Raw genomic sequence first — 288,358 nt, forward strand, 5'->3', positions numbered from 1 at the left:
GAGGGGTAATATATGGCATGAAATTATGTGGTGTGGAGTTGAATTACGTTGCGTGGAACTTGGTTGCGTGGGATTCTGTGGTGTTGAGTCGAATTGTGAGACATGGAATTGTGCAGCATGGAGAGCAATTGTGTGGCATGAAGGGCAGATGTGTAACTTGGAGTGCAATTGTGTGATGTGGAATGCCATTGTGTGGAGTGGAGTGGAGTTGAATTACGTTGCGTGGAACTTGGTTGCGTGGGATTCTGTGGTGTGGAGTCGAATTGTGAGACATGGAATTGTGCAGCATGGAGAGCAATTGTGTGGCATGAAGGGCAGATGTGTAACTTGGAGTGCAATTGTGTGATGTGGAATGCCATTGTGTGGAGTGGAGTCATGTAGGGAGGAGTGGAATTATGTTACACTTTGTTGAATTATGTGGTGTTCTGTCAAATTATGTGGCATGATGTGGAGTGGCATTATGTGATGTGGAGTAGAATTGTGTAGCATGGCGTGGAATTGTGTTGCATTGAGTGGTGTAAAATTATGTGGCATATAATAAAGCATAATTATGTATAGAGGTCATTTAAGTGCCTGCTGCTTGTTTCCTCTGACAGATGGTCACTTGAGAGCAATGTATCGGAGTTTGGAGCTGATCAATAACGTGTCCACAGGACCCGATGTGTTCTCGGCTCAGAGGGGAAACAGCAATTAAGGAGGATGTCTCTGTCTCCCTTCACGCCCAGGGAGGAGGGAGATGCGAGCAGAGCATCAAAGGGCTGGGTGAGAAGGGAGGGGGGAATGCAAGGGTCAAAGCGGCGAAAGTGAAAGTAATCGAGCAGAGCATCAAAGGACTGGGTGAGAAGGGAGGGGGGAATGCAATTAGCAGAGGAGCAGCTGTGCACGTGCATGTGATCTCGTGCACTCAAGGTTTAGGCCAGCCAAAAGTGTGGGTAGCACTTTGAAAATCCCACATATAAAATGTCTCTTCGAGCCTTTGGCTCACGAGACCTAAAAAGGAGCGATTAGGGTTATACAAATTACATATTAACAAAATATAGATGGAGAGTCGTAGTAGCTCTATCCGGTGCCATATAACAATCAGGGTCATGACCTGAGATGAGGGGGCGTGTGCCTGGTGGGGAGCTGGCCAGTAGAGTTATTGATAGAAGTGTCTTTGAAAGAGTATAGATTTAAGGTCTGTTTTGAAGATCTAGAAAGAGGTGGTGGTGAAAAGGATTGGAGGTAGCGAGTTCCAAATTCTAGTCGCATTGCCTGGGAAGGATTGCGCCATAAGTCTTTCCCTTTTGAAAGTTGGAGGTTCGAGCAGCAGATTTTCAGCATTGCGTGAGGGTCTGGATCCGCCTGATATTTTGAGTTTGTTGGCCAGGTAGCAGGTGTGGAAGTGTGAATGGATTTATGGGTGATGCAAGCAGCCTTATGTATTGGCCTAACTTCAGTGGGAAGCCAGCCAAAAACAAGCATTGAAAATGCAATAGGTCTCGCCTTTGATTAAGTTAAAGCTATTTGCTTTGCTAATGGTGTTGTATAGCAAAGCAAATGGCTTTAACTTAATGAAAGGCGAAACCTATTGCATTTTTAATGCTTGTTTTTTTTAGGCACTGGGAGACTAAGTGATTTGCCCACAATCACAGGATGTTCAGCGTCATTGCCTAGACTCAAACCCAGTTCCCCAGATTCGAGGTCGGCTGCCCTAACCCCTAAGCCATATCCTCTCCCTCCCTGATCTAGGTTCAGGCTTTGCCACTCGTCTATATTTATTCATTTAAGTGCTAAAGCAGGTTTTTACTCAGAGGTGCCCTGGCCATTTAGAGTGAACAACCATGCATTAAGGAGTTTCCTAGAACTAAACAAGTTGGTTCGACGCTTTAGGTATCTCAATTTAAGGGTTGGTATGGATATGTTCCTCCTTAACATCGCAGGGACCCTGGGAGCTTGTAGGTTACTTATAGTGCTGCTTTCAAGTCATGACAAGGGGAGCCACCGACACCCGTGATTTATTATATTATACTTTTTGGAGCTCAACCCTCCATCCCGAGAATGGTGGCCACACGAACTTGGTCCGCTTCCATCGCTGGTTAAATCCGTTAAAAATCTCAGAGTCGTTCTCAACACTGACTTGCCCTACTAATCAGGTTAATTTTGTTACTTCTGCCACCTTCCTCAGCCTCAAAACTATTAATAAGACTCAACCCTTTATCCCTCCTCCTTTGCAGAAAACTGTGGTTGCATCCTTGGTCTTGTCGAAACTCGACTACTGCAATGGACGTTACTAAACGTGCAACAACACATTCTCAATACTACAGACCGTGCAGAATGAAGCTGCCGGGTCCTATGTAAACCTCCCAAATATCATTCTGTCTCTCCGGTTATCCAGCTGCTTCATTGGCTTTCTGTCACGGAATAAATTATTTTCAAATCTCACTGTATAGTCTACAAAGCCCTGCATGGTCAGGGTCCTATGTTTCTGAGGTCTGCCTTCTCCTCCTTCTATCTCCCGTCTAGGTCTCTGCGTTCCGCCTCTTCTAAACGTCTGTGAAATGGGGCAGTCGTGGTGTCATTCTGGGGGCTTCCAAGGCCTGGAACGCTCTCCCATTCTCCATCAAATCCGTGCCCAATCTTTTGGCCTTCAGGAAGGTGCTTAAAGCCTAGCTTTTTGTTTCTTACTAATTTAGTTTTCTCTGTGGTAGCTCTCACTCTAGTTTGACACTCTGCGAGCGCCAAGATGCCTTGTTGGTATTCGAGCGCTCTATAAATTCACATAACATATCTTTAAGAAGCAGCACTTGCATGCGCATCACTGGTATTTGATAAGCAAAGGAAGGAAACTGTGTTAAGTTATGTGACATCGACCTTCTCCACAGTGGCAGAAAATGTTAGATCTAATTATCTTTGACATTCTGTAGCAAAACAACACGGTTAAAAACGCTGGAGGCAAAATTTTGAAAAATGCTATATGTAAAAGAAATTCGGAGTGAAACATGTAAAAGCCTATAAATATAGTTTTCTTTAAAACCAGCTAACAGCCAAGAGAGCCCTTGCAAGGTACTGCAGTTGCCCACGGCCCCCGCAGGGGGCCACCTCAGAGGGCAGCCCCCCTTAGATCCATTTGGGCACTTCCCCACCCCCATTCACTACTGCGGGACTCCAGGAGGAGTCCCCTTACAGGGCGCGCCAGACACATCATGTCCGGTTCGCCGTGGGGAGGGTATTTAGGCCTCCCCCCCTCCATGTTGGGTCCTCTTTGTTGCCTGGCACGCCGTCTCCCACCCTACCGCGTACCCAGCATGGGACAGGCAGGCGAACTGCAGAGGACATTGTAATGTTTTCTTTGTCGTTGCAGGCGGAGTTACAGGGCGATCTGGAAGCAGCTTGGGTACAGAAGGATACCTCTGCAGAGCCAAATCCCAGGAGTCTCATGGGAGGGTCCTGGAACAATGACGTTGGCGCCCCGTTAGTCCTTTGGGCGGTTGTGGGCCTGAACAACCGGGGGCTTGCCTTGCTACGCTCCACCCTGAAAGGGGCGTGAGTAATAAGGGACCAATGTGTCACGTGATCCAGTAGGGGGATCACCCCTATAAGGGTAGCGCTGATTGGGTTTTCCACAGTGCTTGGCTCATCAGGCTGGCAGGGCAGCATAGATTGGTACAGCTGCCTGCCCTTGGATCGCCCGTAAGATAAACCACCGTATTTGCATACTTTTGTATGGAATAAACCTGCAGCAATATTTTCTCCAAACAAAAGTTGTGTCGTGTATTTATTCATGCATGCCTATTCTGCTGTGGTGTGGGTGGGGTCTTGTGCCTATAATGGAACTTTGCAACCGAGAAAGGCTTCTAGCGCTAGAGGGGGGAACAGCTACGAAACCATAAATCAATCTACTCAAAGCTCACATATAACATAAACAGTTAATGCCTTGACTGCAACGTTAGACACTTCCAGCTGATTTGAGCCACACTTAGTGACATATTTCTTTGTCTGTCTATGTGCCTCACTTCTTGTGTTCTTGCTTTGCTAACCCTAAGATATGAAACTGCCTGATAGATGTTTGCACGTTACCATGGGCAGTTAGAATAAACCGACAGGAACAGCAGGGCACACCTCCCGTTCGCGAAGTCATGAACACAGAGGTTCAGGACGACACAATACTTACAAAACAGAAAAGCGCAAAATAAGCCAACGCTGCATGTGTTATGTGAGGCTGGTTGATGGTTAGAACACTCCCCCGAAGAGAACCCTCCACTGGAACAAGCAACCATAGACAAACAAACATAGACAAAAGACTATGTATGACTGTGACCAGACTGTAAACTTCACAGTTGCCAACATTTGAAAAACATTTCCCGGGCACTTTGCAGAACAGGGCTGCCACAGATAAAAAAATTCTTGTTTGCGTACCTGTTTGTAATTTAGAGGAACAGTTACAACATTACCCGGGACAGCCTCCAACTTGCCAGGCCTTGTCCCTGCAAAAACGGAACAGTTGGCAACTATGAAACTGTGTATGCAAAAACATGGTTAGATGGCATGTGAATGAATGCGTTGGTACTTACATTGTGAAATAAGCTGAGTGTGGAGCAGGACCAGCTTTTGGCAAGGCTGAACTAGGCCCAGGTCCGGGATGCCTACAGTTAGAGTGACACACAGTAGCCAGTGGCGTAGCTAGGCCTTTGGCCATCTGCGGTGGCCAAATGGAAAAGCAGGGGGTACTTGCGATTTCTGTGACGGCCGCAGGTAAGAGCGGGGGGTTGAGGGTGCCCCCACCAGTGCTTTAAATGGGCCGGCACTCACAGGTACTGAGTACCGGCACTTCTTATTTTTACCGCTCTGAGTACCAGCACTTCTCTGCTGCCAAGGAGAGTACCGGTACTCATCAAAGGTAGGCTCATTGTTGCTAATACTCACGAGCATGGATGAGGCTGTCTGACTGCTAAAGCGCCTCTAGCCCATGCTGAGCCACCGCTAAACAATTCATCAGGGTTCATTAGCATAATGTCCGGTGTTCATCACCACGCTGTGTTTGACAGCGCAGGGTCCATTCTGGCCCTGTGCTGTCAATCACATTCACACCATGGTGTGTATTTGTGCACACACTGGAATCCAGGAATCCCGCTGACAGAAGCAATAGCAGCAATTAAGAAAGCCATGGGAGATAAGGGGTGTAAAATGGCCTTTATCCCACCTGAGACTTTTAAGTGAGTGTCTCTTTGCTTATGTCTGGATGTTTGCCTGTTTGTGTGCGCGTGTGTGTGCGCGCGTGTGTGTGTGTGAAAAGCGAGTGAAAGAGGGAGAGAATCCAGACACTAGGGAGGTATTTTAAAGGACATTATTGAAATGATTTGTGTGAACATTGCTGTTTGTTTGTGGGAGTGCGCACACATATATAAGCAATCGGCCACATAGCAGAAGTGTCTTATATGTCTTGTCCTTAGTCCCGCCCCTAGCCCCGCCCACTTTATACACTCATAGCTCATTTTAAGAGTACCTGCACTTATTTTTTCCCATTTAAAGCACTGGTGCCCCCCCCCCCCCCTCCCCTTGCTAGGCCACTGCACCTAGCTCACTCCCCAAGCTGCTTAGAATAAGGCTTTCATTCCAAGCCGCCTTTCAGTTCATTACATCTGGTGTGCAGTTGGTATATTAACGTTATCCTCTCTCTCTCATTATCTTTCCCCCACTACCCCTTCCTGCTCCCTCACCCCCGCCCATGGAATTTCACCTCCAGTTTAGCTACTGAATACTTGATAAAAGGGAGGGGTCAAGTGGCCACTGTGTTTTGCCAGGCTGTTCATTGGTCTGAGGTATTCAGCCATGGCCAAGCAGCACAAAAGGGCCTCCACCAGGATCAGCAATGGGAGGGGGTAGATGAGGAGAGGATGGGGGAAGAAGGATCAGGAGGGGTGCCCAAATTTAGTTTAATCCTGGATATGGTGCCAAAATGTTAATTTTTAAATTCCGACTTGCAAAAACATTGTATCCAGAATTTTGATTACCAGAATATTATTAAGGCAAGTATATATAGTCAAGTGTAGAATTACTATATTTAAATTCATATGTATGAACCTTGACGATAAATGCAAGACAGATGTATATGACTGAAGGCCGCAAGCAGCTGCCCCAGAAATTTGGAAGGTTTACAACCATATGTGCAGGTGTTTCATCAGGAATGAGGGATGGATGCAGGGCCACACCTTGCCCCATGGCCCACTGTGTATGGTTGAAGACCATGTATTGTGCTCCCTGTGAACTCACGACTTTGGGGCTGTCATATCTGCTGCTATACCCTTTCGTATCAGACTCAATTCCTTGATTTGGTCTCGGAACTGCTCAGTGACTTGCACTATCCTCATAATGTACGGCAGTATGTACTTTATCGCACACATAATGAATCTGGTTTCAAATTATCCTCTTCCTCACTTACCACACTGCTTCTTCTAACTCTCCAGTAATCCAGTCATTGATTGCACACAAAAAAAATTGCCTGTATGGGGAAGCAGGACAAGACAACGAGTTAACTTGCAGGGAAGTGTTCTGGGACAGATACCCTCTTCACAACCCTGCAACTCAGATGTGGGCTACAACAGTTCAGCTTTCCTGCCCCTGTTTAGCAGTAAGATTGAGCCAATTAATATTTTGAAACAAATTGAAAAGTCATGGCCTAAATTTAGTAGAATCTGTAGATCTTTATTTTTTACCGTTTTTATACTGACTAAAATCAGAAACTAGACTGGTGTTGTATTCTTTAAAATTGGAAAAATTTCTTATAACGTGCACTATTCATTCTCCATATAAAAGCATGGAGGAAGATTTCCTAACAATTCAGGCAACGCAGCTCAGCAAGCAAAGCTGCTGCACTGCGCTGCACTGCGTGAATGAGCGACACCTGAGAATGCCTTATCTATTGCGATATGGCACTCTTCAGCCCTCTCCCAGTGCTGACGCACTTGTGGGTGCCTAGCGCCAATGCAGTCACCCACCATGCAACAAGGGTTCCTGTGTTACAGACACGATTGTTTTTGTGCATGAAGGATATCCTTTGTACACAAAAACAACCCGCAAAGACATTGTCATCTTTCTATGTGTTATGCCGAATGCACTACGCATAGAAAAAGTAAATAGCCAGAAGAAATAAACATATTTTTCCTTGTTACGCCTCTCTGTGCTAGGCATATCTTTTTCACACAGTTCCAGCTTTACAAACCTTAGCAAACCTGCAATTGCGTAAAAACCATGCGTGGATGCACAGGAACGCCTATGCTCCACCCACGAAGTGCTTGCATCTAACAAAAAATTAATGCAATGCAGCGGAGGCTGCTGCATTGCATTTTATGTCTTTACAAAACCACGCAAGGCCAAGGAAATCAGGCTTTGCATGGTTTTGTAAGTCCCAAATAAGCTATGAAGTTGCCCTGCTTCACCTTGCTTGACAAAAGGGCAGCGCAAAGGCTAAGTAAATCTGCCCCATTATTCTGCAATCATAGCAGTAGAGTACATGACTATATAGCATTAGCAATTCTGTTGAGAGCTTTCTTAAAAGATTGGCTAGCACTTGGCAATGAAGATGGTGGAGTGGCTGATGGAGGCCTCAATTTTGCATTAGAGTTTGCAAAGGTTGTCAGGGAGAAGAGGTGAGCTACAGTGTGCACTCACTGATCTAGCAGTCTACCAATATATTTGTATTGCACTACACATTGATTTTTAGCTGGTAAATGTCCTGTATGATTTTCGAACCTTCATCCAACCCTTTTTTTCAATGTAACTGCGTACTGCATACTGGAATTATTGAGACTGGACTTTAAAAACAAAAAAATTTTAAGTCCTCATTTCACCATCAGTATCTGCAAAGTTAACAATAAAAACCCATTCCAACCTAGGCACCCAGGGCTTATGTTATTGCATATGCATGAGGCCGACCAGGCCAGCTTCTTTTGTACGAGGCTTGGTGTAATCATTGGACCTTTGAGGCCTTAGACCAGCCTCATTTCCGTGCCCCAAAAAATCAATGGTGACCAGATGTTGTTATCCTCATTGTCCACCAAGCCCTGATCCAATCACGCTGTGCCCAGTGCTGCACCCAACCAGCTCTCATAAGACGGAGGTCTAGAGTCTTTCCACAATTTACAAATCTCCCTGCGAGCAATCAAAATCAAGTAGAAGAATAAACCCACTTGCATCATAGAGAGCTGCCTTATAAGATCATTATCCAATCCAAAAATGACTCGAGCTAGGTTCATATGCAGCTTAAGTTTAAAAATGCCTTCCATAGCACACTCCACGTTGTGCCAAAAGTCTCTTAAATGGGTACAATCGAAAAAAATATGCATTTCATCCGCCTCAACCAGATCGCATCTAGGACACTTAGGAGGTGGACAAGAAACAAATTTTGCAATCTTCTTAGGCGTATAATATAGCCTATTAACCACATAGAAGTGGTTCTTTTTAAGAGAAGCTGGCTTAACAAACTTGTATAGGGCTTGGAGAGAAGGAGCATATAAACCAACAGATGCATCTCCCAATACAGTTGAATTCCATACAAGATAAGAAGGGGGAAGCTCTTCATCCTCGGCATCTAATAAGCTCCTATACCAGAATCCGACCTTCTTTTTCCTTGAGTTTGCATTCTGAAGTATATTCTCAATCTCCCAATTTCCGCCTATATGCTCCTTCTCTGCTGAAAACCAGGAGCACAATTGCAAATATTTGAATCTAGAAAGGGAGTCACCTATTTTTGATCTTAAAACCTCCCAGGGAAGAACTCCATCGGACTATATAAGGTCAGACCAGATCATGATTCCTGCCTTCCTAATGGAAGACGCCAGACTATCTTTCAAACACGCGGGTAGTCCCGGGGAGTCCCAGATTGGGGCAAAGTCTGAAAAATATCTTATCCCCCATCTCGCCTTAACTTTATACCACACATTAAGTGCTGATTTTAAAACCTTTAAGCGAACCTTCTTAAAATACCTTGGCGCCCCAAACTTGTACAAAAATCCGATACCCCCTCCCTCAAAATTGGCCATGACCCTCAGAATCCTCTCCCAATTAGTATCATCAGGGCTTGAAAGTAGACAACGTATATTTTGAAACTGGAAGGCAAATGAGTACCAAAGCACATCTGGCAGGGCTAGTCCGCCCTTTAGAAGTCTTCGTTTTAACTTCTTCCAGGATAATCTGGAGTTTTTATTAGTCCATATAAAGCTGCCTATATTGCTTTGGATTTTTCAAAGAAGTTTACCTGGGAAATCAAGGGGAATAGTGCTAAATAAATACGTCAATTTAGGCAGAATTACCATCTTGACTAGATTTACACGGCCATAGATGGTGAGGGGTAGATTCTGCCATCTAGAAAAAAGATGGTCAATTTCCTTAGCCACTTTCCTCAAGTTAATCAGTGAGATGTTACTTAAATCCTGTACTATAGTTATCCCTAAGTACTTGAACTCCTTACTGCAGCTTTCAAGCCAATTATAAACACCCCAACACATTACCTCAGTCTTGGAGGAGTTAACCAGGTACCTGGAGTACAGACCAAATTCCTTCAGGGTAGTTTCCACCCTGGGGATCACCTCCGCTGGATTGTTGGTATAAACCAACAAATCGTCCGCGTATAGGGCTAATTTGCACCTATATTCTAAAGCTTGAAAGGGAGTGATTTGTACATCCAGTCTCAATGCTTGTACAAGGGGTTCGATATAGATATCAAACAATAGGGGTGAGATCGTGAAGATCCGGGGTTTAACCCAGCGGCGTCAGGAGCACGCCTAAGATCTTCGAGTTCACCTGTCTTGGTATACAGAGACACGGAATACTTCTGGATGGCATCAGAGACCAAGTTTATTAGCTGCAGCTAGTAACGGTGATCCTAGAAATACATCACAGTAAAATGAGCAGTCTCCTGAGAATTTACACCAAGGCGAGACGTCTCCTTTTATACCCAATATTCACATTATAAATGTACACCCACTGCACAAAATTCTAGCCAATAAGGTACATTTTCAAACACAGTGTCACATTAACAAAAACTCAATTTACAGTATCCCAACCCAAAAGTTAATTATTAGGAATGTACCAAATTCAATCTCCACAAGCCGGACAAACCTATAATTGAAAGCATAACCCATGTAATGAAGAAACATATAAAAAGAAACGGCAACAGATGCTGAAAAAGATAAGGCATGTGCAAGGAAACTAAAAGTTTACGATGTCCTGAACATTGATTGGCAATCTCAGACAAAGATCGATCAGGGAAATTGGCTTTGCGGGGTCAGTTCCAGGTGCAGAAGTCAGTTTCTGACAGTTCATTTCAGAGTCAAAAAGAAAGCTAGTCAATGTATACATGAACTAAGAAGGCCAGGCCACTTTATTCGCCAGGCTACCTTCACAGGCCTACGTGAGGGCAACACAAAATGGTGGCACAGAACAAAATGGAGTCAGACTCGAGAATTACAGAACCTCAGACCCTCCTTTTGCCATTACGTAGGCAATAACCTAGGACTCATGTTAATCTGAATCGAGGTCTGTGTCGATATTCATTAGGTCATCAAGGTATTGCTGTAGCATCATCTTATTATTCTCTACTTCTCTCAGGACAGGTCTCCGAACACACATAGTAGCACTGTTAGACCTGTCAGCCCTTTGGGTGGTCCCTCCTCATCATTATTTATTTTGTCCCACTTTTGCCTCAAACCCTGTTTGAATTTTTCCTTTTTGGGAACCACCAGACTTTTTAGTGTTGCTGCGGATTCAGGGAGCCATTTTATCTACCCCTGAAACTTCTGTCTGAGGGCCTGGAGCACAAAATGGTGGCCACCTGTGACATCACCAGCATCCACTGGAACCTGCCAGCACCTTCCAGAACATTCCAGAACCCTGTGACGGATGGAGGCGGTTTAGAATGTTGGGAAGCTAAGACAGAGAGTTGGCAGTTGGAGCTGGCAGTTGGCACCTGACTGGTGAGGAGTGAGCAGCAGAAACCTGAAGGAGGAAGGAGTGAGGCAGCAGGGGTGGAAACTTGTGCCTGTAGTGGGGTCCATAAACCCACCCTTGATACTAGTCCCTACTGACTGAGCCCGGCCTGGAGCCCTGTGTGGGAAGAAGTAAGAAAAACCATCTTAAGGACCTGGACAGCAGGAACAGGCCTTAGAAGTCAAGAAAGCAAGATCCTGACCTGGATACTGGTTTCCCTGGAGCCGGACGTCGAGTAGCCTGGAGACCTGGAGCCTGAGGTGGAGAAGCGGCGCTGACTGGAGAAGCAGACGTCGTGCCCAGAGCCGCCAGAGATTGTGAGAGGGCGCCGACGGAGGACGTGAGGAGTACCAGAGGTCGAGGAGGAAGTCACCCCAGGTCGAGTGAGCGGTGTCGACGGGGGAGTGAAGTCCGCCCTCCGGAGTCGCCGGAGACCGAGGTGAAGTGTGCCGGAGGTCGGGAGGGGAGATCGCACTCCGGAGTCGCCAGAACCTGAGAGAATCGTGCCGGAGGTCGGGAGTGGAGGTCGCACTCCGGAGTCGCCGGAAACCTGAGGAGAGGAGCACCGGAGGTCGGGAGTGAGGATCGCACTCCGGAGTCGCCGGAAGTCGACATCGAGCCAAGGCCGGCCGACGTCATCGAAACTAAGGTCGCCATCGGACCGGAGCTGCCCGAAGTCGACATCGAGTCAAGACTGCCCGACGCCATCGAATCGGAGGTCGAGATCGAGCCGAGGCCGCCGACATCGAACCGGAGCCGCCTACCGGCGTCGTCAGGAACTGACATTGTGCCGAGGCCGCCGACGTCGAACCGGATCCGCCTCACGGCGTCGACACGACTCCAGCGGCGTCGGAACATCAGAAAAAGGGGCAGTAAGTGGAGTAGAGGGCGCCAAAGGCCCTGTGGAATCCTAAGAGACTACTCTAGGGGTTAGAGAGGTGCTGGAACCAGCTGGACTGTGCCAGGGGAGAGCTGAGACTAATTTAGAGGGGTTGTGTAGAGTGAGAGAGCCAGGTCTCTGGTATTCCCCCCTTGATCTACCTCAGTTTAGGCCTCAGCCTTGTCCAAGCCAGGGAGTAGACACCCTCAAGCCTTCCACATCCCCACAAGCTGTGCCTGGGCCAAATTAGCCCATAGTAATCTCAAATGTGATCTGATTCTATGAGTGTCACTGTCAGCTTTTAATTATTTATTGGAGGCACTGTATTTATTGTATTTAACCTATTTATTGCTTCACTGTATTTATTGGTCCACAGTATTTATTGATGCACAATATTTATTGGTTTACAGTATTTATTGCCTCGGAATATTTAATTGCCTGTATGTATTGCACTTATATTTATGCCTTCATTATTTATGATCACCCCCATTTATTGAATCATTAAGCCAGTATTTATTTGACCTGCACTATTTAAAAAGTTTGTATATTGTGATTGTGTTATTATTTATCTAATCAGCAACTAAGAGAAAAAGAAGATAAAGAAAGATATTTTTCATAATTTTTACGGTGTAGAGTCGTTTTTGGAACGGATGCACGCATGGTTATTGTATGGGTATGTCGTATGCTTAGCACGGTGCCTGATTCCTGACCACTCGAGCCAAGCTACCACTGTATGTCCCGGAATATACTCCGTTACCACCAACCCTTACCGGTGTGGGAGCGGAGTAGATTTTCCAACAAGCACAAAAACTACAAATGGCGGGACCACACTGGATGCAAAGACAACAAGGGAAAAGGATGGTTAAAACAATACCAAGGAATGTCAAAATCTTCCATCCCCATTTGGACAGCAATCCCCAAAACCATCCCGTCAATGACCAGTCTCCTTCGTCTACATGGATAGACTCAGAGATTTTATACAACCTAGAGATGGCTTGGTACACTGTAGGGGCATTATCTGGTATGTAAACACAGCAACTGGATCCAATCAATTTGCATACTCCTCCTCGATCTGCAAGTATGATATCTAATACCATACGGTTCTGCAAAGTCATAAGGCGGTCCGCTTGAAGCTCAGCTGTAACATTACTAAGAGCACCTGCTGTCTCATTAATAGTAGCTTCAACAACGCGGACAAGCTGTCGAATATACCTACTATTGATCATAGGACCCTAAAAGGGCAAGAAGCCCTTGAAGAAATCTCCTACTTTGTGTGCTGCGGTATCTTCCTTATTGAAGACACCTCTACCATATCTCGTTCTATGATAGTCTGAAGCAGTAGTATATGCAGGGGGAAGTAGAAACGCCACATAACACGTTCCTGAAAAATCAGGTGGCAACCATGTGTAGGCTCTGTCATGACAAACAAAATATGTGCCTTTAGCTGGCACAAACGGTGGAGAAGTCCGAGATGAATAGACATAGGTTTGAGCGCACACACTCTTACCTAGCTGAGCTTTCGGATTCCGACCATTACCTTGAAAACAAAAGTGGCCTCGGTGGGGTACAATCCAAATAGGGGGGAGACCTTTTTCGTCTCTCCTTCTCTGTCAAACTGGTACTATATCCAGTCACGTTCCAACCAACGTAAGCCTGCACCTCATCCTTAGGGATAGCATTATATGCATCAATATCTCGAATCATAGCTACTATTCCCCTTATTAAGGCACTATTGCTAGAGTTATCTTTAAGGGAACGTAAGGGGCGTACCTCATTTGCATAGATAAACATGGTCTGAAAAGCCCACACAGACCCATTAAAAGAAAAAGGCAAAACCAATTATGGCATACCTTTATCTGTCGTATGAGGCATAAGACCAGAAACCCAACAATTAGTGGTATTTACTACTAACTGATGCTGATGCAACAACTGTATAAACGAGTTGTTGACAAATTCTGATCTCCTTGTCTGTTCATGTTCAGGCAACGTATAAAACTGGTGCAAAGAAACAGTAGTGAAAGAAAGCATAGGTTGGGAGGTGGGTGCAGATGTCTGTTGTGTAGCATAGACAGTCCAACCCACACAAGCGAATGTGATACTTAAAAACATCAAAAAGCACAATATTATAAAACATTTGCTATGTATCAATGTACAAAATCTTGTCTTAAGGTCTATTCTCTCAACATCTCTTTCAGTTACAACATACTCCATCCTCTAACGTGCTGCTTGCGGCAATTTTCCTTCTTCACTCAAGTGTGCGTCCAGGCGTCCTAGACGTCCCTAGAACCGCAGACCTTTCGTCAATACGCGGGCCACCCCTTAAGTTCTTATACCGCGACCCTGCAGCTGAACCCGGATGGTGGTTCGAAAAAGAAAAAGAAAAATAGTCTCTTGTCTGAAAGAGTGTAATTCACAAAAAAATTCAAATTTTATTTGTCCTTTTTAGACCTTAAGTTGTAGCGTTCTTTACCAGGCACAGTTTGATCCTGAAAGAGTGTCTCTGGGTGCGTAGTATCAATTCTCAAACACGGCGGCACAGCTTCTTGCAAGACTTTATCATCCGCACGTTCTGATTGAGTCCATTCCAGATGTGCATCGCTAAAAGGTAAAAATCCCGGAACCCTTTCACTCTCGGAATCGGCAACACCTTCCCGGACCCACTTATCGTACGGTAAGGGCAAAGGTATCTTCTTACAATGGGTACCATGTACCCAGTTTTTCTTGCCGAACACCTTTATAGCAGTCCGAGTTGATAACAGGACTTGGTATGGACCGGTCCATCTTGGTTCCAAGTTCTTTGACCTCTGGAAATTCTTGGTTAGAACCCAGTCGCCAGGTTGAATCGTGTGGCCTGCGTCTACAGAAACTGAAGGCAAAGTGTCATGGACCTGTTGGTGAAGAACACGCAATTCAGCAGTCGAATCATGTAAGTAGTCAACCAACATAGGGTACTCAATATCACTGTACTTCTTAGGCCTCGGCACACCCAGACATTCGCCGGGCGTCCAAAAATAATCTCGTATGGGCTAAGTCCCACGCGAGAATGGACTGTCGTTCTCGTGGACAAAAGTGCCAATGGTAAGGCATCGGGCCATGTAAGACCAGAGCTCGCTTGCACCTTGGCCAACTTCAGCTTCAGAGTGCCATTATAGCACTCGACCAGGCCTGCTGACTGGGGGTGATTCGCAGCGTGGAATTTCTGTGTAATACCCAGACCCGCACATACTTTCTTCATAATCTGACCCACGAATTCACTTCCATTATCACTCCATACCATCCTCGGCGAGCCATATCTGGGAAAGAATTCTTTGAGCAAAACCTTGGCTGTAGACAAGGCAGTATTATCCTTTAGGGGGTAGGCCTCTATCCATCTGGAAAAGGCACAAACAACCACAAGGACATACTTCAAGTTATTGGATCTTTCCATATGAATATAGTCTATCTGCAGCACCTCGAACGGATACGTTGAAGGAGCAAAATGACCCGCTGGAGTTGGGGTTCCCTTTCCAGGATTATGCATCAAGCAAATCATGTAGTGTTTAACCAAATTCTCAGCACACTTAGGAATTCCACCATTCTGCCATACCGGAGCCAACAACTTACATATCCCTTTTGAACTAATGTGAGCCAACCCATGAGCCATAGTAACCACCGGAAGCACAACAACCATCGCTGGTGCTCTGACAACTCAACCCAACAGCCTGTTGAATCCAACATTCCCGTACTCTCTCTCCACATACTCAATTATTTCTCAGTAGCTTCTGCCTGAATCATCTTCACACTCTGTTGTATCGTCACACATTCCTCCTTCCACAACCCATCTGGCAGGACCTGCAACATACATCCGACTCGTCACATCTTTCGCCGTTTCTCTCGCTACTTCATCTGCAAACGCATTCCATTGACCCACATCATCCGTAACCTTCGTATGCGCACTACACTTCACCATCGCAATTTGGGTCGGCAAAGTAAGTGATTCAAGAAGTTCTCACTAATTGTCCATGCTGAATTTTCATACCATGGGAAGTAAGAAATCCTCTCTCTTTCCACAAGCGACCAAAACTATGAGCCACGCCAAATGCGTATTGGCTATCAATATAAACATTCACTCTCTTTCCTTTTGACAACACACACGCTCTAGTCAATGCTAACAACGCCGCTGCTTGCGCTGAATTCTGTGCAATACGTGCTGTTTCAACAATCGTGTGCAAAGTTGTGACAGCATATGCTGCAGTCGTCTCTCCATTCGGAAGCTTAAAGCACGAACCATCTACCCATAGGGTACCATCAGGATTCGATAGAGGAGTATCTTTCAGATCAACTCTACCTTTCGTTTCCTCCTCTGTCCGGAGAAAACAGTCATGCTGTTCCTGAGCATCTGTCTCTACAAAAATCGGCAACAATGTAGCTGGATTCAATGTGTTGCACCGCTTGATGTGCACATGGCTAGCCAAAAGCGTCAACTCATAACCTGACAAACGCGCACTGGTAAGATGTTGTGTCTTCGTTCTATTCAATAGGGTATCCACTGCATGTGGGACCATCACAATCAATGTATTATCCAATACCAAACCAGCAGACTGTCGGATAGAAACAGCCGCTGCCGCTGTAGCTCTTAGACAACTAGGCAACGCCCTAGCTACCGGATCTAAAGTAGCTGAAAAATACGCACATGGGCGCTGCTTGTCTCCAAATTGTTGCGTCAACACTGACAACGCACAACCTTCTCTCTCCTGTACATAAAGTGTAAAAGGTTTACTGTAGTCGGGGGTACCCAACACCGGAGCAGAACACAATGCATCACGCAATTCGGAAAAACTCTTCTGACATTCGTCAGACCAAGGAAGAGGGTGTGGTGTGTCCTTAAGAGTAAGTGCCAACAAAGGTTTCGCTAGCAAAGAAAAATTCAGAATCCACAGTCTACAATACGAGGTGATACCTAAGTAGGCACGCACCTCTCTCTGTGTGCATGGCACAGTCATTTGGGCAATCGCTTGAATACGCTCTGGGGTCAATCGCCTTCCCTCCTTCGACAAGAGATGACCTAAGTAGGTCACTTCTTGGCGGCAATACTGCAACTTCGAAAGTGACACTTTATGATGAAGGTCTGACAGGTGTCGCAACAAAGAAAGAGTAACTTCTTTACAAATCTCTTCATCAGCAGCAGCAACCAACAGATCATCAACATACTGGATAAGAGTAACACCAGAAGGCAATGCAAGAGTTTCAAGCTGAGTTTTCAAAGCCTGACTGTAAATGGAGGGACTCTCACAATAACCTTGAGGAGCGCGCTTAAACCGGAAACTGCGGCCTCCTAAAGAGAAGCCAAAAATATCCCTACTTTCCTCAGTAATCGGAATACTGAAGAAAGCGTTCTTCAGATCAATAACAGAAAAACAAGCAGCTGAGGCAGGGATCATAGTCAATAAAGCAGTAATGTCCGGGACAACAGGAAACTGTGGCACAACGATCTTATTGACCTCTCGAAGGTCCATCCCAAACCGATACACAGGTGGCTGAGAAGAGTCAGTACGCTTAAGGACAGGCAGAACAGGACTGTTACACACATTACCTCTCGTTTCTTCAACCACACCTTTCTCAACCAAATCATAGATAATCGCTAAAAGAGCTCTTTCGCCATCACTGGAAATTTTGTACTGGGGAATGCGAGGTAATTTAGCATTCAACTTAAGGGTAACAACGTAGGGTGGAATCTGCAAGAGACCAACATCATTGGGACCTGTAGCCCAAAGTATATCAGGGAGAGAACGCAGTTCCAGTGGAAGGCGATCCTTAGACAGATACATCGGGGAAATCGCTTTCTTACCCACCGTAAGATGTACTCCCGACGGAGAACAATGTAATGTCGCATGCAATCTTTTCAACAAGTCCAAACCCAACAGATTCTCGCCACAGCCCGTCGTTAGAATAAGGGGAGCCTCCAATTTACAGGGACCAATAGAAAGGGGCAAAGGACAAGAAACCGGATTACGAACTGGGGCGCCAGAAAATCCTACTGAAACATTAGTCAAGCCAGACAAAGGTGCGCCGGGGAGTTTAGAGTGCATGATAGAACTCTTTGCTGCACCAGTATCCAAAAGAAAAGGTTCTGCCACACCTGATGTAATCACTTCAACATAAGGTCCACTCTGGTCTACTGGAACTGACACTACTCCCTCCCTTTGTCCATGGCTGTCCTAACTATCATTAAAACCAGCACTCTCACTTCCAACACAATAATCATCAGTGTAGTACTGAGCGGACTGGACGGTCGGAACATTCTGTTTGTCAAAATAATTCATAGAATTCTGAGGGAAAAAGGAACGTTCATTCTGGGGAAACATACCACGTAGGTACTTGTTGGAAACCACCACGACCTCTCAGACCAGACATACCATTCACACGCTGTAGCAAGATCGGGCAACTATTCTTGAAGTGACCTTCTTCTTTACAATAAGCACACTGATTAGGGCCTAGCGGGAGTCGCGAAGCAAAAGACTCAGGCTTCTGCAACAGTTTCTGAAACTGTGGGGGTTGCTGAAACTGGGAAGGTTGCTGAAACTGACGCTGATTAGGGCGAGGCGGATAAGCCTGCTGCAGAAAAACTTTCGTTTTTAATTCTCTAGTCTTCTTCTCTACTTTATCCTTCTCATCTTTATCTCTATTCTCATAGTATTGTGCAGTAGCCAATATCTGAGCCGAAGAAGAAACAGCCGATGAACTCTCAGTGTCCTTTAACTTATTAGAAAGTTCAGGAAGTAAATTAAAAACAAACTTGTCTACAAACAACCTCTGACCACCTTCTGTACTCATATCCTGACCACTATGATCAATGAATGCTTCCTCAAACCTAGTGAAGAAATCAGACACACTCTCGTCTTTCTTTTGTTTGCATGCTGCTAACTTGTCCCAATTCACCCGCAGAGGAGGCATCATAGTTTTCATTAAATTAATAATCCTACCAGGTAGTTCTGCAACTAAGGGTTCAGGTTTGGCACCTCCTACCTGCCGACCATCTGCAGCAGTAATATTAACCCACGTATCTCCTAACTCTGGCGCGTGATCCTCGTGACGGATCTTCACCCACAAGGGTTGAGGAACTACATTACCCATCAACATATCTATGTCAGCTAAATTCATAACACACGCATCAACTGTCTGAGACAACTCCTTATAATAACCAGCAGGATTTTTACGGGGGTCAGGCAAAGTCTGCTTAAGAGCCAGGACCTCAGCTCTCTTCCAAGGGACATGCACCCACACTCGCTGAAAATGAGCCGGTGCAGCCGCAATACCATGAGCGGCATCAGCCACAACTGCCTCTCTCCATACAGGGGGAACCTCTCTCATAGGATACTGGTTCACTTTTCTCCTAATAGAAGGGTCAGGTTCAAACAATGACTGAGGTGGAAGTCTAGACCTAAAAGTGAGTAGTGTCTCTACCGCTTCCTCAACATCGGAACCCACTATCGTCCCTTTAGCAAATTCAGACTGAACATTAAGCAATTCCAGTGGAATTGAACCCAACTCATTATCTTCCCACTCCTGACGAAGGAAGGTACACATGACATCAAAAACATACCTTTGTTTTGGTGCCTCCCACTGTAGGAAGATATCCATAACCACTTGTGGACTGTACTTGGAGGTATTCGAAACCCATCTACGAGCAAGGAGATCTAACACTGCCCGCTCTTCGGGACCAGGGAGCTGACTACGTCTCTGCTTACGTTCAGAAACAAGGGTCATATTCAGTGACCCAAAGAAAGGAGACAAAAGACTAGTGACAGTCTCAGTCATTCGTTGCCGAGCAGAAGGAGAAGAAGTTGACATGAGGACAGGAGACAAAGTGTTTTGAGGTGACAGAGACATAGGGACAGAAATAAAAGACGTCGAAAATAAAGGAGTGTAAGGCAAAGGAGTTTGAGGCAAGGCTGGTGGCAAGGCGGGCGGCCCTGAAGGGGGCTGCGCCGGGGGAGGAAGAACCACCTGTGAAGCAACGGGTGGCTGAACAACAACAGGGGGTTGAACGACAACAAGGGGTGCAACAACTGGAGGTAACGGAGGTGCAGTAGCACCCTGCACATAAGGGGGTGGTAATCTCAGTAAATGTGACATCAAAGGATCCTTTTCAGGGTCTACAGTCACATTTGAAAGGGGAAGTGGCAAAGCTGGGTAACATTTATCAATGGCCATGCAATGTTGTCTATCTGACACTTCAATCGCACGATCTTCTTCATCTTCCTTAAACTGCCTAGCAACTTGCATTACCGATATATTCCTTTCCTTCCTATCTCTCTTAGCTTGCTTAATTTCTCGCTGTTTGACTCTTTCCGCCTTTGGCGTAAGGAAGCCAAACATCGCCGGCCGGGCTTTCTTCTTAAATAGCGCAACTTCTAGATTATCTAAATCATCTGATTCAAAACTACCATGTTGGGGCCATCGTAAAACACCATCTTTCCTTGTATAACGGACCCATACTTCATTAAAGGTAATGGGACCTACACCATGCTTTGAATAGAGCTCATAAGTTGGAGTTCCAACCGGAGGTATCGGACACGAGTCCTCCAATCGGGAATCCCTATTACAACTTCAACAAACCCATTTCCTAAATTTGCTAAAACCAGGCATCTTTTAGCTCACTAGTCTTGCTTCAAACTTCAAGGGGTTATCAAAAATGATACACTCGCAAATATATGAACCCCCCAGCTTCGACTATTGCAATGGGCGAATCAAAACCAAGAAACAAAACAAAGTCGCGGGAGCGACCCACTTATACTTAACCAAAATGTCTGTCACGCCACCAGAAGACCGTCTAACGTCTCAACTTACAAATCATCACAAGAGGGTCCAAGACAGGGCGACAGTCAGGGAAGCAGTCCTTCGCAGCAGTCGGAAAGGAGACGCCTCGCAGAAAACACCTTCGGTCCACGTCGACATGCAGGGGTCGATGAAGTGGCAGCCGTCCTCCAGAATTTCCTCACGGGGCTCCTCACAATCTTCGGGCTTGGACCAGTACCGCTGAAGTCGCCCCACGTTGGGCGCCAGTTGAAGAACCGGGGTTTAACCCAGCGGCGTCACGGGCACGCCTAAGATCTTCGAGTTCACCTGTCTTGGTATACAGAGACACGGAATACTTCTGGATGGCATCAGAGACCAAGTTTATTCGCTGCAGCTAGTAACAGTGATCCTAGAAATACATCACGGTGTAAATTCTCAGGAGACTGCTCATTTTACTAAGGCGAGACGTCTCCTTTTATACCCAATATTCACATTATAAATGTACACCCACTGCACAAAATTCTAGCCAATAAGGTACATTTTCAAACAAAGTGTCACATAACAAAAACTCAATTTACAGTATCCCAACCCAAAAGTTAATTATTAGGAATGTCCCAAATTCAATCTCCACAAGCCGGACAAACCTATAATTGAAAGCATAACCCATGTAATGAAGAAACCTAAAAAAAGAAACAGTAACAGATGCTGAACAAGATAAGGCATGTGCAAGGAAGAAACGCGTTACTTACCTGTAACAGCAGTTATCCAGTATTGGTGTCTTTCATAGATTCACATGCCTGAATCATTCCCCGTCGTCGAGACGGGAGCCTCCGGTACATAAAAAAAAATAATGTCCTATAGACATACATAGAGAAAAATAGGCCTAAGGGCCTCCCCTTAGCCGCCTATCATAGTCCTTATGTAAAAAGGACCAAACTCCTAGAACCAGCCAATCAGCTATCACCTCCCTCTAGAACCGTCCTGGCAGGAGCCTCAGTCCCTCAGATTTTCGTACGCACCAAGCTAGGTAGGCGTAATATAGTTAGAGAGAGGTGTGAGTCCTTCCAGGGGAGGCGGGAGGGTTGCATGTGAATCTATGAAAGACACCAATACTGGATAACTGCTGTTACAGGTAAGTAACACGTTTCTTATCCAGTATTAGGGGTGTCTTTCATAGATTCACATGCCTGAATCAGAGTAGTTAGCAATACATTATGCACATTTCTGATGTAACATGCCATAAAGGTATTTGAGATAATACAGCATTATCATAACAGTTCGAAACATTGGCATACATCCAAATAGTAAAACAGTAAAGAATGTGCATACCAGGATGGCGGGATGTTGGAAGGCTCACCTCACTGGAATAGATGGCGAAGCACCGCCTGGCCCACTGCCGCATCCTTCGTAAGTTCGGCATCCAGGCAGTAGTGTCTGGAGAAGGTATGCGGTGACTTCCACGTCGCCGCTCTACAGATGTCCAAAATCGGCACTCCAGCGAACAGCGCTGCTGATGTGGACATCGCTCTGGTGGAGTGTGCTTCCACCCTGTCTCGCAACGGCCGTCCGGCCCCTTCATGGCAGAACGCTATTGCAGAAGAGATCCACCTTGAGATGCTCTGTTTTGTTAGAGGCATACCGCCTTGGTCTGCTGTAGGCCACAAATAGCTGCGAAGACTTTCTGAAGGTTTTTGTCTTGTCTATATAAAACTTAAGACACCGTTTGAGATCCAGAGAATGGAGCGTCCTCTCTGCTGCCGTGGTAGGGTTGGCAAAGAAGGAGCGTAGGACCACCGGCTCGTTGAGGTGAAAGTCTGAAGGCACTTTCGGTATGAACTTGGGATTTGTCCTCAGCACCACCCTGTCCTGTTTGAACTGCATGAAAGGCTCCTGAATGGAGAGAGCTTGCAACTCGCTGACTCTCCTGGCAGATGTGAGCGCAAGTAATAGAGCCGTTTTCCATGAGATGTACTTGATGGAGGCTCGGTGAATGGGCTCAAAGGGGTGCTTCATGAGTTGGTTAAGGACCAAGTTGAGGTGCCATGTCGGTGGGACCCGTCGGGGCCTTGGAAAGGACCTATAAAGACCCTTAAGGAACTGTTTAACAAGTCTGCTGGACCAGAGAGACGGGCCTTGAAAAGTCCTGGTAAAACGTGAAATTGCCGCTAGATGCACCTTTATGGATGCATGCGCTAATCCGGACTGTGCCAAGTGCAGGAGATATGGCAATATCTGCTCGGGTGTGATATGAAGTGGTCTCAGGCCCTTCTCCGAGCACCAAATGCAGAAGCGCTTCCATTTGAGGGAGTAGGTTTTGTTGGTACTGTCCGCCCTCACTTTTGCTAGCACATCCCTGCAGTCCTGCGGGATGTTCAAATGGCAGAACTCTCTGTGCTCAGGAGCCAGGCCGATAACCTGAGCGATTGGAGGTTCGGGAATTGCACCTGCCCTTTGGACATTGTCAGCAGGTTCGGGTGCTGTGTTAGACGAATCGGCGTCCTGATGGAGAGGCGATGAAGGTCCGAGAACCAGTGCTGCCTCGGCCAGTACGGGGCGATCAGAATTAGAGTACAGGGCTCCGCCTTCATCTTCCTGAGGACCCTGGGAATCATCGGGAACGGTGGAAAAGCGTACGCAAATACGCTGAACCAGCCTATGGAAAAGGCATTTCCGAGCGACTCCGGTTGGGGATGCCAGCTTGCGTAGCTTGGGCATTTGGCGTTCTCCCTGGTGGCAAACAGGTCGATTCCTGGGACTCCCCATTCCGAGAATACGTGTGTTAGTGCACTCTCGTCGAGCTCCCATTCGTGGGAGAGAGATTTCTGCCTGCTTAGGGCGTCCGCAATGGTGTTGTCCTTTCCCGGGACGTAGTCCGCCCTGAGCGTAATCCCCTGGAGAACAAGCCAGTTCCAGATCTTCTGCGATTCGCGCGATAGCGTGAGCGAACGCGTTCCTCCCTGTTTGTTTAGGTAATGCATCGTCGTGGTGTTGTCCGTTCTGACGAGCACCTGGGAGTTCTGGATGCGTGGTAGAAAGGCCTGCAGAGCTAGATACACAGCCCTCAACTCCAGCAGATTTATATGGAGGCGTTGCTCCCGATCCGACCATTTGCCGCTGACTCTGAGGTCCTGAAGGACAGCTCCCCATCCCGCTAGAGATGCATCTGTGGTGATCACCAGTGGCGCTGCTGGCAGCAGGAACGGTAGTCCTCTTGAGAGGTTTCTGGTATCCTTCCACCACTCGAGACTCCTGGTTATTTGCGGTGTTATGCTTATAATGTCCTCGAACGAACCTGCACTCTGAGTCCACTGGTTCGAAAGAGCCTCCTGCAGTGGGCGCATCCGCAGCCTGCAGTGAGGGATGAGTAGTATACAGGAAGACATCATCCCCAGGAGTGACTTGAAGGTGCGAACCCTCAGGGATTTCCTTGATTGCACCGTTTTGGCCAGGGATATGATCCTGTGTTTTCTTTCGTCTGAGGGAAATGCTCTTGCGCATTCCGTATTCAAGGTAGCCCCGAGGAAGGTGATGCTTCTCGTTGGGGACATATGTGATTTCTGAAGATTGAGCGTCAATCCTAGATGTTGGAAAAGATTGGTACAAGCGTTGAAGGATTTGGTTGCGCCTACGGCCGTAGGCGCCTTGACCAGCCAGTCGTCTAGGTAGGGGAAAACTTGGTGACCCATTTGACGTAGGAAAGCTGCCACAGGAGAAAGGCATTTGGTGAAAATCCGCGGAGCGGATTTGAGGCCAAACGGAAGGACCTTGAACTGGTAGTGTTGTCCTGCCACTTCGAAACGTAGAAACTTTCTGTGCCCCTTGAGTATCGGGATGTGATAGTAAGCATCCTGAAGATCCAAGGATGTCATGAAGTCTCCTTCCTCCAGAATGCCTAGGATTTCTTGGAGCGTCACCATCCTGAACGACTGACTCTTTAGGAAAGAGTTGAGTGCTCTGAGGTCCAGGATGGGCCTCCACTTCTTTTCTTTCTTGCGTATCAGAAAGAAACGGGAGTAGAATCCCTTCTCCCTCTGAGCTGATGGAACTCGCTCGATTGCTCCCTTCCTCAACATCTCCGATATTTCCCGGAGCAGCAGCCGCAGATGTCTGTGTGGAGACCTGCGGGGAGGGGTTGCAGGCGGGATGGCGGTAAATTCTAGGGAATGGCCGAATCTGAGGAGTTGGAGCACCCAACGATCTGATGTGATGATGCGCCAATTTTTTAGGAAATGGGTCAATTTTCCTCCAATTTGTGAAGAAGAAGATGGTAGCTGGACTGGCTGGAGTAAGCGGTCACTGGCGTCCGCCGGTGCCCCTTTTCTGGTTCTTACCCCTGAAATTGGATCTTCCGTAAGATGATTGTCGGCCCTGTTGTTGCTTTTGCTGGTACTGGGTCTTATTCTGGAACGAATATGAGGACTTATTCTGGAATGATCCTCTGTAGGAAGACTGACCTCTAGACTTGTTGCCCCGAAAGGACTGGTTCCGTGCCTGCAAGGTTCCAAGCGCTCTAGCCGTGTCCGTGTCCTTTTTAATGGCTTGGAGCGCCTCGTCAATTTTATCTCCGAATAGATGCTGCCCATCAAAGGGCATATCTAGCACCTTCGTTTGCACTTCCTGCCTGAACGATGTTGCTTTGAGCCATCCTTGGCGGCGCAGGACTGCAGCCCCAGCCAGTTGACGGAAGCCTGTCATGGCTACATCTATGGCGCAGTCGATGATCTCTGCCGCAGAAGACTGGCCTTCAGAAAGGAGTGCCTTCACCTCATCCTGTACGGCACTCGGAAGTTCTGCTAAGTATGGGGCAATATCCTCCCAAAGTTGGCGGTTATAACGCCCTAAAAGGGCTATGGAATTGGCCACCTTGATAGTCATTGCCGAAGTGGTTGAAAACCTTTTGCCTATTGTGTCTAACTTTCTGCCCTCCTTGTCTGGTGGTGCTGACAGAGGCGAGGATGGATTTCGAGAATTTTTCTGGGCCGCTTGGGTCACGACAGAATCTGGCTTCGGGTGGCCAGTCAGGCAAGCTGGCGCCGTGGACGGTGCTTTATACTTCTTATCCAGGCGCGGAACGACCGCAGGAACTGAAGCTGGCGTCAGCATCAACTTCTTTCCCTGGTCCCAGAGGAAGTCAATGATAGGGATAGATTTGGTCGTCTTCTTCGTCTGCTCCTTAAAGTCATGGAGGAAGCATTCAGTTTCCGTCGACTCCATGACCATATGGAACCGCGTCGCAGCCCGTTCCACTAGCTTATGAAAACCACCGATATCCACAGGTGGTGAATCCGCCTGGCGCGGTTGTGGGGAAGGTGGTGAAGATGCTACATACTCCTCCTCATCCTGGTCCGTCAGGTCTCCCTGGACCTCCCCTTCCTCCATCTCCTCAGCCTCCTCATCCGTTGAGTCTATCACCTGAGGTGGCGGCTCGTGGCAGGCCTGCGTTACCGGCCGTGATTGCCTTGGGGCTGTCGCTGGGGGGTTTGTAGCTGGCACTGGGACCCCTGTATCCTGTCTTGGTGGTTCCGGGAAACGTTGTTTGTAATCCCTGATAAGGAACTTGAGGTCCTTAACTATTGCCAGAGGGAGGCAGACCATTGGGGTGACCTCCGTGCGGACTTGTTCCTGGACGGGGCGCTCCTGCGCGCTTGAATCTTCCTGCTCCTCGTCCGTGCTTTGGCATTTGACAAACAGCTCGGAAGGGGAAGTAGCCTGTTGGAAGAACTCTTCTTCGGACTCTTCACTCTGCAGGATCTCCAGAGGTAAATTGGTTTGGACCTTGCTTGGAGATGTTGTTTCCGGGGTAATCTGTGGTCTGGAAGCAGATCCTTGCACAGAAATCACCGTGGTTTTCCGTCCCACGGACGACGACGACGTTCCCGTCGACGGCTCGGCTGTCACCAACGGCGTCCCCATCGACGACATTTTCCTCGTCGACGATGTGGTCGTAGACGATTCAGTCGTCGTCGATGCCTTCGTCGTCGACGCCTTCGTCGTCGACGCTTCCGTCGTCGACGCTTCCGTCGTCGACGCTTCCGTCGTCGACGCCTTCGTCGTCGCTTTCGTCGTCGACGCTTTCGTCGACGATGCCTTGGTCGTCGACATCTTCGTCGACATCTTCGTCCTCGATGCCTTCGTCGTCGACGCGCTCGTCATCAATATCCTCGTCGTCGACTCTTCCGTCGACGGAGGGCTCCTCGTCGACGAGGTCCTCGACGGGACTATCTTCGTCGTCGACGATGATTTAGACGACGGTTTTAAAAGTATAATAGAGGAGATAGGGGTACCTGCAGACGATGATGATGGAGTCGTCGTCGTCGACGAGCGGGCCGACGCCGCTGTGGACGTGGACACTGTCGTCGTTGCTGTGGAGACATGTCCTGATGGCCTTTTTTGCGCAGAGGATGGTGTCGCAATTTTTGAGGCCGACAGAGTAGGCTTCTTGAAAGTGAGAGAGATTTTATCAGACACTGAAGATTTCGAAGATCTTGCCTCTGAAGACTTTTTGTGCGTCTTCTTAGGAGGAGCGTCTGAGGGGCCAGGAGATGTCACTCTCGGCCTCTTCAGGGAGACTTCCGAGGCTCCGGAAAAGCTCGCCTCTGAGGACACCACACTGTCTTTGTCCTTGAGCCTGTCCAGCCAGATAAGCAGGCGGCCTTCCCTGTCTCTCAAGGTCTTATGTGGAAAAGACCTACATATTTTGCAGTCCTTAGGGACGTGGTCCGGGTAAAGGCAATACAAGCATAGTTCATGCTTGTCGTCCACATGAAGCCTCTTCTTCCCACATGAAGAGCAAGCCCTGAAAAGGGCTTTCTTCTGGGAGTCAGACATGCCAGGAGTTGTAGATGAAATAAACACTCACTGCAGCAAAAAGAGGCCTGAAGTAGTCAGCGTTGAAATCCTGAAGAGGAAAGTCACCAAAAACCGTGAATAACCTGGTTTGAAAGGAATCCTGAGGAGAACTCAGGCTGGAGACTCCCTAGCACAACGTGCGGTAGAAAATCTGAGGGACTGAGGCTCCTGCCAGGAAGGTTCTAGAGGGAGGTGATAGCTGATTGGCTGGTTCTAGGAGTTTGGTCCTTTTTACATAAGGACTATGATAGGCGGCTAAGGGGAGGCCCTTAGGCCTATTTTTCTCTATGTATGTCTATAGGACATTATTTTTTTTTATGTACCGGAGGCTCCCGTCTCGACGACGGGGAATGATTCAGGCATGTGAATCTATGAAAGACACCCCTAATACTGGATAAACTAAAAGTTAACGATGTCCTGAACATTGATTGGCAATCTCAGACAAAGATCGATCAGGGAAATTGGCTTTGCGGGGTCAGTTCCAGGTGCAGCGGTCAGTTTCTTACAGTTCATTTCAGAGTCAAAAAGAAACCTAGTTAATGTATACATGAACTAAGAAGGCCAGGCCACTTTATTCACCAGGCTACCTTCAGAGGCCTACGTGAGGGCAACACAAAATAGTGGCACAGAACAAAATGGAGTCAGACTCGAGAATTACAGAACCTCAATGGGACACCCCTGTCGTGTTCCCCTTTTTATACTAAAACTCGATGTCAATAAACCATTTAAAAGGATAACTGCAGAGGCGCCCTCATAGCATTTAATGAGGGTTTGTATAAATATTACATCAAATCCCATCATTTTTAGAGTTTCCCATAAGAAGGCCCAATTAACACGGTCAAACGCCTTGGCTGCATCATATGCAGCCACAGCCAGGGGTTCCGACAGTGCCAATGCCAAATCAATACTGCCTATTAGCTGTAGAGTTTGCTCCTGAATGAACCTTCCCGGGATAAAACCCTTTTGATCAACATTGATCAACCGTGGAACTATCCTGACCAACCTCCCCGCCAAAATGCTAGTAAAGATCTTATAATCCGCATTAAGCAGGGAGATTGGTCTATAAGAATCTGCCTTAAGAGGGTCCTTTCCCGGCTTCAAGACAAGTACTATTGTTGCCTCTTTCCACGACGGGGGAACCCTACCTTCTGAACTGTAGATATAATTAAAGAGTTCACATAGCCTAGGAACTATCACCTCCTGGAGGGCCTTATAAACTTCACCCGGGAGAGCATCCGTCCCCGCTGCCCTATTATTCTTGATCTTCTTTATATGAAGTTTAATTTCCTCTTCCGTAATAGGATCATCTAGCATATTACGACCCTCAGCTGTCAATGTTGGTAAGGCCTAAGGGAGTAGCGGTCTTCTTCAGATTAGGAACTGGTGGCTCCATAAAGTCCATGCTAACAGATCAATCTGGCAGATGGATTATGGTGCAGGCAGCCATTAGGGGGACCGAGATTGCTATAGTATCCTATTACGGCCCCAATGTTGATGATCCTGCCTGTTTGCTCAGAGTACAGACCAAATTGGTTGACGTCACTACTCCAGTTGAAATTGGTGGTGATTTTAATGTCCTTCTCAATCCCGTTCAAGATAGGTCAAATTGTAGCCATCATGTGGTGGCCCCGTGTATGCATCGGGCAATGATCAATATGATCCATGAGCTAGGACTGGTAGATGCTTGGAGGGTTAAGAAGGGCGTAGAACCAGGTTTCACCTTTTTTAGTAAAAAACATGGACACTCCTCTAGAATCGATTATATCCTTATGGATAGATCGGGGTTGGAGAATCTAGAGGATATTGCTACTCTCCCAAGCATTTTATCTGACCATGCCCCTATAGCTTTCTCATATTTAGAAAATAAGTCTAAGATCAATTCCACCCCTAGATGGACATTAAAAAGCGCAATCTTATCCAACCAGGAAATAATTTGTGCCATTAAAATATCTACTATTAATTATTTTTTAGAAAATATGGGCTCGACATCACTAGACTATGTCTGGGACACATTTAAGGCCCATATTCATGGTCTGCTACACAGCTTGATATGTGCTAAGAATAGAGAAGAGGAGCTAGTATTCCAAAGATTGGAAAAAGAGATATCTAAATTGGAAAGTGTTAGGTTGAGCTGTCAACTTGACAGCTTGGCACAAACTCTTAGCGACCTGGAGCACCTGCGATTGGAGTATAGAGGAAAGCTAGACCAAAAAGTAAAAGCACAATGGTTGGCCCATAATATGGAGAACTACGAATATGGAGAAAAAGCGGGAGCTATTCTGGCATGGAAAGTAAAGGCAGATCGAGTAAAAAATAATATCAATAAATTGATCATAAATGAGACGGGGGAAACCTCTTGTAATCAAGAGGATATGCAAAGGTGCCTCCTTTCTATGTTTTCTAATCTTTATGGAGAGGAGACATCTTCGAGTCCCAACAGTATTCGAGAATGGCTGAAAAATAAGGCCTTACCAACATTGAGACTGGACTTTTAATGTTAATATGAAAAACTGCAAGTCCCTCATTGCAACATGTTTTGAATGAAAAAGGAGGAAAAGTTCAAAGGGAGATACATGATATGGGGTCATTTGGCACTAGCTCCATTGATAGAACAATTGACTATTTGTTAACTTGTTACTGTTTCAACTGGAGCTCTGAAAAAAGTGTCATGGCCAATACCATCAACACTTTGACCATAGAGTTGAGCCTTGCCCAGGTATCATGAACCAAATCCTGACAAGTATCTTGCTTTGCCCCATAACAGCGTGAATCCATTACAGGTTTTGCTGAGGAAAGGTAACACCTTGCTCCTTGACTTTTGCTCCTTATAAAGATCATTGGATGGCCCAAGCTGCCTGCCACTGCTGAAGATAATGGCAGCAAAACTTACACCAAGTATCTCTTATGGAAGCAAAGCTCTCCGAGGTAGAGACGAGTCAATCCTAAATTCGATCTCCTTGAAAATATTCAATTAGCTTTTTCGTCTCCCTCCTAACGCTTTGCCGGCTCAGATAAGGCAGGAGTTTGGCCTAACAAACCAACTAATAGCAAGAAAAGGAGCCTACATAAAAACATGGAATAAATAAAGTCCTCTCCAACAAACCAACTATGCCAAGTGCTCTGGCAGGAAATACAAACAAAAAAGACACCCCTTCTCTTCGTTTCATAGACCTGGCCATTGACGATCTGGGTGCTCGGCCAACATAGAAAAGGTCTCCATCTCCAGCTTCCTTTAAAAAACAGATTAATGGCGTGATGAAATAAATCTCGGCGCTCAAAGACAAAGAGACCTTTTCCTCCAGATCTCAAACCTGGATGATCTTAAACGAGTGTAAAATCCTTAAACCCCAGACTTACTTGGAGGCCGGGTGGTCCAGGCACATAAAAGTTTGTTTATGACATTCCGCTTTGGCCTTCTTCCAGGCCAGACCCACAGTATTCCATGGAACCAGATCATTAAAAAGGTTTGCTCCAGATTGCGTAAATCTGGGGAAGAAAACATTATTCACATAACATGCTTGTACCCTGCTCTACTGAGAGAAAGGAGGGCACTGCTGAGAGCTCTTTTTAATCAATGAGGCATCCGGTCCTGCAAGCAGGCTGTGATTGCATGTCTTAAAACTACAGACCCCATTCTGAACTGTTGTTTCACAAAATTCTTAAAGCTTATGGCAATAAAGCTAGATACTTGTGATGTTCTGCTTCCTTAAAGCTTACTTTTGTTTTATGGATCTTCCCTCTTCACCCAAGACCATCACAACGTCCATCAAGAAATCCTGTTTAAACCTACCACCATTTAAAGCCAAGGCCAGTCCATCGGAACTTCAAGGTGCCTGTTTTTTAAATACGACAAAGCAAGCAATGATTTCTTAATCATGAGATGTAACACAACCAAATCCCAGTTGCTGTAAAGGTCAGTTAAGCCCAAGCAGACGGCCCGGACTGTACCTTAAGACTTTACAAGCATCTGACCTATGACAGTCCTGGAAAAAAGGCCTGGAAATGGATGTGTCTCCTACATTGGTCGGAAGCACGTAGTGTTCTTTAAATACCCCTCACACATCAAAAGGGCCCTTGGTGTCATGTTTCATCATAGGGGTCTTCGTGTACCTCTACGGAACGCGGCCTGCTACTAACCAGCGGGTACGCGGGAGCACTGATATAGTCACTATGTGTGGTGTGTGAGGGTGGTGAGTGGTAGGGTCAGGAGTGAATGGTGAGTGAGTGTTTAAAAAATACCTGGCAAGTGAGGGCTACAAAGAATTTTAATATACCTCCGTGCTGGTATTGTTAAAATGGAGGTTTTGTGTATTTAATGTACATAACCTCCTGTGTGCGTCGACATGTTTCGAAGCCTAAAGCTTCTTCTTCAGGACGGGTGCACAGATCCCTACCCTACTCACATGCGACAGTGTAATACCGTCACTACATAAATAGTATTATGTGTAGAGCAATGCCAAATGTGCCTACTATGGTAATTGACCTGGAACAAGGTGAATACCTTCAATGTTAATTTGCTAAAATGAAGCCAGTGGCATCATGAGCCTGCAAAAAACGGAGGCGACCCTGCGCTAAATAGCACTTTGAGTAGTGGTACTACCTGCTACAAACGTCCCTTCCATGGCTCCGTATATATATATATACACACACATATTTGAATGTTTTTCATTTGACATCTGGGAAAGCCTTTTTGTTAGAGAGCGTTGCACAAATAAAACCCCATGCCTTATTCTGAAAACAGTCTTTTGATGTGTCTCATTTTATGAAAGTAAAATCCCTTTCCAGGGGGTGTTTTTATTGCTTTGCCGTGTTTGAGCATCCATGTGGGAGGACCGTATTTTCTATTATTTGGGCGGGTGAAGCAATACACTGTGCTTAGTGCACTTCAAGTATCTGTATAGGTTATAACACACACCAGGGAAGACGGATAGGATAGGCTTGATCGAGGATGCGTGCTGCGTGCCCTGTGCTGTACCCTAAGCTGACTTCTCACACCTTGCGTGGGACTGCCCTGGTATGTGGCACTTCTGGCACATGGTTTTGACGCTATTGCGGATATCGCTGGGTTCACCCATGAGCACTCACCGCAAGTTGCGCTTTTAGGATACGTGTTGTTTGCAAGTGCCATGTGGCAATGCATTGGGTTCGGCTCCTGACACCGCGGAGGGATGAGTGGCTTCAAGATTAGACTTATTGTCAGGAACAACTGAATGTCTGCGCGGACTCGCCCCTATCCCCTTTGGAGATGTTTCTGAGTGCTCAGAATGATGAGGAGTCAGTATCCTTTAGACAGCTAAGTTAGATAGCTGTGGGATACATGTATTTGAGCACGCTACATGTGAATTTCTTTGAGGTGACATGAACTGGTTTCCCCTTGCTGAGTGGCTATTCCACTTTCTCTCTCTCGCTCGCTCCCCCCTCTTTCCCTACCCAGGTGTGCGCGCATGCAGTACAGCTGCCTGACTTGTTATTTGACGGAAACATTGTATTGAACGTCTTGACTTTTAACTGCTCTGTATTCTGTTTTCTTTTGTTTTGACTGAAAACTTCAATAAAAAGAATTTTTAAAAAAAGGGAAAACATGTAAGACACAAATGCAATCAAATGCAAGGAAAATATGAGGTAATGCTTAGGTCAGGCTCCGTTGGCACCCCAGATCTTCTCTGAAATATGTTATGAGTGTTCCCTTGTAAACTCATGTAAAAACTATTGCTTTTTGTTCAATTTATTGTTTAAATTGTGCTGAAAAATCCATTGTTTTACCCAATTTTTAAAGGCATTATCAGAAACAGGACCTCCCGACCACCTCTCACGCAGTTAGGATCCCTTCCTTTGCACATTTTCGCAGACATATTTGGGATGGGTCTTATGTCCTTCTACTTTAAAGGTTTACCTGCTACCAAAGGCATCCTACCCACTGTGGCTCATCTCATCGAGGGTCTGAAAATATTTGACCGCATCACCCCAACACTGAAGGAAGTTCACTGTCTGTCCATGCAGGTGTGCTTCATCCAAAAGACCATCTCCATCACCTACTTAGCAACAACAACCTAACATACCTGTCAGAAAACTAACCATATTGGACACACAATACTTAATAGAGAAAGAGCCAAAACATCACCAGATTAGAAACTGCAAGCTGCAGGAATGCAAAGGCTAGAAGGTAAGCCTTCTCGGCCTACACACGCAGGATCTCGAACTGCATAGCCATTGCATTGGAATCTGAACTGCTCCTACCCTCCTGAAATGTTGGGGGAAAACACACCTCTACACAGAACGCTAGTACCACTCCTTTTATTTATCCTTCCCCTCTCTGCCTATGTGCAACATTCATACTAAAGTTCCTTGGCCTTTGCCCCATGTGCAGCCCGCTTTCTCCCCAGCTATGCTTACACTATAAAAATGCCCCCACATACTTACATGCATTAGGGATGCCTGAGAATTTTCCCTGTTTCCAATGTTGTTTAATGTGTAGGTCTGTCATCTCTCCAAGATTATTTGCACCTTCGGCTGCAAAGCCCTTTCATACGTAGGCAGTACCCAGTTATTCATCCACTTGCGTCATCAAGGTCCCTGTCTCCCTGCTTAGTTTCCATAACTGGCAGCTGGCAGTCCAACAGTTGGCTGTGGTCACACAATTTTAACATTAACTGCCAAAAAGAGTGAAATTATGGCAGTAATGAAGAGTTCAGGGCTGCAACAGCCTACCTTTGGGATTACCCGCCTATGACTTAAGTAAACTTTAATATGTGGTGAATAAAAGTAGTGCGACTGATTTGCCTTGTGAAGAAGTTCGACGGAGTCTCCAAGGCACATGAAATCTGCACTGTCTAGGACTTCAAAAGAGAATTCAATTGCACCTGTTCAATGCATTAAATTGTCTAATATGCCGATCAGTCTTGTTTAATTTACCATTTCCACGTATATGTCGCCAGGTGGGTTCTTGACTTGGGCAGCTAAATGTTGCAGATCCAGAAGATCTCTCACGAGAGTATGAGGGGGTGCAATATTTAGGCACTGGACTCTAAATTGTGCATCACTTTGCATCTCCAGCAGTGAAAGACTGGAACACACTTGGCCTTCGTGAAGGCTTCGTAGTTATTGGACTCCACGCTCTGTATAGATTTTTTTTTCTTTAGAATTTTGATATTCAGCTCCAAGAATCAGGCCTGGGCATATCCGACCCTGCACAGAATTGAAATTCAAATCACAATCAAATAGAGTTTCTTGCACACTCTTCTCATGCACACACGTCACATCACACCTTATTTTTTAACGTAAGTTGGCCTTTTCATTGATGCCATTGGTACGTCATCACTGAGGTCATGTCTGCAGCAATGAGCAGCTGATAGGGGATGTGAATGATAGTTTGCACAGCTTGGTACAAACCAAGAATTTCAGTGCTATTCAGGTTTTGTATTGTAACTATAATTTCACAGTAGTTTTCAGTGGAATATCTTTAATATGAGCAAAGACATTTGTAACTGACCTTTAACAATGTTTTTCTGTGTTTTTGTATGATACACTGCAACCAGCCAATATCCCAACCAACAATTCTGCATACAGCCTTTGGTCATAATCAGTGGAGTCCGATCTCAAGGACTGGCCTAGTTCAATGCCCTGCAACCACGCCTGGTACCCTTCATTCCATCTGCCGTCCATGCGCAGTAGAAGCTGGGTGCAAATCCAGGCCTATACATCAAGTCCCATTCCACTGAATCATATGCGCACTGCCTTTGGCCATGCGCAGTAACTGCCGGCAGCAGAATGTGGCCTATGCTCCGCACACCTCCTTGACCCATAGAACCCAACTGCAAATGGCCTTTGGTCATGCACAGCGACCTGTGGATGCAGGGGCTAGACTACGGTGAGGCCCTTTACCAGCCACTGTCACATCTAAACCAGCTGCATATGGCTTTCCGCTATGCGCCAAAAGCTCTAGAGCTGCATTAAAAAAATATTCCTTTATTTAAAAGCAATCTCAGACATGGTGTTCTGCTGACCCCAGCATGCCACCATCCATGTGATGGCAGCAAAACTTCGTTGGCCACAAATTGCGACCTACCTCATTCATGAAGTAAGTCCATTTGCGACCCACTACGAATCGATAACTAGAAAATAAGGGCCAGATATAACATTAGTAATAGCGATTAACAAATAGTGATTCCCAAAAATCGTTATTTGGTAATCGCTATTACTAATGTTAGTACATCTGGCTCTTTGACTGGAATCAAATTTGACACCCATTCTTTTATATCACTGTGAATGAAGGAGGTGAAGGGCACATTTCAGAAGGCCCATGTTCTTCGAACATTGGTGAAGTGATGAGCTGCATAATAAGAATATCTGCTTCCCCTCATTTAGTGTGAGCTATGCTTAATCGACAACTCCATCTAATCGGGTAATGAGCTTTGTGTTGTCGTAAATGTAGAAATTGAATTTGAGGTCATGAATGACTTTGACCCATCAACCAAGATAGTATCAAAAAGATGATTACACCAATAGCGAAGAGGATTTGATTTTAAATAACAGAAAGGTAAAATGACCCATTGAGACATATCAGAGACAAAACAATTGTCCCAGGCAAGCACTGGGACAGCTACAGTGGCGGGAGCGTCGCCCCACTGCTCTTAGAGCAGTGAAAAGGGGAAAATGAAACTATAATACCAAAGTTATTGCAATTTTATTTTTGGTTGCTGCAGGCTGGATTAGGGTGGAGCTGATGTATCAGGGAGGAGGAGTCTATGTGCACAATAAGTGCACATAACTGCTTGGCCGGCTGTTTCGGCCTGCCAAGCAGTCATGTGCACTTTGCATATTACCCACCAAGCTATAATGGACAGCCTGGTGGGGAATAGGCACAGGCTCCCTGTCCCGATCTGAGCGCCGATCCACGGTGCTCAGACCAATCACAGCGCTGCAATAGCATTGTGATTGGTTCAGGGCGGCCTGTGTGCCGGGTACTTCCTGAAGCTTCTTCCGGACTGGAGTCATGAAGAGCAGAGAAGCGGAGGAGAGACACAGCTGTCAGAAGAGGCAAGTGTTTTAAAAAATATATATTTTCAACCCCCAACCAGTTTCCTACAGGGAGCACCGACTCAATACTGTGACTTGCGAGAAATCTTGACTGGAAGGGAGCAAAAACTGATTTAGCCTTACAGCAATCCCTCAGCTATTCAGTATCTACCCCTTTCAGTAATTTAGCCCCAAGTGATAAGAAAGAAAGATATAGAGAGAGAGTTATGTCAAAGGGTCAGGGGGAGAGTTCAATTTTAGACTGAACAGAGACTGAGACTGCACAGTTCAATTAGTCAAAGAGAAGGTCATTTAAGAAGAACTAGTCACTGCTTCATTATCACTGACTGATAATGGGCCTTTGTCAATTAGGCTAAAGTAACTGTGCGTCTGCAGGATTTTTTCTTTAAAACACAGACTGAGGGAGTCGAGCAGACTTTTCAGCAGCCTTGATGGAGTGCCAGAGGATCAATCATAGAAAACCAGAGTTGGAAACCTCTTTGTCATTGTTGCTGGGCTCCAGAATTTTAGTTGAATAGAAAGATTGACGGCAGGATATGCAGAGCACCTTGTAAATCTAAAGTGGTTCTTTCTAAAGTAACTTTGGCCTCTGGATTACAATTGCAGGGACACCCATTTTCACCTTTCTCCAAAGTTAGCTTGGCAGAAAACCAAGGGGCTCATATGTGCCAAACACTTTTAACTTTAATTCTCAAATGGAACAATTGGTCAGCTGTACAATTAACCCAGGTGCTAAAGGAAACTTAGAGGATAGTAGGAAAAAAGCATCGGCAAAGCCAATAGGTATTGCCCAGGTGAGATTTATGGACTTTGATAAGGTTTTAGCTATATTGCAAATGGCTGAAAGTAAGGTAAAAAAGCTGTATGACACAGCCAGCGTTGTCCACGTAATAGTGCTTTATTTTTCATTTTCAGTTATGCTGCACTGAAGCTAGCGCTGTTGTATAACATGGCTAAAAAACATTGTCATAGCCAATAGATCTAGCATAGGCGAGACCTATTGGTTTTGCCAATGCTTGGTAAGAAATGCCATATGGTAACTTATAAGTATTTATATAGTGTTTACAACGGTTGAAGTGCTAATGTTATAGAATGGAGAATGCCCTTGACAAGATGTTAGTGTGTCCAGATTCAGAAGCATTTTAGGAAGATACAAAAACTGTGAAAGTGTGCAATATAAATGCGCTGAATGTAACGTAAGTTGTAGGTAGACAGAAAAGTCCACTAGGTTACAGCTTTTATTACAGTGATGCTTTAGGCTATATGTTACTTTGGGCGGAATGGTTACAAAAGAGCCAAAATCACACTCCTGACTGCTTGTTTAGTAGTAAAATATAGTAGTAATCAGTGTTCAGTGGAGTTCCTAGACCCTTTGGCCCTGTGCCACTGCACCTGCTGCACCATTCAAATCATGGCCCTAGTGCCAGGAAGGTAACTGCACTTGTGACTGTTTGTTTAGTAATAACATATGGCAATGATCGGTGTTCAGTGGACTTCCTAGGGCTTCTTGCCCCTATGCCACTGCACCTGCTACACCATTCAAATCATGGCCCTGGCGCCTACAAGGTAACTGCACTTGTGACTGCTTGTTTAGCAGTAAAATATAGCAATAATCGGTGTTCAGTGGGTTTCCTAGACCTTTTGTCCCCTGTGCCACTGCACCTGCTGCACCATTCAAATCATGACCATAGTGCCTGAAAGGTAACTGCACTTGTGGCTGCTTGTTTAGTAGTAGCATATAGCAATAATCAGTGCTCAGTGGGTTTCCTAAACCTTTTGGCCTCTGAGTCACTGCAACTGCTGCACCATTGAAATCATAACCCTAGTGCCCCTAAGGACAACTAAAGATATTGTTTATATCCATTAATATATGTGTTCCGAATAAGGCACAGTTGCAGAAGGAATACATAATGTTTGTGTAGCTAAACAAACACAAAAACGTTCATAAAAAGTGCCTTTAAACTTATCCAACTCTCCAAAACAAGTTGCCACAGATGTCAAAAATAAATGCTTTACACATCAAAGTAAAAAGTAAGCATTGTTAAATTGTTTTTCAATGTGGCTGGCTCTTTCCCGTAAAAAGATCTTATCATGTGCCTGGCAATGAATGGGCCATAAACAGTGTAAATTGTCCAAGATCAACATATGTTAGGCTGGCTCCCGAGACTGATATCTGTTTTTGTCCTTTGTTCTTAAATAGGCAGCTTCACGAATTAAAGGGACGCACTAAAGAAGAGGAATTTTGTATTAAAAAAAAGTGCAAATGTCTTGTGCAGCTACCTTTTGAGATGGCTATGTCAAGAAGTTTTTTTTTTTTTAAAGGGCACAAGCAGGCTCCATGGAGAAAGTACATTGCATTCCGCTTTCCTACAAATGCTCTTACTTTGAAGTCAGCCAAAAGCAAAATAAACACTAGCATCCCAAGATAACACAGCTTGACATTTGACCTCGGTCTTTGAATGCCCGGCAAACTGACGAGATAAGAACACAATTTAAATGCCTTTTTATTACACTGAACAAGTTTGTGGAAGAATATTGTAAACACAGCTGTAGCAAGAGGAGGTACGAACTCAAGCTGCACAAACTAAAGCAAATAAAGCCAACAAATGGAAAGCCAGAAAACGTGAGTTACAAACCACAAAGCCAATAACAAGCCACAGGTGGAATGCATTCCCAGGTCAACTTTCTGAAGGTCCCCAAGATGTCTTTCGCAAACCAGTCAGCTGCGCTGTCTGGAAGGCGGTGACCTAATTAACATAAAAATGTTATCAATTTAATGTAAAGAAGAGATTTGGAGATAGAGGACCAATTAAGTCAAGCAAATTGATCCGATTTTTTTAACAGTCGCACAAGTCTGTAGCCTAATCAGGCATTTGATAAAATAATTATCCTTCCAGATCATAAGCATAAAACACATAACAAAATGTAAAAGTCCATAGCCCAAAACACATTAAAGGTGTGCCTTGTGGTGGCTCGGACATTTGACCCACCGATTGAGGTTAGGGTCTCAAAAGAGCTGTTCAAGTTAAGACATTGCTAATCCAGCCATAAGACTGATTTTTTGGGTTTTGGGCTTATTTCAGTTCTAAGGGAAGGAGCAGTAGAAGTAAATGTACATTGCTGCAAGGTGAGCTGCCATTTTGGGTTAGCTATTTCCAGTGGTTAGATGAGATAGTATAGCTGATTCACCTGTCTGGAATAATCAATAGGAGCTGAGCAGTCGTTCAGTGCTGCAGCACTACACAACACTTTTCAACCTGTACAATGATTGTATATGTCTATGGTTGTTTGAATATTCAGTGTTATCATGTTACACTGTATGAACAATTTATGCAAAATGCAATATATTTTTATAAAATACGTCTATGTACACACATAAGGACCCTAATCTCGAGTGATACTATTCTTTGTCTGGCCTTCACTGTTGGAAGTATTTTCTTACTTGGTGAGTATTAGCTGTGCATGTTTACGGTCATCCCTGAGGTTGATTAGTATTCCAATTATTGGTACATGGTATGGTAAGTGTATTCACAACTAATTGGTTCTCTTAATAGCATTGCCAATAGGATTGGATCTTTGGTGGCCTTCCAATGCAAAAGCTCAGATGTGTCAGGAGTGTTAGCTTTTTAGTTAATGTAAGGAATCTCGCTTCTGTATTCAGATATACTGTTAAATGTTCCTGTCACTTATATGTTAATAGGAATAGAGTAATGGTAATTTATTTATAATGGATGGACAGATTTATGTATAAAGAGAAGCACTTTAGCTTCATGGAATAAAATTGGAGGAGGGCTCCATTTTAGTTACACTAAGAGGCACTCTCAGTATGACGGATGCTTGGGGATGGTCTAGTTCAGGTGCCTCCACCAGTGAATTGCGAGCTACCGGTGGCTCAGAGGCACCTTCAGAGTAGCTCACATCCTCCAGTTCATTTTTAAATAAGCACTGGGTCACATTTTCCTTTTAAAGTTAAAGTAGTTCTGTGTTTATTTTATTTTACATTGTTAGCATCAGACTGCAGATAACAGGACGAATAATGAGCAGTGTTCAGTCAGATTTATGACCAGGATGAACAGAGGTTTAAGAATCGAAGCGCCGTTATATTTAACTCTTATATAAAAGTCCTTGTCAACTCAATAATGGAGCTGAGAACAAAATGATGTTTCTGAACGCTTTTAAATGGGAGAAAATGAAAAGTTACCTTAATGATTAAGTTAACTCTCCATTTTAATTTTGTACCATTTGAAGGTGTCAAACAGTAGGCCTCTTGCTCCCAGTGGCCAGTAGACATTGTACCATATTTATAACTGAAAGATAAAGTCATTTTTTTAAATGGGAGAAATTTAAACTGAAGAAAAATGTTTCTATTAAACATTAAGTGGTAATGACTTTCTTCACTTTCAATTATGCCAGTTACATCTTAATATTTGTATAATGAAGTATGTTTATTCACTTTAAGTTCCTCCCTTTTAAACAAATAGCTGTAATTTGTCTTTTATAAATATAGCAATGTGTCTACAGACCACTGGGAGCAAGGTGTCTGGTGTTTATCAATTTGACACTTGGAAATGGGAGATAATTTAAATGATGAGTATTATGGAATCTATATAAACATAAAGTTAACTTTTCAGTGTAATCTTCTCCCATTTCAAAGTATTGCCTTTACACACATCTTGATTCCTGTGGCTGGTAGACACTGTGATATATTTATGATTGAAAAATGCACCCTTTATTTTAAGTGTGGAAAATGTAAAGTGCAGAAAAAATGCTCCATATTATAAAAAATTTTGCAGAATATTTTTCTGCACTTTAAATGTATCCCATTTAAAAAAAATTGTTGCATGTTTGCGTTATACATGTAACAGTGCCACATAGGGCAAAAGATATGTCCTGTGCCACAAATACATCCTATACAGGCTTCCAGTCACCTATGCACATATCTCATTCACATGAACACATGCTCATACATCCCCAAAGACAACACTCTCACTGACACACATGTCAGCCCTGTCATAGTGTCCCTAGTCAAAGTATTTTGTTCAAACCATAATATCTGGCTCTGTGGACATTAGGTTTAAGTCAATAAAGCTGGGCGTGGGGTGGTCTGGTAGCAATACCCGAGTTGCTTAGCCTTTAGTAGCACACAATGATTTTCACTGATCAGAAGTAGCTCTCACTACAGAAAAGGTCAAGACCCCTAGTCTAGTTCTTTAGATACTTCAAGAGATATGCTCAGTAGTATCTGCTGCGTGTCTTAACTTCTCTGATGGCAGCAATGTAATGAGGAAACACAGAGAAGCTGATTATTTCGGGAAGTGGTTCTGGGAAAAACTTTGAATGTAGAATTTGTTGAGTATATCAGAGGAATTGATTAGACACTTTTGACACATATTTGATTGAGAGGTTCTCTTCCTCGTGTAGTTTAAACCTGGACAGTAATTCATTCAGATCACCCGACAGGCCCCTTAAACGTTGTGTGGGGGTCTGAGAGTGGTGTGAGACCATGTGTCCATGTGATGTGAGTGGTGGAGGATACTCCGCCCTGTTTACACAGCATACTCAGGGGATGCCATTTGTGAACCCTGTATACAGACCGTGGAACGGAGTACGTGATGTGCAGGCACAGGGCATTTTCACGTGAATGACTTAGGATAAGTATGTCAGGATGGGCTACTAATAGTCCCTCTATACATAGATTGTTTGCTCAAGCATGATCATTTGGCAGTACAGCGTAGGATGCATTAACTGGACACAGACACACAAATCAGTGAGGGTGAGCATGAGGTGACAGTATTGTGGCTTCATTTACTACTAGGTATTCATGCACCGGATTTGCACATGGTGATGACATTGGTGAATCGTTGATTGAGATACAAACCTATTGATAACACAATGCCTTGCATTGATTGCAGAATACTAAGGTGTGACCATTTTGAGTGCCTATTTACTCACACAAAGTGCGATTAGTATGTATCTTCAATAGCCATAAGGCACTGAACATGGTTTCATTTGGGTACATAGACTAAGAATAGTTCTCTCTTCTGCTATTGGTAATTTAGTTGTAGGACAAAGGTCCTGATTAGACCCGACAATTTGATACAGGTCGAAACTTTGACACCCCATCTATTGGTTCTTTAGCGCTTTGAAATTCGCTGAGAGGTATTGTATACAAATAGATACAATCTCTGTCGACTATTGGTGTAAATCATCTTTGTTTATATGTTCACTGTGAGCACTGCGTTGTCTGCACTAGTATTATCTTGTACAACAAACATGTTTTTCCATAAAAGAATACTAATGAGCTGTTCAAAAGAGAGAAAGTGTCCTGTATTCACTTTTTGACAGTTGCACGTACGTAATGAATGATTAAATGAAAATACACTGAAATGATATGAGGGTGTTGACAAATTAGACCCATGGGGAAATTGTGACACTACAATGGGTTTGCCCCAGTTCTTGTGGGTGGATAGAGTTCTTCTTGTACTATTTACACATAAAATTGTAGCAGGCCAGCTCGATGAAAGTGGCTGGGGACGAAGGATTACCCCAAAGCAGATGGGGACCTTCTAATATGCTTAAGGTCCAGTGCTATGACAGCAGAAACAGGACCTCCGCCAAACCAATGGCTATGTGGACCGCCAGCAAGGGTTTGTGTGACCAAATGATGTGCATGCTCGGCTACATTCTGGTCAAGCCTGTCATAAAAGTGACTCATGCCTGGCATATTGTAGGGCAGTCATGAGATCAGTCTGGCTATCGCTGGCTTAATAGTCACCCTCCCTCTACATACTGTGGGCACTCTTTTGGATTTATCATCCATAGCTATATGCCGCCCTGAAGTCACAATTCTGTGTTTTTTATAACAGGTTTTAGCACCCGTTCTGAAGAGGTGCTAAATGTCTGCTAGGGAGCAGGGCCAGCTTAAAGCAATGCAACTGGTCTGGCCACACTGGGCGCTGAGCTGAGGAAGGGGCGCTGACCCCAGGGGTAGAACTGTGCTCAGCAATAACTTACAATTTGAAAACCCCTTCTGCAGAGTTCCTTGTGCATCCAGCTTTCAGGCAGCAATAAAAATAACAAGATAAGTCTTGTTATTAATGTTCCAGTTAGAGAGAGAGAGATTGGAGTTTTGTCTAGTGGCATAAAGTAACTCAGGGTCTGTATTTTGTACGGGGAGCTGCATTACAGCCTGCATGGAGAACATGCCACCCCTTCCAGCCCCTGGCTAAGTGCCGTGTCACGGCCCTCAGATCAATCACAACACTGCATTGCAGCATTGTGATTGGCTTAGGGGAGGGAGCCTGGCTGCCGGTTTCCTGTTCCTGAAGTCAGAGGCAGGAGAGCAGGAACAGCGATGCGGGACCCGGCAGAGGCAAGGTAAGTGCTTTTTTTTTTTTTCTCACTCCCTCCATCAATCGCGACCCCCGCACGACCCTGCGCCGCTCCCCACCCGCGAGCCATGCCGGCCTCCACTTGTCCTAATGTTGCTGAAAAGGGTTCAATTGGGTAGATATACATTCTGATTAGTAAAGCCCGCCTTTACCAGTGCTTTAAAATGTATTAAATGTATGTGAAAGAGGAGCTTTGGAGAGATGAGGGGCACTTTTGCCCTTGTTAGCCAGGGAATCTGAGGAGGTGGTCATGGGGGAGGGGCCACCAAAACTGATTGCCACAGCAGGCTCCAACAGCGCTAAAGTCAGCCTGCTAGGGAGCCACATAACTTTGGAGGAAGGAGGAAAGAAGGAAATTCATGTGAGGGAACAGCAGCCATCTCATAATTTTGTGCAGTGGGACTCCACAGGGGATATCTCCTCCACACAACTCGTAATTGAGGCCTAAGAGTCTGTGAAAATTAATGTTTAATACAGGGGCTTTTGAGTTTCCTTACTGAGTGAGTTCATTCAGACTCACAATAGGGGCTGTTAAAGCACATTACATCCAGGGGCCATTGATGCTTATTAATGCATGGGTCCAATAAGGTTTGTTCCCTGGACAATTGATCTCGTTAAAGGCCTGCATCCATTGAAAGCATGGCATTGGTTTCTCAGCCCCAAAAGAACCCACACAATTCACTGGAAGTATCTTCAGATAATTTATTCCAATCTTATTTGAGGTTTAGTTAACAAAAATGGGAAGTGAATATAGGTCATAACAAAACCCTCAAAGTAGTGGAAATACAATAGTTACAGTACTACATGAACTTGACTTCCACCAAATTCACCCTAAGTTCTTTTAAAATTGTGAGTCCAGAGACACCAATTGTCATTTTCCGATCTTGTCCCAATTGGAAACTACTCTTATAAAATGTTGTAAGGCAGCTCCAATGTTATCCTGAGGGAGAGATAGGTCTTGCAGTAGTGAAACTGAAATGAAGAGTATTTCACCACCAGGACATGTTAAACTTAAAAGTACATATCCTGCTTTTTAAATACATTGCACCCCTGCCCATAGGTTGTATAGGGCCTACCTTAGCGGTGACCTGTATGGTATAAAACGGAAGGTGTGGGCCTGGCAGTAGTCTAACTCGCCAGGTCGAAATAGTTGTTTAAAACTGCATACACAAGCTCTGCAGTGGCAGGCCTGAGGCATGTTAAAAGTGCTGCTTAAGTGGGTGGCACAATCAGTGCTGCAGGCCCACTAGTAACATTTGATTTCTAGGCACGTGCAGTGCACTGTACTAGGGACTTATAAGTAGATCAAATATGCCAATTGTGGATTAATCAATGTTAGTATGTTTAGAGTACAGAACAAATGCACTTTAGCACCGGTTAGCAATGTTAAACTGCCCAGAATACTAACACCGGTCCTAGGATGCTTGGTTCCAGTCCAGGGAGGACCTGGCTTGGCAGTTCGGGCTGGACTGTTCCCATGAGGCACAGGGTCAAGACAGATTTGCAGATGGCTGGGTTCAAACTGGAATGGCATGGTGAGCAAAACAACAACAGATTTAGGCCCAGATCTCTGTACTTCGGTGAATGTATGCCATTGTTATGCATTCTGTCAATCAACTGTTGTTTTTGCATTTGTCACCCCGAGTGGGACGGGTATGCCCAGACATGAGTCCTGTGCTCTTCATGCCACTGGAATCAAGCTATCCTGGCTGAAGAGGGGTGAAACCCCAAAACCGGTCCTAGGATGCTTGTTTCCAGTCCAGGGAGCACCTGGCTTGGCACTTCATGCTGGACTGTTCCCATGAGGCACAGGGTCAAGACTGATTTGCAAATGGCTGGGTTCAAACTGGAATGGCATGGTGAGCAAAAAAACGATGGATTTAGGCCCAGATCTCTGTACTGGGGTGAATGTATGACATTGATCTGCATTCTGTCCATCAACTGTTGTTTTTGCATTTAGAATACTAACACCAGCAAAAATGTAGTCAGCAAAACAAGAGGGCAGAAGGCAAAAAGGGAAAACCACGCCACGGATGCCAGGTCTAACAGGAGGCATCAGTAATTTTGGACCACAGGATGGGATTGGATTATAGGACTACTAATGTGCCAGAGAGCCCCTTGAGAAATGGACCAGCACAAATGCTCATGGATCTTTCAGCCTATTTGCGCCCAGCAATTTCACAGTTTTTAATAGGTGAAACATCAGGTAATATGGTATCCACATATTCCTTATAATTCCCAGTTTGTCCTGAAATTCATTTTTCATGCATAAGAGTTGTATCCATTTCTTGGGTGCACATTTTGAAACGGACTACCATGAAATACTTCTAACTTATCAATAACTTGTCGTAACTGTGAGGCACTTCTGATTGGATCACTGACCAGGCCCTCCAACATTTTTTGATTTTGCAAATCACTAGTTTTCTGCAAAATTACCCGATGTGCAAAAAGGCCACAATTTTGAATAGAAGTACCATAAATATAAACAGTCTTGTTTTATGATCTCTGTTTCTTTAAATTTCTTTCTGGCCTTTGGCTCTGCACACAGTCAGAAAATACTTACCTGCATATCTGTGCCATCAATAAAGCCATAGTGCAGGTAGGAGATAATTTTAACCTGCTCAGCACAACAGTTTTGCTGCCACCTTCCCAAAGACTGGATATTTTCACCCTGCATATAGGAAAGCAGGCCTGACAACCGAAGCATGGACATTGATTCAACAACATAATGCCAAGGGTAGCGGAAGTGACATCACATACCCTTTGACCTTAATGGCATCACAGGAAGTGACATCACATATTGGTAGTTGCATGGGAACGCCCATGCACCATCCATGGAACACCCACTTGATGCAAAATAATACAAGGCATTGCATTATGCAATTTTTGTTATTTTGGAATACTATCCAGACAGAAATTTTTACCCTAACACTTCACACCAGGTTTGCATCACAAAACACGGAGCAAAGCATTAGTAAACCCAGGTCTTATGTGTCAGAGTCAGTAAGTAGAAGTGAGATTAAGAACGAATGCAAGTGAATGAGATTGAATAAGAATGAGTGTAAGGGGGTCTAAGAGAATGTGAGTATGATGTTGAGGTCATGTGACATACTTTCCTGGAAGAAATTTGGATCATGGGTCACAATGTCACTCACTACCCGTCACTGACTCTCACTCACTTCCACTCACGCAGACATGCTTACACATAGACACATGCTCACACATACACACGGTCTTACGTCACATAAACACATTCCCCCGCACACAACATACATTAAAAAAATATTTTACTTACTACAGCTGCCACCAAAGGTTCTGTGCCAGCTAAGTGTGCTCCTTGTTTTATTACACTAATAGTGAATAACGCAATATTATTCACCATTAGTATAAAGTAAAACGTGTTAAAAATATTAAATGCAGAGCCGCCCCTGAGTTTTGACACTGATTTTGCCACCTCTGAGGCCAGGGGTTGCAAACCAGTACCAGAGGTCTCAAAGGGCAAGCCGAGTGTCACAGCTGCGAAACCGGTGACCCCTAAATGACGCCCATGACGACATCTAATGGTTTTCCATCTAGCCACCATGCATGTGTGGAGTCTTCCTCAAACACCATGACGTGTGCTTGTGTTGTTAATCTTTACTAAATGATGCTTTGAGTAATATTCCATTTTATGACAGACACTGCAGGGGCTTTTCATCACTTACGGTGCTCAGCTGCTTGTGTATTGTGCTGAGTGGTGGGGTCTCCTATGGGCTTGACCCACCTCAACACACCACCTCCTAGACACCAGAAGGAAGAGACTCCAGCACAAGTGGAGGGTGGAGTCATCCATTTCTGATCTAGAAATGGTCTTCCAGAACAAACAATGTTCTGTTCCGCCTCCCATAAAAAAAAGCTGTTAGGTGTGGTAATAGCTTAGAAACAAGAATCAGGCGACAATTTCTGGAAATATGATAACATTTATAATGGTGATAAAAACAGTGTTACACAGAACAGTTTATTAAAAAAGAAGTTTACTGATAATCCGATTCAACAAAAGTCTTCAGCCATGCCCTTGTTTGCTATCGCAGTACATTTAACTAATTTCTTTTAAATTAATAAATAACTGTAAAGCATTTACCTAACGTCAGTTGATTTTTCAAGAGCGTTTTGGAAAAAAATATAGGAAAATGAGAGAAATGGAGCTAGATAAGCAACGGCTCATTGCTAAAATGTGACACTGCTCCTCCGAGGCAGCTAACAATTCCAACATTCCGGCCGGTCCACACTTTGTGATGGCGGAAGTTGATTGTTTGTTTCGACAGATTCTGCCTTTGTCCGATTGGCCATATTCAAGTCTCCAGACTTAGGGGAGAGTGGGCGGCATGAGGGTTTAAGAGTGGGCGAAAGGCAGCTTATGATTTCAAAGAAGATTCCAACGATGAATAACAAATAACTTTTCCTTCCAGAGCTTCATAGATGGTCTACAGACGTGTAACTAAAACAGAAAATGCATCTCCACTATGGCAAACAAAAGGCAAAGTAAGATAATACCTCAACCAGATTCCTGAAGGAGGCAATCTGTCCTGCTGTCATAATTCTACTTTAGAGCCTGCTGATGTCCGTTTACAACTGAAACATGTCAGCAACAGGGATGTGTTTCTTAGCGCTGATGTGGCAGCTTTATCTCTTGTTGAATGTGCCAGAGTTACCCAGAAAAGGACCAGTTCAGGAGAGAAGCTTCCACTGGTGCAGCAGGTGCAGTAGCACCTGAGCCCAGAGACCCTTGGGGCCCACTGACCCCGATTATTGCTGTATTTTATCATTCAAACAGCTGCAGGGGGTCAATTTCCTTGCTTGCTATAGGGTGCATGACACACTGTCTATGCTACTGGACCAGAGAGCGGTTTGGTAGCCGAGAGCTATATAGGACACAGTCCACCTGTAAAACTGATTGTTTGAAGCTAAACGCGCTCAAACAAGTCTATAATTCACATATAGTTTTTTGATTACCCGATATTAGTTGTATCTAGTTTAATTCAGGTAAGAAAAAGACTCCGCTAAAAGCCAGTGTTTAATGATCTACTAAAAAGGAAGGTTTTTTGGGGGTTTTTTTTTTTTAAAAGAAGGGGGCAAGAACGTTGCCTTCCTATGAAAACCAGAGACCACTTTTTCATGTGAGCTGGATGGAGTCTCAAGACTACAGTATTCAAAATACCATGTATGATCTGTGGGGCCAGTAGGTCGGTAGCTCTCTAACCAAACAGCTGCCTTGAGAACTGCTTCTCCCAAACATGATGTAAAGCTGCATAATGCAAGGGGACACTCATCATGCTACATAATAAGATGGATTGACAATTAGAGAGAAAACCTTTTCAATAGCTTCTGAAAATCCTGCCTCTGTGGCTAAGTAAAAATGTAACCTTGTGATGAGATTAACCCTTCCGGTAAGCAATAATGACTTTAAAGTGCACCTTAATGGAAGATATTTGAAGACTGCACTCAGCAAACCTAAAGAGATTAAGTCAAAAGAAAGGTTAATTGTCTGTAATGCTAATTGTCTCTCAGTGATATTTTCTCTGAATCCATGACCTGAATACCTGTATGTCCATGACCCCAGGAAAAACCTTTAAAAATTATTGCTTATGAAGAACGTCTGCGTTATGCATCATCTTTGGTCTTTTTCAAATAATCACAAAATGTCCTATTGGAAAGTGAAGTATGAAGGGCCCTCTCCACTCGAGATATAATTAAAGCAACACTGAAACATCAGGGCTTGGAAGGACACAATTAAACGTAAGTACTAAAGACAGCCAAATGTACTTTATTCACAATTAAAAGGGGATTTGGCCAAAGAATGAAGGTAAGGTAATCCTGCCTGTACTAGGCAAGCTCTTGGGTCCGACTCCTGCTGGCAATATATGGAGAACTAACTCCACTCGAAGAATATGAAGACATAGTGGAAGGAGGCTTTGTCACTTTTAATATGTTTATACAGTAACTGACAGACTTAGACAGATGCATTGCGAGTACTCAGGAGAGAGCTCAGCAACGGCAAGGTAGGTGCAGGTTCTTATCTGACATCCTGGTATAAAGACCCAGTATATTTACAACAAACGGATGCAACGAGGCACAGGAAGCCATCTTTCCGCACCATAAGGAAAGTGCAGGGATGCGTCAATTTATAACAATGCGATGCATTCCTTTCCTTTGCACAGACGCACAATTTGATGCCTAGCGCCAATGCAGGCTCCCTTGCACCCTGGTGCAAGAGTATCTGCTTTGTAGGAATGGTTGATTTTGTGCAGGAAGGGACACCTTTCTGCAGACAAACAATTAATGGAGGTGGTTTCCTTTTTCTATCTGTGCTGCAGAATGCAGCGCACATAGACAGAGGAAAAAACAAGGAGAAATAAAGATGTCTCTCCTCATTAGAACTCCCCTGGGGAGACATAGGCTTTTGACGTATTCCCAGGTGTACAAATCCTTGTAAATCTGGGAACGTGTCAAAATCCATGGGAACACCCACAGCAACGCTCACGGAATGCATCTTTGATGCAGAGTAAGGCAGAACGGCAACTGGGTCTGCTTTGCCTTACTCCATATCTACGAGGCCATGAAAAGCCAGGTAAAGTGAGTTTGCGTGGTTTCGTAAATAGGCGTCTGCACTGTGCGCTGCCGCTGTGTCAAAAAAAGTGATGCAGCAGCGCCACAGGCTCCTTGTAATTATGCCCCCCCAGCCTACATGAAATCCTCCTGTGAGACTGCAGAGATAGGGGAATCTGATACAGATAACACATCTGTAAAAGCCAGTTCAGAGCACTTGAAGTTGTGTGAATGCCTCGCCTTGGCAATCAGCCTAGGAAGTAGAGGAGTGAGAGAAAAGGAACCAATAAATGTCCTTGAGCAGTTTATAAAAAATAACATTCCACATGGATAGGTATTCTGGATATCTTGGTGCAAAGCCTCAACAACTTACACTGTGAGGAACAATTACACTGCTCCAAGCTCTGAACCCATCCACAGAAGTCATCATTCTGCACCCAGTGCCGTTCTTCCACAAGATGCATGTTGAGAGTATCTAACTTCCAGTTCTGTAGATGCGGTAGGTGCACCGCTGTCAGGATAACATTGTCTGCTAGTGTCCAATGCCAGCTAAGCCTCCCTCGAAAGGACTCTGAATGGGATTCGTCCTTGCTTGTGGAGTTAAGGGATCATTTTTGTCTAGTACGAAAAAGGATATAGAATAGTTTAGGAAAACATTGATGCAAGAAAAGATTTGAGCTCCTGATGGCCTGCTCGTAGCTGCAGGAAGCTGTGTGCTATATTTTTTTCTCAGTGAGATCACGCCCCCTGAGCCGAGAAATTGAACATATGGGCTCCACTTTCTTCCATTAGGGCATCCGTCATGGTGGTTTGCCCTGAAAGAGGATTGTGAAAGGTAATTTGCTGAAGGAAAATTTGCTTACCTTTAATCTTAGTTGTCCATCAGGAGAATCTCCAGTGAAATGTTAGGCAGTGAATTGTCCCACCCATGCATGGAATCCCAGAGCACGTTTTACAAAATACCAATATAGTAAAATTTCATTTAGAAGAACAATTTGTAAAAAAAAAATAAGAAAAAGTAATGTCAATCTATTGCAGGATATATTTGTCATTTTTTATTTATTTTCTTTCATAAAGAAGACTATTTTAATTTTAGAAAGACGCTATATTAAAAAAAGTAGCAAGCAAAACTCTTTCACAAATATTGTTACAATAACAGTGAGAGATAAGCAAACAAAGTAGCTGAACAGACTCTAGCCCAGTGAAGCTGGGAAACCGATGCCCCTCCTTTAAGAAAGCGCACTCCACCCATATCCCATCATGCCCGGTCAACGGTTGTTGCTCCAGTTCTCTATCATCAACGACTTAGGGTCCTGCCCTTTAAGGAAACAATGTATTTATCCATTTACCGGGGAGGATTGCTTATGGAGATTCACCTGAATGAGAACTTAGATTACAGATAAATAACTTTCCCTTGTCCTTCAGTGGTTCCTATTGATGGTAATAAGCAATGAATACATTAGCAAGCTTGTCTTAGACATTAGGCGATGGAATTAAAAAATTCAATATATTGACTTAACTGAAAAGAATCTGCATCAAGACAGTAGTGTCTGACGAATGTATGTACAAACCGCTGTATGGCTGCTTCACAGATCTCCATTATGAGAATGTTGCTCAGCAAGACAGTGGTTGCTGCATTACTACTAGGAGAATGTACTTTGGGTTTACCTAGCAAAGATATAATCACTTCCTGATCACAGGGCACAATACAAAAGACAATCCTCCTGGATATAGAGTGATTTGAAGTGGCCAAAGCTATACAAACAGGCCCATAGTTTACAAATAGAGACTTGGATTTATGAACACTTTTTGTGTTATCATATTTTAGAACTCTCCTTGATTGACTGATCATAATTCTAAGGCGCCATTACTCCAAAAGCATGTAAAGAGCTTTCAGCTGGTGAAAAAGAAATCTGAAAGAATTACAGAGAGCGAGAGTCTAATATGAAAATCAGAGATTACTTAGGGTAGAAAATTTGGATCTGCCCTCATGACCAACTTTGTTCTTATGAAGCACAATATAAGGTTCATGGGAGCCTAGGCCTTGAACCAGTCTTCCGTAAGGTATGCTGTAAGGAGGCCTTCTGTACAGGTTCAAAATCGGACCCATGAGATTTAGAAGGACCATATTGAGTCCCCAATTGGGAGAAGGCCTCTTAATTGGTGGAAACCATTTTAAAATGCTTTTTAGGATATCTTAAAACCAGGGACTCTTAAGAAAGAGGTTACTGAAGGACATTGCCTGCAATAGCAGCAAGAGCCTCTTTCAAAGATATTGCCCCGTGTAGTATCCATTGCCGTCTGGTTCCAGTCACCAACAGAAGGACAAGTTACTTACCTTCGGAAATGCCTTATCTGGTAACGACATGATCTAACCACACATTCCTTACCTTTGAACTTCCACGCGTCAGGCTGGATCCGCAAGATTTTCCTTAGCAGTACCCCTGTGCGTCGGTAGGTGGTGTCGGTCGACTCCGCGTGACGTCATCGGTGTTTTGTTCCCTGTCGTCATGATGTCCGCATCATCAATATGACCGCCACTCTGGCGTGCTGACGTCAGTACTTTTCACAACTTTCCACGCCACAAGTGCGGAGCCAGGAAGTGACTGACCATGGAGTGTCAAAAAGAAGCTAGGGCCCTGAAGGGGATAAGCCCTAACACTATAAACAATTCCACAGTGCGGTGAGAATGAGTGGGTTGGTAAGGAATCTGCGGCTAGATCATGTCTCTACCAAATAAGGCGTTACTGAAGGTAAGTAACTTGTCTTCCGATAGAGAAATCTAGGCGCTGATTCCTTACCTTTGAACAGATAACCAAGCAATACGATCCCCGGAGGAGAGACTGCAGAAGGGTTTAGATAAGAAAATCCTGCAAAACAGAGCGACCAAACAGGCCTTCTCTGTGATCTCGGGAATCCAGGCCGTAGTGTCTGGCAAACGTGTGCAGCTATGCCCGTGTGGCTGCTTGGCAGGTATCAGAAACAGGGACAACATGCTGGAGAGCCATGGTGGCCGCTTCTGCACTGGTGGAATGGGCCCTAAGGCCTTCAGGGGGATCTTTCTTCGCTAAGGCATAGCAAATTCTGAAACAGAGGATAACCCAGCAGGATATAGTCCTCTTCTGGACAGCACCCCTTTCTTTGCACCCATGTACCCTATAAAAAGTTGGTCATCCACCCAGAACTCTTTTGTTCGATTGATATAGAATTATAATGCTCTTTTTGGATCCAGACGATGCAGATGCTCCTCTTCCTAGGAATGGTGCAGTGGTGCATAGAAGGTGGGAAGAGTAACCGACTGTCCTATGTGGAAGGGTGTCAACACCTTAGGGAGAAAATATGCCTTTGTGCGGAGCACCACTTTAACCGGGAAGACGGTCAGGGAAGGAGGCCGTGATGACAGTGCCTGCAGTTCGCTCACTCTCCTGGCAGATGTTATTGCCACTAAGAAGGCTGTTTTGATGGTGAGCAACCATAGAGGGCAGTTGTGTAGCGGCTAAAACGATTCGCACATCAGAAAAGTGAGAACCAAATTAAGGTCCCACTGTGGCATAATAAAGGGTGAAGGGGAAAACAAGTGCATTCACCCCTTCAATAATCTCTGAACCAGAGGTGATTTGAAAAGAGAAGGCTGATCAGGCAGCCGAAGAAAAGAGGAAAGGGCCGAAAGATAGTCCTTCAAGGTGCCCAGAGCAGAGCCCTGCCGGGCCAAGGAAGGCATAAATGGGAGGACTTCAGATAAGGATGCAGCTAGAGGGTCAGTAGACCAGTCTGCACAATATTTACAAAATGTGTTCCATCGGCAGGCGTTTACCGATTTTGTGGAGGGACGCTTGGCTGCCAAAATAACCTCACAGACTTTGGGAGGGAGGTCGAAAGCTGCCAACTGTCGCCGCTCCATCTCCATGCAAGGAGGAAGAGAGTGGACAGGTTTGGGTGGAGGACCCTCCCCTGCTGCTGTGACAGAAGACCCTCCCGAAGGGGTAACGTGACCGGAGGATCGATGCTCATGTCTAGAATCTAAGTACTTGCGCTGAGCGCTACTCACGCGAGTTTGGGGCTGAATTTTATTACTGTTGTTAAGGGACCTCTGCACTTTGCACTTTTAGAAAAGTCTTTTTAAATCGTTAGCTTCCGCATTTCGGCGGCGCTGAGCGCTGATTGGCTGCCCAAGGGCCAATCAGACGCGACGGGAGGTGCCTCTTGTTGCCACCGTCTTCAAATACGAGTTGAGGCAGCCGCGCGTTAATCTAAGTACTTGCGCTGAGCGCTACTCACACGAGTTTGGGGCTGAATTTTAAAATGTCTTGGTTGTATTGTTATTACTGTTGTTAAGGGACCTCTGCACTTTGCGAAAAATCTTTTTAAATCGTTAGCTTCCGCATTTTGACGGCGCTGAGCGCTGATTGGCTGCCCAAGGGCCAATCAGACGTGACGGAAGGTGCCTCTTGTTACCCACTGCCTACGTAAATTCCACCTAATGCGGACGCGCCACTGGCGCGCCTAAGGCAAGCCCATCTGCGCCGGGATGCCGCCAGCTGCCGGTTGTGATGTTCAGAGTTTGGGTAACAGACTTGTATATACGCGCTATGAACTGGCGGCCTTGGATACTAATAGTTTGTGCCATGCAAAACACTCCTGGACGCCGGAGTTGGAATCCTTCCGGTGCGAGCAATGTTGCTCAGTTTTTAAAGTGGACGGCAGAGGGACTATTCCCTCTGACTCCACTGAAATTAGATTTTTTAGTCTTAACTGCAGGTCTCTCGTAAAACATCATGCAGAGATCTGTGCACTACTAATAGAAGAACGGCCAGACTGTCTCTTTTTAAGTGAGACTTGGCTAACCCAGGACTCAGGTGCAATGGCGTGTCTGGCGCTGCCATCAGGCTATACTATGCACCAACTCAACCGCCCCATTAATCGAGGTGGCGGTATTGCTCTAATCTTGAAAGAGCCTTTCTCTGGTAGTTTCAGGAAGGAGGAGATTCCTGAGTGCGAAAGCGCCTCTTTTAAAATTAATCTTAACCATAATGTTACGGTCTCGGGGCTGCTTATTTATCGGCCTCCAGGGCCTTCAAAAAAATGGAGGGAAGCTTTGGCGAATAAAGTCACCTTACTTGCAAATGGAGCGGCGAATTTCACTATTTTGGGCGATTTTAACCTCCATCTTGAAGAGAGTGACAAGCCAGAGATTGCCTGTTTTCTTGCTGATTTGGAAGCCTGTCAACTAGTACAACGTGTGATGGATAGTACTCACATTGCTGGGCATCTGTTGGATCCCATTTTCTCTAATTTGGGTGCTCTAATGGTGTCACCTTCCGTTCCTTTGACCTGGACAGATCATTATTTGATTCCTTTCTCTCTCCGGCTACCCGGGAAATTGGTGCCATCTCGTCCACGGTCTATGATGAAACGTACCTGGTATAAATGGGACACCAACCAATTCTCGGACTTGTTGTTAAAGTCCAAGCCTCAGCTGCCTTCTAATATAGTGGCTTCAGACCCGCTTTATCAGGATTGGTTGCGACAAGCCCTAGATATTTGTATCCCTGAAAAATGTTGCCTAAAAAAAAAACTGGGTCCCTCTAATCCATGGTTTAACGAATCCCTGGTGGAGGCAAAGAAGGTTTGCAAGCAACTGGAACGATCATGGAGACGGGCATACGATATAGAAGCTAAAATTAAATATCGGAAGTCCATTAAATCCTATCATGGGTTGATTCGGAAAGCCAGAGCGGAATACATTGCCGCAAAAATTCTGGGAAAAAACCCGCCTAAAATGATTTTCTCTCTTTTAAAAAATATGCTTCACTCTAATGAAAAGGTTGATTCCCTCATTTCCTCTAATATACAATGTGAGGAATTGGCGATTTCCTTTGTGCGCAAAGTAGAGACCATCTATAATAATCTTCCAACGGCATGTTCTACATCAGCTCCCTTTAATATCAACCAAACAGACATGCTTGAGGATAGGTTAAACCCCTCTAATTTTTTATTATGTTCTTTTTTGCCACTCTCGCTTTCTGAGACTGAATCTGTATGTTTAAAAATTAAATCAGGATCTCCGGCGGACCCCCTTACACCAGATCAGCTCCGGCAAGTTCTTGAATCAATTTCCCCTTTGATCAGGGAACTGGTTAATTTATCATTGTCCGCCGCAGTATTGCCAGCTACTTGGAAGCACGCAAAAGTGATACCCCTTTTAAAAAAGCCATCCTTGGACCCGTCGGTCCTGAGCAATTTTCGTCCAATCTCCCAGCTTCATTTCTTAGCTAAGGCTACAGAGTTATATGTTAACTCAGTCCTCACGGAATTTGTAGAGTGTAACAAAATTCTCGACCCCTCTCAAAATGGCTTTCGTACCAGTCACAGCACCGGATCGGCGCTGTTGGCGGTAACGGTGGACATTCGGTGTAATTTAGACATTGGGGATTCCGCAGCCTTGATTCTTTTAGATTTAAGTGCTGCGTTTGATACCGTTTCGCACGACATTCTTTTGGGTAGACTATATGATATAGGGGTCCGGGGGTTGGCCTTGGCTTGGTTTCAATCGTTCTTGAAAGATAGAACCTTTCAAGTGGTTGTGCCCCCCTTTCATTCTCAGACACATATGATTAAACATGGGGTCCCGCAGGGCTCTATATTGAGCCCTGCGCTTTTTAACATTTATGTCCAACCCTTAGCTCTGCTAGCAAAAAGTAGAGGGTTATCTTTGGTGTCTTATGCCGATGACACCCAGCAAATTATTGCCTTTTCAAAAAAATGCTGTGTTAATCTCTTGAAATTTAAAGAGGACCTGTTAGCCATTTCTGACTGGATGACAGCAAATTGTTTACAACTAAATGCTGCGAAGTCAGAAATTCTCATGTTGGGGAAAGATAGGGCCCTCTGGTCTGAACAGTGGTGGCCTGACAGATTAAACCTGCACCACTGCCTAAAAATGCAGTAAAGAATTTAGGGTTTTGGATGGACAGTGAACTGTCACTCGATGTTCAATCCAAGGCCTTAGCAGGATACTGCTTTGGTCTCCTCAGAGGGCTGAAACCTTTACTTGGCTATTTTGCACCTAAAATTTGACAAACTATTCTTCAGGCCACAATCTCATTGAGGCTGGACTACGGTAACTTGCTATACTTAGGCGCTAACAAATCCTGTATTGTTCGCCTCCAAAGAATCCAGAATGCAGCAGCTCGTGCCTTGTTAGCACTTCCTAAATCATGTTTGGTTGCAAACCTCCTGCCCAAGCTCCACTGGCTGCCGATAGAGAAAAGAATTAATTTTAAGTCTCTGTGTGTGGCCCATAAAATCCTGTCACGAGAAGGACCTCCAATTCTAGCAGATCTGCTGACTTCCTACGTGCCAAATCGCCCTTTGCGCTCGGCTAGCTCTGGTCTGGTTTGTATTCCCCGTTTTCAGAAAACTAGAGCTGGTGGTCGTTCTTTCAGGGTTAAGGCAGCGCACCTTTGGAACTCCATTCCAACCTCAATTAGAGGACTTCAGAACCATTTGACGTTCCGAAAGGCATTAAAGACCTGGCTTTTCCCAGCGTAGGACATATATATTTTTTTGTATGTCCCGAGTGGTTCACTTGCTTGTGCTTAGGTAGCACTGAGACGCCCCGTCACTGGGGCAGCTATGCGCTGTATAAATCCGAATAATAATAATCTCGGGATTCCAAACTCTGTGCCCAGTACGGAGCCACAAGAATAACTTGTGCTTGGTCACTCCTGATCTTCTTGAGCACCCTGGGCAGGAGAGATCTAGGTCCTATATGTCATAGGAGGCCTGAGCTCCACTCGCGGAGAAAAGCATCGCAGAGGGAGAGCCGCCTTGGAAACTCCAACGTGCAAACTGCTGACATTGCGTGTTCTCTTCGGAGGCGAACAGATCTAATCAAGGCTCACCCCACAGTATAACGAGACCTTGTGCCACCTCTAAATGGAGATGCCACTCGTGATCCGCAATTCACCTTAGGCTGAGCTCGTCCGCCCTGTCGTTCAGAGAACCATCCAGGGGTTGAACCACCAGGGAAATGCCCTGTTGTTCCAGCCAAGTCCAGAGATGCAGGGCCTCTTGACAGAGTCCACCATCCCACTCCGCCCTGTTTGGAGCAGCACCACATGGCAGTAGTGTTTTCCGTGAACACTTGTACAAGCCTTCCCTTTATTGACAGCAAAAAAGCTTTCAGTGCCAGTCAGATCGCCCGAAGCTCCAACAGATTGATATGGAGCTTGCCTTCTGCAAGAGACCAGAGTCCTCTGATCTCCACCTCCCCCAGATGGACACCCTATCCTAGAAGGGACGCATCCATCACTACTGTGAGATCTGGGTGGGCAAGGGAGAGGGAGAGGGACTCAGCCCTTGAACCAATTGCGGTCCGTTGGCCACCACTGCAGATCTCTCGCAGTGCCCTCTGAAATCTGAACCAGGTCAGTGAGATTTCCTCGATTCTGTGCCCATTGGAACTTCAGGTCACATTGGACAGCCTGCATGTGCCACTGTATATGGGTCACTAGCAGGATGCAGGAGGCAATGAGGCCCAACAGCCTCAGAGTCATTCTTACCGAAATCCAGGATAGAGGCCAAAACATCTGTATCATAGCCTCAACTCGCCATTTGGGAGAATAGGCCCTAAACTGCACCGTGTCGAGAACTGATCCAATGAAAGGGAGCATCTGAGAGGGGGTGAGGTGTGACTTTGGCACGTTCATAGTGAACCCCACCAAATGCAGCAGGTTCGCAATTACCTCGAGGTGGGAGATAACTGCTTGTGGCGAGCCTGTCTTCAACAACCAATCGTCAAGATAGGGGAAGACTGGAACCCCTGATCTCCGCAGATTGGCTGCGACCACCGCCATCACCTTTGTGAACACCCGAGTGGTGCTGGTGAGGCCAAAGGTGAGCACCGCAAATTGTAAGTGCTCATGACCCACCGTAAACCGCAGGAAGCAACGATGGGCACGCAGGATGGGAATATGAAATTAGGCATCCTTGAAGTCCAGCGCTATCATCCAGTCTCCCAGGTCCAGCGCAGGCAGGACCTGAGCTAGGGTGAGCATCTTGAACTTCTCCTCTTTGAGGAAGTAGGGAGCAGTGCATGAAAGATCATCCCATGAAGGGACCAGTGCATCACAGCTCTCAGATTAGAGGTATGCAAGATCATCACATGAAGGGACCAGTGCATCCGATTTCATCCCATGAAGGGAATAGTGCATCACATCACTCAGATTAGAGGTATGCAAGATCATCCCATGAAGGGACCAGTGCATCAAAGATCATAATCCCATGAAAGGACCAGTGCATCAAAGATCATCCCATGAAGGGACCAGTGCATCAGAGATCATCCCATGAAGGGAGCAGTGCATCAAAGATCATCCCATGAAGGGACCAGTGCATCACAGATCTCAGATTAGAGGTATGCAAGATCATCCCATTAAGGGACCAGTGCATCAGAGACCATCCCAAGAAGGGACCAGTGCATCAGAGACCATCCCATGAAGGGACCAGTGAATCAGAGATCATCCCATGAAGGGACCAGTGCATCAGAGATCATCCCATGAAGGGAGCAGTGCATCAGAGATCATCCCATGAAGGGACCAGTGCATCAGAGACCATCCCATGAAGGGATCAGTGCATCAGACATGACCCCATGAAGGGACCAGTGCATCAGATTTCATCCCATGAAGGGACCAGTGCATCAGATTTCATCCCATGAAGGGAATAACGCATCACATCACTCAGATTAGAGGTATGCAAGATCATCCCATTAGGGACCAGTGCATCAGAGATCATCCCATGAAGGGACCAGTGCATCAGATTTCATCCCATTAAGGGACCAGTGCATCAGATTTCATCCCTTTAAGGGACCAGTGCATCCGATTTCATCCCATGAAGGGAATAGTGCATCACATCACTCAGATTAGAGGTATGCAAGATCATCCCATGAAGGGACCAGTGCATCAAAGATCATCCCATGAAGGGACCAATGCATCAAAGATCATCCCATGAAGGGACCAGTGCATCAGAGATCATCCCATGAAGGGACCAGTGCATCGGAGATCATCCCATGAAGGGACCAGTGCATCGGAGATCATCCCATGAAGGGACCAGTGCATCAGAGATCATCCCATGAAGGGACCAGTGCATCAGAGATCATCCCATGAAGGGACCAGTGCATCAGACATCATCCCATGAAGGGACCAGTGCATCAGACATCACCCCATGAAGGGACCAGTGCATCAGACATCACCCCATGAAGGGACCAGTGCATCAGAGATCATCCCATGAAGGGACCAGTGCATCAGAGATCATCCCATGAAGGGACCAGGGCATCACAGCACTATGATTAGAGGTATGAAAGATCATCCCATGAAGGGACCAGTGCATCAGAGATCATCCCATGAAGGGACCAGTGCATCAGAGATCATCCCATGAAGGGACCAGTGCATCAGAGATCATCCCATGAAGGGACCAGGGCATCACAGCACTATGATTAGAGGTATGAAAGATCATCCCATGAAGGGACCAGGGCATCACAGCACTATGATTAGAAGTATGAAAGATCATCCCATGAAGGGACCAGTGCATCAGAGATCATCCCATGAAGGGACCAGTGCATCAGAGATCATCCCATGAAGGGACCAGTGCATCAGAGATCATCCCATGAAGGGACCAGGGCATCACAGCACTATGATTAGAGGTATGAAAGATCATCCCATGAAGGGACCAGGGCATCACAGCACTATGATTAGAGGTATGCAAGATCATCCCATGAAGGGACCAGTGCATCAGAGATCATCCCATGAAGGGACCAGGGCATCACAGCACTATGATTAGAGGTATGAAAGATCATCCCATGAAGGGACCAGTGCATCAGAGATCATCCCATGAAGGGACCAGGGCATCACAGCACTATGATTAGAGGTATGCAAGATCATCCCATGAAGGGACCAGTGCATCCGAGATCATCCCATGAAGGGACCAGTGCATCAGAGATCATCCCATGAAGGGACCAGTGCATCAGATCATCCCATGAAGGGACCAGTGCATCACAGCACTATGATTAGAGGTATGAAAGATCATCCCATGAAGGGACCAGTGCATCAGAGATCATCCCATGAAGGGACCAGTGCATCAGAGATCATCCCATGAAGGGACCAGTGCATCAGAGATCATCCCATGAAGGGACCAGTGCATCAGAGATCATCCCATGAAGGGACCAGTGGATCCCAGCACTATGATTAGAGGTATGAAAGATCATCCCATGAAGGGACCAGGGCATCACAGCACTATGATTAGAGGTATGCAAGATCATCCCATGAAGGGACCAGTGCATCAGAGATCATCCCATGAAGGGACCAGTGCATCAGAGATCATCCCATGAAGGGACCAGTGCATCAGAGATCATCCCATGAAGGGACCAGTGCATCCAAGATCATCCCATGAAGGGACCAGGGCATCACAGCACTATGATTAGAGGTATGAAAGATCATCCCATGAAGGGACCAGGGCATCACAGCACTATGATTAGAGGTATGAAAGATCATCCCATGAAGGGACCAGTGCATCAGAGATCATCCCATGAAGGGACCAGGGCATCACAGCACTATGATTAGAGGTATGCAAGATCATCCCATGAAGGGACCAGTGCATCCGAGATCATCCCATGAAGGGACCAGTGCATCAGAGATCATCCCATGAAGGGACCAGTGCATCAGATCATCCCATGAAGGGACCAGTGCATCACAGCACTATGATTAGAGGTATGAAAGATCATCCCATGAAGGGACCAGTGCATCAGAGATCATCCCATGAAGGGACCAGTGCATCAGAGATCATCCCATGAAGGGACCAGTGCATCAGAGATCATCCCATGAAGGGACCAGTGCATCAGAGATCATCCCATGAAGGGACCAGTGGATCCCAGCACTATGATTAGAGGTATGAAAGATCATCCCATGAAGGGACCAGGGCATCACAGCACTATGATTAGAGGTATGCAAGATCATCCCATGAAGGGACCAGTGCATCAGAGATCATCCCATGAAGGGACCAGTGCATCAGAGATCATCCCATGAAGGGACCAGTGCATCAGAGATCATCCCATGAAGGGACCAGTGCATCCAAGATCATCCCATGAAGGGACCAGGGCATCACAGCACTATGATTAGAGGTATGAAAGATCATCCCATGAAGGGACCAGGGCATCACAGCACTATGATTAGAGGTATGCAAGATCATCCCATGAAGGGACCAGTGCATCAGAGATCATCCCATGAAGGGACCAGGGCATCACAGCACTATGATTAGAGGTATGAAAGATCATCCCATGAAGGGACCAGTGCATCAGAGATCATCCCATGAAGGGACCAGTGCATCAGAGATCATCCCATGAAGGGACCAGTGCATCAGAGATCATCCCATGAAGGGACCAGTGCATCAGAAATCATCCCATGAAGGGACCAGTGCATCAGAAATCATCCCATGAAGGGACCAGTGCATCAGAGATCATCCCATGAAGGGATCAGGGCATCACAGCACTATGATTAGAGGTATGCAAGATCATCCCATGAAGGGACCAGTGCATCAGAAATCATCCCATGAAGGGACCAGTGCATCAGAGATCATCCCATGAAGGGACCAGTGCATCAGAGATCATCCCATGAAGGGACCAGTGCATCAGAGATCATCCCATGAAGGGACCAGGGCATCACAGCACTTTGATTAGAGGTATGAAAGATCATCCCATGAAGGGACCAGGGCATCACAGCACTATGATTAGAGGTATGCAAGATCATCCCATGAAGGGACCAGTGCATCAGAGATCATCCCATGAAGGGACCAGGGCATCACAGCACTATGATTAGAGGTATGCAAGATCATCCCATGAAGGGACCAGTGCATCAGAGATCATCCCATGAAGGGACCAGGGCATCACAGCACTATGATTAGAGGTATGCAAGATCATCCCATGAAGGGACCATTGCATCACAGCACTATGATTAGAGGTATGAAAGATCATCCCATGAAGGGACCAGGGCATCACAGCACTATGATTAGAGGTATAAAAGATCATCCCATGAAGGGACCAGTGCATCAGAGATCATCCCATGAAGGGACTAGTGCATCAGATCATCCCATGAAGGGACCAGGGCATCACAGCACTATGATTAGAGGTATGAAAGATCATCCCATGAAGGGACCAGTGCATCAGAGATCATCCCATGAAGGGACCAGGGCATCACAGCACTATGATTAGAGGTATGCAAGATCATCCCATGAAGGGACCAGTGCATCAGAGCACTATGATTAGAGGTATGACAGATCATCCCATGAAGGGACCAGGGCATCAGAGATCATCCCATGAAGGGACCAGTGCATCAGAGATCATCCCATGAAGGGACCAGTGCATCGGAGATCATCCCATGAAGGGACCAGTGCATCGGAGATCATCCCATGAAGGGACCAGTGCATCGGAGATCATCCCATGAAGGGACCAGGGCATCACAGCACTATGATTAGAGGTATGCAAGATCATCCCATGAAGGGACCAGTGCATCAGAGATCATCCCATGAAGGGACCAGTGCATCAGATCATCCCATGAAGGGACCAGGGCATCACAGCACTATGATTAGAGGTATGAAAGATCATCCCATGAAGGGACCAGTGCATCAGAGATCATCCCATGAAGGGACCAGTGCATCGGAGATCATCCCATGAAGGGACCAGGGCATCACAGCACTATGATTAGAGGTATGAAAGATCATCCCATGAAGGGACCAGTGCATCAGAGATCATCCCATGAAGGGACCAGTTCATCAGCAATCATCCCATGAAGGGACCAGGGCATCAGAGATCATACCATGAAGGGACCAGGGCATCAGAGATCATCCCATGAAGGGACCAGTGCATCAGAGATCATCCCATGAAGGGACCAGTGCATCACAGCACTATGATTAGAGGTATGAAAGATCATCCCATGAAGGGACCAGGGCATCACAGCACTATGATTAGAGGTATGCAAGATCATCCCATGAAGGGACCAGTGCATCAGAGATCATCCCATGAAGGGACCAGTGCATCAGAGATCATCCCATGAAGGGACCAGTGGATCAGAGATCATCCCATGAAGGGACCAGGGCATCACAGCACTATGATTAGAGGTATGCAAGATCATCCCATGAAGGGACCAGTGCATCAGAGATCATCCCATGAAGGGACCAGTGCATCAGAGATCATCCCATGAAGGGACCAGGGCATCACAGCACTATGATTCGAGGTATGCAAGATCATCCCATGAAGGGACCAGTGCATCACAGCACTATGATTAGAGGTATGAAAGATCATCCCATGAAGGGACCAGGGCATCACAGCACTATGATTAGAGGTATGAAAGATCATCCCATGAAGGGACCAGGGCATCACAGCACTATGATTAGAGGTATGAAAGATCATCCCATGAAGGGACCAGGGCATCAGAGATCATCCCATGAAGGGACCAGGGCATCAGAGATCATCCCATGAAGGGACCAGTGCATCAGAGATCATCCCATGAAGGGACCAGTGCATCAGAAATCATCCCATGAAGGGACCAGTGCATCAGAAATCATCCCATGAAGGGACCAGTGCATCAGAGATCATCCCATGAAGGGATCAGGGCATCACAGCACTATGATTAGAGGTATGCAAGATCATCCCATGAAGGGACCAGTGCATCAGATATCATCCCATGAAGGGACCAGTGCATCAGAGATCATCCCATGAAGGGACCAGGGCATCACAGCACTATGATTAGAGGTATGAAAGATCATCCCATGAAGGGACCAGTGCATCACAGCACTATGATTAGAGGTATGAAAGATCATCCCATGAAGGGACCAGGGCATCACAGCACTATGATTAGAGGTATGCAAGATCATCCCATGAAGGGACCAGTGCATCAGAGATCATCCCATGAAAGGACCAGGGCATCACAGCACTATGATTAGAGGTATGAAAGATCATCCCATGAAGGGACCAGTGCATCAGAGATCATCCCATGAAGGGACCAGTGCATCAGAGATCATCCCATGAAGGGACCAGTGCATCAGAGATCATCCCATGAAGGGACCAGTGCATCAGAGATCATCCCATGAAGGGACCAGGGCATCACAGCACTTTGATTAGAGGTATGAAAGATCATCCCATGAAGGGACCAGGGCATCACAGCACTATGATTAGAGGTATGCAAGATCATCCCATGAAGGGACCAGTGCATCAGAGATCATCCCATGAAGGGACCAGGGCATCACAGCACTATGATTAGAGGTATGCAAGATCATCCCATGAAGGGACCAGTGCATCAGAGATCATCCCATGAAGGGACCAGGGCATCACAGCACTATAATTAGAGGTATGCAAGATCATCCCATGAAGGGACCATTGCATCACAGCACTATGATTAGAGGTATGAAAGATCATCCCATGAAGGGACCAGGGCATCACAGCACTATGATTAGAGGTATAAAAGATCATCCCATGAAGGGACCAGTGCATCAGAGATCATCCCATGAAGGGACTAGTGCATCAGATCATCCCATGAAGGGACCAGGGCATCACAGCACTATGATTAGAGGTATGAAAGATCATCCCATGAAGGGACCAGTGCATCAGAGATCATCCCATGAAGGGACCAGTGCATCAGATCATCCCATGAAGGGACCAGGGCATCACAGCACTATGATTAGAGGTATGAAAGATCATCCCATGAAGGGACCAGTGCATCAGAGATCATCCCATGAAGGGACCAGTGCATCGGAGATCATCCCATGAAGGGACCAGGGCATCACAGCACTATGATTAGAGGTATGAAAGATCATCCCATGAAGGGACCAGTGCATCAGAGATCATCCCATGAAGGGACCAGTGCATCAGCAATCATCCCATGAAGGGACCAGTGCATCAGCGATCATCCCATGAAGGGACCAGGGCATCAGAGATCATACCATGAAGGGACCAGGGCATCAGAGATCATCCCATGAAGGGACCAGTGCATCAGAGATCATCCCATGAAGGGACCAGGGCATCACAGCACTATGATTAGAGGTATGAAAGATCATCCCATGAAGGGACCAGGGCATCACAGCACTATGATTAGAGGTATGCAAGATCATCCCATGAAGGGACCAGTGCATCAGAGATCATCCCATGAAGGGACCAGTGCATCAGAGATCATCCCATGAAGGGACCAGTGGATCAGAGATCATCCCATGAAGGGACCAGGGCATCACAGCACTATGATTAGAGGTATGCAAGATCATCCCATGAAGGGACCAGTGCATCAGAGATCATCCCATGAAGGGACCAGTGCATCAGAGATCATCCCATGAAGGGACCAGGGCATCACAGCACTATGATTCGAGGTATGCAAGATCATCCCATGAAGGGACCAGTGCATCACAGCACTATGATTAGAGGTATGAAAGATCATCCCATGAAGGGACCAGGGCATCACAGCACTATGATTAGAGGTATGAAAGATCATCCCATGAAGGGACCAGGGCATCACAGCACTATGATTAGAGGTTAGAAAGATCATCCCATGAAGGGACCAGGGCATCACAGCACTATGATTAGAGGTATGAAAGATCATCCCATGAAGGGACCAGGGCATCAGAGATCATCCCATGAAGGGACCAGTGCATCAGAGATCATCCCATGAAGGGACCAGTGCATCAGAGATCATCCCATGAAGGGACCAGGGCATCACAGCACTATGATTAGAGGTATGCAAGATCATCCCATGAAGGGACCAATGCATCAGAGATCATCCCATGAAGGGACCAGTGCATCAGAGATCATCCTATGAAGGGACCAGTGCATCAGAGATCATCCCATGAAGGGACCAGGGCATCACAGCACTATGATTAGAGGTATGCAAGATCATCCCATGAAGAGACCAGTGCATCAGAGATCATCCCATGAAGGGACCAGTGCATCACAGCACTATGATTAGAGGTATGAAAGATCATCCCATGAAGGGACCAGGGCATCACAGCACTATGATTAGAGGTATGAAAGATCATCCCATGAAGGGACCAGGGCATCACAGCACTATGATTAGAGGTATGAAAGATCATCCCATGAAGGGACCAGGGCATCAGAGATCATCCCATGAAGGGACCAGGGCATCAGAGATCATCCCATGAAGGGACCAGGGCATCAGAGATCATCCCATGAAGGGACCAGGGCATCAGAGAACATCCCATGAACCAGTGCATCAGAAATCATCCCATGAAGGGACTAGTGCATCAGAAATCATCCCATGAAGGGACCAGTGCATCACAGCACTATGATTAGAGGTATGAAAGATCATCCCATGAAGGGAACAGGGCATCACAGCACTATGATTAGAGGTATGCAATATCATCCCATGAAGGGACCAGTGCATCACAGCACTATGATTAGAGGTATGAAAGATCATCCCATGAAGGGACCAGTGCATCAGAGATCATCCCATGAAGGGACCAGTGCATCAGAGATCATCCCATGAAGGGACCAGGGCATCACTGCACTATGATTAGAGGTATGCAAGATCATCCCATGAAGGGACCAGGGCATCACAGCACTATGATTAGAGGTATGCAAGATCATCCCATGAAGGGACCAGTGCATCACATCACTATGATTAGTGGTATGCAAGATCATCCCATGAAGGGACGAGTGCATCAGAGATCATCCCATGAAGGGACCAGTGCATCAGAGATTATCCCATGAAGGGACCAGGGCATCACAGCACTATGATTAGAGGTATGAAAGATCATCCCATGAAGGGACCAGGGCATCACAGCACTATGATTAGAGGTAGGAAAGATCATCCCATGAAGGGACCAGTGCATCACAGCACTATGATTAGAGGTATGAAAGATCATCCCATGAAGGGACCAGGGCATCACAGCACTATGATTAGCGGTATGCAAGATCATCCCATGAAGGGACCGGTGGATCATAGATCATCCCATGAAGGGACCAGTGCATCAGAGATCATCCCATGAAGGGACCAGGGCATCAGAGATCATCCCATGAAGGGGGACCAGGGCATCAGAGATCATCCCATGAAGGGGGACCAGGGCATCAGAGATCATCCCATGAAGGGACCAGGGCATCAGAGATCATCCCATGAAGGGACCAGGGCATCAGAGATCATCCCATAAAGGGACCAGGGCATCACAGCACTATGATTCGAGGTATGCAAGATCATCCCATGAAGGGACCAGTGCATCAGAGATTATCCCATGAAGGGACCAGGGCATCACAGCACTATGATTAGAGGTATGAAAGATCATCCCATGAAGGGATCAGGGCATCACAGCACTATGATTAGAGGTATGCAAGATCATCCCATGAAGGGACGAGTGCATCAGAGATCATCCCATGAAGGGACCAGGGCATCACAGCACTATGATTAGATGTATGAAAGATCGTCCCATGAAGGGACCAGTGCATCAGAGATCATCCCATGAAGGGACCAGTGCATCAGAGATCATCCCATGAAGGGACCAGTGCATCAGAGATCATCCCATGAAGGGACCAGTGCATCAGAGATCATCCCATGAAGGGACCAGTGCATCAGAGATCATCCCATGAACCAGTGCATCAGAAATCATCCCATGAAGGGACCAGTGCATCAGAAATCATCCCATGAAGGGACCAGTGCATCAGAGATCATCCCATGAAGGGACCAGGGCATCACAGTACTGTGATTAGAGGTATGAAAGATCATCCCATGAAGGGACCAGGGCATCACAGCACTATGATTAGCGGTATGCAAGATCATCCCATGAAGGGACCAGTGGATCAGAGATCATCCCATGAAGGGACCAGGGCATCAGAGATCATCCCATGAAGGGACCAGGGCATCAGAGATCATCCCATTAAGGGACCAGGGCATCAGAGATCATCCCATGAAGGGACCAGGGCATCAGAGATCGATCAGAGATCATCCAATGAAGGGACCAGGGCATCACAGCACTATGATTCGAGGTATGCAAGATCATCCCATGAAGGGACCAGTGCATCACAGCACTATGATTAGAGGTATGAAAGATCATCCCATGAAGGGACCAGGGCATCACAGCACTATGATTAGAGGTATGAAAGATCATCCCATGAAGGGACCAGGGCATCACAGAACTATGATTAGAGGTATGCAAGATCATCCCATGAAGGGACCAGTGCATCAGAGATCATCCCATGAAGGGACCAGGGCATCACAGCACTATGATTAGAGGTATGCAAGATCATCCCATGAAGGGACCAGTGCATCAGAGATCATCCCATGAAGGGACCAGTGCATCAGAGATCATCCCATGAAGGGACCAGTGCATCACAGCACTATAATTAGAGGTATGAAAGATCATCCCATGAAGGGACCAGCGCATCACAGCACTATGATTAGAGGTATGAAAGATCATCCCATGAAGGGACCAGGGCATCACAGCACTATGATTTGAGGTATGCAAGATCATCCCATGAAGGGACCAGTGCATCAGAGATCATCCCATGAAGGGACCAGTGCATCAGAGATCATCCCATGAAGGGACCAGGGCATCACAGCACTATGATTAGAGGTATGCAAGATCATCCCATGAAGGGACCAGTGCATCAGAGATCATCCCATGAAGGGACCAGGGCATCACAGCACTATGATTAGAGGTATGCAAGATCATCCCATTGAAGGGACCAGTGCATCAGAGATCATCCCATGAAGGGACCAGTGCATCAGAGATCATCCCATGAAGGGACCAGTGCATCAGAGATCATCCCATGAAGGGACCAGTGCATCAGAGATCATCCCATGAAGGGACCAGTGCATCACAGCACTATGATTAGAGGTATGCAAGATCATCCCATGAAGGGACCAGGGCATCAGAGATCATCCCATGAAGGGACCAGTGCATCAGAGATCATCCCATGAAGGGACCAGGGCATTCAGCACTATGATTAGAGGTATGCAAGATCATCCCATGAAGGGACCAGTGCATCACAGCACTATGAATAGAGGTATGAAAGATCATCCCATGAAGGGACCAGGGCATCACAGCACTATGATTAGAGGTATGAAAGATCATCCCATGAAGGTACCAGGGCATCACAGCACTATGATTTGAGGTATGAAAGATCATCCCATGAAGGGACCAGGGCATCAGAGATCATCCCATGAAGGGACCAGGGCATCACAGCACTATGATTAGAGGTATGAAAGATCATCCCATGAAGGGACCAGGGCATCAGAGATCATCCCATGAAGGGACCAGTGCATCAGAGATCATCCCATGAAGGGACCAGTGCATCAGAGATCATCCCATGAAGGGACCAGGGCATCACAGCACTATGATTAGAGGTATGAAAGATCATCCCATGAAGGGACCAGGGCATCACAGCACTATGATTAGAGGTATGAAAGATCATCCCATGAAGGGACCAGGGCATCAGAGATCATCCCATGAAGGGACCAGTGCATCAGAGATCATCCCATGAAGGGACCAGGGCATCACAGCACTATGATTAGAGGTATGCAAGATGATCCCATGAAGGGACCAGGGCATCAGAGATCATCCCATGAAGGGACCAGGGCATCAGAGATCATCCCATGAAGGGACCAGGGCATCAGAGATCATCCCATGAAGGGACCAGGGCATCAGAGAACATCCCATGAACCAGTGCATCAGAAATCATCCCATGAAGGGACTAGTGCATCAGAAATCATCCCATGAAGGGACCAGTGCATCACAGCACTATGATTAGAGGTATGAAAGATCATCCCATGAAGGGAACAGGGCATCACAGCACTATGATTAGAGGTATGCAATATCATCCCATGAAGGGACCAGTGCATCACAGCACTATGATTAGAGGTATGAAAGATCATCCCATGAAGGGACCAGTGCATCAGAGATCATCCCATGAAGGGACCAGTGCATCAGAGATCATCCCATGAAGGGACCAGGGCATCACTGCACTATGATTAGAGGTATGCAAGATCATCCCATGAAGGGACCAGGGCATCACAGCACTATGATTAGAGGTATGCAAGATCATCCCATGAAGGGACCAGTGCATCACATCACTATGATTAGTGGTATGCAAGATCATCCCATGAAGGGACGAGTGCATCAGAGATCATCCCATGAAGGGACCAGTGCATCAGAGATTATCCCATGAAGGGACCAGGGCATCACAGCACTATGATTAGAGGTATGAAAGATCATCCCATGAAGGGACCAGGGCATCACAGCACTATGATTAGAGGTAGGAAAGATCATCCCATGAAGGGACCAGTGCATCACAGCACTATGATTAGAGGTATGAAAGATCATCCCATGAAGGGACCAGGGCATCACAGCACTATGATTAGCGGTATGCAAGATCATCCCATGAAGGGACCGGTGGATCATAGATCATCCCATGAAGGGACCAGTGCATCAGAGATCATCCCATGAAGGGACCAGGGCATCAGAGATCATCCCATGAAGGGGGACCAGGGCATCAGAGATCATCCCATGAAGGGGGACCAGGGCATCAGAGATCATCCCATGAAGGGACCAGGGCATCAGAGATCATCCCATGAAGGGACCAGGGCATCAGAGATCATCCCATAAAGGGACCAGGGCATCACAGCACTATGATTCGAGGTATGCAAGATCATCCCATGAAGGGACCAGTGCATCAGAGATTATCCCATGAAGGGACCAGGGCATCACAGCACTATGATTAGAGGTATGAAAGATCATCCCATGAAGGGATCAGGGCATCACAGCACTATGATTAGAGGTATGCAAGATCATCCCATGAAGGGACGAGTGCATCAGAGATCATCCCATGAAGGGACCAGGGCATCACAGCACTATGATTAGATGTATGAAAGATCGTCCCATGAAGGGACCAGTGCATCAGAGATCATCCCATGAAGGGACCAGTGCATCAGAGATCATCCCATGAAGGGACCAGTGCATCAGAGATCATCCCATGAAGGGACCAGTGCATCAGAGATCATCCCATGAAGGGACCAGTGCATCAGAGATCATCCCATGAACCAGTGCATCAGAAATCATCCCATGAAGGGACCAGTGCATCAGAAATCATCCCATGAAGGGACCAGTGCATCAGAGATCATCCCATGAAGGGACCAGGGCATCACAGTACTGTGATTAGAGGTATGAAAGATCATCCCATGAAGGGACCAGGGCATCACAGCACTATGATTAGCGGTATGCAAGATCATCCCATGAAGGGACCAGTGGATCAGAGATCATCCCATGAAGGGACCAGGGCATCAGAGATCATCCCATGAAGGGACCAGGGCATCAGAGATCATCCCATTAAGGGACCAGGGCATCAGAGATCATCCCATGAAGGGACCAGGGCATCAGAGATCGATCAGAGATCATCCAATGAAGGGACCAGGGCATCACAGCACTATGATTCGAGGTATGCAAGATCATCCCATGAAGGGACCAGTGCATCACAGCACTATGATTAGAGGTATGAAAGATCATCCCATGAAGGGACCAGGGCATCACAGCACTATGATTAGAGGTATGAAAGATCATCCCATGAAGGGACCAGGGCATCACAGAACTATGATTAGAGGTATGCAAGATCATCCCATGAAGGGACCAGTGCATCAGAGATCATCCCATGAAGGGACCAGGGCATCACAGCACTATGATTAGAGGTATGCAAGATCATCCCATGAAGGGACCAGTGCATCAGAGATCATCCCATGAAGGGACCAGTGCATCAGAGATCATCCCATGAAGGGACCAGTGCATCACAGCACTATAATTAGAGGTATGAAAGATCATCCCATGAAGGGACCAGCGCATCACAGCACTATGATTAGAGGTATGAAAGATCATCCCATGAAGGGACCAGGGCATCACAGCACTATGATTTGAGGTATGCAAGATCATCCCATGAAGGGACCAGTGCATCAGAGATCATCCCATGAAGGGACCAGTGCATCAGAGATCATCCCATGAAGGGACCAGGGCATCACAGCACTATGATTAGAGGTATGCAAGATCATCCCATGAAGGGACCAGTGCATCAGAGATCATCCCATGAAGGGACCAGGGCATCACAGCACTATGATTAGAGGTATGCAAGATCATCCCATTGAAGGGACCAGTGCATCAGAGATCATCCCATGAAGGGACCAGTGCATCAGAGATCATCCCATGAAGGGACCAGTGCATCAGAGATCATCCCATGAAGGGACCAGTGCATCAGAGATCATCCCATGAAGGGACCAGTGCATCACAGCACTATGATTAGAGGTATGCAAGATCATCCCATGAAGGGACCAGGGCATCAGAGATCATCCCATGAAGGGACCAGTGCATCAGAGATCATCCCATGAAGGGACCAGGGCATTCAGCACTATGATTAGAGGTATGCAAGATCATCCCATGAAGGGACCAGTGCATCACAGCACTATGAATAGAGGTATGAAAGATCATCCCATGAAGGGACCAGGGCATCACAGCACTATGATTAGAGGTATGAAAGATCATCCCATGAAGGTACCAGGGCATCACAGCACTATGATTTGAGGTATGAAAGATCATCCCATGAAGGGACCAGGGCATCAGAGATCATCCCATGAAGGGACCAGGGCATCACAGCACTATGATTAGAGGTATGAAAGATCATCCCATGAAGGGACCAGGGCATCAGAGATCATCCCATGAAGGGACCAGTGCATCAGAGATCATCCCATGAAGGGACCAGTGCATCAGAGATCATCCCATGAAGGGACCAGGGCATCACAGCACTATGATTAGAGGTATGAAAGATCATCCCATGAAGGGACCAGGGCATCACAGCACTATGATTAGAGGTATGAAAGATCATCCCATGAAGGGACCAGGGCATCAGAGATTATCCCATGAAGGGACCAGTGAATCAGAGATCATCCCATGAAGGGACCAGTGCATCAGAGATCATCCCATGAAGGGACCAGTGCATCAGAGATCATCCCATGAAGGGACCAGGGCATCACAGCACTATGATTAGAGGTATGAAAGATCATCCCATGAAGGGATCAGGGCATCACAGCACTAGGATTAGTGATATGAAAGATCATCCCATGAAGGGACCAGGGCATCAGAGATCATCCCACAAAGGGACCAGTGCATCAGAGATCATCCCATGAAGGGACCAGTGCATCACAGCACTATGATTAGAGGTATGAAAGATCATCCCATGAAGGGACCAGGGCATCACAGCACTATGATTAGAGGTATGCAAGATCATCCCATGAAGGGACCAGTGCATCAGAGATCATCCCATGAAGGGACCAGTGCATCACAGCACTATGATTAGAGGTATGAAAGATCATCCCATGAAGGGACCAGGGCATCACAGCACTATGATTAGAGGTATGAAAGATCATCCCATGAAGGGACCAGGGCATCACAGCACTATGATTTGAGGTATGCAAGATCATCCCATGAAGGGACCAGTGCATCAGAGATCATCCCATGAAGGGACCAGTGCATCAGAGATCATCCCATGAAGGGACCAGGGCATCACAGCACTATGATTAGAGGTATGCAAGATCATCCCATGAAGGGACCAGTGCATCAGAGATCATCCCATGAAGGGACCAGTGCATCAGAGATCATCCCATGAAGGGACCAGTGCATCAGAGATCATCCCATGAAGGGACCAGGGCATCACAGCACTATTAGAGGTATGAAAGATCATCCCATGAAGGGATCAGGGCATCACAGCACTATGATTAGTGGTATGAAAGATCATCCCATGAAGGGACCAGGGCATCACAGCACTATGATTAGAGGTATGAAAGAGCATCCCATGAAGGGACCAGGGCATCACAGCACTATGATTAGAGGTATGCAAGATCATCCCATGAAGGGACCAGTGCATCAGAGATCATCCCATGAAGGGACCAGTGCATCAGATCATCCTATGAAGGGACCAGGGCATTCAGCACTATGATTAGAAGTATGCAAGATCATCCCATGAAGGGACCAGTGCATCACAGCACTATGATTAGAGGTATGAAAGATCATCCCATGAAGGTACCAGGGCATCACAGCACTATGATTTGAGGTATGAAAGATCATCCCATGAAGGGACCAGGGCATCAGAGATCATCCCATGAAGGGACCAGGGCATCAGAGATCATCCCATGAAGGGACCAGGGCATCAGAGATCATCCCATGAAGGGACCAGGGCATCAGAGATCATCCCATGAAGGGACCAGGGCATCAGAGATCATCCCATGAAGGGACCAGTGCATCAGAGATCATCCCATGAAGGGACCAGTGCATCACAGCACTATGATTAGAGGTATGCAAGATCATCCCATGAAGGGACCAGTGCATCAGAGATCATCCCATGAAGGGACAAGGGCATCACAGCACTATGATTAGAGGTATAAAAGATCATCCCATGAAGGGACCAGGGCATCACAGCACTATGATTAGAGGTATGCAAGATCATCCCATGAAGGGACCAGTGCATCAGAGATCATCCCATGAAGGGACCAGTGCATCAGAGATCATCCCATGAAGGGACCAGGGCATCACAGCACTATGATTAGAGGTATGCAAGATCATCCCATGAAGAGACCAGTGCATCAGAGATCATCCCATGAAGGGACCAGTGCATCAGAGCACTATGATTAGAGGTATGAAAGATCATCCCATGAAGGGACCAGTGCATCACAGCACTATGATTAGAGATATGCAAGATCATCCCATGAAGGGACCAGTGCATCAGAGATCATCCCATGAAGGGACCAGTGCATCAGAGATCATCCCATGAAGGGACCAGTGCATCAGAGATCATCCCATGAAGGGACCAGTGCATCGGAGATCACCAGGGCATCACAGCACTATGATTAGAGGTATGAAAGATCATCCCATGAAGGGACCAGGGCATCACAGCACTATGATTAGAGGTATGCAAGATCATCCCATGAAGGGACCAGTGCATCAGAGATCATCCCATGAAGGGACCAGTGCATCAGAGATCATCCCATGAAGGGACCAGTGCATCAGAGATTATCCCATGAAGGGACCAGTGCATCGGAGATCATCCCATGAAGGGACCAGTGCATCGGAGATCATCCCATGAAGGGACCAGTGCATCGGAGATCATCCCATGAAGGGACCAGGGCATCACAGCACTATGATTAGAGGTATGAAAGATCATCCCATGAAGGGACCAGGGGATCACAGCACTATGATTAGAGGTATGAAAGATCATCCCATGAAGGGACCAGGGCATCGGAGATCATCCCATGAAGGGACCAGTGCATCAGAGATCATCCCATGAAGGGACCAGTGCATCAGAGATCATCCCATGAAGGGACCAGTGCATCAGAGATCATCCCATGAAGGGACCAGGGCATCACAGCACTATGATTAGAGGTATGCAAGATCATCCCATGAAGAGACCAGTGCATCAGAGATCATCCCATGAAGGGACCAGTGCATCAGAGCACTATGATTAGAGGTATGACAGATCATCCCATGAAGGGACCAGGGCATCAGAGATCATCCCATGAAGGGACCAGTGCATCAGAGATCATCCCATGAAGGGACCAGTGCATCGGAGATCATCCCATGAAGGGACCAGTGCATCGGAGATCATCCCATGAAGGGACCAGTGCATCGGAGATCATCCCATGAAGGGACCAGGGCATCACAGCACTATGATTAGAGGTATGAAAGAGCATCCCATGAAGGGACCAGGGCATCACAGCACTATGATTAGAGGTATGCAAGATCATCCCATGAAGGGACCAGTGCATCAGAGATCATCCCATGAAGGGACCAGTGCATCAGATCATCCTATGAAGGGACCAGGGCATTCAGCACTATGATTAGAAGTATGCAAGATCATCCCATGAAGGGACCAGTGCATCACAGCACTATGATTAGAGGTATGAAAGATCATCCCATGAAGGTACCAGGGCATCACAGCACTATGATTTGAGGTATGAAAGATCATCCCATGAAGGGACCAGGGCATCAGAGATCATCCCATGAAGGGACCAGGGCATCAGAGATCATCCCATGAAGGGACCAGGGCATCAGAGATAATCCCATGAAGGGACCAGGGCATCAGAGATCATCCCATGAAGGGGCCAGGGCATCACAGCACTATGATTAGCGGTATGCAAGATCATCCCATGAAGGGACCAGTGGATCAGAGATCATCCCATGAAGGGACCAGTGCATCAGAGATCATCCCATGAAGGGACCAGTGCATCGGAGATCATCCCATGAAGGGACCAGTGCATCGGAGATCATCCCATGAAGGGACCAGTGCATCGGAGATCATCCCATGAAGGGACCAGGGCATCACAGCACTATGATTAGAGGTATGAAAGATCATCCCATGAAGGGACCAGGGGATCACAGCACTATGATTAGAGGTATGAAAGATCATCCCATGAAGGGACCAGGGCATCGGAGATCATCCCATGAAGGGACCAGTGCATCAGAGATCATCCCATGAAGGGACCAGTGCATCAGAGATCATCCCATGAAGGGACCAGTGCATCAGAGATCATCCCATGAAGGGACCAGGGCATCACAGCACTATGATTAGAGGTATGCAAGATCATCCCATGAAGGGACCAGTGCATCAGAGATCATCCCATGAAGGGACCAGTGCATCAGAGGACTATGATTAGAGGTATGAAAGATCATCCCATGAAGGGACCAGTGCATCACAGCACTATGATTAGAGGTATGCAAGATCATCCCATGAAGGGACCAGTGCATCAGAGATCATCCCATGAAGGGACCAGTGCATCAGAGATCATCCCATGAAGGGACCAGTGCATCAGAGATCATCCCATGAAGGGACCAGTGCATCGGAGATCATCCCATGAAGGGACCAGTGCATCAGAGATCATCCCATGAAGGGACCAGTGCATCGGAGATCATCCCATGAAGGGACCAGTGCATCAGAGCACTATGATTAGAGGTATGACAGATCATCCCATGAAGGGACCAGGGCATCAGAGATCATCCCATGAAGGGACCAGTGCATCAGAGATCATCCCATGAAGGGACCAGTGCATCGGAGATCATCCCATGAAGGGACCAGTGCATCGGAGATCATCCCATGAAGGGACCAGTGCATCGGAGATCATCCCATGAAGGGACCAGGGCATCACAGCACTATGATTAGAGGTATGACAGATCATCCCATGAAGGGACCAGGGCATCACAGCACTATGATTAGAGGTATGCAAGATCATCCCATGAAGGGACCAGTGCATCAGAGATCATCCCATGAAGGGACCAGTGCATCAGAGATCATCCCATGAAGGGACCAGGGCATCAGAGATCATCCCATGAAGGGACCAGGGCATCAGAGATCATCCCATGAAGGGACCAGGGCATCACAGCACTATGATTAGAGGTATGAAAGATCATCCCATGAAGGGACCAGTTTATCAGAGATCATCCCATGAAGGGACCAGGGCATCACAGCACTATGATTAGAGGTATGAAAGATCATCCCATGAATGGACCATGGCATCAGAGATCATCCCATGAAGGGACCAGTGCATCAGAGATCATCCCATGAAGGGACCAGGGCATCACAGCACTATGATTAGAGGTGTGAAAGATCATCCCATGAAGGGACCAGGGCATCACAGCACTATGATTAGAGGTATGAAAGATCATCCCATGAAGGGACCAGTGCATCAGAGATCATCCCATGAAGGGACCAGTGCATCAGAGATCATCCCATGAAGGGACCAGGGCATCAGAGATCATCCCATGAAGGGACCAGGGCATCAGAGATCATCCCATGAAGGGACCAGTGCATCAGAGATCATCCCATGAAGGGACCAGTGCATCAGAGATCATCCCATGAAGGGACCAGTGCATCAGAGATCATCCCATGAAGGGACCATGGCATCAGAGATCATACCATGAAGGGACCAGTGCATCAGAGATCATCCCATGAAGGGAGCAGGGCATCACAGCACTATGATTAGAAGTGTGAAAGATCATCCCATGAAGGGACCAGGGCATCACAGCACTATGATTAGAGGTATGAAAGATCATCCCATGAAGGAACCAGGGCATCAGAGATCATCCCATGAAGGGACCAGTGCATCAGAGATCATCCCATGAAGGGACCAGGGCATCACAGCACTATGATTAGAGGTATGCAAGATCATCCCATGAAGGGACCAGTGCATCAGAGATCATCCCATGAAGGGACCAGTGCATCACAGCACTATAATTAGAGGTATGAAAGATCATCCCATGAAGGGACCAGCGCATCACAGCACTATGATTAGAGGTATGAAAGATCATCCCATGAAGGGACCAGGGCATCACAGCACTATGATTTGAGGTATGCAAGATCATCCCATGAAGGGACCAGTGCATCAGAGATCATCCCATGAAGGGACCAGTGCATCAGAGATCATCCCATGAAGGGACCAGGGCATCAGAGATCATCCCATGAAGGGACCAGGGCATCACAGCACTATGATTAGAGGTATGCAAGATCATCCCATGAAGGGACCAGTGCATCAGAGATCATCCCATGAAGGGACCAGTGCATCAGAGATCATCCCATGAAGGGACCAGTGCATCAGAGATCTTCCCATGAAGGGACCAGTGCATCAGAGATCATCCCATGAAGGGACCAGTGCATCACAGCACTATGATTAGAGGTATGCAAGATCATCCCATGAAGGGACCAGGGCATCAGAGATCATCCCATGAAGGGACCAGTGCATCAGAGATCATCCCATGAAGGGACCAGGGCATCACAGCACTATGATTAGAGGTATGCAAGATCATCCCATGAAGGGACCAGTGCATCACAGCACTATGATTAGAGGTATGAAAGATCATCCCATGAAGGGACCAGGGCATCAGAGATCATCCCATGAAGGGACCAGTGCATCAGAGATCATCCCATGAAGGGACCAGTGCATCAGAGATCATACCATGAAGGGACCAGGGCATCACAGCACTATGATTAGAGGTATGAAAGATCATCCCATGAAGGGACCAGGGCATCACAGCACTATTATTAGAGGTATGAAAGATCATCCCATGAAAGGACCAGGGCATCACAGCACTATGATTAGAGGCATGAAAGAGCATCCCATGAAGGGACCAGGGCATCACAGCACTATGATTAGAGGTATGCAAGATCATCCCATGAAGGGACCAGTGCATCAGAGATCATCCCATGAAGGGACCAGTGCATCACAGCACTATGATTAGAGGTATGAAAGATCATCCCATGAAGGGACCAGGGCATCACAGCACTATGATTAGAGGTATGAAAGATCATCCCATGAAGGGACCAGGGCATCAGAGATCATCCCATGAAGGGACCAGGGCATCAGAGATCATCCCATGAAGGGACCAGTGCATCCGAGATCATCCCATGAAGGGACCAGTGCATCACAGCACTATGATTAGAGGTATGAAAGATCATCCCATGAAGGGACCAGGGCATCACAGCACTATGATTAGAGGTATGTAAGATCATCCCATGAAGGGACGAGTGCATCAGAGATCATCCCATGAAGGGACCAGTGCATCAGAGTTCATCCCATGAAGGGACCAGTGCATCAGAGATCATCCCATGAAGGGACCAGGGCATCACAGCACTATGATTAGAGGTATGCAAGATCATCCCATGAAGGGACCAGTGCATCAGAGATCATCCCATGAAGGGACCAGGGCATCACAGCACTATGATTAGAGGTATGAAAGATCATCCCATGAAGGGACCAGTGCATCACAGCACTATGATTAGAGGTATGTAAGATCATCCCATGAAGGGACCAGTGCATCAGAGATCATCCCATGAAGGGACCAGTGCATCAGAGATCATCCCATGAAAGGACCAGGGCATCACAGCACTATGATTAGAGGTATGCAAGATCATCCCATGAAGGGACCAGTGCATCAGAGATCATCCCATGAAGAGACCAGTGCATCAGAGATCATCCCATGAAGGGACGAGGGCATCACAGCACTATGATTAGAGGTATGAAAGATCATCCCATGAAGGGACCAGGGCATCACAGCACTATAATTAGAGGTATGCAAGATCATCCCATGAAGGGACCAGTGCATCAGAGATCATCCCATGAAGGGACCAGTGAATCAGATCATCCCATGAAGGGACCAGTGCATCACAGCACTATGATTAGAGGTATGAAAGATCAACCCATGAAGGGACCAGTGCATCAGAGATCATCCCATGAAGGGACCAGTGCATCAGAGATCATCCCATGAAGGGACCAGTGCATCAGAGATCATCCCATGAAGGGACCAGTGCATCAGAGATCATCCCTTGAAGGGACCAGGGCATCACAGCACTATGATTAGAGGTATGAAAGATCATCCCATGAAGGGACCAGTGCATCAGAGATCATCCCATGAAGGGACCAGTGCATCAGAGATCATCCCATGAAGGGACCAGGGCATCACAGCACTATGATTAGAGGTATGAAAGATCATTCCATTTAGGGACCAGTGCATCAGAGATCATCCCATTTAGGGACCAGGGCATCAGAGATCATCCCATGAAGGGACCAGGGCATCAGAGATCATCCCATGAAGGGACCAGGGCATCAGAGATCATCCCATGAAGGGACCAGGGCATCAGAGATCATCCCATGAAGGGACCAGTGCATCAGAGATCATCCCATGAAGGGACCAGTGCATCAGAGATCATCCCATGAAGGGACCAGTGCATCAGAGATCATCCCATGAAGGGACCATGGCATCAGAGATCATCCCATGAAGGGACCAGTGCATCAGAGATCATCCCATGAAGGGACCAGGGCATCACAGCACTATGATTAGAAGTGTGAAAGATCATCCCATGAAGGGACCAGGGCATCACAGCACTATGATTAGAGGTATGAAAGATCATCCCATGAAGGAACCAGGGCATCAGAGATCATCCCATGAAGGGACCAGTGCATCAGAGATCATCCCATGAAGGGACCAGGGCATCACAGCACTATGATTAGAGGTATGCAAGATCATCCCATGAAGGGACCAGTGCATCAGAGATCATCCCATGAAGGGACCAGTGCATCACAGCACTATAATTAGAGGTATGAAAGATCATCCCATGAAGGGACCAGCGCATCACAGCACTATGATTAGAGGTATGAAAGATCATCCCATGAAGGGACCAGGGCATCACAGCACTATGATTTGAGGTATGCAAGATCATCCCATGAAGGGACCAGTGCATCAGAGATCATCCCATGAAGGGACCAGTGCATCAGAGATCATCCCATGAAGGGACCAGGGCATCAGAGATCATCCCATGAAGGGACCAGGGCATCACAGCACTATGATTAGAGGTATGCAAGATCATCCCATGAAGGGACCAGTGCATCAGAGATCATCCCATGAAGGGACCAGTGCATCAGAGATCATCCCATGAAGGGACCAGTGCATCAGAGATCTTCCCATGAAGGGACCAGTGCATCAGAGATCATCCCATGAAGGGACCAGTGCATCACAGCACTATGATTAGAGGTATGCAAGATCATCCCATGAAGGGACCAGGGCATCAGAGATCATCCCATGAAGGGACCAGTGCATCAGAGATCATCCCATGAAGGGACCAGGGCATCACAGCACTATGATTAGAGGTATGCAAGATCATCCCATGAAGGGACCAGTGCATCACAGCACTATGATTAGAGGTATGAAAGATCATCCCATGAAGGTACCAGGGCATCACAGCACTATGATTTGAGGTACGAAAGATCATCCCATGAAGGGACCAGTGCATCAGAGATCATCCCATGAAGGGACCAGGGCATCACAGCACTATGATTAGAGGTATGAAAGATCATCCCATGAAGGGACCAGGGCATCAGAGATCATCCCATGAAGGGACCAGTGCATCAGAGATCATCCCATGAAGGGACCAGTGCATCAGAGATCATACCATGAAGGGACCAGGGCATCACAGCACTATGATTAGAGGTATGAAAGATCATCCCATGAAGGGACCAGGGCATCACAGCACTATTATTAGAGGTATGAAAGATCATCCCATGAAAGGACCAGGGCATCACAGCACTATGATTAGAGGCATGAAAGAGCATCCCATGAAGGGACCAGGGCATCACAGCACTATGATTAGAGGTATGCAAGATCATCCCATGAAGGGACCAGTGCATCAGAGATCATCCCATGAAGGGACCAGTGCATCACAGCACTATGATTAGAGGTATGAAAGATCATCCCATGAAGGGACCAGGGCATCACAGCACTATGATTAGAGGTATGAAAGATCATCCCATGAAGGGACCAGGGCATCAGAGATCATCCCATGAAGGGACCAGGGCATCAGAGATCATCCCATGAAGGGACCAGTGCATCAGAGATCATCCCATGAAGGGACCAGTGCATCACAGCACTATGATTAGAGGTATGAAAGATCATCCCATGAAGGGACCAGGGCATCACAGCACTATGATTAGAGGTATGTAAGATCATCCCATGAAGGGACGAGTGCATCAGAGATCATCCCATGAAGGGACCAGTGCATCAGAGATCATCCCATGAAGGGACCAGTGCATCAGAGATCATCCCATGAAGGGACCAGGGCATCACAGCACTATGATTAGAGGTATGCAAGATCATCCCATGAAGGGACCAGGGCATCACAGCACTATGATCAGAGGTATGAAAGATCATCCCATGAAGGGACCAGTGCATCAGAGATCATCCCATGAAGGGACCAGTGCATCAGAGATCATCCCATGAAGGGACCAGTGCATCAGAGATCATCCCATGAAGGGACCAGGGCATCACAGCACTATGATTAGAGGTATGAAAGATCATCCCATGAAGGGACCAGTGCATCAGAGATCATCCCATGAAGGGACCAGTGTATCAGAGATCATCCCATGAAGGGACCAGTGCATCAGAGATCATCCCATGAAGGGACCAGTGCATCAGAGATCATCCCATGAAGGGACCAGGGCATCACAGCACTATGATTAGAGGTATGAAAGATCATCCCATGAAGGGACCAGGGCATCACAGCACTATGATTAGAGGTATGCAAGATCATCCCATGAAGGGACCAGTGCATCAGAGATCATCCCATGAAGGGACCAGGGCATCACAGCACTATGATTAGAGGTATGAAAGATCATCCCATGAAGGAACCAGTGCATCAGAGATCAACCCATGAAGGGACCAGTGCATCAGAGATCATCCCATGAAGGGACCAGTGCATCAGAGATCATCCCATGAAGGGACCAGTGCATCACAGCACTATGATTAGAGGTATGCAAGATCATCCCATGAAGGGACAAGGGCATCACAGCACTATGATTAGAGGTATGCAAGATCATCCCATGAAGGGACCAGTGCATCAGAGATCATCCCATGAAGGGACCAGGGCATCACAGCACTATGATTAGAGGTATATAAGATCATCCCATGAAGGGACCAGTGCATCAGAGATCATCCCATGAAGGGATCAGGGCATCACAGCACTATGATTAGAGGTATGAAAGATCATCCCATGAAGGGACCAGTGCATCAGAGATCATCCCATGAAGGGACCAGTGCATCAGATCATCCCATGAAGGGACCAGGGCATCACAGCACTATGATTAGAGGTATGAAAGATCATCCCATGAAGGGACCAGTGCATCAGAGATCATCCCATGAAGGGACAAGTGCATCAGAGATCATCCCATGAAGGGACCAGGGCATCACAGCACTATGATTAGAGGTATGAAAGATCATCCCATTTAGGGACCAGTGCATCAGAGATCATCCCATGAAGGGACCAGTGCATCAGAGATCATCTCATGAAGGGACCAGTGCATCAGAGATCATCCCATGAAGGGACCAGTGCATCAGAGATCATCCCATGAAGGGACCAGTGCATCAGAGATCATCCCATGAAGGGACCAGGGCATCACAGCACTATGATTAGTGGCATGCAAGATAATCCCATGAAGGGACGAATGCATCAGAGATAATCCCATGAAGGGACCAGGGCATCACAGCACTATGATTAGAGGTATGCAAGATCATCCCATGAAGGGACCAGTGCATCACAGCACTATGATTAGAGGTATGAAAGATCATCCCATGAAGGGACCAGGGCATCACAGCACTATGATTAGAGGTATGAAAGATCATCCCATGAAGGGACCAGGGCATCAAAGCACTATGATTAGAGGTATGCAAGATCATCCCATGAAGGGACCAGTGCATCAGAGATCATCCCATGAAGGGACCAGGGCATCACAGCACTATGATTAGAGGTATGCAAGATCATCCCATGAAGGGACCAGTGTATCAGAGATCATCCCATGAAGGGACCAGGGCATCACAGCACTATGATTAGAGGTATGCAAGATCATTCCATGAAGGGACCAGTGCATCACAGCACTATGATTAGAGGTATGAAAGATCATCCCATGAAGGGACCAGGGCATCAGAGATCATCCCATGAAGGGACCAGGGCATCAGAGATCATCCCATGAAGGGACCAGTGCATCAGAGATCATCCCATGAAGGGACCAGTGCATCAGAGATCATCCCATGAAGGGACCAGGGCATCACAGCACTATGATTAGAGGTATGAAAGATCATCCCATGAAGGGACCAGGGCATCACAGCACTATGATCAGAGGTATGAAAGATCATCCCATGAAGGGACCAGTGCATCAGAGATCATCCCATGAAGGGACCAGTGCATCAGAGATCATCCCATGAAGGGACCAGTGCATCAGAGATCATCCCATGAAGGGACCAGTGCATCAGAGATCATCCCACGAAGGGACCAGGGCATCACAGCACTATGATTAGAGGTATGCAAGATCATCCCATGAAGGGACCAGTGCATCAGAGATCATCCCATGAAGGGACCAGTGCATCAGAGATCATCCCATGAAGGGACCAGGGCATCACAGCACTATAAGTAGAGGTATGAAAGATCATCCCATGAAGGGACCAGCGCATCACAGCACTATGATTAGAGGTATGAAAGATCATCCCATGAAGGGACCAGGGCATCACAGCACTATGATTAGAGGTATGCAAGATCATCCCATGAAGGGACCAGTGAATCAGAGATCATCCCATGAAGGGACCAGTGCATCAGAGATCATCCCATGAAGGGACCAGGGAATCACAGCACTATGATTAGAGGTATGCAAGATCATCCCATGAAGGGACCAGTGCATCAGAGATCATCCCATGAAGGGACCAGGGCCTCACAGCACTATGATTAGAGGTATGCAAGATCATCCCATGAAGGGACCAGGGCATCAGAGATCATCCCATGAAGGGACCAGTGCATCAGAGATCATCCCATGAAGGGACCAGGGCATCACAGCACTATGATTAGAGGTATGCAAGATCATCCCATGAAGGGACCAGTGCATCACAGCACTATGAATAGAGGTATGAAAGATCATCCCATGAAGGGACCAGGGCATCACAGCACTATGATTAGAGGTATGAAAGATCATCCCATGAAGGCACCAGTGCATCACAGCACTATGATTAGAGGTATGAAAGATCATCCCATGAAGGGACCAGGGCATCACAGCACTATGATTAGAGGTATGAAAGATCATCCCATGATGGGACCAGGGCATCAGAGATCATCCCATGAAGGGACCAGTGCATCAGAGATCATCCCATGAAGGGACCAGTGCATCAGAGATCATCCCATGAAGGGACCAGGGCATCAGAGATCATCCCATGAAGGGACCAGGGCATCACAGCACTATGATTAGAGGTATGAAAGATCATCCCATGAAGGGATCAGGGCATCACAGCACTATGATTAGTGGTATGAAAGATCATCCCATGAAGGGACCAGGGCATCACAGCACTATGATTAGAGGTATGAAAGAGCACCCCATGAAGGGACCAGGGCATCACAGCACTATGATTAGAGGTATGCAAGATCATCCCATGAAGGGACCAGTGCATCAGAGATCATCCCATGAAGGGACCAGTGCATCAGAGATCATCCCATGAAGGGACCAGTGCATCAGAGATCATCCCATGAAGGGACCAGTGCATCAGAGATCATCCCATGAAGGGACCAGGGCATCACAGCACTATGATTAGAGGTATGAAAGATCATCCCATGAAGGGACCAGGGGATCACAGCACTATGATTAGAGGTATGGAAGATCATCCCATGAAGGGACCAATGCATCAGAGATCATCCCATGAAGGGACCAGTGCATCAGAGATCATCCCATGAAGGGACCAGTGCATCACAGCACTATGATTAGAGGTATGCAAGATCATCCCATGAAGGGACAAGGGCATCACAGCACTATGATTAGAGGTATGCAAGATCATCCCATGAAGGGACCAGTGCATCAGAGATCATCCCATGAAGGGACCAGGGCATCACAGCACTATGATTAGAGGTATATAAGATCATCCCATGAAGGGACCAGTGCATCAGAGATCATCCCATGAAGGGATCAGGGCATCACAGCACTATGATTAGAGGTATGAAAGATCATCCCATGAAGGGACCAGTGCATCAGAGATCATCCCATGAAGGGACCAGTGCATCAGATCATCCCATGAAGGGACCAGGGCATCACAGCACTATGATTAGAGGTATGAAAGATCATCCCATGAAGGGACCAGTGCATCAGAGATCATCCCATGAAGGGACAAGTGCATCAGAGATCATCCCATGAAGGGACCAGGGCATCACAGCACTATGATTAGAGGTATGAAAGATCATCCCATTTAGGGACCAGTGCATCAGAGATCATCCCATGAAGGGACCAGTGCATCAGAGATCATCTCATGAAGGGACCAGTGCATCAGAGATCATCCCATGAAGGGACCAGTGCATCAGAGATCATCCCATGAAGGGACCAGTGCATCAGAGATCATCCCATGAAGGGACCAGGGCATCACAGCACTATGATTAGTGGCATGCAAGATAATCCCATGAAGGGACGAATGCATCAGAGATAATCCCATGAAGGGACCAGGGCATCACAGCACTATGATTAGAGGTATGCAAGATCATCCCATGAAGGGACCAGTGCATCACAGCACTATGATTAGAGGTATGAAAGATCATCCCATGAAGGGACCAGGGCATCACAGCACTATGATTAGAGGTATGAAAGATCATCCCATGAAGGGACCAGGGCATCAAAGCACTATGATTAGAGGTATGCAAGATCATCCCATGAAGGGACCAGTGCATCAGAGATCATCCCATGAAGGGACCAGGGCATCACAGCACTATGATTAGAGGTATGCAAGATCATCCCATGAAGGGACCAGTGTATCAGAGATCATCCCATGAAGGGACCAGGGCATCACAGCACTATGATTAGAGGTATGCAAGATCATTCCATGAAGGGACCAGTGCATCACAGCACTATGATTAGAGGTATGAAAGATCATCCCATGAAGGGACCAGGGCATCAGAGATCATCCCATGAAGGGACCAGGGCATCAGAGATCATCCCATGGAGGGACCAGTGCATCAGAGATCATCCCATGAAGGGACCAGTGCATCAGAGATCATCCCATGAAGGGACCAGGGCATCACAGCACTATGATTAGAGGTATGAAAGATCATCCCATGAAGGGACCAGGGCATCACAGCACTATGATCAGAGGTATGAAAGATCATCCCATGAAGGGACCAGTGCATCAGAGATCATCCCATGAAGGGACCAGTGCATCAGAGATCATCCCATGAAGGGACCAGTGCATCAGAGATCATCCCATGAAGGGACCAGTGCATCAGAGATCATCCCACGAAGGGACCAGGGCATCACAGCACTATGATTAGAGGTATGCAAGATCATCCCATGAAGGGACCAGTGCATCAGAGATCATCCCATGAAGGGACCAGTGCATCAGAGATCATCCCATGAAGGGACCAGGGCATCACAGCACTATAAGTAGAGGTATGAAAGATCATCCCATGAAGGGACCAGCGCATCACAGCACTATGATTAGAGGTATGAAAGATCATCCCATGAAGGGACCAGGGCATCACAGCACTATGATTAGAGGTATGCAAGATCATCCCATGAAGGGACCAGTGAATCAGAGATCATCCCATGAAGGGACCAGTGCATCAGAGATCATCCCATGAAGGGACCAGGGAATCACAGCACTATGATTAGAGGTATGCAAGATCATCCCATGAAGGGACCAGTGCATCAGAGATCATCCCATGAAGGGACCAGGGCCTCACAGCACTATGATTAGAGGTATGCAAGATCATCCCATGAAGGGACCAGGGCATCAGAGATCATCCCATGAAGGGACCAGTGCATCAGAGATCATCCCATGAAGGGACCAGGGCATCACAGCACTATGATTAGAGGTATGCAAGATCATCCCATGAAGGGACCAGTGCATCACAGCACTATGAATAGAGGTATGAAAGATCATCCCATGAAGGGACCAGGGCATCACAGCACTATGATTAGAGGTATGAAAGATCATCCCATGAAGGCACCAGTGCATCACAGCACTATGATTAGAGGTATGAAAGATCATCCCATGAAGGGACCAGGGCATCACAGCACTATGATTAGAGGTATGAAAGATCATCCCATGATGGGACCAGGGCATCAGAGATCATCCCATGAAGGGACCAGTGCATCAGAGATCATCCCATGAAGGGACCAGTGCATCAGAGATCATCCCATGAAGGGACCAGGGCATCAGAGATCATCCCATGAAGGGACCAGGGCATCACAGCACTATGATTAGAGGTATGAAAGATCATCCCATGAAGGGATCAGGGCATCACAGCACTATGATTAGTGGTATGAAAGATCATCCCATGAAGGGACCAGGGCATCACAGCACTATGATTAGAGGTATGAAAGAGCACCCCATGAAGGGACCAGGGCATCACAGCACTATGATTAGAGGTATGCAAGATCATCCCATGAAGGGACCAGTGCATCAGAGATCATCCCATGAAGGGACCAGTGCATCAGAGATCATCCCATGAAGGGACCAGTGCATCAGAGATCATCCCATGAAGGGACCAGTGCATCAGAGATCATCCCATGAAGGGACCAGGGCATCACAGCACTATGATTAGAGGTATGAAAGATCATCCCATGAAGGGACCAGGGGATCACAGCACTATGATTAGAGGTATGGAAGATCATCCCATGAAGGGACCAATGCATCAGAGATCATCCCATGAAGGGACCAGTGCATCAGAGATCATCCCATGAAGGGACCAGTGCATCAGAGATCATCCCATGAAGGGACCAGGGCATCACAGCACTATGATTAGAGGTATGCAAGATCATCCCATGAAGAGACCAGTGCATCAGAGATCATCCCATGAAGGGACCAGTGCATCACAGCACTATGATTAGAGGTATATAAGATCATCCCATGAAGGGACCAGGGCATCACAGCACTATGATTAGAGGTATGAAAGATCATCCCATGAAGGGACCAGGGCATCAGAGATCATCCCATGAAGGGACCAGGGCTTCAGAGATCATCCCATGAAGGGACCAGTGCATCAGAGATCATCCCATGAAGGGACCAGTGCATCAGAGATCATCCCATGAAGGGACCAGTGCATCAGAGATCATCCCATGAAGGGACCAGTGCATCACAGCACTATGATTAGAGGTATGAAAGATCATCCCATGAAGGGACCAGGGCATCACAGCACTATGATTAGAGGTATGCAAGATCATCCCATGAAGGGACCAGTGCATCACAGCACTATGATTAGAGGTATGAAAGATCATCCCATGAAGGGACCAGTGCATCAGAGATCATCCCATGAAGGGACCAGTGCATCAGAGATCATCCCATGAAGGGACCAGGGCATCACAGCACTATGATTTGAGGTATGCAAGATCATCCCATGAAGGGACCAGTGCATCAGAGATCATCCCATGAAGGGACCAGTGCATCAGAGATTATCCCATGAACGGACCAGGGCATCACAGCACTATGATTAGAGGTATGAAAGATCATCCCATGAAGGGACCAGGGCATCACAGCACTATGATTAGAGGTATGAAAGATCATCCCATGAAGGGACCAGGGCATCAGAGATCATCCCATGAAGGGACCAGTGCATCAGAGATCATCCCATGAAGGGACCAGGGCATCACATCACTATGATTAGAGGTATGCAAGATCATCCCATGAAGGGACGAGTGCATCAGAGATCATCCCATGAAGGGACCAGGGCATCACATCACTATGATTAGCGGTATGCAAGATCATCCCATGAAGGGACCGGTGGATCAGAGATCATCCCATGAAGGGACCAGGGCATCACAGCACTATGATTAGAGGTATGAAAGATCATCCCATGAAGGGACCAGGGCATCACAGCACTATGATTAGCGGTATGCAAGATCATCCCATGAAGGGACCGGTGGATCAGAGATCATCCCATGAAGGGACCAGGGCATCAGAGATCATCCCATGAAGGGACCAGGGCATCAGAGATCATCCCATGAAGGGAACAGGGCATCAGAGATCATCCCATGAAGGGACCAGGGCATCAGAGATCATCCCATGAAGGGACCAGGGCATCACAGCACTATGATTCGAGGTATGCAAGATCATCCCATGAAGGGACAAGTGCATCAGAGATCATCCCATGAAGGGACCAGTGCATCACAGCACTATGATTAGAGGTATGAAAGATCATGCCATGAAGCGACCAGGGCATCACAGCACTACGATTAGAGGTATGAAAGATCATCCCATGAAGGGACCAGGGCATCACAGCACTATGATTAGAGGTATGAAAGATCATCCCATGAAGGGACCAGGGCATCACAGCACTATGATTAGAGGTATGCAAGATCATCCCATGAAGGGACCAGTGCATCAGAGATCATCCCATGAAGGGACCAGGGCATCACAGCACTATGATTAGAGGTATGAAAGATCATCCCATGAAGGGACCAGGGCATCACAGCACTATGATTAGAGGTATGCAAGATCATCCCATGAAGGGACCAGTGCATCAGAGATCATCCCATGAAGGGACCAGTGCATCAGAGATTATCCCATGAAGGGACCAGGGCATCACAGCACTATGATTAGAGGTATGAAAGATCATCCCATGAAGGGACCAGGGCATCACAGCACTATGATTAGAGGTATGAAAGATCATCCCATGAAGGGACCAGGGCATCAGAGATCATCCCATGAAGGGACCAGTGCATCAGAGATCATCCCATGAAGGGACCAGGGCATCACATCACTATGATTAGAGGTATGCAAGATCATCCCATGAAGGGACGAGTGCATCAGAGATCATCCCATGAAGGGACCAGGGCATCACAGCACTATGATCAGATGTATGAAAGATCGTCCCATGAAGGGACCAGTGCATCAGAGATCATCCCATGAAGGGACCAGTGGATCAGAGATCATCCCATGAAGGGACCAGGGCATCAGAGATCATCCCATGAAGGGACCAGGGAATCAGAGATCATCCCATGAAGGGACCAGGGCATCAGAGATCATCCCATGAAGGGACCAGGGCATCACAGCACTATGATTCGAGGTATGCAAGATCATCCCATGAAGGGACCAGTGCATCACAGCACTATGATTAGAGGTATGAAAGATCATCCCATGAAGGGACCAGGGCATCACAGCACTATGATTAGATGTATGAAAGATCATCCCATGAAGGGACCAGGGCATCACAGCACTATGATTAGAGGTATGAAAGATCATCCCATGAAGGGACCAGTGCATCACAGCACTATAATTAGAGGTATGAAAGATCATCCTATGAAGGGACCAGCGCATCACAGCACTATGATTAGAGGTATGCAAGATCATCCCATGAAGGGACCAGGGCATCAGAGATCATCCCATGAAGGGACCAGTGCATCAGAGATCATCCCATGAAGGGACCAGTGCATCAGAGATCATCCCATGAAGGGACCAGTGCATCAGAGATCATCCCATGAAGGGACCAGTGCATCAGAGATCATCCCATGAATGGACCAGTGCATCACAGCACTATGATTAGAGGTATGCAAGATCATCCCATGAAGGGACCAGGGCATCAGAGATCATCCCATGAAGGGACCAGTGCATCAGAGATCATCCCATGAAGGGACCAGGGCATCAGAGATCATCCCATGAAGGGACCAGGGCATCACAGCACTATGATTAGAGGTATGAAAGATCATCCCATGAAGGGACCAGTGCATCAGAGATCATCCCATGAAGGGACCAGTGCATCAGAGATCATCCCATGAAGGGACCAGTGCATCACAGCACTATAATTAGAGGTATGAAAGATCATCCCATGAAGGGACCAGCGCATCACAGCACTATGATTAGAGGTATGAAAGATCATCCCATGAAGGGACCAGGGCATCAGATCATCCCATGAAGGGACCAGGGCATCACAGCACTATGATTAGAGGTATGAAAGATCATCTCATGAAGGGACTAGTGCATCAGAGATCATCCCATGAAGGGACCAGTGCATCAGAGATCATCCCTTGAAGGGACCAGGGCATCACAGCACTATGATTAGAGTTATGAAAGATCATCCCATGAAGGGACCAGTGCATCAGAGATCATCCCATGAAGGGACCAGTGCATCAGAGATCATCCCATGAAGGGACCAGGGCATCACAGCACTATGATTAGAGGTATGAAAGATCATCCCATGTAGGGACCAGTGCATCAGAGATCATCCCATGAAGGGACCAGTGCATCAGAGATCATCCCATGAAGGGACCAGTGCATCAGAGATCATCCCATGAAGGGACCAGTGCATCAGAGATCATCCCATGAAGGGACCAGGGCATCACAGCACTATGATTAGAGGTATGCAAGATCATCCCATGAAGGGACCAGTGCATCAGATCATCCCATGAAGGGACCAGGGCATCACAGCACTATGATTAGAGGTATGCAAGATCATCCCATGAAGGGACCAGTGCATCAGAGATCATCCCATGAAGGGACCAGTGCATCAGAGATCATCCCATGAAGGGACCAGTGCATCAGAGATCATCCCATGAAGGGACCAGTGCATCAGAGATCATCCCATGAAGGGACCAGTGCATCACAGCACTATGATTAGAGGTATGCAAGATCATCCCATGAAGGGACCAGGGCGTCAGAGATCATCCCATGAAGGGACCAGTGCATCAGAGATCATCCCATGAAGGGACCAGGGCATCAGAGATCATCCCATGAAGGGACCAGGGCATCAGAGATCATCCCATGAAGGGACCAGGGCATCACAGCACTATGATTAGAGGTATGCAAGATCATCCCATGAAGGGACCAGTGCATCACAGCACTATGAATAGAGGTATGAAAGATCATCCCATGAAAGGACCAGGGCATCACAGCACTATGATTAGAGGTATGAAAGAGCATCCCATGAAGGGACCAGGGCATCACAGCACTATGATTAGAGGTATGCAAGATCATCCCATGAAGGGACCAGTGCATCAGAGATCATCCCATGAAGGGACCAGTGCATCACAGCACTATGATTAGAGGTATGAAAGATCATCCCATGAATGGACCAGGGCATCACAGCACTATGATTAGAGGTATGAAAGATCATCCAATGAAGGGACCAGGGCATCAGAGATCATCCCATGAAGGGACCAGGGCATCAGAGATCATCCCATGAAGGGACCAGGGCATCAGAGATCATCCCATGAAGGGACCAGTTCATCAGAGATCATCCCATGAAGGGACCAGTGCATCACAGCACTATGATTAGAGGTATGAAAGATCATCACATGAAGGGACCAGGGCATCACAGCACTATGATTAGAAGTATGAAAGATCATCCCATGAAGGGACCAGTGCATCAGAGATCATCCCATGAAGGGACCAGTGCATCAGAGATCATCCCATGAAGGGACCAGTGCATCAGAGATCATCCCATGAAGGGACACGGGCATCACAGCACTATGATTAGAGGTATGAAAGATCATCCCATGAAGGGACCAGGGCATCACAGCACTATGACTAGAGGTATGCAAGATCATCCCATGAAGGGACCAGTGCATCAGAGATCATCCCATGAAGGGACCAGTGCATCAGAGATCATCCCATGAAGGGACCAGGGCATCACAGCACTATGATTAGAGGTATGCAAGATCATCCCATGAAGAGACCAGTGCATCAGAGATCATCCCATGAAGGGACCAGTGCATCAGAGCACTATGATTAGAGGTATGACAGATCATCCCATGAAGGGACCAGGGCATCACAGCACTATGATTAGAGGTATGAAAGATCATCCCATGAAGGGACCAGGGCATCAGAGATCATCCCATGAAGGGACCAGGGCATCAGAGATCATCCCATGAAGGTATCAGTGCATCAGAGATCATCCCATGAAGGGACCAGGGCATCACAGCACTATGATTAGAGGTATACAAGATCATCCCATGAAGGGACCAGTGCATCAGAGATCATCCCATGAAGGGACCAGGGCATCACAGCACTATGATTAGAGGTATGAAAGATCATCCCATGAAGGGACCAGTGCATCAGAGATCTTCCCATGAAGGGACCAGTGCATCAGAGATCATCCCTTGAAGGGACCAGGGCATCACAGCACTATGATTAGAGGTATGAAAGATCATCCCATGAAGGGACCAGTGCATCAGAGATCATCCCATGAAGGGACCAGTGCATCAGAGATCATCCCATGAAGGGACCAGGGCATCACAGCACTATGATTAGAGGTATGAAAGATCATCCCATTTAGGGACCAGTGCATCAGAGATCATCCCATGAAGGGACCATTGCATCAGAGATCATCCCATGAAGGGACCATTGCATCAGAGATCATCCCATGAAGGGACCAGTGCATCAGAGATCATCCCATGAAGGGACCATTGCATCAGAGATCATCCCATGAAGGGACCAGTGCATCAGAGATCATCCCATGAAGGGACCAGGGCATCACATCACTATGATTAGAAGTATGCAAGATCATCCCATGAAGAGACCAGTGCATCAGAGATCATCCCATGAAGGGACCAGTGCATCAGAGCACTATGATTAGAGGTATGAAAGATCATCCCATGAAGGGACCAGGGCATCACAGCACTATGATTAGAGGTATGCAAGATCATCCCATGAAGGGACTAGTGCATCAGAGATCATCCCATGAAGGGACCAGTGCATCAGAGATCATCCCATGAAGGGACCAGGGCATCACATCACTATGATTAGTGGTATGCAAGATCATCCCATGAAGGGACGAGTGCATCAGAGATCATCCCATGAAGGGACCAGTGCATCACAGCACTATGATTAGAGGTATGAAAGATCATCCCATGAAGGGACCAGGGCATCACAGCACTATGATTAGAGGTATGAAAGATCATCCCATGAAGGGACCAGTGCATCAGAGATCATCCCATGAAGGGACCAGTGCATCAGAGATCATCCCATGAAGGGACCAGTGCATCAGTGTTCATCCCATGAAGGGACCAGGGCATCAGTGTTCATCCCATGAAGGGACCAGGGCATCACAGCACTATGATTAGAGGTATGAAAGATCATCCCATGAAGGGATCAGGGCATCACAGCACTATGATTAGTGGTATGAAAGATCATCCCATGAAGGGACCAGGGCATCACAGCACTATGATTAGAGGTATGCAAGATCATCCCATGAAGGGACCAGTGCATCAGAGATCATCCCATGAAGGGACCAGGGCATCACAGCACTATGATTAGAGGTATGCAAGATCATCCCATGAAGGGACCAGTGCATCAGAGATCATCCCATGAAGGGACCAGGGCATCACAGCACTATGATTAGAGGTATGCAAGATCATCCCATGAAGGGACCAGTGCATCACAGCACTATGATTAGAGGTATGAAAGATCATCCCATGAAGGGACCAGGGCATCACAGATCATCCCATGAAGGGACCAGTGCATCAGAGATCATCCCATGAAGGGACCAGGGCATCACAGCACTATGATTAGAGGTATGAAAGATCATCCCATTTAGGGACCAGTGCATCAGAGATCATCCCATGAAGGGACCAGTGCATCAGAGATCATCCCATGAAGGGACCAGTGCATCAGAGATCATCCCATGAAGGGACCAGTGCATCAGAGATCATCCCATGAAGGGACCAGGGCATCACAGCACTATGAATAGAGGTATGAAAGATCATCCCATGAAGGGACCAGGGCATCACAGCACTATGATTAGAGGTATGCAAGATCATCCCATGAAGGGACTAGTGCATCAGAGATCATCCCATGAAGGGACCAGTGCATCAGATCATCCCATGAAGGGACCAGGGCATCAGATCACTATGATTAGTGGTATGCAAGATCATCCCATGAAGGGACGAGTGCATCGGAGATCATCCCATGAAGGGACCAGGGCATCACAGCACTATGATTAGAGGTATGCAAGATCATCCCATGAAGGGACCAGTGCATCACAGCACTATGATTAGAGGTATGAAAGATCATCCCATGAAGGGACCAGGGCATCACAGCACTATGATTAGAGGTATGAAAGATCATCCCATGAAGGGACCAGGGCATCACAGCACTATGATTAGAGGTATGAAAGATCATCCCATGAAGGGACCAGGGCATCACAGCACTATGATTAGAGGTATGCAAGATCATCCCATGAAGGGACCAGTGCATCAGAGATCATCCCATGAAGGGACCAGGGCATCACAGCACTATGATTAGAGGTATGCAAGATCATCCCATGAAGGGACCAGTGCATCAGAGATCATCCCATGAAGGGACCAGGGCATCACAGCACTATGATTAGAGGTATGCAAGATCATCCCATGAAGGGACCAGTGCATCACAGCACTACGATTAGAGGTATGAAAGATCATCCCATGAAGGGACCAGGGCATCACAGCACTATGATTAGAGGTAAGAAAGATCATCCCATGAAGGGACCAGGGCATCAGAGATTATCCCATGAAGGGACCAGTGCATCAGAGATCATCCCATGAAGGGACCAGTGCATCAGAGATCATCCCATGAAGGGACCAGGGCATCACAGCACTATGATTAGAGGTATGAAAGATCATCCCATTTAGGGACCAGTGCATCAGAGATCATCCCATGAAGGGACCAGTGCATCAGAGATCATCCCATGAAGGGACCAGTGCATCAGAGATCATCCCATGAAGGGACCAGTGCATCAGAGATCATCCCATGAAGGGACCAGGGCATCACAGCACTATGATTAGAGGTATGAAAGATCATCCCATGAGGGGACCAGGGCATCACAGCACTATGATTAGAGGTATGCAAGATCATCCCATGAAGGGACTAGTGCATCAGAGATCATCCCATGAAGGGACCAGTGCATCAGAGATCATCCCATGAAGGGACCAGTGCATCAGAGATCATCCCATGAACGGACCAGGGCATCACAGCACTATGATTAGAGGTATGAAAGATCATCCCATGAAGGGACCAGGGCATCACAGCACTATGATTAGAGGTATGAAAGATCATCCCATGAAGGGACCAGGGCATCACAGCACTATGATTAGAGGTATGAAAGATCATCCCATGAAGGGACCAGGGCATCACAGCACTATGATTAGAGGTATGAAAGATCATCCCATGAAGGGACCAGTGCATCAGAGATCATCCCATGAAGGGACCAGTGCATCAGAGATCATCCCATGAAGGGACCAGTGCATCAGAGATCATCCCATGAAGGGACCAGTGCATCAGAGATCATCCCATGAAGGGACCAGGGCATCACAGCACTATGATTAGAGGTATGCAAGATCATCCCATGAAGGGACCAGTGAATCAGAGATCATCCCATGAAGGGACCAGTGCATCAGAGATCATCCCATGAAGGGACCAGGGCATCAGAGATCATCCCATGAAGGGACCAGGGCATCACAGCACTATGATTAGAGGTATGCAAGATCATCCCATGAAGGGACCAGTGCATCAGAGATCATCCCATGAAGGGACCAGGGCATCACAGCACTATGATTAGAGGTATGCAAGATCATCCCATGAAGGGACCAGTGCATCACAGCACTATGATTAGAGGTATGAAAGATCATCCCATGAAGGGACCAGGGCATCACAGCACTATGATTAGAGGTATGAAAGATCATCCCATGAAGGGACCAGGGCATCACAGCACTATGATTAGAGGTATGAAAGATCATCCCATGAAGGGACCAGGGCATCACAGCACTATGATTAGAGGTATGAAAGATCATCCCATGAAGGGACCAGTGCATCAGAGATCATCCCATGAAGGGACCAGTGCATCAGAGATCATCCCATGAAGGGACCAGTGCATCAGAGTTCATCCCATGAAGGGACCAGGGCATCAGTGTTCATCCCATGAAGGGACCAGGGCATCACAGCACTATGATTAGAGGTATGAAAGATCATCCCATGAAGGGATCAGGGCATCACAGCACTATGATTAGTGGTATGAAAGATCATCCCATGAAGGGACCAGGGCATCACAGCACTATGATTAGAGGTATGAAAGAGCATCCCATGAAGGGACCAGGGCATCAGAGATCATCCCATGAAAGGACCAGTGCATCAGAGATCATCCCATGAAGGGACCAGGGCATCACAGCACTATGATTAGAGGTATGCAAGATCATCCCATGAAGGGACCAGTGCATCACAGCACTATGAATAGAGGTATGAAAGATCATCCCATGAAGGGACCAGGGCATCACAGCACTATGATTAGAGGTATGAAAGATCATCCCATGAAGGCACCAGTGCATCACAGCACTATGATTAGAGGTATGAAAGATCATCTCATGAAGGGACCAGGGCATCACATCACTATGATTAGAGGTATGAAAGATCATCCCATGATGGGACCAGGGCATCAGAGATCATCCCATGAAGGGACCAGTGCATCAGAGATCATCCCATGAAGGGACCAGTGCATCAGAGATCATCCCATGAAGGGACCAGTGCATCAGAGATCATCCCATGAAGGGACCATGGCAGCAGAGATCATCCCATGAAGGGACCAGTGCATCAGATCATCCCATGAAGGGACCAGGGCATCACAGCACTATGATTAGAGGTATGAAAGATCATCCCATGAAGGGACAAAGGCATCACAGCACTATGATTAGAGGTATGAAAGATCATCCCATGAAGGGACCAGGGCATCACAGCACTATGTTTAGAGGTATGAAAGATCATCCCATGAAGGGACCAGGGCATCAAAGCACTATGATTAGAGGTATGCAAGATCATCCCATGAAGGGACCAGTGCATCAGAGATCATCCCATGAAGGGACCACTGCATCAGAGATCATCCCATGAAGGGACCAGTGCATCAGATATCATCCCATGAAGGGACCAGTGCATCAGAGATCATCCCATGAAGGGACCAGTGCATCAGTGTTCATCCCATGAAGGGACCAGGGCATCACAGCACCATGATTAGAGGTATGAAAGATCATCCCATGAAGGGATCAGGGCATCACAGCACTATGATTAGTGGTATGAAATATCATCCCATGAAGGGACCAGGGCATCACAGCACTATGATTAGAGGTATGAAAGAGCATCCCATGAAGGGACCAGGGCATCACAGCACTATGATTAGAGGTATGCAAGATCATCCCATGAAGGGACCAGTGCATCAGAGATCATCCCATGAAGGGACCAGTGCATCACAGCACTATGATTAGAGGTATGAAAGATCATCCCATGAAGGGACCAGGGCATCACAGCACTATGATTAGAGGTATGAAAGATCATCCCATGAAGGGACCAGGGCATCACAGCACTATGATTAGAGGTATGCAAGATCATCCCATGAAGGGACCAGTGCATCAGAGATCATCCCATGAAGGGACCAGGGCATCACAGCACTATGATTAGAGGTATGCAAGATCATCCCATGAAGGGACCAGTGCATCAGAGATCATCCCATGAAGGGACCAGGGCATCACAGCACTATGATTAGAGGTATGCAAGATCATCCCATGAAGGGACCAGTGCATCACAGCACTATGATTAGAGGTATGAAAGATCATCCCATGAAGGGACCAGGGCATCACAGATCATCCCATGAAGGGACCAGTGCATCAGAGATCATCCCATGAAGGGACCAGGGCATCACAGCACTATGATTAGAGGTATGAAAGATCATCCCATTTAGGGACCAGTGCATCAGAGATCATCCCATGAAGGGTCCAGTGCATCAGAGATCATCCCATGAAGGGACCAGTGCATCAGAGATCATCCCATGAAGGGACCAGTGCATCAGAGATCATCCCATGAAGGGACCAGGGCATCACAGCACTATGATTAGAGGTATGCAAGATCATCCCATGAAGGGACCAGGGCATCACAGCACTATGATTAGAGGTATGAAAGATCATCCCATGAAGGGACCAGGGCATCAGAGATTATCCCATGAAGGGACCAGTGAATCAGAGATCATCCCATGAAGGGACCAGTGCATCAGAGATCATCCCATGAAGGGACCAGGGCATCACAGCACTATGATTAGAGGTATGAAAGATCATCCCATGAAGGGACCAGTGCATCAGAGATCATCCCTTGAAGGGACCAGGGCATCACAGCACTATGATTAGAGTTATGAAAGATCATCCCATGAAGGGACCAGTGCATCAGAGATCATCCCATGAAGGGACGAGTGTATCAGAGATCATCCCATGAAGGGACCAGGGCATCACAGCACTATGATTAGAGGTATGCAAGATCATCCCATGAAGGGACCAGTGCATCACAGCACTATGATTAGAGGTATGAAAGATCATCCCATGAAGGGACGAGGGCATCACAGCACTATGATTAGAGGTATGAAAGATCATCCCATGAAGGGACCAGGGCATCACAGCACTATGATTAGAGGTATGCAAGATCATCCCATGAAGGGACCAGTGCATCAGAGATCATCCCATGAAGGGACCAGGGCATCACAGCACTATGATTAGAGGTATGCAAGATCATCCCATGAAGGGACCAGTGTATCAGAGATCATCCCATGAAGGGACCAGGGCATCACAGCACTAGGATTAGAGGTATGAAAGATCATCCCATGAAGGGACCAGTGCATCACAGCACTATGATTAGAGGTATGAAAGATCAACCCATGAAGGGACCAGTGCATCAGAGATCATCACATGAAGGGACCAGTGCATCAGAGATCATCCCATGAAGGGACCAGTGCATCAGAGATCATCCCATGAAGGGACCAGGGCATCACAGCACTATGATTAGAGGTATGAAAGATCATCCCATTTAGGGACCAGGGCATCACAGCACTATGATTAGAGGTATGCAAGATCATCCCATGAAGGGACCAGTGCATCAGAGATCATCCCATGAAGGGACCAGTGCATCAGAGATCATCCCATGAAGGGACCAGGGCATCACAGCACTATGATTAGAGGTATGAAAGATCATCCCATGAAGGGACCAGTGCATCAGAGATCATCCCATGAAGGGACCAGTGTATCAGAGATCATCCCATGAAGGGACCAGTGCATCAGATCATCCCATGAAGGGACCAGTGCATCAGAGATCATCCCATGAAGGGACCAGGGCATCACAGCACTATGATTAGAGGTATGAAAGATCATCCCATGAAGGGACCAGGGCATCACAGCACTATGATTAGAGGTATGCAAGATCATCCCATGAAGGGACCAGTGCATCAGAGATCATCCCATGAAGGGACCAGGGCATCACAGCACTATGATTAGAGGTATGAAAGATCATCCCATGAAGGAACCAGTGCATCAGAGATCAACCCATGAAGGGACCAGTGCATCAGAGATCATCCCATGAAGGGACCAGTGCATCAGAGATCATCCCATGAAGGGACCAGTGCATCACAGCACTATGATTAGAGGTATGCAAGATCATCCCATGAAGGGACAAGGGCATCACAGCACTATGATTAGAGGTATGCAAGATCATCCCATGAAGGGACCAGTGCATCAGAGATCATCCCATGAAGGGACCAGGGCATCACAGCACTATGATTAGAGGTATATAAGATCATCCCATGAAGGGACCAGTGCATCAGAGATCATCCCATGAAGGGATCAGGGCATCACAGCACTATGATTAGAGGTATGAAAGATCATCCCATGAAGGGACCAGTGCATCAGAGATCATCCCATGAAGGGACCAGTGCATCAGATCATCCCATGAAGGGACCAGGGCATCACAGCACTATGATTAGAGGTATGAAAGATCATCCCATGAAGGGACCAGTGCATCAGAGATCATCCCATGAAGGGACAAGTGCATCAGAGATCATCCCATGAAGGGACCAGGGCATCACAGCACTATGATTAGAGGTATGAAAGATCATCCCATTTAGGGACCAGTGCATCAGAGATCATCCCATGAAGGGACCAGTGCATCAGAGATCATCTCATGAAGGGACCAGTGCATCAGAGATCATCCCATGAAGGGACCAGTGCATCAGAGATCATCCCATGAAGGGACCAGTGCATCAGAGATCATCCCATGAAGGGACCAGGGCATCACAGCACTATGATTAGTGGCATGCAAGATAATCCCATGAAGGGACGAATGCATCAGAGATAATCCCATGAAGGGACCAGGGCATCACAGCACTATGATTAGAGGTATGCAAGATCATCCCATGAAGGGACCAGTGCATCACAGCACTATGATTAGAGGTATGAAAGATCATCCCATGAAGGGACCAGGGCATCACAGCACTATGATTAGAGGTATGAAAGATCATCCCATGAAGGGACCAGGGCATCAAAGCACTATGATTAGAGGTATGCAAGATCATCCCATGAAGGGACCAGTGCATCAGAGATCATCCCATGAAGGGACCAGGGCATCACAGCACTATGATTAGAGGTATGCAAGATCATCCCATGAAGGGACCAGTGTATCAGAGATCATCCCATGAAGGGACCAGGGCATCACAGCACTATGATTAGAGGTATGCAAGATCATTCCATGAAGGGACCAGTGCATCACAGCACTATGATTAGAGGTATGAAAGATCATCCCATGAAGGGACCAGGGCATCAGAGATCATCCCATGAAGGGACCAGGGCATCAGAGATCATCCCATGAAGGGACCAGTGCATCAGAGATCATCCCATGAAGGGACCAGTGCATCAGAGATCATCCCATGAAGGGACCAGGGCATCACAGCACTATGATTAGAGGTATGAAAGATCATCCCATGAAGGGACCAGGGCATCACAGCACTATGATCAGAGGTATGAAAGATCATCCCATGAAGGGACCAGTGCATCAGAGATCATCCCATGAAGGGACCAGTGCATCAGAGATCATCCCATGAAGGGACCAGTGCATCAGAGATCATCCCATGAAGGGACCAGTGCATCAGAGATCATCCCACGAAGGGACCAGGGCATCACAGCACTATGATTAGAGGTATGCAAGATCATCCCATGAAGGGACCAGTGCATCAGAGATCATCCCATGAAGGGACCAGTGCATCAGAGATCATCCCATGAAGGGACCAGGGCATCACAGCACTATAAGTAGAGGTATGAAAGATCATCCCATGAAGGGACCAGCGCATCACAGCACTATGATTAGAGGTATGAAAGATCATCCCATGAAGGGACCAGGGCATCACAGCACTATGATTAGAGGTATGCAAGATCATCCCATGAAGGGACCAGTGAATCAGAGATCATCCCATGAAGGGACCAGTGCATCAGAGATCATCCCATGAAGGGACCAGGGAATCACAGCACTATGATTAGAGGTATGCAAGATCATCCCATGAAGGGACCAGTGCATCAGAGATCATCCCATGAAGGGACCAGGGCCTCACAGCACTATGATTAGAGGTATGCAAGATCATCCCATGAAGGGACCAGGGCATCAGAGATCATCCCATGAAGGGACCAGTGCATCAGAGATCATCCCATGAAGGGACCAGGGCATCACAGCACTATGATTAGAGGTATGCAAGATCATCCCATGAAGGGACCAGTGCATCACAGCACTATGAATAGAGGTATGAAAGATCATCCCATGAAGGGACCAGGGCATCACAGCACTATGATTAGAGGTATGAAAGATCATCCCATGAAGGCACCAGTGCATCACAGCACTATGATTAGAGGTATGAAAGATCATCCCATGAAGGGACCAGGGCATCACAGCACTATGATTAGAGGTATGAAAGATCATCCCATGATGGGACCAGGGCATCAGAGATCATCCCATGAAGGGACCAGTGCATCAGAGATCATCCCATGAAGGGACCAGTGCATCAGAGATCATCCCATGAAGGGACCAGGGCATCAGAGATCATCCCATGAAGGGACCAGGGCATCACAGCACTATGATTAGAGGTATGAAAGATCATCCCATGAAGGGATCAGGGCATCACAGCACTATGATTAGTGGTATGAAAGATCATCCCATGAAGGGACCAGGGCATCACAGCACTATGATTAGAGGTATGAAAGAGCACCCCATGAAGGGACCAGGGCATCACAGCACTATGATTAGAGGTATGCAAGATCATCCCATGAAGGGACCAGTGCATCAGAGATCATCCCATGAAGGGACCAGTGCATCAGAGATCATCCCATGAAGGGACCAGTGCATCAGAGATCATCCCATGAAGGGACCAGTGCATCAGAGATCATCCCATGAAGGGACCAGGGCATCACAGCACTATGATTAGAGGTATGAAAGATCATCCCATGAAGGGACCAGGGGATCACAGCACTATGATTAGAGGTATGGAAGATCATCCCATGAAGGGACCAATGCATCAGAGATCATCCCATGAAGGGACCAGTGCATCAGAGATCATCCCATGAAGGGACCAGTGCATCAGAGATCATCCCATGAAGGGACCAGGGCATCACAGCACTATGATTAGAGGTATGCAAGATCATCCCATGAAGAGACCAGTGCATCAGAGATCATCCCATGAAGGGACCAGTGCATCACAGCACTATGATTAGAGGTATATAAGATCATCCCATGAAGGGACCAGGGCATCACAGCACTATGATTAGAGGTATGAAAGATCATCCCATGAAGGGACCAGGGCATCAGAGATCATCCCATGAAGGGACCAGGGCTTCAGAGATCATCCCATGAAGGGACCAGTGCATCAGAGATCATCCCATGAAGGGACCAGTGCATCAGAGATCATCCCATGAAGGGACCAGTGCATCAGAGATCATCCCATGAAGGGACCAGTGCATCACAGCACTATGATTAGAGGTATGAAAGATCATCCCATGAAGGGACCAGGGCATCACAGCACTATGATTAGAGGTATGCAAGATCATCCCATGAAGGGACCAGTGCATCACAGCACTATGATTAGAGGTATGAAAGATCATCCCATGAAGGGACCAGTGCATCAGAGATCATCCCATGAAGGGACCAGTGCATCAGAGATCATCCCATGAAGGGACCAGGGCATCACAGCACTATAAGTAGAGGTATGAAAGATCATCCCATGAAGGGACCAGCGCATCACAGCACTATGATTAGAGGTATGAAAGATCATCCCATGAAGGGACCAGGGCATCACAGCACTATGATTAGAGGTATGAAAGATCATCCCATGAAGGGACCAGGGCATCAGAGATCATCCCATGAAGGGACCAGGGCTTCAGAGATCATCCCATGAAGGGACCAGTGCATCAGAGATCATCCCATGAAGGGACCAGTGCATCAGAGATCATCCCATGAAGGGACCAGTGCATCAGAGATCATCCCATGAAGGGACCAGTGCATCACAGCACTATGATTAGAGGTATGAAAGATCATCCCATGAAGGGACCAGGGCATCACAGCACTATGATTAGAGGTATGCAAGATCATCCCATGAAGGGACCAGTGCATCACAGCACTATGATTAGAGGTATGAAAGATCATCCCATGAAGGGACCAGTGCATCAGAGATCATCCCATGAAGGGACCAGTGCATCAGAGATCATCCCATGAAGGGACCAGGGCATCACAGCACTATGATTTGAGGTATGCAAGATCATCCCATGAAGGGACCAGTGCATCAGAGATCATCCCATGAAGGGACCAGTGCATCAGAGATTATCCCATGAACGGACCAGGGCATCACAGCACTATGATTAGAGGTATGAAAGATCATCCCATGAAGGGACCAGGGCATCACAGCACTATGATTAGAGGTATGAAAGATCATCCCATGAAGGGACCAGGGCATCAGAGATCATCCCATGAAGGGACCAGTGCATCAGAGATCATCCCATGAAGGGACCAGGGCATCACATCACTATGATTAGAGGTATGCAAGATCATCCCATGAAGGGACGAGTGCATCAGAGATCATCCCATGAAGGGACCAGGGCATCACATCACTATGATTAGCGGTATGCAAGATCATCCCATGAAGGGACCGGTGGATCAGAGATCATCCCATGAAGGGACCAGGGCATCACAGCACTATGATTAGAGGTATGAAAGATCATCCCATGAAGGGACCAGGGCATCACAGCACTATGATTAGCGGTATGCAAGATCATCCCATGAAGGGACCGGTGGATCAGAGATCATCCCATGAAGGGACCAGGGCATCAGAGATCATCCCATGAAGGGACCAGGGCATCAGAGATCATCCCATGAAGGGAACAGGGCATCAGAGATCATCCCATGAAGGGACCAGGGCATCAGAGATCATCCCATGAAGGGACCAGGGCATCACAGCACTATGATTCGAGGTATGCAAGATCATCCCATGAAGGGACAAGTGCATCAGAGATCATCCCATGAAGGGACCAGTGCATCACAGCACTATGATTAGAGGTATGAAAGATCATGCCATGAAGCGACCAGGGCATCACAGCACTACGATTAGAGGTATGAAAGATCATCCCATGAAGGGACCAGGGCATCACAGCACTATGATTAGAGGTATGCAAGATCATCCCATGAAGGGACCAGTGCATCAGAGATCATCCCATGAAGGGACCAGGGCATCACAGCACTATGATTAGAGGTATGCAAGATCATCCCATGAAGGGACCAGTGCATCAGAGATCATCCCATGAAGGGACCAGTGCATCAGAGATTATCCCATGAAGGGACCAGGGCATCACAGCACTATGATTAGAGGTATGAAAGATCATCCCATGAAGGGACCAGGGCATCACAGCACTATGATTAGAGGTATGAAAGATCATCCCATGAAGGGACCAGGGCATCAGAGATCATCCCATGAAGGGACCAGTGCATCAGAGATCATCCCATGAAGGGACCAGGGCATCACATCACTATGATTAGAGGTATGCAAGATCATCCCATGAAGGGACGAGTGCATCAGAGATCATCCCATGAAGGGACCAGGGCATCACAGCACTATGATCAGATGTATGAAAGATCGTCCCATGAAGGGACCAGTGCATCAGAGATCATCCCATGAAGGGACCAGTGGATCAGAGATCATCCCATGAAGGGACCAGGGCATCAGAGATCATCCCATGAAGGGACCAGGGAATCAGAGATCATCCCATGAAGGGACCAGGGCATCAGAGATCATCCCATGAAGGGACCAGGGCATCACAGCACTATGATTCGAGGTATGCAAGATCATCCCATGAAGGGACCAGTGCATCACAGCACTATGATTAGAGGTATGAAAGATCATCCCATGAAGGGACCAGGGCATCACAGCACTATGATTAGATGTATGAAAGATCATCCCATGAAGGGACCAGGGCATCACAGCACTATGATTAGAGGTATGAAAGATCATCCCATGAAGGGACCAGTGCATCACAGCACTATAATTAGAGGTATGAAAGATCATCCTATGAAGGGACCAGCGCATCACAGCACTATGATTAGAGGTATGCAAGATCATCCCATGAAGGGACCAGGGCATCAGAGATCATCCCATGAAGGGACCAGTGCATCAGAGATCATCCCATGAAGGGACCAGTGCATCAGAGATCATCCCATGAAGGGACCAGTGCATCAGAGATCATCCCATGAAGGGACCAGTGCATCAGAGATCATCCCATGAATGGACCAGTGCATCACAGCACTATGATTAGAGGTATGCAAGATCATCCCATGAAGGGACCAGGGCATCAGAGATCATCCCATGAAGGGACCAGTGCATCAGAGATCATCCCATGAAGGGACCAGGGCATCAGAGATCATCCCATGAAGGGACCAGGGCATCACAGCACTATGATTAGAGGTATGAAAGATCATCCCATGAAGGGACCAGTGCATCAGAGATCATCCCATGAAGGGACCAGTGCATCAGAGATCATCCCATGAAGGGACCAGTGCATCACAGCACTATAATTAGAGGTATGAAAGATCATCCCATGAAGGGACCAGCGCATCACAGCACTATGATTAGAGGTATGAAAGATCATCCCATGAAGGGACCAGGGCATCAGATCATCCCATGAAGGGACCAGGGCATCACAGCACTATGATTAGAGGTATGAAAGATCATCTCATGAAGGGACTAGTGCATCAGAGATCATCCCATGAAGGGACCAGTGCATCAGAGATCATCCCTTGAAGGGACCAGGGCATCACAGCACTATGATTAGAGTTATGAAAGATCATCCCATGAAGGGACCAGTGCATCAGAGATCATCCCATGAAGGGACCAGTGCATCAGAGATCATCCCATGAAGGGACCAGGGCATCACAGCACTATGATTAGAGGTATGAAAGATCATCCCATGTAGGGACCAGTGCATCAGAGATCATCCCATGAAGGGACCAGTGCATCAGAGATCATCCCATGAAGGGACCAGTGCATCAGAGATCATCCCATGAAGGGACCAGTGCATCAGAGATCATCCCATGAAGGGACCAGGGCATCACAGCACTATGATTAGAGGTATGCAAGATCATCCCATGAAGGGACCAGTGCATCAGATCATCCCATGAAGGGACCAGGGCATCACAGCACTATGATTAGAGGTATGCAAGATCATCCCATGAAGGGACCAGTGCATCAGAGATCATCCCATGAAGGGACCAGTGCATCAGAGATCATCCCATGAAGGGACCAGTGCATCAGAGATCATCCCATGAAGGGACCAGTGCATCAGAGATCATCCCATGAAGGGACCAGTGCATCACAGCACTATGATTAGAGGTATGCAAGATCATCCCATGAAGGGACCAGGGCGTCAGAGATCATCCCATGAAGGGACCAGTGCATCAGAGATCATCCCATGAAGGGACCAGGGCATCAGAGATCATCCCATGAAGGGACCAGGGCATCAGAGATCATCCCATGAAGGGACCAGGGCATCAGAGATCATCCCATGAAGGGACCAGGGCATCACAGCACTATGATTAGAGGTATGCAAGATCATCCCATGAAGGGACCAGTGCATCACAGCACTATGAATAGAGGTATGAAAGATCATCCCATGAAAGGACCAGGGCATCACAGCACTATGATTAGAGGTATGAAAGAGCATCCCATGAAGGGACCAGGGCATCACAGCACTATGATTAGAGGTATGCAAGATCATCCCATGAAGGGACCAGTGCATCAGAGATCATCCCATGAAGGGACCAGTGCATCACAGCACTATGATTAGAGGTATGAAAGATCATCCCATGAATGGACCAGGGCATCACAGCACTATGATTAGAGGTATGAAAGATCATCCAATGAAGGGACCAGGGCATCAGAGATCATCCCATGAAGGGACCAGGGCATCAGAGATCATCCCATGAAGGGACCAGGGCATCAGAGATCATCCCATGAAGGGACCAGTTCATCAGAGATCATCCCATGAAGGGACCAGTGCATCACAGCACTATGATTAGAGGTATGAAAGATCATCACATGAAGGGACCAGGGCATCACAGCACTATGATTAGAAGTATGAAAGATCATCCCATGAAGGGACCAGTGCATCAGAGATCATCCCATGAAGGGACCAGTGCATCAGAGATCATCCCATGAAGGGACCAGTGCATCAGAGATCATCCCATGAAGGGACACGGGCATCACAGCACTATGATTAGAGGTATGAAAGATCATCCCATGAAGGGACCAGGGCATCACAGCACTATGATTAGAGGTATGCAAGATCATCCCATGAAGGGACCAGTGCATCAGAGATCATCCCATGAAGGGACCAGTGCATCAGAGATCATCCCATGAAGGGACCAGGGCATCACAGCACTATGATTAGAGGTATGCAAGATCATCCCATGAAGAGACCAGTGCATCAGAGATCATCCCATGAAGGGACCAGTGCATCAGAGCACTATGATTAGAGGTATGACAGATCATCCCATGAAGGGACCAGGGCATCACAGCACTATGATTAGAGGTATGAAAGATCATCCCATGAAGGGACCAGGGCATCAGAGATCATCCCATGAAGGGACCAGGGCATCAGAGATCATCCCATGAAGGTATCAGTGCATCAGAGATCATCCCATGAAGGGACCAGGGCATCACAGCACTATGATTAGAGGTATACAAGATCATCCCATGAAGGGACCAGTGCATCAGAGATCATCCCATGAAGGGACCAGGGCATCACAGCACTATGATTAGAGGTATGAAAGATCATCCCATGAAGGGACCAGTGCATCAGAGATCTTCCCATGAAGGGACCAGTGCATCAGAGATCATCCCTTGAAGGGACCAGGGCATCACAGCACTATGATTAGAGGTATGAAAGATCATCCCATGAAGGGACCAGTGCATCAGAGATCATCCCATGAAGGGACCAGTGCATCAGAGATCATCCCATGAAGGGACCAGGGCATCACAGCACTATGATTAGAGGTATGAAAGATCATCCCATTTAGGGACCAGTGCATCAGAGATCATCCCATGAAGGGACCATTGCATCAGAGATCATCCCATGAAGGGACCATTGCATCAGAGATCATCCCATGAAGGGACCAGTGCATCAGAGATCATCCCATGAAGGGACCATTGCATCAGAGATCATCCCATGAAGGGACCAGTGCATCAGAGATCATCCCATGAAGGGACCAGGGCATCACATCACTATGATTAGAAGTATGCAAGATCATCCCATGAAGAGACCAGTGCATCAGAGATCATCCCATGAAGGGACCAGTGCATCAGAGCACTATGATTAGAGGTATGAAAGATCATCCCATGAAGGGACCAGGGCATCACAGCACTATGATTAGAGGTATGCAAGATCATCCCATGAAGGGACTAGTGCATCAGAGATCATCCCATGAAGGGACCAGTGCATCAGAGATCATCCCATGAAGGGACCAGGGCATCACATCACTATGATTAGTGGTATGCAAGATCATCCCATGAAGGGACGAGTGCATCAGAGATCATCCCATGAAGGGACCAGTGCATCACAGCACTATGATTAGAGGTATGAAAGATCATCCCATGAAGGGACCAGGGCATCACAGCACTATGATTAGAGGTATGAAAGATCATCCCATGAAGGGACCAGTGCATCAGAGATCATCCCATGAAGGGACCAGTGCATCAGAGATCATCCCATGAAGGGACCAGTGCATCAGTGTTCATCCCATGAAGGGACCAGGGCATCAGTGTTCATCCCATGAAGGGACCAGGGCATCACAGCACTATGATTAGAGGTATGAAAGATCATCCCATGAAGGGATCAGGGCATCACAGCACTATGATTAGTGGTATGAAAGATCATCCCATGAAGGGACCAGGGCATCACAGCACTATGATTAGAGGTATGCAAGATCATCCCATGAAGGGACCAGTGCATCAGAGATCATCCCATGAAGGGACCAGGGCATCACAGCACTATGATTAGAGGTATGCAAGATCATCCCATGAAGGGACCAGTGCATCAGAGATCATCCCATGAAGGGACCAGGGCATCACAGCACTATGATTAGAGGTATGCAAGATCATCCCATGAAGGGACCAGTGCATCACAGCACTATGATTAGAGGTATGAAAGATCATCCCATGAAGGGACCAGGGCATCACAGATCATCCCATGAAGGGACCAGTGCATCAGAGATCATCCCATGAAGGGACCAGGGCATCACAGCACTATGATTAGAGGTATGAAAGATCATCCCATTTAGGGACCAGTGCATCAGAGATCATCCCATGAAGGGACCAGTGCATCAGAGATCATCCCATGAAGGGACCAGTGCATCAGAGATCATCCCATGAAGGGACCAGTGCATCAGAGATCATCCCATGAAGGGACCAGGGCATCACAGCACTATGAATAGAGGTATGAAAGATCATCCCATGAAGGGACCAGGGCATCACAGCACTATGATTAGAGGTATGCAAGATCATCCCATGAAGGGACTAGTGCATCAGAGATCATCCCATGAAGGGACCAGTGCATCAGATCATCCCATGAAGGGACCAGGGCATCACATCACTATGATTAGTGGTATGCAAGATCATCCCATGAAGGGACGAGTGCATCGGAGATCATCCCATGAAGGGACCAGGGCATCACAGCACTATGATTAGAGGTATGCAAGATCATCCCATGAAGGGACCAGTGCATCACAGCACTATGATTAGAGGTATGAAAGATCATCCCATGAAGGGACCAGGGCATCACAGCACTATGATTAGAGGTATGAAAGATCATCCCATGAAGGGACCAGGGCATCACAGCACTATGATTAGAGGTATGAAAGATCATCCCATGAAGGGACCAGGGCATCACAGCACTATGATTAGAGGTATGCAAGATCATCCCATGAAGGGACCAGTGCATCAGAGATCATCCCATGAAGGGACCAGGGCATCACAGCACTATGATTAGAGGTATGCAAGATCATCCCATGAAGGGACCAGTGCATCAGAGATCATCCCATGAAGGGACCAGGGCATCACAGCACTATGATTAGAGGTATGCAAGATCATCCCATGAAGGGACCAGTGCATCACAGCACTACGATTAGAGGTATGAAAGATCATCCCATGAAGGGACCAGGGCATCACAGCACTATGATTAGAGGTAAGAAAGATCATCCCATGAAGGGACCAGGGCATCAGAGATTATCCCATGAAGGGACCAGTGCATCAGAGATCATCCCATGAAGGGACCAGTGCATCAGAGATCATCCCATGAAGGGACCAGGGCATCACAGCACTATGATTAGAGGTATGAAAGATCATCCCATTTAGGGACCAGTGCATCAGAGATCATCCCATGAAGGGACCAGTGCATCAGAGATCATCCCATGAAGGGACCAGTGCATCAGAGATCATCCCATGAAGGGACCAGTGCATCAGAGATCATCCCATGAAGGGACCAGGGCATCACAGCACTATGATTAGAGGTATGAAAGATCATCCCATGAGGGGACCAGGGCATCACAGCACTATGATTAGAGGTATGCAAGATCATCCCATGAAGGGACTAGTGCATCAGAGATCATCCCATGAAGGGACCAGTGCATCAGAGATCATCCCATGAAGGGACCAGTGCATCAGAGATCATCCCATGAACGGACCAGGGCATCACAGCACTATGATTAGAGGTATGAAAGATCATCCCATGAAGGGACCAGGGCATCACAGCACTATGATTAGAGGTATGAAAGATCATCCCATGAAGGGACCAGGGCATCACAGCACTATGATTAGAGGTATGAAAGATCATCCCATGAAGGGACCAGGGCATCACAGCACTATGATTAGAGGTATGAAAGATCATCCCATGAAGGGACCAGTGCATCAGAGATCATCCCATGAAGGGACCAGTGCATCAGAGATCATCCCATGAAGGGACCAGTGCATCAGAGATCATCCCATGAAGGGACCAGTGCATCAGAGATCATCCCATGAAGGGACCAGGGCATCACAGCACTATGATTAGAGGTATGCAAGATCATCCCATGAAGGGACCAGTGAATCAGAGATCATCCCATGAAGGGACCAGTGCATCAGAGATCATCCCATGAAGGGACCAGGGCATCAGAGATCATCCCATGAAGGGACCAGGGCATCACAGCACTATGATTAGAGGTATGCAAGATCATCCCATGAAGGGACCAGTGCATCAGAGATCATCCCATGAAGGGACCAGGGCATCACAGCACTATGATTAGAGGTATGCAAGATCATCCCATGAAGGGACCAGTGCATCACAGCACTATGATTAGAGGTATGAAAGATCATCCCATGAAGGGACCAGGGCATCACAGCACTATGATTAGAGGTATGAAAGATCATCCCATGAAGGGACCAGGGCATCACAGCACTATGATTAGAGGTATGAAAGATCATCCCATGAAGGGACCAGGGCATCACAGCACTATGATTAGAGGTATGAAAGATCATCCCATGAAGGGACCAGTGCATCAGAGATCATCCCATGAAGGGACCAGTGCATCAGAGATCATCCCATGAAGGGACCAGTGCATCAGAGTTCATCCCATGAAGGGACCAGGGCATCAGTGTTCATCCCATGAAGGGACCAGGGCATCACAGCACTATGATTAGAGGTATGAAAGATCATCCCATGAAGGGATCAGGGCATCACAGCACTATGATTAGTGGTATGAAAGATCATCCCATGAAGGGACCAGGGCATCACAGCACTATGATTAGAGGTATGAAAGAGCATCCCATGAAGGGACCAGGGCATCAGAGATCATCCCATGAAAGGACCAGTGCATCAGAGATCATCCCATGAAGGGACCAGGGCATCACAGCACTATGATTAGAGGTATGCAAGATCATCCCATGAAGGGACCAGTGCATCACAGCACTATGAATAGAGGTATGAAAGATCATCCCATGAAGGGACCAGGGCATCACAGCACTATGATTAGAGGTATGAAAGATCATCCCATGAAGGCACCAGTGCATCACAGCACTATGATTAGAGGTATGAAAGATCATCTCATGAAGGGACCAGGGCATCACATCACTATGATTAGAGGTATGAAAGATCATCCCATGATGGGACCAGGGCATCAGAGATCATCCCATGAAGGGACCAGTGCATCAGAGATCATCCCATGAAGGGACCAGTGCATCAGAGATCATCCCATGAAGGGACCAGTGCATCAGAGATCATCCCATGAAGGGACCATGGCAGCAGAGATCATCCCATGAAGGGACCAGTGCATCAGATCATCCCATGAAGGGACCAGGGCATCACAGCACTATGATTAGAGGTATGAAAGATCATCCCATGAAGGGACAAAGGCATCACAGCACTATGATTAGAGGTATGAAAGATCATCCCATGAAGGGACCAGGGCATCACAGCACTATGTTTAGAGGTATGAAAGATCATCCCATGAAGGGACCAGGGCATCAAAGCACTATGATTAGAGGTATGCAAGATCATCCCATGAAGGGACCAGTGCATCAGAGATCATCCCATGAAGGGACCACTGCATCAGAGATCATCCCATGAAGGGACCAGTGCATCAGAGATCATCCCATGAAGGGACCAGTGCATCAGAGATCATCCCATGAAGGGACCAGTGCATCAGTGTTCATCCCATGAAGGGACCAGGGCATCACAGCACCATGATTAGAGGTATGAAAGATCATCCCATGAAGGGATCAGGGCATCACAGCACTATGATTAGTGGTATGAAATATCATCCCATGAAGGGACCAGGGCATCACAGCACTATGATTAGAGGTATGAAAGAGCATCCCATGAAGGGACCAGGGCATCACAGCACTATGATTAGAGGTATGCAAGATCATCCCATGAAGGGACCAGTGCATCAGAGATCATCCCATGAAGGGACCAGTGCATCACAGCACTATGATTAGAGGTATGAAAGATCATCCCATGAAGGGACCAGGGCATCACAGCACTATGATTAGAGGTATGAAAGATCATCCCATGAAGGGACCAGGGCATCACAGCACTATGATTAGAGGTATGCAAGATCATCCCATGAAGGGACCAGTGCATCAGAGATCATCCCATGAAGGGACCAGGGCATCACAGCACTATGATTAGAGGTATGCAAGATCATCCCATGAAGGGACCAGTGCATCACAGCACTATGATTAGAGGTATGAAAGATCATCCCATGAAGGGACCAGGGCATCACAGATCATCCCATGAAGGGACCAGTGCATCAGAGATCATCCCATGAAGGGACCAGGGCATCACAGCACTATGATTAGAGGTATGAAAGATCATCCCATTTAGGGACCAGTGCATCAGAGATCATCCCATGAAGGGTCCAGTGCATCAGAGATCATCCCATGAAGGGACCAGTGCATCAGAGATCATCCCATGAAGGGACCAGTGCATCAGAGATCATCCCATGAAGGGACCAGGGCATCACAGCACTATGATTAGAGGTATGCAAGATCATCCCATGAAGGGACCAGGGCATCACAGCACTATGATTAGAGGTATGAAAGATCATCCCATGAAGGGACCAGGGCATCAGAGATTATCCCATGAAGGGACCAGTGAATCAGAGATCATCCCATGAAGGGACCAGTGCATCAGAGATCATCCCATGAAGGGACCAGGGCATCACAGCACTATGATTAGAGGTATGAAAGATCATCCCATGAAGGGACCAGGGCATCACAGCACTATGATTAGAGGTATGCAAGATCATCCCATGAAGGGACTAGTGCATCAGAGATCATCCCATGAAGGGACCAGTGCATCAGAGATCATCCCATGAAGGGACCAGGGCATCACATCACTATGATTAGTGGTATGCAAGATCATCCCATGAAGGGACGAGTGCATCGGAGATCATCCCATGAAGGGACCAGGGCATCACAGCACTATGATTAGAGGTATGCAAGATCATCCCATGAAGGGACCAGTGCATCACAGCACTATGATTAGAGGTATGAAAGATCATCCCATGAAGGGACCAGGGCATCGCAGCACTATGATTAGAGGTATGAAAGATCATCCCATGAAGGGACCAGGGCATCACAGCACTATGATTAGAGGTATGAAAGATCATCCCATGAAGGGACCAGGGCATCACAGCACTATGATTAGAGGTATGCAAGATCATCCCATGAAGGGACCAGTGCATCAGAGATCATCCCATGAAGGGACCAGGGCATCACAGCACTATGATTAGAGGTATGCAAGATCATCCCATGAAGGGACCAGTGCATCAGAGATCATCCCATGAAGGGACCAGGGCATCACAGCACTATGATTAGAGGTATGCAAGATCATCCCATGAAGGGACCAGTGCATCACAGCACTATGATTAGAGGTATGAAAGATCATCCCATGAAGGGACCAGGGCATCACAGCACTATGATTAGAGGTATGAAAGATCATCCCATGAAGGGACCAGGGCATCAGAGATTATCCCATGAAGGGACCAGTGCATCAGAGATCATCCCATGAAGGGACCAGTGCATCAGAGATCATCCCATGAAGGGACCAGGGCATCACAGCACTATGATTAGAGGTATGAAAGATCATCCCATTTAGGGACCAGTGCATCAGAGATCATCCCATGAAGGGACCAGTGCATCAGAGATCATCCCATGAAGGGACCAGTGCATCAGAGATCATCCCATGAAGGGACCAGTGCATCAGAGATCATCCCATGAAGGGACCAGGGCATCACAGCACTATGATTAGAGGTATGCAAGATCATCCCATGAAGGGACAAGTGCATCAGAGATCATCCCATGAAGGGACCAGTGCATCACAGCACTATGATTAGAGGTATGAAAGATCATGCCATGAAGCGACCAGGGCATCACAGCACTATGATTAGAGGTATGAAAGATCATCCCATGAAGGGACCAGGGCATCACAGCACTATGATTAGAGGTATGCAAGATCATCCCATGAAGGGACTAGTGCATCAGAGATCATCCCATGAAGGGACCAGTGCATCAGAGATCATCCCATGAAGGGACCAGTGCATCAGAGATCATCCCATGAACGGACCAGGGCATCACAGCACTATGATTAGAGGTATGAAAGATCATCCCATGAAGGGACCAGGGCATCACAGCACTATGATTAGAGGTATGAAAGATCATCCCATGAAGGGACCAGGGCATCACAGCACTATGATTAGAGGTATGAAAGATCATCCCATGAAGGGACCAGGGCATCACAGCACTATGATTAGAGGTATGAAAGATCATCCCATGAAGGGACCAGTGCATCAGAGATCATCCCATGAAGGGACCAGTGCATCAGAGATCATCCCATGAAGGGACCAGTGCATCAGAGATCATCCCATGAAGGGACCAGTGCATCAGAGATCATCCCATGAAGGGACCAGTGCATCAGAGATCATCCCATGAAGGGACCAGGGCATCTCAGCACTATGATTAGAGGTATGCAAGATCATCCCATGAAGGGACCAGTGAATCAGAGATCATCCCATGAAGGGACCAGTGCATCAGAGATCATCCCATGAAGGGACCAGGGCATCAGATCATCCCATGAAGGGACCAGGGCATCACAGCACTATGATTAGAGGTATGCAAGATCATCCCATGAAGGGACCAGTGCATCAGAGATCATCCCATGAAGGGACCAGGGCATCACAGCACTATGATTAGAGGTATGCAAGATCATCCCATGAAGGGACCAGTGCATCACAGCACTATGATTAGAGGTATGAAAGATCATCCCATGAAGGGACCAGGGCATCACAGCACTATGATTAGAGGTATGAAAGATCATCCCATGAAGGGACCAGGGCATCACAGCACTATGATTAGAGGTATGCAAGATCATCCCATGAAGGGACCAGGGCATCACAGCGCTATGATTAGAGGTATGAAAGATCATCCCATGAAGGGACCAGTGCATCAGAGATCATCCCATGAAGGGACCAGTGCATCAGAGATCATCCCATGAAGGGACCAGTGCATCAGTGTTCATCCCATGAAGGGACCAGGGCATCAGTGTTCATCCCATGAAGGGACCAGGGCATCAGTGTTCATCCCATGAAGGGACCAGGGCATCACAGCACTATGATTAGAGGTATGAAAGATCATCCCATGAAGGGATCAGGGCATCACAGCACTATGATTAGTGGTATGAAAGATCATCCCATGAAGGGACCAGGGCATCACAGCACTATGATTAGAGGTATGAAAGAGCATCCCATGAAGGGACCAGGGCATCAGAGATCATCCCATGAAAGGACCAGTGCATCAGAGATCATCCCATGAAGGGACCAGGGCATCACAGCACTATGATTAGAGGTATGCAAGATCATCCCATGAAGGGACCAGTGCATCACAGCACTATGAATAGAGGTATGAAAGATCATCCCATGAAGGGACCAGGGCATCACAGCACTATGATTAGAGGTATGAAAGATCATCCCATGAAGGCACCAGTGCATCACAGCACTATGATTAGAGGTATGAAAGATCATCCCATGAAGGGACCAGGGCATCACATCACTATGATAAGAGGTATGAAAGATCATCCCATGATGGGACCAGGGCATCAGAGATCATCCCATGAAGGGACCAGTGCATCAGAGATCATCCCATGAAGGGACCAGGGCATCAGAGATCATCCCATGAAGGGACCAGTGCATCAGAGATCATCCCATGAAGGGACCATGGCAGCAGAGATCATCCCATGAAGGGACCAGTGCATCAGATCATCCCATGAAGGGACCAGGGCATCACAGCACTATGATTAGAGGTATGAAAGATCATCCCATGAAGGGACAAAGGCATCACAGCACTATGATTAGAGGTATGAAAGATCATCCCATGAAGGGACCAGGGCATCAAAGCACTATGATTAGAGGTATGCAAGATCATCCCATGAAGGGACCAGTGCATCAGAGATCATCCCATGAAGGGACCACTGCATCAGAGATCATCCCATGAAGGGACCAGTGCATCAGAGATCATCCCATGAAGGGACCAGTGCATCAGAGATCATCCCATGAAGGGACCAGTGCATCAGTGTTCATCCCATGAAGGGACCAGGGCATCACAGCACTATGATTAGAGGTATGAAAGATCATCCCATGAAGGGATCAGGGCATCACAGCACTATGATTAGTGGTATGAAAGATCATCCCATGAAGGGACCAGGGCATCACAGCACTATGATTAGAGGTATGAAAGAGCATCCCATGAAGGGACCAGGGCATCACAGCACTATGATTAGAGGTATGCAAGATCATCCCATGAAGGGACCAGTGCATCAGAGATCATCCCATGAAGGGACCAGTGCATCACAGCACTATGATTAGAGGTATGAAAGCTCATCCCATGAAGGGACATGGGCATCACAGCACTATGATTAGAGGTATGAAAGATCATCCCATGAAGGGACCAGGGCATCACAGCACTATGATTAGAGGTATGAAAGATCATCCCATGAAGGGACCAGGGCATCACAGCACTATGATTAGAGGTATGCAAGATCATCCCATGAAGGGACCAGTGCATCAGAGATCATCCCATGAAGGGACAAGTGCATCAGAGATCATCCCATGAAGGGACCAGTGCATCGGAGATCATCCCATGAAGGGACCAGTGCATCGGAGATCATCCCATGAAGGGACCAGGGCATCACAGCACTATGATTAGAGGTATGAAAGATCATCCCATGAAGGGACCAGGGGATCACAGCACTATGATTAGAGGTATGAAAGATCATCCCATGAAGGGACCAGGGCATCGGCGATCATCCCATGAAGGGACCAGTGCATCAGAGATCATCCCATGAAGGGACCAGTGCATCAGAGATCATCCCATGAAGGGACCAGGGCATCACAGCACTATGATTAGAGGTATGCAAGATCATCCCATGAAGGGACCAGTGCATCAGAGATCATCCCATGAAGGGACCAGGGCATCACAGCACTATGATTAGAGGTATGCAAGATCATCCCATGAAGAGACCAGTGCATCAGAGATCATCCCATGAAGGGACCAGTGCATCACAGCACTATGATTAGAGGTATGAAAGATCATCCCATGAAGGGACCAGGGCATCACAGCACTATGATTAGAGGTATGAAAGATCATCCAATGAAGGGACCAGTGCATCAGAGATCATCCCATGAAGGGACCAGTGCATCAGAGATCATCCCATGAAGGGACCAGGGCATCAGAGATCATCCCATGAAGGGACCAGTGCATCAGAGATCATCCCATGAAGGGACCAGTGCATCAGAGATCATCCCATGAAGGGACCAGTGCATCACAGCACTATGATTAGAGGTATGAAAGATCATCCCATGAAGGGACCAGGGCATCACAGCACTATGATTAGAGGTATGCAAGATCATCCCATGAAGGGACCAGTGCATCACAGCACTATGATTAGAGGTATGAAAGATCATCCCATGAAGGGACCAGTGCATCAGAGATCATCCCATGAAGGGACCAGTGCATCAGAGATCATCCCATGAAGGGACCAGGGCATCACTGCACTATGATTAGAGGTATGCAAGATCATCCCATGAAGGGACCAGGGCATCACAGCACTATGATTAGAGGTATGCAAGATCATCCCATGAAGGGACCAGTGCATCACATCACTATGATTAGTGGTATGCAAGATCATCCCATGAAGGGACCAGGGCATCAGAGATCATCCCATGAAGGGACCAGTGCATCAGTGATCATCCCATGAAGGGACCAGGGCATCACATCACTATGATTAGAGGTATGCAAGATCATCCCATGAAGGGACGAGTGCATCAGAGATCATCCCATGAAGGGACCAGGGCATCACAGCACTATGATTAGAGGTATGAAAGATCATCCCATGAAGGGACCAGTGCATCAAAGATCATCCCATGAAGGGACCAGGGCATCACAGCACTATAATTAGAGGTATGAAAGATCATCCCATGAAGGGACCAGGGCATCACAGCACTATGATTAGCGGTATGCAAGATCATCCCATGAAGGGACCGGTGGATCATAGATCATCCCATGAAGGGACCAGTGCATCAGAGATCATCCCATGAAGGGACCAGGGCATCAGAGATCATCCCATGAAGGGGGACCAGGGCATCAGAGATCATACCATGAAGGGACCAGGGCATCAGAGATCATCCCATAAAGGGACCAGGGCATCAGAGATCATCCCATAAAGGGACCAGGGCATCAGAGATCATCCCATGAAGGGACCAGGGCATCACAGCACTATGATTCGAGGTATGCAAGATCATCCCATGAAGGGACCAGTGCATCAGAGATCATCCCATGAAGGGACCTGTGCATCACAGCACTATGATTAGAGGTATGAAAGATCATCCCATGAAGGGACCAGGGCATCACAGCACTATGATTAGAGGTATGAAAGATCATCCCATGAAGGGACCAGGGCATCACAGCACTATGATTAGAGGTATGCAAGATCATCCCATGAAGGGACCAGTGCATCAGAGATCATCCCATGAAGGGACCAGGGCATCACAGCACTATGATTAGAGGTATGCAAGATCATCCCATGAAGGGACCAGTGCATCAGAGATCATCCCATGAAGGGACCAGTGCATCAGAGATTATCCCATGAAGGGACCAGGGCATCACAGCACTATGATTAGAGGTATGAAAGATCATCCCATGAAGGGACCAGGGCATCACAGCACTATGATTAGAGGTATGCAAGATCATCCCATGAAGGGACGAGTGCATCAGAGATCATCCCATGAAGGGACCAGGGCATCACAGCACTATGATTAGATGTATGAAAGATCGTCCCATGAAGGGACCAGTGCATCACAGCACTATGATTAGAGGTATGCAAGATCATCCCATGAAGGGACCAGTGCATCAGAGATCATCCCATGAAGGGACCAGTGCATCACAGCACTATGATTAGAGGTATGAAAGCTCATCCCATGAAGGGACATGGGCATCACAGCACTATGATTAGAGGTATGAAAGATCATCCCATGAAGGGACCAGGGCATCACAGCACTATGATTAGAGGTATGAAAGATCATCCCATGAAGGGACCAGGGCATCACAGCACTATGATTAGAGGTATGAAAGATCATCCCATGAAGGGACCAGGGCATCAGAGATCATCCCATGAAGGGACCAGAGCATCAGAGATCATCCCATGAAGGGACCAGTGCATCACAGCACTATGATTAGAGGTATGAAAGATCATCCCATGAAGGGACCAGGGCATCACAGCACTATGATTAGAGGTATGCAAGATCATCCCATGAAGGGACGAGTGCATCAGAGATCATCCCATGAAGGGACCAGGGCATCACAGCACTATGATTAGATGTATGAAAGATCGTCCCATGAAGGGACCAGTGCATCAGAGATCATCCCATGAAGGGACCAGTGCATCAGAGATCATCCCATGAAGGGACCAGTGCATCAGAGATCATCCCATGAACCAGTGCATCAGAAATCATCCCATGAAGGGACCAGTGCATCAGAAATCATCCCATGAAGGGACCAGTGCATCAGAGATCATCCCATGAAGGGACCAGGGCATCACAGCACTATGATTAGAGGTATGAAAGATCATCCCATGAAGGGACCAGGGCATCACAGCACTATGATTAGCGGTATGCAAGATCATCCCATGAAGGGACCAGTGGATCAGAGATCATCCCATGAAGGGACCAGGGCATCAGAGATCATCCCATGAAGGGACCAGGGCATCAGAGATCATCCCATGAAGGGACCAGGGCATCAGAGATCATCCCATGAAGGGACCAGGGCATCAGAGATCATCCCATGAAGGGACCAGGGCATCACAGCACTATGATTCGAGGTATGCAAGATCATCCCATGAAGGGACCAGTGCATCACAGCACTATGATTAAAGGTATGAAAGATCATCCCATGAAGGGACCAGGGCATCACAGCACTATGATTAGAGGTATGAAAGATCATCCCATGAGGGGACCAGGGCATCACAGCACTATGATTAGAGGTATGCAAGATCATCCCATGAAGGGACCAGTGCATCAGAGATCATCCCATGAAGGGACCAGGGCATCACAGCACTATGATTAGAGGTATGAAAGATCATCCCATGAAGGGACCAGGGCATCACAGCACTATGATTAGAGGTATGAAAGATCATCCCATGAAGGGACCAGGGCATCACAGCACTATGATTAGAGGTATGCAAGATCATCCCATGAAGGGACCAGTGCATCAGATCATCCCATGAAGGGACCAGGGCATCACAGCACTATGATTAAAGGTATGCAAGATCATCCCATGAAGGGACCAGTGCATCAGAGATCATCCCATGAAGGGACCAGTGCATCAGAGATCATCCCATGAAGGGACCAGTGCATCAGAGATCATCCCATGAAGGGACCAGTGCATCACAGCACTATAATTAGAGGTATGAAAGATCATCTCATGAAGGGACCAGCGCATCACAGCACTATGATTAGAGGTATGAAAGATCATCCCATGAAGGGACCAGGGCATCACAGCACTATGATTTGAGGTATGCAAGATCATCCCATGAAGGGACCAGTGCATCAGAGATCATCCCATGAAGGGACCAGTGCATCAGAGATCATCCCATGAAGGGACCAGGGCATCACAGCACTATGATTAGAGGTATGCAAGATCATCCCATGAAGGGACCAGTGCATCAGAGATCATCCCATGAAGGGACCAGGGCATCACAGCACTATGATTAGAGGTATGCAAGATCATCCCATGAAGGGACCAGTGCATCACAGCACTATGATTAGAGGTATGAAAGATCATCCCATGAAGGGACCAGGGCATCACAGCACTATGATTAGAGGTATGAAAGATCATCCCATGAAGGGACCAGGGCATCAGAGATTATCCCATGAAGGGACCAGTGCATCAGAGATCATCCCATGAAGGGACCAGTGCATCAGATCATCCCATGAAGGGACCAGGGCATCACAGCACTATGATTAGAGGTATGAAAGATCATCCCATGAAGGGACCAGGGCATCACAGCACTATGATTAGAGGTATGCAAGATCATCCCATGAAGGGACCAGTGCATCAGAGATCATCCCATGAAGGGACCAGGGCATCACAGCACTATGATTAGAGGTATGCAAGATCATCCCATGAAGGGACCAGTGCATCAGAGATCATCCCATAAAGGGACCAGTGCATCAGAGATCATCCCATGAAGGGACCAGTGCATCAGAGATCATCCCATGAAGGGACCAGTGCATCAGAAATCATCCCATGAAGGGACCAGTGCATCACAGCACTATGATTAGAGGTATGAAAGATCATCCCATGAAGGGACCAGGGCATCACAGCACTATGATTAGAGGTATGAAAGATCATCCCATGAAGGGACCAGGGCATCACAGCACTATGATTAGAGGTATGAAAGATTATCCCATGAAGGGACAAGTGCATCAGAGATCATCCCATGAAGGGACCAGTGCATCAGAGATCATCCCATGAAGGGACCAGGGCATCACAGCACTATGATTAGAGGTATTAAAGATCATCCCATTTAGGGACCAGTGCATCAGAGATCATCCCATGAAGGGACCAGTGCATCAGAGATCATCCCATGAAGGGACCAGTGCATCAGAGATCATCCCATGAAGGGACCAGTGCATCAGAGATCATCCCATGAAGGGACCAGGGCATCACAGCACTATGATTAGAGGTATGCAAGATCATCCCATGAAGGGACCAGTGCATCAGAGATCATCCCATGAAGGGACCAGGGCATCACAGCACTATGATTAGAGGTATGCAAGATCATCCCCATGAAGGGACTAGTGCATCAGAGATCATCCCATGAAGGGACCAGTGCATCAGAGATCATCCCATGAAGGGACCAGGGCATCACATCACTATGATTAGTGGTATGCAAGATCATCCCATGAAGGGACGAGTGCATCAGAGATCATCCCATGAAGGGACCAGGGCATCACAGCACTATGATTAGAGGTATGCAAGATCATCCCATGAAGGGACGAGTGCATCACAGCACTATGATTAGAGGTATGAAAGATCATCCCATGAAGGGACCAGGGCATCACAGCACTATGATTAGAGGTATGAAAGATCATCCCATGAAGGGACCAGGGCATCACAGCACTATGATTAGAGGTATGAACGATCATCCCATGAAGGGACCAGGGCATCACAGCACTATGATTAGAGGTATGCAAGATCATCCCATGAAGGGACCAGTGCATCAGAGATCATCCCATGAAGGGACCAGGGCATCACAGCACTATGATTAGAGGTATGCAAGATCATCCCATGAAGGGACCAGTGCATCAGAGATCATCCCATGAAGGGACCAGGGCATCACAGCACTATGATTAGAGGTATGCAAGATCATCCCATGAAGGGACCAGTGCATCACAGCACTATGATTAGAGGTATGAAAGATCATCCCATGAAGGGACCAGGGCATCACAGATCATCCCATGAAGGGACCAGTGCACCAGAGATCATCCCATGAAGGGACCAGGGCATCACAGTACTATTATTAGAGGTATGAAAGATCATCCCATTTAGGGACCAGTGCATCAGAGATCATCCCATGAAGGGACCAGTGCATCAGAGATCATCCCATGAAGGGACCAGTGCATCAGAGATCATCCCATGAAGGGACCAGGGCATCACAGCACTATGATTAGAGGTATGAAAGATCATCCCATGAAGGGACCAGGGCATCACAGCACTATAATTAGAGGTATGCAAGATCATCCCATGAAGGGACTAGTGCATCAGAGATCATCCCATGAAGGGACCAGTGCATCAGAGATCATCCCATGAAGGGACCAGGGCATCACAGCACTATGATTAGAGGTATGCAAGATCATCCCATGAAGGGACCAGTGCATCAGAGATCATCCCATGAAGGGACTAGGGCATCACAGCACTATGATTAGAGGTATGCAAGATCATCCCATGAAGGGACCAGTGCATCAGAGATCATCCCATGAAGGGACCAGGGCATCACAGCACTATGATTAGAGGTATGCAAGATCATCCCATGAAGGGACCAGTGCATCACAGCACTATGATTAGAGGTATGAAAGATCATCCCATGAAGGGACCAGGGCATCACAGCACTATGATTAGAGGTATGAAAGATCATCCCATGAAGGGACCAGGGCATCAGAGATTATCCCATGAAGGGACCAGTGAATCAGAGATCATCCCATGAAGGGACCAGTGCATCAGAGATCATCCCATGAACGGACCAGGGCATCACAGCACTATGATTAGAGGTATGAAAGATCATCCCATGAAGGGACCAGTGCATCAGAGATCATCCATGAAGGAACCAGGGCATCACAGCACTATGATTAGAGGTAGGAAAGATCATCCCATGAAGGGACCAGGGCATCACAGCACTATGATTAGAGGTATGAAAGATCATCCCATGAAGGGACCAGGGCATCACAGCACTATGATTAGAGGTATGAAAGATCATCCCATGAAGGGACCAGTGCATCAGAGATCATCCCATGAAGGGACCAGTGCATCAGAGATCATCCCATGAAGGGACCAGTGCATCAGAGATCATCCCATGAAGGGACCAGTGCATCAGAGATCATCCCATGAAGGGACCAGTGCATCACAGCACTATGATTAGAGGTATGCAAGATCATCCCATGAAGGGACCAGTGCATCAGAGATCATCCCATGAAGGGACCAGGGCATCACAGCACTATGATTAGAGGTATTCAAGATCATCCCATGAAGGGACCAGGGCATCAGAGATCATCCCATGAAAGGACCAGTGCATCAGAGATCATCCCATGAAGGGACCAGGGCATCACAGCACTATGATTAGAGGTATGCAAGATCATCCCATGAAGGGACCAGTGCATCACAGCACTATGAATAGAGGTATGAAAGATCATCCCATGAAGGGACCAGGGCATCACAGCACTATGATTAGAGGTATGCAAGATCATCCCATGAAGGGACCAGTGCATCACAGCACTATGATTAGAGGTATGAAAGATCATCCCATGAAGGGACCAGGGCATCACAGCACTATGATTAGAGGTATGAAAGATCATCCCATGAAGGGACCAGGGCATCACAGCACTATGATTAGAGGTATGAACGATCATCCCATGAAGGGACCAGGGCATCACAGCACTATGATTAGAGGTATGCAAGATCATCCCATGAAGGGACCAGTGCATCAGAGATCATCCCATGAAGGGACCAGGGCATCACAGCACTATGATTAGAGGTATGCAAGATCATCCCATGAAGGGACCAGTGCATCAGAGATCATCCCATGAAGGGACCAGGGCATCACAGCACTATGATTAGAGGTATGCAAGATCATCCCATGAAGGGACCAGTGCATCACAGCACTATGATTAGAGGTATGAAAGCTCATCCCATGAAGGGACATGGGCATCACAGCACTATGATTAGAGGTATGAAAGATCATCCCATGAAGGGACCAGTGCATCAGAGATCATCCCATGAAGGGACCAGTGCATCAGAGATCATCCCATGAAGGGACCAGTGCATCAGAGATCATCCCATGAAGGGACCAGTGCATCAGAGATCATCCCATGAAGGGACCAGGGCATCACAGCACTATGATTAGAGGTATGCAAGATCATCCCATGAAGGGACCAGTGCATCAGAGATCATCCCATGAAGGGACCAGGGCATCACAGCACTATGATTAGAGGTATGCAAGATCATCCCATGAAGGGACCAGGGCATCAGAGATCATCCCATGAAAGGACCAGTGCATCAGAGATCATCCCATGAAGGGACCAGGGCATCACAGCACTATGATTAGAGGTATGCAAGATCATCCCATGAAGGGACCAGTGCATCACAGCACTATGAATAGAGGTATGAAAGATCATCCCATGAAGGGACCAGGGCATCACAGCACTATGATTAGAGGTATGAAAGATCATCCCATGAAGGCACCAGTGCATCACAGCACTATGATTAGAGGTATGAAAGATCATCCCATGAAGGGACCAGGGCATCACAGATCATCCCATGAAGGGACCAGTGCACCAGAGATCATCCCATGAAGGGACCAGGGCATCACAGTACTATTATTAGAGGTATGAAAGATCATCCCATTTAGGGACCAGTGCATGAGAGATCATCCCATGAAGGGACCAGTGCATCAGAGATCATCCCATGAAGGGACCAGTGCATCAGAGATCATCCCATGAAGGGACCAGGGCATCACAGCACTATGATTAGAGGTATGAAAGATCATCCCATGAAGGGACCAGGGCATCACAGCACTATAATTAGAGGTATGCAAGATCATCCCATGAAGGGACTAGTGCATCAGAGATCATCCCATGAAGGGACCAGTGCATCAGAGATCATCCCATGAAGGGACCAGGGCATCACAGCACTATGATTAGAGGTATGCAAGATCATCCCATGAAGGGACCAGTGCATCAGAGATCATCCCATGAAGGGACTAGGGCATCACAGCACTATGATTAGAGGTATGCAAGATCATCCCATGAAGGGACCAGTGCATCAGAGATCATCCCATGAAGGGACCAGGGCATCACAGCACTATGATTAGAGGTATGCAAGATCATCCCATGAAGGGACCAGTGCATCACAGCACTATGATTAGAGGTATGAAAGATCATCCCATGAAGGGACCAGGGCATCACAGCACTATGATTAGAGGTATGAAAGATCATCCCATGAAGGGACCAGTGCATCAGAGATCATCCCATGAAGGGACCAGTGCATCAGAGATCATCCCATGAAGGGACCAGTGCATCAGAGATCATCCCATGAAGGGACCAGGGCATCACAGCACTATGATTAGAGGTATGAAAGATCATCCCATGAAGGGATCAGGGCATCACAGCACTATGATTAGTGGTATGAAAGATCATCCCATGAAGGGACCAGGGCATCACAGCACTATGATTAGAGGTATGAAAGAGCATCCCATGAAGGGACCAGGGCATCACAGCACTATGATTAGAGGTATGCAAGATCATCCCATGAAGGGACCAGTGCATCAGAGATCATCCCATGAAGGGACCAGTGCATCACAGCACTATGATTAGAGGTATGAAAGCTCATCCCATGAAGGGACATGGACATCACAGCACTATGATTAGAGGTATGAAAGATCATCCCATGAAGGGACCAGGGCATCACAGCACTATGATTAGAGGTATGAAAGATCATCCCATGAAGGGACCAGGGCATCACAGCACTATGATTAGAGGTATGCAAGATCATCCCATGAAGGGACCAGTGCATCAGAGATCATCCCATGAAGGGACCAGTGCATCAGAGATCATCCCATGAAGGGACCAGTGCATCAGAGATCATCCCATGAAGGGACCAGTGCATCAGAGATCATCCCATGAAGGGACCAGTGCATCGGAGATCATCCCATGAAGGGACCAGGGCATCACAGCACTATGATTAGAGGTATGAAAGATCATCCCATGAAGGGACCAGGGCATCACAGCACTATGATTAGAGGTATGCAAGATCATCCCATGAAGGGACCAGTGCATCAGAGATCATCCCATGAAGGGACCAGTGCATCAGAGATCATCCCATGAAGGGACCAGTGCATCGGAGATCATCCCATGAAGGGACCAGTGCATCGGAGATCATCCCATGAAGGGACCAGGGCATCACAGCACTATGATTAGAGGTATGAAAGATCATCCCATGAAGGGACCAGGGGATCACAGCACTATGATTAGAGGTATGAAAGATCATCCCATGAAGGGACCAGGGCATCGGAGATCATCCCATGAAGGGACCAGTGCATCAGAGATCATCCCATGAAGGGACCAGTGCATCAGAGATCATCCCATGAAGGGACCAGGGCATCACAGCACTATGATTAGAGGTATGCAAGATCATCCCATGAAGGGACCAATGCATCAGAGATCATCCCATGAAGGGACCAGTGCATCAGAGATCATCCCATGAAGGGACCAGTGCATCAGAGATCATCCCATGAAGGGACCAGGGCATCACAGCACTATGATTAGAGGTATGCAAGATCATCCCATGAAGAGACCAGTGCATCAGAGATCATCCCATGAAGGGACCAGTGCATCACAGCACTATGATTAGAGGTATGAAAGATCATCCCATGAAGGGACCAGGGCATCACAGCACTATGATTAGAGGTATGAAAGATCATCCCATGAAGGGACCAGGGCATCAGAGATCATCCCATGAAGGGACCAGGGCATCAGAGATCATCCCATGAAGGGACCAGGGCATCAGAGATCATCCCATGAAGGGACCAGTGCATCAGAGAACATCCCGTGAACCAGTGCATCAGAAATCATCCCATGAAGGGACTAGTGCATCAGAAATCATTCCATGAAGGGACCAGTGCATCACAGCACTATGATTAGAGGTATGAAAGATCATCCCATGAAGGGAACAGGGCATCACAGCACTATGATTAGAGGTATGCAATATCATCCCATGAAGGGACCAGTGCATCACAGCACTATGATTAGAGGTATGAAAGATCATCCCATGAAGGGACCAGTGCATCAGAGATCATCCCATGAAGGGACCAGTGCATCAGAGATCATCCCATGAAGGGACCAGGGCATCACTGCACTATGATTAGAGGTATGCAAGATCATCCCATGAAGGGACCAGGGCATCACAGCACTATGATTAGAGGTATGCAAGATCATCCCATGAAGGGACCAGTGCATCACATCACTATGATTAGTGGTATGCAAGATCATCCCATGAAGGGACGAGTGCATCAGAGATCATCCCATGAAGGGACCAGTGCATCAGAGATTATCCCATGAAGGGACCAGGGCATCACAGCACTATGATTAGAGGTATGAAAGATCATCCCATGAAGGGACCAGGGCATCACAGCACTATGATTAGAGGTAGGAAAGATCATCCCATGAAGGGACCAGTGCATCACAGCACTATGATTAGAGGTATGAAAGATCATCCCATGAAGGGACCAGGGCATCACAGCACTATGATTAGCGGTATGCAAGATCATCCCATGAAGGGACCGGTGGATCATAGATCATCCCATGAAGGGAACAGTGCATCAGAGATCATCCCATGAAGGGACCAGGGCATCAGAGATCATCCCATGAAGGGGGACCAGGGCATCAGAGATCATCCCATGAAGGGACCAGGGCATCAGAGATCATCCCATAAAGGGACCAGGGCATCACAGCACTATGATTCGAGGTATGCAAGATCATCCCATGAAGGGACCAGTGCATCAGAGATTATCCCATGAAGGGACCAGGGCATCACAGCACTATGATTAGAGGTATGAAAGATCATCCCATGAAGGGATCAGGGCATCACAGCACTATGATTAGTGGTATGAAAGATCATCCCATGAAGGGACCAGGGCATCACAGCACTATGATTAGAGGTATGAAAGATCATCCCATGATGGGACCAGGGCATCAGAGATCATCCCATGAAGGGACCAGTGCATCAGAGATCATCCCATGAAGGGACCAGGGCATCACATCACTATGATTAGAGGTATGCAAGATCATCCCATGAAGGGACGAGTGCATCAGAGATCATCCCATGAAGGGACCAGGGCATCACAGCACTATGATTAGATGTATGAAAGATCGTCCCATGAAGGGACCAGTGCATCAGAGATCATCCCATGAAGGGACCAGTGCATCGGAGATCATCCCATGAAGGGACCAGTGCATCAGAGATCATCCCATGAAGGGACCAGTGCATCAGAGATCATCCCATGAACCAGTGCATCAGAAATCATACCATGAAGGGACCAGTGCATCAGAAATCATCCCATGAAGGGACCAGTGCATCAGAGATCATCCCATGAAGGGACCAGGGCATCACAGCACTGTGATTAGAGGTATGAAAGATCATCCCATGAAGGGACCAGGGCATCACAGCACTATGATTAGCGGTATGCAAGATCATCCCATGAAGGGACCAGTGGATCAGAGATCATCCCATGAAGGGACCAGGGCATCAGAGATCATCCCATGAAGGGACCAGGGCATCAGAGATCATCCCATGAAGGGACCAGGGCATCAGAGATCATCCCATTAAGGGACCAGGGCATCAGAGATCATCCCATGAAGGGACCAGGGCATCAGAGATCATCCCATGAAGGGACCAGGGCATCACAGCACTATGATTCGAGGTATGCAAGATCATCCCATGAAGGGACCAGTGCATCACAGCACTATGATTAGAGGTATGAAAGATCATCCCATGAAGGGACCAGGGCATCACAGCACTATGATTAGAGGTATGAAAGATCATCCCATGAAGGGACCAGGGCATCACAGAACTATGATTAGAGGTATGCAAGATCATCCCATGAAGGGACCAGTGCATCAGAGATCATCCCATGAAGGGACCAGGGCATCACAGCACTATGATTAGAGGTATGCAAGATCATCCCATGAAGGGACCAGTGCATCAGAGATCATCCCTTGAAGGGACCAGTGCATCAGAGATCATCCCATGAAGGGACCAGTGCATCACAGCACTATAATTAGAGGTATGAAAGATTATCCCATGAAGGGACCAGCGCATCACAGCACTATGATTAGAGGTATGAAAGATCATCCCATGAAGGGACCAGGGCATCACAGCACTATGATTTGAGGTATGCAAGATCATCCCATGAAGGGACCAGTGCATCAGAGATCATCCCATGAAGGGACCAGTGCATCAGAGATCATCCCATGAAGGGACCAGGGCATCACAGCACTATGATTAGAGGTATGCAAGATCATCCCATGAAGGGACCAGTGCATCAAAGATCATCCCATGAAGGGACCAGGGCATCACAGCACTATGATTAGAGGTATGCAAGATCATCCCATGAAGGGACCAGTGCATCAGAGATCATCCCATGAAGGGACCAGTGCATCAGAGATCATCCATTGAAGGGACCAGTGCATCAGAGATCATCCCATGAAGGGACCAGTGCATCACAGCACTATGATTAGAGGTATGCAAGATCATCCCATGAAGGGACCAGGGCATCAGAGATCATCCCATGAAGGGACCAGTGCATCAGAGATCATCCCATGAAGGGACCAGGGCATTCAGCACTATGATTAGAGGTATGCAAGATCATCCCATGAAGGGACCAGTGCATCACAGCACTATGAATAGAGGTATGAAAGATCATCCCATGAAGGGACCAGGGCATCACAGCACTATGATTAGAGGTATGAAAGATCATCCCATGAAGGTACCAGTGCATCACAGCACTATAATTAGAGGTATGAAAGATCATCCCATGAAGGGACCAGCGCATCACAGCACTATGATTACAGGTATGAAAGATCATCCCATGAAGGGACCAGGGCATCACAGCACTATGATTTGAGGTATGCAAGATCATCCCATGAAGGGACCAGTGCATCAGAAATCATCCCATGAAGGGACCAGTGCATCACAGCACTATGATTAGAGGTATGAAAGATCATCCCATGAAGGGACCAGGGCATCACAGCACTATGATTAGAGGTATGAAAGATCATCCCATGAAGGGACCAGTGCATCAGATCATCCCATGAAGGGACCAGGGCATCACAGCACTATGATTAGAGGTATGCAAGATCATCCCATGAAGGGACCAGTGCATCAGAGATCATCCCATGAAGGGACCAGGGCATCACAGCACTATGATTAGAGGTATGCAAGATCATCCCATGAAGGGACCAGTGCATCAGAGATCATCCCATAAAGGGACCAGTGCATCAGAGATCATCCCATGAAGGGACCAGTGCATCAGAGATCATCCCATGAAGGGACCAGTGCATCAGAAATCATCCCATGAAGGGACCAGTGCATCACAGCACTATGATTAGAGGTATGAAAGATCATCCCATGAAGGGACCAGGGCATCACAGCACTATGATTAGAGGTATGCAAGATCATCCCATGAAGGGACCAGTGCATCAGATCATCCCATGAAGGGACCAGGGCATCACAGCACTATGATTAGAGGTATGCAAGATCATCCCATGAAGGGACCAGTGCATCAGAGATCATCCCATGAAGGGACCAGGGCATCACAGCACTATGATTAGAGGTATGCAAGATCATCCCATGAAGGGACCAGTGCATCACAGCACTATGATTAGAGGTATGAAAGATCATCCCATGAAGGGACCAGGGCATCACAGCACTATGATTAGAGGTATGAAAGATCATCCCATGAAGGGACCAGGGCATCAGAGATTATCCCATGAAGGGACCAGGGCATCAGAGATCATCCCATGAAGGGACCAGTGCATCAGATCATCCCATGAAGGGACCAGGGCATCACAGCACTATGATTAGAGGTATGCAAGATCATCCCATGAAGGGACCAGTGCATCAGAGATCATCCCATGAAGGGACCAGGGCATCACAGCACTATGATTAGAGGTATGCAAGATCATCCCATGAAGGGACCAGTGCATCAGAGATCATCCCATAAAGGGACCAGTGCATCAGAGATCATCCCATGAAGGGACCAGTGCATCAGAGATCATCCCATGAAGGGACCAGTGCATCAGAAATCATCCCATGAAGGGACCAGTGCATCACAGCACTATGATTAGAGGTATGAAAGATCATCCCATGAAGGGACCAGGGCATCACAGCACTATGATTAGAGGTATGAAAGATCATCCCATGAAGGGACCAGGGCATCACAGCACTATGATTAGAGGTATGAAAGATTATCCCATGAAGGGACCAGTGCATCAGAGATCATCCCATGAAGGGACCAGTGCATCAGAGATCATCCCATGAAGGGACCAGGGCATCACAGCACTATGATTAGAGGTATTAAAGATCATCCCATTTAGGGACCAGTGCATCAGAGATCATCCCATGAAGGGACCAGTGCATCAGAGATCATCCCATGAAGGGACCAGTTCATCAGAGATCATCCCATGAAGGGACCAGGGCATCACAGCACTATGATTAGAGGTATGCAAGATCATCCCATGAAGGGACTAGTGCATCAGAGATCCTCCCATGAAGGGACCAGTGCATCAGAGATCATCCCATGAAGGGACCAGGGCATCACATCACTATGATTAGTGGTATGCAAGATCATCCCATGAAGGGACGAGTGCATCAGAGATCATCCCATGAAGGGACCAGGGCATCACAGCACTATGATTAGAGGTATGCAAGATCATCCCATGAAGGGACCAGTGCATCACAGCACTATGATTAGAGGTATGAAAGATCATCCCATGAAGGGACCAGGGCATCACAGCACTATGATTAGAGGTATGAAAGATCATCCCATGAAGGGACCAGGGCATCACAGCACTATGATTAGAGGTATGAACGATCATCCCATGAAGGGACCAGGGCATCACAGCACTATGATTAGAGGTATGCAAGATCATCCCATGAAGGGACCAGTGCATCAGAGATCATCCCATGAAGGGACCAGGGCATCACAGCACTATGATTAGAGGTATGCAAGATCATCCCATGAAGGGACCAGTGCATCAGAGATCATCCCATGAAGGGACCAGGGCATCACAGCACTATGATTAGAGGTATGCAAGATCATCCCATGAAGGGACCAGTGCATCACAGCACTATGATTAGAGGTATGAAAGATCATCCCATGAAGGGACCAGGGCATCACAGCACTATGATTAGAGGTATGAAAGATCATCCCATGAAGGGACCAGTGCATCACAGCACTATGATTAGAGGTATGAAAGATCATCCCATGAAGGGACCAGGGCATCACAGCACTATGATTAGAGGTATGCAAGATCATCCCATGAAGGGACCAGTGCATCAGAGATCATCCCATGAAGGGACCAGTGCATCAGAGATCATCCCATGAAGGGACCAGGGCATCACAGCACTATGATTAGAGGTATGCAAGATCATCCCATGAAGGGACCAGTGCATCAGAGATCATCCCATGAAGGGACCAGTGCATCAGAGATCATCCCATGAAGGGACCAGGGCATCACAGCACTATGATTAGAGGTATGCAAGATCATCCCATGAAGGGACCAGTGCATCAAAGATCATCCCATGAAGGGACCAGGGCATCACAGCACTATGATTAGAGGTATGCAAGATCATCCCATGAAGGGACCAGTGCATCAGAGATCATCCCATGAAGGGACCAGTGCATCAGAGATCATCCCATGAAGGGACCAGTGCATCAGAGATCATCCCATGAAGGGACCAGTGCATCACAGCACTATGATTAGAGGTATGCAAGATCATCCCATGAAGGGACCAGGGCATCAGAGATCATCCCATGAAGGGACCAGTGCATCAGAGATCATCCCATGAAGGGACCAGGGCATCACAGTACTATTATTAGAGGTATGAAAGATCATCCCATTTAGGGACCAGTGCATCAGACATCATCCCATGAAGGGACCAGTGCATCAGAGATCATCCCATGAAGGGACCAGTGCATCAGAGATCATCCCATGAAGGGACCAGGGCATCACAGCACTATGATTAGAGGTATGAAAGATCATCCCATGAAGGGACCAGGGCATCACAGCACTATGATTAGAGGTATGCAAGATCATCCCATGAAGGGACTAGTGCATCAGAGATCATCCCATGAAGGGACCAGTGCATCAGAGATCATCCCATGAAGGGACCAGGGCATCACATCACTATGATTAGTGGTATGCAAGATCATCCCATGAAGGGACGAGTGCATCAGAGATCATCCCATGAAGGGACCAGGGCATCACAGCACTATGATTAGAGGTATGCAAGATCATCCCATGAAGGGACCAGTGCATCACAGCACTATGATTAGAGGTATGAAAGATCATCCCATGAAGGGACCAGGGCATCACAGCACTATGATTAGAGGTATGAAAGATCATCCCATGAAGGGACCAGGGCATCACAGCACTATGATTAGAGGTATGCAAGATCATCCCATGAAGGGACCAGTGCATCAGAGATCATCCCATGAAGGGACTAGGGCATCACAGCACTATGATTAGAGGTATGCAAGATCATCCCATGAAGGGACCAGTGCATCAGAGATCATCCCATGAAGGGACCAGGGCATCACAGCACTATGATTAGAGGTATGCAAGATCATCCCATGAAGGGACCAGTGCATCACAGCACTATGATTAGAGGTATGAAAGATCATCCCATGAAGGGACCAGGGCATCACAGCACTATGATTAGAGGTATGAAAGATCATCCCATGAAGGGACCAGGGCATCAGAGATTATCCCATGAAGGGACCAGTGAATCAGAGATCATCCCATGAAGGGACCAGTGCATCAGAGATCATCCCATGAACGGACCAGGGCATCACAGCACTATGATTAGAGGTATGAAAGATCATCCCATGAAGGGACCAGGGCATCACAGCACTATGATTAGAGGTATGAAAGATCATCCCATGAAGGGACCAGGGCATCACAGCACTATGATTAGAGGTATGAAAGATCATCCCATGAAGGGACCAGGGCATCACAGCACTATGATTAGAGGTATGAAAGATCATCCCATGAAGGGACCAGTGCATCAGAGATCATCCCATGAAGGGACCAGTGCATCAGAGATCATCCCATGAAGGGACCAGTGCATCAGAGATCATCCCATGAAGGGACCAGTGCATCAGAGATCATCCCATGAAGGGACCAGGGCATCACAGCACTATGATTAGAGGTATGCAAGATCATCCCATGAAGGGACCAGTGCATCAGAGATCATCCCATGAAGGGACCAGGGCATCACAGCACTATGATTAGAGGTATGCAAGATCATCCCATGAAGGGACCAGGGCATCAGAGATCATCCCATGAAAGGACCAGTGCATCAGAGATCATCCCATGAAGGGACCAGGGCATCACAGCACTATGATTAGAGGTATGCAAGATCATCCCATGAAGGGACCAGTGCATCACAGCACTATGAATAGAGGTATGAAAGATCATCCCATGAAGGGACCAGGGCATCACAGCACTATGATTAGAGGTATGAAAGATCATCCCATGAAGGCACCAGTGCATCACAGCACTATGATTAGAGGTATGAAAGATCATCCCATGAAGGGACCAGGGCATCACAGCACTATGATTAGAGGTATGAAAGATCATCCCATGATGGGACCAGGGCATCAGAGATCATCCCATGAAGGGACCAGTGCATCAGAGATCATCCCATGAAGGGACCAGGGCATCAGAGATCATCCCATGAAGGGACCAGGGCATCAGAGATCATCCCATGAAGGGACCAGTGCATCAGAGATCATCCCATGAAGGGACCATGGCAGCAGAGATCATCCCATGAAGGGACCAGTGCATCAGATTATCCCATGAAGGGACCAGGGCATCACAGCACTATGATTAGAGGTATGAAAGATCATCCCATGAAGGGACAAAGGCATCACAGCACTATGATTAGAGGTATGAAAGATCATCCCATGAAGGGACCAGGGCATCACAGCACTATGTTTAGAGGTATGAAAGATCATCCCATGAAGGGACCAGGGCATCAAAGCACTATGATTAGAGGTATGCAAGATCATCCCATGAAGGGACCAGTGCATCAGAGATCATCCCATGAAGGGACCAGTGCATCAGAGATCATCCCATGAAGGGACCAGTGCATCAGAGATCATCCCATGAAGGGACCAGTGCATCAGAGATCATCCCATGAAGGGACCAGTGCATCAGAGATCATCCCATGAAGGGACCAGTGCATCAGAGATCATCCCATGAAGGGACCAGTGCATCAGTGTTCATCCCATGAAGGGACCAGGGCATCACAGCACTATGATTAGAGGTATGAAAGATCATCCCATGAAGGGATCAGGGCATCACAGCACTATGATTAGTGGTATGAAAGATCATCCCATGAAGGGACCAGGGCATCACAGCACTATGATTAGAGGTATGAAAGAGCATCCCATGAAGGGACCAGGGCATCACAGCACTATGATTAGAGGTATGCAAGATCATCCCATGAAGGGACCAGTGCATCAGAGATCATCCCATGAAGGGACCAGGGCATCACAGCACTATGATTAGAGGTAGATCATCCCATGAAGGGACCAGTGCATCAGAGATCATCCCATGAAGGGACCAGTGCATCAGAGATCATCCCATGAAGGGACCAGTGCATCAGAGATCATCCCATGAAGGGACCAGTGCATCGGAGATCATCCCATGAAGGGACCAGGGCATCACAGCACTATGATTAGAGGTATGAAAGATCATCCCATGAAGGGACCAGGGGATCACAGCACTATGATTAGAGGTATGAAAGATCATCCCATGAAGGGACCAGGGCATCGGAGATCATCCCATGAAGGGACCAGTGCATCAGATCATCCCATGAAGGGACCAGTGCATCAGAGATCATCCCATGAAGGGACCAGGGCATCACAACACTATGATTAGAGGTATGCAAGATCATCCCATGAAGGGACCAGGGCATCACAGCACTATGATTAGAGGTATGAAAGATCATCCCATGAAGGGACCAGGGCATCAGAGATTATCCCATGAAGGGACCAGTGCATCAGAGATCATCCCATGAAGGGACCAGTGCATCAGATCATCCCATGAAGGGACCAGGGCATCACAGCACTATGATTAGAGGTATGCAAGATCATCCCATGAAGGGACCAGTGCATCAGAGATCATCCCATGAAGGGACCAGGGCATCACAGCACTATGATTAGAGGTATGAAAGATCATCCCATGAAGGGACCAGGGCATCACAGCACTATGATTAGAGGTATGAAAGATCATCCCATGAAGGGACCAGTGCATCACAGCACTATGTTTAGAGGTATGCAAGATCATCCCATGAAGGGACCAGTGCATCAGAGATCATTCCATGAAGGGACCAGTGCATCAGAGATCATCTCATGAAGGGACCAGGGCATCACAGCACTATGATTAGAGGTATGCAAGATCATCCCATGAAGAGACCCGTGCATCAGAGATCATCCCATGAAGGGACCAGTGCATCACAGCACTATGATTAGAGGTATGAAAGATCATCCCATGAAGGGACCAGGGCATCACAGCACTATGATTAGAGGTATGAAAGATCATCCCATGAAGGGACCAGGGCATCAGAGATCATCCCATGAAGGGACCAGGGCATCAGAGATCATCCCATGAAGGGACCAGGGCATCAGAGATCATCCCATGAAGGGACCAGGGCATGGGACAGGGCATCAGAGATCATCCCATGAAGGGACCAGTGCATCAGAGATCATCCCATGAACCAGTGCATCAGAAATCATCCCATGAAGGGACCAGTGCATCAGAAATCATCCCATGAAGGGACCAGTGCATCACAGCACTATGATTAGAGGTATGAAAGATCATCCCATGAAGGGACCAGGGCATCACAGCACTATGATTAGAGGTATGCAAGATCATCCCATGAAGGGACCAGTGCATCAGAGATCATCCCATGAAGCGACCAGGGCATCAGAGATCATCCCATGAAGGGACCAGTGCATCAGAGATCATCCCATGAAGGGACCAGGGCATCACATCACTATGATTAGAGGTATGCAAGATCATCCCATGAAGGGACGAGTGCATCAGAAATCATCCCATGAAGGGACCAGGGCATCACAGCACTATGATTAGAGGTATGAAAGATAATCCCATGAAGGGACCAGGGCATCACAGCACTATGATTAGAGGTATGCAAGATCATCCCATGAAGGGACCAGTGCATCAGAGATCATCCCATGAAGGGACCAGTGCATCAGAGATCATCCCATGAAGGGACCAGTGCATCAGAGATCATCCCATGAAGGGACCAGTGCATCGGAGATCATCCCATGAAGGGACCAGGGCATCACAGCACTATAATTAGAGGTATGAAAGATCATCCCATGAAGGGACCAGGGCATCACAGCACTATGATTAGCGGTATGCAAGATCATCCCATGAAGGGACCGGTGGATCATAGATCATCCCATGAAGGGACCAGTGCATCAGAGAACATCCCATGAAGGGACCAGGGCATCAGAGATCATCCCATGAAGGGGGACCAGGGCATCAGAGATCATCCCATGAAGGGACCAGGGCATCAGAGATCATCCCATGAAGGGACCAGGGCATCAGAGATCATCCCATAAAGGGACCAGGGCATCACAGCACTATGATTCGAGGTATGCAAGATCATCCCATGAAGGGACCAGTGCATCAGAGATTATCCCATGAAGGGACCAGGGCATCACAGCACTATGATTAGAGGTATGAAAGATCATCCCATGAAGGGATCAGGGCATCACAGCACTATGATTAGTGGTATGAAAGATCATCCCATGAAGGGACCAGGGCATCACAGCACTATGATTAGAGGTATGAAAGATCATCCCATGATGGGACCAGGGCATCACAGATCATCCCATGAAGGGACCAGTGCATCAGAGATCATCCCATGAAGGGACCAGGGCATCACATCACTGTGATTAGAGGTATGTAAGATCATCCCATGAAGGGACGAGTGCATCAGAGATCATCCCATGAAGGGACCAGGGCATCACAGCACTATGATTAGATGTATGAAAGATCGTCCCATGAAGGGACCAGTGCATCAGAGATCATCCCATGAAGGGACCGGTGCATCAGAGATCATCCCATGAAGGGACCAGTGCATCAGAGATCATCCCATGAAGGGACCAGTGCATCAGAGATCATCCCATGAACCAGTGCATCAGAAATCATCCCATGAAGGGACCAGTGCATCAGAAATCATCCCATGAAGGGACCAGTGCATCAGAGATCATCCCATGAAGGGACCAGTGCATCAGAGATCATCCCATGAACCAGTGCATCAGAAATCATCCCATGAAGGGACCAGTGCATCAGAGATCATCCCATGAAGGGACCAGTGCATCAGATCATCCCATGAAGGGACCAGGGCATCACAGCACTATGATTAGAGGTATGAAAGATCATCCCATGAAGGGACCAGGGCATCACAGCACTATGATTAGAGGTATGCAAGATCATCCCATGAAGGGACCAGTGCATCAGCGATCATCCCATGAAGGGACCAGTGCATTAGAGATCATCCCATGAAGGGACCAGTGCATCAGAGATCATCCCATGAAGGGACCAGTGCATCAGAAATCATCCCATGAAGGGACCAGTGCATCACAGCACTATGATTAGAGGTATGAAAGATCATCCCATGAAGGGACCAGGGCATCACAGCACTATGATTAGAGGTATGAAAGATCATCCCATGAAGGGACCAGGGCATCACAGCACTATGATTAGAGGTATGAAAGATTATCCCATGAAGGGACCAGGGCATCACAGCACTATGATTAGAGGTATGAAAGATCATCCCATGAAGGGACCAGTGCATCAGAGATCATCCCATGAAGGGACCAGTGCATCAGAGATCATCCCATGAAGGGACCAGGGCATCACAGCACTATGATTAGAGGTATGAAAGATCATCCCATTTAGGGACCAGTGCATCAGAGATCATCCCATGAAGGGACCAGTGCATCAGAGATCATCCCATGAAGGGACCAGTGCATCAGAGATCATCCCATGAAGGGACCAGGGCATCACAGCACTATGATTAGAGGTATGAAAGATCATCCAATGAGGGGACCAGGGCATCACAGCACTATGATTAGAGGTATGCAAGATCATCCCATGAAGGGACTAGTGCATCAGAGATCATCCCATGAAAGGACGAGTGCATCAGAGATCATCCCATGAAGGGACCAGGGCATCACAGCACTATGATTAGAGGTATGCAAGATCATCCCATGAAGGGACCAGTGCATCACAGCACTATGATTAGAGGTATGAAAGATCATCCCATGAAGGGACCAGGGCATCACAGCACTATGATTAGAGGTATGAAAGATCATCCCATGAAGGGACCAGGGCATCACGGCACTATGATTAGAGGTATGAAAGATCATCCCATGAAGGGACCAGGGCATCACAGCACTATGATTAGAGGTATGCAAGATCATCCCATGAAGGGACCAGTGCATCAGAGATCATCCCATGAAGGGACCAGGGCATCACAGCACTATGATTAGAGGTATGCAAGATCATCCCATGAAGGGACCAGTGCATCAGAGATCATCCCATGAAGGGACCAGGGCATCACAGCACTATGATTAGAGGTATGCAAGATCATCCCATGAAGGGACCAGTGCATCACAGCACTATGATTAGAGGTATGAAAGATCATCCCATGAAGGGACCAGGGCATCACAGATCATCCCATGAAGGGACCAGTGCATCAGAGATCATCCCATGAAGGGACCAGGGCATCACAGTACTATTATTAGAGGTATGAAAGATCATCCCATTTAGGGACCAGTGCATCAGAGATCATCCCATGAAGGGACCAGTGCATCAGAGATCATCCCATGAAGATACCAGTGCATCAGAGATCATCCCATGAAGGGACCAGGGCATCACAGCACTATGATTAGAGGTATGAAAGTTCATCCCATGAAGGGACCAGGGCATCACAGCACTATGATTAGAGGTATGCAAGATCATCCCATGAAGGGACTAGTGCATCAGAGATCATCCCATGAAGGGACCAGTGCATCAGAGATCATCCCATGAAGGGACCAGGGCATCACAGCACTATGATTAGAGGTATGCAAGATCATCCCATGAAGGGACCAGTGCATCACAGCACTATGATTAGAGGTATAAAAGATCATCCCATGAAGGGACCAGGGCATCACAGCACTATGATTAGAGGTATGAAAGATCATCCCATGAAGGGACCAGGGCATCACAGCACTATGATTAGAGGTATGCAAGATCATCCCATGAAGGGACCAGTGCATCAGAGATCATCCCATGAAGGGACCAGGGCATCACAGCACTATGATTAGATGTATGAAAGATCGTCCCATGAAGGGACCAGTGCATCAGAGATCATCCCATGAAGGGACCAGTGCATCAGAGATCATCCCATGAAGGGACCAGTGCATCAGAGATCATCCCATGAAGGGACCAGTGCATCAGAGATCATCCCATGAACCAGTGCATCAGAAATCATCCCATGAAGGGACCAGTGCATCAGAAATCATCCCATGAAGGGACCAGTGCATCAGAGATCATCCCATGAAGGGACCAGGGCATCACAGCACTATGATTAGAGGTATGCAAGATCATCCCATGAAGGGACCAGTGCATCACAGCACTATGATTAGAGGTATGAAAGATCATCCCATGAAGGGACCAGGGCATCACAGCACTATGATTAGAGGTATGAAAGATCATCCCATGAAGGGACCAGGGCATCAGAGATTATCCCATGAAGGGACCAGTGCATCAGAGATCATCCCATGAAGGGACCAGTGCATCAGATCATACCATGAAGGGACCAGGGCATCACAGCACTATGATTAGAGGTATGAAAGATTATCCCATGAAGGGACAAGGGCATCACAGCACTATGATTAGAGGTATGAAAGATCATCCCATGAAGGGACCAGTGCATCAGAGATCATCCCATGAAGGGACCAGTGCATCAGAGATCATCCCATGAAGGGACCAGGGCATCACAGCACTATGATTAGAGGTATGAAAGATCATCCCATTTAGGGACCAGTGCATCAGAGATCATCCCATGAAGGGACCAGTGCATCAGAGATCATCCCATGAAGGGACCAGTGCATCAGAGATCATCCCATGAAGGGACCAGGGCATCAGAGATCATCCCATGAAGGGACCAGGGCATCACAGCACTATGATTAGAGGTATGAAAGATCATCCAATGAGGGGACCAGGGCATCACAGCACTATGATTAGAGGTATGCAAGATCATCCCATGAAGGGACTAGTGCATCAGAGATCATCCCATGAAGGGACCAGTGCATCAGAGATCATCCCATGAAGGGACCAGGGCATCACATCACTATGATTAGTGGTATGCAAGATCATCCCATGAAAGGACGAGTGCATCAGAGATCATCCCATGAAGGGACCAGGGCATCACAGCACTATGATTAGAGGTATGCAAGATCATCCCATGAAGGGACCAGTGCATCACAGCACTATGATTAGAGGTATGAAAGATCATCCCATGAAGGGACCAGGGCATCACAGCACTATGATTAGAGGTATGAAAGATCATCCCATGAAGGGACCAGGGCATCACAGCACTATGATTAGAGGTATGAAAGATCATCCCATGAAGGGACCAGGGCATCACAGCACTATGATTAGAGGTATGCAAGATCATCCCATGAAGGGACCAGTGCATCAGAGATCATCCCATGAAGGGACCAGGGCATCACAGCACTATGATTAGAGGTATGCAAGATCATCCCATGAAGGGACCAGTGCATCAGAGATCATCCCATGAAGGGACCAGGGCATCACAGCACTATGATTAGAGGTATGCAAGATCATCCCATGAAGGGACCAGTGCATCACAGCACTATGATTAGAGGTATGAAAGATCATCCCATGAAGGGACCAGGGCATCACAGATCATCCCATGAAGGGACCAGTGCATCAGAGATCATCCCATGAAGGGACCAGGGCATCACAGTACTATTATTAGAGGTATGAAAGATCATCCCATTTAGGGACCAGTGCATCAGAGATCATCCCATGAAGGGACCAGTGCATCAGAGATCATCCCATGAAGGGACCAGTGCATCAGAGATCATCCCATGAAGGGACCAGGGCATCACAGCACTATGATTAGAGGTATGAAAGATCATCCCATGAAGGGACCAGGGCATCACAGCACTATGATTAGAGGTATGCAAGATCATCCCATGAAGGGACTAGTGCATCAGAGATCATCCCATGAAGGGACCAGTGCATCAGAGATCATCCCATGAAGGGACTAGGGCATCACAGCACTATGATTAGAGGTATGCAAGATCATCCCATGAAGGGACCAGTGCATCAGAGATCATCCCATGAAGGGACCAGGGCATCACAGCACTATGATTAGAGGTATGCAAGATCATCCCATGAAGGGACCAGTGCATCACAGCACTATGATTAGAGGTATGAAAGATCATCCCATGAAGGGACCAGGGCATCACAGCACTATGATTAGAGGTATGAAAGATCATCCCATGAAGGGACCAGGGCATCAGAGATTATCCCATGAAGGGACCAGTGAATCAGAGATCATCCCATGAAGGGACCAGTGCATCAGAGATCATCCCATGAACGGACCAGGGCATCACAGCACTATGATTAGAGGTATGAAAGATCATCCCATGAAGGGACCAGGGCATCACAGCACTATGATTAGAGGTATGAAAGATCATCCCATGAAGGGACCAGGGCATCACAGCACTATGATTAGAGGTATGAAAGATCATCCCATGAAGGGACCAGGGCATCACAGCACTATGATTAGAGGTATGAAACATCATCCCATGAAGGGACCAGTGCATCAGAGATCATCCCATGAAGGGACCAGTGCATCAGAGATCATCCCATGAAGGGACCAGTGCATCAGAGATCATCCCATGAAGGGACCAGTGCATCAGAGATCATCCCATGAAGGGACCAGGGCATCACAGCACTATGATTAGAGGTATGCAAGATCATCCCATGAAGGGACCAGTGCATCAGAGATCATCCCATGAAGGGACCAGGGCATCACAGCACTATGATTAGAGGTATGCAAGATCATCCCATGAAGGGACCAGGGCATCAGAGATCATCCCATGAAAGGACCAGTGCATCAGAGATCATCCCATGAAGGGACCAGGGCATCACAGCACTATGATTAGAGGTATGCAAGATCATCCCATGAAGGGACCAGTGCATCACAGCACTATGAATAGAGGTATGAAAGATCATCCCATGAAGGGACCAGGGCATCACAGCACTATGATTAGAGGTATGAAAGATCATCCCATGAAGGCACCAGTGCATCACAGCACTATGATTAGAGGTATGAAAGATCATCCCATGATGGGACCAGGGCATCAGAGATCATCCCATGAAGGGACCAGTGCATCAGAGATCATCCCATGAAGGGACCAGGGCATCAGAGATCATCCCATGAAGGGACCAGGGCATCAGAGATCATCCCATGAAGGGACCAGGGCATCAGAGATCATCCCATGAAGGGACCAGTGCATCAGAGATCATCCCATGAAGGGACCATGGCAGCAGAGATCATCCCATGAAGGGACCAGTGCATCAGATCATCCCATGAAGGGACCAGGGCATCACAGCACTATGATTAGAGGTATGAAAGATCATCCCATGAAGGGACAAAGGCATCACAGCACTATGATTAGAGGTATGAAAGATCATCCCATGAAGGGACCAGGGCATCACAGCACTATGTTTAGAGGTATGAAAGATCATCCCATGAAGGGACCAGGGCATCAAAGCACTATGATTAGAGGTATGCAAGATCATCCCATGAAGGGACCAGTGCATCAGAGATCATCCCATGAAGGGACCAGTGCATCAGAGATCATCCCATGAAGGGACCAGTGCATCAAAGATCATCCCATGAAGGGACCAGTGCATCAGAGATCATCCCATGAAGGGACCAGGGCATCACAGCACTATGATTAGAGGTATGAAAGATCATCCCATGAAGGGATCAGGGCATCACAGCACTATGATTAGTGATATGAAAGATCATCCCATGAAGGGACCAGGGCATCACAGCACTATGATTAGAGGTATGAAAGAGCATCCCATGAAGGGACCAGTGCATCACAGCACTATGATTAGAGGTATGAAAGATCATCCCATGAAGGGACCAGGGCATCACAGATCATCCCATGAAGGGACCAGTGCATCAGAGATCATCCCATGAAGGGACCAGGGCATCACAGTACTATTATTAGAGGTATGAAAGATCATCCCATTTAGGGACCAGTGCATCAGAGATCATCCCATGAAGGGACCAGTGCATCAGAGATCATCCCATGAAGATACCAGTGCATCAGAGATCATCCCATGAAGGGACCAGGGCATCACAGCACTATGATTAGAGGTATGAAAGTTCATCCCATGAAGGGACCAGGGCATCACAGCACTATGATTAGAGGTATGCAAGATCATCCCATGAAGGGACTAGTGCATCAGAGATCATCCCATGAAGGGACCAGTGCATCAGAGATCATCCCATGAAGGGACCAGGGCATCACAGCACTATGAATAGAGGTATGCAAGATCATCCCATGAAGGGACCAGTGCATCACAGCACTATGATTAGAGGTATGAAAGATCATCCCATGAAGGGACCAGTGCATCAGAGATCATCCCATGAAGGGACCAGTGCATCAGAGATCATCCCATGAAGGGACCAGTGCATCACAGCACTATGATTAGAGGTATGAAAGATCATCCCATGAAGGGACCAGGGCATCACAGCACTATGATTAGAGGTATGAAAGATCATCCCATGAAGGGACCAGGGCATCACAGCACTATGATTAGAGGTATGAAAGATCATCCCATGAAGGGACCAGGGCATCAGAGATCATCCCATGAAGGGACCAGGGCTTCAGAGATCATCCCATGAAGGGACCAGTGCATCAGAGATCATCCCATGAAGGGACCAGTGCATCAGAGATCATCCCATGAAGGGACCAGTGCATCAGAGATCATCCCATGAAGGGACCAGTGCATCACAGCACTATGATTAGAGGTATGAAAGATCATCCCATGAAGGGACCAGGGCATCACAGCACTATGATTAGAGGTATGCAAGATCATCCCATGAAGGGACCAGTGCATCACAGCACTATGATTAGAGGTATGAAAGATCATCCCATGAAGGGACCAGTGCATCAGAGATCATCCCATGAAGGGACCAGTGCATCAGAGATCATCCCATGAAGGGACCAGGGCATCACAGCACTATGATTAGAGGTATGAAAGATCATCCCATGAAGGGACCAGGGGATCACAGCACTATGATTAGAGGTATGGAAGATCATCCCATGAAGGGACCAATGCATCAGAGATCATCCCATGAAGGGACCAGTGCATCAGAGATCATCCCATGAAGGGACCAGTGCATCAGAGATCATCCCATGAAGGGACCAGGGCATCACAGCACTATGATTAGAGGTATGCAAGATCATCCCATGAAGAGACCAGTGCATCAGAGATCATCCCATGAAGGGACCAGTGCATCACAGCACTATGATTAGAGGTATATAAGATCATCCCATGAAGGGACCAGGGCATCACAGCACTATGATTAGAGGTATGAAAGATCATCCCATGAAGGGACCAGGGCATCAGAGATCATCCCATGAAGGGACCAGGGCTTCAGAGATCATCCCATGAAGGGACCAGTGCATCAGAGATCATCCCATGAAGGGACCAGTGCATCAGAGATCATCCCATGAAGGGACCAGTGCATCAGAGATCATCCCATGAAGGGACCAGTGCATCACAGCACTATGATTAGAGGTATGAAAGATCATCCCATGAAGGGACCAGGGCATCACAGCACTATGATTAGAGGTATGCAAGATCATCCCATGAAGGGACCAGTGCATCACAGCACTATGATTAGAGGTATGAAAGATCATCCCATGAAGGGACCAGTGCATCAGAGATCATCCCATGAAGGGACCAGTGCATCAGAGATCATCCCATGAAGGGACCAGGGCATCACAGCACTATAAGTAGAGGTATGAAAGATCATCCCATGAAGGGACCAGCGCATCACAGCACTATGATTAGAGGTATGAAAGATCATCCCATGAAGGGACCAGGGCATCACAGCACTATGATTAGAGGTATGAAAGATCATCCCATGAAGGGACCAGGGCATCAGAGATCATCCCATGAAGGGACCAGGGCTTCAGAGATCATCCCATGAAGGGACCAGTGCATCAGAGATCATCCCATGAAGGGACCAGTGCATCAGAGATCATCCCATGAAGGGACCAGTGCATCAGAGATCATCCCATGAAGGGACCAGTGCATCACAGCACTATGATTAGAGGTATGAAAGATCATCCCATGAAGGGACCAGGGCATCACAGCACTATGATTAGAGGTATGCAAGATCATCCCATGAAGGGACCAGTGCATCACAGCACTATGATTAGAGGTATGAAAGATCATCCCATGAAGGGACCAGTGCATCAGAGATCATCCCATGAAGGGACCAGTGCATCAGAGATCATCCCATGAAGGGACCAGGGCATCACAGCACTATGATTTGAGGTATGCAAGATCATCCCATGAAGGGACCAGTGCATCAGAGATCATCCCATGAAGGGACCAGTGCATCAGAGATTATCCCATGAACGGACCAGGGCATCACAGCACTATGATTAGAGGTATGAAAGATCATCCCATGAAGGGACCAGGGCATCACAGCACTATGATTAGAGGTATGAAAGATCATCCCATGAAGGGACCAGGGCATCAGAGATCATCCCATGAAGGGACCAGTGCATCAGAGATCATCCCATGAAGGGACCAGGGCATCACATCACTATGATTAGAGGTATGCAAGATCATCCCATGAAGGGACGAGTGCATCAGAGATCATCCCATGAAGGGACCAGGGCATCACATCACTATGATTAGCGGTATGCAAGATCATCCCATGAAGGGACCGGTGGATCAGAGATCATCCCATGAAGGGACCAGGGCATCACAGCACTATGATTAGAGGTATGAAAGATCATCCCATGAAGGGACCAGGGCATCACAGCACTATGATTAGCGGTATGCAAGATCATCCCATGAAGGGACCGGTGGATCAGAGATCATCCCATGAAGGGACCAGGGCATCAGAGATCATCCCATGAAGGGACCAGGGCATCAGAGATCATCCCATGAAGGGAACAGGGCATCAGAGATCATCCCATGAAGGGACCAGGGCATCAGAGATCATCCCATGAAGGGACCAGGGCATCACAGCACTATGATTCGAGGTATGCAAGATCATCCCATGAAGGGACAAGTGCATCAGAGATCATCCCATGAAGGGACCAGTGCATCACAGCACTATGATTAGAGGTATGAAAGATCATGCCATGAAGCGACCAGGGCATCACAGCACTACGATTAGAGGTATGAAAGATCATCCCATGAAGGGACCAGGGCATCACAGCACTATGATTAGAGGTATGCAAGATCATCCCATGAAGGGACCAGTGCATCAGAGATCATCCCATGAAGGGACCAGGGCATCACAGCACTATGATTAGAGGTATGCAAGATCATCCCATGAAGGGACCAGTGCATCAGAGATCATCCCATGAAGGGACCAGTGCATCAGAGATTATCCCATGAAGGGACCAGGGCATCACAGCACTATGATTAGAGGTATGAAAGATCATCCCATGAAGGGACCAGGGCATCACAGCACTATGATTAGAGGTATGAAAGATCATCCCATGAAGGGACCAGGGCATCAGAGATCATCCCATGAAGGGACCAGTGCATCAGAGATCATCCCATGAAGGGACCAGGGCATCACATCACTATGATTAGAGGTATGCAAGATCATCCCATGAAGGGACGAGTGCATCAGAGATCATCCCATGAAGGGACCAGGGCATCACAGCACTATGATCAGATGTATGAAAGATCGTCCCATGAAGGGACCAGTGCATCAGAGATCATCCCATGAAGGGACCAGTGGATCAGAGATCATCCCATGAAGGGACCAGGGCATCAGAGATCATCCCATGAAGGGACCAGGGAATCAGAGATCATCCCATGAAGGGACCAGGGCATCAGAGATCATCCCATGAAGGGACCAGGGCATCACAGCACTATGATTCGAGGTATGCAAGATCATCCCATGAAGGGACCAGTGCATCACAGCACTATGATTAGAGGTATGAAAGATCATCCCATGAAGGGACCAGGGCATCACAGCACTATGATTAGATGTATGAAAGATCATCCCATGAAGGGACCAGGGCATCACAGCACTATGATTAGAGGTATGAAAGATCATCCCATGAAGGGACCAGTGCATCACAGCACTATAATTAGAGGTATGAAAGATCATCCTATGAAGGGACCAGCGCATCACAGCACTATGATTAGAGGTATGCAAGATCATCCCATGAAGGGACCAGGGCATCAGAGATCATCCCATGAAGGGACCAGTGCATCAGAGATCATCCCATGAAGGGACCAGTGCATCAGAGATCATCCCATGAAGGGACCAGTGCATCAGAGATCATCCCATGAAGGGACCAGTGCATCAGAGATCATCCCATGAATGGACCAGTGCATCACAGCACTATGATTAGAGGTATGCAAGATCATCCCATGAAGGGACCAGGGCATCAGAGATCATCCCATGAAGGGACCAGTGCATCAGAGATCATCCCATGAAGGGACCAGGGCATCAGAGATCATCCCATGAAGGGACCAGGGCATCACAGCACTATGATTAGAGGTATGAAAGATCATCCCATGAAGGGACCAGTGCATCAGAGATCATCCCATGAAGGGACCAGTGCATCAGAGATCATCCCATGAAGGGACCAGTGCATCACAGCACTATAATTAGAGGTATGAAAGATCATCCCATGAAGGGACCAGCGCATCACAGCACTATGATTAGAGGTATGAAAGATCATCCCATGAAGGGACCAGGGCATCAGATCATCCCATGAAGGGACCAGGGCATCACAGCACTATGATTAGAGGTATGAAAGATCATCTCATGAAGGGACTAGTGCATCAGAGATCATCCCATGAAGGGACCAGTGCATCAGAGATCATCCCTTGAAGGGACCAGGGCATCACAGCACTATGATTAGAGTTATGAAAGATCATCCCATGAAGGGACCAGTGCATCAGAGATCATCCCATGAAGGGACCAGTGCATCAGAGATCATCCCATGAAGGGACCAGGGCATCACAGCACTATGATTAGAGGTATGAAAGATCATCCCATGTAGGGACCAGTGCATCAGAGATCATCCCATGAAGGGACCAGTGCATCAGAGATCATCCCATGAAGGGACCAGTGCATCAGAGATCATCCCATGAAGGGACCAGTGCATCAGAGATCATCCCATGAAGGGACCAGGGCATCACAGCACTATGATTAGAGGTATGCAAGATCATCCCATGAAGGGACCAGTGCATCAGATCATCCCATGAAGGGACCAGGGCATCACAGCACTATGATTAGAGGTATGCAAGATCATCCCATGAAGGGACCAGTGCATCAGAGATCATCCCATGAAGGGACCAGTGCATCAGAGATCATCCCATGAAGGGACCAGTGCATCAGAGATCATCCCATGAAGGGACCAGTGCATCAGAGATCATCCCATGAAGGGACCAGTGCATCACAGCACTATGATTAGAGGTATGCAAGATCATCCCATGAAGGGACCAGGGCGTCAGAGATCATCCCATGAAGGGACCAGTGCATCAGAGATCATCCCATGAAGGGACCAGGGCATCAGAGATCATCCCATGAAGGGACCAGGGCATCAGAGATCATCCCATGAAGGGACCAGGGCATCACAGCACTATGATTAGAGGTATGCAAGATCATCCCATGAAGGGACCAGTGCATCACAGCACTATGAATAGAGGTATGAAAGATCATCCCATGAAAGGACCAGGGCATCACAGCACTATGATTAGAGGTATGAAAGAGCATCCCATGAAGGGACCAGGGCATCACAGCACTATGATTAGAGGTATGCAAGATCATCCCATGAAGGGACCAGTGCATCAGAGATCATCCCATGAAGGGACCAGTGCATCACAGCACTATGATTAGAGGTATGAAAGATCATCCCATGAATGGACCAGGGCATCACAGCACTATGATTAGAGGTATGAAAGATCATCCAATGAAGGGACCAGGGCATCAGAGATCATCCCATGAAGGGACCAGGGCATCAGAGATCATCCCATGAAGGGACCAGGGCATCAGAGATCATCCCATGAAGGGACCAGTTCATCAGAGATCATCCCATGAAGGGACCAGTGCATCACAGCACTATGATTAGAGGTATGAAAGATCATCACATGAAGGGACCAGGGCATCACAGCACTATGATTAGAAGTATGAAAGATCATCCCATGAAGGGACCAGTGCATCAGAGATCATCCCATGAAGGGACCAGTGCATCAGAGATCATCCCATGAAGGGACCAGTGCATCAGAGATCATCCCATGAAGGGACACGGGCATCACAGCACTATGATTAGAGGTATGAAAGATCATCCCATGAAGGGACCAGGGCATCACAGCACTATGATTAGAGGTATGCAAGATCATCCCATGAAGGGACCAGTGCATCAGAGATCATCCCATGAAGGGACCAGTGCATCAGAGATCATCCCATGAAGGGACCAGGGCATCACAGCACTATGATTAGAGGTATGCAAGATCATCCCATGAAGAGACCAGTGCATCAGAGATCATCCCATGAAGGGACCAGTGCATCAGAGCACTATGATTAGAGGTATGACAGATCATCCCATGAAGGGACCAGGGCATCACAGCACTATGATTAGAGGTATGAAAGATCATCCCATGAAGGGACCAGGGCATCAGAGATCATCCCATGAAGGGACCAGGGCATCAGAGATCATCCCATGAAGGTATCAGTGCATCAGAGATCATCCCATGAAGGGACCAGGGCATCACAGCACTATGATTAGAGGTATACAAGATCATCCCATGAAGGGACCAGTGCATCAGAGATCATCCCATGAAGGGACCAGGGCATCACAGCACTATGATTAGAGGTATGAAAGATCATCCCATGAAGGGACCAGTGCATCAGAGATCTTCCCATGAAGGGACCAGTGCATCAGAGATCATCCCTTGAAGGGACCAGGGCATCACAGCACTATGATTAGAGGTATGAAAGATCATCCCATGAAGGGACCAGTGCATCAGAGATCATCCCATGAAGGGACCAGTGCATCAGAGATCATCCCATGAAGGGACCAGGGCATCACAGCACTATGATTAGAGGTATGAAAGATCATCCCATTTAGGGACCAGTGCATCAGAGATCATCCCATGAAGGGACCATTGCATCAGAGATCATCCCATGAAGGGACCATTGCATCAGAGATCATCCCATGAAGGGACCAGTGCATCAGAGATCATCCCATGAAGGGACCATTGCATCAGAGATCATCCCATGAAGGGACCAGTGCATCAGAGATCATCCCATGAAGGGACCAGGGCATCACATCACTATGATTAGAAGTATGCAAGATCATCCCATGAAGAGACCAGTGCATCAGAGATCATCCCATGAAGGGACCAGTGCATCAGAGCACTATGATTAGAGGTATGAAAGATCATCCCATGAAGGGACCAGGGCATCACAGCACTATGATTAGAGGTATGCAAGATCATCCCATGAAGGGACTAGTGCATCAGAGATCATCCCATGAAGGGACCAGTGCATCAGAGATCATCCCATGAAGGGACCAGGGCATCACATCACTATGATTAGTGGTATGCAAGATCATCCCATGAAGGGACGAGTGCATCAGAGATCATCCCATGAAGGGACCAGTGCATCACAGCACTATGATTAGAGGTATGAAAGATCATCCCATGAAGGGACCAGGGCATCACAGCACTATGATTAGAGGTATGAAAGATCATCCCATGAAGGGACCAGTGCATCAGAGATCATCCCATGAAGGGACCAGTGCATCAGAGATCATCCCATGAAGGGACCAGTGCATCAGTGTTCATCCCATGAAGGGACCAGGGCATCAGTGTTCATCCCATGAAGGGACCAGGGCATCACAGCACTATGATTAGAGGTATGAAAGATCATCCCATGAAGGGATCAGGGCATCACAGCACTATGATTAGTGGTATGAAAGATCATCCCATGAAGGGACCAGGGCATCACAGCACTATGATTAGAGGTATGCAAGATCATCCCATGAAGGGACCAGTGCATCAGAGATCATCCCATGAAGGGACCAGGGCATCACAGCACTATGATTAGAGGTATGCAAGATCATCCCATGAAGGGACCAGTGCATCAGAGATCATCCCATGAAGGGACCAGGGCATCACAGCACTATGATTAGAGGTATGCAAGATCATCCCATGAAGGGACCAGTGCATCACAGCACTATGATTAGAGGTATGAAAGATCATCCCATGAAGGGACCAGGGCATCACAGATCATCCCATGAAGGGACCAGTGCATCAGAGATCATCCCATGAAGGGACCAGGGCATCACAGCACTATGATTAGAGGTATGAAAGATCATCCCATTTAGGGACCAGTGCATCAGAGATCATCCCATGAAGGGACCAGTGCATCAGAGATCATCCCATGAAGGGACCAGTGCATCAGAGATCATCCCATGAAGGGACCAGTGCATCAGAGATCATCCCATGAAGGGACCAGTGCATCAGTGTTCATCCCATGAAGGGACCAGGGCATCACAGCACTATGATTAGAGGTATGAAAGATCATCCCATGAAGGGATCAGGGCATCACAGCACTATGATTAGTGGTATGAAAGATCATCCCATGAAGGGACCAGGGCATCACAGCACTATGATTAGAGGTATGAAAGAGCATCCCATGAAGGGACCAGGGCATCACAGCACTATGATTAGAGGTATGCAAGATCATCCCATGAAGGGACCAGTGCATCAGAGATCATCCCATGAAGGGACCAGGGCATCACAGCACTATGATTAGAGGTAGATCATCCCATGAAGGGACCAGTGCATCAGAGATCATCCCATGAAGGGACCAGTGCATCAGAGATCATCCCATGAAGGGACCAGTGCATCAGAGATCATCCCATGAAGGGACCAGTGCATCGGAGATCATCCCATGAAGGGACCAGGGCATCACAGCACTATGATTAGAGGTATGAAAGATCATCCCATGAAGGGACCAGGGGATCACAGCACTATGATTAGAGGTATGAAAGATCATCCCATGAAGGGACCAGGGCATCGGAGATCATCCCATGAAGGGACCAGTGCATCAGATCATCCCATGAAGGGACCAGTGCATCAGAGATCATCCCATGAAGGGACCAGGGCATCACAACACTATGATTAGAGGTATGCAAGATCATCCCATGAAGGGACCAGGGCATCACAGCACTATGATTAGAGGTATGAAAGATCATCCCATGAAGGGACCAGGGCATCAGAGATTATCCCATGAAGGGACCAGTGCATCAGAGATCATCCCATGAAGGGACCAGTGCATCAGATCATCCCATGAAGGGACCAGGGCATCACAGCACTATGATTAGAGGTATGCAAGATCATCCCATGAAGGGACCAGTGCATCAGAGATCATCCCATGAAGGGACCAGGGCATCACAGCACTATGATTAGAGGTATGAAAGATCATCCCATGAAGGGACCAGGGCATCACAGCACTATGATTAGAGGTATGAAAGATCATCCCATGAAGGGACCAGTGCATCACAGCACTATGTTTAGAGGTATGCAAGATCATCCCATGAAGGGACCAGTGCATCAGAGATCATTCCATGAAGGGACCAGTGCATCAGAGATCATCTCATGAAGGGACCAGGGCATCACAGCACTATGATTAGAGGTATGCAAGATCATCCCATGAAGAGACCCGTGCATCAGAGATCATCCCATGAAGGGACCAGTGCATCACAGCACTATGATTAGAGGTATGAAAGATCATCCCATGAAGGGACCAGGGCATCACAGCACTATGATTAGAGGTATGAAAGATCATCCCATGAAGGGACCAGGGCATCAGAGATCATCCCATGAAGGGACCAGGGCATCAGAGATCATCCCATGAAGGGACCAGGGCATCAGAGATCATCCCATGAAGGGACCAGGGCATGGGACAGGGCATCAGAGATCATCCCATGAAGGGACCAGTGCATCAGAGATCATCCCATGAACCAGTGCATCAGAAATCATCCCATGAAGGGACCAGTGCATCAGAAATCATCCCATGAAGGGACCAGTGCATCACAGCACTATGATTAGAGGTATGAAAGATCATCCCATGAAGGGACCAGGGCATCACAGCACTATGATTAGAGGTATGCAAGATCATCCCATGAAGGGACCAGTGCATCAGAGATCATCCCATGAAGCGACCAGGGCATCAGAGATCATCCCATGAAGGGACCAGTGCATCAGAGATCATCCCATGAAGGGACCAGGGCATCACATCACTATGATTAGAGGTATGCAAGATCATCCCATGAAGGGACGAGTGCATCAGAAATCATCCCATGAAGGGACCAGGGCATCACAGCACTATGATTAGAGGTATGAAAGATAATCCCATGAAGGGACCAGGGCATCACAGCACTATGATTAGAGGTATGCAAGATCATCCCATGAAGGGACCAGTGCATCAGAGATCATCCCATGAAGGGACCAGTGCATCAGAGATCATCCCATGAAGGGACCAGTGCATCAGAGATCATCCCATGAAGGGACCAGTGCATCGGAGATCATCCCATGAAGGGACCAGGGCATCACAGCACTATAATTAGAGGTATGAAAGATCATCCCATGAAGGGACCAGGGCATCACAGCACTATGATTAGCGGTATGCAAGATCATCCCATGAAGGGACCGGTGGATCATAGATCATCCCATGAAGGGACCAGTGCATCAGAGAACATCCCATGAAGGGACCAGGGCATCAGAGATCATCCCATGAAGGGGGACCAGGGCATCAGAGATCATCCCATGAAGGGACCAGGGCATCAGAGATCATCCCATGAAGGGACCAGGGCATCAGAGATCATCCCATAAAGGGACCAGGGCATCACAGCACTATGATTCGAGGTATGCAAGATCATCCCATGAAGGGACCAGTGCATCAGAGATTATCCCATGAAGGGACCAGGGCATCACAGCACTATGATTAGAGGTATGAAAGATCATCCCATGAAGGGATCAGGGCATCACAGCACTATGATTAGTGGTATGAAAGATCATCCCATGAAGGGACCAGGGCATCACAGCACTATGATTAGAGGTATGAAAGATCATCCCATGATGGGACCAGGGCATCACAGATCATCCCATGAAGGGACCAGTGCATCAGAGATCATCCCATGAAGGGACCAGGGCATCACATCACTGTGATTAGAGGTATGTAAGATCATCCCATGAAGGGACGAGTGCATCAGAGATCATCCCATGAAGGGACCAGGGCATCACAGCACTATGATTAGATGTATGAAAGATCGTCCCATGAAGGGACCAGTGCATCAGAGATCATCCCATGAAGGGACCGGTGCATCAGAGATCATCCCATGAAGGGACCAGTGCATCAGAGATCATCCCATGAAGGGACCAGTGCATCAGAGATCATCCCATGAACCAGTGCATCAGAAATCATCCCATGAAGGGACCAGTGCATCAGAAATCATCCCATGAAGGGACCAGTGCATCAGAGATCATCCCATGAAGGGACCAGTGCATCAGAGATCATCCCATGAACCAGTGCATCAGAAATCATCCCATGAAGGGACCAGTGCATCAGAGATCATCCCATGAAGGGACCAGTGCATCAGATCATCCCATGAAGGGACCAGGGCATCACAGCACTATGATTAGAGGTATGAAAGATCATCCCATGAAGGGACCAGGGCATCACAGCACTATGATTAGAGGTATGCAAGATCATCCCATGAAGGGACCAGTGCATCAGCGATCATCCCATGAAGGGACCAGTGCATTAGAGATCATCCCATGAAGGGACCAGTGCATCAGAGATCATCCCATGAAGGGACCAGTGCATCAGAAATCATCCCATGAAGGGACCAGTGCATCACAGCACTATGATTAGAGGTATGAAAGATCATCCCATGAAGGGACCAGGGCATCACAGCACTATGATTAGAGGTATGAAAGATCATCCCATGAAGGGACCAGGGCATCACAGCACTATGATTAGAGGTATGAAAGATTATCCCATGAAGGGACCAGGGCATCACAGCACTATGATTAGAGGTATGAAAGATCATCCCATGAAGGGACCAGTGCATCAGAGATCATCCCATGAAGGGACCAGTGCATCAGAGATCATCCCATGAAGGGACCAGGGCATCACAGCACTATGATTAGAGGTATGAAAGATCATCCCATTTAGGGACCAGTGCATCAGAGATCATCCCATGAAGGGACCAGTGCATCAGAGATCATCCCATGAAGGGACCAGTGCATCAGAGATCATCCCATGAAGGGACCAGGGCATCACAGCACTATGATTAGAGGTATGAAAGATCATCCAATGAGGGGACCAGGGCATCACAGCACTATGATTAGAGGTATGCAAGATCATCCCATGAAGGGACTAGTGCATCAGAGATCATCCCATGAAAGGACGAGTGCATCAGAGATCATCCCATGAAGGGACCAGGGCATCACAGCACTATGATTAGAGGTATGCAAGATCATCCCATGAAGGGACCAGTGCATCACAGCACTATGATTAGAGGTATGAAAGATCATCCCATGAAGGGACCAGGGCATCACAGCACTATGATTAGAGGTATGAAAGATCATCCCATGAAGGGACCAGGGCATCACGGCACTATGATTAGAGGTATGAAAGATCATCCCATGAAGGGACCAGGGCATCACAGCACTATGATTAGAGGTATGCAAGATCATCCCATGAAGGGACCAGTGCATCAGAGATCATCCCATGAAGGGACCAGGGCATCACAGCACTATGATTAGAGGTATGCAAGATCATCCCATGAAGGGACCAGTGCATCAGAGATCATCCCATGAAGGGACCAGGGCATCACAGCACTATGATTAGAGGTATGCAAGATCATCCCATGAAGGGACCAGTGCATCACAGCACTATGATTAGAGGTATGAAAGATCATCCCATGAAGGGACCAGGGCATCACAGATCATCCCATGAAGGGACCAGTGCATCAGAGATCATCCCATGAAGGGACCAGGGCATCACAGTACTATTATTAGAGGTATGAAAGATCATCCCATTTAGGGACCAGTGCATCAGAGATCATCCCATGAAGGGACCAGTGCATCAGAGATCATCCCATGAAGATACCAGTGCATCAGAGATCATCCCATGAAGGGACCAGGGCATCACAGCACTATGATTAGAGGTATGAAAGTTCATCCCATGAAGGGACCAGGGCATCACAGCACTATGATTAGAGGTATGCAAGATCATCCCATGAAGGGACTAGTGCATCAGAGATCATCCCATGAAGGGACCAGTGCATCAGAGATCATCCCATGAAGGGACCAGGGCATCACAGCACTATGATTAGAGGTATGCAAGATCATCCCATGAAGGGACCAGTGCATCACAGCACTATGATTAGAGGTATAAAAGATCATCCCATGAAGGGACCAGGGCATCACAGCACTATGATTAGAGGTATGAAAGATCATCCCATGAAGGGACCAGGGCATCACAGCACTATGATTAGAGGTATGCAAGATCATCCCATGAAGGGACCAGTGCATCAGAGATCATCCCATGAAGGGACCAGGGCATCACAGCACTATGATTAGATGTATGAAAGATCGTCCCATGAAGGGACCAGTGCATCAGAGATCATCCCATGAAGGGACCAGTGCATCAGAGATCATCCCATGAAGGGACCAGTGCATCAGAGATCATCCCATGAAGGGACCAGTGCATCAGAGATCATCCCATGAACCAGTGCATCAGAAATCATCCCATGAAGGGACCAGTGCATCAGAAATCATCCCATGAAGGGACCAGTGCATCAGAGATCATCCCATGAAGGGACCAGGGCATCACAGCACTATGATTAGAGGTATGCAAGATCATCCCATGAAGGGACCAGTGCATCACAGCACTATGATTAGAGGTATGAAAGATCATCCCATGAAGGGACCAGGGCATCACAGCACTATGATTAGAGGTATGAAAGATCATCCCATGAAGGGACCAGGGCATCAGAGATTATCCCATGAAGGGACCAGTGCATCAGAGATCATCCCATGAAGGGACCAGTGCATCAGATCATACCATGAAGGGACCAGGGCATCACAGCACTATGATTAGAGGTATGAAAGATTATCCCATGAAGGGACAAGGGCATCACAGCACTATGATTAGAGGTATGAAAGATCATCCCATGAAGGGACCAGTGCATCAGAGATCATCCCATGAAGGGACCAGTGCATCAGAGATCATCCCATGAAGGGACCAGGGCATCACAGCACTATGATTAGAGGTATGAAAGATCATCCCATTTAGGGACCAGTGCATCAGAGATCATCCCATGAAGGGACCAGTGCATCAGAGATCATCCCATGAAGGGACCAGTGCATCAGAGATCATCCCATGAAGGGACCAGGGCATCAGAGATCATCCCATGAAGGGACCAGGGCATCACAGCACTATGATTAGAGGTATGAAAGATCATCCAATGAGGGGACCAGGGCATCACAGCACTATGATTAGAGGTATGCAAGATCATCCCATGAAGGGACTAGTGCATCAGAGATCATCCCATGAAGGGACCAGTGCATCAGAGATCATCCCATGAAGGGACCAGGGCATCACATCACTATGATTAGTGGTATGCAAGATCATCCCATGAAAGGACGAGTGCATCAGAGATCATCCCATGAAGGGACCAGGGCATCACAGCACTATGATTAGAGGTATGCAAGATCATCCCATGAAGGGACCAGTGCATCACAGCACTATGATTAGAGGTATGAAAGATCATCCCATGAAGGGACCAGGGCATCACAGCACTATGATTAGAGGTATGAAAGATCATCCCATGAAGGGACCAGGGCATCACAGCACTATGATTAGAGGTATGAAAGATCATCCCATGAAGGGACCAGGGCATCACAGCACTATGATTAGAGGTATGCAAGATCATCCCATGAAGGGACCAGTGCATCAGAGATCATCCCATGAAGGGACCAGGGCATCACAGCACTATGATTAGAGGTATGCAAGATCATCCCATGAAGGGACCAGTGCATCAGAGATCATCCCATGAAGGGACCAGGGCATCACAGCACTATGATTAGAGGTATGCAAGATCATCCCATGAAGGGACCAGTGCATCACAGCACTATGATTAGAGGTATGAAAGATCATCCCATGAAGGGACCAGGGCATCACAGATCATCCCATGAAGGGACCAGTGCATCAGAGATCATCCCATGAAGGGACCAGGGCATCACAGTACTATTATTAGAGGTATGAAAGATCATCCCATTTAGGGACCAGTGCATCAGAGATCATCCCATGAAGGGACCAGTGCATCAGAGATCATCCCATGAAGGGACCAGTGCATCAGAGATCATCCCATGAAGGGACCAGGGCATCACAGCACTATGATTAGAGGTATGAAAGATCATCCCATGAAGGGACCAGGGCATCACAGCACTATGATTAGAGGTATGCAAGATCATCCCATGAAGGGACTAGTGCATCAGAGATCATCCCATGAAGGGACCAGTGCATCAGAGATCATCCCATGAAGGGACTAGGGCATCACAGCACTATGATTAGAGGTATGCAAGATCATCCCATGAAGGGACCAGTGCATCAGAGATCATCCCATGAAGGGACCAGGGCATCACAGCACTATGATTAGAGGTATGCAAGATCATCCCATGAAGGGACCAGTGCATCACAGCACTATGATTAGAGGTATGAAAGATCATCCCATGAAGGGACCAGGGCATCACAGCACTATGATTAGAGGTATGAAAGATCATCCCATGAAGGGACCAGGGCATCAGAGATTATCCCATGAAGGGACCAGTGAATCAGAGATCATCCCATGAAGGGACCAGTGCATCAGAGATCATCCCATGAACGGACCAGGGCATCACAGCACTATGATTAGAGGTATGAAAGATCATCCCATGAAGGGACCAGGGCATCACAGCACTATGATTAGAGGTATGAAAGATCATCCCATGAAGGGACCAGGGCATCACAGCACTATGATTAGAGGTATGAAAGATCATCCCATGAAGGGACCAGGGCATCACAGCACTATGATTAGAGGTATGAAACATCATCCCATGAAGGGACCAGTGCATCAGAGATCATCCCATGAAGGGACCAGTGCATCAGAGATCATCCCATGAAGGGACCAGTGCATCAGAGATCATCCCATGAAGGGACCAGTGCATCAGAGATCATCCCATGAAGGGACCAGGGCATCACAGCACTATGATTAGAGGTATGCAAGATCATCCCATGAAGGGACCAGTGCATCAGAGATCATCCCATGAAGGGACCAGGGCATCACAGCACTATGATTAGAGGTATGCAAGATCATCCCATGAAGGGACCAGGGCATCAGAGATCATCCCATGAAAGGACCAGTGCATCAGAGATCATCCCATGAAGGGACCAGGGCATCACAGCACTATGATTAGAGGTATGCAAGATCATCCCATGAAGGGACCAGTGCATCACAGCACTATGAATAGAGGTATGAAAGATCATCCCATGAAGGGACCAGGGCATCACAGCACTATGATTAGAGGTATGAAAGATCATCCCATGAAGGCACCAGTGCATCACAGCACTATGATTAGAGGTATGAAAGATCATCCCATGATGGGACCAGGGCATCAGAGATCATCCCATGAAGGGACCAGTGCATCAGAGATCATCCCATGAAGGGACCAGGGCATCAGAGATCATCCCATGAAGGGACCAGGGCATCAGAGATCATCCCATGAAGGGACCAGGGCATCAGAGATCATCCCATGAAGGGACCAGTGCATCAGAGATCATCCCATGAAGGGACCATGGCAGCAGAGATCATCCCATGAAGGGACCAGTGCATCAGATCATCCCATGAAGGGACCAGGGCATCACAGCACTATGATTAGAGGTATGAAAGATCATCCCATGAAGGGACAAAGGCATCACAGCACTATGATTAGAGGTATGAAAGATCATCCCATGAAGGGACCAGGGCATCACAGCACTATGTTTAGAGGTATGAAAGATCATCCCATGAAGGGACCAGGGCATCAAAGCACTATGATTAGAGGTATGCAAGATCATCCCATGAAGGGACCAGTGCATCAGAGATCATCCCATGAAGGGACCAGTGCATCAGAGATCATCCCATGAAGGGACCAGTGCATCAAAGATCATCCCATGAAGGGACCAGTGCATCAGAGATCATCCCATGAAGGGACCAGGGCATCACAGCACTATGATTAGAGGTATGAAAGATCATCCCATGAAGGGATCAGGGCATCACAGCACTATGATTAGTGATATGAAAGATCATCCCATGAAGGGACCAGGGCATCACAGCACTATGATTAGAGGTATGAAAGAGCATCCCATGAAGGGACCAGTGCATCACAGCACTATGATTAGAGGTATGAAAGATCATCCCATGAAGGGACCAGGGCATCACAGATCATCCCATGAAGGGACCAGTGCATCAGAGATCATCCCATGAAGGGACCAGGGCATCACAGTACTATTATTAGAGGTATGAAAGATCATCCCATTTAGGGACCAGTGCATCAGAGATCATCCCATGAAGGGACCAGTGCATCAGAGATCATCCCATGAAGATACCAGTGCATCAGAGATCATCCCATGAAGGGACCAGGGCATCACAGCACTATGATTAGAGGTATGAAAGTTCATCCCATGAAGGGACCAGGGCATCACAGCACTATGATTAGAGGTATGCAAGATCATCCCATGAAGGGACTAGTGCATCAGAGATCATCCCATGAAGGGACCAGTGCATCAGAGATCATCCCATGAAGGGACCAGGGCATCACAGCACTATGAATAGAGGTATGCAAGATCATCCCATGAAGGGACCAGTGCATCACAGCACTATGATTAGAGGTATGAAAGATCATCCCATGAAGGGACCAGTGCATCAGAGATCATCCCATGAAGGGACCAGTGCATCAGAGATCATCCCATGAAGGGACCAGTGCATCACAGCACTATGATTAGAGGTATGAAAGATCATCCCATGAAGGGACCAGGGCATCACAGCACTATGATTAGAGGTATGAAAGATCATCCCATGAAGGGACCAGGGCATCACAGCACTATGATTAGAGGTATGAAAGATCATCCCATGAAGGGACCAGGGCATCAGAGATCATCCCATGAAGGGACCAGGGCTTCAGAGATCATCCCATGAAGGGACCAGTGCATCAGAGATCATCCCATGAAGGGACCAGTGCATCAGAGATCATCCCATGAAGGGACCAGTGCATCAGAGATCATCCCATGAAGGGACCAGTGCATCACAGCACTATGATTAGAGGTATGAAAGATCATCCCATGAAGGGACCAGGGCATCACAGCACTATGATTAGAGGTATGCAAGATCATCCCATGAAGGGACCAGTGCATCACAGCACTATGATTAGAGGTATGAAAGATCATCCCATGAAGGGACCAGTGCATCAGAGATCATCCCATGAAGGGACCAGTGCATCAGAGATCATCCCATGAAGGGACCAGGGCATCACAGCACTATGATTAGAGGTATGAAAGATCATCCCATGAAGGGACCAGGGGATCACAGCACTATGATTAGAGGTATGGAAGATCATCCCATGAAGGGACCAATGCATCAGAGATCATCCCATGAAGGGACCAGTGCATCAGAGATCATCCCATGAAGGGACCAGTGCATCAGAGATCATCCCATGAAGGGACCAGGGCATCACAGCACTATGATTAGAGGTATGCAAGATCATCCCATGAAGAGACCAGTGCATCAGAGATCATCCCATGAAGGGACCAGTGCATCACAGCACTATGATTAGAGGTATATAAGATCATCCCATGAAGGGACCAGGGCATCACAGCACTATGATTAGAGGTATGAAAGATCATCCCATGAAGGGACCAGGGCATCAGAGATCATCCCATGAAGGGACCAGGGCTTCAGAGATCATCCCATGAAGGGACCAGTGCATCAGAGATCATCCCATGAAGGGACCAGTGCATCAGAGATCATCCCATGAAGGGACCAGTGCATCAGAGATCATCCCATGAAGGGACCAGTGCATCACAGCACTATGATTAGAGGTATGAAAGATCATCCCATGAAGGGACCAGGGCATCACAGCACTATGATTAGAGGTATGCAAGATCATCCCATGAAGGGACCAGTGCATCACAGCACTATGATTAGAGGTATGAAAGATCATCCCATGAAGGGACCAGTGCATCAGAGATCATCCCATGAAGGGACCAGTGCATCAGAGATCATCCCATGAAGGGACCAGGGCATCACAGCACTATAAGTAGAGGTATGAAAGATCATCCCATGAAGGGACCAGCGCATCACAGCACTATGATTAGAGGTATGAAAGATCATCCCATGAAGGGACCAGGGCATCACAGCACTATGATTAGAGGTATGAAAGATCATCCCATGAAGGGACCAGGGCATCAGAGATCATCCCATGAAGGGACCAGGGCTTCAGAGATCATCCCATGAAGGGACCAGTGCATCAGAGATCATCCCATGAAGGGACCAGTGCATCAGAGATCATCCCATGAAGGGACCAGTGCATCAGAGATCATCCCATGAAGGGACCAGTGCATCACAGCACTATGATTAGAGGTATGAAAGATCATCCCATGAAGGGACCAGGGCATCACAGCACTATGATTAGAGGTATGCAAGATCATCCCATGAAGGGACCAGTGCATCACAGCACTATGATTAGAGGTATGAAAGATCATCCCATGAAGGGACCAGTGCATCAGAGATCATCCCATGAAGGGACCAGTGCATCAGAGATCATCCCATGAAGGGACCAGGGCATCACAGCACTATGATTTGAGGTATGCAAGATCATCCCATGAAGGGACCAGTGCATCAGAGATCATCCCATGAAGGGACCAGTGCATCAGAGATTATCCCATGAACGGACCAGGGCATCACAGCACTATGATTAGAGGTATGAAAGATCATCCCATGAAGGGACCAGGGCATCACAGCACTATGATTAGAGGTATGAAAGATCATCCCATGAAGGGACCAGGGCATCAGAGATCATCCCATGAAGGGACCAGTGCATCAGAGATCATCCCATGAAGGGACCAGGGCATCACATCACTATGATTAGAGGTATGCAAGATCATCCCATGAAGGGACGAGTGCATCAGAGATCATCCCATGAAGGGACCAGGGCATCACATCACTATGATTAGCGGTATGCAAGATCATCCCATGAAGGGACCGGTGGATCAGAGATCATCCCATGAAGGGACCAGGGCATCACAGCACTATGATTAGAGGTATGAAAGATCATCCCATGAAGGGACCAGGGCATCACAGCACTATGATTAGCGGTATGCAAGATCATCCCATGAAGGGACCGGTGGATCAGAGATCATCCCATGAAGGGACCAGGGCATCAGAGATCATCCCATGAAGGGACCAGGGCATCAGAGATCATCCCATGAAGGGAACAGGGCATCAGAGATCATCCCATGAAGGGACCAGGGCATCAGAGATCATCCCATGAAGGGACCAGGGCATCACAGCACTATGATTCGAGGTATGCAAGATCATCCCATGAAGGGACAAGTGCATCAGAGATCATCCCATGAAGGGACCAGTGCATCACAGCACTATGATTAGAGGTATGAAAGATCATGCCATGAAGCGACCAGGGCATCACAGCACTACGATTAGAGGTATGAAAGATCATCCCATGAAGGGACCAGGGCATCACAGCACTATGATTAGAGGTATGCAAGATCATCCCATGAAGGGACCAGTGCATCAGAGATCATCCCATGAAGGGACCAGGGCATCACAGCACTATGATTAGAGGTATGCAAGATCATCCCATGAAGGGACCAGTGCATCAGAGATCATCCCATGAAGGGACCAGTGCATCAGAGATTATCCCATGAAGGGACCAGGGCATCACAGCACTATGATTAGAGGTATGAAAGATCATCCCATGAAGGGACCAGGGCATCACAGCACTATGATTAGAGGTATGAAAGATCATCCCATGAAGGGACCAGGGCATCAGAGATCATCCCATGAAGGGACCAGTGCATCAGAGATCATCCCATGAAGGGACCAGGGCATCACATCACTATGATTAGAGGTATGCAAGATCATCCCATGAAGGGACGAGTGCATCAGAGATCATCCCATGAAGGGACCAGGGCATCACAGCACTATGATCAGATGTATGAAAGATCGTCCCATGAAGGGACCAGTGCATCAGAGATCATCCCATGAAGGGACCAGTGGATCAGAGATCATCCCATGAAGGGACCAGGGCATCAGAGATCATCCCATGAAGGGACCAGGGAATCAGAGATCATCCCATGAAGGGACCAGGGCATCAGAGATCATCCCATGAAGGGACCAGGGCATCACAGCACTATGATTCGAGGTATGCAAGATCATCCCATGAAGGGACCAGTGCATCACAGCACTATGATTAGAGGTATGAAAGATCATCCCATGAAGGGACCAGGGCATCACAGCACTATGATTAGATGTATGAAAGATCATCCCATGAAGGGACCAGGGCATCACAGCACTATGATTAGAGGTATGAAAGATCATCCCATGAAGGGACCAGTGCATCACAGCACTATAATTAGAGGTATGAAAGATCATCCTATGAAGGGACCAGCGCATCACAGCACTATGATTAGAGGTATGCAAGATCATCCCATGAAGGGACCAGGGCATCAGAGATCATCCCATGAAGGGACCAGTGCATCAGAGATCATCCCATGAAGGGACCAGTGCATCAGAGATCATCCCATGAAGGGACCAGTGCATCAGAGATCATCCCATGAAGGGACCAGTGCATCAGAGATCATCCCATGAATGGACCAGTGCATCACAGCACTATGATTAGAGGTATGCAAGATCATCCCATGAAGGGACCAGGGCATCAGAGATCATCCCATGAAGGGACCAGTGCATCAGAGATCATCCCATGAAGGGACCAGGGCATCAGAGATCATCCCATGAAGGGACCAGGGCATCACAGCACTATGATTAGAGGTATGAAAGATCATCCCATGAAGGGACCAGTGCATCAGAGATCATCCCATGAAGGGACCAGTGCATCAGAGATCATCCCATGAAGGGACCAGTGCATCACAGCACTATAATTAGAGGTATGAAAGATCATCCCATGAAGGGACCAGCGCATCACAGCACTATGATTAGAGGTATGAAAGATCATCCCATGAAGGGACCAGGGCATCAGATCATCCCATGAAGGGACCAGGGCATCACAGCACTATGATTAGAGGTATGAAAGATCATCTCATGAAGGGACTAGTGCATCAGAGATCATCCCATGAAGGGACCAGTGCATCAGAGATCATCCCTTGAAGGGACCAGGGCATCACAGCACTATGATTAGAGTTATGAAAGATCATCCCATGAAGGGACCAGTGCATCAGAGATCATCCCATGAAGGGACCAGTGCATCAGAGATCATCCCATGAAGGGACCAGGGCATCACAGCACTATGATTAGAGGTATGAAAGATCATCCCATGTAGGGACCAGTGCATCAGAGATCATCCCATGAAGGGACCAGTGCATCAGAGATCATCCCATGAAGGGACCAGTGCATCAGAGATCATCCCATGAAGGGACCAGTGCATCAGAGATCATCCCATGAAGGGACCAGGGCATCACAGCACTATGATTAGAGGTATGCAAGATCATCCCATGAAGGGACCAGTGCATCAGATCATCCCATGAAGGGACCAGGGCATCACAGCACTATGATTAGAGGTATGCAAGATCATCCCATGAAGGGACCAGTGCATCAGAGATCATCCCATGAAGGGACCAGTGCATCAGAGATCATCCCATGAAGGGACCAGTGCATCAGAGATCATCCCATGAAGGGACCAGTGCATCAGAGATCATCCCATGAAGGGACCAGTGCATCACAGCACTATGATTAGAGGTATGCAAGATCATCCCATGAAGGGACCAGGGCGTCAGAGATCATCCCATGAAGGGACCAGTGCATCAGAGATCATCCCATGAAGGGACCAGGGCATCAGAGATCATCCCATGAAGGGACCAGGGCATCAGAGATCATCCCATGAAGGGACCAGGGCATCACAGCACTATGATTAGAGGTATGCAAGATCATCCCATGAAGGGACCAGTGCATCACAGCACTATGAATAGAGGTATGAAAGATCATCCCATGAAAGGACCAGGGCATCACAGCACTATGATTAGAGGTATGAAAGAGCATCCCATGAAGGGACCAGGGCATCACAGCACTATGATTAGAGGTATGCAAGATCATCCCATGAAGGGACCAGTGCATCAGAGATCATCCCATGAAGGGACCAGTGCATCACAGCACTATGATTAGAGGTATGAAAGATCATCCCATGAATGGACCAGGGCATCACAGCACTATGATTAGAGGTATGAAAGATCATCCAATGAAGGGACCAGGGCATCAGAGATCATCCCATGAAGGGACCAGGGCATCAGAGATCATCCCATGAAGGGACCAGGGCATCAGAGATCATCCCATGAAGGGACCAGTTCATCAGAGATCATCCCATGAAGGGACCAGTGCATCACAGCACTATGATTAGAGGTATGAAAGATCATCACATGAAGGGACCAGGGCATCACAGCACTATGATTAGAAGTATGAAAGATCATCCCATGAAGGGACCAGTGCATCAGAGATCATCCCATGAAGGGACCAGTGCATCAGAGATCATCCCATGAAGGGACCAGTGCATCAGAGATCATCCCATGAAGGGACACGGGCATCACAGCACTATGATTAGAGGTATGAAAGATCATCCCATGAAGGGACCAGGGCATCACAGCACTATGATTAGAGGTATGCAAGATCATCCCATGAAGGGACCAGTGCATCAGAGATCATCCCATGAAGGGACCAGTGCATCAGAGATCATCCCATGAAGGGACCAGGGCATCACAGCACTATGATTAGAGGTATGCAAGATCATCCCATGAAGAGACCAGTGCATCAGAGATCATCCCATGAAGGGACCAGTGCATCAGAGCACTATGATTAGAGGTATGACAGATCATCCCATGAAGGGACCAGGGCATCACAGCACTATGATTAGAGGTATGAAAGATCATCCCATGAAGGGACCAGGGCATCAGAGATCATCCCATGAAGGGACCAGGGCATCAGAGATCATCCCATGAAGGTATCAGTGCATCAGAGATCATCCCATGAAGGGACCAGGGCATCACAGCACTATGATTAGAGGTATACAAGATCATCCCATGAAGGGACCAGTGCATCAGAGATCATCCCATGAAGGGACCAGGGCATCACAGCACTATGATTAGAGGTATGAAAGATCATCCCATGAAGGGACCAGTGCATCAGAGATCTTCCCATGAAGGGACCAGTGCATCAGAGATCATCCCTTGAAGGGACCAGGGCATCACAGCACTATGATTAGAGGTATGAAAGATCATCCCATGAAGGGACCAGTGCATCAGAGATCATCCCATGAAGGGACCAGTGCATCAGAGATCATCCCATGAAGGGACCAGGGCATCACAGCACTATGATTAGAGGTATGAAAGATCATCCCATTTAGGGACCAGTGCATCAGAGATCATCCCATGAAGGGACCATTGCATCAGAGATCATCCCATGAAGGGACCATTGCATCAGAGATCATCCCATGAAGGGACCAGTGCATCAGAGATCATCCCATGAAGGGACCATTGCATCAGAGATCATCCCATGAAGGGACCAGTGCATCAGAGATCATCCCATGAAGGGACCAGGGCATCACATCACTATGATTAGAAGTATGCAAGATCATCCCATGAAGAGACCAGTGCATCAGAGATCATCCCATGAAGGGACCAGTGCATCAGAGCACTATGATTAGAGGTATGAAAGATCATCCCATGAAGGGACCAGGGCATCACAGCACTATGATTAGAGGTATGCAAGATCATCCCATGAAGGGACTAGTGCATCAGAGATCATCCCATGAAGGGACCAGTGCATCAGAGATCATCCCATGAAGGGACCAGGGCATCACATCACTATGATTAGTGGTATGCAAGATCATCCCATGAAGGGACGAGTGCATCAGAGATCATCCCATGAAGGGACCAGTGCATCACAGCACTATGATTAGAGGTATGAAAGATCATCCCATGAAGGGACCAGGGCATCACAGCACTATGATTAGAGGTATGAAAGATCATCCCATGAAGGGACCAGTGCATCAGAGATCATCCCATGAAGGGACCAGTGCATCAGAGATCATCCCATGAAGGGACCAGTGCATCAGTGTTCATCCCATGAAGGGACCAGGGCATCAGTGTTCATCCCATGAAGGGACCAGGGCATCACAGCACTATGATTAGAGGTATGAAAGATCATCCCATGAAGGGATCAGGGCATCACAGCACTATGATTAGTGGTATGAAAGATCATCCCATGAAGGGACCAGGGCATCACAGCACTATGATTAGAGGTATGCAAGATCATCCCATGAAGGGACCAGTGCATCAGAGATCATCCCATGAAGGGACCAGGGCATCACAGCACTATGATTAGAGGTATGCAAGATCATCCCATGAAGGGACCAGTGCATCAGAGATCATCCCATGAAGGGACCAGGGCATCACAGCACTATGATTAGAGGTATGCAAGATCATCCCATGAAGGGACCAGTGCATCACAGCACTATGATTAGAGGTATGAAAGATCATCCCATGAAGGGACCAGGGCATCACAGATCATCCCATGAAGGGACCAGTGCATCAGAGATCATCCCATGAAGGGACCAGGGCATCACAGCACTATGATTAGAGGTATGAAAGATCATCCCATTTAGGGACCAGTGCATCAGAGATCATCCCATGAAGGGACCAGTGCATCAGAGATCATCCCATGAAGGGACCAGTGCATCAGAGATCATCCCATGAAGGGACCAGTGCATCAGAGATCATCCCATGAAGGGACCAGGGCATCACAGCACTATGAATAGAGGTATGAAAGATCATCCCATGAAGGGACCAGGGCATCACAGCACTATGATTAGAGGTATGCAAGATCATCCCATGAAGGGACTAGTGCATCAGAGATCATCCCATGAAGGGATCAGTGCATCAGATCATCCCATGAAGGGACCAGGGCATCACATCACTATGATTAGTGGTATGCAAGATCATCCCATGAAGGGACGAGTGCATCGGAGATCATCCCATGAAGGGACCAGGGCATCACAGCACTATGATTAGAGGTATGCAAGATCATCCCATGAAGGGACCAGTGCATCACAGCACTATGATTAGAGGTATGAAAGATCATCCCATGAAGGGACCAGGGCATCACAGCACTATGATTAGAGGTATGAAAGATCATCCCATGAAGGGACCAGGGCATCACAGCACTATGATTAGAGGTATGAAAGATCATCCCATGAAGGGACCAGGGCATCACAGCACTATGATTAGAGGTATGCAAGATCATCCCATGAAGGGACCAGTGCATCAGAGATCATCCCATGAAGGGACCAGGGCATCACAGCACTATGATTAGAGGTATGCAAGATCATCCCATGAAGGGACCAGTGCATCAGAGATCATCCCATGAAGGGACCAGGGCATCACAGCACTATGATTAGAGGTATGCAAGATCATCCCATGAAGGGACCAGTGCATCACAGCACTACGATTAGAGGTATGAAAGATCATCCCATGAAGGGACCAGGGCATCACAGCACTATGATTAGAGGTAAGAAAGATCATCCCATGAAGGGACCAGGGCATCAGAGATTATCCCATGAAGGGACCAGTGCATCAGAGATCATCCCATGAAGGGACCAGTGCATCAGAGATCATCCCATGAAGGGACCAGGGCATCACAGCACTATGATTAGAGGTATGAAAGATCATCCCATTTAGGGACCAGTGCATCAGAGATCATCCCATGAAGGGACCAGTGCATCAGAGATCATCCCATGAAGGGACCAGTGCATCAGAGATCATCCCATGAAGGGACCAGTGCATCAGAGATCATCCCATGAAGGGACCAGGGCATCACAGCACTATGATTAGAGGTATGAAAGATCATCCCATGAGGGGACCAGGGCATCACAGCACTATGATTAGAGGTATGCAAGATCATCCCATGAAGGGACTAGTGCATCAGAGATCATCCCATGAAGGGACCAGTGCATCAGAGATCATCCCATGAAGGGACCAGTGCATCAGAGATCATCCCATGAACGGACCAGGGCATCACAGCACTATGATTAGAGGTATGAAAGATCATCCCATGAAGGGACCAGGGCATCACAGCACTATGATTAGAGGTATGAAAGATCATCCCATGAAGGGACCAGGGCATCACAGCACTATGATTAGAGGTATGAAAGATCATCCCATGAAGGGACCAGGGCATCACAGCACTATGATTAGAGGTATGAAAGATCATCCCATGAAGGGACCAGTGCATCAGAGATCATCCCATGAAGGGACCAGTGCATCAGAGATCATCCCATGAAGGGACCAGTGCATCAGAGATCATCCCATGAAGGGACCAGTGCATCAGAGATCATCCCATGAAGGGACCAGGGCATCACAGCACTATGATTAGAGGTATGCAAGATCATCCCATGAAGGGACCAGTGAATCAGAGATCATCCCATGAAGGGACCAGTGCATCAGAGATCATCCCATGAAGGGACCAGGGCATCAGAGATCATCCCATGAAGGGACCAGGGCATCACAGCACTATGATTAGAGGTATGCAAGATCATCCCATGAAGGGACCAGTGCATCAGAGATCATCCCATGAAGGGACCAGGGCATCACAGCACTATGATTAGAGGTATGCAAGATCATCCCATGAAGGGACCAGTGCATCACAGCACTATGATTAGAGGTATGAAAGATCATCCCATGAAGGGACCAGGGCATCACAGCACTATGATTAGAGGTATGAAAGATCATCCCATGAAGGGACCAGGGCATCACAGCACTATGATTAGAGGTATGAAAGATCATCCCATGAAGGGACCAGGGCATCACAGCACTATGATTAGAGGTATGAAAGATCATCCCATGAAGGGACCAGTGCATCAGAGATCATCCCATGAAGGGACCAGTGCATCAGAGATCATCCCATGAAGGGACCAGTGCATCAGAGTTCATCCCATGAAGGGACCAGGGCATCAGTGTTCATCCCATGAAGGGACCAGGGCATCACAGCACTATGATTAGAGGTATGAAAGATCATCCCATGAAGGGATCAGGGCATCACAGCACTATGATTAGTGGTATGAAAGATCATCCCATGAAGGGACCAGGGCATCACAGCACTATGATTAGAGGTATGAAAGAGCATCCCATGAAGGGACCAGGGCATCAGAGATCATCCCATGAAAGGACCAGTGCATCAGAGATCATCCCATGAAGGGACCAGGGCATCACAGCACTATGATTAGAGGTATGCAAGATCATCCCATGAAGGGACCAGTGCATCACAGCACTATGAATAGAGGTATGAAAGATCATCCCATGAAGGGACCAGGGCATCACAGCACTATGATTAGAGGTATGAAAGATCATCCCATGAAGGCACCAGTGCATCACAGCACTATGATTAGAGGTATGAAAGATCATCTCATGAAGGGACCAGGGCATCACATCACTATGATTAGAGGTATGAAAGATCATCCCATGATGGGACCAGGGCATCAGAGATCATCCCATGAAGGGACCAGTGCATCAGAGATCATCCCATGAAGGGACCAGTGCATCAGAGATCATCCCATGAAGGGACCAGTGCATCAGAGATCATCCCATGAAGGGACCATGGCAGCAGAGATCATCCCATGAAGGGACCAGTGCATCAGATCATCCCATGAAGGGACCAGGGCATCACAGCACTATGATTAGAGGTATGAAAGATCATCCCATGAAGGGACAAAGGCATCACAGCACTATGATTAGAGGTATGAAAGATCATCCCATGAAGGGACCAGGGCATCACAGCACTATGTTTAGAGGTATGAAAGATCATCCCATGAAGGGACCAGGGCATCAAAGCACTATGATTAGAGGTATGCAAGATCATCCCATGAAGGGACCAGTGCATCAGAGATCATCCCATGAAGGGACCACTGCATCAGAGATCATCCCATGAAGGGACCAGTGCATCAGAGATCATCCCATGAAGGGACCAGTGCATCAGAGATCATCCCATGAAGGGACCAGTGCATCAGTGTTCATCCCATGAAGGGACCAGGGCATCACAGCACCATGATTAGAGGTATGAAAGATCATCCCATGAAGGGATCAGGGCATCACAGCACTATGATTAGTGGTATGAAATATCATCCCATGAAGGGACCAGGGCATCACAGCACTATGATTAGAGGTATGAAAGAGCATCCCATGAAGGGACCAGGGCATCACAGCACTATGATTAGAGGTATGCAAGATCATCCCATGAAGGGACCAGTGCATCAGAGATCATCCCATGAAGGGACCAGTGCATCACAGCACTATGATTAGAGGTATGAAAGATCATCCCATGAAGGGACCAGGGCATCACAGCACTATGATTAGAGGTATGAAAGATCATCCCATGAAGGGACCAGGGCATCACAGCACTATGATTAGAGGTATGCAAGATCATCCCATGAAGGGACCAGTGCATCAGAGATCATCCCATGAAGGGACCAGGGCATCACAGCACTATGATTAGAGGTATGCAAGATCATCCCATGAAGGGACCAGTGCATCAGAGATCATCCCATGAAGGGACCAGGGCATCACAGCACTATGATTAGAGGTATGCAAGATCATCCCATGAAGGGACCAGTGCATCACAGCACTATGATTAGAGGTATGAAAGATCATCCCATGAAGGGACCAGGGCATCACAGATCATCCCATGAAGGGACCAGTGCATCAGAGATCATCCCATGAAGGGACCAGGGCATCACAGCACTATGATTAGAGGTATGAAAGATCATCCCATTTAGGGACCAGTGCATCAGAGATCATCCCATGAAGGGTCCAGTGCATCAGAGATCATCCCATGAAGGGACCAGTGCATCAGAGATCATCCCATGAAGGGACCAGTGCATCAGAGATCATCCCATGAAGGGACCAGGGCATCACAGCACTATGATTAGAGGTATGCAAGATCATCCCATGAAGGGACCAGGGCATCACAGCACTATGATTAGAGGTATGAAAGATCATCCCATGAAGGGACCAGGGCATCAGAGATTATCCCATGAAGGGACCAGTGAATCAGAGATCATCCCATGAAGGGACCAGTGCATCAGAGATCATCCCATGAAGGGACCAGGGCATCACAGCACTATGATTAGAGGTATGAAAGATCATCCCATGAAGGGACCAGGGCATCACAGCACTATGATTAGAGGTATGCAAGATCATCCCATGAAGGGACTAGTGCATCAGAGATCATCCCATGAAGGGACCAGTGCATCAGAGATCATCCCATGAAGGGACCAGGGCATCACATCACTATGATTAGTGGTATGCAAGATCATCCCATGAAGGGACGAGTGCATCGGAGATCATCCCATGAAGGGACCAGGGCATCACAGCACTATGATTAGAGGTATGCAAGATCATCCCATGAAGGGACCAGTGCATCACAGCACTATGATTAGAGGTATGAAAGATCATCCCATGAAGGGACCAGGGCATCGCAGCACTATGATTAGAGGTATGAAAGATCATCCCATGAAGGGACCAGGGCATCACAGCACTATGATTAGAGGTATGAAAGATCATCCCATGAAGGGACCAGGGCATCACAGCACTATGATTAGAGGTATGCAAGATCATCCCATGAAGGGACCAGTGCATCAGAGATCATCCCATGAAGGGACCAGGGCATCACAGCACTATGATTAGAGGTATGCAAGATCATCCCATGAAGGGACCAGTGCATCAGAGATCATCCCATGAAGGGACCAGGGCATCACAGCACTATGATTAGAGGTATGCAAGATCATCCCATGAAGGGACCAGTGCATCACAGCACTAGGATTAGAGGTATGAAAGATCATCCCATGAAGGGACCAGGGCATCACAGCACTATGATTAGAGGTATGAAAGATCATCCCATGAAGGGACCAGGGCATCAGAGATTATCCCATGAAGGGACCAGTGCATCAGAGATCATCCCATGAAGGGACCAGTGCATCAGAGATCATCCCATGAAGGGACCAGGGCATCACAGCACTATGATTAGAGGTATGAAAGATCATCCCATTTAGGGACCAGTGCATCAGAGATCATCCCATGAAGGGACCAGTGCATCAGAGATCATCCCATGAAGGGACCAGTGCATCAGAGATCATCCCATGAAGGGACCAGTGCATCAGAGATCATCCCATGAAGGGACCAGGGCATCACAGCACTATGATTAGAGGTATGAAAGATCATCCCATGAGGGGACCAGGGCATCACAGCACTATGATTAGAGGTATGCAAGATCATCCCATGAAGGGACTAGTGCATCAGAGATCATCCCATGAAGGGACCAGTGCATCAGAGATCATCCCATGAAGGGACCAGTGCATCAGAGATCATCCCATGAACGGACCAGGGCATCACAGCACTATGATTAGAGGTATGAAAGATCATCCCATGAAGGGACCAGGGCATCACAGCACTATGATTAGAGGTATGAAAGATCATCCCATGAAGGGACCAGGGCATCACAGCACTATGATTAGAGGTATGAAAGATCATCCCATGAAGGGACCAGGGCATCACAGCACTATGATTAGAGGTATGAAAGATCATCCCATGAAGGGACCAGTGCATCAGAGATCATCCCATGAAGGGACCAGTGCATCAGAGATCATCCCATGAAGGGACCAGTGCATCAGAGATCATCCCATGAAGGGACCAGTGCATCAGAGATCATCCCATGAAGGGACCAGTGCATCAGAGATCATCCCATGAAGGGACCAGGGCATCTCAGCACTATGATTAGAGGTATGCAAGATCATCCCATGAAGGGACCAGTGAATCAGAGATCATCCCATGAAGGGACCAGTGCATCAGAGATCATCCCATGAAGGGACCAGGGCATCAGATCATCCCATGAAGGGACCAGGGCATCACAGCACTATGATTAGAGGTATGCAAGATCATCCCATGAAGGGACCAGTGCATCAGAGATCATCCCATGAAGGGACCAGGGCATCACAGCACTATGATTAGAGGTATGCAAGATCATCCCATGAAGGGACCAGTGCATCACAGCACTATGATTAGAGGTATGAAAGATCATCCCATGAAGGGACCAGGGCATCACAGCACTATGATTAGAGGTATGAAAGATCATCCCATGAAGGGACCAGGGCATCACAGCACTATGATTAGAGGTATGCAAGATCATCCCATGAAGGGACCAGGGCATCACAGCGCTATGATTAGAGGTATGAAAGATCATCCCATGAAGGGACCAGTGCATCAGAGATCATCCCATGAAGGGACCAGTGCATCAGTGTTCATCTCATGAAGGGACCAGTGCATCAGTGTTCATCCCATGAAGGGACCAGGGCATCAGTGTTCATCCCATGAAGGGACCAGGGCATCAGTGTTCATCCCATGAAGGGACCAGGGCATCACAGCACTATGATTAGAGGTATGAAAGATCATCCCATGAAGGGATCAGGGCATCACAGCACTATGATTAGTGGTATGAAAGATCATCCCATGAAGGGACCAGGGCATCACAGCACTATGATTAGAGGTATGAAAGAGCATCCCATGAAGGGACCAGGGCATCAGAGATCATCCCATGAAAGGACCAGTGCATCAGAGATCATCCCATGAAGGGACCAGGGCATCACAGCACTATGATTAGAGGTATGCAAGATCATCCCATGAAGGGACCAGTGCATCACAGCACTATGAATAGAGGTATGAAAGATCATCCCATGAAGGGACCAGGGCATCACAGCACTATGATTAGAGGTATGAAAGATCATCCCATGAAGGCACCAGTGCATCACAGCACTATGATTAGAGGTATGAAAGATCATCCCATGAAGGGACCAGGGCATCACATCACTATGATAAGAGGTATGAAAGATCATCCCATGATGGGACCAGGGCATCAGAGATCATCCCATGAAGGGACCAGTGCATCAGAGATCATCCCATGAAGGGACCAGGGCATCAGAGATCATCCCATGAAGGGACCAGTGCATCAGAGATCATCCCATGAAGGGACCATGGCAGCAGAGATCATCCCATGAAGGGACCAGTGCATCAGATCATCCCATGAAGGGACCAGGGCATCACAGCACTATGATTAGAGGTATGAAAGATCATCCCATGAAGGGACAAAGGCATCACAGCACTATGATTAGAGGTATGAAAGATCATCCCATGAAGGGACCAGGGCATCAAAGCACTATGATTAGAGGTATGCAAGATCATCCCATGAAGGGACCAGTGCATCAGAGATCATCCCATGAAGGGACCACTGCATCAGAGATCATCCCATGAAGGGACCAGTGCATCAGAGATCATCCCATGAAGGGACCAGTGCATCAGAGATCATCCCATGAAGGGACCAGTGCATCAGTGTTCATCCCATGAAGGGACCAGGGCATCACAGCACTATGATTAGAGGTATGAAAGATCATCCCATGAAGGGATCAGGGCATCACAGCACTATGATTAGTGGTATGAAAGATCATCCCATGAAGGGACCAGGGCATCACAGCACTATGATTAGAGGTATGAAAGAGCATCCCATGAAGGGACCAGGGCATCACAGCACTATGATTAGAGGTATGCAAGATCATCCCATGAAGGGACCAGTGCATCAGAGATCATCCCATGAAGGGACCAGTGCATCACAGCACTATGATTAGAGGTATGAAAGCTCATCCCATGAAGGGACATGGGCATCACAGCACTATGATTAGAGGTATGAAAGATCATCCCATGAAGGGACCAGGGCATCACAGCACTATGATTAGAGGTATGAAAGATCATCCCATGAAGGGACCAGGGCATCACAGCACTATGATTAGAGGTATGCAAGATCATCCCATGAAGGGACCAGTGCATCAGAGATCATCCCATGAAGGGACAAGTGCATCAGAGATCATCCCATGAAGGGACCAGTGCATCGGAGATCATCCCATGAAGGGACCAGTGCATCGGAGATCATCCCATGAAGGGACCAGGGCATCACAGCACTATGATTAGAGGTATGAAAGATCATCCCATGAAGGGACCAGGGGATCACAGCACTATGATTAGAGGTATGAAAGATCATCCCATGAAGGGACCAGGGCATCGGCGATCATCCCATGAAGGGACCAGTGCATCAGAGATCATCCCATGAAGGGACCAGTGCATCAGAGATCATCCCATGAAGGGACCAGGGCATCACAGCACTATGATTAGAGGTATGCAAGATCATCCCATGAAGGGACCAATGCATCAGAGATCATCCCATGAAGGGACCAGTGTATCAGAGATCATCCCATGAAGGGACCAGTGCATCAGAGATCATCCCATGAAGGGACCAGGGCATCACAGCACTATGATTAGAGGTATGCAAGATCATCCCATGAAGAGACCAGTGCATCAGAGATCATCCCATGAAGGGACCAGTGCATCACAGCACTATGATTAGAGGTATGAAAGATCATCCCATGAAGGGACCAGGGCATCACAGCACTATGATTAGAGGTATGAAAGATCATCCCATGAAGGGACCAGGGCATCAGAGATCATCCCATGAAGGGACCAGGGCATCAGAGATCATCCCATGAAGGGACCAGTGCATCAGAGATCATCCCATGAAGGGACCAGTGCATCAGAGATCATCCCATGAAGGGACCAGTGCATCACAGCACTATGATTAGAGGTATGAAAGATCATCCCATGAAGGGACCAGGGCATCACAGCACTATGATTAGAGGTATGCAAGATCATCCCATGAAGGGACCAGTGCATCACAGCACTATGATTAGAGGTATGAAAGATCATCCCATGAAGGGACCAGTGCATCAGAGATCATCCCATGAAGGGACCAGTGCATCAGAGATCATCCCATGAAGGGACCAGGGCATCACTGCACTATGATTAGAGGTATGCAAGATCATCCCATGAAGGGACCAGGGCATCACAGCACTATGATTAGAGGTATGCAAGATCATCCCATGAAGGGACCAGTGCATCACATCACTATGATTAGTGGTATGCAAGATCATCCCATGAAGGGACCAGGGCATCAGAGATCATCCCATGAAGGGACCAGTGCATCAGTGATCATCCCATGAAGGGACCAGGGCATCACATCACTATGATTAGAGGTATGCAAGATCATCCCATGAAGGGACGAGTGCATCAGAGATCATCCCATGAAGGGACCAGGGCATCACAGCACTATGATTAGAGGTATGAAAGATCATCCCATGAAGGGACCAGTGCATCAAAGATCATCCCATGAAGGGACCAGGGCATCACAGCACTATAATTAGAGGTATGAAAGATCATCCCATGAAGGGACCAGGGCATCACAGCACTATGATTAGCGGTATGCAAGATCATCCCATGAAGGGACCGGTGGATCATAGATCATCCCATGAAGGGACCAGTGCATCAGAGATCATCCCATGAAGGGACCAGGGCATCAGAGATCATCCCATGAAGGGGGACCAGGGCATCAGAGATCATACCATGAAGGGACCAGGGCATCAGAGATCATCCCATAAAGGGACCAGGGCATCAGAGATCATCCCATAAAGGGACCAGGGCATCAGAGATCATCCCATGAAGGGACCAGGGCATCACAGCACTATGATTCGAGGTATGCAAGATCATCCCATGAAGGGACCAGTGCATCAGAGATCATCCCATGAAGGGACCTGTGCATCACAGCACTATGATTAGAGGTATGAAAGATCATCCCATGAAGGGACCAGGGCATCACAGCACTATGATTAGAGGTATGAAAGATCATCCCATGAAGGGACCAGGGCATCACAGCACTATGATTAGAGGTATGCAAGATCATCCCATGAAGGGACCAGTGCATCAGAGATCATCCCATGAAGGGACCAGGGCATCACAGCACTATGATTAGAGGTATGCAAGATCATCCCATGAAGGGACCAGTGCATCAGAGATCATCCCATGAAGGGACCAGTGCATCAGAGATTATCCCATGAAGGGACCAGGGCATCACAGCACTATGATTAGAGGTATGAAAGATCATCCCATGAAGGGACCAGGGCATCACAGCACTATGATTAGAGGTATGCAAGATCATCCCATGAAGGGACGAGTGCATCAGAGATCATCCCATGAAGGGACCAGGGCATCACAGCACTATGATTAGATGTATGAAAGATCGTCCCATGAAGGGACCAGTGCATCACAGCACTATGATTAGAGGTATGCAAGATCATCCCATGAAGGGACCAGTGCATCAGAGATCATCCCATGAAGGGACCAGTGCATCACAGCACTATGATTAGAGGTATGAAAGCTCATCCCATGAAGGGACATGGGCATCACAGCACTATGATTAGAGGTATGAAAGATCATCCCATGAAGGGACCAGGGCATCACAGCACTATGATTAGAGGTATGAAAGATCATCCCATGAAGGGACCAGGGCATCACAGCACTATGATTAGAGGTATGAAAGATCATCCCATGAAGGGACCAGGGCATCAGAGATCATCCCATGAAGGGACCAGTGCATCAGAGATCATCCCATGAAGGGACCAGTGCATCACAGCACTATGATTAGAGGTATGAAAGATCATCCCATGAAGGGACCAGGGCATCACAGCACTATGATTAGAGGTATGCAAGATCATCCCATGAAGGGACGAGTGCATCAGAGATCATCCCATGAAGGGACCAGGGCATCACAGCACTATGATTAGATGTATGAAAGATCGTCCCATGAAGGGACCAGTGCATCAGAGATCATCCCATGAAGGGACCAGTGCATCAGAGATCATCCCATGAAGGGACCAGTGCATCAGAGATCATCCCATGAACCAGTGCATCAGAAATCATCCCATGAAGGGACCAGTGCATCAGAAATCATCCCATGAAGGGACCAGTGCATCAGAGATCATCCCATGAAGGGACCAGGGCATCACAGCACTATGATTAGAGGTATGAAAGATCATCCCATGAAGGGACCAGGGCATCACAGCACTATGATTAGCGGTATGCAAGATCATCCCATGAAGGGACCAGTGGATCAGAGATCATCCCATGAAGGGACCAGGGCATCAGAGATCATCCCATGAAGGGACCAGGGCATCAGAGATCATCCCATGAAGGGACCAGGGCATCAGAGATCATCCCATGAAGGGACCAGGGCATCAGAGATCATCCCATGAAGGGACCAGGGCATCACAGCACTATGATTCGAGGTATGCAAGATCATCCCATGAAGGGACCAGTGCATCACAGCACTATGATTAAAGGTATGAAAGATCATCCCATGAAGGGACCAGGGCATCACAGCACTATGATTAGAGGTATGAAAGATCATCCCATGAGGGGACCAGGGCATCACAGCACTATGATTAGAGGTATGCAAGATCATCCCATGAAGGGACCAGTGCATCAGAGATCATCCCATGAAGGGACCAGGGCATCACAGCACTATGATTAGAGGTATGAAAGATCATCCCATGAAGGGACCAGGGCATCACAGCACTATGATTAGAGGTATGAAAGATCATCCCATGAAGGGACCAGGGCATCACAGCACTATGATTAGAGGTATGCAAGATCATCCCATGAAGGGACCAGTGCATCAGATCATCCCATGAAGGGACCAGGGCATCACAGCACTATGATTAAAGGTATGCAAGATCATCCCATGAAGGGACCAGTGCATCAGAGATCATCCCATGAAGGGACCAGTGCATCAGAGATCATCCCATGAAGGGACCAGTGCATCAGAGATCATCCCATGAAGGGACCAGTGCATCACAGCACTATAATTAGAGGTATGAAAGATCATCTCATGAAGGGACCAGCGCATCACAGCACTATGATTAGAGGTATGAAAGATCATCCCATGAAGGGACCAGGGCATCACAGCACTATGATTTGAGGTATGCAAGATCATCCCATGAAGGGACCAGTGCATCAGAGATCATCCCATGAAGGGACCAGTGCATCAGAGATCATCCCATGAAGGGACCAGGGCATCACAGCACTATGATTAGAGGTATGCAAGATCATCCCATGAAGGGACCAGTGCATCAGAGATCATCCCATGAAGGGACCAGGGCATCACAGCACTATGATTAGAGGTATGCAAGATCATCCCATGAAGGGACCAGTGCATCACAGCACTATGATTAGAGGTATGAAAGATCATCCCATGAAGGGACCAGGGCATCACAGCACTATGATTAGAGGTATGAAAGATCATCCCATGAAGGGACCAGGGCATCAGAGATTATCCCATGAAGGGACCAGTGCATCAGAGATCATCCCATGAAGGGACCAGTGCATCAGATCATCCCATGAAGGGACCAGGGCATCACAGCACTATGATTAGAGGTATGAAAGATCATCCCATGAAGGGACCAGGGCATCACAGCACTATGATTAGAGGTATGCAAGATCATCCCATGAAGGGACCAGTGCATCAGAGATCATCCCATGAAGGGACCAGGGCATCACAGCACTATGATTAGAGGTATGCAAGATCATCCCATGAAGGGACCAGTGCATCAGAGATCATCCCATAAAGGGACCAGTGCATCAGAGATCATCCCATGAAGGGACCAGTGCATCAGAGATCATCCCATGAAGGGACCAGTGCATCAGAAATCATCCCATGAAGGGACCAGTGCATCACAGCACTATGATTAGAGGTATGAAAGATCATCCCATGAAGGGACCAGGGCATCACAGCACTATGATTAGAGGTATGAAAGATCATCCCATGAAGGGACCAGGGCATCACAGCACTATGATTAGAGGTATGAAAGATTATCCCATGAAGGGACAAGTGCATCAGAGATCATCCCATGAAGGGACCAGTGCATCAGAGATCATCCCATGAAGGGACCAGGGCATCACAGCACTATGATTAGAGGTATTAAAGATCATCCCATTTAGGGACCAGTGCATCAGAGATCATCCCATGAAGGGACCAGTGCATCAGAGATCATCCCATGAAGGGACCAGTGCATCAGAGATCATCCCATGAAGGGACCAGTGCATCAGAGATCATCCCATGAAGGGACCAGGGCATCACAGCACTATGATTAGAGGTATGCAAGATCATCCCATGAAGGGACCAGTGCATCAGAGATCATCCCATGAAGGGACCAGGGCATCACAGCACTATGATTAGAGGTATGCAAGATCATCCCCATGAAGGGACTAGTGCATCAGAGATCATCCCATGAAGGGACCAGTGCATCAGAGATCATCCCATGAAGGGACCAGGGCATCACATCACTATGATTAGTGGTATGCAAGATCATCCCATGAAGGGACGAGTGCATCAGAGATCATCCCATGAAGGGACCAGGGCATCACAGCACTATGATTAGAGGTATGCAAGATCATCCCATGAAGGGACGAGTGCATCACAGCACTATGATTAGAGGTATGAAAGATCATCCCATGAAGGGACCAGGGCATCACAGCACTATGATTAGAGGTATGAAAGATCATCCCATGAAGGGACCAGGGCATCACAGCACTATGATTAGAGGTATGAACGATCATCCCATGAAGGGACCAGGGCATCACAGCACTATGATTAGAGGTATGCAAGATCATCCCATGAAGGGACCAGTGCATCAGAGATCATCCCATGAAGGGACCAGGGCATCACAGCACTATGATTAGAGGTATGCAAGATCATCCCATGAAGGGACCAGTGCATCAGAGATCATCCCATGAAGGGACCAGGGCATCACAGCACTATGATTAGAGGTATGCAAGATCATCCCATGAAGGGACCAGTGCATCACAGCACTATGATTAGAGGTATGAAAGATCATCCCATGAAGGGACCAGGGCATCACAGATCATCCCATGAAGGGACCAGTGCACCAGAGATCATCCCATGAAGGGACCAGGGCATCACAGTACTATTATTAGAGGTATGAAAGATCATCCCATTTAGGGACCAGTGCATCAGAGATCATCCCATGAAGGGACCAGTGCATCAGAGATCATCCCATGAAGGGACCAGTGCATCAGAGATCATCCCATGAAGGGACCAGGGCATCACAGCACTATGATTAGAGGTATGAAAGATCATCCCATGAAGGGACCAGGGCATCACAGCACTATAATTAGAGGTATGCAAGATCATCCCATGAAGGGACTAGTGCATCAGAGATCATCCCATGAAGGGACCAGTGCATCAGAGATCATCCCATGAAGGGACCAGGGCATCACAGCACTATGATTAGAGGTATGCAAGATCATCCCATGAAGGGACCAGTGCATCAGAGATCATCCCATGAAGGGACTAGGGCATCACAGCACTATGATTAGAGGTATGCAAGATCATCCCATGAAGGGACCAGTGCATCAGAGATCATCCCATGAAGGGACCAGGGCATCACAGCACTATGATTAGAGGTATGCAAGATCATCCCATGAAGGGACCAGTGCATCACAGCACTATGATTAGAGGTATGAAAGATCATCCCATGAAGGGACCAGGGCATCACAGCACTATGATTAGAGGTATGAAAGATCATCCCATGAAGGGACCAGGGCATCAGAGATTATCCCATGAAGGGACCAGTGAATCAGAGATCATCCCATGAAGGGACCAGTGCATCAGAGATCATCCCATGAACGGACCAGGGCATCACAGCACTATGATTAGAGGTATGAAAGATCATCCCATGAAGGGACCAGTGCATCAGAGATCATCCATGAAGGAACCAGGGCATCACAGCACTATGATTAGAGGTAGGAAAGATCATCCCATGAAGGGACCAGGGCATCACAGCACTATGATTAGAGGTATGAAAGATCATCCCATGAAGGGACCAGGGCATCACAGCACTATGATTAGAGGTATGAAAGATCATCCCATGAAGGGACCAGTGCATCAGAGATCATCCCATGAAGGGACCAGTGCATCAGAGATCATCCCATGAAGGGACCAGTGCATCAGAGATCATCCCATGAAGGGACCAGTGCATCAGAGATCATCCCATGAAGGGACCAGTGCATCACAGCACTATGATTAGAGGTATGCAAGATCATCCCATGAAGGGACCAGTGCATCAGAGATCATCCCATGAAGGGACCAGGGCATCACAGCACTATGATTAGAGGTATTCAAGATCATCCCATGAAGGGACCAGGGCATCAGAGATCATCCCATGAAAGGACCAGTGCATCAGAGATCATCCCATGAAGGGACCAGGGCATCACAGCACTATGATTAGAGGTATGCAAGATCATCCCATGAAGGGACCAGTGCATCACAGCACTATGAATAGAGGTATGAAAGATCATCCCATGAAGGGACCAGGGCATCACAGCACTATGATTAGAGGTATGCAAGATCATCCCATGAAGGGACCAGTGCATCACAGCACTATGATTAGAGGTATGAAAGATCATCCCATGAAGGGACCAGGGCATCACAGCACTATGATTAGAGGTATGAAAGATCATCCCATGAAGGGACCAGGGCATCACAGCACTATGATTAGAGGTATGAACGATCATCCCATGAAGGGACCAGGGCATCACAGCACTATGATTAGAGGTATGCAAGATCATCCCATGAAGGGACCAGTGCATCAGAGATCATCCCATGAAGGGACCAGGGCATCACAGCACTATGATTAGAGGTATGCAAGATCATCCCATGAAGGGACCAGTGCATCAGAGATCATCCCATGAAGGGACCAGGGCATCACAGCACTATGATTAGAGGTATGCAAGATCATCCCATGAAGGGACCAGTGCATCACAGCACTATGATTAGAGGTATGAAAGCTCATCCCATGAAGGGACATGGGCATCACAGCACTATGATTAGAGGTATGAAAGATCATCCCATGAAGGGACCAGTGCATCAGAGATCATCCCATGAAGGGACCAGTGCATCAGAGATCATCCCATGAAGGGACCAGTGCATCAGAGATCATCCCATGAAGGGACCAGTGCATCAGAGATCATCCCATGAAGGGACCAGGGCATCACAGCACTATGATTAGAGGTATGCAAGATCATCCCATGAAGGGACCAGTGCATCAGAGATCATCCCATGAAGGGACCAGGGCATCACAGCACTATGATTAGAGGTATGCAAGATCATCCCATGAAGGGACCAGGGCATCAGAGATCATCCCATGAAAGGACCAGTGCATCAGAGATCATCCCATGAAGGGACCAGGGCATCACAGCACTATGATTAGAGGTATGCAAGATCATCCCATGAAGGGACCAGTGCATCACAGCACTATGAATAGAGGTATGAAAGATCATCCCATGAAGGGACCAGGGCATCACAGCACTATGATTAGAGGTATGAAAGATCATCCCATGAAGGCACCAGTGCATCACAGCACTATGATTAGAGGTATGAAAGATCATCCCATGAAGGGACCAGGGCATCACAGATCATCCCATGAAGGGACCAGTGCACCAGAGATCATCCCATGAAGGGACCAGGGCATCACAGTACTATTATTAGAGGTATGAAAGATCATCCCATTTAGGGACCAGTGCATGAGAGATCATCCCATGAAGGGACCAGTGCATCAGAGATCATCCCATGAAGGGACCAGTGCATCAGAGATCATCCCATGAAGGGACCAGGGCATCACAGCACTATGATTAGAGGTATGAAAGATCATCCCATGAAGGGACCAGGGCATCACAGCACTATAATTAGAGGTATGCAAGATCATCCCATGAAGGGACTAGTGCATCAGAGATCATCCCATGAAGGGACCAGTGCATCAGAGATCATCCCATGAAGGGACCAGGGCATCACAGCACTATGATTAGAGGTATGCAAGATCATCCCATGAAGGGACCAGTGCATCAGAGATCATCCCATGAAGGGACTAGGGCATCACAGCACTATGATTAGAGGTATGCAAGATCATCCCATGAAGGGACCAGTGCATCAGAGATCATCCCATGAAGGGACCAGGGCATCACAGCACTATGATTAGAGGTATGCAAGATCATCCCATGAAGGGACCAGTGCATCACAGCACTATGATTAGAGGTATGAAAGATCATCCCATGAAGGGACCAGGGCATCACAGCACTATGATTAGAGGTATGAAAGATCATCCCATGAAGGGACCAGGGCATCAGAGATTATCCCATGAAGGGACCAGTGAATCAGAGATCATCCCATGAAGGGACCAGTGCATCAGAGATCATCCCATGAACGGACCAGGGCATCACAGCACTATGATTAGAGGTATGAAAGATCATCCCATGAAGGGACCAGTGCATCAGAGATCATCCATGAAGGAACCAGGGCATCACAGCACTATGATTAGAGGTATGAAAGATCATCCCATGAAGGGACCAGGGCATCACAGCACTATGATTAGAGGTATGAAAGATCATCCCATGAAGGGACCAGGGCATCACAGCACTATGATTAGAGGTATGAAAGATCATCCCATGAAGGGACCAGTGCATCAGAGATCATCCCATGAAGGGACCAGTGCATCAGAGATCATCCCATGAAGGGACCAGTGCATCAGAGATCATCCCATGAAGGGACCAGTGCATCAGAGATCATCCCATGAAGGGACCAGGGCATCACAGCACTATGATTAGAGGTATGCAAGATCATCCCATGAAGGGACCAGTGCATCAGAGATCATCCCATGAAGGGACCAGGGCATCACAGCACTATGATTAGAGGTATGCAAGATCATCCCATGAAGGGACCAGGGCATCAGAGATCATCCCATGAAAGGACCAGTGCATCAGAGATCATCCCATGAAGGGACCAGGGCATCACAGCACTATGATTAGAGGTATGCAAGATCATCCCATGAAGGGACCAGTGCATCACAGCACTATGAATAGAGGTATGAAAGATCATCCCATGAAGGGACCAGGGCATCACAGCACTATGATTAGAGGTATGAAAGATCATCCCATGAAGGCACCAGTGCATCACAGCACTATGATTAGAGGTATGAAAGATCATCCCATGATGGGACCAGGGCATCAGAGATCATCCCATGAAGGGACCAGTGCATCAGAGATCATCCCATGAAGGGACCAGGGCATCAGAGATCATCCCATGAAGGGACCAGGGCATCAGAGATCATCCCATGAAGGGACCAGTGCATCAGAGATCATCCCATGAAGGGACCATGGCAGCAGAGATCATCCCATGAAGGGACCAGTGCATCAGATCATCCCATGAAGGGACCAGGGCATCACAGCACTATGATTAGAGGTATGAAAGATCATCCCATGAAGGGACAAAGGCATCACAGCACTATGATTAGAGGTATGAAAGATCATCCCATGAAGGGACCAGGGCATCACAGCACTATGTTTAGAGGTTTGAAAGATCATCCCATGAAGGGACCAGGGCATCAAAGCACTATGATTAGAGGTATGCAAGATCATCCCATGAAGGGACCAGTGCATCAGAGATCATCCCATGAAGGGACCAGTGCATCAGAGATCATCCCATGAAGGGACCAGTGCATCAGAGATCATCCCATGAAGGGACCAGTGCATCAGAGATCATCCCATGAAGGGACCAGGGCATCACAGCACTATGATTAGAGGTATGAAAGATCATCCCATGAAGGGATCAGGGCATCACAGCACTATGATTAGTGGTATGAAAGATCATCCCATGAAGGGACCAGGGCATCACAGCACTATGATTAGAGGTATGAAAGAGCATCCCATGAAGGGACCAGGGCATCACAGCACTATGATTAGAGGTATGCAAGATCATCCCATGAAGGGACCAGTGCATCAGAGATCATCCCATGAAGGGACCAGTGCATCACAGCACTATGATTAGAGGTATGAAAGCTCATCCCATGAAGGGACATGGACATCACAGCACTATGATTAGAGGTATGAAAGATCATCCCATGAAGGGACCAGGGCATCACAGCACTATGATTAGAGGTATGAAAGATCATCCCATGAAGGGACCAGGGCATCACAGCACTATGATTAGAGGTATGCAAGATCATCCCATGAAGGGACCAGTGCATCAGAGATCATCCCATGAAGGGACCAGTGCATCAGAGATCATCCCATGAAGGGACCAGTGCATCAGAGATCATCCCATGAAGGGACCAGTGCATCAGAGATCATCCCATGAAGGGACCAGTGCATCGGAGATCATCCCATGAAGGGACCAGGGCATCACAGCACTATGATTAGAGGTATGAAAGATCATCCCATGAAGGGACCAGGGCATCACAGCACTATGATTAGAGGTATGCAAGATCATCCCATGAAGGGACCAGTGCATCAGAGATCATCCCATGAAGGGACCAGTGCATCAGAGATCATCCCATGAAGGGACCAGTGCATCGGAGATCATCCCATGAAGGGACCAGTGCATCGGAGATCATCCCATGAAGGGACCAGGGCATCACAGCACTATGATTAGAGGTATGAAAGATCATCCCATGAAGGGACCAGGGGATCACAGCACTATGATTAGAGGTATGAAAGATCATCCCATGAAGGGACCAGGGCATCGGAGATCATCCCATGAAGGGACCAGTGCATCAGAGATCATCCCATGAAGGGACCAGTGCATCAGAGATCATCCCATGAAGGGACCAGGGCATCACAGCACTATGATTAGAGGTATGCAAGATCATCCCATGAAGGGACCAATGCATCAGAGATCATCCCATGAAGGGACCAGTGCATCAGAGATCATCCCATGAAGGGACCAGTGCATCAGAGATCATCCCATGAAGGGACCAGGGCATCACAGCACTATGATTAGAGGTATGCAAGATCATCCCATGAAGAGACCAGTGCATCAGAGATCATCCCATGAAGGGACCAGTGCATCACAGCACTATGATTAGAGGTATGAAAGATCATCCCATGAAGGGACCAGGGCATCACAGCACTATGATTAGAGGTATGAAAGATCATCCCATGAAGGGACCAGGGCATCAGAGATCATCCCATGAAGGGACCAGGGCATCAGAGATCATCCCATGAAGGGACCAGGGCATCAGAGATCATCCCATGAAGGGACCAGTGCATCAGAGAACATCCCGTGAACCAGTGCATCAGAAATCATCCCATGAAGGGACTAGTGCATCAGAAATCATTCCATGAAGGGACCAGTGCATCACAGCACTATGATTAGAGGTATGAAAGATCATCCCATGAAGGGAACAGGGCATCACAGCACTATGATTAGAGGTATGCAATATCATCCCATGAAGGGACCAGTGCATCACAGCACTATGATTAGAGGTATGAAAGATCATCCCATGAAGGGACCAGTGCATCAGAGATCATCCCATGAAGGGACCAGTGCATCAGAGATCATCCCATGAAGGGACCAGGGCATCACTGCACTATGATTAGAGGTATGCAAGATCATCCCATGAAGGGACCAGGGCATCACAGCACTATGATTAGAGGTATGCAAGATCATCCCATGAAGGGACCAGTGCATCACATCACTATGATTAGTGGTATGCAAGATCATCCCATGAAGGGACGAGTGCATCAGAGATCATCCCATGAAGGGACCAGTGCATCAGAGATTATCCCATGAAGGGACCAGGGCATCACAGCACTATGATTAGAGGTATGAAAGATCATCCCATGAAGGGACCAGGGCATCACAGCACTATGATTAGAGGTAGGAAAGATCATCCCATGAAGGGACCAGTGCATCACAGCACTATGATTAGAGGTATGAAAGATCATCCCATGAAGGGACCAGGGCATCACAGCACTATGATTAGCGGTATGCAAGATCATCCCATGAAGGGACCGGTGGATCATAGATCATCCCATGAAGGGAACAGTGCATCAGAGATCATCCCATGAAGGGAACAGGGCATCAGAGATCATCCCATGAAGGGGGACCAGGGCATCAGAGATCATCCCATGAAGGGACCAGGGCATCAGAGATCATCCCATGAAGGGACCAGGGCATCAGAGATCATCCCATAAAGGGACCAGGGCATCACAGCACTATGATTCGAGGTATGCAAGATCATCCCATGAAGGGACCAGTGCATCAGAGATTATCCCATGAAGGGACCAGGGCATCACAGCACTATGATTAGAGGTATGAAAGATCATCCCATGAAGGGATCAGGGCATCACAGCACTATGATTAGTGGTATGAAAGATCATCCCATGAAGGGACCAGGGCATCACAGCACTATGATTAGAGGTATGAAAGATCATCCCATGATGGGACCAGGGCATCAGAGATCATCCCATGAAGGGACCAGTGCATCAGAGATCATCCCATGAAGGGACCAGGGCATCACATCACTATGATTAGAGGTATGCAAGATCATCCCATGAAGGGACGAGTGCATCAGAGATCATCCCATGAAGGGACCAGGGCATCACAGCACTATGATTAGATGTATGAAAGATCGTCCCATGAAGGGACCAGTGCATCAGAGATCATCCCATGAAGGGACCAGTGCATCGGAGATCATCCCATGAAGGGACCAGTGCATCAGAGATCATCCCATGAAGGGACCAGTGCATCAGAGATCATCCCATGAACCAGTGCATCAGAAATCATACCATGAAGGGACCAGTGCATCAGAAATCATCCCATGAAGGGACCAGTGCATCAGAGATCATCCCATGAAGGGACCAGGGCATCACAGCACTGTGATTAGAGGTATGAAAGATCATCCCATGAAGGGACCAGGGCATCACAGCACTATGATTAGCGGTATGCAAGATCATCCCATGAAGGGACCAGTGGATCAGAGATCATCCCATGAAGGGACCAGGGCATCAGAGATCATCCCATGAAGGGACCAGGGCATCAGAGATCATCCCATGAAGGGACCAGGGCATCAGAGATCATCCCATTAAGGGACCAGGGCATCAGAGATCATCCCATTAAGGGACCAGGGCATCAGAGATCATCCCATGAAGGGACCAGGGCATCAGAGATCATCCCATGAAGGGACCAGGGCATCACAGCACTATGATTCGAGGTATGCAAGATCATCCCATGAAGGGACCAGTGCATCACAGCACTATGATTAGAGGTATGAAAGATCATCCCATGAAGGGACCAGGGCATCACAGCACTATGATTAGAGGTATGAAAGATCATCCCATGAAGGGACCAGGGCATCACAGAACTATGATTAGAGGTATGCAAGATCATCCCATGAAGGGACCAGTGCATCAGAGATCATCCCATGAAGGGACCAGGGCATCACAGCACTATGATTAGAGGTATGCAAGATCATCCCATGAAGGGACCAGTGCATCAGAGATCATCCCTTGAAGGGACCAGTGCATCAGAGATCATCCCATGAAGGGACCAGTGCATCACAGCACTATAATTAGAGGTATGAAAGATTATCCCATGAAGGGACCAGCGCATCACAGCACTATGATTAGAGGTATGAAAGATCATCCCATGAAGGGACCAGGGCATCACAGCACTATGATTTGAGGTATGCAAGATCATCCCATGAAGGGACCAGTGCATCAGAGATCATCCCATGAAGGGACCAGTGCATCAGAGATCATCCCATGAAGGGACCAGGGCATCACAGCACTATGATTAGAGGTATGCAAGATCATCCCATGAAGGGACCAGTGCATCAAAGATCATCCCATGAAGGGACCAGGGCATCACAGCACTATGATTAGAGGTATGCAAGATCATCCCATGAAGGGACCAGTGCATCAGAGATCATCCCATGAAGGGACCAGTGCATCAGAGATCATCCATTGAAGGGACCAGTGCATCAGAGATCATCCCATGAAGGGACCAGTGCATCACAGCACTATGATTAGAGGTATGCAAGATCATCCCATGAAGGGACCAGGGCATCAGAGATCATCCCATGAAGGGACCAGTGCATCAGAGATCATCCCATGAAGGGACCAGGGCATTCAGCACTATGATTAGAGGTATGCAAGATCATCCCATGAAGGGACCAGTGCATCACAGCACTATGAATAGAGGTATGAAAGATCATCCCATGAAGGGACCAGGGCATCACAGCACTATGATTAGAGGTATGAAAGATCATCCCATGAAGGTACCAGTGCATCACAGCACTATAATTAGAGGTATGAAAGATCATCCCATGAAGGGACCAGCGCATCACAGCACTATGATTAGAGGTATGAAAGATCATCCCATGAAGGGACCAGGGCATCACAGCACTATGATTTGAGGTATGCAAGATCATCCCATGAAGGGACCAGTGCATCAGAGATCATCCCATGAAGGGACCAGTGCATCAGAGATCATCCCATGAAGGGACCAGGGCATCACAGCACTATGATTAGAGGTATGCAAGATCATCCCATGAAGGGACCAGTGCATCAGAGATCATCCCATGAAGGGACCAGGGCATCACAGCACTATGATTAGAGGTATGCAAGATCATCCCATGAAGGGACCAGTGCATCACAGCACTATGATTAGAGGTATGAAAGATCATCCCATGAAGGGACCAGGGCATCACAGCACTATGATTAGAGGTATGAAAGATCATCCCATGAAGGGACCAGGGCATCAGAGATTATCCCATGAAGGGACCAGTGCATCAGAGATCATCCCATGAAGGGACCAGTGCATCAGATCATCCCATGAAGGGACCAGGGCATCACAGCACTATGATTAGAGGTATGCAAGATCATCCCATGAAGGGACCAGTGCATCAGAGATCATCCCATGAAGGGACCAGGGCATCACAGCACTATGATTAGAGGTATGCAAGATCATCCCATGAAGGGACCAGTGCATCAGAGATCATCCCATAAAGGGACCAGTGCATCAGAGATCATCCCATGAAGGGACCAGTGCATCAGAGATCATCCCATGAAGGGAACAGTGCATCAGAAATCATCCCATGAAGGGACCAGTGCATCACAGCACTATGATTAGAGGTATGAAAGATCATCCCATGAAGGGACCAGGGCATCACAGCACTATGATTAGAGGTATGAAAGATCATCCCATGAAGGGACCAGGGCATCACAGCACTATGATTAGAGGTATGAAAGATTATCCCATGAAGGGACCAGTGCATCAGAGATCATCCCATGAAGGGACCAGTGCATCAGAGATCATCCCATGAAGGGACCAGGGCATCACAGCACTATGATTAGAGGTATTAAAGATCATCCCATTTAGGGACCAGTGCATCAGAGATCATCCCATGAAGGGACCAGTGCATCAGAGATCATCCCATGAAGGGACCAGTGCATCAGAGATCATCCCATGAAGGGACCAGTTCATCAGAGATCATCCCATGAAGGGACCAGGGCATCACAGCACTATGATTAGAGGTATGCAAGATCATCCCATGAAGGGACTAGTGCATCAGAGATCCTCCCATGAAGGGACCAGTGCATCAGAGATCATCCCATGAAGGGACCAGGGCATCACATCACTATGATTAGTGGTATGCAAGATCATCCCATGAAGGGACGAGTGCATCAGAGATCATCCCATGAAGGGACCAGGGCATCACAGCACTATGATTAGAGGTATGCAAGATCATCCCATGAAGGGACCAGTGCATCACAGCACTATGATTAGAGGTATGAAAGATCATCCCATGAAGGGACCAGGGCATCACAGCACTATGATTAGAGGTATGAAAGATCATCCCATGAAGGGACCAGGGCATCACAGCACTATGATTAGAGGTATGAACGATCATCCCATGAAGGGACCAGGGCATCACAGCACTATGATTAGAGGTATGCAAGATCATCCCATGAAGGGACCAGTGCATCAGAGATCATCCCATGAAGGGACCAGGGCATCACAGCACTATGATTAGAGGTATGCAAGATCATCCCATGAAGGGACCAGTGCATCAGAGATCATCCCATGAAGGGACCAGGGCATCACAGCACTATGATTAGAGGTATGCAAGATCATCCCATGAAGGGACCAGTGCATCACAGCACTATGATTAGAGGTATGAAAGATCATCCCATGAAGGGACCAGGGCATCACAGCACTATGATTAGAGGTATGAAAGATCATCCCATGAAGGGACCAGTGCATCACAGCACTATGATTAGAGGTATGAAAGATCATCCCATGAAGGGACCAGGGCATCACAGCACTATGATTAGAGGTATGCAAGATCATCCCATGAAGGGACCAGTGCATCAGAGATCATCCCATGAAGGGACCAGTGCATCAGAGATCATCCCATGAAGGGACCAGGGCATCACAGCACTATGATTAGAGGTATGCAAGATCATCCCATGAAGGGACCAGTGCATCAGAGATCATCCCATGAAGGGACCAGTGCATCAGAGATCATCCCATGAAGGGACCAGGGCATCACAGCACTATGATTAGAGGTATGCAAGATCATCCCATGAAGGGACCAGTGCATCAAAGATCATCCCATGAAGGGACCAGGGCATCACAGCACTATGATTAGAGGTATGCAAGATCATCCCATGAAGGGACCAGTGCATCAGAGATCATCCCATGAAGGGACCAGTGCATCAGAGATCATCCCATGAAGGGACCAGTGCATCAGAGATCATCCCATGAAGGGACCAGTGCATCACAGCACTATGATTAGAGGTATGCAAGATCATCCCATGAAGGGACCAGGGCATCAGAGATCATCCCATGAAGGGACCAGTGCATCAGAGATCATCCCATGAAGGGACCAGGGCATCACAGTACTATTATTAGAGGTATGAAAGATCATCCCATTTAGGGACCAGTGCATCAGACATCATCCCATGAAGGGACCAGTGCATCAGAGATCATCCCATGAAGGGACCAGTGCATCAGAGATCATCCCATGAAGGGACCAGGGCATCACAGCACTATGATTAGAGGTATGAAAGATCATCCCATGAAGGGACCAGGGCATCACAGCACTATGATTAGAGGTATGCAAGATCATCCCATGAAGGGACTAGTGCATCAGAGATCATCCCATGAAGGGACCAGTGCATCAGAGATCATCCCATGAAGGGACCAGGGCATCACATCACTATGATTAGTGGTATGCAAGATCATCCCATGAAGGGACGAGTGCATCAGAGATCATCCCATGAAGGGACCAGGGCATCACAGCACTATGATTAGAGGTATGCAAGATCATCCCATGAAGGGACCAGTGCATCACAGCACTATGATTAGAGGTATGAAAGATCATCCCATGAAGGGACCAGGGCATCACAGCACTATGATTAGAGGTATGAAAGATCATCCCATGAAGGGACCAGGGCATCACAGCACTATGATTAGAGGTATGCAAGATCATCCCATGAAGGGACCAGTGCATCAGAGATCATCCCATGAAGGGACTAGGGCATCACAGCACTATGATTAGAGGTATGCAAGATCATCCCATGAAGGGACCAGTGCATCAGAGATCATCCCATGAAGGGACCAGGGCATCACAGCACTATGATTAGAGGTATGCAAGATCATCCCATGAAGGGACCAGTGCATCACAGCACTATGATTAGAGGTATGAAAGATCATCCCATGAAGGGACCAGGGCATCACAGCACTATGATTAGAGGTATGAAAGATCATCCCATGAAGGGACCAGGGCATCAGAGATTATCCCATGAAGGGACCAGTGAATCAGAGATCATCCCATGAAGGGACCAGTGCATCAGAGATCATCCCATGAACGGACCAGGGCATCACAGCACTATGATTAGAGGTATGAAAGATCATCCCATGAAGGGACCAGGGCATCACAGCACTATGATTAGAGGTATGAAAGATCATCCCATGAAGGGACCAGGGCATCACAGCACTATGATTAGAGGTATGAAAGATCATCCCATGAAGGGACCAGGGCATCACAGCACTATGATTAGAGGTATGAAAGATCATCCCATGAAGGGACCAGTGCATCAGAGATCATCCCATGAAGGGACCAGTGCATCAGAGATCATCCCATGAAGGGACCAGTGCATCAGAGATCATCCCATGAAGGGACCAGTGCATCAGAGATCATCCCATGAAGGGACCAGGGCATCACAGCACTATGATTAGAGGTATGCAAGATCATCCCATGAAGGGACCAGTGCATCAGAGATCATCCCATGAAGGGACCAGGGCATCACAGCACTATGATTAGAGGTATGCAAGATCATCCCATGAAGGGACCAGGGCATCAGAGATCATCCCATGAAAGGACCAGTGCATCAGAGATCATCCCATGAAGGGACCAGGGCATCACAGCACTATGATTAGAGGTATGCAAGATCATCCCATGAAGGGACCAGTGCATCACAGCACTATGAATAGAGGTATGAAAGATCATCCCATGAAGGGACCAGGGCATCACAGCACTATGATTAGAGGTATGAAAGATCATCCCATGAAGGCACCAGTGCATCACAGCACTATGATTAGAGGTATGAAAGATCATCCCATGAAGGGACCAGGGCATCACAGCACTATGATTAGAGGTATGAAAGATCATCCCATGATGGGACCAGGGCATCAGAGATCATCCCATGAAGGGACCAGTGCATCAGAGATCATCCCATGAAGGGACCAGGGCATCAGAGATCATCCCATGAAGGGACCAGGGCATCAGAGATCATCCCATGAAGGGACCAGTGCATCAGAGATCATCCCATGAAGGGACCATGGCAGCAGAGATCATCCCATGAAGGGACCAGTGCATCAGATTATCCCATGAAGGGACCAGGGCATCACAGCACTATGATTAGAGGTATGAAAGATCATCCCATGAAGGGACAAAGGCATCACAGCACTATGATTAGAGGTATGAAAGATCATCCCATGAAGGGACCAGGGCATCACAGCACTATGTTTAGAGGTATGAAAGATCATCCCATGAAGGGACCAGGGCATCAAAGCACTATGATTAGAGGTATGCAAGATCATCCCATGAAGGGACCAGTGCATCAGAGATCATCCCATGAAGGGACCAGTGCATCAGAGATCATCCCATGAAGGGACCAGTGCATCAGAGATCATCCCATGAAGGGACCAGTGCATCAGAGATCATCCCATGAAGGGACCAGTGCATCAGAGATCATCCCATGAAGGGACCAGTGCATCAGAGATCATCCCATGAAGGGACCAGTGCATCAGTGTTCATCCCATGAAGGGACCAGGGCATCACAGCACTATGATTAGAGGTATGAAAGATCATCCCATGAAGGGATCAGGGCATCACAGCACTATGATTAGTGGTATGAAAGATCATCCCATGAAGGGACCAGGGCATCACAGCACTATGATTAGAGGTATGAAAGAGCATCCCATGAAGGGACCAGGGCATCACAGCACTATGATTAGAGGTATGCAAGATCATCCCATGAAGGGACCAGTGCATCAGAGATCATCCCATGAAGGGACCAGGGCATCACAGCACTATGATTAGAGGTAGATCATCCCATGAAGGGACCAGTGCATCAGAGATCATCCCATGAAGGGACCAGTGCATCAGAGATCATCCCATGAAGGGACCAGTGCATCAGAGATCATCCCATGAAGGGACCAGTGCATCGGAGATCATCCCATGAAGGGACCAGGGCATCACAGCACTATGATTAGAGGTATGAAAGATCATCCCATGAAGGGACCAGGGGATCACAGCACTATGATTAGAGGTATGAAAGATCATCCCATGAAGGGACCAGGGCATCGGAGATCATCCCATGAAGGGACCAGTGCATCAGATCATCCCATGAAGGGACCAGTGCATCAGAGATCATCCCATGAAGGGACCAGGGCATCACAACACTATGATTAGAGGTATGCAAGATCATCCCATGAAGGGACCAGGGCATCACAGCACTATGATTAGAGGTATGAAAGATCATCCCATGAAGGGACCAGGGCATCAGAGATTATCCCATGAAGGGACCAGTGCATCAGAGATCATCCCATGAAGGGACCAGTGCATCAGATCATCCCATGAAGGGACCAGGGCATCACAGCACTATGATTAGAGGTATGCAAGATCATCCCATGAAGGGACCAGTGCATCAGAGATCATCCCATGAAGGGACCAGGGCATCACAGCACTATGATTAGAGGTATGAAAGATCATCCCATGAAGGGACCAGGGCATCACAGCACTATGATTAGAGGTATGAAAGATCATCCCATGAAGGGACCAGTGCATCACAGCACTATGTTTAGAGGTATGCAAGATCATCCCATGAAGGGACCAGTGCATCAGAGATCATTCCATGAAGGGACCAGTGCATCAGAGATCATCTCATGAAGGGACCAGGGCATCACAGCACTATGATTAGAGGTATGCAAGATCATCCCATGAAGAGACCCGTGCATCAGAGATCATCCCATGAAGGGACCAGTGCATCACAGCACTATGATTAGAGGTATGAAAGATCATCCCATGAAGGGACCAGGGCATCACAGCACTATGATTAGAGGTATGAAAGATCATCCCATGAAGGGACCAGGGCATCAGAGATCATCCCATGAAGGGACCAGGGCATCAGAGATCATCCCATGAAGGGACCAGGGCATCAGAGATCATCCCATGAAGGGACCAGGGCATGGGACAGGGCATCAGAGATCATCCCATGAAGGGACCAGTGCATCAGAGATCATCCCATGAACCAGTGCATCAGAAATCATCCCATGAAGGGACCAGTGCATCAGAAATCATCCCATGAAGGGACCAGTGCATCACAGCACTATGATTAGAGGTATGAAAGATCATCCCATGAAGGGACCAGGGCATCACAGCACTATGATTAGAGGTATGCAAGATCATCCCATGAAGGGACCAGTGCATCAGAGATCATCCCATGAAGCGACCAGGGCATCAGAGATCATCCCATGAAGGGACCAGTGCATCAGAGATCATCCCATGAAGGGACCAGGGCATCACATCACTATGATTAGAGGTATGCAAGATCATCCCATGAAGGGACGAGTGCATCAGAAATCATCCCATGAAGGGACCAGGGCATCACAGCACTATGATTAGAGGTATGAAAGATAATCCCATGAAGGGACCAGGGCATCACAGCACTATGATTAGAGGTATGCAAGATCATCCCATGAAGGGACCAGTGCATCAGAGATCATCCCATGAAGGGACCAGTGCATCAGAGATCATCCCATGAAGGGACCAGTGCATCAGAGATCATCCCATGAAGGGACCAGTGCATCGGAGATCATCCCATGAAGGGACCAGGGCATCACAGCACTATAATTAGAGGTATGAAAGATCATCCCATGAAGGGACCAGGGCATCACAGCACTATGATTAGCGGTATGCAAGATCATCCCATGAAGGGACCGGTGGATCATAGATCATCCCATGAAGGGACCAGTGCATCAGAGAACATCCCATGAAGGGACCAGGGCATCAGAGATCATCCCATGAAGGGGGACCAGGGCATCAGAGATCATCCCATGAAGGGACCAGGGCATCAGAGATCATCCCATGAAGGGACCAGGGCATCAGAGATCATCCCATAAAGGGACCAGGGCATCACAGCACTATGATTCGAGGTATGCAAGATCATCCCATGAAGGGACCAGTGCATCAGAGATTATCCCATGAAGGGACCAGGGCATCACAGCACTATGATTAGAGGTATGAAAGATCATCCCATGAAGGGATCAGGGCATCACAGCACTATGATTAGTGGTATGAAAGATCATCCCATGAAGGGACCAGGGCATCACAGCACTATGATTAGAGGTATGAAAGATCATCCCATGATGGGACCAGGGCATCACAGATCATCCCATGAAGGGACCAGTGCATCAGAGATCATCCCATGAAGGGACCAGGGCATCACATCACTGTGATTAGAGGTATGTAAGATCATCCCATGAAGGGACGAGTGCATCAGAGATCATCCCATGAAGGGACCAGGGCATCACAGCACTATGATTAGATGTATGAAAGATCGTCCCATGAAGGGACCAGTGCATCAGAGATCATCCCATGAAGGGACCGGTGCATCAGAGATCATCCCATGAAGGGACCAGTGCATCAGAGATCATCCCATGAAGGGACCAGTGCATCAGAGATCATCCCATGAACCAGTGCATCAGAAATCATCCCATGAAGGGACCAGTGCATCAGAAATCATCCCATGAAGGGACCAGTGCATCAGAGATCATCCCATGAAGGGACCAGTGCATCAGAGATCATCCCATGAACCAGTGCATCAGAAATCATCCCATGAAGGGACCAGTGCATCAGAGATCATCCCATGAAGGGACCAGTGCATCAGATCATCCCATGAAGGGACCAGGGCATCACAGCACTATGATTAGAGGTATGAAAGATCATCCCATGAAGGGACCAGGGCATCACAGCACTATGATTAGAGGTATGCAAGATCATCCCATGAAGGGACCAGTGCATCAGCGATCATCCCATGAAGGGACCAGTGCATTAGAGATCATCCCATGAAGGGACCAGTGCATCAGAGATCATCCCATGAAGGGACCAGTGCATCAGAAATCATCCCATGAAGGGACCAGTGCATCACAGCACTATGATTAGAGGTATGAAAGATCATCCCATGAAGGGACCAGGGCATCACAGCACTATGATTAGAGGTATGAAAGATCATCCCATGAAGGGACCAGGGCATCACAGCACTATGATTAGAGGTATGAAAGATTATCCCATGAAGGGACCAGGGCATCACAGCACTATGATTAGAGGTATGAAAGATCATCCCATGAAGGGACCAGTGCATCAGAGATCATCCCATGAAGGGACCAGTGCATCAGAGATCATCCCATGAAGGGACCAGGGCATCACAGCACTATGATTAGAGGTATGAAAGATCATCCCATTTAGGGACCAGTGCATCAGAGATCATCCCATGAAGGGACCAGTGCATCAGAGATCATCCCATGAAGGGACCAGTGCATCAGAGATCATCCCATGAAGGGACCAGGGCATCACAGCACTATGATTAGAGGTATGAAAGATCATCCAATGAGGGGACCAGGGCATCACAGCACTATGATTAGAGGTATGCAAGATCATCCCATGAAGGGACTAGTGCATCAGAGATCATCCCATGAAAGGACGAGTGCATCAGAGATCATCCCATGAAGGGACCAGGGCATCACAGCACTATGATTAGAGGTATGCAAGATCATCCCATGAAGGGACCAGTGCATCACAGCACTATGATTAGAGGTATGAAAGATCATCCCATGAAGGGACCAGGGCATCACAGCACTATGATTAGAGGTATGAAAGATCATCCCATGAAGGGACCAGGGCATCACGGCACTATGATTAGAGGTATGAAAGATCATCCCATGAAGGGACCAGGGCATCACAGCACTATGATTAGAGGTATGCAAGATCATCCCATGAAGGGACCAGTGCATCAGAGATCATCCCATGAAGGGACCAGGGCATCACAGCACTATGATTAGAGGTATGCAAGATCATCCCATGAAGGGACCAGTGCATCAGAGATCATCCCATGAAGGGACCAGGGCATCACAGCACTATGATTAGAGGTATGCAAGATCATCCCATGAAGGGACCAGTGCATCACAGCACTATGATTAGAGGTATGAAAGATCATCCCATGAAGGGACCAGGGCATCACAGATCATCCCATGAAGGGACCAGTGCATCAGAGATCATCCCATGAAGGGACCAGGGCATCACAGTACTATTATTAGAGGTATGAAAGATCATCCCATTTAGGGACCAGTGCATCAGAGATCATCCCATGAAGGGACCAGTGCATCAGAGATCATCCCATGAAGATACCAGTGCATCAGAGATCATCCCATGAAGGGACCAGGGCATCACAGCACTATGATTAGAGGTATGAAAGTTCATCCCATGAAGGGACCAGGGCATCACAGCACTATGATTAGAGGTATGCAAGATCATCCCATGAAGGGACTAGTGCATCAGAGATCATCCCATGAAGGGACCAGTGCATCAGAGATCATCCCATGAAGGGACCAGGGCATCACAGCACTATGATTAGAGGTATGCAAGATCATCCCATGAAGGGACCAGTGCATCACAGCACTATGATTAGAGGTATAAAAGATCATCCCATGAAGGGACCAGGGCATCACAGCACTATGATTAGAGGTATGAAAGATCATCCCATGAAGGGACCAGGGCATCACAGCACTATGATTAGAGGTATGCAAGATCATCCCATGAAGGGACCAGTGCATCAGAGATCATCCCATGAAGGGACCAGGGCATCACAGCACTATGATTAGATGTATGAAAGATCGTCCCATGAAGGGACCAGTGCATCAGAGATCATCCCATGAAGGGACCAGTGCATCAGAGATCATCCCATGAAGGGACCAGTGCATCAGAGATCATCCCATGAAGGGACCAGTGCATCAGAGATCATCCCATGAACCAGTGCATCAGAAATCATCCCATGAAGGGACCAGTGCATCAGAAATCATCCCATGAAGGGACCAGTGCATCAGAGATCATCCCATGAAGGGACCAGGGCATCACAGCACTATGATTAGAGGTATGCAAGATCATCCCATGAAGGGACCAGTGCATCACAGCACTATGATTAGAGGTATGAAAGATCATCCCATGAAGGGACCAGGGCATCACAGCACTATGATTAGAGGTATGAAAGATCATCCCATGAAGGGACCAGGGCATCAGAGATTATCCCATGAAGGGACCAGTGCATCAGAGATCATCCCATGAAGGGACCAGTGCATCAGATCATACCATGAAGGGACCAGGGCATCACAGCACTATGATTAGAGGTATGAAAGATTATCCCATGAAGGGACAAGGGCATCACAGCACTATGATTAGAGGTATGAAAGATCATCCCATGAAGGGACCAGTGCATCAGAGATCATCCCATGAAGGGACCAGTGCATCAGAGATCATCCCATGAAGGGACCAGGGCATCACAGCACTATGATTAGAGGTATGAAAGATCATCCCATTTAGGGACCAGTGCATCAGAGATCATCCCATGAAGGGACCAGTGCATCAGAGATCATCCCATGAAGGGACCAGTGCATCAGAGATCATCCCATGAAGGGACCAGGGCATCAGAGATCATCCCATGAAGGGACCAGGGCATCACAGCACTATGATTAGAGGTATGAAAGATCATCCAATGAGGGGACCAGGGCATCACAGCACTATGATTAGAGGTATGCAAGATCATCCCATGAAGGGACTAGTGCATCAGAGATCATCCCATGAAGGGACCAGTGCATCAGAGATCATCCCATGAAGGGACCAGGGCATCACATCACTATGATTAGTGGTATGCAAGATCATCCCATGAAAGGACGAGTGCATCAGAGATCATCCCATGAAGGGACCAGGGCATCACAGCACTATGATTAGAGGTATGCAAGATCATCCCATGAAGGGACCAGTGCATCACAGCACTATGATTAGAGGTATGAAAGATCATCCCATGAAGGGACCAGGGCATCACAGCACTATGATTAGAGGTATGAAAGATCATCCCATGAAGGGACCAGGGCATCACAGCACTATGATTAGAGGTATGAAAGATCATCCCATGAAGGGACCAGGGCATCACAGCACTATGATTAGAGGTATGCAAGATCATCCCATGAAGGGACCAGTGCATCAGAGATCATCCCATGAAGGGACCAGGGCATCACAGCACTATGATTAGAGGTATGCAAGATCATCCCATGAAGGGACCAGTGCATCAGAGATCATCCCATGAAGGGACCAGGGCATCACAGCACTATGATTAGAGGTATGCAAGATCATCCCATGAAGGGACCAGTGCATCACAGCACTATGATTAGAGGTATGAAAGATCATCCCATGAAGGGACCAGGGCATCACAGATCATCCCATGAAGGGACCAGTGCATCAGAGATCATCCCATGAAGGGACCAGGGCATCACAGTACTATTATTAGAGGTATGAAAGATCATCCCATTTAGGGACCAGTGCATCAGAGATCATCCCATGAAGGGACCAGTGCATCAGAGATCATCCCATGAAGGGACCAGTGCATCAGAGATCATCCCATGAAGGGACCAGGGCATCACAGCACTATGATTAGAGGTATGAAAGATCATCCCATGAAGGGACCAGGGCATCACAGCACTATGATTAGAGGTATGCAAGATCATCCCATGAAGGGACTAGTGCATCAGAGATCATCCCATGAAGGGACCAGTGCATCAGAGATCATCCCATGAAGGGACTAGGGCATCACAGCACTATGATTAGAGGTATGCAAGATCATCCCATGAAGGGACCAGTGCATCAGAGATCATCCCATGAAGGGACCAGGGCATCACAGCACTATGATTAGAGGTATGCAAGATCATCCCATGAAGGGACCAGTGCATCACAGCACTATGATTAGAGGTATGAAAGATCATCCCATGAAGGGACCAGGGCATCACAGCACTATGATTAGAGGTATGAAAGATCATCCCATGAAGGGACCAGGGCATCAGAGATTATCCCATGAAGGGACCAGTGAATCAGAGATCATCCCATGAAGGGACCAGTGCATCAGAGATCATCCCATGAACGGACCAGGGCATCACAGCACTATGATTAGAGGTATGAAAGATCATCCCATGAAGGGACCAGGGCATCACAGCACTATGATTAGAGGTATGAAAGATCATCCCATGAAGGGACCAGGGCATCACAGCACTATGATTAGAGGTATGAAAGATCATCCCATGAAGGGACCAGGGCATCACAGCACTATGATTAGAGGTATGAAACATCATCCCATGAAGGGACCAGTGCATCAGAGATCATCCCATGAAGGGACCAGTGCATCAGAGATCATCCCATGAAGGGACCAGTGCATCAGAGATCATCCCATGAAGGGACCAGTGCATCAGAGATCATCCCATGAAGGGACCAGGGCATCACAGCACTATGATTAGAGGTATGCAAGATCATCCCATGAAGGGACCAGTGCATCAGAGATCATCCCATGAAGGGACCAGGGCATCACAGCACTATGATTAGAGGTATGCAAGATCATCCCATGAAGGGACCAGGGCATCAGAGATCATCCCATGAAAGGACCAGTGCATCAGAGATCATCCCATGAAGGGACCAGGGCATCACAGCACTATGATTAGAGGTATGCAAGATCATCCCATGAAGGGACCAGTGCATCACAGCACTATGAATAGAGGTATGAAAGATCATCCCATGAAGGGACCAGGGCATCACAGCACTATGATTAGAGGTATGAAAGATCATCCCATGAAGGCACCAGTGCATCACAGCACTATGATTAGAGGTATGAAAGATCATCCCATGATGGGACCAGGGCATCAGAGATCATCCCATGAAGGGACCAGTGCATCAGAGATCATCCCATGAAGGGACCAGGGCATCAGAGATCATCCCATGAAGGGACCAGGGCATCAGAGATCATCCCATGAAGGGACCAGGGCATCAGAGATCATCCCATGAAGGGACCAGTGCATCAGAGATCATCCCATGAAGGGACCATGGCAGCAGAGATCATCCCATGAAGGGACCAGTGCATCAGATCATCCCATGAAGGGACCAGGGCATCACAGCACTATGATTAGAGGTATGAAAGATCATCCCATGAAGGGACAAAGGCATCACAGCACTATGATTAGAGGTATGAAAGATCATCCCATGAAGGGACCAGGGCATCACAGCACTATGTTTAGAGGTATGAAAGATCATCCCATGAAGGGACCAGGGCATCAAAGCACTATGATTAGAGGTATGCAAGATCATCCCATGAAGGGACCAGTGCATCAGAGATCATCCCATGAAGGGACCAGTGCATCAGAGATCATCCCATGAAGGGACCAGTGCATCAAAGATCATCCCATGAAGGGACCAGTGCATCAGAGATCATCCCATGAAGGGACCAGGGCATCACAGCACTATGATTAGAGGTATGAAAGATCATCCCATGAAGGGATCAGGGCATCACAGCACTATGATTAGTGATATGAAAGATCATCCCATGAAGGGACCAGGGCATCACAGCACTATGATTAGAGGTATGAAAGAGCATCCCATGAAGGGACCAGTGCATCACAGCACTATGATTAGAGGTATGAAAGATCATCCCATGAAGGGACCAGGGCATCACAGATCATCCCATGAAGGGACCAGTGCATCAGAGATCATCCCATGAAGGGACCAGGGCATCACAGTACTATTATTAGAGGTATGAAAGATCATCCCATTTAGGGACCAGTGCATCAGAGATCATCCCATGAAGGGACCAGTGCATCAGAGATCATCCCATGAAGATACCAGTGCATCAGAGATCATCCCATGAAGGGACCAGGGCATCACAGCACTATGATTAGAGGTATGAAAGTTCATCCCATGAAGGGACCAGGGCATCACAGCACTATGATTAGAGGTATGCAAGATCATCCCATGAAGGGACTAGTGCATCAGAGATCATCCCATGAAGGGACCAGTGCATCAGAGATCATCCCATGAAGGGACCAGGGCATCACAGCACTATGATTAGAGGTATGCAAGATCATCCCATGAAGGGACCAGTGCATCACAGCACTATGATTAGAGGTATAAAAGATCATCCCATGAAGGGACCAGGGCATCACAGCACTATGATTAGAGGTATGAAAGATCATCCCATGAAGGGACCAGGGCATCACAGCACTATGATTAGAGGTATGCAAGATCATCCCATGAAGGGACCAGTGCATCAGAGATCATCCCATGAAGGGACCAGGGCATCACAGCACTATGATTAGATGTATGAAAGATCGTCCCATGAAGGGACCAGTGCATCAGAGATCATCCCATGAAGGGACCAGTGCATCAGAGATCATCCCATGAAGGGACCAGTGCATCAGAGATCATCCCATGAAGGGACCAGTGCATCAGAGATCATCCCATGAACCAGTGCATCAGAAATCATCCCATGAAGGGACCAGTGCATCAGAAATCATCCCATGAAGGGACCAGTGCATCAGAGATCATCCCATGAAGGGACCAGGGCATCACAGCACTATGATTAGAGGTATGCAAGATCATCCCATGAAGGGACCAGTGCATCACAGCACTATGATTAGAGGTATGAAAGATCATCCCATGAAGGGACCAGGGCATCACAGCACTATGATTAGAGGTATGAAAGATCATCCCATGAAGGGACCAGGGCATCAGAGATTATCCCATGAAGGGACCAGTGCATCAGAGATCATCCCATGAAGGGACCAGTGCATCAGATCATACCATGAAGGGACCAGGGCATCACAGCACTATGATTAGAGGTATGAAAGATTATCCCATGAAGGGACAAGGGCATCACAGCACTATGATTAGAGGTATGAAAGATCATCCCATGAAGGGACCAGTGCATCAGAGATCATCCCATGAAGGGACCAGTGCATCAGAGATCATCCCATGAAGGGACCAGGGCATCACAGCACTATGATTAGAGGTATGAAAGATCATCCCATTTAGGGACCAGTGCATCAGAGATCATCCCATGAAGGGACCAGTGCATCAGAGATCATCCCATGAAGGGACCAGTGCATCAGAGATCATCCCATGAAGGGACCAGGGCATCAGAGATCATCCCATGAAGGGACCAGGGCATCAGAGATCATCCCATGAAGGGACCAGGGCATCACAGCACTATGATTAGAGGTATGAAAGATCATCCAATGAGGGGACCAGGGCATCACAGCACTATGATTAGAGGTATGCAAGATCATCCCATGAAGGGACTAGTGCATCAGAGATCATCCCATGAAGGGACCAGTGCATCAGAGATCATCCCATGAAGGGACCAGGGCATCACATCACTATGATTAGTGGTATGCAAGATCATCCCATGAAAGGACGAGTGCATCAGAGATCATCCCATGAAGGGACCAGGGCATCACAGCACTATGATTAGAGGTATGCAAGATCATCCCATGAAGGGACCAGTGCATCACAGCACTATGATTAGAGGTATGAAAGATCATCCCATGAAGGGACCAGGGCATCACAGCACTATGATTAGAGGTATGAAAGATCATCCCATGAAGGGACCAGGGCATCACAGCACTATGATTAGAGGTATGAACGTTCATCCCATGAAGGGACCAGGGCATCACAGCACTATGATTAGAGGTATGCAAGATCATCCCATGAAGGGACCAGTGCATCAGAGATCATCCCATGAAGGGACCAGGGCATCACAGCACTATGATTAGAGGTATGCAAGATCATCCCATGAAGGGACCAGTGCATCAGAGATCATCCCATGAAGGGACCAGGGCATCACAGCACTATGATTAGAGGTATGCAAGATCATCCCATGAAGGGACCAGTGCATCACAGCACTATGATTAGAGGTATGAAAGATCATCCCATGAAGGGACCAGGGCATCACAGATCATCCCATGAAGGGACCAGTGCATCAGAGATCATCCCATGAAGGGACCAGGGCATCACAGTACTATTATTAGAGGTATGAAAGATCATCCCATTTAGGGACCAGTGCATCAGAGATCATCCCATGAAGGGACCAGTGCATCAGAGATCATCCCATGAAGGGACCAGTGCATCAGAGATCATCCCATGAAGGGACCAGGGCATCACAGCACTATGATTAGAGGTATGAAAGATCATCCCATGAAGGGACCAGGGCATCACAGCACTATGATTAGAGGTATGCAAGATCATCCCATGAAGGGACTAGTGCATCAGAGATCATCCCATGAAGGGACCAGTGCATCAGAGATCATCCCATGAAGGGACTAGGGCATCACAGCACTATGATTAGAGGTATGCAAGATCATCCCATGAAGGGACCAGTGCATCAGAGATCATCCCATGAAGGGACCAGGGCATCACAGCACTATGATTAGAGGTATGCAAGATCATCCCATGAAGGGACCAGTGCATCACAGCACTATGATTAGAGGTATGAAAGATCATCCCATGAAGGGACCAGGGCATCACAGCACTATGATTAGAGGTATGAAAGATCATCCCATGAAGGGACCAGGGCATCAGAGATTATCCCATGAAGGGACCAGTGAATCAGAGATCATCCCGTGAAGGGACCAGTGCATCAGAGATCATCCCATGAACGGACCAGGGCATCACAGCACTATGATTAGAGGTATGAAAGATCATCCCATGAAGGGACCAGGGCATCACAGCACTATGATTAGAGGTATGAAAGATCATCCCATGAAGGGACCAGGGCATCACAGCACTATGATTAGAGGTATGAAAGATCATCCCATGAAGGGACCAGGGCATCACAGCACTATGATTAGAGGTATGAAAGATCATCCCATGAAGGGACCAGGGCATCAGAGATTATCCCATGAAGGGACCAGTGCATCAGAGATCATCCCATGAAGGGACCAGTGCATCAGATCATACCATGAAGGGACCAGGGCATCACAGCACTATGATTAGAGGTATGAAAGATTATCCCATGAAGGGACAAGGGCATCACAGCACTATGATTAGAGGTATGAAACATCATCCCATGAAGGGACCAGTGCATCAGAGATCATCCCATGAAGGGACCAGTGCATCAGAGATCATCCCATGAAGGGACCAGTGCATCAGAGATCATCCCATGAAGGGACCAGTGCATCAGAGATCATCCCATGAAGGGACCAGGGCATCACAGCACTATGATTAGAGGTATGCAAGATCATCCCATGAAGGGACCAGTGCATCAGAGATCATCCCATGAAGGGACCAGGGCATCACAGCACTATGATTAGAGGTATGCAAGATCATCCCATGAAGGGACCAGGGCATCAGAGATCATCCCATGAAAGGACCAGTGCATCAGAGATCATCCCATGAAGGGACCAGGGCATCACAGCACTATGATTAGAGGTATGCAAGATCATCCCATGAAGGGACCAGTGCATCACAGCACTATGAATAGAGGTATGAAAGATCATCCCATGAAGGGACCAGGGCATCACAGCACTATGATTAGAGGTATGAAAGATCATCCCATGAAGGCACCAGTGCATCACAGCACTATGATTAGAGGTATGAAAGATCATCCCATGATGGGACCAGGGCATCAGAGATCATCCCATGAAGGGACCAGTGCATCAGAGATCATCCCATGAAGGGACCAGGGCATCAGAGATCATCCCATGAAGGGACCAGGGCATCAGAGATCATCCCATGAAGGGACCAGGGCATCAGAGATCATCCCATGAAGGGACCAGTGCATCAGAGATCATCCCATGAAGGGACCATGGCAGCAGAGATCATCCCATGAAGGGACCAGTGCATCAGATCATCCCATGAAGGGACCAGGGCATCACAGCACTATGATTAGAGGTATGAAAGATCATCCCATGAAGGGACAAAGGCATCACAGCACTATGATTAGAGGTATGAAAGATCATCCCATGAAGGGACCAGGGCATCACAGCACTATGTTTAGAGGTATGAAAGATCATCCCATGAAGGGACCAGGGCATCAAAGCACTATGATTAGAGGTATGCAAGATCATCCCATGAAGGGACCAGTGCATCAGAGATCATCCCATGAAGGGACCAGTGCATCAGAGATCATCCCATGAAGGGACCAGTGCATCAAAGATCATCCCATGAAGGGACCAGTGCATCAGAGATCATCCCATGAAGGGACCAGGGCATCACAGCACTATGATTAGAGGTATGAAAGATCATCCCATGAAGGGATCAGGGCATCACAGCACTATGATTAGTGATATGAAAGATCATCCCATGAAGGGACCAGGGCATCACAGCACTATGATTAGAGGTATGAAAGAGCATCCCATGAAGGGACCAGGGCATCACAGCACTATGATTAGAGGTATGCAAGATCATCCCATGAAGGGACCAGTGCATCAGAGATCATCCCATGAAGGGACCAGTGCATCACAGCACTATGATTAGAGGTATGAAAGCTCATCCCATGAAGGGACATGGACATCACAGCACTATGATTAGAGGTATGAAAGATCATCCCATGAAGGGACCAGGGCATCACAGCACTATGATTAGAGGTATGAAAGATCATCCAATGAAGGGACCAGGGCATCACAGCACTATGATTAGAGGTATGCAAGATCATCCCATGAAGGGACCAGTGCATCAGAGATCATCCCATGAAGGGACCAGTGCATCAGAGATCATCCCATGAAGGGACCAGTGCATCAGAGATCATCCCATGAAGGGACCAGTGCATCGGAGATCATCCCATGAAGGGACCAGTGCATCGGAGATCATCCCATGAAGGGACCAGGGCATCACAGCACTATGATTAGAGGTATGAAAGATCATCCCATGAAGGGACCAGGGCATCACAGCACTATGATTAGAGGTATGCAAGATCATCCCATGAAGGGACCAGTGCATCAGAGATCATCCCATGAAGGGACCAGTGCATCGGAGATCATCCCATGAAGGGACCAGTGCATCGGAGATCATCCCATGAAGGGACCAGGGCATCACAGCACTATGATTAGAGGTATGCAAGATCATCCCACGAAGAGACCAGTGCATCAGAGATCATCCCATGAAGGGACCAGTGCATCACAGCACTATGATTAGAGGTATGAAAGATCATCCCATGAAGGGACCAGGGCATCACAGCACTATGATTAGAGGTATGAAAGATCATCCCATGAAGGGACCAGGGCATCAGAGATCATCCCATGAAGGGACCAGTGCATCAGAGATCATCCCATGAAGGGACCAGTGCATCAGAGATCATCCCATGAAGGGACCAGGGCATCACAGCACTATGATTAGAGGTATGCAAGATCATCCCATGAAGGGACCAATGCATCAGAGATCATCCCATGAAGGGACCAGTGCATCAGAGATCATCCCATGAAGGGACCAGTGCATCAGAGATCATCCCATGAAGGGACCAGGGCATCACAGCACTATGATTAGAGGTATGCAAGATCATCCCATGAAGAGACCAGTGCATCAGAGATCATCCCATGAAGGGACCAGTGCATCACAGCACTATGATTAGAGGTATGAAAGATCATCCCATGAAGGGACCAGGGCATCACAGCACTATGATTAGAGGTATGAAAGATCATCCCATGAAGGGACCAGGGCATCAGAGATCATCCCATGAAGGGACCAGGGCATCAGAGATCATCCCATGAAGGGACCAGGGCATCAGAGATCATCCCATGAAGGGACCAGTGCATCAGAGAACATCCCATGAACCAGTGCATCAGAAATCATCCCATGAAGGGACTAGTGCATCAGAAATCATCCCATGAAGGGACCAGTGCATCACAGCACTATGATTAGAGGTATGAAAGATCATCCCATGAAGGGAACAGGGCATCACAGCACTATGATTAGAGGTATGCAATATCATCCCATGAAGGGACCAGTGCATCACAGCACTATGATTAGAGGTATGAAAGATCATCCCATGAAGGGACCAGTGCATCAGAGATCATCCCATGAAGGGACCAGTGCATCAGAGATCATCCCATGAAGGGACCAGGGCATCACTGCACTATGATTAGAGGTATGCAAGATCATCCCATGAAGGGACCAGGGCATCACAGCACTATGATTAGAGGTATGCAAGATCATCCCATGAAGGGACCAGTGCATCACATCACTATGATTAGTGGTATGCAAGATCATCCCATGAAGGGACGAGTGCATCAGAGATCATCCCATGAAGGGACCAGTGCATCAGAGATTATCCCATGAAGGGACCAGGGCTTCACAGCACTATGATTAGAGGTATGAAAGATCATCCCATGAAGGGACCAGGGCATCACAGCACTATGATTAGAGGTAGGAAAGATCATCCCATGAAGGGACCAGTGCATCACAGCACTATGATTAGAGGTATGAAAGATCATCCCATGAAGGGACCAGGGCATCACAGCACTATGATTAGCGGTATGCAAGATCATCCCATGAAGGGACCGGTGGATCATAGATCATCCCATGAAGGGACCAGTGCATCAGAGATCATCCCATGAAGGGACCAGGGCATCAGAGATCATCCCATGAAGGGGGACCAGGGCATCAGAGATCATCCCATGAAGGGGGACCAGGGCATCAGAGATCATCCCATGAAGGGACCAGGGCATCAGAGATCATCCCATGAAGGGACCAGGGCATCAGAGATCATCCCATAAAGGGACCAGGGCATCACAGCACTATGATTCGAGGTATGCAAGATCATCCCATGAAGGGACCAGTGCATCAGAGATTATCCCATGAAGGGACCAGGGCATCACAGCACTATGATTAGAGGTATGAAAGATCATCCCATGAAGGGATCAGGGCATCACAGCACTATGATTAGTGGTATGAAAGATCATCCCATGAAGGGACCAGGGCATCACAGCACTATGATTAGAGGTATGAAAGATCATCCCATGATGGGACCAGGGCATCAGAGATCATCCCATGAAGGGACCAGTGCATCAGAGATCATCCCATGAAGGGACCAGGGCATCACATCACTATGATTAGAGGTATGCAAGATCATCCCATGAAGGGACGAGTGCATCAGAGATCATCCCATGAAGGGACCAGGGCATCACAGCACTATGATTAGATGTATGAAAGATCGTCCCATGAAGGGACCAGTGCATCAGAGATCATCCCATGAAGGGACCAGTGCATCAGAGATCATCCCATGAAGGGACCAGTGCATCAGAGATCATCCCATGAAGGGACCAGTGCATCAGAGATCATCCCATGAAGGGACCAGTGCATCAGAGATCATCCCATGAACCAGTGCATCAGAAATCATCCCATGAAGGGACCAGTGCATCAGAAATCATCCCATGAAGGGACCAGTGCATCAGAGATCATCCCATGAAGGGACCAGGGCATCACAGCACTGTGATTAGAGGTATGAAAGATCATCCCATGAAGGGACCAGGGCATCACAGCACTATGATTAGCGGTATGCAAGATCATCCCATGAAGGGACCAGTGGATCAGAGATCATCCCATGAAGGGACCAGGGCATCAGAGATCATCCCATGAAGGGACCAGGGCATCAGAGATCATCCCATTAAGGGACCAGGGCATCAGAGATCATCCCATGAAGGGACCAGGGCATCAGAGATCGATCAGAGATCATCCAATGAAGGGACCAGGGCATCACAGCACTATGATTCGAGGTATGCAAGATCATCCCATGAAGGGACCAGTGCATCACAGCACTATGATTAGAGGTATGAAAGATCATCCCATGAAGGGACCAGGGCATCACAGCACTATGATTAGAGGTATGAAAGATCATCCCATGAAGGGACCAGGGCATCACAGAACTATGATTAGAGGTATGCAAGATCATCCCATGAAGGGACCAGTGCATCAGAGATCATCCCATGAAGGGACCAGGGCATCACAGCACTATGATTAGAGGTATGCAAGATCATCCCATGAAGGGACCAGTGCATCAGAGATCATCCCATGAAGGGACCAGTGCATCAGAGATCATCCCATGAAGGGACCAGTGCATCACAGCACTATAATTAGAGGTATGAAAGATCATCCCATGAAGGGACCAGCGCATCACAGCACTATGATTAGAGGTATGAAAGATCATCCCATGAAGGGACCAGGGCATCACAGCACTATGATTTGAGGTATGCAAGATCATCCCATGAAGGGACCAGTGCATCAGAGATCATCCCATGAAGGGACCAGTGCATCAGAGATCATCCCATGAAGGGACCAGGGCATCACAGCACTATGATTAGAGGTATGCAAGATCATCCCATGAAGGGACCAGTGCATCAGAGATCATCCCATGAAGGGACCAGGGCATCACAGCACTATGATTAGAGGTATGCAAGATCATCCCATGAAGGGACCAGTGCATCAGAGATCATCCCATGAAGGGACCAGTGCATCAGAGATCATCCCATGAAGGGACCAGTGCATCAGAGATCATCCCATGAAGGGACCAGTGCATCAGAGATCATCCCATGAAGGGACCAGTGCATCACAGCACTATGATTAGAGGTATGCAAGATCATCCCATGAAGGGACCAGGGCATCAGAGATCATCCCATGAAGGGACCAGTGCATCAGAGATCATCCCATGAAGGGACCAGGGCATTCAGCACTATGATTAGAGGTATGCAAGATCATCCCATGAAGGGACCAGTGCATCACAGCACTATGAATAGAGGTATGAAAGATCATCCCATGAAGGGACCAGGGCATCACAGCACTATGATTAGAGGTATGAAAGATCATCCCATGAAGGTACCAGGGCATCACAGCACTATGATTTGAGGTATGAAAGATCATCCCATGAAGGGACCAGGGCATCAGAGATCATCCCATGAAGGGACCAGGGCATCACAGCACTATGATTAGAGGTATGAAAGATCATCCCATGAAGGGACCAGGGCATCAGAGATCATCCCATGAAGGGACCAGTGCATCAGAGATCATCCCATGAAGGGACCAGTGCATCAGAGATCATCCCATGAAGGGACCAGGGCATCACAGCACTATGATTAGAGGTATGAAAGATCATCCCATGAAGGGACCAGGGCATCACAGCACTATGATTAGAGGTATGAAAGATCATCCCATGAAGGGACCAGGGCATCAGAGATTATCCCATGAAGGGACCAGTGAATCAGAGATCATCCCATGAAGGGACCAGTGCATCAGAGATCATCCCATGAATGGACCAGGGCGTCACAGCACTATGATTGGAGGTATGAAAGATCATCCCATGAAGGGACCAGGGCATCACAGCACTATGATTAGAGGTATGCAAGATCATCCCATGAAGGGACCAGTGCATCAGAGATCATCCCATGAAGGGACCAGTGCATCACAGCACTATGATTAGAGGTATGAAAGATCATCCCATGAAGGGACCAGGGCATCACAGCACTATGATTAGAGGTATGAAAGATCATCCCATGAAGGGACCAGGGCATCACAGCACTATGATTTGAGGTATGCAAGATCATCCCATGAAGGGACCAGTGCATCAGAGATCATCCCATGAAGGGACCAGTGCATCAGAGATCATCCCATGAAGGGACCAGGGCATCACAGCGCTATGATTAGAGGTATGCAAGATCCTCCCATGAAGGGACCAGTGCATCAGAGATCATCCCATGAAGGGACCAGTGCATCAGAGATCATCCCATGAAGGGACCAGTGCATCAGAGATCATCCCATGAAGGGACCAGTGCATCAGAGATCATCCCATGAAGGGACCAGGGCATCACAGCACTATTAGAGGTATGAAAGATCATCCCATGAAGGGATCAGGGCATCACAGCACTATGATTAGTGGTATGAAAGATCATCCCATGAAGGGACCAGGGCATCACAGCACTATGATTAGAGGTATGAAAGAGCATCCCATGAAGGGACCAGGGCATCACAGCACTATGATTAGAGGTATGCAAGATCATCCCATGAAGGGACCAGTGCATCAGAGATCATCCCATGAAGGGACCAGTGCATCAGATCATCCTATGAAGGGACCAGGGCATTCAGCACTATGATTAGAAGTATGCAAGATCATCCCATGAAGGGACCAGTGCATCACAGCACTATGATTAGAGGTATGAAAGATCATCCCATGAAGGTACCAGGGCATCACAGCACTATGATTTGAGGTATGAAAGATCATCCCATGAAGGGACCAGGGCATCAGAGATCATCCCATGAAGGGACCAGGGCATCAGAGATCATCCCATGAAGGGACCAGGGCATCAGAGATCATCCCATGAAGGGACCAGGGCATCAGAGATCATCCCATGAAGGGACCAGTGCATCAGAGATCATCCCATGAAGGGACCAGTGCATCAGAGATCATCCCATGAAGGGACAAGGGCATCACAGCACTATGATTAGAGGTATGAAAGATCATCCCATGAAGGGACCAGGGCATCACAGCACTATGATTAGAGGTATGCAAGATCATCCCATGAAGGGACCAGTGCATCAGAGATCATCCCATGAAGGGACCAGTGCATCAGAGATCATCCCATGAAGGGACCAGGGCATCACAGCACTATGATTAGAGGTATGCAAGATCATCCCATGAAGAGACCAGTGCATCAGAGATCATCCCATGAAGGGACCAGTGCATCAGAGCACTATGATTAGAGGTATGAAAGATCATCCCATGAAGGGACCAGTGCATCACAGCACTATGATTAGAGGTATGCAAGATCATCCCATGAAGGGACCAGTGCATCAGAGATCATCCCATGAAGGGACCAGTGCATCAGAGATCATCCCATGAAGGGACCAGTGCATCAGAGATCATCCCATGAAGGGACCAGTGCATCAGAGATCATCCCATGAAGGGACCAGTGCATCGGAGATCATCCCATGAAGGGACCAGTGCATCGGAGATCATCCCATGAAGGGACCAGGGCATCACAGCACTATGATTAGAGGTATGAAAGATCATCCCATGAAGGGACCAGGGCATCACAGCACTATGATTAGAGGTATGCAAGATCATCCCATGAAGGGACCAGTGCATCAGAGATCATCCCATGAAGGGACCAGTGCATCAGAGATCATCCCATGAAGGGACCAGTGCATCGGAGATCATCCCATGAAGGGACCAGTGCATCGGAGATCATCCCATGAAGGGACCAGGGCATCACAGCACTATGATTAGAGGTATGAAAGATCATCCCATGAAGGGACCAGGGGATCACAGCACTATGATTAGAGGTATGAAAGATCATCCCATGAAGGGACCAGGGCATCGGAGATCATCCCATGAAGGGACCAGTGCATCAGAGATCATCCCATGAAGGGACCAGTGCATCAGAGATCATCCCATGAAGGGACCAGTGCATCAGAGATCATCCCATGAAGGGACCAGGGCATCACAGCACTATGATTAGAGGTATGCAAGATCATCCCATGAAGAGACCAGTGCATCAGAGATCATCCCATGAAGGGACCAGTGCATCAGAGCACTATGATTAGAGGTATGACAGATCATCCCATGAAGGGACCAGGGCATCAGAGATCATCCCATGAAGGGACCAGTGCATCAGAGATCATCCCATGAAGGGACCAGTGCATCGGAGATCATCCCATGAAGGGACCAGTGCATCGGAGATCATCCCATGAAGGGACCAGTGCATCGGAGATCATCCCATGAAGGGACCAGGGCATCACAGCACTATGATTAGAGGTATGAAAGAGCATCCCATGAAGGGACCAGGGCATCACAGCACTATGATTAGAGGTATGCAAGATCATCCCATGAAGGGACCAGTGCATCAGAGATCATCCCATGAAGGGACCAGTGCATCAGATCATCCTATGAAGGGACCAGGGCATTCAGCACTATGATTAGAAGTATGCAAGATCATCCCATGAAGGGACCAGTGCATCACAGCACTATGATTAGAGGTATGAAAGATCATCCCATGAAGGTACCAAGGCATCACAGCACTATGATTTGAGGTATGAAAGATCATCCCATGAAGGGACCAGGGCATCAGAGATCATCCCATGAAGGGACCAGGGCATCAGAGATCATCCCATGAAGGGACCAGGGCATCAGAGATCATCCCATGAAGGGACCAGGGCATCACAGCACTATGATTAGCGGTATGCAAGATCATCCCATGAAGGGACCAGTGGATCAGAGATCATCCCATGAAGGGACCAGTGCATCAGAGATCATCCCATGAAGGGACCAGTGCATCGGAGATCATCCCATGAAGGGACCAGTGCATTGGAGATCATCCCATGAAGGGACCAGTGCATCGGAGATCATCCCATGAAGGGACCAGGGCATCACAGCACTATGATTAGAGGTATGAAAGATCATCCCATGAAGGGACCAGGGGATCACAGCACTATGATTAGAGGTATGAAAGATCATCCCATGAAGGGACCAGGGCATCGGAGATCATCCCATGAAGGGACCAGTGCATCAGAGATCATCCCATGAAGGGACCAGTGCATCAGAGATCATCCCATGAAGGGACCAGTGCATCAGAGATCATCCCATGAAGGGACCAGGGCATCACAGCACTATGATTAGAGGTATGCAAGATCATCCCATGAAGGGACCAGTGCATCAGAGATCATCCCATGAAGGGACCAGTGCATCAGAGCACTATGATTAGAGGTATGAAAGATCGTCCCATGAAGGGACCAGTGCATCACAGCACTATGATTAGAGGTATGCAAGATCATCCCATGAAGGGACCAGTGCATCAGAGATCATCCCATGAAGGGACCAGTGCATCAGAGATCATCCCATGAAGGGACCAGTGCATCAGAGATCATCCCATGAAGGGACCAGTGCATCGGAGATCATCCCATGAAGGGACCAGTGCATCAGAGATCATCCCATGAAGGGACCAGTGCATCGGAGATCATCCCATGAAGGGACCAGTGCATCAGAGCACTATGATTAGATGTATGACAGATCATCCCATGAAGGGACCAGGGCATCAGAGATCATCCCATGAAGGGACCAGTGCATCAGAGATCATCCCATGAAGGGACCAGTGCATCGGAGATCATCCCATGAAGGGACCAGTGCATCGGAGATCATCCCATGAAGGGACCAGTGCATCGGAGATCATCCCATGAAGGGACCAGGGCATCACAGCACTATGATTAGAGGTATGACAGATCATCCCATGAAGGGACCAGGGCATCACAGCACTATGATTAGAGGTAGGAAAGATCATCCCATGAAGGGACCAGTGCATCAGAGATCATCCCATGAAGGGACCAGTGCATCAGAGATCATCCCATGAAGGGACGAGGGCATCACAGCACTATGATTAGAGGTGTGAAAGATCATCCCATGAAGGGACCAGGGCATCACAGCACTATGATTAGAGGTATGAAAGATCATCCCATGAAGGGACCAGTGCATCAGAGATCATCCCATGAAGGGACCAGTGCATCACAGATCATCCCATGAAGGGACCAGGGCATCAGAGATCATCCCATGAAGGGACCAGGGCATCAGAGATCATCCCATGAAGGGACCAGTGCATCAGAGATCATCCCATGAAGGGACCAGTGCATCAGAGATCATCCCATGAAGGGACCAGTGCATCAGAGATCATCCCATGAAGGGACCATGGCATCAGAGATCATCCCATGAAGGGACCAGTGCATCAGAGATCATCCCATGAAGGGACCAGGGCATCACAGCACTATGATTAGAGGTATGAAAGATCATCCCATGAAGGGACCAGGGCATCACAGCACTATGATTAGAGGTATGAAAGATCATCCCATGAAGGAACCAGGGCATCAGAGATCATCCCATGAAGGGACCAGTGCATCAGAGATCATCCCATGAAGGGACCAGGGCATCACAGCACTATGATTAGAGGTATGCAAGATCATCCCATGAAGGGACCAGTGCATCAGAGATCATCCCATGAAGGGACCAGTGCATCAGAGATCATCCCATGAAGGGACCAGTGCATCAGAGATCATCCCATGAAGGGACCAGTGCATCAGATCATCCCATGAAGGGACCAGGGCATCACAGCACTATGATTAGAGATATGAAAGATCATCCCATGAAGGGACCAGGGCATCACAGCACTATGATTAGAGGTATGAAAGATCATCCCATGAAGGGACCAGTGCATCACAGCACTGTGATTAGAGGTATGAAAGATCACTCCATGAAGGGACCAGGGCATCACAGCACTATGATTAGAGGTATGAAAGATCATCCCATGAAGGGACCAGTGCATCAGAGATCATCCCATGAAGGGACCAGTGCATCAGAGATCATCCCATGAAGGGACCAGGGCATCACAGCACTATGATTAGAGGTATGAAAGATCATCCCATGAAGGGACCAGGGCATCACAGCACTATGATTAGAGGTATGAAAGATCATCCCATGAAGGGACCAGTGCATCAGAGATCATCCCATGAAGGGACCAGTGTATCAGAGATCATCCCATGAAGGGACCAGTGCATCAGAGATCATCCCATGAAGGGACCAGTGCATCAGAGATCATCCCATGAAGGGACCAGTGCATCAGATCATCCCATGAAGGGACCAGGGCATCACAGCACTATGATTAGAGGTATGAAAGATCATCCCATGAAGGGACCAGGGCATCACAGCACTATGATTAGAGGTATGAAAGATCATCCCATGAAGGGACCAGGGCATCACAGCACTATGATTAGAGGTATGAAAGATCATCCCATGAAGGGACCAGTGCATCAGAGATCATCCCATGAAGGGACCAGTGCATCAGATCATCCCATGAAGGGACCAGGGCATCACATCACTATGATTAGAGGTATGAAAGATCATCCCATGAAGGGACCAGTGCATCAGAGATCATCCCATGAAGGGACCAGTGCATCAGAGATCATCCCATGAAGGGACCAGTGCATCAGATCATCCCATGAAGGGACCAGGGCATCACAGCACTATGATTAGAGGTATGAAAGATCATCCCATGAAGGGACCAGGGCATCACAGCACTATGATTAGAGGTATGAAAGATCATCCCATGAAGGGACCAGGGCATCACAGCACTATGATTAGAGGTATGAAAGATCATCCCATGAAGGGACCAGTGCATCAGAGATCATCCCATGAAGGGACCAGTGCATCAGAGATCATCCCATGAAGGGACCAGGGCATCACAGCACTATGATTAGAGGTATGCAAGATCATCCCATGAAGAGACCAGTGCATCAGAGATCATCCCATGAAGGGACCAGTGCATCAGAGCACTATGATTAGAGGTATGAGAGATCATCCCATGAAGGGACCAGTGCATCAGATCATCCCATGAAGGGACCAGGGCATCACAGCACTATGATTAGAGATATGAAAGATCATCCCATGAAGGGACCAGGGCATCACAGCACTATGATTAGAGGTATGAAAGATCATCCCATGAAGGGACCAGTGCATCACAGCACTGTGATTAGAGGTATGAAAGATCACTCCATGAAGGGACCAGGGCATCACAGCACTATGATTAGAGGTATGAAAGATCATCCCATGAAGGGACCAGTGCATCAGAGATCATCCCATGAAGGGACCAGTGCATCAGAGATCATCCCATGAAGGGACCAGGGCATCACAGCACTATGATTAGAGGTATGAAAGATCATCCCATGAAGGGACCAGGGCATCACAGCACTATGATTAGAGGTATGAAAGATCATCCCATGAAGGGACCAGTGCATCAGAGATCATCCCATGAAGGGACCAGTGCATCAGATCATCCCATGAAGGGACCAGGGCATCACAGCACTATGATTAGAGATATGAAAGATCATCCCATGAAGGGACCAGGGCATCACAGCACTATGATTAGAGGTATGAAAGATCATCCCATGAAGGGACCAGTGCATCACAGCACTGTGATTAGAGGTATGAAAGATCACTCCATGAAGGGACCAGGGCATCACAGCACTATGATTAGAGGTATGAAAGATCATCCCATGAAGGGACCAGGGCATCACAGCACTATGATTAGAGGTATGAAAGATCATCCCATGAAGGGACCAGGGCATCACAGCACTATGATTAGAGGTATGAAAGATCATCCCATGAAGGGACCAGGGCATCACAGCACTATGATTAGAGGTATGAAAGATCATCCCATGAAGGGACCAGGGCATCACAGCACTATGATTAGAGGTATGAAAGATCATCCCATGAAGGGACCAGTGCATCAGAGATCATCCCATGAAGGGACCAGTGCATCAGAGATCATCCCATGAAGGGACCAGTGCATCAGAGATCATCCCATGAAGGGACCAGGGCATCACAGCACTATGATTAGAGGTATGAAAGATCATCCCATGAAGGGACCAGTGCATCAGAGATCATCCCATGAAGGGACCAGTGCATCAGAGATCATCCCATGAAGGGACCAGGGCATCACAGCACTATGATTAGAGGTATGAAAGATCATCCCATGAAGGGACCAGGGCATCACAGCACTATGATTAGAGGTATGAAAGATCATCCCATGAAGGGACCAGTGCATCAGAGATCATCCCATGAAGGGACCAGTGCATCAGATCATCCCATGAAGGGACCAGGGCATCACAGCACTATGATTAGAGATATGAAAGATCATCCCATGAAGGGACCAGGGCATCACAGCACTATGATTAGAGGTATGAAAGATCATCCCATGAAGGGACCAGTGCATCACAGCACTGTGATTAGAGGTATGAAAGATCACTCCATGAAGGGACCAGGGCATCACAGCACTATGATTAGAGGTATGAAAGATCATCCCATGAAGGGACCAGGGCATCACAGCACTATGATTAGAGGTATGAAAGATCATCCCATGAAGGGACCAGGGCATCACAGCACTATGATTAGAGGTATGAAAGATCATCCCATGAAGGGACCAGTGCATCAGAGATCATCCCATGAAGGGACCAGTGCATCAGATCATCCCATGAAGGGACCAGGGCATCACAGCACTATGATTAGAGATATGAAAGATCATCCCATGAAGGGACCAGGGCATCACAGCACTATGATTAGAGGTATGAAAGATCATCCCATGAAGGGACCAGTGCATCACAGCACTGTGATTAGAGGTATGAAAGATCACTCCATGAAGGGACCAGGGCATCACAGCACTATGATTAGAGGTATGCAAGATCATCCCATGAACGGACCAGGGCATCAGAGATCATCCCATGAAGGGACCAGGGCATCAGACATCATCCCATGAAGGGACCAGGGCATCAGACATCATCCCATGAAGGGACCAGGGCATCAGACATCTTCCCATGAAGGGACCAGGGCATCAGACATCTTCCCATGAAGGGACCAGGGCATCAGACATCTTCCCATGAAGGGACCAGGGCATCAGAGATCATCCCATGAAGGGACCAGGGCATCAGATCATCCCATGAAGGGACCAGGGCATCAGAGATCATCCCATGAAGGGACCAGGGCATCAGAGATCATCCCATGAAGGGACCAGTGCATCGGAGATCATCCCATGAAGGGACAAGGGCATCACAGCACTATGATTAGAGGTATGAAAGATCATCCCATTAAGGGACCAGTGCTTTAGAGATCATCCCATGAAGGGACCAGTGCATCAGCGATCATCCCATGAAGGGACCAGGGCATCAGAGATCATCCCATGAAGGGACCAGGGCATCAGAGATCATCCCATGAAGGGACCAGGGCATCAGAGATCATCCCATGAAGGGACCAGGGCATCAGAGATCATCCCATGAAGGGACCAGGGCATCACAGCACTATGATTAGAGGTATGAAAGATCATCCCATGAAGGGACCAGGGCATCACAGCACTATGATTAGAGGTATGCAAGATCATCCCATGAAGGGACCAGTGCATCAGAGATCATCCCATGAAGGGACCTGTGCATCAGAGATCATCCCATGAAGGGACCAGTGCAGCAGAGATCATCCCATGAAGGGATGAGGGCATCACAGCACTATGATTCGAGGTATGCAAGATCATCCCATGAAGGGACCAGTGCATCACAGCACTATGATTAGAGGTATGAAAGATCAACCCATGAAGGGACCAGGGCATCACAGCACTATGATTAGAGGTATGAAAGATCATCCCATGAAGGGACCAGGGCATCACAGCACTATGATTAGAGGTTAGAAAGATCATCCCATGAAGGGACCAGGGCATCACAGCACTATGATTAGAGGTATGCAAGATCATCCCATGAAGGGACCAGTGCATCAGAGATCATCCCATGAAGGGGCGAGTGCATTAGAGATCATCCCATGAAGGGACCAGGGCATCACAGCACTATGATTAGAGGTATGCAAGATCATCCCATGAAGGGACCAGTGCATCAGAGATCATCCCATGAAGGGACCAGTGCATCAGAGATCATCCCATGAAGGGACCAGGGCATCACAGCACTATGATTTGAGGTATGCAAGATCATCCCATGAAGGGACCAGTGCATCAGAGATCATCCCATGAAGGGACCAGGGCATCAGAGATCATCCCATGAAGGGGGACCAGGGCATCAGAGATCATCCCATGAAGGGACCAGGGCATCACAGCACTATGATTAGAGGTATGCAAGATCATCCCATGAAGGGACCAGTGCATCAGAGATCATCCCATGAAGGGACTAGGGCATCACAGCACTATGATTAGAGGTATGCAAGATCATCCCATGAAGGGACCAGTGCATCAGAGATCATCCCATGAAGGGACCAGGGCATCACAGCACTATGATTAGAGGTATGCAAGATCATCCCATGAAGGGACCAGTGCATCACAGCACTATGATTAGAGGTATGAAAGATCATCCCATGAAGGGACCAGTGCATCAGAGATCATCCCATGAAGGGACCAGTGCATCAGAGATCATCACATGAAGGGACCAGTGCATCACAGCACTATGATTAGAGGTGTGCAAGATCATCCCATGAAGGGACCAGTGCATCAGAGATCATCCCATGAAGGGACCAGTGCATCACAGCACTATGATTAGAGGTATGAAAGATCATCCCATGAAGGGACCAGGGCATCACAGCACTATGATTAGAGGTATGAAAGATCATCCCATGAAGGGACCAGGGCATCACAGCACTATGATTAGAGGTATGCAAGATCATCCCATGAAGGGACCAGTGCATCAAGGATCATCCCATGAAGGGACCAGTGCATCAGAGATCATCCCATGAAGGGAGCAGTGCATCAGAGATCATCCCATGAAGGGACCAGTGCATCAGAGATCATCCCATGAAGGGACCAGGGCATCACAGCACTATGATTAGAGGTATGAAAGATCATCCCATGAAGGGACCAGGGCATCACAGCACTATGATTAGAGGTATGAAGGATCATCCCATGAAGGGACCAGGGCATCAGAGATCATCCCATGAAGGGACCAGTGCATCAGAGATCATCCCATGAAGGGACCAGTGCATCAGAGATCATCCCATGAAGGGACCAGGGCATCACAGCACTATGATTAGAGGTATGAAAGATCATCCCATGAAGGGACCAGGGCATCACAGCACTATGATTAGAGGTATGCAAGATCATCCCATGAAGGGACCAGTGCATCAGAGATCATCCCATGAAGGGACCAGTGCACCAGAGATCATCCCATGAAGGGACCAGGGCATCACAGCACTATGATTAGAGGTATGCAAGATCATCCCACGAAGAGACCAGTGCATCAGAGATCATCCCATGAAGGGACCAGTGCATCACAGCACTATGATTAGAGGTATGAAAGATCATCCCATGAAGGGACCAGGGCATCACATAACTATGATTAGAGGTATGAAAGATCATCCCATGAAGGGACCAGGGCATCAGAGATCATCCCATTAAGGGACCAGTGCATCAGAGATCATCCCATGAAGGGACCAGTGCATCAGAGATCATCCCATGAAGGGACCAGTGCACCAGAGATCATCCCATGAAGGGACCAGGGCATCACAGCACTATGATTAGAGGTATGCAAGATCATCCCATGAAGGGACCAGTGCATCAGAGATCATCCCATGAAGGGACCAGTGCATCAGATCATCCCATGAAGGGACCAGGGCATCACAGCACTATGATTAGAGGTATGCAAGATCATCCCATGAAGGGACCAGTGCATCAGAGATCATCCCATGAAGGGACCAGTGCATCAGAGATCATCCCACGAAGGGACCAGGGCATCACAGCACTATGATTAGAGGTATGAAAGATCATCCCATGAAGGGACCAGTGCATCAGAGATCATCCCATGAAGGGACCAGTGCATCAGAGATCATCCCATGAAGGGACCAGTGCATCAGAGATCATCCCATGAAGGGACCAGGGCATCACAGCACTATGATTAGAGGTATGCAAGATCATTCCATGAAGGGACCAGTGCATCAGATCATCCCATGAAGGGACCAGGGCATCACAGCACTATGATTAGAGGTATGCAAGATCATCCCATGAAGGGACCATTGCATCACAGCACTATGATTAGAGGTATGAAAGATCATCCCATGAAGGAACCAGGGCATCACAGCACTATGATTAGAGGTATGAAAGATCATCCCATGAAGGGACCAGTGCATCACAGCACTATGATTAGAGGTATGAAAGATCATCCCATGAAGGGACCAGTGCATCAGAGATCATCCCATGAATGGACTAGTGCATCAGATCATCCCATGAAGGGACCAGGGCATCACAGCACTATGATTAGAGGTATGAAAGATCATCCCATGAAGGGACCAGTGCATCAGAGATCATCCCATGAAGGGACCAGTGCATCAGATCATCCCATGAAGGGACCAGGGCATCACAGCACTATGATTAGAGGTATGAAAGATCATCCCATGAAGGGACCAGTGCATCAGAGATCATCCCATGAAGGGACCAGTGCATCGGCGATCATCCCATGAAGGGACCAGGGCATCACAGCACTATGATTAGAGGTATGCAAGATCATCCCATGAAGGGACCAGTGCATCAGAGATCATCCCATGAAGGGACCAGGGCATCACAGCACTATGATTAGAGGTATGAAAGATCATCCCATGAAGGGACCAGGGCATCACAGCACTATGATTAGAGGTATGCAAGATCATCCCATGAAGGGACCAGGGCATCAGAGATCATCCCATGAAGGGACCAGTGCATCAGAGATCATCCCATGAAGGGACCAGTGCATCAGAGATCATCCCATGAAGGGACCAGTGCACCAGAGATCATCCCATGAAGGGACCAGGGCATCACAGCACTATGATTAGAGGTATGCAAGATCATCCCATGAAGGGACCAGTGCATCAGAGATCATCCCATGAAGGGACCAGTGCATCAGAGATCATCCCATGAAGGGACCAGGGAATCACAGCACTATGATTAGAGGTATGAAAGATCATCCCATGAAGGGACCAGGGCATCACAGCACTATGATTAGAGGTATGCAAGATCATCCCATGAAGGGACCAGTGCATCAGAGATCATCCCATGAAGGGACCAGTGCATCAGAGATCATCCCACGAAGGGACCAGGGCATCACAGCACTATGATTAGAGGTATGAAAGATCATCCCATGAAGGGACCAGTGCATCAGAGATCATCCCATGAAGGGACCAGTGCATCAGAGATCATCCCATGAAGGGACCAGTGCATCAGAGATCATCCCATGAAGGGACCAGGGCATCACAGCACTATGATTAGAGGTATGAAAGATCATCCCATGAAGGGACCAGGGCATCACAGCACTATGATTAGAGGTATGCAAGATCATCCCATGAAGGGACCAGTGCATCAGATCATCCCATGAAGGGACCAGGGCATCACAGCACTATGATTAGAGGTATGCAAGATCATCCCATGAAGGGACCAGTGCATCAGAGATCATCCCATGAAGGGACCAGGGCATCACAGCACTATGATTAGAGGTATGCAAGATCATCCCATGAAGGGACCAGTGCATCGGCGATCATCCCATGAAGGGACCAGGGCATCACAGCACTATGATTAGAGGTATGAAAGATCATCCCATGAAGGGACCAGTGCATCAGCGATCATCTCATGAAGGGACCAGGGCATCAGAGATCATCCCATGAAGGGACCAGGGCATCAGAGATCATCCCATGAAGGGACCAGTGCATCAGAGATCATCCCATGAAGGGACCAGTGCATCAGAGATCATCCCATGAAGGGACCAGGGCATCACAGCACTATGATTAGAGGTATGAAAGATCATCCCATGAAGGGACCAGGGCATCACAGCACTATGATTAGAGGTATGCAAGATCATCCCATGAAGGGACCAGGGCATCAGAGATCATCCCATGAAGGGACCAGTGCATCGGAGATCATCCCATGAAGGGACCACTGCATCAGAGATCATCCCATGAAGGGACCAGTGCACCAGAGATCATCCCATGAAGGGACCAGGGCATCACAGCACTATGATTAGAGGTATGCAAGATCATCCCATGAAGGGACCAGTGCATCAGAGATCATCCCATGAAGGTACCAGTGCATCAGAGATCATCCCATGAAGGGACCAGGGAATCACAGCACTATGATTAGAGGTATGAAAGATCATCCCATGAAGGGACCAGGGCATCACAGCACTATGATTAGAGGTATGCAAGATCATCCCATGAAGGGACCAGTGCATCAGAGATCATCCCATGAAGGGACCAGAGCATCAGAGATCATCCCATGAAGGGACCAGGGCATCAGAGATCATCCCATGAAGGGACCAGGGAATCACAGCACTATGATTAGAGGTATGAAAGATCATCCCATGAAGGGACCAGGGCATCACAGCACTATGATTAGAGGTATGCAAGATCATCCCATGAAGGGACCAGTGCATCAGAGATCATCCCATGAAGGGACCAGTGCACCAGAGATCATCCCATGAAGGGACCAGGGCATCACAGCACTATGATTAGAGGTATGCAAGATCATCCCATGAAGGGACCAGTGCATCAGATCATCCCATGAAGGGACCAGGGCATCACAGCACTATGATTAGAGGTATGCAAGATCATCCCATGAAGGGACCAGTGCATCAGAGATCATCCCATGAAGGGACCAGTGCATCAGAGATCATCCCATGAAGGGACCAGTGCATCAGAGATCATCCCATGAAGGGACCAGTGCACCAGAGATCATCCCATGAAGGGACCAGGGCATCACAGCACTATGATTAGAGGTATGCAAGATCATCCCATGAAGGGACCAGTGCATCAGATCATCCCATGAAGGGACCAGGGCATCACAGCACTATGATTAGAGGTATGCAAGATCATCCCATGAAGGGACCAGTGCATCAGAGATCATCCCATGAAGGGACCAGGGCATCACAGCACTATGATTAGAGGTATGCAAGATCATCCCATGAAGGGACCATTGCATCACAGCACTATGATTAGAGGTATGAAAGATCATCCCATGAAGGGACCAGTGCATCAGAGATCATCCCACGAAGGGACCAGGGCATCACAGCACTATGATTAGAGGTATGAAAGATCATCCCATGAAGGGACCAGTGCATCAGAGATCATCCCATGAAGGGACCAGTGCATCAGAGATCATCCCATGAAGGGACCAGTGCATCAGAGATCATCCCATGAAGGGACCAGGGCATCACAGCACTATGATTAGAGGTATGAAAGATCATCCCATGAAGGGACCAGGGCATCACAGCACTATGATTAGAGGTATGCAAGATCATCCCATGAAGGGACCAGTGCATCAGATCATCCCATGAAGGGACCAGGGCATCACAGCACTATGATTAGAGGTATAAAATTTCATCCCATGAAGGGACCAGTGCATCAGAGATCATCCCATGAAGGGACTAGTGCATCAGATCATCCCATGAAGGGACCAGGGCATCACAGCACTATGATTAGAGGTATGAAAGATCATCCCATGAAGGGACCAGTGCATCAGAGATCATCCCATGAAGGGACCAGTGCATCAGATCATCCCATGAAGGGACCAAGGCATCACAGCACTATGATTAGAGGTATGAAAGATCATCCCATGAAGGGACCAGTGCATCAGAGATCATCCCATGAAGGGACCAGTGCATCGGCAATCATCCCATGAAGGGACCAGGGCATCACAGCACTATGATTAGAGGTATGAAAGATCATCCCATGAAGGGACCAGTGCATCAGAGATCATCCCATGAAGGGACCAGTGCATCAGCGATCATCCCATGAAGGGACCAGGGCATCAGAGATCATCCCATGAAGGGACCAGTGCATCAGAGATCATCCCATGAAGGGACCAGGGCATCACAGCACTATGATTAGAGGTATGAAAGATCATCCCATGAAGGGACCAGGGCATCACAGCACTATGATTAGAGGTATGAAAGATCATCCCATGAAGGGACCAGGGCATCACAGCACTATGATTAGAGGTTAGAAAGATCATCCCATGAAGGGACCAGGGCATCAGAGATCATCCCATGAAGGGGCGAGTGCATTAGAGATCATCCCATGAAGGGACCAGGGCATCACAGCACTATGATTAGAGGTATGCAAGATCATCCCATGAAGGGACCAGTGCATCAGAGATCATCCCATGAAGGGACCAGTGCATCAGAGATCATCCCATGAAGGGACCAGGGCATCACAGCACTATGATTTGAGGTATGAAAGATCATCCCATGAAGGGACCAGGGCATCACAGCACTATGATTAGAGGTATGAAAGATCATCCCATGAAGGGACCAGGGCATCACAGCACTATGATTAGAGGTATGCAAGATCATCCCATGAAGGGACCAGTGCATCAGAGATCATACCATGAAGGGACCAGTGCATCAGAGATCATCCCATGAAGGGACCAGTGCATCACAGCACTATGATTAGAGGTATGCAAGATCATCCCATGAAGGGACCAGTGCATCAGAGATCATCCCATGAAGGGACCAGTGCATCACAGCACTATGATTAGAGGTATGAAAGATCATCCAATGAGGGGACCAGGGCATCACAGCACTATGATTAGAGGTATGCAAGATCATCCCATGAAGGGACTAGTGCATCAGAGATCATCCCATGAAGGGACCAGTGCATCAGAGATCATCCCATGAAGGGACCAGGGCATCACATCACTATGATTAGTGGTATGCAAGATCATCCCATGAAAGGACGAGTGCATCAGAGATCATCCCATGAAGGGACCAGGGCATCACAGCACTATGATTAGAGGTATGCAAGATCATCCCATGAAGGGACCAGTGCATCACAGCACTATGATTAGAGGTATGAAAGATCATCCCATGAAGGGACCAGGGCATCACAGCACTATGATTAGAGGTATGAAAGATCATCCCATGAAGGGACCAGGGCATCACAGCACTATGATTAGAGGTATGAAAGATCATCCCATGAAGGGACCAGGGCATCACAGCACTATGATTAGAGGTATGCAAGATCATCCCATGAAGGGACCAGTGCATCAGAGATCATCCCATGAAGGGACCAGGGCATCACAGCACTATGATTAGAGGTATGCAAGATCATCCCATGAAGGGACCAGTGCATCAGAGATCATCCCATGAAGGGACCAGGGCATCACAGCACTATGATTAGAGGTATGCAAGATCATCCCATGAAGGGACCAGTGCATCACATCACTATGATTAGAGGTATGAAAGATCATCCCATGAAGGGACCAGGGCATCACAGATCATCCCATGAAGGGACCAGTGCATCAGAGATCATCCCATGAAGGGACCAGGGCATCACAGTACTATTATTAGAGGTATGAAAGATCATCCCATTTAGGGACCAGTGCATCAGAGATCATCCCATGAAGGGACCAGTGCATCAGAGATCATCCCATGAAGGGACCAGTGCATCAGAGATCATCCCATGAAGGGACCAGGGCATCACAGCACTATGATTAGAGGTATGAAAGATCATCCCATGAAGGGACCAGGGCATCACAGCACTATGATTAGAGGTATGCAAGATCATCCCATGAAGGGACTAGTGCATCAGAGATCATCCCATGAAGGGACCAGTGCATCAGAGATCATCCCATGAAGGGACCAGGGCATCACAGCACTATGATTAGAGGTATGCAAGATCATCCCATGAAGGGACCAGTGCATCACAGCACTATGATTAGAGGTATGAAAGATCATCCCATGAAGGGACCAGGGCATCACAGCACTATGATTAGAGGTATGAAAGATCATCCCATGAAGGGACCAGGGCATCACAGCACTATGATTAGAGGTATGCAAGATCATCCCATGAAGGGACCAGTGCATCAGAGATCATCCCATGAAGGGACTAGGGCATCACAGCACTATGATTAGAGGTATGCAAGATCATCCCATGAAGGGACCAGTGCATCAGAGATCATCCCATGAAGGGACCAGGGCATCACAGCACTATGATTAGAGGTATGCAAGATCATCCCATGAAGGGACCAGTGCATCACAGCACTATGATTAGAGGTATGAAAGATCATCCCATGAAGGGACCAGGGCATCACAGCACTATGATTAGAGGTATGAAAGATCATCCCATGAAGGGACCAGGGCATCAGAGATTATCCCATGAAGGGACCAGTGAATCAGAGATCATCCCATGAAGGGACCAGTGCATCAGAGATCATCCCATGAACGGACCAGGGCATCACAGCACTATGATTAGAGGTATGAAAGATCATCCCATGAAGGGACCAGGGCATCACAGCACTATGATTAGAGGTATGCAAGATCATCCCATGAAGGGACCAGTGCATCACAGCACTATGATTAGAGGTATGAAAGATCATCCCATGAAGGGACCAGGGCATCACAGCACTATGATTAGAGGTATGAAAGATCATCCCATGAAGGGACCAGGGCATCACAGCACTATGATTAGAGGTATGAAAGATCATCCCATGAAGGGACCAGGGCATCACAGCACTATGATTAGAGGTATGCAAGATCATCCCATGAAGGGACCAGTGCATCAGAGATCATCCCATGAAGGGACCAGGGCATCACAGCACTATGATTAGAGGTATGCAAGATCATCCCATGAAGGGACCAGTGCATCAGAGATCATCCCATGAAGGGACCAGGGCATCACAGCACTATGATTAGAGGTATGCAAGATCATCCCATGAAGGGACCAGTGCATCACAGCACTATGATTAGAGGTATGAAAGATCATCCCATGAAGGGACCAGTGCATCACAGCACTATGATTAGAGGTATGAAAGATCATCCCATGAAGGGACCAGGGCATCACAGCACTATGATTAGAGGTATGAAAGATCATCCCATGAAGAGACCAGGGCATCACAGCACTATGATTAGAGGTATGAAAGATCATCCCATGAAGGGACCAGGGCATCACAGCACTATGATTAGAGGTATGCAAGATCATCCCATGAAGGGACCAGTGCATCAGAGATCATCCCATGAAGGGACCAGGGCATCACAGCACTATGATTAGAGGTATGCAAGATCATCCCATGAAGGGACCAGTGCATCAGAGATCATCCCATGAAGGGACCAGGGCATCACAGCACTATGATTAGAGGTATGCAAGATCATCCCATGAAGGGACCAGTGCATCACAGCACTATGATTAGAGGTATGAAAGATCATCCCATGAAGGGACCAGGGCATCACAGATCATCCCATGAAGGGACCAGTGCATCAGAGATCATCCCATGAAGGGACCAGGGCATCACAGTACTATTATTAGAGGTATGAAAGATCATCCCATTTAGGGACCAGTGCATCAGAGATCATCCCATGAAGGGACCAGTGCATCAGAGATCATCCCATGAAGGGACCAGTGCATCAGAGATCATCCCATGAAGGGACCAGGGCATCTCAGCACTATGATTAGAGGTATGAAAGATCATCCCATGAAGGGACCAGGGCATCACAGCACTATGATTAGAGGTATGCAAGATCATCCCATGAAGGGACTAGTGCATCAGAGATCATCCCATGAAGGGACCAGTGCATCAGAGATCATCCCATGAAGGGACCAGGGCATCACAGCACTATGATTAGAGGTATGCAAGATCATCCCATGAAGGGACCAGTGCATCACAGCACTATGATTAGAGGTATGAAAGATCATCCCATGAAGGGACCAGGGCATCACAGCACTATGATTAGAGGTATGAAAGATCATCCCATGAAGGGACCAGGGCATCACAGCACTATGATTAGAGGTATGCAAGATCATCCCATGAAGGGACCAGTGCATCAGAGATCATCCCATGAAGGGACTAGGGCATCACAGCACTATGATTAGAGGTATGCAAGATCATCCCATGAAGGGACCAGTGCATCAGAGATCATCCCATGAAGGGACCAGGGCATCACAGCACTAGGATTAGAGGTATGCAAGATCATCCCATGAAGGGACCAGTGCATCACAGCACTATGATTAGAGGTATGAAAGATCATCCCATGAAGGGACCAGGGCATCACAGCACTATGATTAGAGGTATGAAAGATCATCCCATGAAGGGACCAGGGCATCAGAGATTATCCCATGAAGGGACCAGTGAATCAGAGATCATCCCATGAAGGGACCAGTGCATCAGAGATCATCCCATGAACGGACCAGGGCATCACAGCACTATGATTAGAGGTATGAAAGATCATCCCATGAAGGGACCAGGGCATCACAGCACTATGATTAGAGGTATGAAAGATCATCCCATGAAGGGACCAGGGCATCACAGCACTATGATTAGAGGTATGAAAGATCATCCCATGAAGGGACCAGGGCATCACAGCACTATGATTAGAGGTATGAAACATCATCCCATGAAGGGACCAGTGCATCAGAGATCATCCCATGAAGGGACCAGTGCATCAGAGATCATCCCATGAAGGGACCAGTGCATCAGAGATCATCCCATGAAGGGACCAGGGCATCACAGCACTATGATTAGAGGTATGCAAGATCATCCCATAAAGGGACCAGTGCATCAGAGATCATCCCATGAAGGGACCAGGGCATTACAGCACTATGATTAGAGGTATGCAAGATCATCCCATGAAGGGACCAGGGCATCAGAGATCATCCCATGAAAGGACCAGTGCATCAGAGATCATCCCATGAAGGGACCAGGGCATCACAGCACTATGATTAGAGGTATGCAAGATCATCCCATGAAGGGACCAGTGCATCACAGCACTATGAATAGAGGTATGAAAGATCATCCCATGAAGGGACCAGGGCATCACAGCACTATGATTAGAGGTATGAAAGATCATCCCATGAAGGCACCAGTGCATCACAGCACTATGATTAGAGGTATGAAAGATCATCCCATGATGGGACCAGGGCATCAGAGATCATCCCATGAAGGGACCAGTGCATCAGAGATCATCCCATGAAGGGACCAGGGCATCAGAGATCATCCCATGAAGGGACCAGGGCATCAGAGATCATCCCATGAAGGGACCAGTGCATCAGAGATCATCCCATGAAGGGACCATGGCAGCAGAGATCATCCCATGAAGGGACCAGTGCATCAGATCATCCCATGAAGGGACCAGGGCATCACAGCACTATGATTAGAGGTATGAAAGATCATCCCATGAAGGGACCAGGGCATCACAGCACTATGATTAGAGGTATGAAAGATCATCCCATGAAGGGACCAGGGCATCACAGCACTATGATTAGAGGTATGCAAGATCATCCCATGAAGGGACCAGTGCATCAGAGATCATCCCATGAAGGGACCAGGGCATCACAGCACTATGATTAGAGGTATGCAAGATCATCCCATGAAGGGACCAGTGCATCACAGCACTATGATTAGAGGTATGAAAGATCATCCCATGAAGGGACCAGGGCATCACAGATCATCCCATGAAGGGACCAGTGCATCAGAGATCATCCCATGAAGGGACCAGGGCATCACAGTACTATTATTAGAGGTATGAAAGATCATCCCATTTAGGGACCAGTGCATCAGAGATCATCCCATGAAGGGAACAGTGCATCAGAGATCATCCCATGAAGGGACCAGTGCATCAGAGATCATCCCATGAAGGGACCAGGGCATCACAGCACTATGATTAGAGGTATGAAAGATCATCCCATGAAGGGACCAGGGCATCACAGCACTATGATTAGAGGTATGCAAGATCATCCCATGAAGGGACTAGTGCATCAGAGATCATCCCATGAAGGGACCAGTGCATCAGAGATCATCCCATGAAGGGACCAGTGCATCAGAGATCATCCCATGAAGGGACCAGGGCATCACAGCACTATGATTAGAGGTATGAAAGATCATCCCATGAAGGGACCAGGGCATCACAGCACTATGATTAGAGGTATGCAAGATCATCCCATGAAGGGACCAGTGCATCAGAGATCATCCCATGAAGGGACTAGGGCATCACAGCACTATGATTAGAGGTATGCAAGATCATCCCATGAAGGGACCAGTGCATCAGAGATCATCCCATGAAGGGACCAGGGCATCACAGCACTATGATTAGAGGTATGCAAGATCATCCCATGAAGGGACCAGTGCATCACAGCACTATGATTAGAGGTATGAAAGATCATCCCATGAAGGGACCAGGGCATCACAGCACTATGATTAGAGGTATGAAAGATCATCCCATGAAGGGACCAGGGCATCAGAGATTATCCCATGAAGGGACCAGTGAATCAGAGATCATCCCATGAAGGGACCAGTGCATCAGAGATCATCCCATGAACGGACCAGGGCATCACAGCACTATGATTAGAGGTATGAAAGATCATCCCATGAAGGGACCAGGGCATCACAGCACTATGATTAGAGGTATGAAAGATCATCCCATGAAGGGACCAGGGCATCACAGCACTATGATTAGAGGTATGAAAGATCATCCCATGAAGGGACCAGGGCATCACAGCACTATGATTAGAGGTATGAAACATCATCCCATGAAGGGACCAGTGCATCAGAGATCATCCCATGAAGGGACCAGTGCATCAGAGATCATCCCATGAAGGGACCAGTGCATCAGAGATCATCCCATGAAGGGACCAGTGCATCAGAGATCATCCCATGAAGGGACCAGGGCATCACAGCATCATGATTAGAGGTATGCAAGATCATCCCATGAAGGGACCAGTGCATCAGAGATCATCCCATGAAGGGACCAGGGCATCACAGCACTATGATTAGAGGTATGCAAGATCATCCCATGAAGGGACCAGGGCATCAGAGATCATCCCATGAAAGGACCAGTGCATCAGAGATCATCCCATGAAGGGACCAGAGCATCACAGCACTATGATTAGAGGTATGCAAGATCATCCCATGAAGGGACCAGTGCATCACAGCACTATGAATAGAGGTATGAAAGATCATCCCATGAAGGGACCAGGGCATCACAGCACTATGATTAGAGGTATGAAAGATCATCCCATGAAGGCACCAGTGCATCACAGCACTATGATTAGAGGTATGAAAGATCATCCCATGATGGGACCAGGGCATCAGAGATCATCCCATGAAGGGACCAGTGCATCAGATATCATCCCATGAAGGGACCAGGGCATCAGAGATCATCCCATGAAGGGACCAGGGCATCAGAGATCATCCCATGAAGGGACCAGTGCATCAGAGATCATCCCATGAAGGGACCAGTGCATCAGAGATCATCCCATGAAGGGACCAGTGCATCAGAGATCATCCCATGAAGGGACCAGTGCATCAGAGATCATCCCATGAAGGGACCAGGGCATCACAGCACTATGATTAGAGGTATGAAAGATCATCCCATGAAGGGATCAGGGCATCACAGCACTATGATTAGTGGTATGAAAGATCATCCCATGAAGGGACCAGGGCATCACAGCACTATGATTAGAGGTATGAAAGAGCATCCCATGAAGGGACCAGGGCATCACAGCACTATGATTAGAGGTATGCAAGATCATCCCATGAAGGGACCAGTGCATCAGAGATCATCCCATGAAGGGACCAGTGCATCACAGCACTATGATTAGAGGTATGAAAGCTCATCCCATGAAGGGACATGGACATCACAGCACTATGATTAGAGGTATGAAAGATCATCCCATGAAGGGACCAGGGCATCACAGCACTATGATTAGAGGTATGAAAGATCATCCAATGAAGGGACCAGGGCATCACAGCACTATGATTAGAGGTATGCAAGATCATCCCATGAAGGGACCAGTGCATCAGAGATCATCCCATGAAGGGACCAGTGCATCAGAGATCATCCCATGAAGGGACCAGTGCATCAGAGATCATCCCATGAAGGGACCAGTGCATCAGAGATCATCCCATGAAGGGACCAGTGCATCGGAGATCATCCCATGAAGGGACCAGGGCATCACAGCACTATGATTAGAGGTATGAAAGATCATCCCATGAAGGGACCAGGGCATCACAGCACTATGATTAGAGGTATGCAAGATCATCCCATGAAGGGACCAGTGCATCAGAGATCATCCCATGAAGGGACCAGTGCATCGGAGATCATCCCATGAAGGGACCAGTGCATCGGAGATCATCCCATGAAGGGACCAGGGCATCACAGCACTATGATTAGAGGTATGCAAGATCATCCCACGAAGAGACCAGTGCATCAGAGATCATCCCATGAAGGGACCAGTGCATCACAGCACTATGATTAGAGGTATGAAAGATCATCCCATGAAGGGACCAGGGCATCACAGCACTATGATTAGAGGTATGAAAGATCATCCCATGAAGGGACCAGGGCATCAGAGATCATCCCATGAAGGGACCAGTGCATCAGAGATCATCCCATGAAGGGACCAGTGCATCAGAGATCATCCCATGAAGGGACCAGGGCATCACAGCACTATGATTAGAGGTATGCAAGATCATCCCATGAAGGGACCAATGCATCAGAGATCATCCCATGAAGGGACCAGTGCATCAGAGATCATCCCATGAAGGGACCAGTGCATCAGAGATCATCCCATGAAGGGACCAGGGCATCACAGCACTATGATTAGAGGTATGCAAGATCATCCCATGAAGAGACCAGTGCATCAGAGATCATCCCATGAAGGGACCAGTGCATCACAGCACTATGATTAGAGGTATGAAAGATCATCCCATGAAGGGACCAGGGCATCACAGCACTATGATTAGAGGTATGAAAGATCATCCCATGAAGGGACCAGGGCATCAGAGATCATCCCATGAAGGGACCAGGGCATCAGAGATCATCCCATGAAGGGACCAGGGCATCAGAGATCATCCCATGAAGGGACCAGTGCATCAGAGAACATCCCATGAACCAGTGCATCGGAAATCATCCCATGAAGGGACTAGTGCATCAGAAATCATCCCATGAAGGGACCAGTGCATCACAGCACTATGATTAGAGGTATGAAAGATCATCCCATGAAGGGAACAGGGCATCACAGCACTATGATTAGAGGTATGCAATATCATCCCATGAAGGGACCAGTGCATCACAGCACTATGATTAGAGGTATGAAAGATCATCCCATGAAGGGACCAGTGCATCAGAGATCATCCCATGAAGGGACCAGTGCATCAGAGATCATCCCATGAAGGGACCAGGGCATCACTGCACTATGATTAGAGGTATGAAAGATCATCCCATGAAGGGAACAGGGCATCACAGCACTATGATTAGAGGTATGCAAGATCATCCCATGAAGGGACCAGGGCATCACAGCACTATGATTAGAGGTATGCAAGATCATCCCATGAAGGGACCAGTGCATCACATCACTATGATTAGTGGTATGCAAGATCATCCCATGAAGGGACGAGTGCATCAGAGATCATCCCATGAAGGGACCAGTGCATCAGAGATTATCCCATGAAGGGACCAGGGCATCACAGCACTATGATTAGAGGTATGAAAGATCATCCCATGAAGGGACCAGGGCATCACAGCACTATGATTAGAGGTAGGAAAGATCATCCCATGAAGGGACCAGTGCATCACAGCACTATGATTAGAGGTATGAAAGATCATCCCATGAAGGGACCAGGGCATCACAGCACTATGATTAGCGGTATGCAAGATCATCCCATGAAGGGACCGGTGGATCATAGATCATCCCATGAAGGGACCAGTGCATCAGAGATCATCCCATGAAGGGACCAGGGCATCAGAGATCATCCCATGAAGGGGGACCAGGGCATCAGAGATCATCCCATGAAGGTGGACCAGGGCATCAGAGATCATCCCATGAAGGGACCAGGGCATCAGAGATCATCCCATGAAGGGACCAGGGCATCAGAGATCATCCCATAAAGGGACCAGGGCATCACAGCACTATGATTCGAGGTATGCAAGATCATCCCATGAAGGGACCAGTGCATCAGAGATTATCCCATGAAGGGACCAGGGCATCACAGCACTATGATTAGAGGTATGAAAGATCATCCCATGAAGGGATCAGGGCATCACAGCACTATGATTAGTGGTATGAAAGATCATCCCATGAAGGGACCAGGGCATCACAGCACTATGATTAGAGGTATGAAAGATCATCCCATGATGGGACCAGGGCATCAGAGATCATCCCATGAAGGGACCAGTGCATCAGAGATCATCCCATGAAGGGACCAGGGCATCACAGCACTATGATTAGATGTATGAAAGATCGTCCCATGAAGGGACCAGTGCATCAGAGATCATCCCATGAAGGGACCAGTGCATCAGAGATCATCCCATGAAGGGACCAGTGCATCAGAGATCATCCCATGAAGGGACCAGTGCATCAGAGATCATCCCATGAAGGGACCAGTGCATCAGAGATCATCCCATGAACCAGTGCATCAGAAATCATCCCATGAAGGGACCAGTGCATCAGAAATCATCCCATGAAGGGACCAGTGCATCAGAGATCATCCCATGAAGGGACCAGGGCATCACAGCACTGTGATTAGCGGTATGCAAGATCATCCCATGAAGGGACCAGTGGATCAGAGATCATCCCATGAAGGGACCAGGGCATCAGAGATCATCCCATGAAGGGACCAGGGCATCAGAGATCATCCCATGAAGGGACCAGGGCATCAGAGATCATCCCATTAAGGGACCAGGGCATCAGAGATCATCCCATGAAGGGACCAGGGCATCAGAGATCGATCAGAGATCATCCAATGAAGGGACCAGGGCATCACAGCACTATGATTCGAGGTATGCAAGATCATCCCATGAAGGGACCAGTGCATCACAGCACTATGATTAGAGGTATGAAAGATCATCCCATGAAGGGACCAGGGCATCACAGCACTATGATTAGAGGTATGCAAGATCATCCCATGAAGGGACCAGTGCATCAGAGATCATCCCATGAAGGGACCAGGGCATCACAGCACTATGATTAGAGGTATGCAAGATCATCCCATGAAGGGACCAGTGCATCAGAGATCATCCCATGAAGGGACCAGTGCATCAGAGATCATCCCATGAAGGGACCAGTGCATCACAGCACTATAATTAGAGGTATGAAAGATCATCCCATGAAGGGACCAGCGCATCACAGCACTATGATTAGAGGTATGAAAGATCATCCCATGAAGGGACCAGGGCATCACAGCACTATGATTTGAGGTATGCAAGATCATCCCATGAAGGGACCAGTGCATCAGAGATCATCCCATGAAGGGACCAGTGCATCAGAGATCATCCCATGAAGGGACCAGGGCATCACAGCACTATGATTAGAGGTATGCAAGATCATCCCATGAAGGGACCAGTGCATCAGAGATCATCCCATGAAGGGACCAGGGCATCACAGCACTATGATTAGAGGTATGCAAGATCATCCCATGAAGGGACCAGTGCATCAGAGATCATCCCATGAAGGGACCAGTGCATCAGAGATCATCCCATGAAGGGACCAGTGCATCAGAGATCATCCCATGAAGGGACCAGTGCATCAGAGATCATCCCATGAAGGGACCAGTGCATCACAGCACTATGATTAGAGGTATGCAAGATCATCCCATGAAGGGACCAGGGCATCAGAGATCATCCCATGAAGGGACCAGTGCATCAGAGATCATCCCATGAAGGGACCAGGGCATTCAGCACTATGATTAGAGGTATGCAAGATCATCCCATGAAGGGACCAGTGCATCACAGCACTATGAATAGAGGTATGAAAGATCATCCCATGAAGGGACCAGGGCATCACAGCACTATGATTAGAGGTATGAAAGATCATCCCATGAAGGTACCAGGGCATCACAGCACTATGATTTGAGGTATGAAAGATCATCCCATGAAGGGACCAGGGCATCAGAGATCATCCCATGAAGGGACCAGGGCATCACAGCACTATGATTAGAGGTATGAAAGATCATCCCATGAAGGGACCAGGGCATCAGAGATCATCCCATGAAGGGACCAGTGCATCAGAGATCATCCCATGAAGGGACCAGTGCATCAGAGATCATCCCATGAAGGGACCAGGGCATCACAGCACTATGATTAGAGGTATGAAAGATCATCCCATGAAGGGACCAGGGCATCACAGCACTATGATTAGAGGTATGAAAGATCATCCCATGAAGGGACCAGGGCATCAGAGATCATCCCATGAAGGGACCAGTGCATCAGAGATCATCCCATGAAGGGACCAGTGCATCAGAGATCATCCCATGAAGGGACCAGTGCATCAGAGATCATCCCATGAAAGGACCAGTGCATCAGAGATCATCCCATGAAGGGACCAGGGCATCACAGCACTATGATTAGAGGTATGCAAGATCATCCCATGAAGGGACCAGTGCATCAGAGATCATCCCATGAAGGGACCAGGGCATCACAGCACTATGATTAGAGGTATGCAAGATCATCCCATGAAGGGACCAGTGCATCAGAGATCATCCCATGAAGGGACCAGGGCATCAGAGATCATCCCATGAAGGGACCAGGGCATCAGAGATCATCCCATGAAGGGACCAGGGCATCAGAGATCATCCCATTAAGGGACCAGGGCATCAGAGATCATCCCATGAAGGTGGACCAGGGCATCACAGCACTATGATTAGAGGTATGAAAGATCATCCCATGAAGGGACCAGGGCATCACAGCACTATGATTAGAGGTATGAAAGATCATCCCATGAAGGGACCAGGGCATCACAGCACTATGATTAGAGGTATGAAAGATCATCCCATGAAGGGACCAGGGCATCACAGAACTATGATTAGAGGTATGAAAGATCATCCCATGAAGGGACCAGGGCATCACAGCACTATGATTAGAGGTATGAAAGATCATCCCATGAAGGAACCAGGGCATCAGAGATCATCCCATGAAGGGACCAGTGCATCAGAGATCATCCCATGAAGGGACCAGGGCATCACAGCACTATGATTAGAGGTATGCAAGATCATCCCATGAAGGGACCAGTGCTTTAGAGATCATCCCATGAAGGGACCAGTGCATCAGAGATCATCCCATGAAGGGACCAGGGCATCACAGCACTATGATTAGAGGTATGCAAGATCATCCCATGAAGGGACCAGTGCATCAGAGATCATCCCATGAAGGGACCAGTGCATCACAGCACTATGATTAGAGGTATGAAAGATCATCCCATGAAGGGACCAGGGCATCACAGCACTATGATTAGAGGTATGAAAGATCATCCCATGAAGGGACCAGGGCATCACAGCACTATGATTTGAGGTATGCAAGATCATCCCATGAAGGGACCAGTGCATCAGAGATCATCCCATGAAGGGACCAGTGCATCAGAGATCATCCCATGAAGGGACCAGGGCATCACAGCACTATGATTAGAGGTATGCAAGATCATCCCATGAAGGGACCAGTGCATCAGAGATCATCCCATGAAGGGACCAGTGCATCAGAGATCATCCCATGAAGGGACCAGTGCATCAGAGATCATCCCATGAAGGGACCAGTGCATCAGAGATCATCCCATGAAGGGACCAGGGCATCACAGCACTATTAGAGGTATGAAAGATCATCCCATGAAGGGATCAGGGCATCACAGCACTATGATTAGTGGTATGAAAGATCATCCCATGAAGGGACCAGGGCATCACAGCACTATGATTAGAGGTATGAAAGAGCATCCCATGAAGGGACCAGGGCATCACAGCACTATGATTAGAGGTATGCAAGATCATCCCATGAAGGGACCAGTGCATCAGAGATCATCCCATGAAGGGACCAGTGCATCAGATCATCCCATGAAGGGACCAGGGCATTCAGCACTATTATTAGAGGTATGCAAGATCATCCCATGAAGGGACCAGTGCATCACAGCACTATGATTAGAGGTATGAAAGATCATCCCATGAAGGTACCAGGGCATCACAGCACTATGATTTGAGGTATGAAAGATCATCCCATGAAGGGACCAGGGCATCAGAGATCATCCCATGAAGGGACCAGGGCATCAGAGATCATCCCATGAAGGGACCAGGGCATCAGAGATCATCCCATGAAGGGACCAGGGCATCAGAGATCATCCCATGAAGGGACCAGTGCATCAGAGATCATCCCATGAAGGGACCAGTGCATCACAGCACTATGATTAGAGGTATGCAAGATCATCCCATGAAGGGACCAGTGCATCAGAGATCATCCCATGAAGGGACAAGGGCATCACAGCACTATGATTAGAGGTATGAAAGATCATCCCATGAAGGGACCAGGGCATCACAGCACTATGATTAGAGGTATGCAAGATCATCCCATGAAGGGACCAGTGCATCAGAGATCATCCCATGAAGGGACCAGTGCATCAGAGATCATCCCATGAAGGGACCAGGGCATCACAGCACTATGATTAGAGGTATGCAAGATCATCCCATGAAGAGACCAGTGCATCAGAGATCATCCCATGAAGGGACCAGTGCATCAGAGCACTATGATTAGAGGTATGAAAGATCATCCCATGAAGGGACCAGTGCATCACATCACTATGATTAGTGGTATGCAAGATCATCCCATGAAGGGACGAGTGCATCAGAGATCATCCCATGAAGGGACCAGTGCATCAGAGATTATCCCATGAAGGGACCAGGGCATCACAGCACTATGATTAGAGGTATGAAAGATCATCCCATGAAGGGACCAGGGCATCACAGCACTATGATTAGAGGTAGGAAAGATCATCCCATGAAGGGACCAGTGCATCACAGCACTATGATTAGAGGTATGAAAGATCATCCCATGAAGGGACCAGGGCATCACAGCACTATGATTAGCGGTATGCAAGATCATCCCATGAAGGGACCGGTGGATCATAGATCATCCCATGAAGGGACCAGTGCATCAGAGATCATCCCATGAAGGGACCAGGGCATCAGAGATCATCCCATGAAGGGGGACCAGGGCATCAGAGATCATCCCATGAAGGTGGACCAGGGCATCAGAGATCATCCCATGAAGGGACCAGGGCATCAGAGATCATCCCATGAAGGGACCAGGGCATCAGAGATCATCCCATAAAGGGACCAGGGCATCACAGCACTATGATTCGAGGTATGCAAGATCATCCCATGAAGGGACCAGTGCATCAGAGATTATCCCATGAAGGGACCAGGGCATCACAGCACTATGATTAGAGGTATGAAAGATCATCCCATGAAGGGATCAGGGCATCACAGCACTATGATTAGTGGTATGAAAGATCATCCCATGAAGGGACCAGGGCATCACAGCACTATGATTAGAGGTATGAAAGATCATCCCATGATGGGACCAGGGCATCAGAGATCATCCCATGAAGGGACCAGTGCATCAGAGATCATCCCATGAAGGGACCAGGGCATCACAGCACTATGATTAGATGTATGAAAGATCGTCCCATGAAGGGACCAGTGCATCAGAGATCATCCCATGAAGGGACCAGTGCATCAGAGATCATCCCATGAAGGGACCAGTGCATCAGAGATCATCCCATGAAGGGACCAGTGCATCAGAGATCATCCCATGAAGGGACCAGTGCATCAGAGATCATCCCATGAACCAGTGCATCAGAAATCATCCCATGAAGGGACCAGTGCATCAGAAATCATCCCATGAAGGGACCAGTGCATCAGAGATCATCCCATGAAGGGACCAGGGCATCACAGCACTGTGATTAGCGGTATGCAAGATCATCCCATGAAGGGACCAGTGGATCAGAGATCATCCCATGAAGGGACCAGGGCATCAGAGATCATCCCATGAAGGGACCAGGGCATCAGAGATCATCCCATGAAGGGACCAGGGCATCAGAGATCATCCCATTAAGGGACCAGGGCATCAGAGATCATCCCATGAAGGGACCAGGGCATCAGAGATCGATCAGAGATCATCCAATGAAGGGACCAGGGCATCACAGCACTATGATTCGAGGTATGCAAGATCATCCCATGAAGGGACCAGTGCATCACAGCACTATGATTAGAGGTATGAAAGATCATCCCATGAAGGGACCAGGGCATCACAGCACTATGATTAGAGGTATGAAAGATCATCCCATGAAGGGACCAGGGCATCACAGAACTATGATTAGAGGTATGCAAGATCATCCCATGAAGGGACCAGTGCATCAGAGATCATCCCATGAAGGGACCAGGGCATCACAGCACTATGATTAGAGGTATGCAAGATCATCCCATGAAGGGACCAGTGCATCAGAGATCATCCCATGAAGGGACCAGTGCATCAGAGATCATCCCATGAAGGGACCAGGGCATCACAGCACTATGATTAGAGGTATGCAAGATCATCCCATGAAGGGACCAGTGCATCAGAGATCATCCCATGAAGGGACCAGGGCATCACAGCACTATGATTAGAGGTATGCAAGATCATCCCATGAAGGGACCAGTGCATCAGAGATCATCCCATGAAGGGACCAGTGCATCAGAGATCATCCCATGAAGGGACCAGTGCATCAGAGATCATCCCATGAAGGGACCAGTGCATCAGAGATCATCCCATGAAGGGACCAGTGCATCACAGCACTATGATTAGAGGTATGCAAGATCATCCCATGAAGGGACCAGGGCATCAGAGATCATCCCATGAAGGGACCAGTGCATCAGAGATCATCCCATGAAGGGACCAGGGCATTCAGCACTATGATTAGAGGTATGCAAGATCATCCCATGAAGGGACCAGTGCATCACAGCACTATGAATAGAGGTATGAAAGATCATCCCATGAAGGGACCAGGGCATCACAGCACTATGATTAGAGGTATGAAAGATCATCCCATGAAGGTACCAGGGCATCACAGCACTATGATTTGAGGTATGAAAGATCATCCCATGAAGGGACCAGGGCATCAGAGATCATCCCATGAAGGGACCAGGGCATCACAGCACTATGATTAGAGGTATGAAAGATCATCCCATGAAGGGACCAGGGCATCAGAGATCATCCCATGAAGGGACCAGTGCATCAGAGATCATCCCATGAAGGGACCAGTGCATCAGAGATCATCCCATGAAGGGACCAGGGCATCACAGCACTATGATTAGAGGTATGAAAGATCATCCCATGAAGGGACCAGGGCATCACAGCACTATGATTAGAGGTATGAAAGATCATCCCATGAAGGGACCAGGGCATCAGAGATCATCCCATGAAGGGACCAGTGCATCAGAGATCATCCCATGAAGGGACCAGTGCATCAGAGATCATCCCATGAAGGGACCAGTGCATCAGAGATCATCCCATGAAAGGACCAGTGCATCAGAGATCATCCCATGAAGGGACCAGGGCATCACAGCACTATGATTAGAGGTATGCAAGATCATCCCATGAAGGGACCAGTGCATCAGAGATCATCCCATGAAGGGACCAGGGCATCACAGCACTATGATTAGAGGTATGCAAGATCATCCCATGAAGGGACCAGTGCATCAGAGATCATCCCATGAAGGGACCAGGGCATCAGAGATCATCCCATGAAGGGACCAGGGCATCAGAGATCATCCCATGAAGGGACCAGGGCATCAGAGATCATCCCATGAAGGGACCAGGGCATCAGAGATCATCCCATGAAGGTGGACCAGGGCATCACAGCACTATGATTAGAGGTATGAAAGATCATCCCATGAAGGGACCAGGGCATCACAGCACTATGATTAGAGGTATGAAAGATCATCCCATGAAGGGACCAGGGCATCACAGCACTATGATTAGAGGTATGAAAGATCATCCCATGAAGGGACCAGGGCATCACAGAACTATGATTAGAGGTATGAAAGATCATCCCATGAAGGGACCAGGGCATCACAGCACTATGATTAGAGGTATGAAAGATCATCCCATGAAGGAACCAGGGCATCAGAGATCATCCCATGAAGGGACCAGTGCATCAGAGATCATCCCATGAAGGGACCAGGGCATCACAGCACTATGATTAGAGGTATGCAAGATCATCCCATGAAGGGACCAGTGCTTTAGAGATCATCCCATGAAGGGACCAGTGCATCAGAGATCATCCCATGAAGGGACCAGGGCATCACAGCACTATGATTAGAGGTATGCAAGATCATCCCATGAAGGGACCAGTGCATCAGAGATCATCCCATGAAGGGACCAGTGCATCACAGCACTATGATTAGAGGTATGAAAGATCATCCCATGAAGGGACCAGGGCATCACAGCACTATGATTAGAGGTATGAAAGATCATCCCATGAAGGGACCAGGGCATCACAGCACTATGATTTGAGGTATGCAAGATCATCCCATGAAGGGACCAGTGCATCAGAGATCATCCCATGAAGGGACCAGTGCATCAGAGATCATCCCATGAAGGGACCAGGGCATCACAGCACTATGATTAGAGGTATGCAAGATCATCCCATGAAGGGACCAGTGCATCAGAGATCATCCCATGAAGGGACCAGTGCATCAGAGATCATCCCATGAAGGGACCAGTGCATCAGAGATCATCCCATGAAGGGACCAGTGCATCAGAGATCATCCCATGAAGGGACCAGGGCATCACAGCACTATTAGAGGTATGAAAGATCATCCCATGAAGGGATCAGGGCATCACAGCACTATGATTAGTGGTATGAAAGATCATCCCATGAAGGGACCAGGGCATCACAGCACTATGATTAGAGGTATGAAAGAGCATCCCATGAAGGGACCAGGGCATCACAGCACTATGATTAGAGGTATGCAAGATCATCCCATGAAGGGACCAGTGCATCAGAGATCATCCCATGAAGGGACCAGTGCATCAGATCATCCCATGAAGGGACCAGGGCATTCAGCACTATGATTAGAGGTATGCAAGATCATCCCATGAAGGGACCAGTGCATCACAGCACTATGATTAGAGGTATGAAAGATCATCCCATGAAGGTACCAGGGCATCACAGCACTATGATTTGAGGTATGAAAGATCATCCCATGAAGGGACCAGGGCATCAGAGATCATCCCATGAAGGGACCAGGGCATCAGAGATCATCCCATGAAGGGACCAGGGCATCAGAGATCATCCCATGAAGGGACCAGGGCATCAGAGATCATCCCATGAAGGGACCAGTGCATCAGAGATCATCCCATGAAGGGACCAGTGCATCACAGCACTATGATTAGAGGTATGCAAGATCATCCCATGAAGGGACCAGTGCATCAGAGATCATCCCATGAAGGGACAAGGGCATCACAGCACTATGATTAGAGGTATGAAAGATCATCCCATGAAGGGACCAGGGCATCACAGCACTATGATTAGAGGTATGCAAGATCATCCCATGAAGGGACCAGTGCATCAGAGATCATCCCATGAAGGGACCAGTGCATCAGAGATCATCCCATGAAGGGACCAGGGCATCACAGCACTATGATTAGAGGTATGCAAGATCATCCCATGAAGAGACCAGTGCATCAGAGATCATCCCATGAAGGGACCAGTGCATCAGAGCACTATGATTAGAGGTATGAAAGATCATCCCATGAAGGGACCAGTGCATCACAGCACTATGATTAGAGGTATGCAAGATCATCCCATGAAGGGACCAGTGCATCAGAGATCATCCCATGAAGGGACCAGTGCATCAGAGATCATCCCATGAAGGGACCAGTGCATCAGAGATCATCCCATGAAGGGACCAGTGCATCGGAGATCATCCCATGAAGGGACCAGTGCATCGGAGATCATCCCATGAAGGGACCAGGGCATCACAGCACTATGATTAGAGGTATGAAAGATCATCCCATGAAGGGACCAGGGCATCACAGCACTATGATTAGAGGTATGCAAGATCATCCCATGAAGGGACCAGTGCATCAGAGATCATCCCATGAAGGGACCAGTGCATCAGAGATCATCCCATGAAGGGACCAGTGCATCGGAGATCATCCCATGAAGGGACCAGTGCATCGGAGATCATCCCATGAAGGGACCAGGGCATCACAGCACTATGATTAGAGGTATGAAAGATCATCCCATGAAGGGACCAGGGGATCACAGCACTATGATTAGAGGTATGAAAGATCATCCCATGAAGGGACCAGGGCATCGGAGATCATCCCATGAAGGGACCAGTGCATCAGAGATCATCCCATGAAGGGACCAGTGCATCAGAGATCATCCCATGAAGGGACCAGTGCATCAGAGATCATCCCATGAAGGGACCAGGGCATCACAGCACTATGATTAGAGGTATGCAAGATCATCCCATGAAGGGACCAATGCATCAGAGATCATCCCATGAAGGGACCAGTGCATCAGAGATCATCCCATGAAGGGACCAGTGCATCAGAGATCATCCCATGAAGGGACCAGGGCATCAGAGATCATCCCATGAAGGGACCAGGGCATCACAGCACTATGATTAGAGGTATGAAAGATCATCCCATGAAGGGACCAGTTTATCAGAGATCATCCCATGAAGGGACCAGGGCATCACAGCACTATGATTAGAGGTATGAAAGATCATCCCATGAATGGACCATGGCATGAGAGATCATCCCATGAAGGGACAAGTGCATCAGAGATCATCCCATGAAGGGACCAGGGCATCACAGCACTATGATTAGAGGTGTGAAAGATCATCCCATGAAGGGACCAGGGCATCACAGCACTATGATTAGAGGTATGAAAGATCATCCCATGAAGGGACCAGTGCATCAGAGATCATCCCATGAAGGGACCAGTGCATCAGAGATCATCCCATGAAGGGACCAGGGCATCAGAGATCATCCCATGAAGGGACCAGGGCATCAGAGATCATCCCATGAAGGGACCAGTGCATCAGAGATCATCCCATGAAGGGACCAGTGCATCAGAGATCATCCCATGAAGGGACCATGGCATCAGAGATCATCCCATGAAGGGACCAGTGCATCAGAGATCATCCCATGAAGGGACCAGGGCATCACAGCACTATGATTAGAAGTGTGAAAGATCATCCCATGAAGGGACCAGGGCATCACAGCACTATGATTAGAGGTATGAAAGATCATCCCATGAAGGAACCAGGGCATCAGAGATCATCCCATGAAGGGACCAGTGCATCAGAGATCATCCCATGAAGGGACCAGGGCATCACAGCACTATGATTAGAGGTATGCAAGATCATCCCATGAAGGGACCAGTGCATCAGAGATCATCCCATGAAGGGACCAGTGCATCAGAGATCATCCCATGAAGGGACCAGTGCATCAGAGATCATCCCATGAAGGGACCAGTGCATCAGATCATCCCATGAAGGGACCAGGGCATCACAGCACTATGATTAGAGATATGAAAGATCATCCCATGAAGGGACCAGGGCATCACAGCACTATGATTAGAGGTATGAAAGATCATCCCATGAAGGGACCAGTGCATCACAGCACTGTGATTAGAGGTATGAAAGATCACTCCATGAAGGGACCAGGGCATCACAGCACTATGATTAGAGGTATGAAAGATCATCCCATGAAGGGACCAGTGCATCAGAGATCATCCCATGAAGGGACCAGTGCATCAGAGATCATCCCATGAAGGGACCAGGGCATCACAGCACTATGATTAGAGGTATGAAAGATCATCCCATGAAGGGACCAGGGCATCACAGCACTATGATTAGAGGTATGAAAGATCATCCCATGAAGAGACCAGTGCATCAGAGATCATCCCATGAAGGGACCAGTGCATCAGAGATCATCCCATGAAGGGACCAGTGCATCAGAGATCATCCCATGAAGGGACCAGTGCATCAGAGATCATCCCATGAAGGGACCAGTGCATCAGATCATCCCATGAAGGGACCAGGGCATCACAGCACTATGATTAGAGGTATGAAAGATCATCCCATGAAGGGACCAGGGCATCACAGCACTATGATTAGAGGTATGAAAGATCATCCCATGAAGGGACCAGGGCATCACAGCACTATGATTAGAGGTATGAAAGATCATCCCATGAAGGGACCAGTGCATCAGAGATCATCCCATGAAGGGACCAGTGCATCAGATCATCCCATGAAGGGACCAGGGCATCACATCACTATGATTAGAGGTATGAAAGATCATCCCATGAAGGGACCAGTGCATCAGAGATCATCCCATGAAGGGACCAGTGCATCGGAGATCATCCCATGAAGGGACCAGGGCATCACAGCACTATGATTAGAGGTATGAAAGATCATCCCATTAAGGGACCAGTGCTTTAGAGATCATCCCATGAAGGGACCAGTGCATCAGCGATCATCCCATGAAGGGACCAGGGCATCAGAGATCATCCCATGAAGGGACCAGGGCATCAGAGATCATCCCATGAAGGGACCAGGGCATCAGAGATCATCCCATGAAGGGACCAGGGCATCAGAGATCATCCCATGAAGGGACCAGGGCATCACAGCACTATGATTAGAGGTATGAAAGATCATCCCATGAAGGGACCAGGGCATAAAAGCACTATGATTAGAGGTATGCAAGATCATCCCATGAAGGGACCAGTGCATCAGAGATCATCCCATGAAGGGACCTGTGCATCAGAGATCATCCCATGAAGGGACCAGTGCAGCAGAGATCATCCCATGAAGGGATGAGGGCATCACAGCACTATGATTCGAGGTATGCAAGATCATCCCATGAAGGGACCAGTGCATCACAGCACTATGATTAGAGGTATGAAAGATCATCCCATGAAGGGACCAGGGCATCACAGCACTATGATTAGAGGTATGAAAGATCATCCCATGAAGGGACCAGGGCATCACAGCACTATGATTAGAGGTTAGAAAGATCATCCCATGAAGGGACCAGGGCATCACAGCACTATGATTAGAGGTATGCAAGATCATCCCATGAAGGGACCAGTGCATCAGAGATCATCCCATGAAGGGGCGAGTGCATTAGAGATCATCCCATGAAGGGACCAGGGCATCACAGCACTATGATTAGAGGTATGCAAGATCATCCCATGAAGGGACCAGTGCATCAGAGATCATCCCATGAAGGGACCAGTGCATCAGAGATCATCCCATGAAGGGACCAGGGCATCACAGCACTATGATTTGAGGTATGCAAGATCATCCCATGAAGGGACCAGTGCATCAGAGATCATCCCATGAAGGGACCAGGGCATCAGAGATCATCCCATGAAGGGGGACCAGGGCATCAGAGATCATCCCATGAAGGGACCAGGGCATCACAGCACTATGATTAGAGGTATGCAAGATCATCCCATGAAGGGACCAGGGCATCAGAGATCATCCCATGAAGGGACCAGGGCATCACAGCACTATGATTAGAGGTATGCAAGATCATCCCATGAAGGGACCAGTGCATCAGAGATCATCCCATGAAGGGACTAGGGCATCACAGCACTATGATTAGAGGTATGCAAGATCATCCCATGAAGGGACCAGTGCATCAGAGATCATCCCATGAAAGGACCAGGGCATCACAGCACTATGATTAGAGGTATGCAAGATCATCCCATGAAGGGACCAGTGCATCACAGCACTATGATTAGAGGTATGAAAGATCATCCCATGAAGGGACCAGTGCATCAGAGATCATCCCATGAAGGGACCAGTGCATCAGAGATCATCCCATGAAGGGACCAGTGCATCACAGCACTATGATTAGAGGTATGCAAGATCATCCCATGAAGGGACCAGTGCATCAGAGATCATCCCATGAAGGGACCAGTGCATCACAGCACTATGATTAGAGGTATGAAAGATCATCCCATGAAGGGACCAGGGCATCACAGCACTATGATTAGAGGTATGAAAGATCATCCCATGAAGGGACCAGGGCATCACAGCACTATGATTAGAGGTATGCAAGATCATCCCATGAAGGGACCAGTGCATCAAGGATCATCCCATGAAGGGAGCAGTGCATCAGAGATCATCCCATGAAGGGAGCAGTGCATCAGAGATCATCCCATGAAGGGAGCAGTGCATCAGAGATCATCCCATGAAGGGACCAGTGCATCAGAGATCATCCCATGAAGGGACCAGGGCATCACAGCACTATGATTAGAGGTATGAAAGATCATCCCATGAAGGGACCAGGGCATCACAGCACTATGATTAGAGGTATGAAGGATCATCCCATGAAGGGACCAGGGCATCAGAGATCATCCCATGAAGGGACCAGTGCATCAGAGATCATCCCATGAAGGGACCAGTGCATCAGAGATCATCCCATGAAGGGACCAGGGCATCACAGCACTATGATTAGAGGTATGAAAGATCATCCCATGAAGGGACCAGGGCATCACAGCACTATGATTAGAGGTATGCAAGATCATCCCATGAAGGGACCAGTGCATCAGAGATCATCCCATGAAGGGACCAGTGCACCAGAGATCATCCCATGAAGGGACCAGGGCATCACAGCACTATGATTAGAGGTATGCAAGATCATCCCACGAAGAGACCAGTGCATCAGAGATCATCCCATGAAGGGACCAGTGCATCACAGCACTATGATTAGAGGTATGAAAGATCATCCCATGAAGGGACCAGGGCATCACATAACTATGATTAGAGGTATGAAAGATCATCCCATGAAGGGACCAGGGCATCAGAGATCATCCCATTAAGGGACCAGTGCATCAGAGATCATCCCATGAAGGGACCAGTGCATCAGAGATCATCCCATGAAGGGACCAGTGCACCAGAGATCATCCCATGAAGGGACCAGGGCATCACAGCACTATGATTAGAGGTATGCAAGATCATCCCATGAAGGGACCAGTGCATCAGAGATCATCCCATGAAGGGACCAGTGCATCAGATCATCCCATGAAGGGACCAGGGCATCAGCGATCATCTCATGAAGGGACCAGGGCATCAGAGATCATCCCATGAAGGGACCAGGGCATCAGAGATCATCCCATGAAGGGACCAGTGCATCAGAGATCATCCCATGAAGGGACCAGTGCATCAGAGATCATCCCATGAAGGGACCAGTGCATCAGAGATCATCCCACGAAGGGACCAGGGCATCACAGCACTATGATTAGAGGTATGAAAGATCATCCCATGAAGGGACCAGTGCATCAGAGATCATCCCATGAAGGGACCAGTGCATCAGAGATCATCCCATGAAGGGACCAGTGCATCAGAGATCATCCCATGAAGGGACCAGGGCATCACAGCACTATGATTAGAGGTATGCAAGATCATTCCATGAAGGGACCAGTGCATCAGAGATCATCCCATGAAGGGACCAGGGCATCACAGCACTATGATTAGAGGTATGCAAGATCATCCCATGAAGGGACCATTGCATCACAGCACTATGATTCGAGGTATGCAAGATCATCCCATGAAGGGACCAGTGCATCACAGCACTATGATTAGAGGTATGAAAGATCATCCCATGAAGGGACCTGTGCATCAGAGATCATCCCATGAAGGGACCAGTGCAGCAGAGATCATCCCATGAAGGGATGAGGGCATCACAGCACTATGATTCGAGGTATGCAAGATCATCCCATGAAGGGACCAGTGCATCACAGCACTATGATTAGAGGTATGAAAGATCATCCCATGAAGGGACCAGGGCATCACAGCACTATGATTAGAGGTATGAAAGATCATCCCATGAAGGGACCAGGGCATCACAGCACTATGATTAGAGGTTAGAAAGATCATCCCATGAAGGGACCAGGGCATCACAGCACTATGATTAGAGGTATGCAAGATCATCCCATGAAGGGACCAGTGCATCAGAGATCATCCCATGAAGGGGCGAGTGCATTAGAGATCATCCCATGAAGGGACCAGGGCATCACAGCACTATGATTAGAGGTATGCAAGATCATCCCATGAAGGGACCAGTGCATCAGAGATCATCCCATGAAGGGACCAGTGCATCAGAGATCATCCCATGAAGGGACCAGGGCATCACAGCACTATGATTTGAGGTATGCAAGATCATCCCATGAAGGGACCAGTGCATCAGAGATCATCCCATGAAGGGACCAGGGCATCAGAGATCATCCCATGAAGGGGGACCAGGGCATCAGAGATCATCCCATGAAGGGACCAGGGCATCACAGCACTATGATTAGAGGTATGCAAGATCATCCCATGAAGGGACCAGGGCATCAGAGATCATCCCATGAAGGGACCAGGGCATCACAGCACTATGATTAGAGGTATGCAAGATCATCCCATGAAGGGACCAGTGCATCAGAGATCATCCCATGAAGGGACTAGGGCATCACAGCACTATGATTAGAGGTATGCAAGATCATCCCATGAAGGGACCAGTGCATCAGAGATCATCCCATGAAAGGACCAGGGCATCACAGCACTATGATTAGAGGTATGCAAGATCATCCCATGAAGGGACCAGTGCATCACAGCACTATGATTAGAGGTATGAAAGATCATCCCATGAAGGGACCAGTGCATCAGAGATCATCCCATGAAGGGACCAGTGCATCAGAGATCATCCCATGAAGGGACCAGTGCATCACAGCACTATGATTAGAGGTATGCAAGATCATCCCATGAAGGGACCAGTGCATCAGAGATCATCCCATGAAGGGACCAGTGCATCACAGCACTATGATTAGAGGTATGAAAGATCATCCCATGAAGGGACCAGGGCATCACAGCACTATGATTAGAGGTATGAAAGATCATCCCATGAAGGGACCAGGGCATCACAGCACTATGATTAGAGGTATGCAAGATCATCCCATGAAGGGACCAGTGCATCAAGGATCATCCCATGAAGGGAGCAGTGCATCAGAGATCATCCCATGAAGGGAGCAGTGCATCAGAGATCATCCCATGAAGGGAGCAGTGCATCAGAGATCATCCCATGAAGGGACCAGTGCATCAGAGATCATCCCATGAAGGGACCAGGGCATCACAGCACTATGATTAGAGGTATGAAAGATCATCCCATGAAGGGACCAGGGCATCACAGCACTATGATTAGAGGTATGAAGGATCATCCCATGAAGGGACCAGGGCATCAGAGATCATCCCATGAAGGGACCAGTGCATCAGAGATCATCCCATGAAGGGACCAGTGCATCAGAGATCATCCCATGAAGGGACCAGGGCATCACAGCACTATGATTAGAGGTATGAAAGATCATCCCATGAAGGGACCAGGGCATCACAGCACTATGATTAGAGGTATGCAAGATCATCCCATGAAGGGACCAGTGCATCAGAGATCATCCCATGAAGGGACCAGTGCACCAGAGATCATCCCATGAAGGGACCAGGGCATCACAGCACTATGATTAGAGGTATGCAAGATCATCCCACGAAGAGACCAGTGCATCAGAGATCATCCCATGAAGGGACCAGTGCATCACAGCACTATGATTAGAGGTATGAAAGATCATCCCATGAAGGGACCAGGGCATCACATAACTATGATTAGAGGTATGAAAGATCATCCCATGAAGGGACCAGGGCATCAGAGATCATCCCATTAAGGGACCAGTGCATCAGAGATCATCCCATGAAGGGACCAGTGCATCAGAGATCATCCCATGAAGGGACCAGTGCACCAGAGATCATCCCATGAAGGGACCAGGGCATCACAGCACTATGATTAGAGGTATGCAAGATCATCCCATGAAGGGACCAGTGCATCAGAGATCATCCCATGAAGGGACCAGTGCATCAGATCATCCCATGAAGGGACCAGGGCATCAGCGATCATCTCATGAAGGGACCAGGGCATCAGAGATCATCCCATGAAGGGACCAGGGCATCAGAGATCATCCCATGAAGGGACCAGTGCATCAGAGATCATCCCATGAAGGGACCAGTGCATCAGAGATCATCCCATGAAGGGACCAGTGCATCAGAGATCATCCCACGAAGGGACCAGGGCATCACAGCACTATGATTAGAGGTATGAAAGATCATCCCATGAAGGGACCAGTGCATCAGAGATCATCCCATGAAGGGACCAGTGCATCAGAGATCATCCCATGAAGGGACCAGTGCATCAGAGATCATCCCATGAATGGACCAGGGCATCACAGCACTATGATTAGAGGTATGCAAGATCATTCCATGAAGGGACCAGTGCATCAGAGATCATCCCATGAAGGGACCAGGGCATCACAGCACTATGATTAGAGGTATGCAAGATCATCCCATGAAGGGACCATTGCATCACAGCACTATGATTAGAGGTATGAAAGATCATCCCATGAAGGAACCAGGGCATCACAGCACTATGATTAGAGGTATGAAAGATCATCCCATGAAGGGACCAGTGCATCACAGCACTATGATTAGAGGTATGAAAGATCATCCCATGAAGGGACCAGTGCATCAGAGATCATCCCATGAAGGAACTAGTGCATCAGATCATCCCATGAAGGGACCAGGGCATCACAGCACTATGATTAGAGGTATGAAAGATCATCCCATGAAGGGACCAGTGCATCAGAGATCATCCCATGAAGGGACCAGTGCATCAGATCATCCCATGAAGGGACCAGGGCATCACAGCACTATGATTAGAGGTATGAAAGATCATCCCATGAAGGGACCAGTGCATCAGAGATCATCCCATGAAGGGACCAGTGCATCGGCGATCATCCCATGAAGGGACCAGGGCATCACAGCACTATGATTAGAGGTATGCAAGATCATCCCATGAAGGGACCAGTGCATCAGAGATCATCCCATGAAGGGACCAGGGCATCACAGCACTATGATTAGAGGTATGAAAGATCATCCCATGAAGGGACCAGGGCATCACAGCACTATGATTAGAGGTATGCAAGATCATCCCATGAAGGGACCAGGGCATCAGAGATCATCCCATGAAGGGACCAGGGCATCAGAGATCATCCCATGAAGGGACCAGGGCATCAGAGATCATCCCATGAAGGGACCAGTGCATCAGAGATCATCCCATGAAGGGACCAGTGCACCAGAGATCATCCCATGAAGGGACCAGGGCATCACAGCACTATGATTAGAGGTATGCAAGATCATCCCATGAAGGGACCAGTGCATCAGAGATCATCCCATGAAGGGACCAGTCCATCAGAGATCATCCCATGAAGGGACCAGGGAATCACAGCACTATGATTAGAGGTATGAAAGATCATCCCATGAAGGGACCAGGGCATCACAGCACTATGATTAGAGGTATGCAAGATCATCCCATGAAGGGACCAGTGCATCAGAGATCATCCCATGAAGGGACCAGTGCATCAGAGATCATCCATGAAGGGACCAGTGCATCAGAGATCATCCCATGAAGGGACCAGGGCATCACAGCACTATGATTAGAGGTATGAAAGATCATCCCATGAAGGGACCAGGGCATCACAGCACTATGATTAGAGGTATGCAAGATCATCCAATGAAGGGACCAGTGCATCAGATCATCCCATGAAGGGACCAGGGCATCACAGCACTATGATTAGAGGTATGCAAGATCATCCCATGAAGGGACCAGTGCATCAGAGATCATCCCATGAAGGGACCAGGGCATCACAGCACTATGATTAGAGGTATGCAAGATCATCCCATGAAGGGACCAGTGCATCGGCGATCATCCCATGAAGGGACCAGGGCATCACAGCACTATGATTAGAGGTATGAAAGATCATCCCATGAAGGGACCAGTGCATCAGAGATCATCCCATGAAGGGACCAGTGCATCAGCGATCATCTCATGAAGGGACCAGGGCATCAGAGATCATCCCATGAAGGGACCAGGGCATCAGAGATCATCCCATGAAGGGACCAGTGCATCAGAGATCATCCCATGAAGGGACCAGGGCATCACAGCACTATGATTAGAGGTATGAAAGATCATCCCATGAAGGGACCAGGGCATCACAGCACTATGATTAGAGGTATGCAAGATCATCCCATGAAGGGACCAGGGCATCAGAGATCATCCCATGAAGGGACCAGTGCATCGGAGATCATCCCATGAAGGGACCACTGCATCAGAGATCATCCCATGAAGGGACCAGTGCACCAGAGATCATCCTATGAAGGGACCAGGGCATCACAGCACTATGATTAGAGGTATGCAAGATCATCCCATGAAGGGACCAGTGCATCAGAGATCATCCCATGAAGGTACCAGTGCATCAGAGATCATCCCATGAAGGGACCAGGGAATCACAGCACTATGATTAGAGGTATGAAAGATCATCCCATGAAGGGACCAGGGCATCACAGCACTATGATTAGAGGTATGCAAGATCATCCCATGAAGGGACCAGTGCATCAGAGATCATCCCATGAAGGGACCAGTGCATCAGAGATCATCCCATGAAGGGACCAGTGCATCAGAGATCATCCCACGAAGGGACCAGGGCATCACAGCACTATGATTAGAGGTATGAAAGATCATCCCATGAAGGGACCAGTGCATCAGAGATCATCCCATGAAGGGACCAGTGCATCAGATCATCCCATGAAGGGACCAGGGCATCACAGCACTATGATTAGAGATATGAAAGATCATCCCATGAAGGGACCAGGGCATCACAGCACTATGATTAGAGGTATGAAAGATCATCCCATGAAGGGACCAGTGCATCACAGCACTGTGATTAGAGGTATGAAAGATCACTCCATGAAGGGACCAGGGCATCACAGCACTATGATTAGAGGTATGAAAGATCATCCCATGAAGGGACCAGTGCATCAGAGATCATCCCATGAAGGGACCAGTGCATCAGAGATCATCCCATGAAGGGACCAGGGCATCACAGCACTATGATTAGAGGTATGAAAGATCATCCCATGAAGGGACCAGGGCATCACAGCACTATGATTAGAGGTATGCAAGATCATCCCATGAAGGGACCAATGCATCAGAGATCATCCCATGAAGGGACCAGTGCATCAGAGATCATCCCATGAAGGGACCAGTGCATCAGAGATCATCCCATGAAGGGACCAGGGCATCAGAGATCATCCCATGAAGGGACCAGGGCATCACAGCACTATGATTAGAGGTATGAAAGATCATCCCATGAAGGGACCAGTTTATCAGAGATCATCCCATGAAGGGACCAGGGCATCACAGCACTATGATTAGAGGTATGAAAGATCATCCCATGAATGGACCATGGCATGAGAGATCATCCCATGAAGGGACAAGTGCATCAGAGATCATCCCATGAAGGGACCAGGGCATCACAGCACTATGATTAGAGGTGTGAAAGATCATCCCATGAAGGGACCAGGGCATCACAGCACTATGATTAGAGGTATGAAAGATCATCCCATGAAGGGACCAGTGCATCAGAGATCATCCCATGAAGGGACCAGTGCATCAGAGATCATCCCATGAAGGGACCAGGGCATCAGAGATCATCCCATGAAGGGACCAGGGCATCAGAGATCATCCCATGAAGGGACCAGTGCATCAGAGATCATCCCATGAAGGGACCAGTGCATCAGAGATCATCCCATGAAGGGACCATGGCATCAGAGATCATCCCATGAAGGGACCAGTGCATCAGAGATCATCCCATGAAGGGACCAGGGCATCACAGCACTATGATTAGAAGTGTGAAAGATCATCCCATGAAGGGACCAGGGCATCACAGCACTATGATTAGAGGTATGAAAGATCATCCCATGAAGGAACCAGGGCATCAGAGATCATCCCATGAAGGGACCAGTGCATCAGAGATCATCCCATGAAGGGACCAGGGCATCACAGCACTATGATTAGAGGTATGCAAGATCATCCCATGAAGGGACCAGTGCATCAGAGATCATCCCATGAAGGGACCAGTGCATCAGAGATCATCCCATGAAGGGACCAGTGCATCAGAGATCATCCCATGAAGGGACCAGTGCATCAGATCATCCCATGAAGGGACCAGGGCATCACAGCACTATGATTAGAGATATGAAAGATCATCCCATGAAGGGACCAGGGCATCACAGCACTATGATTAGAGGTATGAAAGATCATCCCATGAAGGGACCAGTGCATCACAGCACTGTGATTAGAGGTATGAAAGATCACTCCATGAAGGGACCAGGGCATCACAGCACTATGATTAGAGGTATGAAAGATCATCCCATGAAGGGACCAGTGCATCAGAGATCATCCCATGAAGGGACCAGTGCATCAGAGATCATCCCATGAAGGGACCAGGGCATCACAGCACTATGATTAGAGGTATGAAAGATCATCCCATGAAGGGACCAGGGCATCACAGCACTATGATTAGAGGTATGAAAGATCATCCCATGAAGAGACCAGTGCATCAGAGATCATCCCATGAAGGGACCAGTGCATCAGAGATCATCCCATGAAGGGACCAGTGCATCAGAGATCATCCCATGAAGGGACCAGTGCATCAGAGATCATCCCATGAAGGGACCAGTGCATCAGATCATCCCATGAAGGGACCAGGGCATCACAGCACTATGATTAGAGGTATGAAAGATCATCCCATGAAGGGACCAGGGCATCACAGCACTATGATTAGAGGTATGAAAGATCATCCCATGAAGGGACCAGGGCATCACAGCACTATGATTAGAGGTATGAAAGATCATCCCATGAAGGGACCAGTGCATCAGAGATCATCCCATGAAGGGACCAGTGCATCAGATCATCCCATGAAGGGACCAGGGCATCACATCACTATGATTAGAGGTATGAAAGATCATCCCATGAAGGGACCAGTGCATCAGAGATCATCCCATGAAGGGACCAGTGCATCGGAGATCATCCCATGAAGGGACCAGGGCATCACAGCACTATGATAAGAGGTATGAAAGATCATCCCATTAAGGGACCAGTGCTTTAGAGATCATCCCATGAAGGGACCAGTGCATCAGCGATCATCCCATGAAGGGACCAGGGCATCAGAGATCATCCCATGAAGGGACCAGGGCATCAGAGATCATCCCATGAAGGGACCAGGGCATCAGAGATCATCCCATGAAGGGACCAGGGCATCACAGCACTATGATTAGAGGTATGAAAGATCATCCCATGAAGGGACCAGGGCATAAAAGCACTATGATTAGAGGTATGCAAGATCATCCCATGAAGGGACCAGTGCATCAGAGATCATCCCATGAAGGGACCTGTGCATCAGAGATCATCCCATGAAGGGGCCAGTGCAGCAGAGATCATCCCATGAAGGGATGAGGGCATCACAGCACTATGATTCGAGGTATGCAAGATCATCCCATGAAGGGACCAGTGCATCACAGCACTATGATTAGAGGTATGAAAGATCATCCCATGAAGGGACCAGGGCATCACAGCACTATGATTAGAGGTATGAAAGATCATCCCATGAAGGGACCAGGGCATCACAGCACTATGATTAGAGGTTAGAAAGATCATCCCATGAAGGGACCAGGGCATCACAGCACTATGATTAGAGGTATGCAAGATCATCCCATGAAGGGACCAGTGCATCAGAGATCATCCCATGAAGGGGCGAGTGCATTAGAGATCATCCCATGAAGGGACCAGGGCATCACAGCACTATGATTAGAGGTATGCAAGATCATCCCATGAAGGGACCAGTGCATCAGAGATCATCCCATGAAGGGACCAGTGCATCAGAGATCATCCCATGAAGGGACCAGGGCATCACAGCACTATGATTTGAGGTATGCAAGATCATCCCATGAAGGGACCAGTGCATCAGAGATCATCCCATGAAGGGACCAGGGCATCAGAGATCATCCCATGAAGGGGGACCAGGGCATCAGAGATCATCCCATGAAGGGACCAGGGCATCAGAGATCATCCCATGAAGGGACCAGGGCATCACAGCACTATGATTAGAGGTATGCAAGATCATCCCATGAAGGGACCAGTGCATCAGAGATCATCCCATGAAGGGACTAGGGCATCACAGCACTATGATTAGAGGTATGCAAGATCATCCCATGAAGGGACCAGTGCATCAGAGATCATCCCATGAAAGGACCAGGGCATCACAGCACTATGATTAGAGGTATGCAAGATCATCCCATGAAGGGACCAGTGCATCACAGCACTATGATTAGAGGTATGAAAGATCATCCCATGAAGGGACCAGTGCATCAGAGATCATCCCATGAAGGGACCAGTGCATCAGAGATCATCCCATGAAGGGACCAGTGCATCACAGCACTATGATTAGAGGTATGCAAGATCATCCCATGAAGGGACCAGTGCATCAGAGATCATCCCATGAAGGGACCAGTGCATCACAGCACTATGATTAGAGGTATGAAAGATCATCCCATGAAGGGACCAGGGCATCACAGCACTATGATTAGAGGTATGAAAGATCATCCCATGAAGGGACCAGGGCATCACAGCACTATGATTAGAGGTATGCAAGATCATCCCATGAAGGGACCAGTGCATCAAGGATCATCCCATGAAGGGAGCAGTGCATCAGAGATCATCCCATGAAGGGAGCAGTGCATCAGAGATCATCCCATGAAGGGACCAGTGCATCAGAGATCATCCCATGAAGGGACCAGGGCATCACAGCACTATGATTAGAGGTATGAAAGATCATCCCATGAAGGGACCAGGGCATCACAGCACTATGATTAGAGGTATGAAGGATCATCCCATGAAGGGACCAGGGCATCAGAGATCATCCCATGAAGGGACCAGTGCATCAGAGATCATCCCATGAAGGGACCAGTGCATCAGAGATCATCCCATGAAGGGACCAGGGCATCACAGCACTATGATTAGAGGTATGAAAGATCATCCCATGAAGGGACCAGGGCATCACAGCACTATGATTAGAGGTATGCAAGATCATCCCATGAAGGGACCAGTGCATCAGAGATCATCCCATGAAGGGACCAGTGCACCAGAGATCATCCCATGAAGGGACCAGGGCATCACAGCACTATGATTAGAGGTATGCAAGATCATCCCACGAAGAGACCAGTGCATCAGAGATCATCCCATGAAGGGACCAGTGCATCACAGCACTATGATTAGAGGTATGAAAGATCATCCCATGAAGGGACCAGGGCATCACATAACTATGATTAGAGGTATGAAAGATCATCCCATGAAGGGACCAGGGCATCAGAGATCATCCCATTAAGGGACCAGTGCATCAGAGATCATCCCATGAAGGGACCAGTGCATCAGAGATCATCCCATGAAGGGACCAGTGCACCAGAGATCATCCCATGAAGGGACCAGGGCATCACAGCACTATGATTAGAGGTATGCAAGATCATCCCATGAAGGGACCAGTGCATCAGAGATCATCCCATGAAGGGACCAGTGCATCAGATCATCCCATGAAGGGACCAGTGCATCAGATCATCCCATGAAGGGACCAGGGCATCAGCGATCATCTCATGAAGGGACCAGGGCATCAGAGATCATCCCATGAAGGGACCAGGGCATCAGAGATCATCCCATGAAGGGACCAGGGCATCAGAGATCATCCCATGAAGGGACCAGTGCATCAGAGATCATCCCATGAAGGGACCAGTGCATCAGAGATCATCCCACGAAGGGACCAGGGCATCACAGCACTATGATTAGAGGTATGAAAGATCATCCCATGAAGGGACCAGTGCATCAGAGATCATCCCATGAAGGGACCAGTGCATCAGAGATCATCCCATGAAGGGACCAGTGCATCAGAGATCATCCCATGAAGGGACCAGGGCATCACAGCACTATGATTAGAGGTATGCAAGATCATTCCATGAAGGGACCAGTGCATCAGAGATCATCCCATGAAGGGACCAGGGCATCACAGCACTATGATTAGAGGTATGCAAGATCATCCCATGAAGGGACCATTGCATCACAGCACTATGATTAGAGGTATGAAAGATCATCCCATGAAGGAACCAGGGCATCACAGCACTATGATTAGAGGTATGAAAGATCATCCCATGAAGGGACCAGTACATCACAGCACTATGATTAGAGGTATGAAAGATCATCCCATGAAGGGACCAGTGCATCAGAGATCATCCCATGAAGGAACTAGTGCATCAGATCATCCCATGAAGGGACCAGGGCATCACAGCACTATGATTAGAGGTATGAAAGATCATCCCATGAAGGGACCAGTGCATCAGAGATCATCCCATGAAGGGACCAGTGCATCAGATCATCCCATGAAGGGACCAGGGCATCACAGCACTATGATTAGAGGTATGAAAGATCATCCCATGAAGGGACCAGTGCATCAGAGATCATCCCATGAAGGGACCAGTGCATCGGCGATCATCCCATGAAGGGACCAGGGCATCACAGCACTATGATTAGAGGTATGCAAGATCATCCCATGAAGGGACCAGTGCATCAGAGATCATCCCATGAAGGGACCAGGGCATCACAGCACTATGATTAGAGGTATGAAAGATCATCCCATGAAGGGACCAGGGCATCACAGCACTATGATTAGAGGTATGCAAGATCATCCCATGAAGGGACCAGGGCATCAGAGATCATCCCATGAAGGGACCAGTGCATCAGAGATCATCCCATGAAGGGACCAGTGCATCAGAGATCATCCCATGAAGGGACCAGTGCACCAGAGATCATCCCATGAAGGGACCAGGGCATCACAGCACTATGATTAGAGGTATGCAAGATCATCCCATGAAGGGACCAGTGCATCAGAGATCATCCCATGAAGGGACCAGTCCATCAGAGATCATCCCATGAAGGGACCAGGGAATCACAGCACTATGATTAGAGGTATGAAAGATCATCCCATGAAGGGACCAGGGCATCACAGCACTATGATTAGAGGTATGCAAGATCATCCCATGAAGGGACCAGTGCATCAGAGATCATCCCATGAAGGGACCAGTGCATCAGAAATCATCCATGAAGGGACCAGTGCATCAGAGATCATCCCATGAAGGGACCAGGGCATCACAGCACTATGATTAGAGGTATGAAAGATCATCCCATGAAGGGACCAGGGCATCACAGCACTATGATTAGAGGTATGCAAGATCATCCCATGAAGGGACCAGTGCATCAGATCATCCCATGAAGGGACCAGGGCATCACAGCACTATGATTAGAGGTATGCAAGATCATCCCATGAAGGGACCAGTGCATCAGAGATCATCCCATGAAGGGACCAGGGCATCACAGCACTATGATTAGAGGTATGCAAGATCATCCCATGAAGGGACCAGTGCATCGGCGATCATCCCATGAAGGGACCAGGGCATCACAGCACTATGATTAGAGGTATGAAAGATCATCCCATGAAGGGACCAGTGCATCAGAGATCATCCCATGAAGGGACCAGTGCATCAGCGATCATCTCATGAAGGGACCAGGGCATCAGAGATCATCCCATGAAGGGACCAGGGCATCAGAGATCATCCCATGAAGGGACCAGTGCATCAGAGATCATCCCATGAAGGGACCAGGGCATCACAGCACTATGATTAGAGGTATGAAAGATCATCCCATGAAGGGACCAGGGCATCACAGCACTATGATTAGAGGTATGCAAGATCATCCCATGAAGGGACCAGGGCATCAGAGATCATCCCATGAAGGGACCAGTGCATCGGAGATCATCCCATGAAGGGACCACTGCATCAGAGATCATCCCATGAAGGGACCAGTGCACCAGAGATCATCCTATGAAGGGACCAGGGCATCACAGCACTATGATTAGAGGTATGCAAGATCATCCCATGAAGGGACCAGTGCATCAGAGATCATCCCATGAAGGTACCAGTGCATCAGAGATCATCCCATGAAGGGACCAGGGAATCACAGCACTATGATTAGAGGTATGAAAGATCATCCCATGAAGGGACCAGGGCATCACAGCACTATGATTAGAGGTATGCAAGATCATCCCATGAAGGGACCAGTGCATCAGAGATCATCCCATGAAGGGACCAGTGCATCAGAGATCATCCCATGAAGGGACCAGTGCATCAGAGATCATCCCACGAAGGGACCAGGGCATCACAGCACTATGATTAGAGGTATGAAAGATCATCCCATGAAGGGACCAGTGCATCAGAGATCATCCCATGAAGGGACCAGTGCATCAGAGATCATCCCATGAAGGGACCAGTGCATCAGAGATCATCCCATGAAGGGACCAGGGCATCACAGCACTATGATTAGAGGTATGAAAGATCATCCCATGAAGGGACCAGGGCATCACAGCACTATGATTAGAGGTATGCAAGATCATCCCATGAAGGGACCAGTGCATCAGATCATCCCATGAAGGGACCAGGGCATCACAGCACTATGATTAGAGGTATGCAAGATCATCCCATGAAGGGACCAGTGCATCAGAGATCATCCCATGAAGGGACCAGTGCATCACAGCACTATGATTAGAGGTATGAAAGATCATCCCATGAAGGGACCAGGGCATCACAGCACTATGATTAGAGGTATGAAAGATCATCCCATGAAGGGACCAGGGCATCACAGCACTATGATTAGAGGTATGCAAGATCATCCCATGAAGGGACCAGTGCATCAGAGATCATCCCATGAAGGGACCAGTGCATCAGAGATCATCCCATGAAGGGACCAGTGCATCAGAGATCATCCCATGAAGGGACCAGTGCATCAGAGATCATCCCATGAAGGGACCAGGGCATCACAGCACTATGATTAGAGGTTAGAAAGATCATCCCATGAAGGGACCAGGGCATCACAGCACTATGATTAGAGGTATGCAAGATCATCCCATGAAGGGACCAGTGCATCAGAGATCATCCCATGAAGGGGCGAGTGCATTAGAGATCATCCCATGAAGGGACCAGGGCATCACAGCACTATGATTAGAGGTATGCAAGATCATCCCATGAAGGGACCAGTGCATCAGAGATCATCCCATGAAGGGACCAGTGCATCAGAGATCATCCCATGAAGGGACCAGGGCATCACAGCACTATGATTAGAGGTATGAAAGATCATCCCATGAAGGGACCAGGGCATCACAGCACTATGATTAGAGGTATGCAAGATCATCCCATGAAGGGACCAGTGCATCACAGCACTATGATTAGAGGTATGAAAGATCATCCCATGAAGGGACCAGTGCATCAGAGATCATCCCATGAAGGGACCAGTGCATCAGAGATCATCCCATGAAGGGACCAGTGCATCAGAGATCATCCCATGAAGGGACCAGTGCATCAGAGATCATCCCATGAAGGGACCAGTGCATCACAGCACTATGATTAGAGGTATGAAAGATCATCCCATGAAGGGACCAGGGCATCACAGCACTATGATTAGAGGTATGAAAGATCATCCCATGAAGGGACCAGTGCATCAGAGATCATCCCATGAAGGGACCAGTGCATCTAGGATCATCCCATGAAGGGACCAGTGCATCAGAGATCATCCCATGAAGGGAGCAGTGCATCAGAGATCATCCCATGAAGGGACCAGTGCATCAGAGATCATCCCATGAAGGGACCAGGGCATCACAGCACTATGATTAGAGGTATGAAAGATCATCCCATGAAGGGACCAGGGCATCACAGCACTATGATTAGAGGTATGAAAGATCATCCCATGAAGGGACCAGGGCATCAGAGATCATCCCATGAAGGGACCAGTGCATCAGAGATCATCCCATGAAGGGACCAGTGCATCAGAGATCATCCCATGAAGGGACCAGGGCATCACAGCACTATGATTAGAGGTATGAAAGATCATCCCATGAAGGGACCAGGGCATCACAGCACTATGATTAGAGGTATGCAAGATCATCCCATGAAGGGACCAGTGCATCAGAGATAATCCCATGAAGGGACCAGTGCACCAGAGATAATCCCATGAAGGGACCAGGGCATCACAGCACTATGATTAGAGGTATGCAAGATCATCCCACGAAGAGACCAGTGCATCAGAGATCATCCCATGAAGGGACCAGTGCATCACAGCACTATGATTAGAGGTATGAAAGATCATCCCATGAAGGGACCAGGGCATCACAGCACTATGATTAGAGGTATGAAAGATCATCCCATGAAGGGACCAGGGCATCAGAGATCATCCCATGAAGGGACCAGTGCATCAGAGATCATCCCATGAAGGGACCAGTGCATCAGAGATCATCCCATGAAGGGACCAGTGCACCAGAGATCATCCCATGAAGGGACCAGGGCATCACAGCACTATGATTAGAGGTATGCAAGATCATCCCATGAAGGGACCAGTGCATCAGAGATCATCCCATGAAGGGACCAGTGCATCAGATCATCCCATGAAGGGACCAGGGCATCACAGCACTATGATTAGAGGTGTGCAAGATCATCCCATGAAGGGACCAGTGCATCAGAGATCATCCCATGAAGGGACCAGTGCATCAGAGATCATCCCACGAAGGGACCAGGGCATCACAGCACTATGATTAGAGGTATGAAAGATCATCCCATGAAGGGACCAGTGCATCAGAGATCATCCCATGAAGGGACCAGTGCATCAGAGATCATCCCATGAAGGGACCAGTGCATCAGAGATCATCCCATGAAGGGACCAGGGCATCACAGCACTATGATTAGAGGTATGAAAGATCATCCCATGAAGGGACCAGGGCATCACAGCACTATGATTAGAGGTATGCAAGATCATCCCATGAAGGGACCAGTGCATCAGAGATCATCCCATGAAGGGACCAGGGCATCACAGCACTATGATTAGAGGTATGCAAGATCATCCCATGAAGGGACCAGTGCATCAGAGATCATCCCATGAAGGGACCAGGGCATCACAGCACTATGATTAGAGGTATGCAAGATCATCCCATGAAGGGACCATTGCATCACATCACTATGATTAGAGGTATGAAAGATCATCCCATGAAGGAACCAGGGCATCACAGCACTATGATTAGAGGTATAAAAGATCATCCCATGAAGGGACCAGTGCATCAGAGATCATCCCATGAAGGGACTAGTGCATCAGATCATCCCATGAAGGGACCAGGGCATCACAGCACTATGATTAGAGGTATGAAAGATCATCCCATGAAGGGACCAGTGCATCAGAGATCATCCCATGAAGGGACCAGTGCATCAGATCATCCCATGAAGGGACCAGGGCATCACAGCACTATGATTAGAGGTATGAAAGATCATCCCATGAAGGGACCAGTGCATCAGAGATCATCCCATGAAGGGACCAGTGCATCGGCGATCATCCCATGAAGGGACCAGGGCATCACAGCACTATGATTAGAGGTATGAAAGATCATCCCATGAAGGGACCAGTGCATCAGAGATCATCCCATGAAGGGACAGTGCATCAGCGATCATCCCATGAAGGGACCAGGGCATCAGAGATCATCCCATGAAGGGACCAGGGCATCAGAGATCATCCCATGAAGGGACCAGTGCATCAGAGATCATCCCATGAAGGGACCAGGGCATCACAGCACTATGATTAGAGGTATGAAAGATCATCCCATGAAGGGACCAGGGCATCACAGCACTATGATTAGAGGTATGCAAGATCATCCCATGAAGGGACCAGGGCATCAGAGATCATCCCATGAAGGGACCAGTGCATCGGAGATCATCCCATGAAGGGACCAGTGCATCAGAGATCATCCCATGAAGGGACCAGTGCACCAGAGATCATCCCATGAAGGGACCAGGGCATCACAGCACTATGATTAGAGGTATGCAAGATCATCCCATGAAGGGACCAGTGCATCAGAGATCATCCCATGAAGGGACCAGTGCATCAGAGATCATCCCATGAAGGGACCAGGGAATCACAGCACTATGGTTAGAGGTATGAAAGATCATCCCATGAAGGGACCAGGGCATCACAGCACTATGATTAGAGGTATGCAAGATCATCCCATGAAGGGACCAGTGCATCAGAGATCATCCCATGAAGGGACCAGTGCATCAGAGATCATCCCACGAAGTTACCAGGGCATCACAGCACTATGATTAGAGGTATGAAAGATCATCCCATGAAGGGACCAGTGCATCAGAGATCATCCCATGAAGGGACCAGTGCATCAGAGATCATCCCATGAAGGGACCAGTGCATCAGAGATCATCCCATGAAGGGACCAGGGTATCACAGCACTATGATTAGAGGTATGAAAGATCATCCCATGAAGGGACCAGGGCATCACAGCACTATGATTAGAGGTATGCAAGATCACCCCATGAAGGGACCAGTGCATCAGATCATCCCATGAAGGGACCAGGGCATCACAGCACTATGATTAGAGGTATGCAAGATCATCCCATGAAGGGACCAGTGCATCAGAGATCATCCCATGAAGGGACCAGGGCATCACAGCACTATGATTAGAGGTATGCAAGATCATCCCATGAAGGGACCATTGCATCACAGCACTATGATTAGAGGTATGAAAGATCATCCCATGAAGGAACCAAGGCATCACAGCACTATGATTAGAGGTATAAAATTTCATCCCATGAAGGGACCAGTGCATCAGAGATCATCCCATGAAGGGACTAGTGCATCAGATCATCCCATGAAGGGACCAGGGCATCACAGCACTATCATTAGAGGTATGCAAGATCATCCCATGAAGGGACCAGTGCATCACAGCACTATGATTAGAGGTATGAAAGATCATCCCATGAAGGGACCAGGGCATCACAGATCATCCCATGAAGGGACCAGTGCATCAGAGATCATCCCATGAAGGGACCAGGGCATCACAGTACTATTATTAGAGGTATGAAAGATCATCCCATGAAGGGACCAGTGCATCAGAGATCATCCCATGAAGGGACCAGTGCATCAGATCATCCCATGAAGGGACCAGGGCATCACAGCACTATGATTAGAGGTATGAAAGATCATCCCATGAAGGGACCAGTGCATCAGAGATCATCCCATGAAGGGACCAGTGCATCGGCGATCATCCCATGAAGGGACCAGGGCATCACAGCACTATGATTAGAGGTATGAAAGATCCTCCCATGAAGGGACCAGTGCATCAGAGATCATCCCATGAAGGGACCAGTGCATCAGCGATCATCCCATGAAGGGACCAGGGCATCAGAGATCATCCCATGAAGGGACCAGTGCATCAGAGATCATCCCATGAAGGGACCAGGGCATCACAGCACTATGATTAGAGGTATGAAAGATCATCCCATGAAGGGACCAGGGCATCACAGCACTATGATTCGAGGTATGCAAGATCATCCCATGAAGGGACCAGTGCATCACAGCAATATGATTAGAGGTATGAAAGATCATCCCATGAAGGGACCAGGGCATCACAGCACTATGATTAGAGGTATGAAAGATCATCCCATGAAGGGACCAGGGGATCACAGCACTATGATTAGAGGTATGAAAGATCATCCCATGAAGGGACCAGTGCATCAGAGATCATCCCATGAAGGGACCAGTGCATCAGAGATCATCCCATGAAGGGACCAGGGCATCACAGCACTATGATTCGAGTCATGCAAGATCATCCCATGAAGGGACCAGGGCATCACAGCACTATGATTAGAGGTATGAAAGATCATCCCATGAAGGGACCAGGGCATCACAGCACTATGATTAGAGGTATGAAAGATCATCCCATGAAGGGACCAGGGCATCACAGCACTATGATTAGAGGTATGCAAGATCGTCCCATGAAGGGACCAGTGCATCAGAGATCATACCATGAAGGGACCAGTGCATCAGAGATCATCCCATGAAGGGACCAGTGCATCACAGCACTATGATTAGAGGTATGCAAGATCATCCCGTGAAGGGACCAGTGCATCAGAGATCATCCCATGAAGGGACCAGTGCATCACAGCACTATGATTAGAGGTATGAAAGATCATCCCATGAAGGGACCAGGGCATCACAGCACTATGATTAGAGGTATGAAAGATCATCCCATGAAGGGACCAGGGCATCACAGCACTATGATTAGAGGTATGCAAGATCATCCCATGAAGGGACCAGTGCATCAGAGATCATCCCATGAAGGGACCAGTGCATCAGAGATCATCCTATGAAGGGACCAGTGCATCAGAGATCATCCCATGAAGGGACCAGTGCATCAGAGATCATCCCATGAAGGGGCGAGTGCATTAGAGATCATCCCATGAAGGGACCAGGGCATCACAGCACTATGATTAGAGGTATGCAAGATCATCCCATGAAGGGACCAGTGCATCAGAGATCATACCATGAAGGGACCAGTGCATCAGATCATCCCATGAAGGGACCAGGGCATCAGAGATCATCCCATGAAGGGACCAGGGCATCACAGCACTATGATTAGAGGTATGAAAGATCATCCCATGAAGGGACCAGGGCATCACAGCACTATGATTAGAGGTATGAAAGATCATCCCATGAAGGGACCAGGGCATCACAGCACTATGATTAGAGGTATGCAAGATCATCCCATGAAGGGACCATTGCATCACATCACTATGATTAGAGGTATGAAAGATCATCCCATGAAGGAACCAGGGCATCACAGCACTATGATTAGAGGTATAAAAGATCATCCCATGAAGGGACCAGTGCATCAGAGATCATCCCATGAAGGGACCAGTGCATCAGAGATCATCCCATGAAGGGACCAGTGCATCAGAGATCATCCCATGAAGGGACCAGTGCATCGGCGATCATCCCATGAAGGGACCAGGGCATCACAGCACTATGATTAGAGGTATGAAAGATCCTCCCATGAAGGGACCAGTGCATCAGAGATCATCCCATGAAGGGACCAGTGCATCAGAGATCATCCCATGAAGGGACCAGTGCATCAGAGATCATCCCATGAAGGGACCAGTGCATCAGAGATCATCCCATGAAGGGACCAGTGCATCAGAGATCATCCCATGAAGGGACCAGGGCATCACAGCACTATGATTAGAGGTATGAAAGATCATCCCATGAAGGGACCAGGGCATCACAGCACTATGATTAGAGGTATGAAAGATCATCCCATGAAGGGACCAGTGCATCAGAGATCATCCCATGAAGGGACCAGTGCATCAGAGATCATCCCACGAAGGGACCAGGGCATCACAGCACTATGATTAGAGGTATGAAAGATCATCCCATGAAGGGACCAGTGCATCAGAGATCATCCCATGAAGGGACCAGTGCATCAGATCATCCCATGAAGGGACCAGGGCATCACAGCACTATGATTAGAGGTTAGAAAGATCATCCCATGAAGGGACCAGGGCATCACAGCACTATGATTAGAGGTATGCAAGATCATCCCATGAAGGGACCAGTGCATCAGAGATCATCCCATGAAGGGGCGAGTGCATTAGAGATCATCCCATGAAGGGACCAGGGCATCACAGCACTATGATTAGAGGTATGCAAGATCATCCCATGAAGGGACCAGTGCATCACAGCACTATGATTAGAGGTATGAAAGATCATCCCATGAAGGGACCAGTGCATCAGAGATCATCCCATGAAGGGACCAGTGCATCTAGGATCATCCCATGAAGGGACCAGTGCATCAGAGATCATCCCATGAAGGGACCAGTGCATCAGAGATCATCCCATGAAGGGACCAGTGCATCACAGCACTATGATTAGAGGTATGAAAGATCATCCCATGAAGGGACCAGTGCATCAGAGATCATCCCATGAAGGGACCAGTGCATCAGAGATCATCCCATGAAGGGGCGAGTGCATTAGAGATCATCCCATGAAGGGACCAGGGCATCACAGCACTATGATTAGAGGTATGCAAGATCATCCCATGAAGGGACCAGTGCATCAGAGATCATACCATGAAGGGACCAGTGCATCAGATCATCCCATGAAGGGACCAGGGCATCAGAGATCATCCCATGAAGGGACCAGGGCATCAGAGATCATCCCATGAAGGGACCAGTGCATCAGAGATCATCCCATGAAGGGACCAGTGCATCAGAGATCATCCCATGAAGGGACCAGGGAATCACATCACTATGATTAGAGGTATGTAAGATCATCCCATGAAGGGACAAGTGCATCAGAGATCATCCCATGAAGGGACCAGTGCATCAGAGATCATCCCATGAAGGGACCAGTGCATCAGAGATCATCCCATGAAGGGACCAGGGCATCACAGCACTATGATTAGAGGTATGCAAGATCATCCCATGAAGGGACCAGTGCATCAGAGATCATCCCATGAAGGGACCAGTGCATCAGAGATCATCCCATGAAGGGACCAGGGCATCACAGCACTATGATTAGAGGTATGAAAGATCATCCCATGAAGGGACCAGTGCATCACAGCACTATGATTAGAGGTATGTAAGATCATCCCATGAAGGGACCAGTGCATCAGAGATCATCCCATGAAGGGACCAGTGCATCAGAGATCATCCCATGAAGGGACCAGTGCATCAGAGATCATCCCATGAAGGGACCAGGGCATCACAGCACTATGATTAGAGGTATGCAAGATCATCCCATGAAGGGACCAGTGCAGAGATCATCTAATGAAGGGACCAGAGCATCAGAGATCATCCCATGAAGGGACCAGGGCATCACAGCACTATGATTAGAGGTATGAAAGATCATCCCATGAAGGGACCAGGGCATCACAGCACTATGATTAGAGGTATGAAAGATCATCCCATGAAGGGACCAGGGCATCACAGCACTATGATTAGAGGTATGAAAGATCATCCCATGAAGGGACCAGGGCATCACAGCACTATGATTAGAGGTATGAAACATCATCCCATGAAGGGACCAGTGCATCAGAGATCATCCCATGAAGGGACCAGTGCATCAGAGATCATCCCATGAAGGGACCAGTGCATCAGAGATCATCCCATGAAGGGACCAGTGCATCAGAGATCATCCCATGAAGGGACCAGGGCATCACAGCACTATGATTAGAGGTATGCAAGATCATCCCATGAAGGGACCAGTGCATCAGAGATCATCCCATGAAGGGACCAGGGCATCACAGCACTATGATTAGAGGTATGCAAGATCATCCCATGAAGGGACCAGGGCATCAGAGATCATCCCATGAAAGGACCAGTGCATCAGAGATCATCCCATGAAGGGACCAGGGCATCACAGCACTATGATTAGAGGTATGCAAGATCATCCCATGAAGGGACCAGTGCATCACAGCACTATGAATAGAGGTATGAAAGATCATCCCATGAAGGGACCAGGGCATCACAGCACTATGATTAGAGGTATGAAAGATCATCCCATGAAGGCACCAGTGCATCACAGCACTATGATTAGAGGTATGAAAGATCATCCCATGATGGGACCAGGGCATCAGAGATCATCCCATGAAGGGACCAGTGCATCAGAGATCATCCCATGAAGGGACCAGGGCATCAGAGATCATCCCATGAAGGGACCAGGGCATCAGAGATCATCCCATGAAGGGACCAGTGCATCAGAGATCATCCCATGAAGGGACCATGGCAGCAGAGATCATCCCATGAAGGGACCAGTGCATCAGATCATCCCATGAAGGGACCAGGGCATCACAGCACTATGATTAGAGGTATGAAAGATCATCCCATGAAGGGACCAGGGCATCACAGCACTATGATTAGAGGTATGAAAGATCATCCCATGAAGGGACCAGGGCATCACAGCACTATGATTAGAGGTATGCAAGATCATCCCATGAAGGGACCAGTGCATCAGAGATCATCCCATGAAGGGACCAGGGCATCACAGCACTATGATTAGAGGTATGCAAGATCATCCCATGAAGGGACCAGTGCATCAGAGATCATCCCATGAAGGGACCAGGGCATCACAGCACTATGATTAGAGGTATGCAAGATCATCCCATGAAGGGACCAGTGCATCACAGCACTATGATTAGAGGTATGAAAGATCATCCCATGAAGGGACCAGGGCATCACAGATCATCCCATGAAGGGACCAGTGCATCAGAGATCATCCCATGAAGGGACCAGGGCATCACAGTTAGGGGTGGGCGGAATTTGCGTAATTGCGTTACGCAAATCTCCGCGAAACGGTAAAAAATCTCCGCGAACACGCAGAAATTCCGCGAACACGCGGAATTGCTTGTTCGCGATGCTTTTTTCCTGTTCGCAATTGCTGTTTGCGTGCTCGAGGAGAAATATCTCGCGAACATGCATTTTGAGAACGCGAACAAGCAAAAATTTCGCGAAATCGCGGAAAGCAGACTTTTGAGCAATTTCGCGTTCTCCGCGGAACGCGAAATTACGCAAATTCCGCAAATTCCGCGAGCGGAACGGAATTTGCCGCCCAGGCCTAATCACAGTACTATTATTAGAGGTATGAAAGATCATCCCATTTAGGGACCAGTGCATCAGAGATCATCCCATGAAGGGACCAGTGCATCAGAGATCATCCCATGAAGGGACCAGTGCATCAGAGATCATCCCATGAAGGGACCAGGGCATCACAGCACTATGATTAGAGGTATGAAAGATCATCCCATGAAGGGACCAGGGCATCACAGCACTATGATTAGAGGTATGCAAGATCATCCCATGAAGGGACTAGTGCATCAGAGATCATCCCATGAAGGGACCAGTGCATCAGAGATCATCCCATGAAGGGACCAGGGCATCACAGCACTATGATTAGAGGTATGCAAGATCATCCCATGAAGGGACCAGTGCATCACAGCACTATGATTAGAGGTATGAAAGATCATCCCATGAAGGGACCAGGGCATCACAGCACTATGATTAGAGGTATGAAAGATCATCCCATGAAGGGACCAGGGCATCACAGCACTATGATTAGAGGTATGCAAGATCATCCCATGAAGGGACCAGTGCATCAGAGATCATCCCATGAAGGGACTAGGGCATCACAGCACTATGATTAGAGGTATGCAAGATCATCCCATGAAGGGACCAGTGCATCAGAGATCATCCCATGAAGGGACCAGGGCATCACAGCACTATGATTAGAGGTATGCAAGATCATCCCATGAAGGGACCAGTGCATCACAGCACTATGATTAGAGGTATGAAAGATCATCCCATGAAGGGACCAGGGCATCACAGCACTATGATTAGAGGTATGAAAGATCATCCCATGAAGGGACCAGGGCATCAGAGATTATCCCATGAAGGGACCAGTGAATCAGAGATCATCCCATGAAGGGACCATTGCATCAGAGATCATCCCATGAACGGACCAGGGCATCACAGCACTATGATTAGAGGTATGAAAGATCATCCCATGAAGGGACCAGGGCATCACAGCACTATGATTAGAGGTATGAAAGATCATCCCATGAAGGGACCAGGGCATCACAGCACTATGATTAGAGGTATGAAAGATCATCCCATGAAGGGACCAGGGCATCACAGCACTATGATTAGAGGTATGAAACATCATCCCATGAAGGGACCAGTGCATCAGAGATCATCCCATGAAGGGACCAGTGCATCAGAGATCATCCCATGAAGGGACCAGTGCATCAGAGATCATCCCATGAAGGGACCAGTGCATCAGAGATCATCCCATGAAGGGACCAGGGCATCACAGCACTATGATTAGAGGTATGCAAGATCATCCCATGAAGGGACCAGTGCATCAGAGATCATCCCATGAAGGGACCAGGGCATCACAGCACTATGATTAGAGGTATGCAAGATCATCCCATGAAGGGACCAGGGCATCAGAGATCATCCCATGAAAGGACCAGTGCATCAGAGATCATCCCATGAAGGGACCAGGGCATCACAGCACTATGATTAGAGGTATGCAAGATCATCCCATGAAGGGACCAGTGCATCACAGCACTATGAATAGAGGTATAATA

Source organism: Triturus cristatus, chromosome 9 (genome assembly GCF_964204655.1).
Source record: "Triturus cristatus chromosome 9, aTriCri1.1, whole genome shotgun sequence".
NCBI classification, from domain to species: Eukaryota; Metazoa; Chordata; class Amphibia; order Caudata; family Salamandridae; genus Triturus; species Triturus cristatus.